Raw genomic sequence first — 288,358 nt, 5'->3', positions numbered from 1 at the left:
GGGACCTTATCAATGTCCATAAATCTCTGAAGGTGGCTCTCAGGAGGATGGAGCCCATCTCTTTTCAGTAGTGCCCAGTGACAGGACGAGGGGCAATGGGCACAAACTGCAGCACAGGAAGTTCCACCTCAACATGAGGAAAAAACTTCTTTACTGTGAGGGTGATGAAGCACTGCAACAGGCTGCCCAGAGAGGTTGTGGAGTCTCCTGATCTGGAGACTTTCAAAACCCAACTGGACGCATTCCTGTGCAACCTGCCCTGGGTGATCCTGCCTTGGCAGGGGGAGTTGGACCAGATCCAAGGTCCCTTCCAACCCCTACCTTCTGTGATTCTGTGAAATGACAAGTACACTCCAGGGTGAATTTTACTTTCTGGAGAATCCCTCTGAGTAAAGGTGATATAATTTTGGGGAAGGCAAGCCTCTTCACGTGTTCTTTAATACTTCTGGTTCTCTCCTGAACCCTCTTAATTTTGGATCCTACCAATTGTGAGCTTTTTGGACAGAAATTCTCTTTTACTATGAATGGTAAACTACACCTAATAATGAGTCCATTGTAGCATCCTAGTTTCCTGTGATGGCTGTATGGTATACAGTCTTGTTTCCAGATGGCTGCTGTCCTTTTTGGCCATACTGAACGATGTTTGATGTGCTTGCCCCCTTTTAGCCACTATTCTGAGCATTGCTTTAACAGCCTGGTCTCTTCAAGAGTTACCTCTTCCATAATCTATATATAGCTTATAAAATTTACCCCAAATTGCGTTTTAAAAGAGGTTATTAAGAGAGACAACAAAAACATGAGGGCTGAGAGCTTTTCCCTTTGTCAGCCCATGTGAAACAACAGCTTAATAACATGATGTTGCTGTTTGTTCCTTTGATAGCGACATAGCACAATAAATATACCAGTGAAGGACAGCAGAATACCAGAACAATTGTACCTCTCTGTAGTGGGCTTGATTTCACTACCTAAAGCATTTTTCACAGGAAATCAAAGTAAGGGAAAGGCCTTGAAAATTTGCACCCCAGCCAAAAGAGTTAAAGGAAAAAAAAAAAGGACTATGTGGAACTAACCAATAAAAAGCTATTTTATTCAGCAAAAATCAGGACCTGTAGCACAAGCTAGACTGACTTCACCGTTGAGACAATCATTATTAATAGGACCATACTTTCGTTGGTATGATAATTTAGCTCAACGTTTCTCAGCTCTTGGGCAAATCAATGGAGCTGCATGGCATGAAACTCCTATTGCGCTTTAAAGAAATGAGAATTTTTTTCCTCTGTTTGCCAGATATTTTGCAATTCAACAGTTGTGAATTAAAACTGGATCAAGTGCCGAGAAACAATTCTAGAATGAATAACAATCTATGTTACGAAAAGAGATTCAAGTTTAGTTTGTTCAGCCTAGAAATACCAGCTGAGAGGATGCATCGTACCTCTCAGTAAATAAAGCAGGTGGGAAAATATGAGCTAGGGAGAAAAACATTTAAAAGACAAAGAGAATAGTCAGGGAAAAAAATACCCCGGAAATTAGGAGTGGCTTCTGTTCTTCAGAGGATGGAGTCCACTGTGCAGCAGGAGCAGAGGAGCCAGTCTGGCCGAAAGGTGAATCGTTATAAATATCTTCAAGGGATTATGTGCCACGGCACTTTCAAGGGTATGTGTGACCCAGCAGACACCTTGGTTCCTGCTTGAAACTATCTGAATTTCATAAAATTAAGATTGAGAGCTGCAACAGGACAGTGAAACTTGTTGAATGCTTCCTCCTAGTGGTTTTACATCAAAATGACACATTCAAACTGCAAAAAAAGTTGGGGTCTCTATTCCAGCTACAGAGATTGAGCCTAAACAGATAACTAACTGTCTTTAAAAAAGAGTATGAGCAGCAAGGAGAGAACTTAGAGGGAGTGGGACAAAAGGTTGTGCTAAAAGAAAGCTACACTTGAAAGGTCAGAAAATGAAATGAGTGAGAATTTCCAGTGTAAAACAGAATTAGTCTATGAATAAGAAACTGAAACAGTAATAAATAACTCATTGTCTATACAAAAAAGAAGAAATAAAAATAAAGAAGATGTGAGATTGGCTTAAAATGGGTCAGGGATGAGGTTTTGGACAACTTCAGGGTTAAAGATGATCTATCTATATATATGACAAAGACCAGATAAATATTATCACTCAAGTTCAGTGAAGACGATATTCAATATGAGGTTATATTTTTCTTGGCTAACAAGAAATGTTTCAATGAAAATGTGAGTACATCCATGGATGAACACAGAAGGGAATTAAAGCAATCGAGTTGGGAGCCGGAATAACCCCTTTTCAAAAACACTATTGAGAACTGGCACATGAAACTGTAAGAATTTTGTGAGAATCTGTCAAATCAGGAAAGGTAGAAGGAGGGAAAAAACCCAAAAACTCAACCCAAACTTAATACTTGTATTTGAAAAGGACATAACAAACAATTCAAGCAATCAGAGACTTGTTAATCTGAACTGAGTGTGTTTCAGGGCTGTGGAACACATTTTGCAAGGAAATAATGAGAGAGTTGAAGGAAAGTGGAAAATTGAATAAAATAGGTTTGAAATCTATTGATTAAGAAAGAAAACATGGCAGATCTTACCCAGTGGTATTCTGACAAAGCCCTGTCAGACGGGGAGCTACAGCTGAATTGGAGACAACCACCACTTACACAAGAGCTGTGGTGGAGGGGAAACTGTTCTTGTTGTGAAAGACGTGCTGGTGAGAGAGCTCCTGCCGTGATCAGTTGGATTTAGAAATATTTTATCCATAAGCTGAGCGCAAAAACGGCAGCACCTTTAGCATTTCAGTCAGGAATTAAAGTCAGGAGAAGTCGGGAGCATGCGGGAGGAGCGGGAAATCCCGCTGAGTGACCTCAGACACTGGGGTGAGAACAAAATGCAATAGGGCAGAGCATAAAGTCCTCTACTGGGGGACAAACCAGGACATTTGCTACCAGGTGATGGAAACCGCAGTGCACTGCAGAGAGCTATTATATATTACTGAAACAGAATGGTTGTGATGCATAATGTGATGCAATTGTGAAATGGAGGAATGCGAGTGAAGGTCTATCGGCTGAGACGCAGTCCGCGGAGGATGCACTAACGCAATGGGAAGGCGTGGGGGAGGCCGCATCTGCACCCGTGCATGCGTCGGTAAATGATACTCAAGAAAGATTCACATGAATCAAACAAGAATTAAAGGGTTTCTACGATAGACAGGGGATTAGAAAGGCTTTAGATTAGAAAGAAGCCTGGAATTCTATCTTGCTTAATCCAGCGTAATGGAAGTTGAGAAGAGAGACATGACTTTTCCTGAGAGGGGAATAAATGTCAGTGAGGGTTAAACCAGATCATTGAGCAACGCTTATTTTGAATAGAGCCTGCCTCAACCACCCTTCCTCCCAAGTGTACAAGAGGGATGTGGTTTCCCTGTGGCGAGGTTTCCCTGTGGCAGCTTTCCATGTTCCCATGGTTATGGACCAGGCCTCTGGCACAGAGGAAAGCTGGAAAATGCACCTAGAAAATTTGCCATCCGTACCCTACCTGTCTCAGAGCACAAGTTGCTCCAGGACAGCAAGATCCAATCATCCAAAATGTGTTTACTTATCTCATCCAGTCGATTGAGACAGTCCCTAAGTGAGACCTCTGATGTGTTGGAACAGCAACACCAGAAGGTGGAAAGGGATTTTCCTGCAACAAGTGCAAAGTAATTTTTGCAGGAGGGTGTAGCAGAGCAGGCTCACAAGTCATGTGTGGGACACGTGTTAATATAATTGCAGGCAAACAGATGCAGAAGCTTGTTCAACAGGTACTGAACTAAGGTTTGTGCAAACTGATATGAAAAACGTATCCAGAGGGTCTGGTTTTGGATAGTACGAGCACAAACTGAGTGACCTTAGTGCTTATCACTATGTTATAGCTGTGTCATGTCACCACTGAAAGGAACAGGGAACCCAGGTTTAAAGGCTGTCAGATGTCTTGCAGGTGTGAGTGTTGGGCTGCATTTAACTAAAATAAGTTGTCCAGCTGGGGTTACAGCTCCTGATCTGAAGATATCATGGAGAATGTCTGCCCCTTGGTAATTTGTTTCACAGTTAATTAGCCTTACACTTAAAATCACAAGCCTACATTTTAATTTAAATTAGCTCGACTTCAGCTACCAGCGACTGGTTCTCAATATACCTTTAGTGCTACATTAAAAAAATCCTTAGTACCTGCTATTTTCATTCAATGAAGGCACTTACTCACTATCACCTCCCTATTTATTATTTTAATGTGAGTGCAATGACTCCTTAAAGACTCTCACACAGGCATTTTTCTCATCAATCAAATAATCTTTTGGCTCTTTTCAGTGTCTTCCTATACGTGACCCGCCAATGCCATAGCTGCTGCCTGTCATGATCATTATGGTGATGCAGCCAATTGATAGTATGCAGCCAATTTTCCCTCTCCTGGGAGCTGAAGAGCAGGAACCAACTATCAGGAGCTTTATTGGATGTGGCAGGGAAAGGGTTAACCCATTCAGCCATCAGGACCCAGATGCAAGGTATAAAAGATCAAGAGGAGGAAAAAAACAAAAAAAAAAGGGAGGAGATGATTGCTGAGGACAGAAGGGAGTAGCTGGGGGAAGGGTGTGTAAGCTCTGTCAAGATAAGGTAAAGGGAGAGCTGGGTGTTGTTTTGGGGGGAGAAGAAGTGGTTTTAAGACTTGACTGGATGATTTTGGTGTAAGGTGTGAACTTCTGTGGGTGGAAGGATCTCAAGGAGTGACCCATCTACCCGTGGTGAACCATGGAGTACCTTGATCTGGTATCTTGATTCTGGTGTCAAGCTCTCTGGTGGGAGGAGGTGACCCTGTGCCATGAGAAGGGCCAGACTGAGTCTGAGCCAGCCTGGACAATGGGTGTCCAGCAGCGTGTAGAAGGAGAAGCAGTTGGGATTGCTTACTACCCTGGTGGTGGCTTTAGCCTATGTTAACCTAACCTAAAGGGGGGAATCACAAATAATGCATGTTTCCACATATCTAAAAAGAGAAAATTCAACCAGGGGCAGCATAAGATTAGTAACCTGGAGATGTTTGGCTGACTTCATATTTTCTCACCTGACATCAACATTGAATTTTGAAAGAAAACCTCTTTCCTGACATAGAGAGCACTTGTTTAGTTAAGTTTATATCATTCTGCTGGTGATCTTCAAACACCTTCTCAACCAATTTCTACACCTCTCATCCCCCACAAAATGGGGAAGATCTCAAGTGGATCTGTTCCCTTGTTCTGGTTTGACACCTCTCAGTGATTAATCCCACTACTGGCTGTGAGAGCCCTTGGGGCGGTGGCATCCGTAGTTCATCCCAGTAACATGTGTGATGCAGTTCCCACCTCAGGCTCATGTTTTTGGCAGATCTTTTACCTCAGTGAGGTTCAAGTCATATTTTCAAGTTTCTCCTCAGTGTGAATTGCAGCTTTATTCTGAAATGGGAACTGGGAGTCTGGTGTAATACTGCATCGGGGGGCTCAACACAGGAGCAGTCCTCTGCCGTTGCTGAGGTACCTGTGGCAGAGGAGACAGTTGGATTCAGGAAATGGTGCTGAGATGTGTGTAATGCAATGACGGCATTTCCACTGATACCCAACTGTATGTAGGGCAACCTCATCAGCATGCGCTCTCCCTTTCACGCAACCGTGTTCGCCAATCGCAGGCAAGAGTGACCGCTATTGCGCCGCTGAAGAATGTGTGGCTCACTCCTGAGCTAAAGATGTTGACACGGGTAAAACCAAATCCCATGACAAAATCTTGTGCAGGACAGGACATGGCCATGCTACAAATTGGGAGGATGATCGAAACTTTAACAGCCACCAGAAAGAGCTATTTTGGGCCCGGCTGCAAAATGCATCCCCAAGCACTGCTGGCCCGCGATGGCGAGCAGCCAGGGCAGGCTGACAGGGGTGAGGATGTCCCTGTTTCTTTCACGCTGCTCTTCCCACCAGCTTTGACCATACTGTATCACACACTTGGGTTCAGATGCCGGCAAATCTGCAAGTGCATTTGTCAGATTCTCTGGGCGCAGAGCAGGATGCTTGATGTACACCATGCAGACCTCAACACGTAGGCTGCTCTGCTGGTGGGGTGGGAGGACACTGCAGATAGCCCCTCCTGGCTGCTCAGCATCCGTTCCCATCTACATTATGTGTAGCAGGTGCAAAATACAACTTTAATTTATTCTACCTCATTTATCTAAGGACAAAGATCTTACTCAATTTGAATACTTTCTTTCCGGAATTATTTCCCTCCCCACCTCGTTCTTTTCTGAAGTTTTTGGAGACTTATTTTTGAGTGAGTTTTTTCAGGGAAAAGGCAGCTGGTGAATGTTCAGGTTTATATGGCAATTAGTTCCCTCTTCCATTGAGGCTAAACCACAGCAGCAAGAAAAATTGTAGTGATATCCACCACCACCCAAAAGTAAGTTAACTTCAGCTGTTAATTCACTTTTAATTTGCCTGGGAAACTTTTACTCACTTTTCATTTCTTCAAGCAATTCCTGGTTTAGGCCCTCAGCCGATATAATTTGATTTATGGTGTTGAGTCCATTTATACCAGCTAAGGGCCTTGTCTGCTCAAACCATCATGTACTAAACCAAAATTATGGGGGTTTGGGATTTTGGGGTTTTGTTTTTGGTTGGGGTTTTTTTTTTTTTTGGTCAGTCATGAGACAAGCTAATATGAAATTTATACATTAAAAGCAATCCAAAATTTCTTTTTTCTGTTTTGATGAAACTGTATTCTGAGCCAGTCTTATGTGCATTACAAAGCCTTTTAACAAATACTGTTGTATCCTCTGTAACTTAAATGCTGCAAGCTTCCTTAAAAATCCATTTTTCACTTATTTGCACAAGCCTTGGCAGCCCATTAGCTGACATCAGTCCCAACATCTCCTCAAAACAACATTTCTTCAGACAAATAAACAGATTATGGAACATTTTACTGGGCACCATCCCTGCTCCTGTTGTCTTTTTCTAGAGTGCACCTTTGGGCACTGCTCTTTGCCCAGGAGGACACTGTCTCCAACTTTCTCTCAAGCTGAGAAAAATCTGAAGTGTGGTGGCTCTTACAGACAGCAAAATGACAGAAAAATCCTCAGGAAGTAGGAACTGTTCAGGCAGTGGTTATTTTATAAAGTGGGGTCTTCTGGTTATGCTTATGGCAAGAACTTACCAGTTCCAGGAGAACCGGTGTCCTTAGCAGCTCTGTTGAAGAACTTGGTGTTATAGGTTTGTTGAAGTGAAGGAAAAAAAAAAAAAATCACACACACATACCCCCTCCAAACCACCAAAAAACCCCTACGTGTGTGTGTATATATTTATCTAAAATAAAAATATTTTTCAATAAAAATAATGCTGAGATTTCTGGCTGACTTTCTTCAAGGTATAGAAGGCAAGTGGGTGCCTTTGCATCTTAGTGCTTACGAGCCAGTTCAGGCAGGAAGATCCCTGCAGAAGAGCTACACGTTTATGTATGGGTTTATGCGGCAAGGTAAATGCAATACAATTTATCAATAATGCAGTACAACCTCAGCTCGAGGCTCATGACACTGTCAATGCAGGGGAGAAAGACCTCTCCAGAGGCTGACTGATCTTATTCATCCATGGGTGATCACATATATCTCTCCACTGACCCTTTGGAGAAGAGACATGATATATGACTTATTCAGACTTGGACTTAGGTCTAACTTTTAGACACCTTAATGGGAGAACATGAATCCTACTATAACTCACACAAGATAGGAAAAAATGCACAAAACTCAGAGTTGTAAAGCACCGACTTCTGACTGCTTTACTGAACAGCCACAATTTTGAGAGAATGTTTTGGATCATACAGTGAGCTCAAGTCTGCTTAGTCTAGTGAGTGCCCTTCATTTCAGTCGCAGCGTTTCCTGTGCTATGTTACAGCCCTAAACCTCTGTACCTAATGAGATAATAGGGATGAGAGATGTATTTGTGCTGTATTTCTCAAAGAAGTCCTTGCTGCGGATATTGTTGAAGCCAGGTTTTCAAAGCATGTGGACTTGGAGAGTTCATCGTGTTTTTTGTTGTTTTTTTTTAAGAACTGACTGCTTTTGTTTGGGTATCCATTGTGTAGGCTGGATTTGATATTTGCATTTGTCTTTGTGTCGGATGCTGAACTTGGGATGTGAAGTGAGACTATAGGGTGCTTGGATGTTCTTAGGGAGGGACTGACATGAGTGAGCTACTGGTGTCATTGTCTTGTACAAAAATAGTACACTGTGACCCCATTTGTAAGACAAATGGGGTAAACTGTCACTCAAATCAGAAGCGGGTACTTGCCTTTTACACTTCAACTTTTCTTTTACTTCAAACCATCTATTTAAAACAGCTTTTGTGTTTTCCTCTTCTCTTTCAATATGAACATGAGTACAAAAAAAGCTAAGAAGTGAAAATCCATTAGAAAAAGCAAAATATGAAAAGTGGCAGGCAGTGGGAAGTGCTGCTCCAGCATCCATTCTTGTTGTTGGATTCCCAAATTCACACAGAGAGGAGACACTCTTGAACCCATCCAACTCTTCTGGGGACCAAAGGCAATTGTTAGGATTTTGTGTTATTGTCAGTGGGTGACTGTGTGTGTGTTGAGGAAAGAAATTCCCTTCAAAATACCTGGCAGAAGCCCAAGTCCTATCCCATTTAAAGTCATCCCCAAATCAATGCTTGAAAATGGGTGAAAGAATAAATAAATAAAAAAAAACAAATGTCTCTAAGAGAGCACTCCAACTCTGCAGAGGAAAAAAAAAAAAAGAAATTGGACTTTGCTTGATGCTGAGAGCATTCAATATCCAGCAAGGGTCTGACCCTGCACTCAGAGGGGGTCAGCTTGGAAAGCGAAATGCGGTTGTTCAGTGTGCGCATTGATGTGCTTTAATGCTAGATTTCCAGTCAAGGGCAGCGCGGTTCTTAAAGGCTCCATTTGTCAGAGGTAGGAGATTGCATTAACGATGAAGTATGAAAAGCTGAGAGCCTTGAGCAATTATAGCTTTGTTTAAAAAATCTTCTCCAAAGAGGTAAAGCAGAAGGATTTAAAGGATTCTTTGATTTTTAACAGGGAAAATGTTCAGATGCTTGGAGGACCCAGTGACTTCATTGTAGTTTATCCCAGCAGGTAACTGGGCCTGTTGCATTAGCAGGCAGATCCTGCTGAATGCTGTCCTCTTCTTCTTTCTTGCTATTGCAAGTGACAGGCTGGTTTGTTACGTTAGGGTTATCGGTGAGCTGGAAGGCCCTCTCGTAGAGGTTCTAGCTTTGTCTCAGATCTAATCTGGTCTAAAAACTGCTTGCTGAGGAAAGGAAGATGAGGGCAAAATCAGTGCTGGGACCTGATGGAAGTTTCAAGTTGGAGGTGGGAGTAAGCGGGAGAGGGGTGAGAAATTTGCAGACTGAGGTTTTAAACAGGCAGACAAAGGAAAAAGCCCAAAGAGATGTGTGAGGGCTAGTGCTTGACTCTTGGGCAAAAGAGGAAGCTGGTGGATCTATTTGGTAATCATTTGTGGTTGAGTAGCATTCACTCAAAGGTGGAGGGTGGAGATCTGCACAAGAAAATGTCTCCTGGTCTTTGGTTTTTTTGGTGCCTTTTGTATTCCCCAAGTAGGGAATGGATCAACCCAACACAACCACCAGGTTGTGAGTGCCTGTTTGTCATCAGATCCTTTTCTAATTATAACCTTTCAGCCAGGCTTTTGCTGACCACCCATCCTCTGTGTGCCTTCATCCCACCTGGAGGATGAGTACCAGCACTCTTGTGAGCAATCCCTGAAGGCAATGGCGCTCAGACAAGTTGTCCATGTACATGCAGCATTAGGATAAGAGTTTTAGATTGAAAGAACTTCATGGCAGGCCCCATGTCCACCTGGGGCTCCTTAAGCTGCTCAGCTTGAAGATGCTGAAAAAATACTGATGACAGTTCCTGAATTCAGTCAGGTCTTCCTCTTTTCAGAAGGAAAGACTCTATTGTCACGTCTCTGTGCTGTTCAGTAGACTTGGGTCAGGAATGGATGGAGAAGCAGGTATGCTGGAGAAAAGTGACCAGAAAGAAGCGATCTGGTGGAATGGAGAGTTTTGCAAGCAAAATAACGCGGGCAGTCAAAGCCCTGCAGCCTACAGCCCCTGGATTTGCAACTTAGTAAGTATGAGGATAAAAACATCAGCGACGAGCACGAGAGAAAGGGCACTGAAGGATACAGATGATGTAGAAACCTTACAGGAAACCCTACAAGAAAAGGAACGGGAGGATAGCTCAGTTTAATTTCCCTCAGATTTGTCAAGCTTTTATCAGAAATTCTGAGTGACGTAACCACAATTTGCCTAAGACCTGGCCTATGTAACCATCAATAGACCTAGAGCAGCCCTAAGGAAGTCCACAGGATTATTTACATGCTGAAAGGCATTGTAGTCTTTATTGCTGAGCTATGCTGGGTGTTTCTATCCTGAGCACTTCCCAGAAACTGAAATGGCAGTGTCTGAATGCAAACTAATAGGCATTACAATTAATTAGAAGATTAAAATTAAAAAGAAGGGAAATGGTTAATGATTCATGTAAAATACTAAGTAAATGTACTGGAAGGAAGCTTGACTTTAATAAGTGTTAAAATGAAGGAGGGAGGGCAGGCATGATGGACTGCAATGAAAGAAAGAAGAGGGATCGGGGTACTAAATCCAGAAAATAACTTTATCACTTTGAATTTCCCTCCAGTCCTTGTGGGGATCTTCTCATTAGCTGTGACTCCATAAGGTACCCGAAGGCACATTTCTAACTGCAAGTTGCAAGTAGTATTTGACCAAAAACCAACCAATCAACCAATTTTCTCTGACTCTGTCAGAGATTTTTTGTTGTTGTCTTTAACACAATGAAATGTAAAGGACAAACCAGTATTAGTTTCAGCCTGGAAACAGCAGTGAGATACCTTGGAGATCCTCTGTATAATGTGCAAGGGGTAGCTCTGGAAGCAAAGTAAAGCAAGAGTTTGCTCAAAGTCCCTATGCAAGGAAAGGAAAGCACAAAGCAAATGTGATTTTACATCAGGTTGATGCTTTAGAATGTATGTGGAAATTTTTTTCTAGAAATAGTTAAACTTTCTTTGGTCTGCTTTGAAGCCCTTCCCTATGGAATTCACAGCCAAAACTCCCATGGAGCTTGGAAAAGTTTAGATTTCACCCACCCTAAAACATCTCCTGCTTGACCAACCTGATCTCCATCTATGACCAGGTAACGCACCTAGTGTATGAGGGAAAGGCTGTGGATGTTGTCTACCTGGACTTTACTAAAGCCTTTGACATCATCTCCCACAACATTCTCCTGGAGAAACTGGCAGCTCATGGCTTAGACAGGTTTAGTCTTCGCTGGGTGAGGAACTGGCTGGATGGCCGAGCCCAGAGAGTTGTGGTGAATGGAGTTAAATCCAGTTGGTGGCCAGTTACAAAAGGTGATCCCCAGGTGGGTTTTGGGGCCAGTCTTGTGTAATACCTTTGTTGACGATCTGGATGAGGGGATCAAGTGCTCCCTCGGTAAGTTTGCAGACAACACCAAGCTGGGTGGGAGTGTTGATCTGCTGGAGGGTAGGAGGGCTCTGCAGAGGGATCTGGACAGGCTGGATCGATGGGCAGAGGTCAACTGTATGAGGTTTAATAAGGCCAAGTGCAGGGTCCTGCACTTCGGCCACAACAACCCCATGCAATGCTACAGGCTTGGGGAGGAGTGGCTGGAGAGCTGCCCGGCGGAAAAGGACCTGAGGGTGCTGGTTGACAGTCGGCTGAACATGAGCCAGCAGTGTGCCCAGGTGGCCAAGAAGGTCAACAGCGTCCTGGCCTGTATCAGCACTAGTGTGGCCAGCAGGAGTAGGGAAGTGATTGTGCCCCTGTACTCGGCACTGGTGAGGCCGCACCTTGAATACTGTGTTCAGTGTTGGGCCCCTCACTACAGGAAGGATGTTGAGGTGCTGGAGCGTGTCCAGAGAAGGACAACGGAGCTGGTGAGGGGTCTGGAGCACAAGTCTGACGAGGAGCAGCTGAGGGAATTGGTGTCATTTAGCCTGGAGAAGAGGAGGCTGAGGGGAGACCTTATCGCTCTCTACAACTACCTGAAAGGGTGTTGTGGTGAGGTGGGTGTTGGTCTCTTCTCCCAAGTAACTAGTGACAGGACAAGAGGAAATGTCCTAAAGTTGCACCTGGGGAGGTTTAGATTGGATATTAGGGAAAATTTCTTTACTGAGAGAGTGGTCAAGCATTGGAACAGGCTGCCCAGGCAGGTGGTGGAGTCACCATCACTGGAAATGTTCAAAAAATGTGTAGACATGGCACTTCAGCACATGGTTTAGTGGGCATGGTGGTGTTGGGTTGATGGTTGGGCTTGATGATCTTAAAGGTCTTTTCCAACCTTAATGATTCTGTGATCTCCCTGGGGCATCCAAAGTCCGTCTGTGCCTAGGAGCTCTCTTGGTTTCCTCCATGGGCTAAGCCTTGCTGTTCTTCAAAGCCACTGAAGAGATGATAGCATCCTCTGCTAGAGAGGTTGCAAGGGTAAAGGAACTTTGGTGTCATGAGTTGGTGCTTTTGACCCCAAAAGGTGGGGAATATATTTATATTTCTCAGACACTTTGCAAATGCTCAATATGTGACAGCTCCCTCACAGGAGGCTTTACCTAACCTGGGAAAGGAGGGGTTTTGATAACTTTTTGGTGGAAGTTATCAAAGGAAAATTCATGAGGTGAAGTTATTCTCAACCTCCTGGGTGTTAGAAATTCATCCAGCCTGCTATCTATTACGATGCGGGGGACATGGGAGGAACAGAAAGCTTTGCTGGAAGCCCAAGCTCTGCCTTTCTGGCACTGCTAATCACTAAACCCCATGTAAATGCTTTCCCCACTTAGCGAAGCAGTGTTTCTCTGCTCTCTGAACTGCCTAATCACCAAATATCTGTGCTGTCCACAGGCGGCAAGAGAGAGGTAATGGGACATAATTCAGCCCAGCACAGCATAACCTTCATCCCCTTCTGAATTAAAACGCAGCTGTAGTCTGGTGTGACACAAGTGGACTAATTTGAGGGGAGGGGGTGTGTGTGTGAGCCATTTCAGGGAAACAAAATAAATTTTACTTTAATGATGTGAGCTGTTATATGCCTATCAGGGCACTGAACGCTTTCTTCACACTTGGACACGTTCATTGACAGAGGTGCTGCCTGTCTGTATTTCCCCCCCCCCCCACCATTAAATTAGATTAGCTCACTTTAGGATTATATCTTTGAGTCTGATTGAACAAATGTAGCAATTTAGCCAGGCGTTACAGGATTTCCCCATGGATGCTTGATGAGAGATGCTCCATGAGTATGATACACTTAATTAAAAGACAGAAGTGATGACTGATACAGATGTATCCTGACACAGCAGCTGGGTTTATGCCAGAGCCTCTTTGCTTATTAAAACTGAAGTGGGAGAAGAGACGAAATCAGGGTTGTTCTTTCAGAAGAAGGAACAAGCCCAGATTCCAGGCAACGTTATACAGCGAAGCTTTAGCACCGTCCCTGATGCGACGCAGCGGTGGGTTCGTTCCTGGTGCAAATAGTGGCCTGACCTTATGCATTCCATAGCACAGAGGTGGGGATGTGGAGGGGACGCAGCCCGGTGGGTTTGCTCCGCTCACTCACAGCAGGGACGGGAGCTTGTGGGGGTTCCTCACTGAAGGGAGGTCAGTGTGGGATGGCCAGAACCCTATTGCCTGCTTAATAAATGAGCAACCCGTTGGTGGCATCCCGAATGTGATGGCCTTTTTTCATCCCAGGCACCCTGAATCCCCCATCACCTTTAGATAGGAAAACCCTTCTCGTCCTGCAATCGCCCTTTATTTCAAGCGGAGTCAATTATAACAAATTGCAGTATTTTGCTTTCCCGGTAGAGGGAAGTGTTGGCTAAACTGAGTTTTTGCGTGCGGCAACCTCACGCCACTTGGTGCTAAAGGAGTTTCTCACGCCACTTATCCCAGGTAGTAAACGGGCTTTATAAGAAAGCTGGGGTCTGTGGAAATCGAAAGTACTCCACTGAGCACCAGCAGTGTGGAAAGGTGCAGAAAATCCTTTCAAATTTTGAAGAAAAATACTTTTTTTCCCCCCCGTTTTGCCAAATGAAGTTTTGCAAGAAAAGTATTTCTGGAGAAGTTTTTTTTTTTAAAAGAAAAACAGAGAATGTGTTTTAAACTAAAACTGTTTTCCAAACGCTCACTGTTTCAAGAACTACACATTTTTCAATTTCTTTGTTTCCTTAAAAAAGACGGCAACAAATGTGTGAGGATATGGGAAGAAAGAAAGGCTTTACTTTATAAACATCTTGGAAGAATAAACGGCTCTTTGCAACCAGCACTGCTGTCTATAATCCCTTTAAGAAAGCAGTGATTGCTCTGTGGGGAAAAAGGTGTCTTTTTTTTTGAGAGAAGTGAATAGGAAGATGACATCAACTGATCTCCCGCATAGTATTTCTTTTGCTGCTGGTGCTTACTTCCACCTGACATGCACATTTATTGGGTTTCAGCTGACTCCTCTGAACTTTTTCAGACATTCAGTAAGCCAGCATTACCTGAATGTTTCTTGCAGAAAGGAAGACTTTGGCAAGGCAGCACATGTTTAATCAATTTTCCTCTCTGGTCAGTCTGTCTATAGAGTTCCAATTAATGTGGTTGCTTTTTGATTAGTATCTGCATTACGAGTTGATCCTGTGCCAAGGATGCTCCCCGCTTGCTGCGTGAGTTTGATGCTGCACAGACCCAGAACCCACCCCTGCAGCGCTGCCTCCAGCGTATGCTCCTGGGTTACATTTCTGTATCTTCTGTAGCGATGCTCAAAGGGAGGCAATACATGAACCTAAACAACGTGTACATATTTGAACTGAAATCTGGGTGAAAGGATGTTTTTTCTGGGCTGTGAGTTGAACTAAGGGGTAGGAAACAGGGGACCCTCTCAGTCCTGTTCCTGGCATGGAATAAATTTGACAGGTAGCTTCCCCCTCCTCTATTTCTTCCTATTTTTTTTTTTTTCTTGAAATATTGCTCTCTGTTTTCTATAAGCTGGGTTCAGACCAAGCTGATTTCATTATCATGGGGATGAGGATTTGCTAGTATTAGGAACAATTTCTCAATTTCTAAAGACAGATGAAACAGAGACAGGTCTTCCTGGTGCTTCATCAGGCTTTAACGATATTTCATCCCTCCATAAACAAAAGTGGTAGACTTGAATATTTAGGCTAGCATTACATATTACAGACTGCAGAAGAGAGACAAGAGACGGGACATGAAGTGAAAGCTCGTGGTTTTCCCCTCCTTGCCCTGGCTGTGACACTAAATCTGGGCCACCGAGACCCTGCTGGCTCCCCCGATCCGCTCCCACTTCATTTCTGTGATCAACCCTGAGGCAGTCACTGCTGAGGATACTAAGGAAGGAGTGAAAACAGAGAGGAGGACCTTCATTCATGGATTGTGAGTGGAGCAAGAACTGGATGGGAAAGACTAAAATATTTACTTTTAGCAGCCAAGGCCACCTTTCCACATGAAATTCCTGAATTTAAGTTAAAGCTCCAGCGATGTTTGTGTAACATCAATCTGCAGAGGCAAACTCTGGTCTGTGAAAGGACAGGCGAGGATATACCAACCCCAAAATTCCCTCAAATGCATACACATGTAAATCAGCCCTAGAACATATGTCTTCAGCACAGAGAGCATTATGGCCACAGCCAAAGCAGTGTATTATTTAACTCCTCCTCCATAAGAAGAAGCAAAAGGTTTACTGTCCTCTCTCTGCACAAGTTCAGCTGCCCCATGAAGGCCCTGATAGTGTTTTTTAGCTGTTTGGGTGATTTGGGGAAGGAAGCACCATTTTCAGAGGTGATGTAGGGCATGGCTCCATGGTAGCAGTCTGTGAGGTCTGAGCCCCTGCAAGGACGCAGGACCTGCTGCCCCAGAGCTGGGGGGTGTTTCTGGGTGCTGAGACCATCTGTGTGGTGGGACCACACAGTGGCCGTTCCAACGTGGAAGATTTCCACTGGGGCTGTGCTGCTGCCATGAGCGGCATGACCCCAGCCTGCGGGGCTCAGGCCAGCAGCAATCCCTGCACAGCATTTTTGCTCTGGTGTGAATTCCTTTTTCTGTCTGGACTTAAAATGGTGTTGGAAATCCACTAAACTCGGCTGGGGGGGGGGGGGAGGGGGAAGCTATTCCTCTTGTAGAGATGTCCTGCAGACATGTGGTGGCACAGCGGTAGGGGTTCAACAGCAGGGGTTATGCTGCCCAGCACTCGCAGTTTGCCTTTCTTGGTGTTGAAGACATGCTCATTCTCTGTCCACTTTGGGTCCTTGTGAGAACTTCCTTCCCTTTGCACAGCTACCATTCAGATTTGCGTTGAGTGATTAAATCCCTGAGGATTTGTCTTCCTTCATCTCCTAGCTCGCACTGCTCTGTTCACAGGCTGTTTTCCCACCAGGGAGCTCATGTCCATCCTCCTCCTCCCCTAGTCTTCATTCCCCTCCATCTCCCTTCATTTGTAGCCTGTGTTTTCCAGTCTCTGACTTAGAGGTCATCTTAGCTCCCTCCTCCTCTTCCTCACCCAGCTCTTTCCTGTCACACACTTCTTCATTCACTGCTTTTCCAGTTCTGAGTCTTCCTATATTTTGAATCGCTAATTTGATAATTTCCTTGAGCATGAACTTGTTCTTGAATGGATACCTGTTCTCCATCCACCTTCCTGAGGCCGCTGCTGCATTTTGGGGGCTGTTTTGTAGCCCCTTCAGTTTTTCCCTACATGATCCGCTCCTTTCCCAGCGCTTGCTTTCCTTGATCACTACCAAACCCTGAGCTGCTTTCACAGGAGTGTTGATTACAGCTCCAGACTCTCCTTCTGCGGTGGTGACAGGCGCTTCACAGCCCATCACTGAGCCAGCAAAGCAATGCCAGGCTCCCCTGTATGCCCTATTTCACCTTGCTCAGTATTTTGAGGTCTTTTTGCAGTTCTTAAGAAGCTTCATCCACCTCTACCACCCCGAATGCCGGCAAACTCTCTCCACCTGTGAGCATCCGTCTATCACCTTCCCAGTCGTTGCTGGGAGGCTTCTTTTTGGTAAGAGCCGCGGTCCTCGCTCGCTGGCGTTGCTGCCCTGTGAGCACGGCCCAGGCACCTCTTCCTTATGCCTGAGGCCCTTGGGGGGCGGCCGCAGGAGGCCGCGGGTTCGGCTGGCCGGGGGTGATCGGAGGGTCTGGCTTTGGCACTGCTCACACCTGCCCCTTCCCGCCCGCTGGGGACCCCTTGCTGTGTCCCGCTCCCCAGGGCCTCCCCTCGCCCCTGGCCGAACCCTCTCTCCAAGCCCCCGGTGGCAGCCCCCAGCTTCCACTGCAGCCCCATCCCCACTTCTTCGCCCTCCCATCTTTCTCCCCAGTCTTCATCCCACCTTGCTCCCTAGCCCTCCCTCACACCCCTCCTGACAGCCGCCTTTTCCCTCCTCCCCCCCCTTATCTATCCCTCCCTTCTTCCCATCCCTCGCCATCCTTCCTTCCTCCCTCCTCACCCCGCTCCCCTGCCCACCTTTTCTCCTTCCTCACTCCCGCCCATCCTTCTTCCCCAACCCGCCTTCCTGCCCCTCCCCATCCTTTCTCCCTCCCTCTTCCCCACCCCTGTTTCTCTCCCCCCACCCCTTCCCCTCCCCATTCTTCTCTGCCCATCCTTCATCCTTCCTCCTCCTCCTCCTCCTCCTCCCTTCCTACCCCCTCCCCAAAGACACCCTCTCCCTCCCCCCACAGGCGGCAGGGGGCGCTGCGGGCTCGGCCCGGCTCGGCCCGGTCCGGCTCGGCTCGGAGGGGCGGGGCGGGGCGGGAGGGCGGAGCCTCCCTCCTCCCGCCCCGCCCCGCCGCCCGGCCGGGGCTGCGCTCCCGCGGCAGCGGCAGAGTCGGCGCGGCGGCTGCGAGCCATGCGCCCTCCGCGCCCAGCAACCGGGCCCTGCCCGCGGGACGGGACCGCGCGGGGACTCAAACTCTGTGGATACAATGAAGTGGCTCTGGGACTCTGGGTTTAGCAGGAAAAAGTAAATAAACCAATGTAAGTTTCTCTTTTTTGTTTTGCTTGTTAATAAAATAATAATAATCAAAAAAGAAAAGAAATAAAAAAAAAAAGAAGCCAAAAAGACGTCCGGTTCCGAGCGTGTCGTGGAGGAGGAATTGGTAGTGCCGGGGTTTTCTCTTCCCCAAAACTTTCCCCACGAGGCGGGAGGAGCGGTGGCACCGGCACCGCCGCCGTCCCGTCCGGGAAGGGTGGCGGGGAGGCTACCGGGGCTGGAGGAGAGAGAAGTTGGATCAGCAAAGCTTGCGACGGGGTGTAAAAGCGGAGGCTGTAGTCAGGGGTGTATTTTGCTGCGGAAGGGTGACTCTGGCAGGATATTGGTCCTCATTTCCATCTGGCTTCTGCACGCAGAAGTGCCGGAAAGAAATAACAAGGCGGAAAATACTCTGCAAATTGTTTGGTTAATGTCAGGTGGTGTCAGATGTGTTGCAGTGAAAATTTAGTGGCACATTGTGAAGGGAAGAAATGAACTAGAATGGGTATTTCTGCGGTGGCAGGGAAAATGTATCACTCTTCTGTATCATGAGGGTATTACTTGTTGTAAGAACTGACATTTTAAGTATATATCTTAACAGCACCACTCACCTCAAAGCTTTTTGTAGAATACCCCTGCTTAAAATATTTGGAGTTTTTACCGGCACAAATGAAAAATTCGACTTGGCTTATGCAAATAAAAGAAAAACGGGGAGAGCTGTGCTGCGCTCTGGCAAGGTGATCGTGATTTTATTGAGGCATCCCCGAGGGGAACAGTGACATACTGGGAGCACTGTGAGAGAGAACGAAAGCTAAATTAAAGCAAAACTTATGCAACAAAAGTGTGGCTGCAATGGGAATAAATCAGACCTTTTAATTTTATTTTTCCTGGAGATTTGGGTGGGGAAGTGGAGATGAGCTTCTAGAAGCAGAGAAACACGAGCCACACACACCTACGGCAACAGGTCTCGTTTTGCCTGTCGAGGGTGAACTGAGCTTTGTGAGTGCTTGAGCCGAGCCTTTCCAGTTGCAACTGGGACAGCCGCTGATCCCGCAGACGAGTGTTGGATCCGGAGCTGGTGGCCCCGGTTTCTCTCACTGCCCGGTTGGCCAGCAGCTCTTCCTGAAATACAGGGCGGATGGTGGAATAAAAGCAGCGATTCAAAGAGGATTTGTCAATACTAAAAATAAACAGGCCCGCAGATGTGCCCTAGAGGGTCATGTCCAGGCGCAGCATTTTCAGGGCCAATTTCGCGATTTCGGCGATTCTCCGTGTGTGTGTCCTGTCCAAGGTGCTGAAGTTCATTTTGCTGCGATTTCCCCGGATTTCGGGACTTGGCAGAAGTGATCTTAGAGGCTTCTTCTGGTTTGAAACCGGTGTGTGTGGGGGGTCCTCCCCGGGTGGTATGAAGAGAAAGCAGGGATGTGTTTTCAGACACGTGTGTTTGATCCGTCCTTTTGGCGTGGGAAAGCAGGCCAGGTGGAGCCGCAGATGGATCCGGCAGATCCTATAAGCTTTTGGTGGCAGAGAGTTGGAAAGTGAAACCCGTTAACTCTAATAGACCAAGAAAGCAGTGGTTTTGAGAGTGTCGCTGCTGTTGGTTTGGCTGCATTGCTTCTGATGAGATAGCTGGTTCCAAAAAAGTTGAGGGGAGCCCAGAGTCAGGATGGGATGGGAACAATGCAGATGGGATCAGAGTGATGTTCGCTGATTTTGGTAATATATTTTTTTTTCTGGTGTAGCCTTTTTCAAATGATAAACACAGTTGATAGTGAGCTTCAGAAATAGCAGGCCTTTTGGGGGCAAGTGTCTCAACATTTAAGCAAAGGAAGCCTGTCCTGCAAGTTGTAATATTTTTAGATTAACATGCCAAAAGGTCTCAGCCTTCAGTACTGGAGTTTATGTAACCTTTGGTATGAAGCAGATCACAGTATTGCCGGAAATGATCATAGATGAATGTTACTTAACTTGTACGTGATTTGGAATTCAATGTTGTAACGTGGTTTTTCTCAGTTCTTGACACTCATTCGTAACCCGTTCACAGTACACTTTTATACTTCTGTCTGAGACTCTCAGAGGGTTTTACAAATGCAAAGGGTCAGATTCTAGTGCCCGTGTTTGCATGGAGAAGTAGTTTATGCTGTGAGGACTCCTGTAGATTTTAAACATGCAAAACCTCTGTACAGTATGGTAGAGAACTGATCTTGTTTCATACCCTCAATCATTCGTCAGAGATCACAAAGGTATTCAGTTGCATCATTGGGTATGTAGCCTAAATACCTTGACCATGAAGGGTGTATGTAGACCATGAGGCTTCCTGCCTCTGAATGACAGCTTATGGGTGCAGACTTTAAAACTGCAACAAGTTGAAAGCATTATACTCCTGGCTTGAATCAGAAACTGGCCTCGGTTTTCGCTATGATGGACTAACACCTGTGGCACCAGCTAACACCTCCCAGGACTTCTACAGGCTACAGAAAAACGTTGAGTAGTTGCTGTGTTCTTGATTTAAATATGTTGTCAAAATTATATTTAAAAATGTACTCATAAGAAATAACATCCTAAGGGGCATGGGAGATTTATGAAATACAGCTAGTTTTAATTTCTCTAAAAACACCTATTTATGATATTAGACAGGGATTGACTTTTTTCTATTTTTCCTTTTTTTCTATTTTTCCTTTTTTCCTTTTTTCCTTTTTTTCTTTTTTCCTTTTTTTCTATTTTTTCTTTTTTTCTATTTTTCCTTTTTTTCTATTTTTCCTTTTTTTCTATTTTTGTTTCCCATTACCATTTTCTGTTTACTATCTTGAAGGAATAGTATCTGTACATGTATATGAGGAGAGAACATTTCTGGGCTGTATATTAAAGCATGTTGGTGGTTGTTCAGAAATCCTGGTCATGCTTTTCAGAAGGAACAGGTTATTATCTGTTATCACCTCAGATGCCTTAGTTTTTGGAAGTCAGTTGGAAAAACGTAGAAGAGTCCTGTTGTTTTCAGAAGTTGGGTGCTCGGTTCTTCCTCAAAATAACTACCTTGTAAGTTGCCTCCAATCGTCCTCAAGAATTACTTTGGAAAATTATAGCTCTGATAGTTGAAAGGTGACAACAAGTAATTTCTCAATTCTGTTAAATAAAACTCAGGTATCGCAGAAGCAACATCACTCTTAAGTATATGCTTCACTTTTCTGCTTTGTGTTTACATGCTCTCTTGAGGTAGGACCTTAATCATAGTATGAAGCAATATATATTTGAGATTCTGTCATTGCTTCTCGCTTTTACCGTCAAACCTGGAGGAATATACATAAAGTCAGTCGGGTATATTCCTGTTTGCTTATAGTGAATATCTCTCCCACGGTGTCATGTATGACGGCAAACAGTTCAGACAGACCTGTGTTTGTTTATCTTTTAAATAGCACCGTCCTGATGAACATCTACCAAAAGAAAGCCTTGGTTATATTTCTATTGATCTTGGTTTATTATTTACTTTGCAAACCAAACGGATGGGCCCACTTTGACCTGGCTCTGTCTCTTTGGGTTTCTCTTGCAAAGTGACAGTTTCTAAATCAGGAAGGAAATCAGGTCACATTTCTGGCTCTGCAGGATTTATCTCATTGCTCTTCTTTCAAAGTAATTAGAGTTACTAATAATGAGGAAAAGAAAACTTTTCCAGAACTGGAATGTCCCTAACGCCTCTCTCCTCCTTGTGTTTTTTGTGTCACTGAAGAGACCCAGGTAGTTCAGAAAGTTTGCTGTGGAGGATCCTTTTGCTCCGTTATACAGACCGTGACTTCCTTTAAGCGTAACTGCAGGTGATGTGGTCACCCTTACAAAGATGCCTTTTTTTCTCTAGATTAATAACATTTCCTTATTTATTTCCCACTCATTCCAGGACGGTGTTACTGGGCCAGCTGTGGGCTGCCTGGTCGCCGTGGGTGAGATCCCAGATCTCAGCCTGGGAGCAGAACAAGGAAACATTTACTGAAGTTATCCCCCATCCCAGTCCCTACGTGGACAGAGTGGATGCACTGGTTTTGTTAAATGCATGTAGTACCAGCCGTCGTGAGCGCAGTTTGTACCCCTCTGGTTTTGGTTTCTTACCAGTCCCAGTTCACGGAGGTATATTCCCAGGGAAAATGGCAAATGAACCCCAAAACTTGCCTCTCTCCTAACACGCCCACCTTTGTGGCTTGGCATTCTGCGAGGAGGTCACCTTGTGAATCTTTTGTGTGCAAAATTGTCATTGATGTCAAAAGATCCCTTATCTTTCACAGCAAAAACATGCCTCCCTGGTCTTAGTAATAAACAAAGCCTTTTTTAATCACAATTCTGCATGACAAGAATGGCTTGGCTTTTATTTTTATCATAATATTGCAAGAGCTTTATAAATGTAGAGATATCAGACATCAAATAATAATGTCGTACCAGAACATGCAGAGAAATTAAAAATTCTGTTAAGGACTGAGTTTTCTCTTTGCCTTTTTTAATTTAATTTTAAAATGAGAAGATTTTCTTTTCTATCTTGGAAAAAATAAGTCCATTCTTTACCAGATTATTTATTTCATCTTTCAGCTTGAACTGAACTTTCTGGGTTCGCTCAACTTCTGCCAAAGCAGCTTTCCACTGCAATGCTAGAGTGCCCTACCGATACGTTACAGATTCTTTTTAAATCTTGATGAGTTCCTAAGGTACTAAAATTGCTCTGCATCCAAGTTATCACTTGAAAGATATCTGCAGGTTATGCTTTACTAATTTTAATCCAACTCCAGTATTAGTATGGGATATTTAAAAAGTCATACTGATGTCAGGTTCGTGTGTAAATGTATAAAAGTTAGGTAACTGAACGCAAACCGTGGGCATGAGTAAGGTGTCTGTGTTAGAAGCAAGGAGACTCTCTCAATATTCATGACATTTGCAGGCTGACTTTTGCCAATAAACCAGGTTTTGGGGTTTTGGAGGAGTCCTGAGAGGGGGGAGTTTGGTTGTTTTTTTTCTGCTGTTGTTAAAGGCTTTAGAGAAAATTGAAAAATCTGTATAATAAGTTATGGAAAAACTTGCCCCTGGACAAATTCTTTCAAGACTATTAGCTGGAGACAGATTAGATATTAACTTTTTAGGCCAAAATCCATTCTCAAAGACTGTATTATTTATAAAGTGATTTTTTCCAGATTCTTTTTCTTATAATGAAATGGTCACTTTATCTGAAGAAACGGGCAGTTTTGTTAGTGTCTCAGTGGCAGAATACACCACTGTTCTTGCCGGCTGGCTTACAGCATGCCGAGAAGAGTTCTACCAAGCTTTGCGTGCATCACAGCCCCAGGTTTACCGAACCTTGGTCCTGGGTAATCAAAACAGGACAGCACAGAGGGATCGTTTCTAGTGATTTTATGTGAGAAAAATTCACCGCTGTAGGAGCCAGCTCAGATTTTATGCCCCGCTGCCAGCTCATTTCAGTCCTCTGAGGAGCATCTCTGCTGCTGGGCTGTACAAGGGCAGACACCGCCCCTGGGAAATCCTGAAAAACACGAACTTTAAAAAAAAGTGATGATTAAATAAACCAAAAAAACCCCTCATCATCATGTAAACCTCGTAAAGAGGAGCAGCTCCGTGGCGAAGTTTTTCTTTTTCCCTGTGATGTAGCCACCAAAAGTGGGCACGGGGCCGTGGAGGGAAATGTTAGAGGGAGGCTTTGGGTGACGGGAGGAAGCTCTGCGAGCGGCCGCCCCGCTGGAGATGCAGCCGAAGCCCCCGGACGGGGACTGGGGTGCGAGGGGTGGGTGAAGTAACAACAGAGTTTCAGCCCAGACCGATCAGCTCCGAAACGTAGCGTTAAGGTATTAGAGCCTGGCCTGTGGACCGGCATTTAGTGTTGTCCGAGGCCTGACACGTTGGTCGCTCTTACATTAACGCACAAGTATAAAATCACACTAAAGCCTCTTTAAAATACCTGCCTGGGTACGACAGGGTAATTACACGGTGTTTAACGGAGCTGGGTGCTGCAGAGGAGGGACCCCCCTGCACCAAAGCCCGTTCCCCTCCCTGCCACGTCGGGTGCAGCTGGCGGTGCCATCCTCTTGGCCCAGGGAGGTCCTAATCCCTCCAAAGCCCCCCAAGGTTGTGCGTCTGCTCCCCGCCTCGCGCTCCCGCGCCGGCTCTCGTGTTACAGGCGTTGTCCTTCCCTTCCGGACGAGGATTTCTGGCCATCGCTGCTCCCCATATTAGTACAGCCGTCGCGACGGCGTGACGCAGCCGCGCTCTCTCCCTCCCCGGGGCCAAGCACATCATCTCCGCTGCCTCCCCAGCCCGATTTCCAGCCCCCCACAGCGAGCTGTGCGTGGCTCCCGTGCTCTGGAGGGGCCGGAGGCGTCGCCAGCGGTGTCTGCAGCAAGAGGGTCTGGAAAGCACTGCAAGTATCTTAAGAATTTTCCCCCCCCCCCTTTATCTCTTTTGAACAGTGTTTCACGTCGAGAGGTCTAATCTCCCTCCGTGCGTGCGTGTAATTCTCATTCACGTGAGCGCAGGGGCTGCTGCGGGCGTCTGCTGTGCGTCGCTCGGGAAATAACCCCTTCAGAGTCGCAGTGCATGGCAAACTTCCCCCGGTGTGCTGAAGTCCTTGTAGCTCTCTTCTTCCCTGCGTCCATCAGAGGGATGAATCCTGCTCTCGGCTCCACCGGCATAAATCCAGATTGATTGGTTTGACTTCGGCGGAGCTAATCCAGATTTGTTCAGCCCTTTCCCTGAGGACTTCCCTGTTTTTTTGCTGTAGGTGACAGTGGGCCAATGTCAAAATACATCCGATGTAGTCAGATTCCCTGTCTCCAACCATTAGTTATTCCCTGGCAAAAGTTTCTGAGGAAGAGCGGTTGTATTTGAAAACAACATACAAATTCTGTTGCTAATTTTAGAAAGTAAGGGGGATTTTTTTTCGCCTCCTGTTGAACCTAAATATAATTTGAAAGATAATGTACAAAGATTTAAATATAGCATGCAATTATAGATTGCATATGAATAGTTTATCTCGGTTTTAACATGTTTAGTTTATTTTTCCATCGTTCTCAGCAGACAGCTGTTAGATAAAGAAGGAAGAATAAATAGTTGTTATGAAACCATGTGTCATAACTAAAAGGAAAAAGAAAAAGGAATCGTCGTATTCATATGGGAAGAAAGCGGCAGAATAGATCTTCTCTCTGCTTTTCACCCGAGTCCCTTCCTTTCCTGATTCTTCTGTAGTAGTACTTTAGCTAAAGAAGTGCTTTAGTACTTTAGTCTAGAACAAACTTCCTGTAGGTCCATTGTGCTCCTGTTCCTGCTGGTCCAGGTGATGTTGAGTCAAGGCTCTGAATTCTTCACGGGAGGATGAAATCGAGATAGAAACTTCCTCGGAAAGTCTCCAAGTTCTTGGGTTGCTTTGCCCTTAGTGGAAGTTGTGCTTGAGTTAATGCTGGGTTTATTTTTCTATGAAGTTGCCTAAGCTTGACAAAAGTTTCGTCATGACCACATGGTGCCTGAACAAGCATCTGCAAGGTGTACAGATGTCCTTCTGGCTGCCCAGGATGGCTTGGAGAACTTGGTTTCTGCTGAAGCCATGAAATGCAGCACTGATCCCCATGTGCTGTTAGATCTGTGAAAAAAATATTCTTTTTGTTAAAAGATTCCTGGAGGTTTTCCCCATTTTGTGAAACTTGAGCACTGCTGGGCTGGCAGGTCTTGCTCTGTGTGTTGTGAGCTCAATAGTCAGGACCCAGTGAAGCTCTCTGCTTCTTAGCTGCTTCTCAGGGCAGGCCAGGAAGAACCGAGAAGCATCGCACTGAGTCACATGTTGACTTCTTTAAAGAAATCTGGAGGATGGGAAAGAAGACCCCCTAAACAGTAATAACAATAACAAAAATGGAAAAAAAAAAAAAAAAAAAGCCCTGGTGATTCAAGGCTCCTGGGAACAGAGCAAGTGGCTGAATATGAGGTTATGGTCTGAAAATATTGAAAGATTCTGGGCTGTGGTTTTCTTTTATTAATTAGCTAAAGTGATGTTCAGAACCTGAAACCAAAGCTTTTAGACACATCTCTGGTGCCTAATTCTGCTCGCTGTCTCACAACAGGGTGAATCAGGAGACTGTTTATTGAAGTCAGTGATGCAGCATCAATGTAAAAGCAGCGTAAGGGAGATGGAGGATTTGTTTACGAACATAAAAGTCCCCTGGACAGTTTAACACTAACAGTGAAAATTACTGAATAGCTGCAAAGCACAGAGCTTAAATGTAGCTGAAATAAGTTTTCTGGAACATTTCCATAACTATTTTAAGACCCTGATCCAGAGCCCGGGGAAGCCAAAGGTAAAGCTCCTTTTGACTTCTTTGGATCTGGCATTACACTTTGAAACATCATTCCCTCCCTGGAATTTTCTAAAGCTGTCTTTTAGGTGTTCTTTGATTAACTGTTATGCCAGATGTAATGTCTTTTGTATCCCTTTAGTGCTTGGACTGGTTAAATATAAGAAGGAAATAGCGTAATTAGTTGTTGCGCAGGAAATGATAATTTTCTATGTATGTAGTCTTTCATTGTGCAAGCCATAGAAAATACCTTTTGTTGCTCCGTTTCTCAGTTGGTTCACCATTGCTCTCATTATGCATCTGTCCTATCCTGTAGCTTTGAACCTACCGGACAATTTGAGTCAGAGGTTCAGGACTAAAAGATACTTGGGTTTTGCAAGTACTGTCAAAGGATATTCCTGGACAGACAGCAGAGAGACTCAAAGGAGTGTCGTACGTAAGAAGGTGCAGTAGGGTGACTCAGCCACACACTACACAGCAATGAATCCACCATAGGTCCATAGGGAAGCAGATTACTTAGGTAACGTGGGTTGTTCACAGAATTTTTATTGCGTTATACCATATTGTATTGTATTTTAGGTTCAGTGTCCCATTGCCAGGCCAGTGACTGCTTAGGCTGCGTTACCCAGGTTCACGAGATCAGGTAATGCCGGGTGTAGACTATAACTGTGTAGTTTCAAAAGGAACTGGGAAACAAAGCCCTGGGATTTCAGGCCCTTTTGCAATCACATCTGAAAAGGCTCCATCATGTGGATTTAGTGCCTGATCCAGACCCACTGAAGATGCCCGTTGGCTTCAGGACGCTGTGGATGGGTCTGCATGCGCTCTCCGCTGAGGAGCGGGTGTCAGGAGTCAGGGACCAAAGGTGTCCCCGGCCATGAGAGAGCCTGTGATCCTGTCGAAAGACTGGAGGAGATGAAGGAAGGACAAAGACGATGTCCCAGAGGACCATGGCTCTCCTGCCCTAATCCTGCCCCACACACTGTTATAGCTGAGTCTCCCTGTGCGCGTGGGGGATGTTTGACTGTATTGGCACCGCTGCCCACTTATGTGCACCAGTGTGGAATAATAAGCATATATATGCATATATAGAAAATAGATATTTTATTTATATATGCAAATACACACACACACACACATATATATATATAAACAAAACAGGACTGAAGGAGGGATATTGAAAATGCAGTTTGCAGCTCCACCAGTTGCATAATCCCCATTTGGCTGGGAAGTGGCCTGTCTGTGGTGTCAGACGGGACGTGTGCCCAGCCACGGCAAGAAGCTGGTGCGAGCGGGGGTGAGAGGCGGCAGGGGATACACTGAGGATACCCCCACGTGCGCGCACCCTCGCAGCCAGGCTGAGGCTATTCCCCCCCAGCCCTTGCCCTGACCATCGCTGCGAGTGGTACGAGGAAGGGAAAATGGAAGGTGTCCCTGACCCCGGTAATCCCCAGCTGCCACCCAGCCTCCCGGGAGGCACCAGTGGCCAGCGCAGATTAACACAGCCCACAGCAGGGACTGGCCTGCGGCCAGCATGGCCCCAGGATCAAAGGAGCATGGAGGTGGCTGAGAGCCACCTTCGGGCCCCTCCTCCTCGCCCCGCTCTGCAACAGCTTTTGCCTTCCCTGATAAATCAAACCCACCCTCTGCAGTCGGTTGAGCAAAATGTTTTTTTCCCCCTGTATATTGGTGTTTATGGCCAGGTGCACTTTCTGAAATAATAATTGGCATAGGCTCATCTTCCTTAAGCGTCTTGCTAGGGAGAGGCACGCGTGCATGCTGGCTGCCTTTTTTCTTGATGAACCGAAACAAGGTCTTCTAACCCCAAACGATAGATCAGGGCGGCACGAGGCTGGGAACCATCATGATGTTGTCCCAGGCAGATCCAGTGCAGAGGCATGTAATAAGCTGTGCCCCGTTCTCTGCAGCGTCCTTGCTGGCCAAGCCACCTCTAGGAGGAAAGGAGCAGGAAGGAACGGCATGCATTATTATTTTGGAGTTTAAAAGGTCACAAGGAGCCAGAAAACACAGGCATGTGCACACCCAGCGCTGAAAATATGCAAATATCTATATTAACGGCAAGCTAGTGCCCTTGATTTGGTTTGCAGTGGGTGGCCTAGCTAAGACGCTTTACCTCTGTTAGAGAGGTTATTTTGGAGGGCTGCTTGTCTGCCAGGACCAGGAGGACGGTGTTTTAAAACATACTTTGGAGGGACCATCAGCATTGTCCCCATCAGCTCACACCCCAAAATACAGAGAGTACTTCCCTGCGAGTGGGCAAACCCTTTCAGGGAGGTTCCTCACCTCATGCACCAACCTTGGGCACCTTCATTTTCAGCCTCTCATCCTTGGGCTCATGGCACCTCTGTAAAGCAGTGAGTGCCAGCCCCGTCAGCCCCGTGGTCGATTGATGGGTTGATTTCCAAGGCGGGGATTGTGCCGGCTGTACTGTTTTTATGGTGAGATGGTCCCTGGGCGTGGCCAGGGAGTAACACTGCCTTAACTTTGGGGAGTCTCTCGAGTTCTCCCCCCCAATGCGAGCCTGAAGCCTTGCTCAGGCAGGAAAGAAGCTGAGCAGCAACACGTGGCTCTCACGGAGTTTAGTGTCTCAGTTCATGCGCAGGTTGGAGACTTGGCTGCTCCTTTGACTTAGAAACCATGCTAGGAAGTGCAAGAGGTGTGTGCCGACATGTGATGTTCCTCATGCCAGGAATGTCAGGTTCTTCAGATCCTGAACTAAACCTGGAGGAATGCTCTTGCAAGGGCATTTTCTCCTCTGACTTCAGAAGACCAGGATCTCACCTTGAATGCAGAGCACCATCGCTTCATGACCATTTTAAATTGTGGCAGCTGAACACACGCAGTGATTTGTAGGACCGTGTGGCCCAAAGCAGGTCTCAAAAAGAAGTACCTTGCACATTTAGGTCTGTGGGATGTAAATCTCCTCATGTTGGATATTTTCTTCCCAATGCCAGTTTGTAAGCTAGCTTTATGGTCATAGCTATCTTTGTATACGTTTGAGTGGTTCCCTGGTACATGATTTCTTTCAGGAGGTTCCTTTAATGTTAATGAATGGGAAAGTTGTGATTAGCATGGGAGATTATTGCTTATAGCAACTACACGATGTATTAGGCTACCCATCAGTCTTGCTGTTAGAGTACTCCTCAGAATTCAGTAAGTCACATTATTTACACAGTTGCCTTTATGAGCTTGGGAAACTTCACAAAACGTCTTATAATCTAGGCAACAGCTTTGCTAAAAAGGAAGTTAGCTTCATCAACTGCAGTTCTTCACTTTGGTTGCTGAACTGCACGCTAAAAATAAATTAAAGAAAAGCATAATTGAGATCAATCTCTAATTGATTTTGGCTTGTTGTATCCAGTTAAAAGCAAAACCAATGCTTTCTGGAACGTTACTGATGTTCAGGAGCTTTGTAGAGCTGCATACAGGAGAAAGCATCAATAGCAGAGTCTGAGATCTCTTAATTTGGGCTTCATACAGAGTTTTAGGCATTTAAATGTCAGACTAAAGTTCAAGTGTTCATCAAAGCCCTACGAGAGTCTTCAATGTCAATGAAATTCCTATTAAAAACTGTCCTGTGAGGCTTTGCTGCCTGAAAATGCTTGAACCAGAAATTGCAGCGATCCACGGACTGTTGAAGCAAAGGCCTCCGCGGGATAACGGGATGGTTGGAGAGAGTTCCCAAGTAGGGAAAAACGGGGGAGCCAGCGCTGGAGCTGCCATGAGAACCGAGCTCAGCTGCCTTGCTTTGGCTGTGGGTCAGCTGGGGACAGCATCCTGGAGGGCAGGGACAGGCTGCGTGGCTCCGCTCTGTCCCTGCACCTCCAGCGAGGCCGGGGGGGGGTCTCGGGTTGCAGCTCCCATGCTAAAGGTGGTGGGAATCGCTCTTTCCCAGAAGCACCAGGTCAGGCAGAGACCTCCCGCGCGATGCTCGGCATCACCCCGATAGCACCCCACCCCGCTCCTCCATCTCCAAAAACACCGCCCGGCTCCCTCCAATGAAGCTGCTGCTTTTCTGGATGTTTTTCCCGGGACCGCCAGCCCTGTGCCTTTGCTGGGGGACGGAGGGAGGGGAGAGCCAAAACAGAGGACAGCCTATTTTTAGGCTGACTATCTCCCACTCCCGGGCAGGCTGGGTGCCAATGAGGTGGTGTCGCGGGCGACGCTCGCCTGTCTGTTAACGGCCCCGACGGCAGCCGGGCTGCGGCAGGCGCTGGAGCAGAGAAGGAGCCGAGATTTGAGCCATCTTTCTGCAGCGAGGGACCCTGAGCTGTCTAGATCTGCAGTAATGTGTATTTTTTGTGGTTGCATTTGTTTATTTTTAACTGGATAGCTTTCTCATCCCTCCCACCACATTTTATAACAGAGCTCCATACGCACGACGTTGTACGGTGTTTTGAAGCCCACGTACGGGATTTCGGCTTGTGCCTTTCTGTTCTTTCGGTAGTGCGATTAAAAAAAAAAAGACTGTAAAATTTAGGATCAACCCTGTAATTCAGAGGTTGTAAAACCCTAAAGTAAAACTGTGATCATCTGCTCTGTCTCCAATATAGCAGAGGTATGTAGCTCCTCATAATTAATATTGTTTGGGCTACAGCATGTATCGTCTAGAAAACAGGAATTGAGGGGGATGGATTTTCCATCCTTCAGTCTTTGGTAAACCATGGTAAAATTGTTTTCTTAAAAGCATGCACATTACACCTAATTTATATTCCATTTGTTCCCATTCCTGGCCTCTGTATTTCTTCTGTCTTAGTCTGGCAGACTGCAAAGTACTCTGTAATATGTGGAGTAGTAGTATTGTTGTAGCTGTGTTTGTCCAAGGGTGATGGTACAGTGATTAATTCATCCCTTTACTTTCTCTTTGGTATGATTGAGCTCTCCGCAGCATTTACTAAGAGCCTGTTTTCCATCCCATAATTGTCCTTAGTGACACTTCCCTAAACCTTTCTAATTTATCACCGTAACCCCTGCGTTTTGGACATCAGAACTGAAATGCTCTACAGGGGTAATGTTCCCATCTAATTATATTAGTGTCCTCTGAGCCCTGATTAACCAAGCCCTGCATCAGCTATTCTGCTCTTTTGCCCAGAAAGCAGAGAGGCCAACAGTCACTCAGTTTTTCCTATTTATCCGTATAAAATACTGCCACGACTGTGGTTTTCTTCTGGTGCTTTATAACAGTGTCCCAAAACTGAGGAAAGCAACATTGATATTCAGAGTACATCTTGGCCAAGTTTGTAATAACTCTGGGGTGCAATTATCCTGACTTGTTGATTTAAAAGGTCTAGCTAAAGAATCTGGTATATATTGTACTTCTTTATCGCTCTTAAATTGGAAAGAATGCAATTCTCAGCATATTATTGCTCTATTGCATGGATTTTTCCCAAGTACAGAACAGAAATATGCGTTGAACGTTTCTGCCCTTTCTGTGGTGTTGCGCCTGACAGTACTTATAGGATACATTTTGTTCCTTATGTATTTGAAAAGTTCCTTCCCGTCCTCAAAAAGGCCAGCAACGTCTCTAGCTACAGTGTTCTCACTGCGTCTTTCTACTTTATCACTGGCACCTGACTTACATGTTTCATTCTTGACTTCCTTTTATTCTTTTTCTTTTTTTTTTTAAAGCATTTTGCACTGTGGAGTGTGCGCAGCGTTTCTTTGCACCACGCAAGACATTTTGGTTGTTGCAGGACAGGAGGCAGAAACTTTTTTGAGCCCTGTGGTGCCCAGGGAGAGCGACTGCACAGTCTCTGCGCTACACGGCCAACGTGGGATTTGAAGGATGATACAGCGGGTGTTTGGAGAGAGCTGGGAAACTCATTAGGAGTGAAACCCTTTCTCTGCAGAAAGCCCCAGCAAAACAGATCCCCAAACCTTGATACATCCCTTTTAACTAAAGGACAGGCTAAGGGGGGCTTCCACCCCCCAGCCATTAACACAGAGCAGTCTAGTACATGTCCCATGTCCCGTCGCATGATGGCAACTGCAAATATGCTCTTTTTCCCCCATGAAATGTGGTTGCAATATCATGCCACCTTCTTCTGTGTTTCTGCTAACAGCCCACACATAACTGGGACTTAGGAAGATGATACCAGGGTCAAAGCCAGAGTCATCATCCTACAGCCACTGTCTGTGTGCAGCCAAGCAGTAAATCGCTCCTCTCTGACTTCCTCTTAAGCTGGAGACTGCAACAAAAGAGCATCCTTAGGATAGTCAGTGGCCTCAGCACGTTCTTGCTGGGCTGAGATAGCCAGGACGTCAGGAGAAGTCTTCTGCTCTGTAGGAAAGCCCAGGATGGAAGGTGAGCTACAAGCATTGGGTCAATGAGCTGAAAATACCAAGGGCTGTGAGGAGGAAGGATAACTTCCCAAATCATGGTTGAATCCCTATGAGCCACTGAGATTCTGTTCCATTTACTGAAAGTATCAGAATTCAGTCTTTCAAACCCACTGATCCTGGGGTCTTTTAGTGAGAGATACAAGGCCTCCTGGCTTTGACTGAATATGAACTCTGGGCTGATGCATATTTATTAATTTATTGTTATTTTCTATTTCATGCCGCTGATTGTCCTAGATTCAGGGGAGGAAAATGACTTTCAGATGAGAAGATTTGTTATAAGCCTACAGCATAACTGTACTTGGAATGCAAACTTTAATCAGCTATTTGCTGGAAAAATGTGTAACAAAAGTGCAATCTCTGCTGGGTTCTCTTTCATGCTAGTATCAGCTGTAGGATGGTGTCCCTTGGAAGAAACGTGTGTTCTGTGTAAAGAATTTAGGCTCTTTGTAAGCACCTAGTGGCAGGGACCATCTACCTTTCTTATGTGCCCTGAGAGTAATAATACATATTAATAATAATGATGAAGTAGGCTTTGTGGGGAAGCTGTGCTACACTGACTTCACAGGGCAAGTAGGGTATTTTTGGTTTTGAGAATTTCTAAATCTTACTCTTGGATTCAAGTGTCTCCTCCTTCAGTTCAGAAGCAGCCAGGTTCCTGTACTTTTGGTCAAAGGAGTGCCCTTAACCCTATGGGGGCATCTCTCCTTCCAGCGCCCCAAAGCCTCTTGCCCCAGGCACCTTGCAGGTAGTCACATGCCAAGTGCATGGCAGCTCTGCCGCGAGCGCAGCAGTATCTCGCTGTGGCTCACTGCATGAGCTGTCGAGGGTCCATATCATCCCTCACCATCCCCCTGTGCCCAAGGGGCAGTCCCTGCCCCAAGAGCTTTTGCTGTGCACCTAAAAATCGCAGGCGCTCATCTAAGTGGTTGCAGTAAAGAGCTACTGGAGGAGGCTGGGTTTTTGCAGGGCACAACCGGAGAGGCTGCTTAGCACAGTTTTACATGCTGCTAATGTGGTTTTATTGCTTCTAGGACCTGACCTACTATCATTGTGTGCTGCTGTGTTATGGGCTATGGACGCTTTTACTCATTTGGAGCTGGTCCAGGGATCTCTAACAGGGCTCTGCACTGCATGACCTAGGTGTACCCAGCGTGACACCGTCCCTGCGCTGGGAAAGCTGGTTTATCGCACTGCAGTGAACTGGGAGGGCTGGCGAATTAGGCCAGCAGCCCACGCTACCTTATGCTGTGGTCTGGATCCTGCAGAGTACTGGGGGATGCCAGGGAGGGGTGGAGAGAGGGACGCCTCAGTGGTCCCCATCACCACACGAGGCCACGGGTTCCTTTTTGCTCCATTGCGGACTCGGGGCGTGTGCGCAGAGCGCTTCAGTCCAAGCACTGGTGTGCAGGGGATTCAGTGAGCAGGGAGTGATGCCCTGCTGCTGCTAACGGGCAACCTGACGGCAACCAAATCAGAAATGGACAAAGGGTGATTCTCGGACTCCCCTTCCCTGGCACCGCTAAGCCTGGGAGTCTTGCAGCCGCAGCTTCTCCGCTCCATCCCATCTTCTCCCTCTGATGGGTTCAGCCTCCAGCGGGGAGAGGATGGATGAGGCAGAGGAAGGTGGAGGAAAATGCAGAGAGTGCTGGTGAGGGAAAGAGATCTCATTCATCCTGACCCATCACCAGGATGACCCCTGTCTTATAATTGTTCCCATGGTCAAAGTAACAGGTCTTAACATTATCTGTAGTCCTTTAAGCATTTACCACAGCAGTTTATTTAGTAATATAAATTATGTTTTGTGTGTTTTGGTGTTGCTAATTTCGACCTTCTTTCCCATTCTACAGCCTCAAATTGCTAAAGTGAACTTTTGCTGGTTATTGAGCTTTTCATGATTTCTTGACAGTTAACAGCATTTTACATTTGGTACAGTTTTCTACTTTTTTTTCCCCCCCATGTTTAAAATGGTGATGCAGGCAACAACATGTTGGTTGTGAGTCCAGCTTCTTTGAGATGCTTAAGTACAGATTGAGAAAGCATTCTTTTGGTTAATGGTGACTTTTATGCCTGAATAACCCATAGGGACCTTGTCTGTATTTTGAAAATCTAAAGATCTCTTCTTTTTTACCAAAGTAGCAATTTCACATTGGAAGTGGCAAAAATTTTGTATTGTGGAGGTAAAAGCTTTGAATGACAGTGAATTTTATTTTTGGGTACTGTGAGCACAAGCACGCATGTTTAGCTTCAAGTCAAAGGAGACACTCATATATTTAACTTGCCATTATTTTTAAATTTTATTTTTTAAGGGCAGGATTTGATTGTCCAAACACTGTTCCTGACTTTTACTGTCTGTGAAATTTGTGTCTCCGGCTGAGGGTGAAGTCACAGGACAATCTGAGCATGGGGCTGGAGTGAGGGTCAGAGAGAGCTTCTCAAAGACTGATCCAGTTGGGCTGGGAAGCTCTGCAGTTATTGTCAGTTCAACAGCCTCAGGGAAGCTTGGGCTGGGCTGAGTTATACTCCAAAGGAAAGGCTGAAGCAACTCAGGCAAAGGGAATCATAATTTTGGAGCAGAGGGCCATCTCTCCAGGGAGGAGAGCCTGTGTCTGCTTGAGAATGAGAGGTGGAGATCACTCTGACAGTGATGTTTGCCTTGGGTGCTTTTGCGCTGCCCGAATGAAGTACCTGGGCATGTGACAACACTGACAAACTGGGCTGGAAAATTAAGGGACTGGATCTCTCTCAATGAAGGGAAAATGAGATAGGTGCTACCTAAAATACTTACTTGAAGAAAAAAACCACAAACACAAAAAACCCAACGCAAATGCCAAAAAGTGACATGCCCTTTGTTTTAAACTAAAATGAGGTAGATTTAGACTAGAGAAAAGGAAGAAATTTTTCCCAGTGAGGGTGGTTAACCACTGGCCCAGGTTGCCCAGATAGGTGGTCAATGCCCCATCCCTGGAAACATCCCAGGTCAGGCTGGATGGGGCTCTGAGCAACCTGCTCTAGTTGAAGATGTCCCTGCTCATTGCAGGGGGGTTGGACTAGATGACCTTTAAAGGTCCAACCCTTCCAACCCTAACTATTCTATGATTCTCTGTTTCTATTTAAACAGCATCCTTCCACTGCAGGGAGCACTGTTTTTCTCATTTTACAGAGGTGGAGCTGAGGGCAAATTGCATGTCCAAAGTCCTGTAGAAACTACACAACAGAGTTGGCCCTGCACCCTACAGTAGCAAACAAATTGTTGGACTACCTCTTCAAACCTCCACAGATAGCCCCAGCATGCACATTCCTGTCCCAAGGGCTTGATGAAGGATCTTTCCACCCGTAGCTCCCCAGAGTTTCTTTCTTCACCACCATCATTTTTTTTTCTCCAAAACCTTCCCTCTCCTGCCTCAAATTCTGCTTAGATTCCCCATCACATTACTTTTGCTTCCTTCCAAGCAGGAGCACCTCCCACCCCAAAAGACAGCACTGGATTCGGGGTTTTCATGAACAGAAACTGCATGTGAGCATGCCTTACACGGTTCGTCAGGTGTAGAGAGAGAAAACAACTTGTGTGGCGATGCTCTTGTATGATCTCAGACATTGCCTGGAGGTGCCTCTGTCTCTGCACTGGTGCTGTCTGAACTAGAATATCTGTGCTCCCAATGTGTGCTTTGCTGAAGTAGGATGGCTAAAATGTGCTGCTTAGGTGACCAAACATAAAAAAACTCTTGTCTTCAGGGATGCTGAGTTTTTCAGCCAAGGTCTATCCTGCTCTCTAGTCCTTGAAATGGACCTCTGCTGGGGACCTGCCTAGCTTTTCCTCTGCATGAAATTTGCCATGCATGTCAAGATTGTGCTGTAGGAGTAACAGAGATATCAAAGTGTGTTGGCATGAGTACTTCTAACCCTGATCCTAGCCCCATATAAACTGCTGAAAATGGGTTGGAGAACTTAGCCATGAGCGTACATCATCTGTAAAATTTTTTAAAATTAGTCAAAAAAGGGAAAAAGTTAAGAGCGAAAGGAGAAGAAAGTGTGATGCTAGTTCAGCAGAAAAGACAATTGTACCTGCTAGTAGCAAGAACAACTTCATCATCTGACGCATGGACTTCTTCCAGCTTGTCATAACAAATACTGCACACCCAAGGCTATTTGTTGCGTTAGCAATAAACCAGCGAGCACAGGGAGCCGCAGCTCCTGTTGGCACATAAGCCGGGCCCCAGTTACCACCTGTACAGATATACTACTGTTTAGCAAGTAGGGGAAATGGTGAAGACGTGAATCAGGGTCACACTTTATTTCCCACCTCCTCTGTTGATCAAGTGCTAAGTCAAGCCTCAAGTGGTAGTAGTATCTACTATTTTGCTAGGAATACTTAAAAGACACCTATCACCCTACAGCTGAGGTTCATTTTGCTGCAGTTAAGATAGGACCAGTCTTTATCCTAGGACTGGGCAGGGCACAGCAGCAGCTGTCTTCAGATCCCAAATGACAACTCAGAGATGAATCTAAGGAGAAACCTGCCTTCAGCTGTAAATGAATAGAAGGACATTATTTATCTTACCCTGAACTCAACCGGGATGAAGGCGAGATGTTTTTACCAATATGGCTGAATTCCAGAGGTAGGATCTGTCCTACAGACACAGCTTAGCTCCGTCACAGAGAGTTGCTTTAGGGCAGCAGTACAGCTGGGGCTCAAATCTTTAGGTTTGTTGCTAAGGACTTGCACACTGAATAACACACGGGAGCGAATTAGCAGTCAGATGTGTGCATATCCCACGTGTAATATACTTGGGTGGTCTGGTTTGTTCAGAAGGCAGATAGCCTCACATTGCCATTTGCTAGATTCTTGACAAAACAGGCTTAAAAGGTAGCCCCGAATTGAGTGTGTTGCAATAGTGCAACCTTGAAATGGCAGAGACCTGACTGAACTTGGTGAGAACTCCATTTTATAAAGGAACATACAATCTTCTGGGTACCTGAAATGAAAGGTGCTCCTCTACAACGCAGCCAGAAATAATCCCGTGTTGCAAACGACCCAGAGGACACGTGCCAGAAAGGATAAGATGAGGAAGAAGAAAGCCCACATTACTCTTGTTAAAAGTACTTGAAGGTAGTTCTCTGCTGGACATCACTCTGATTTATCTTGAAGTAGAATCACCTGGCTTTCATCAAGGTTCCTGTCTGTTCCAGGAACTGAATGAACAGGGAGACAAGTGAGCTGTACCTTCTGGAAAAGGATTGCAAAACAGAGTGTCATTTGCTCTCATGGTAGAACTATGTAACCAAGGTGTATATAACTTTGCAACCCATTTTTTTCTCAGCATCTTGACCTCAACAAAGCTGTTCACAAGATGAAAGAATAGATGTGAGAGTAATGGTGAAAGAACAATTAGATGAACTATCCTGTGGGGAAAAGGTTCATACTACCATTCTGATGGCAGCCTTGAGGCTGCCTTCAAGACAAGACTTGCAGGACATGCAGACAGTAAATCCTGAATCCTAGAGATGGGTATAGCAGATGTAGCCTTGAAAATCACGGGCATGTTAATAATTGTGGGTTAATATATCAGAAGAGTGTCTACAGGCTGCCTGGGAAGTGCCTATGTGGGAAGGAGAGAGGGACAGAGGTACCTAGGGACCATGGAGACTGATCTTTTAGGCCTCCACTGACCAATCCACAAAAAGTAATTCTACCAAGTCCAGTTTGGCCTCCCAGGCACCTAAATTGTACCTCGTCCTTCCAATTTTCAAAGCCAACAGCTCTGTTTGCCTGTCAGGTGCTGATTTTGAGGTGAGCGCTGCCTCCAGAACTAGAGCTTGACCGATGGGAAGCAGCTTGGCTGTTGAGCAGGAAGATGACCTCCCATTGTGGGCATAATTGCTGCATTCCTTGACTGGGAGAGGAGCAGAGCAAGCCTGCCTGCATAGGACTTACATGGAAATGGCATTTTTATGGGAATGTCTGAAATGCCTCTTACAGGCACCCAGTTAAACACTCCTCTCAGTCTGGCCACAGGCCAGTCTGCAGTCCTTTGAACTTCTTGCCCTCCAGGCAGAATCCGGGGTTGAGTTTTCCTACTGACTTCCAGGATTCCAGGTCGTTGCTAGCCATAGTGAAGAGTGCTCAGATGCCTAAAATGTTGCCCACAGCGTTGTATGCGTCTCGTTGGCCACGGTAGCAGTTTTGCAAACACATCTGAAGTCAGGCATTGTCTTCTGAACTTTCTGTGGCACTGTGTCCACCGGCAGACCTCTGTTTTTAGCAGGGTTGGAAATCGGACCACAGCTGGTAGCCAGGCAGTCTGCCAGTGTGCTGGGCGCATCAGCCATTTCTCATGATATATAGCAGCTGAGCTAGATTTTTTTTTTGGTGGAAGCTTTGAAACACATTGAATTTACCACGTGGGAAAAAGTCCCGTTAGTCCTGTGCTTGTCTACATCCATTTGTAGCGAGGGCACATGAGTCTGGGAGCATATTTCTGCTCCTGGCTTAAAACTGGCTTTCGGCACATTGTGCGCGCATGCACGAGATCACTTGTTACGATACCAAGGTCCTGTTTCTAGGTGCGGATCTGCGATGTGGTGCATGTAGTCAGGGAAATAAAGCTAAAAGTGTGTGTAAATTCAGAGGCAGCTTTTACGGCTCTCGTGTACCATATGCTGTTCTCAGGAGAGTAGGATTTCAGCCCAACAATCAGGCTCCTGCGGGAGTCTTTCACTGCTGCTTTGGTGCCCTGGTCAGTGGCTTTACATGAAGTTACTACCCTTGAGCCAAACTGAGGACTGAACACAGTCAAGGAGGCTGAACAGCTTTCATGGTCTCATTATTCTGCGTGGTGCTGCTTTAAGGGATTGATTCGCATTATCAGCGTTGGTTTCCTCTTTCTTTGAGGGCTAGGTTTTAGACTTTACTGTTTCAAGGCAGAGGAGGATAAGAGGGGGTGCCACAATATTAATCCCTGCACAGCCACACTGATTCTGCTTTTCTAAGGTTATTATCCTTAACCAGGAAAAATAAAGCTCCTGTTGCATTGTGAGTAGCAGAACTAATTCAGAATTTTTTCCTATGGATCTAGCTCTTTTATCTTTCTCTTGCCCTTCCAAGCCCATAGTCTCTTCCTGACCACTTGTGGGGGTAAGTGGCAATGTGTGCAATGGGTTATTGAGGACTCGTTTGCATCCCTAAACTGATGGACAAGCTGAATGCCATCTCTCAGAACAGATAAGGGGTTGGAGCTACACTGTAGTGGGGGCACTAACTACCATTGATATATTTTATTTAGGTCTTCATTTCTACAGGATGAGTGGGCGTTTAGTGTATCTGAAATGTCAACTTCTGTCTCAAGTGTGGGTGAAATTGGCCAATGGATTCAAAAGTTATTAGAGGGGATTAAAAGACAGACAGCATGATCAGATAAGCCTGTTTCCTCAGAAAACTAGGCTAAAAAGGGAAAAAAAAATCTAGTGCAAGGACTCCTGTGATGTCCTCTGTACATCCTGTTTTTTTCAGCATCTGTGGTAGTTAATACTGGAAGCTCCGAGTATTTACAAGTGAATGATGCAGCACACACAGCAATGCCACTCTCCGTTGCTCTGACCGTTTATTTACATTACACCTGCAGTATTGAATGTGGTCAACCCGCTGACGCGGCGTAAGTCCTCTCTGTCTCAGCAACTGAAATTTGTCATGTGTGCATGAGAAGTTGCTCCAGGTTATCCACATCTGAACACCGCCTTGACCAAAACAGGATTTAGCTGCCAGGAGACAAGCCCCATAGACTAGTCACTGTTTGCTGAGGGTCTGTAAGATGAGCCAACAGGTTGGGCAACCTGTATCCTCGAGCAGCTGATGAGGACTTTGCTTCTTCTCAGTCTAGGTGTGAACGTGGAAATATTTTAGTTGAATAGGGGTATGAGGCTGTGCCCACCTCAGTCCTAAATATATATTTGACTGGCACCTTTCACAGTGGGCAACATTTTGCCATCTACAAGCTTCCAGTCCAGTTTATAAATCAATTTTACAGAATCTGGGAGGTGGGGAAGTCCTTGAGGTGCCGTGCTTGGTCTCTAGATAAGAGGTTGCCACTTTTCATGTGCAGCAAAGCCAGTGACCTCTTTGATCCTTGTGTACATCTCAGAGCAAACTCTGTTAATTGTGATCCCATGATCCAGGAGGTGTGCTGGAGAGGGGCTGGGTTTAATGCAGCCTTTCATCTGAGAGAAGGGTGCTGGGATGAAAGCCAGCTTCAGTTGCAAGAAGAAAAATAGTTAAAGCTTGTGAAGGTATTAAGTCTTGGAATTTAATTTCAGGCTAAATAAAGGAATGTTCTGGGAGATGGATTTTGAAATGTGAAGGAAACGTACAAGGCTAAGGTTCGGGGTTCTGGGTTATCTTGGCATTTCTAGCCCAATTTCCTGTGTTCCTGTTTATATAGCAGAGCTGGTACAAATTTTCAAGCAGACACACAAATTGAGAAATAAAAGGAATAGCTGGTTGTGAACCTGCCGCCCACGCACACAAATCCAGCGAGCCAGCTGGGCTACAGTGCTCCTCCCTCCCTTCCTGCTCCTCTAACATCCCCGTCATCTCAGCCATCACAACATGCCTTAGCTCTTATGAGTGTTGCCGAGGCCAACAGGACAGCTTTCTGGAGCAGGATGGGGAATGAGCTCCAGACGATGGCCTGGAGAGACGGCTTTGTCCCCCTGCTCCTGCAGAGCTGGGCACCTGTAGTTTTGAGCACCCTCAGGGAAAAGAGGTGTTATGGCTCAAAATCAGTTCTTTGAACTCTGTTTGGAGGAATTTGGATGAGCTGGTGGACAACATGTTTGTTCAAGGTGATGGACACCAGATGAAGTTCACACCTGCCAAGGAAAAGGTTTCATCTGGTGCTTGCTTGGTCTCTCAGACCTTCTGAGTGTGTCTCCCCACAGCTCAGGGTGCAGCTGCATTTCTTGCCTGGGGAGGCAGAGGATGTAAAGCTGGGGAGAGCTGGGATCCCTTCATCTCGCTGGTGGAAGATGCAAATGACTTCACACCTTCCTGCCCCTTATTCTGTCCACAGTGTGTTTGTCCAGTGCCTGGCAGCATTACTGTCAAAGAATGAAAAATAGAAACAGGAATTTCTGGGGCTGGGCTTCGGCTCAGAGGCTCCAAAAGTTTGTGCACACGAACCCTCCCAGCCCTTTCCCCTCAGCTGGGTTCCTTAATATCGTGAAGGAAAGCTTGGTACCATGCCTAGTCTTCAGGACTAGTAACTTGCTGTCTTGTCTGTGTTGATCTAGAGCCCTGACGATGCAGTAAAAATTCAGCCAGGTTCCTTCTTGGAGAAGTCTGGGAGGAGGGAATTAATCCGGTGTGTGTGATGAAGCACTACGCTCAGAGGGTCATTATCTGCAAGCCGGGAGGAACCAAGCTGCCTTTACCCTGACTACATCAGGTGTGCAGCGGGGGAAACCCCACCACCTCCCACCACAGCCAGAAGAAAGCTCTGAGGATGGCGCGGTGTCAGAAAGCAGTTTCCCAGCTGAAGTCTGACCTTTCCTCTCCTCCCGGGGACTGCAGAACTGCCGCCTTTCGGCAATTCGCTCTCCAGAGGCGGTTGAGGATAGATAGCTTCTGCCCCTGCTTTTGTTGGGTTGGTTTCTGGGAGACTTGGGTGTGCACTGTCCTGTCCAAGAGTGGGTCATTGCCCATGCTTAAGAGGTTGCAAGATGCCTTGCAAAGCACCTTGTGCCTCGACCCAGGCCTTGATCCCTTGGCAATGTATGTCCTGTCTATGTTTCTACCAAATGCTTTTCCCACCCAAGCCCCCACCAAAACCAGCTCAGACTCAGCATTTCCCTTTGTTGCTAATTTGTGGTGATGTTTTTTCTTCCTGTGCTGCAGGAGATACAGCCTCATGTAACCTAACTCTGAAAGGCTCCTGATACCCGCTCCCTCCCACCCTCCTTATTCCCGTTTGTCTTGTGTCTCATTTTGCAATTGCTATTATTTCATCCCTCTGGGGCACCTACTAAGGCTACCCCGATGATGGATGCTGCTGGACCAGATGCATAAATATTAAGAAAGGCGGAAAGAGCCAGACTTGCAATTTCTTTGTGCAGGACAGTGATGAAGATGCTGTTCTTACAGCTGACCAACACAACTGCAACCAGAGCTCCAGCTTTAAAAGCCTGTAGATGCAGGTTAAGCTAAATTTTTAGCTGGGACTGTAACTGGGTACCATCTTGTGGTCAGGCAAAGAAGCAAACATGCTAGTTATACTGGTGATTTTCACTAGATCACTAAAGGGCTTGTTCAGGAGACTGGGCTGGTCTCCAAATCTATACTGTACCTTGTCTAATTTCTGTTGCTGGTAGAGCGAGACGAATTTGTCACTAGATGATCCTATGTATTTGCAGAGTTTCCTGAATTTTGACATGCAAAATCTGTTGTGAACATTGAACCCTGTGCATGGGCCCTAGAAATGATTATGTTAACTGTCAATCTGGGACATTATCCTTGCAGTGCAGTATCACAAGTCACCTGTCAGTGTGTGACCACCTGGAATTGCCGGAGGTTTGGTATCATCAGAAAGCCTGATGACAATATTCAGATACTGGAAGAACAGAAAGTCTTGATTGACGCTGAGTTAGCTGTCTCTTCTCTAACGCTGTTTCCAGTTCAATGGTTGTCTTGATAATAGTGTTTGGTCTGAAGGCCATGGACTTATTGACAGTCACAGATCAAAATACCATCACTTCTAATAAATTATGCTGCCTTATTTCTGTTAAGAAGTGCACGAAAGAACAACATCCATAAAAGCAAGAGGAAAATCTGAGCAGTCTCAACAAAGTGCTGCTACTCAGAGTGAGAGCAAACGTGATGGAAGTATATTTCCAGAAGTGAAATTCGGGGAATGCAAATTTGACACTGGCAGTGCATCTTTGTTGTGGACCCTGCAGCACAGTAAGGATGGTGTTTTTTTTAGAGGATGCCAAATTCAAATTTTTCCTGCCTACAGCTCTTTCTGTATCCCTGTATCTATCCCACCTTGTATCAGGTGTAGTTTTGGAAATTTGTGGGTAGACAGGTCAGGACTATTAAAAAGGCACAGAATATTTTTCTTACAGCTCAGAGTTGCAGCTAATAGTGCCAAAAGTTTTTGATATACTAAAATCAGTTTAATGTTCAGAGTCTCCAAAACATCACCTCTCTGATATTAGGTATGAGTATTGAGGGCAAGTGCTACTGGTGTGAACATGCAAAGATCTCAATAACCCTACATCCAATACAAACTGAATAAACTGACACTTCGTAAAATCAGGAATTATGAATGTAAAACAATACTCATCTTGCTAGAGCTGATCTCTCCAGATTGGACTGGAGTATCTAGGCAGTTTTGCCACTCTTCCAAGGGTCTTACCTTGCCATATCTCATGCTCCGCAGGCAAAATGAAGCTTATCAGTTTAGCAATTTCCAAAAATATTAACTTTCACTTACAAAAAATGTGCAGATTACCTTCCTCTATTTAGAACTAGTGATCGGAGTCCATTATATTTTCTGTAGTAGGAAGCAGATTGGTAAACATCTCATTTCAGAGCATACAAAAACTGACCAAAAGTCCAGAATCACTCACTTCTGTCCATTTTCTTACACAGAACCTTAAAAGCAGCTGTTTCATTTCCTTAAGATGAAAACTTTTGCTTTGTGACAACCTATGAACATCCATTAAAACACATACTGTGGAGCAGAGCAGATTGTGTGGTACTGCCCATCTGCACCTTGGATACCCATGCTTACTTTTTAATAAGAGCAAGGAGCTGGATGGAATGTCATGCAGTCATAATTCTTGGCAGTTGCGATAGTTCATATGTTTATTGGAAGTTGAAGCTTTGCAGCATTTATCAGATCTCTTTACGCTTCCTGCATTAGTGCTTGGGGTTTTTTTCAGCTGAGCTATCAGGCTGCCCAAGTCCTGTTTGGTAAGGAAAGAGCAACGTGTCATGGGGAGAATGCCTACGCTGAAAAAAAGTGAATAAGTCCAGAAACACCTGCCTGGGCAATGCGTGTTGGTAAACTTAGAGGTTTTTTAGATGTTTTGAGAAGACAGGGAGATAACTCTCCTGCAAAAGAGTTGGGTGTGAGGTGGAAGTGCTAACCGGAGAGATGATGGACTCTCCCTTGGAGAGAAAGTGGGTTGTGGTAGACTGACCTGGGGGAGGCAGCACTGTCTGCCCTCTGAAAGTGGGCAGCAATGAACTCGTCCGTCAGCCTTGGGATGTCATTTAGGGGTTGGACTGGGGCTTGGAGCCAGGCTTTGCAAGAGAGGGGTTTATATGGCAGCTGGAGCCAGGGGAGAGTTTCTAGCTGGTTCCTCCAGAAAGCCTCCTCGTACCACATGCTGTCTCAGCCACATGGCCACCTTAGGAGAAGGCTCCAGGAGGGCTGAGAACATACACCCACCCTCAGTCTTGCCTATTCCCCGTGCCATGGCACTGCAGCACTGAGTGTTCAACACCCCTGTGCCCCCTAAGCCAGGCTGGTATGTGCTCCTGGCCACAAAATGAGGGTGATGCTCCGTGCTGTGCAGGCCCAAAGGGAATTGATGCTCCCAGGGCTTCACAGCTCTTGGTGTGGGCTGTGGGAGCTGCAGTGAGGATATTTCCTGGCTTTCCTTGGGACAGCTCTGAAATGCAAGGGAAAGGGTTCACAAGTCACCTCTTTTCTTCTTTTCCCATTGCTTCCATCTCGATTATAGGAGCTAGGAGGGCAATAACAGAGGATGCTCCGAGCTCTCCCACTCCTAAGACCCCAGCCTCCCAAATAAGCGAAGTAAAGCTGGAGTTTGCCCTTAGGAAGGTGTTATGGTATAAAATTTCTTCTAGGACAAGATTCCTTCTTTTAATAAAAGCCCCATTTATATAATCAAAGTCCCAGAGATGAGATACAACTGGCCCGTTCGCCCAAGAGAGCGTTTCAGAATACTTTTACCCAACAGTTGGTCTGAGATCAAACAGACTTGGCATTGCACTGTTTCCTGGATAACACACCATCATTATTTATTAATCTGAATCAAAGTGCTTGATGTTTTCATGCTATCAGTTAGACAGAGCCTTATCGTCTGCCTCCTTTTTTTTTTTTCAGTTTGTTGTGTTTCAAGAAAGATTTGAAGCTGTTGCAGTGGGAGATCCATAGCTTAAGTGGCAGCTTGCTCATCTTTTATTTATTTTGTAATAATCCTGTTACTCATTCGAAGCTCCAAAAGATCCCTCTTCTCAGTCTAAAGTTTTATGCTTTTGACTTTTAGAAGAAAAGAGCGTTTTCCTGGTTTTGAATAGGTGTTTTCACATTTATTGCTTTGTCATTTAAAGAGATGTCATTTGTCTTGTCAAAACTGAGTAATTTTAAAACACATTTTTATATTGGGATCAAAATGACGATGTAAAGTTCCCAATTTTTTCATATACTTTAAAAACACAAGCACAGGGATGTCAAGCCAGTGGGAGAAGCAGCAATGGGATCTGATTAGGGTAATTTCTGGCCTGTTTCCCATCATTCTTGGAGAGAAAGTATTTCGCCCCCCCTGAAAAATTCTGATCTTCTCTGAGAAATCTGTTCCCTTTTTCAGTTTGGAGGCTGCTTTGTTGTAAAAAGAAATTTGTATCTCAAAGTAGATACTCTTTACTAAAACGCTTCTCTTATTGGAAAAGCATTTTTCTATAGAAATAGAGTTTCAATAGGAAATTTGCAGTCAGCTGTTACATACAGCAGGCAACGCTGCTCCCCCTCCCTCTCAAAAGAGTGGTTTCATACAGAACCTGCACTTCTGCATATCCATGCCACTGTTGTGGTTTTATAAGCACATTTTCCTACTTTAAAATGTTTTCCTGTCTCCTGTTTTTGTGTAAAACATCCTCACAAAGAGGGAGGATGATTAATTGGAAGCTACAGAGGAAACTACAAAATCAATTGCACACAAAGAACTGTCTAATGTAGAAACTAAACTAATAAAAAACCCCAGAAAAATACATGTTTTTTCTCTCCTTATTCAGTCATAGGAGTCTTAGCTGTTATTTGGAAGATTTTTCTGAAACAGGATTGTAACCCTCATATTTTATCTTACTGGTTCTCAGCTACACATTATCTGTGAACATAGCAAACAATATTAATAAAAAAGACAAAAACAGTCTTGATGGACTGAAGACTTATTCTGACCATTTACACCGAAAGAAGATCTGATCCCCAAGCTGATTGTGCTTCTTTATAAAATTAATCCGTAAGATTTTCTGCTCATAAATAACTGTGAAATGATTGAAATCTAAAACATAAGACTTCTCATGTGCTAAACCTCACGGAAGAATAATCTCTTGATAAATTTACTTTTAAAGTAACGGAAGCATAGATGATTGCAATTCTATTTTTAGCCATGCATAATAAAACATTTCTATTTGGTTTGTAGTAATGTTAGTTTAAGTCAGAGCCTCCAAATGACAATAGAGATGTGAGAACGAGCAGGAACAGCGGGGTCAGCGTGGTGAACAGTCTTGGCCCTAGGCTTGGAGGCAGTTTTGGAAAGAAGATGGACCCAGATTGTGCTTGCCAGGACAGGGAGAAAGAGACAGTGAATGAGATATGAGATGGCCAGAGCTGATGGTGTCACTAGCCATGTGAGAAAGACTTGAAGACCAGGGCCTGCATGTCTGCTGCCTATCTGTACTAGCCAGCAGAAGATAAAGCACTCTTAAACCATCAGGTTTTGGGCTCATTACAGTGTCTACTGGGTAAAATGGAGGCAGTGATGTCTGTGCTATCAGGCCATCCCTAAATAATAGTTACAAGTAGACCAGGCATTGAGATGTGTTTCTGCTCCGGGTTTGTAAGAAGGGAGTTAAAATAAATCAGCAGAACTCTCTCCTGGACCATCTTATTCTTGTTAGCCGCTGTATGAGTAAATGTTAAGCATGTGAAGTGGGATTTCCCATTATATTCTTAATGTGAATCTTCAATTTAATTTAGATTCACCTGGGAATATTATGAAGTGTAAGAATTGAGAGTATCAGTAATGCTTTTAATAGTCTGATCTTTCAAGCTAGATGTTCTTCTTGCTTGGACCTAAGGGCTGGCTTACTGGCTCTCGTGTGTGTTTTGTGGCAGCGTTCTACATGACTCTCTTTGCCGACTCCATCCCTGCAGGCGGGTGGAAAGGGGAGGTAGGAGAAGTCATGCTGTAGCCCAAGGCCGCAGTGCGTAGCTGCAATCTGGTCTGCTGCGGCCATTTCTTCCAGGACATCGTTGTTAACTTCTCTGCAGCTCACTGACTCAGAGGTCATGTGAGAAGCTGCTTCCACAAAGGATGGTGTGGTGGGTTAACCTTGTCTGGCTGCCAGGCGCCCACCAAGCTGCTCTCTGACATAATTGGGTTAAGCTACCGCAGAGGGTTATTAGGTAAAAGGGACCTAATATACAACCATCCTGTATAAAGGATGGTTATTAGGGCCTTGGAGAGTGTGAAGTGTATCCTGGAGATGGGAACAAGGAGAATCTGTGAAAAGCTATCCAAATTTGCCTTTTTTCTTTCCCCCACTCTCTTCTCAGCCTGGCAGCAGAGGTGGGCAGGAGAGCTGGGATCCCAGACAGATTTTCTGGAATTAGAAGTTTTGGGAATGCTTTTGGAAGTGAAATAGAGTCGGGGAAGTATATTTTGGAGCCAGGCTAAACACTTGTGTGGGAAGAGAGGAACTGTGCCATCCTACTTGTTCTGCCTTTAAAATCTCTATGTGCTTTCACATAATCTGCAAGACAAGCCCGAGACTGGAGTAGGAAATTGGCTGTGAACTAGGAGGGATGTGCATTTTCAGCTCTTTTTTGGATTGTTTCATTGTGGTCCCGTAGAAGCCATGGATGCCACTAGCCCATATTTCACTAAACTTTTAAAAATAATAGCTCAAAACAACCTTTGCCCATGAAACTGCACAATCCAGATCTCAAACATCCCTTTAAATTTGTAGAAACAAAAGATAAGACAGCAAATATTTTCCAGATTTGTGAGTCCATGGAGACTCTGGGAGTCTCAGGATAACCTGGGTGATCCTGTTTCTAGGAACAATGTGGTTGACATTGACTAATTAAATGTATGCAGTTCTTGAGGCTGAAGATCTATACTTCATGTTGTAAAGTAATTGTGGGCACTGGAAAACTGCTGTAGCAGTGTTAGGGTTTGCCACTCCTTGGAGTGGAACAGCCCCATGCTCCGCTCGTTTACCACCATGCATTTAGAGGTAGGTGGTCCCTATTTTTCTGAGACAAGTCAAGCAGAAGAAAAGCTAACACACGTCACACACCTTCCATCATATTCCATAATGGTCTGAATTTGGCGGGGGACGAACTTCTGTCCAGATGCCCCTGCTCTGTGAAAAGCAGACATGCAAGTGTAGACACTCAGTTCACAGGTATCTACAAGTACATATCAGCACCTAAATTTATGTGTCCTAATAAACAAATTGAATCATCAGGACCTTCTCTAGGGTCTAAAGCATAGTTTATCTCACTGAAGGAGACATGCAAAACAGGAGGGATGATTCATGTCCTAACAGTGTCTACTTCTCCCTGAATGTCTAACATCCCGCGTTTCTTCGGTTTGGCTAATCTGTTCCAATGCATCAGAGAAGCCAGATTTTAGTTGATTCATTCTATCCTGTGTTTGAGGGTATTTCACCAGAATTGCATATCCAATGCATGTTCTTTGAGCCAAAAAATTTCTAGAATACATTATTTGTCCTGTCTAAGCTGAGGAACTATACTGCAGGATGGATAAAGATATAGGTGAATGTATAGAGGAGCAGGGAGTAGGTGAGTTACTAGTCTTTTACATGGCAGATTAAAAATTAAAAGATTTGACCAAAATCTTCCATTTTCTTGTAAATTTTTTGTTTTTAATTGAAATTGTCTTAAAACAGAAAAAAAAATCTGAATGTTCAATCAGTACAGTCATTTCTGTATCATTTTAGGACCCAATTAGAGTTCATGTTATTATTCCTCAGGGACATAATGTCCCTTGGGGGATCTTAGCTTGCACCCAATATTCATATATTATTGAAGGTCTCTAGCATAGAACCCTGACTACAGGAGGGGATTAGTGTCAAGATATTGGATGATTTCTTGGTGCAATTGCTGTTTATCACTGCTATTAGTAATAATAAAGCTATTTTTAGGCATAGTGTTTTTTCTTTCAGGAGGTGCAAACAAGTTCCCAAATTATGGAGTTAGTGCATTTTCCATTTGGAAAACGTCCTGCATTGATACCATCATCAGATGTTTCTCTTTCACAGGCCACTTGATGTATTATTTTCTGGTTTACTCATTGACTGTTTGGTCCCATAAGCTAAATTAAGCAAGAAGCCACAACAGGGTTTGCAATACTAGGCCACTATTGTAGGCTTACAGTGCATTGTGCCTCAGGCCCAACTGAGTATTACCAACCACTCAAGCATGCACCGTTGACACATAAATTCATCTTTGGATGTAGCTTGTTAGTAAATGTAATGTCCCCAGCAGTTTTATTTGGATGATTATGTTATTGTTAATTAACGGAAAATGTCATGACTTTTGGAATATAATTGTTTGTACAAAGTGTTATTTACTTACTCTGAAAAATTCTTCCATTTCAAAAGATGAGGAAATTATACAAGGTAGAAGGGGAGATGTATTCAGGAGAGCCACAGGGTTCTCAGAAGCTTGAGCCTCATTGACATGATTGGGACATAGCCAAAAACACTCCTGGTAATGTGACTCACTCATACACCTCTAAAATCATCCACATTCACCACTCTTTAGATGCTCTCCATCATTTGCTCAGATGCACTTTAGGTTTTAGTTAGTGTCAGGAGAAATAAAGTTTAATTCAGCTAACCTACCAGCAAAATGTAGTAGCTAGAAGGCAGCAATCTTGGTACTAACTTTAAAGGCTACTAGGTATTAAAAAAAGAACAATGAAAAACCCCTGGCTTCTCCGCCTCTGTGCTTCCATCCACATCATTTACATAATGGTTTAGAGCATTACGTAAGGCAAATCCAATTGCTGTCAGTCGACACCAGCATCCATTGCATCTTTTCCATGAAGCTACGCCGAGTTGCTGAAGTAAACATATTTGAAAGGAATGACAGAAATTAAATAATTCTGTCTCTCCGATGCCAGCGGTCTGACCCACTGCCTATTGCAGTCACATGAAATATTCCCCTTGACTGACATGAGCTGAGGATTGCACCCCCAGAGCCCAAGTAAGCTCTTAACTCTGATTCCTAAACTTGGCAACCAAACCCGGGCGGTTTTCAATCGCAAACGGGCAGAATATCCCTCCTCTTTGGACAGCAATAATCTCTCTCTGTCTCTCAGCAGGGAAAATCTCTTCCATCAGAGTGGAAGATCCACTAGCTTTATCCAAATAGTATTGTCAAATTTACAGTGCACTAAATAATGAATCACATCTTCAATACTTCCCAGCAAGCAGCAATCAGCTATTCCCTGATAGGGTCCCTGTTCAGTTTGTCCTTCATGAATCTCTGTTTCCATTACCAGGGAAGATAATTTTGCCAGTGGACTTCTAAATCTGTGCCTTTTCATTTTTCTCCTGTGTATTTTATTGCAAAAGCACTGAAAATGCTTTTGCAATAAAATAATGGGGCTCCATTAGCACTGAACAGCATCCAAAACCACCGACAAACAGGGACCCTGCATCCTTGTCCAGGGGAACCTACCATGATAGACAGACGCATTGCGTGGGACAAAGAGGAGAATAAAATAGCTGTGCCCAAATCACATGGGATTGGTGTGAATGTCACGTGAGGGTTATCGCTGTGGGCAGGGAGAGGTTTGTGGAAAGGTTATGTTGACTTGGCCTAAAGTAGGTGGGAGGATGAGATCATTTTCTTGGGTAAAGAATAGCAAAGGGAGAGAGGTGAAGGAGGATGGGAAGTTGGACATCCCGCAAGTGTGTGGATGGGATGGAGTTCAATGAAGGATGGCGGTCGTGGAGCAAAGTGCTCCTGATACTGCAGACTTGGCAGGACCTGCTGCCTCACCTCACACCTGTGGGATGCGGGAGAATTGTAGAATTGTAGAAGAGGCCCTGGCTTTGCTTATAGAGTTTCATCCATCTTTTTTAACGTAAACACGCCAGTTCTGGTGATGGCTTTTATAAGTCTGTTGGTTTTCCCTGCTGAGGAAATGTGTCTCCATAACTTAGATGGGGACGGGGATCGGTGATGCCTTACCTATAGCTTTGTGGTAATACATCAGACAGCTTTCCAGCCGTGGCTCCCTCTCCTCTAGAAGCATGCAGCCAAGCTTTTGGTGGCCAGCATAAAACCTGCCTTCTTTCAGCAGCATAACTATCTCATAATGGGTTCAGAATATATTTTAATAGCCGTTTTACAACTTCTTATATCCATTAGAATGTCTTTACAAAACACTCCGTGAATAAAATGGACCAGATTTGATATATTTTATTCATGTGAGCATTCAAAGCACCTAATGGTGTGAGCAGTGTATATTATATTTGGCACAACATGGGGTTCTCCTGCAGATTTCTTATTTCTTCTTCAAAAGCTAGTGACTGCATCCTGAGCTGAATACATTCCTCTTTCTTGGTAGCATTTTGCAAGCTCTGTTTGTTCAGAGTAGGGAAGCAGAAATCTTTCCTTGGATCTGAAGGCTGAGTAGTTGATAGTAAAATATCTCTGAGGCGAATCTCTAGTTAATTAAAATAGACATGAAAACCTGTGGAGTGCAGAGAATTGTAATTTTCAGCAAAATATAGAGATGTGCATTGGTAACTATAATGTGCTTCTTCCCTCCTGCTTATTTATGTCATTTGGTTGCGGCATAATTTGAAATAAAAACACCTGCAAGAAAGCAGAATATTTTTAGCTCACTAAAAATATATATTTTATCATAAGAGAAGACTTAGTGCCAGCATTTAATTCTTGGCATAATATTTGTCATCCCCAAATACTGTTTCAATATCAGTATGAAATCTTCTAAGTTCATTTCCTTTTAGCACGTTAGCTTTCTGAAGACTTTATCTTATCAATAAGTCATTGGTAATGTCAGGATGCTGCAATTCTGATGAGCGAGATGCCAGAAAAACTCATTAAACTGGATTTAAAGGAAGATACAGCGTAGGCAGAGCTGGTTGTGACCAAACTCATGGGTCGGGGACTCTTGAGATTTCAGTTTGGACTTTTTGTGTTGGTTTTTTTCCCCAACAATGTGAACGCAATGAGTTCTCTTATTTATTTCTGCCCCTGGTCAGCATGCACGGCGAATAAACGGGGCTCGTTTTAGGAAATCGGTGTTATGCAATGACGCATCGACCTGCAGGCTTGCCTTGTGATGCGGACAGCAAAGAGGAACTCTCTCACGGCTCCTTCCGTGTCAGTCTAGGGCTGATTTCAACGCTGTGCTTCTCCTAGGAGATCTCCTTCGAGAGCTAAACATTGCAGATTTTTGTGGAATAGAAAACCTTTCCCCTGCAGGCCAGCCCTGGGAGCCTGCCTGGTCCCCGGCAGGCAGTGATGTCTCCGGCACCCCTTTTTGCACCTTTGACTCTGAGCATACCCAACAAGATGTGTCTGGATGAAGAAGCATTTGCAGATTGCCTTCACACGTTGCAAAAACCCCCAGGGTTTTCCAGCTCCCTGGAAGCTTCGTTACCTTCTGGGCCATTACTTTAAAACCTCAGTGGCACGCTCGCTGGTGTTCATGCTCTGGTGTGAAGGTACTCTCTTTAAAGAAAGCATCTCTGAATACTCCTGCTCCCAACAGATCACTTCCCCAGCTGCTGTGACCTCCCTGGGATGGGTAGAGCTGTGCTGATTTACGCCCACTGGAGATGTGACTGATTATACGTGTTAGGAACAGGTACTACAAAAAAAATCATTGTTTATGGTCTTGACAAAATTAGGCCTGCTGGAAAAAAGAAACAAACCAGATACCGGTTTAAGCAGAAGTAATGAGTATGCTGAGTAAAATTTCAAGAACTGTATTATTCAGTTCCCCCTTGTTTTGATGTCAGCACACAGACCCTCAGAGTGTGTATGAACAGCAGCTGAAATTTTTCACTGAAAAGATAATTTCTCATGACACCTCCTAGCTGTGGAACGTGAAGTGTGGTATAAATATAAGTGAATTAAGTCTCAGAAGGTTGCCTGTTGATTGTCAGTAAAATTATGAAGAGTGTCTAAGTCACCTAGACTCCTTTAGCCTCTTGATCTATATGTATCTTTACGTAGAAGGTCTTTATTTGGTCTTAATTAAAAACAGAGTTCTCCATGAAGCCATTACTTCATGGCTGGAACAAAACTTCCATGTGTCCCATATCACCTTGTAGTCTTTTAAAATATGATAAAATGTTTGTGCGTACGTGTAAATTTATGCATGACAGTTTGTGAGTCTGGGCCAGTGACGTTAAATTAGGTGTGCCATTGTATTGTTCTTTATTTCCCTAGCCTACTAGTTTTATGTTTTGCAGTGCTCTGCAGGTCAAAGGAAAATGCGAAAGCGATAGTATGGAAAAGGGGGGGGGGAAAGACAACTGTGCTCCATGTAGTCTCAAATATTTAAAAGAAACCCATCCTCATGACTGTTTTTGTTACCAGAGCAGTTACGAATGTAAAGCCTATATTTAGTCACAAACATTTCTTAAACAAAAGGAGAATTTAGGACTCCTGATGGATTTTTTGTAAGATTTAGGCCTAGCAGAACTGCAGTGGAAACATACCTGCTGCCACAGGCTATCATTCATCTCCACAGCCCATGGTCAGTAGTAGCTTCTTGAGTGGTATCACAGAAATCAGCAGGGTTAAATGAATACAATCCTCCCTGCGACGAGCGTCTCTGATGGTATCTAACCTCTAGCCTGTGAGTGCCACTTCCACATTGTTGATCTTAAAGTTTGGCTCCTTTATTATCATTGCCAAGTGTCTGAAATACACACATGTATGTCCTTGATGCCTCAGCCGGGCAAGCAGGAGGTGGAGGTGCAAGAAGCCATGACTTCTCTGAAGTCAGTGTCCAAACACGTGTAGTGCACGGCAAGGACCTCAGCCTCTGTTTCCCTTGTTGCTTCTGTGGAATGGGACCTCCCTGCTGGCTCATGTCAGCATCTTGGGCCATGGTAAGGGGTTGGTAGGTGCTGGGGTGGTGGTCTGAGTCCATGCAAGAGCAGGAGGGCAGCTAGCTGGAGGTGAGCAGGACCCACTTTCCCCGTATTTACACCTCTGCAGACAACCTATTGCCCAAAGTGGCCAGATGGGTGATGGTCACCCACACACAGGGAGTCAGGGAAAGACTTGTAGGGCACACAGACCACGTTCTGAGAACCTGAAAGTTCTGAAAGGTCTTTTGAGCTGGGGTGGCTGAAGCCTGTGAGAGTAAGGCTAAAACTGTAATGGAAAATGGGATTTATCTTTCTGAATAATACAGGCACTAACAATATCTTATTTGTTTGTACTGTTCTCGCTTCTTGCCATGCCATAGAAACTATGCATCTTGGGGCTCTATTTCCATGTGCACATTTTGTTTACATAACCAGTACATTTTTATCAGCAAGAACCGATGTTAACTGAATTTAACAAAGACAAAGCAAGAGGGAAATGTTCATTCTGTGCACGGTGATATCACAGAAACAATATGTTTGGAGCCTTGTACTTCAAAAATATGCCTGAGAGGAATGGAAAAATCCAGCCTCATATTGTAAAAACGTGAGTCACAACAGCTATTATCTCTTAAGAAATGGCATTCCAGCTCTTTGATTCAGTCATTGATGATTTCCCTTTTTAAGTTATGGTGTTTTCTTACCCTTTTAAGAAACATCTGGGCTAACCTTGGATATTTGTAGAAATGTTTGCAATTCACAGATTAAAAGAAATTAGACATAGAAAGGACCCGCGAAATTATCTTGTCCATTTCCTGAAAGCATATGAAATTGAAAAAGAATTAGGCTAAATATACATATATTAAAATCTGGAAATTAAAATTATATACAATACGAAGACAAAACATGTCAATATTTTTCAGTTGCAAAGATGGTGGTAAATGTAATTTTTTAAAGGTAAAGTAAAAAGAAGAGTAGCAAAAGCTCTAATGAAATTTGTGTAGGATCTTCCAGTTGTTCCTAGGCAGCTATCTTTCTGGAATTTGCAGATAAAATTGAAAAGACCTGGATTTGACTAGCTTGAATTTGATTCAGGTGAGAGCTATAAGGAAAAAATAATTAACCTAAACAAAAATAATCAGAACTTCTCATTTTGATTGGGTTTTTCTGGCTATTTTATTTTCCTCACCATGCCCCATCCTTTTTTGTTTTTTTGCTCTTTAAAAAAATTTTGACCAGTTCTGTTGCCAGAATGACTTCTTTCAGAAGTCTTTAAGAAGGATGCTGAATATTCTAGTGAAGATTCAGTTTTTCTGTTCAGACAACATCCGTGAAAGCTGCAGCACTTAGTAGAGACATTCCACAAATTCTTTTACCATGTCAGTAAAGTACTCGGTGTCCCTCATGCTCCGTGGCCATGCCTCCGGTTCGGCTATAGAATCATAGAATAGGGAAGGGACATTTGGAAGGGATCTCTAAAGGCCATCTAGTCCAACCCCCCTGCAGTGACCAGGGACATCTGCAACTACAGCAGGTTGCTCAGAGCCCCGTCCAACCTGACCTGGGATGTTTCCAGGGATGGGGCATCGACCACCTCTCTGGGCAGCCTGGGCCAGGGTTTCATTCCCCTCACCATGAAAAACATCTTCCTTATCTCTAGTCTAAATCTAATCCTCTTTTCATTTAAAACTGTTACTCCTTGTCCTATTGCTACAGGGCCTGCTAAAAAGCCTGTCCCCATCCTTCTTCTAAGCCCCCTTTAAGTACTGGAAGGCTGCAATAAGGTCTCCCCTATGTGGAGAAGGTGGTGCAGGGGTGGTTACCACCAGTTTTCCAGCAAAGGCAATGTCTGCATAGGTTGGAGGTACCCAGCCCATGCTCCAAAGCACTGGAAGCAGGTAACTGGTGCGATGCACACCTTGAGCACCTGCAGATGTATGGGGGTATTAACTTGGGTCCTCTGCGTGCTTCCACGTTCACACAAGCTCAGGCCAGCCACAGAGTCAGCAGGCAGACTGCGCCCTTGCCCAAAGAGATGTAGGCTGGCTTGCGTTGGCACTAGTGCTACGTAAAAACACATAAGGTCAGATGACGGGTTTCTCCAGACCGGTAGCCTAGGAAGAGCGTAAAAATAGGACAAATATAAGTAGTCTTTCCTGCATGCACCCAGGTTCTGCAGCTAGGGGCTTTTCTCAGTCAGAGACAGCATCTTTGTCTTTAAAACCATTAATGGATCTTTTGCCCTTGGATTTGTCTTGTGGCTTTGTGAATTTTTGCCATTTGCAGCCAGCAAGCTTCGCAGGATAACTCTGCACCGTGTGGAAAGTGGCTCTGGTGGTTGTTTCAAACCTGCTGCTCTGTGATTTCATTTGAAATTTCTCCATTCTTGTATTATGAGAAAAAGCGAACAATCATTCCCCATTTTCCGTCGTCACAGCGCTCATGATTATCTAGACCTCAGGTAACAGCCTGCAATGATCTCCTTTCCGCTTTAGAGGCTTAGTCTGTGCCCTTCCAGAAGTACTGATCAGCCACTGATTTTTGTTGTCTCCTTCAGCACTGAGACAAGTTTCACTGTGAAGAAACAACAATTGAAATGACAAAAAACTCTGAGAATTCTCTGGCCACCTGTACTGATGTAATTTTTAGAAAGTGAAATTCTATTTGCTTGCACTGGTGCTGAGTCACAAAGCCTTGAGCATAATAAAACTCCATTTGTGGGAAAGCTTCTAATTCCCTGTTTTTCAGGAGGAGGGGGATAAAACAAATGATGTGGGGGGTGAGGGGAAAGGAATAGAGAAAAAATCTAAATAAAGAAGAATGTCAGAATACCCAAACTCTAGGAAGGCTAGTTCATTTTAGCCTTGTTCAAACAAGCAGTAATGCAGAGTTTAATGTACAAGCTCCAGTAAATCACTCCTGTATGATAGGCTGTGATCAATGACAATTTAATGAATTCATTTTAAAACGAAGTCAGAATAGGAAAAACAGTAGTTATTTGAAAGAGTAGTTTACTTAAATAAATTGAGTCAATAAATATGCTATTTGTCAGGCAGAGTCCAGTTAAAGTCGTGTTTGCTAGCAAAAATGCTGTCATCACAGAGCCTAATAGAAGCAAGCTATCTGGAACTATCCCCCGTAAATAGACAGATACCATCTGAAAAGCAGAAAACAACAGTCGTGGGTGAACGAAGAATTGTATCCTGCACACGTCGATGAACGCTATAGGGTAGCCCACCTCGAAATCTGCTGTTTTGTTAGTCACCAGCTTATATTCTGATTTAGTATGAATGGTCCTGTGGTAGTAAAAAAAACAAGGGCTGCGTTTCTTCTGTGAAATTAGTTTTAGTTGTTGCATAGTGAGGTGTTCTCTTGCTGGAAAAACATGCCACTAAAGTCACTATTAAATTGCAAAATACAGTTTTGGTGAACTTGGATGGATTTGTGCAGGCTACTAGAACAGGGATAAGCTTCATCCCTTTTCACACAGTGGCTTTACATTAATTTTCACAGCTATCCATGTTGTTTAGTGCAGAAACAAGACAGCTTTTTGTTCTGCTGTGTTTTTCACACTGGGCTTTATTAACGTAAGTTGAAGAGATGTTTTGTTAATTTAAGTTGAAGAGATGTGGCAATTCTCACTCATTTTTGTTCAGGCGGGGTTTGGAAGTGTTATCAGTGAAGCACCATCAACCCAAGATGGTCAAACCTCACAGGTTTGGGATAGATGATCAAACTGGTATTGGATAGAAGGAGCCTGGTTTTTGGATGTGACGAACTGGCAGCAGTGGCTATTCAAGCATCTCAGAAGCTTGGAGTGCTGTCATGAAGGTCCCAGGGCTTTGCCAGGCACATTTGGGCTTCCAACATCCTTCAGATTGTAGGGTGTGGAGGAGAAGAAAATGCTCAAAAGTCTTGACAGATATCTTGAAGATGATATTTCCTACCCCAAAGGAGAATAAAATTTATGCTGCAGAAGCCTAAGACAGAGTTTATGAAGAATTTCTATGTGATTTAAGAATCTGAACTTGACCCTTCACTCTTTAAATTTGGAATAGAACAGCTGGGGCATTTTTAGAGTTTGCATCATGTGGCCAGAGATTGGCCGATTTAAATCTGCCTTTCAGTCATCTTAGGCACATTGTTCATCCACTCCCAGAGCTGCATTTTCAAAAATGAGTTAGGAATCCAAATCCCTGTGGCTTTCAATGAAACTTAAGCTTGTATGAATATAAGTTACTCCCTAGTTTGGATTTAGGATCCCATCTGACTGAAAAACTTAAGAATACTCCACAGTCTATCTACAAAGTCTTTGTAGCTCTGATCAGGAGTGATTCCTAATTGAAATTACAGTTTCAGTCATTTCTGTTTTCCTTGATGTTCAACTAACTGCATAAAAATAGATGAAGGGTTTCCTGATAATAGGTGGTCTACAAATTATCTGGTTTTTTTTTTTCATTCTGATGGCTATGTTCTTCTTGCTTTGCTCCTGTTGCTGACCTTTGGTACTTTTTGTTTCAGCTGTTTCCACTACTAGGAGTAAAGACCAGTAAAGACAAAGCAGGATGAAAAGATGGCTGACTTCTTGTTACCACCGGGTACTAACAGCTTCCACCGGTTCACGCCTGAATCCTTGGCTGCTATTGAGAAACGAATTGCGGAGAAGCTTGCAAGGAATGCAAAGCAGGAATACAGAGAGCAGCTGGGTGAAGAAGAGAAGCCTCAGCCTCAGTTTGATTTGCAAGCTTGCAAGAAGCTGCCCGATATCTATGGGACTGTTCCTCCAGAGCTCATTGGGGAGCCATTGGAGGACCTCGACCCTTTCTACAACGATCGTAAGGTGAGCACCCGCCAGCCATCCTGCTGCTTTGCTTTTGCGAAAGCATAAACACTGTCTCTGTTTTGAGGGCTCTGGTTTTTATATTTCTACAGACAGTAAAAATATTTTTTTCCAGATTCAGGATCAGAGTTTCAGCCTGAGCAGGGCTCCCAGAAAACATCTAAGCAGGAGGGCAAAGGGGAATAAAAAGCATCATTAAAACTTGGGTATTTTCAGATAACTCTGAGTATGAATATACAGTGTCTGAAAAGAGCAGAGCAGTAGCTGAGTTAAATTAAGCCAGAGGTTTTTATCTACCCTATCTTGCCCCTGCGTGAGGCTTGACTCTTCACAGGTCTGTTTATCACTTAAGCCCCTTAATGTTAAGGGCTTCTGGGTGACTTGAGTCTTGTGCTAGCACTCTGCACAAGAGCAGAAGGCACCTCCAAAATCATTCCTGGAGGAGCAGCGGTTCTTTTCCTGCTGAGGGATAGTTCAATTCCATTTAAGATGGCCAAAATAGAGCTGAGGGGAGAGGTAAGTAGCATGTGCAATGCTGGCACTTTGCAGAAGGGTAAGCTTCGTCCCAAAGCAAGTATCACCTGATGAGGAATCACGTGTAGGCTGGACCAAAGCCACAGCAGTGCAAACAGCTTCTGTCAAAAGGCTGTTGACAGCAGAGCTGGGCTGGTTGCTTACCACAGTTCATTCCCTTTTCCAAACATTTTGCAAAACAGGGGACAAAACAAGGCTTGGAAGCACAGCGTATTTTTAGGCAGCTTCCAGTTCTTTCAGGTACTGATGTTCCTGATTTTGGGCTATACTCTTTCCTCTAAACAATGAATTAATATGACCACACTGCTACTTCCATTAAAACGGTGTAGAAACAGGTGCAAGAACTACAGAATGACAGTTAAATAGTTAAAGACAGATAGATTACTTACCTGGAAGGGCCAGAATTAATCTACCTTTTAATTTGCCCGATATCCCTGGGCACAAGCAGCAGGATATAGATTTGCAATTTTAGTGTCATGAAGGTCTTAGACTCAAGGTGGGTGAGTTGCTTAGAGTTTATCTATTGGGTGTCCTGATCCTGCCTTTGGGTGAATATTAGTTCCTCTGTGCATGGTGGGGCATCTTCAGAGCTCTGTAAATTGGGCCGGCATCGAATTCATTTTTGCTTTGGATTTAAGATAACTCACTGTATCGGTTTCCTCTGCCCATATTAACCTGAGTACAATGACAGTGCCTCAGTGCCAGGGTCAGATCCTGCTGTGGAGCTGTGCTTCATGCAGCTTCTTACTTGGTGAGACAAAAAGCATTGACTGAGAGCAACAAAGTGCTCAAGGTAGAAAAGTTGGAGTAACAACGTAGTAAGGTTCCAGGCACCTGGGGAGAAGAGCATCATAAAAGTTCCTCCACCACATTTTAGACTCCAGGTCATTTTTTATTTTTAAGGGTGATTCTGCTCTCCTCCCAGCCCCGTGATGGAGGTCATGGCACAGGACCCTGTAAGGAGTGAAGGAAGAAAATATAGTTGGGATATTGCAATAGCACAGGCAACAGCTCTGCTGGGAGGATCTTGGGACAAAACTGTTCACCGAGTGACAAGGAATTTGGGGGTCTCGGGAGGGAGTGGGGAAGAAGTATGGGATACTGGCAGGAATTTCCCAATGGGACACGGGCTGGGAAAAGCTGAATATAGATGCAAATACTGAATGTTCTCATTTTCTATTTTGTTTTGCAGACATTTATAGTACTGAACAAAGGGAAGACAATCTTTCGATTTAGTGCCACTCCTGCCTTGTATATACTTAGTCCTTTCCATCCAATCAGAAGAGCAGCAATTAAAATTTTGGTACATTCATATCCTTTCTGTTGATTTCCCTCTTCATGTATTTTATGCAGTTTTTAAGCACAGATGGATGGAAGTCAGAAACCATTTTATTTCATTAAACTGTTTTAAATCTTTTGGCAGAATTTGCTTGCAGAAGAAGAAATGCACTTGGATTTTTGGTTTGTTTCATTTTATATAGTTGCGGGAGCTATGAAAATGACTATATTGTACTGCTGGCATCAGATAATGTGATCTGCACTGGAGAGTCTGCTGAGTTTACTCAGGATTAAAAGGTGTGAAGGGCCTGATCATGTTTAGTAATGAGTCAGTGGAAGAAACTGGGTGTAGTACCTTAGAAAGGAAGGGAACCAGGAGGCTGGAGCACACCTGGGGAAATCTACACTGATGGAGAGCTTTGCTGCTGAGCACTTAAGCAACCGCTCCCGTGAGACTCTGTGACACCGTATGCAGACACAATTTAATTTTGAGCTGCCTCAGAACTGAATTTTTCTGCTCTGCTGAAACAGAACATTTAAAAATTGGTTTGTTACTTTTTTAGTTTGTTTATTGCAATGTGTTATCCAGCTAGGAATGAAAGCACAGGCTGGCCTGCTGGACCTTTCGATGGAAGGGTGATGCCTGATTTCCCCTAACTCTAGTTCTGAAGTGATGAAAAATAACACTGCAGTGGCTGGTTTTGGCTTGTTTTTTTAACACGGCCACAGAAACATTATATTCTGTCATAGTCACATCTCTCTGGGAGACCAGACTGACCCAAATGTTCATCTTTGTGTAAACATTACTGTAACATTACCCTTTTTCATGAGTTGTCTGCTTTTTCTACGGTGTGCATGGGAGACCTGGCAGTGATATTTCAAAGACTCCGCATGCTGCTGTGGTGATCATGTGATGTTTTAGTGATGGAAATCCCTCATCTGCAATGCTCATGTCCACCACAGAGAGCTAAGAAATACTAAGCAGGTAGCATCTTAGAATCATTGGTTTATAATCAAATTTCAGGGAAAAAAATAGGGAAAGGAACCAGATTCCCGGTGGCTGTCCATGCAGTGGGGGAAAAAAGTGAGACTATAGAAAGTGAGATTATAGATATTCTAACATGTGGAAAAGTAGGTGAAGCTTCTAGTAACAATAATTCTATGCAAAAATGAATATGTGGTATCAGCCAAAACTTTCGTATGGTTACTAAGAATACACCATAGAATTTTGCAGAGAGATTTGCTTGTGGATCAGGTTATATGTGCAAGCACTACAGCAAATGCTGCTGCATACCCAGAGCCCAACAGTGTTTATTAGGTACAGTGACATCAGCACAGCCTTGCTGAAGTTAATTGAAGTCAATGCGTTTGCACGGGTATGGCTGAGAGAAGAATTTGAAAATTGAGCTTCTCAGAAAAAAGCAGGTATGTGTCAATGTTGGCTCCAGCTTTGGAGGCCTGTTCTGTCTTCTGCTCACTTTCTTCTACACTGGCTGGTGAAGTCAAGAGGTCACAAGTATGTGCAATACACAGGAACTACATGCCCTTAGTAGTAGTCATCCAAAAGATAAGTATGCAAGAAATCCTTATCACATTACTTCCAAGGATAAAGTCAACAGAGGAGTGAATTTGAAAGATATATCTGGAACAGAAATATGGTCAGAGAAGGAGTGCAACATTTCAGGAGTGGAACATCACAGTGCAAATAAAATTCTAGTTCCAGAAAAACCCAACTTATCACCTTGTGTTGATAATGTCAGGAAATCCAACAGCTCAATCTTCAGCAAGCACGGACGGGAGGCAACAGCTCCAGTCCCAACAAACCTGTGGTGAAGTTCCTGAATCAGGCACTGATTTGTTTTCTGTCTATAAAGACCTTTCACATCAACCTGAAACGCAAAGGCCAACTGGCTGAGCAGGCAGTTGATATCCCAGGCAGAACAGAGCCTGAATCGGCAAGTACTCAAGCAGATAATGTCACAGACATAAATCTGGGAACCAGATCTGTTGTCCTGCATGAGTGTAATCAAGCAATCTTTATTTTGCCCAGGGCAAAAGCCAAAAAAGTGCATTAACAAATGGTGCCCTGTCACGTAAGTGTCGGAAGAAACTTCTTTAGTAAATGCCATATTCCTGTTTCCAGTCATTGAATGTACCTTGAAGGCCAACAGTCGAACAGAATGGAGAGGACAGAGTGAAATCATCCTATACAGAAGCTGTGACGGTCACATTTCTTGGTTAATTAGCTGTGTATGGAGTTCTTGCTCTGAGACTTGAGGTAGGATAGGTCCTGTTATGATCGGTGCTCATCCAGCCAAGCCTGATTAGTCTAGTCTTTCAGAAATGCACCCTTCCACGGGAAAGAACAGCCACAGCCTACTAGTAACGTGAATTACTTTGGTTAACAACGTACCCCTAAACCTTTTCTAGGCATCTCTCCTTCAGAGTCTAGGAGGCCTTGTGAAAGGACCATAGTCCAGACAGCTACCAGAACAAGGCCCTGGTCCATTTCTGTCACAGAGGACATGAGAAGTGTAGGTCTGCATCCCATCGATATGAAATTCAGAACATAAGTATTGGATGAACACTTTTTGCCTTCTGCATCATTGTTAGCTATTATTAGGATCTTTATTTACTGTCTGCACATATTAGTAAGATTAAACCAATGTTAACATTCATGGATGTCTTATGCTTAAAAGACTCCTCTTAGTTCTTCTTGCCTGCAAGCCAAGGACCATTCTGTGGTGTCCCTAGTTTCTCCAAGCAGTTTGCTGCCCAGTATAAAATCCACAGCAATTGCTAGTTCCTAGTTTTTCTGGGTGTTATAGACTGTTGCTCTCTATTTGCCACTGATCCAGAATGAAGTTTTGGCCAAAATTGCCTTCCTTGATACTAGAATTATGGATTCTGGCCCACTAAAAAAACATCTTCTTAAAGAATTTCCAATCTTTGTTCATATTTTCTGCTTGCAACTTTTCTCCCATCTGATTTTACACACTTGCCTCTGTAAGGGAAAATGAGACCTTGTGAAGCACCAATTATATGTAGTATTGAGTTGGACTAACCTTTGCTTGCACATATTCTATGTAATTTGGCAGTGATCACTCAAAGAGCCTCTAGTATTCAGTCTGCTAAGTAATAATTAGCCATCATAATGAAGTGTAGAATAGAACTATGCCATGTTTGATTCAATATCTTTGTGCTAGATGATAAAAATTGTAACTTATGGAATCAGTTTGCTCAAAGCTTATTCTTTAACTTCAAATTGGGAACAATAGGTTTAATTTATTCAGAAAGGATCCTGATGAGTAGCTTAGTATATTTGGTTTGTGGTCCATAACACAGTCCAACCCATTCTTCTGGATGCGTTAACCATGTCAACTCATGGATTAGTAGGCTTTCAAAAACTGGAATTAATAACAGTCCTAAGATAGGTAACAGACCACGGTGCTAATATAGATTATCTCAATTTCATCTCCTTTACTTCATCCTTTCTGAGTAGATCATAATCACTGACTTTTTCTAATGCAAACAATTGCATTGGATTTCAGGAATGCGAATTTTCATTCTGCAGGAATGTCTGTTTTCTCTTTCTTTTAACACAGATCTCTGAATTCGGTGCATAACCAGCTGAAATATTTCTTTCTTTTATGTTCTTTGTAGTTTTCAGATTGGTCATGAAACTCAGTTTGAATACATAGTGCATTTCATGTCCCAAAGCTGACCCCTTACATTTTCAACCTGGGTCCTCTTATATATTCTCTCTGGTGTTTCAATAAGGTGATGACACCTGCCTGTAAGTGAGCATCTGGGAAAGCTTGTAGGTTCAGCTTATTCCAGAAGGAAACAGGGACGTATAAAATGGGGAGCTGTCGAGGAATTTCCTTGCTTGGAATTGAATTGAAATATAGTATTTGTTTGGCATGGCCTGAAGATAGCACTCTGTTTTCCTATTGTTTTCATAGCATTTTGCTGTGTTTGAAAAATTAATCTGGTGTTTCCTAGGCTAGCTGCAGCTTGTAACCTAACTGTGTTAACCAGATAGACACAACTTATAGAAACGTATCTCAAAGCTGACGTGAGAAAACGTGACTGGATATCACATATCCTTCACAGCCCGTCAGCAGGAGGTGTTGGCCTCAGAAGTGGAAAATGTTTGTGAGATGAGCAGTTCCTTTGAGTTCAATTACCATGTTCTGTGATGACGCTGGGGAATACGCAGGTTGGTTACCACCAATTTATCCCTGAAGTTGCTTATGTTGCCCATTAGAAAACATTCCACGCTGTATTCAGCAGAGGTTTTAGCTCTGCGAAAGGACAATTTTCATGCAAACTTATCAGGACATACCTTTGAAATTATATTCTTTGATTGATATTCTTAAACAAAAAATACCACCAGCAGGATCAGAAAAGGGGCGAAACAAAAAAAAAACTTTTTTTTTTCCTAAAAAAAGCAAAAGAAATTTGCATTAGGATGCTACTGCTCTTCCTTGAGAAGGGTCCCAATGTATTGACTGAGTTGTAGGCTGTTTTCCCTTGCTTTATCTTCTCTCCACTTAAACTCATTAGTTAAATGTTCTCCAGTAGCATGCGACCTATTATTTATGCAGGAGAATCCCATCATGTTTTGTTATTTTTTCACAGACAGTAGCATGTGCTTTTAGGAGAGCAAACTATGTTTTCAATTTCAGGAATTTGATTTAGGGTGTTCCTTTTTGTATTTATGGCCCCAGCTTAGCAGCTAAGTGCATGGACTATACACTTGGGAGGTTCATTTTGGCCTCCAGTTAGGGAAACTGGTGCCTCAGCTGGGGCAGTCAGCTTTGCAGACCAAGACCGTGTATTTGCCAACCGGGTTTTGCAGACCAAGCCTTAAAATTAGTGCTGTGAAACTCATATTAGCTTTTGGTGTAACTTTATACTGAAAGCAAGACCTCAAGCCCATTAAAGAGATTAAAAGACCAGATTTATAACTTACCTTACTGCCTGAGAAATGGTTCAGGACACAAAATAAAATGGGAATTTGCAGACACAGGTTTTTCTGTAGATACTTAAATGAGACTAATCCCTCTTTTCATACAAAGTTGTGCACCTATGCACATTGTCATCTGACCGACACAGCTGTAAATTTAGGGTATTGTATTTTCAGAAGACTGCAGCGTCAGTACATTTGTTTACTGTATAAAGTACGTATAAAAGATGTAGACAAAGAAAAAAACAGCAGGGAAGATTCCCTCATTTTTTCTACATCTATATAGTTGTTTCCTTACGCACTTGCAAACAAATGTCTGTGGTGCTTTTTAAGCATCTTGCAAATTATGAGCGAGCTGTCACATCTTGTGTGAAATGACAAAAATTTTTGAGTTGTTTTCCTTAATTCACTTATTTACATTGTTCAGTATGTTTATTATGTGCACTATTTTAACTAATTGTGTGTTCATGGCACAATCAGAGCCTCCGCCGTGGAATAAGTATGTTGAGTAAGTATCCTTGCTGGTTTTTATGGCTGCCCTGTCCTTATCTTGTCCTTCGAAATGATGTCATCATTTGTTACATTCTTCTTGTCATCTTCTTTGTTGTTGTCTAATTTCCTTCCAGTAATACTGACCATAGTATCTGTCCTGACAAAATATTTCACCAGGTGTTTGTTGCCTGTGAAAACTTCCTCAGTAAGTCAACTGACAATTTCCAGTCTACCAAGCTCATACTTATTGCTAAATGCACCTGCTATGCATATGAATAAAAACACGTATGAGAAGAACTCCATTTGAACCTGGCCAACCTTCCACAGTTCCCACGCAAGAGATTCGCTGGTTGGACACATGAGAATAGGTTGATGGCATTTAAGTTGAATTATTTCAGGAAATACTTCCTGGACATAGTTCTGTGCTTAAAGTGAAACTTATTGGAAGCAGAAGTTTCTTTTGGACTGAGTACATCATGAGAAATGTTCCCCTCTCTTATCATTAGTAGGCATACTTTATGAGCAAGCATAGAATTGTCTGTAAACATTTTCATGAGGATTTCTGTCTTTTTAGCTTGTCAAACCATCAGGAAAATATAGCAAAGATATCACTTGAAGGTTATGTTTGTTTGTTTGTTTTTTCTTTAAATTAATTTTAAAAGAGACTAACGGGCTTCAGGAAGCCCATTTCATTTCTTTAAGTTCCTTTAAAATATTCCTGTTAGAAACAGATACCAGATGCACAAGCTAATCAACCTACAGTGCATTAAACAATTATTTTGGCTCATTGAACCAATCAGAACACACTTTTTATTTTTGACTGACATATGATAAACACAGCCATCTGCTGCTCTGTAGCCTGGTGGTTGGTCTACTCAGGGCTGTAAGGAAAGACAGTAAAATGCCCTTATTTTAGGTTTCATAAAATCGTGCAGGGCACATCTTCTAGGCCATAAATTGCTAATTATAGATAGCACTGAACCAAATATTTCATCCGATCACAATAACATCCTAATCCCAGGATGTTTCATGTATTTCTGTATAGTGTACTACCCTCAGGTATGTCTGTAACTTTGCTTTTCGCCTGACGTTGTCCTTTTCTTGTTGAAAACTGTCACACTGTACCATAGCCATGATGTATTCAGCCGAAACGTGGACTTCTCATCCATGTGGGTAAAAATTTGGTCAGTGGATCTACAGCTGGGAATTCAAACATTCTGGAGTAAAATATCGAAGTGCTTGTCGTGTCTTCCGTAGGCAGGAAAATGTGGATGATGTTATCAGTGCACAAGCAGGGCATGCAAGAAACGTAGAGCAGACAGGCAAATGGACCTGTGATGTCAGCTGGACTAAATCCTTTCCCTTCCATGTTTCCTGTTCTCCCGCGTCCCCTCATACCTCTCAGCTTTTCCTCCTGAAATGCATACAATGAAACCAAAAACAAGTACTTCTAAGGAGCAAACTAACCTAATGAACTGTAATTCAGATTGATTAATGTTGGGTTTGGAAAAGATGCATTTAATCCATTTTGTTCTGCTGTTCCAGAGACTCACAGGGGATACGAGAGTAACCTTGTGCAAATATTTGCCCTAGATCTTCCTTTAAAAAATTTTCTGCACCATTTTGAAAAAAAGAAATCAATTCAACTTACCCCCACTAAAAATTTTTCTAAAATCCTGACTTCCATTGTTAAAGAAGCTATTCAATTGCTAGAGGACCTGCCTGATCCATTTAGAATTAGATGATGATTATACAATCAATTAAACCATCTGACATGCTGAATAAATACAAGTGCTTTATCATTTTAATGAGCTTATGTACTGTTAAGTATTTTTTTTAGTTCTTTGCATGTGTTTTCTGCATGTATTACTGAATACACATGCTTAAAGAGACTGTCACGTGGGTGACCTATATTCAAAATACCAGAGCAAAACTAAATAGAAGCCATGAAAAGTCAGATACAAGATAATGCTTAGGTGTATGGTCAAAGACGAGATGTGCGAAACATTTTACACCCACTGCTGCACAAAACCAGTCCTGCTAGTCTCCATTTCAAGATGAAGCATACCAAGGTTTTATAACATGTGCAACTAGCTCTACTGTGTGACATGATGGCAGGAAGACATGCAATTTGCCACCACCACCATGTGTGCCCAGTTACAGCTCGGCAGAATACAGCTAACAGAAAACATTTCCTTTTTATGCATAATTAAGTGCTTCCTTATATTACCACCTTTAATTGCTTATACCTTGTTTTTTACCAAACAGGATCCCCAGCTGTTACAATTTTTCGTGTGTGATGGCACCATTATAGCTATTGATGTTAAAGGGACTGAACAGAAAACTCAATCAGCATTTCCAGTGAAAGCCCCTAATATCAGACTTCTGAGATTTGTGGTTTGTGGAATTTTAGGTGTTTGTTTGTTGGGTTTTTTTAATAGGCTTTGGTATCATCTGCATCTTCATTTGGAGAAAAGGGGTAGGTAATGCCAGTGGTGGATACTAAGCATTTATTATTTTTATTAAGATATGGCCTAGAATACCTAGTCCCATTGGGCTCGGTGTCTCAGGTAGAAACTTTAAAAAAGAAGTGAGTATGGCTCTGATAGTAGGTAGAGCCCTGGGTGAATACAGATCTGAATGTTATAAGTCAGCTAGATACATTACTGTCCTCCACAGAGAATATGCTAAATTTTATTACAAGTATCGTCTTTATTACAAAAGGTAAGACGTATGTTCTATCCAAGATCATCACAGTCAAGAGGCTGTTGGTAATAACCAATTTATCTTACTACGGGAAAAAACCACCCTCGTGTCTCTTTTACTGTCAAACAGGTCAAAATTACTACATAGAGTATTCAGGTGGGAGTTGTTTTCCTTTTTTTCAGCGAGGGCATTCTGTTGTTTCATTCTGAGGGCTGATGTGATTTACCATGGATAGTGAAGCACAAGGGAAGTCGCAGGAAGAAGACCCTTTTTAGCTAATAAAACCAAGTGGTGACATTTTTTAACCTGCTGTCCTTCAAAATGTCCTGGGCAGGAAGAGATGAGAGGTATGAGTTGAACAACCAACCTCCTTCAAATCAGAGAAACAACGAGGAATGTGGCATAATCCATTCTTCTTCAATTGTGGATTGCAGGCAGAGCTTCAAAAGTCCCATAGCACAGCTTAACAGCGTAGTATTCATGTTTGACTTAATGAGTGAGGATTCATCAAGGTACACCCTGCGGTGAAAATTATCTTCATCCTGTGGCTGTCATGAGCGCTTTCCCATTTCTTACATGTTCCTTGGTCCACGCATGAAGCTGCTCATACACAGCCCAGTGTCGCAGCCATGACTTACATGAGCAACCCCAGCGAGATGGGCAGGAGTGTCTCATGCGTGTGGGCTTGGGTTGAGTGTGCCTCTGCCATTCCTGCCATCTATTGCTTGCTAATGCTCTTGCTTATCTTGCCACTTTATTCCCCAGGTACACTTTCACTGGCATTTACACTTTTGAGTCATTGATAAAAATATTGGCGAGAGGATTTTGCATGACAGAATTCACCTTCCTTCGAGATCCATGGAACTGGCTGGATTTCAGTGTTATTGTTATGGCGTAAGTAACAGTCCTTTATATTTTTCAAGGCAGCGATATGCAATAGAACTTTTAAAAAAATTGTCTGGCTGTTCTCTTTTTTCACTCAAATTGTACTGAAAATGAGAAAATGCTGAAGTGTAGTAGGATGGAGTTTGTTTTCCTGAGTGGTTTCAGAGGAAGAAGTCAGAGGAATTCTTGGTTCTGTTCTCTCAATTCACTAGACAATTTTGGAGAAATTATTTACTCTGTGCTCCATAGGGAGAGCTGTTTGTAAAATATCTATAATAATACTTGCCTATCTAATGTGGTTGCGGGAAGCTTCAGACTCCTGAATAGAAAGTGTTATAAGTGTGACTGAATACCCGTGTATTTAAATCCCTATTTATACTCTATCCATAACACCACCAAAGCTGTTTTCGCGTTCTTCACTTCACAAAGCCTCTTCACACTGAAAGTAATTACTATTTTACTACAAAAGGGAATTAATTTAAAGGCCTCTGAAACTTGTTATATATGTTGGGAATAGAAATTTGGCCCCCAACAAGATATTCCCCTTCAGCTGTATACTTCTACCTAGATTGTTAGAGTTCACTCAGGACATGTGGGGTTCTGGTGCTTTGAAGGAGCTGATGGATTTGTGGCATCTAGACAGCTAAAAATACATGGGGCTAGGGGAGCAGTCAGCCAACGCTCACAGCGGACACAGGGTCAGCCCAAGCTCTGGCCAAAGGCAGATGTCTGACACTGTCGGTATCTCCAGCTGAACTAGAAATCCAGATTTTCTTCATAGTCAAAGATGAGAGAAAAACACGCAATGAGTACATGTCATCTTGAAGTGGAAGCTGGTAGAGATGCCCTGAAAGGCCCAGCTTCCTAATTGTAGAAGGATTTCATCTGATCTCCCTGTATTTTCTGCTTAATGATACATGTATTATGTTCTGGATTTAGTTTAGTTCTCGCTGCCCTCTTTAAACCTCATAATTCACATCTTTAGGTGAGATGCAAGCCTGCTAGCACTGACATTTGAGATAAACTCCTGGGCCTGTGACATTTGAATGGCACCAAAACTGGTAAAAAATGTTCAACCAAACTTAGTTCAAACACTAGCGAGGGCCTGGAGTTGGTAGCAATACTCTGGTAGGGTGCAGGGATCAGGACCAATACTCAAGGAGCATCTGAATGATGCTTTCAGGCATATGATTTAGTTTTAGGTAGTCCTGCGAGGAGAAGGGAGTTGGACTCAATGATCTTCATGGGTCCCTTCCAACTTGGGGTATTCTATGATTCTTAGCAGCATTTAGGAGAAGAACAGCAGGGAGATGTGTGAGACTTGTGTGGACTTCATTGGGAAGACTGCCATTTATTTTAGTAGGCTTTGGATCAAAGCCAGCCCTAGGCCAGATCCTGGTATCTGTTACTGCATTCCTATGGACTTGGCTGAACTGACATCTGGCCATCGTGATAAGCTTTTGGAAAAAAAAAAGCAAAACAGACGAGGAGGAACTTTTGGAGGTCAGTACACATTAGGTATTTTTCTCAGCTGAACTTTTCCTCAAGCAGTGCTAAGTGCAATTCTCCTGAACATTTAGAGGCAGGACAGAACAACACAAAGCCTCACCAGCCTGCTCTCCTGTCCATCAGACAGGTGGTAAAAGCTCTGCTCGTGAGACAGGACGTGAGTTTATTTGCAGATCTCTGAATTCAGCACAACATGGAGAGCTTCTGTGCATGGGTTCCCTCTGTTCCACAAGAAAGGAGGCTTTTGAGAGTGTGGCAGAAAGGAGCCGAGAAAAGGACATGAGTGGCAGCTTGCAGCCTTGGCAATGCATCTGCTCCACTTCATCTTCTCTCCTCGGGCAGAGGTTGGGGCATCACCCCCAGCTCTGCAGAACTCCTCTGGGAGCATCTCCTTTACTGTCACTGAAATTCAAGCCTGAACCGTCAGTGCAGGACAAAGTCTGGATACCCCTTAAATTCTATCCACTTTATGTCTGAGTGTTTGGGGCTTAGGGAGCTGGAAGGACGTGAAGGTTTGCACAGAGCTTGAGGTGGACAGTTGCCCAGAGGTGAATTCACTCCCTGCAGGTGTGAACCAGGGGTTAGTGCCCAGAGCTTGTGGGCTTATACCTCTTTTTGCTTTTCTAATTCTTCTAGACTTGAATGGCCACTCAGGGCTCCAGCCCAAGGGTTCATGAAAACTTCCTTGAGGCTTGTTTAATGAGAGACTTGGGTGTCTATGCTTTCTTTCCTAGCCATATTTCCATTTTCTTCCCAAATGGTATTTCATCTCTTAGTTAGATAATCCCTAAAACTGGGTGGCCTGCAAATACAGAAAATCAAACTTCTCAATAGCAAATTATAGCAATGGTTGCGCTCTTCAGAACCGGCATCCATTCCTATTTTTCTTACTTTAAGGCATATTATACTAACATTTTTAGAATAGAAAAAAAAAATTGGAATACTGGAATAGAAAAGAAATAGAGAAGTGTTTTCTTGAGCCCATAGGCAGCAGTGAGAGAGTTAAAAGTGACTGCAATATGATCTGCATATGTACAATGAAACCTCCTTCCCAAGTATGCAAGCAGCGGATAGTACGGAGCGTTGGTTGATGGACTCTATTCTGATATGATTTATCCTTCATATAAATCCAATTTGCAAATAACTTAGAGTAAGACTGATTATACAGGTAACTCTGTCTTTGGTTGTAGCTAGTGTGATGCTAGAGGTATTTCTGTATCTGGAAACAAAGATGGCATGAGGGCTCAAAATGGGAAAGCCTGATGAGGGGCCATGAGATCTAGATGGACCGAGGGTGTTGAGAGAACAGAAAATCCGGCTGTTATAGTGGAACGACCATCACTTGCTTTACAGTTCTTGCAGCATAACTTCTCACCTCCTCTTTTGGGCAGAAACGGCACAGACTGGGTCACAGAGAGTAGTTTTAAACAGCACACTAGAGAATAAGAGGTGCCACAGGTGCCCAGGGTTTTTCTCCCACTCTGTGCTAACAGACACAGCCACGACTTGTGACCCCCTGTGGGGCCATGGGTGGCTTCAGGGGAGATTATGACCCTGTTTAGGTCACTCTTTCCCAGACAAGCAAGTACTTTCCGGAACAGGTGAGGGAGAGGCAGCTGTAACTCTGGGTTGGAAAATGCCCTGCCAAAAGCTTAAAGACAACGGGAAAATTCAGGATGGGAGTTCCAGTTGCTTCTTGCTCCCTAATATGTATGAACCGGTCTGCTGCAATTTCAGCCAAGAAATGTCCAAAATAAACCTTAATCAACTATTGTGAACAAGCAGTAGTAGTATTTGCTTCATGTGCTTGTTCACATATCAAGAATGTGTTTTTACACATCTCTGGTGAGCAAAACCATATTCCCATGCTATTGCTTCTCCCCAAATTATTTTTTTACACCCTTGCATGCTGCAGAAGAGTTTGGGAGAGAAGCACTGGGTAAACCTGGGAAGGAATTACCGAAAAGGTAAACCTTTGCCCAGACTGCCCTATGAGATTATGAAGAGGAGCAGCAATATCGCTCTTCCAGGCAATAATCTGGATTAGCAGGTATGGAGAGGATGCTTTGTCCTCCCCAGAGGCCTTTGCACAAAACCCACTTAAGCAGGCTTTGTAAAATAGCCAGGAGAGTTTTTTCCTTAACATGTAAAAACAAATGCCTCAAGTAGAATATGTAAATTAAATTTAATAGAAGTTTAATTGTGAAATTAAAGGGTCCAAGGGCTGTTTTGCCCAGAAGATACAGTGGTGACTATGCTTTTACTGTTTACTGACTTGTAGGAAATAATTTTCTACGACACTGATAAAACCAAACTCATTCCGCAACCGAGTCTCCTGGGAGCATTGTGCTCAGATGTGGCATGGGTATCCGTGATGACCAAAATAGGCACAGCAGCGAAGAGCTGGGATTGGTATTTTAATCGTAAAGAGTTTTTAGTAGGATTGCAATTACATTCATTCAAAACCCATCTTCCTGCAGCCATGGGGCATGGATTTGATGTACAAAAAATAAAATTTTAAGAATCTCTTAAAAGAGAAACCAACATCTGCTTTACCGCGGAGCACAGCATTTTGGAATAAATAACCCAATAGAAACATTTGCACTGATATTTTCCCATGTTGTCCTATATGTAGTTTGCAGAGGCTATTATGTGAAAATTACTTGGGTATTTGAAGCTTTTATTTTTTTAAGAGCAGCAAAATAACTCTTAATGTTTCCTATAATGTAAGGAATTTTTTGTTAAACTACGTGATGGTAATATCTTTAAAGTATTTATCGGTGAACAGCACAATAACAAAGTTCACCCAGTAGTTTTAAAGAATTGATGCCTCTTAGATAAGTTTAATAGTTCAAGAAACATTTGAAATAATGTGTACTATGAAAAACCCAGACAAATGGCATCAAAGAACAGGCTGAAAAGTGGGTGCACCCCTCATTCGGCTGCATTCACTCCCACTATGTATGCATTCTTCATTCAGACAAGTCTCATACTCTATTGTATAATTCCAAATAACTGTGACTTAATTCTACAGGTATGTAGGAGAATTTGTGAATGTAGGCAGTGTTTCACCTCTTCGGACTTTCAGGGTATTGAGAGCTTTAAAAACTATTTCAGTAATCCCAGGTAAGAAGCCCTGATCCTTACGTTTTGGCTCTCAGCTACAAGTGATTCTCTCTCTGTCTCTCTTTGTCCCTTTGACTGTTGTTTTTTTGCTGGTGTTTTGTCATTGTCTGTGTGTGACTTTCCCTTGTTACAGATACATAACTGAATTTGTGGACCTGGGCAATGTCTCAGCCTTGCGAACGTTCAGAGTACTGCGGGCGCTGAAAACAATCTCAGTCATTTCAGGTGAAAATCAGGTTAAACACTCCGGCTGCCGTTAAAGCCTACATGCCATTTCCAGCAAGCACAGTAATTACAAATGACTTAACCATAGACACTGATCAGGAAATGGAGGAATGTAGGGAATGTGACCTGTCAATAGAATACATTTTTCATATGTTTTCCAATATTGTTTTTGTGGGTAGAAGGAATTAGAGTGCTTTCAAAATTCCAGACCTCACTCAAACGCGTGCTGCTGTAAGAACGGCAGTATGCAGTGGCTCATGAATCACGTACATAAAGTACTCATTCATGAGCCATATGAAAATGGCAATGAAACTCTTTTGAAGTCTTCAGATATTGATTTTTAAAAATGGAAGGTTAATGACCTCAAAATGCATATTTGTGTTTAAGAGCACATCGATAGAGGAATCTAAATCTGTGCTGTGAGCTGAGGTTTCAAGACTGCAGGAACAGATAGCCTAATGTGTCATGGTGTTTATTTGCATGTGATAGAAACGCTGTTTAAATTTCGGATCCTGAAGAGATCACAAAACGTTTTATCATTGATTTCGGTAGATTCGACATTTCACCAACTCATATTTTCTCACATTTTAAAAGATATGATTCCACCCCCCCAAAAAAAAAAAAAATCAGTGTTTTACTACAGATCTGGTAGTGAAAGAAGCTCTTTTTTTCATAGCTTTTTATCTAATCTATTACTATTTCTTAAAATAACACATCATATTTGCTATTAAGTAATTTATGCAGCGATGAGTCCACTGAGGACTGTACTTTCTTGCCAAGCATTATCTATGGACAGGTCTCATTCAGCCTCAGTGTTTAACATCTCCAACCTGCATGACAAGGTAGAGAAGATAGCAAAAACCATGCATGGTAGATTCTATTGGTGATAATCCTGAACAGATGTTGGCAATTACATGTCAAAAATACTCAAAACTTCGAGAGAACTGGTCAGATTCTCACGCACAGCTCTTTAAGGTTAGAAAGGCTTTTCCATCCATCATATTATGCACATCCACACTGTAATACCAATCTAAACAAATTCTGTGGTGGAAACTTTTAAGGACAGCACTCACACAGAAGATAAACTAGAAATGGGAATTCTGGAATCGAGGTGTTAAGAAAACACGTATGAGGGCCTAGGGCTAACTCCCTCATTCCAACATCAAAGTCATGAAAATCAGTGAAATTATTGAAAGAGCAAAGTAATTTTCATCGAAAGTGTACATCAAAATATAGTTTTTAAAGAATACTTTAAGAGGATTAGGTCTGGTATTCCTTGAAATCAGTTCCTGTCTTTAAGTTTAAAAAGAATAGTCGATCAGCAGAGAGGTTTTATTACATTTTCTCTAATTGGATTTACACTGAGAAAGGATTATTTTTTCTTGGGAAACAGAAAGTTCAGCACAGTTTTACAGATCGTGTGGGATGGTAGTGGCTGATCAGAAACCAAATTAGAGTTTCCTAGTTACCTTTGGTAGCGATTTGAAGACTAACTTGGAGGGACAGCGATCTCAGGAAGACACCTTTTGCTTTCCATCTTGTCTCAAGCCTCAGCCTCTTCAGAGCAGAGCCTGTCAATTTTGCTGGGTTATACATATCACAGTTTTCTGCTGTTCTTTATGAGAATTGGAACAGAAGCTTGTTTTACATAAAATGACAAATTTTGGTTGTTTTTTTAGTGGGGAAAAAAAGAGTATTGAGATTCAGAAAAAATTTATTTAAAAGTACATCGAAGCCCTTCAATGATATTAAAACCAGAATTGTTCCTTTTGTTGGTTAATAGAAAAAAAAAAAAAGGCAGTAAAAGGCAGTATTATTTATTAGAGTTATACATAATAACTCACAATCTCTTTTTTTTTTCCTGTTTGATTAGTTTTTTGATAACTGCATTTTTAGGTACAAGTAACTAAATCATTTGCTGACATAACTGCATGAAGATATGCTAATAGAATACCTGGCCTTAGATTTTATTGTCAAGATTACCTGTGCCCTGGGTATGTTTAAATTACAGATGTGGAGAGCTACAAATCACCAAGGAACACCTAGCTGCCTGTAAAACATAGCTAAGTTGGGGTTTTTTAATGTTAGCAGGCAATTTGAGAGGATTCGGTTCATTTTTCAGTTAGACATATATATTTTAAAAGAAATATTGGGCACGATGCTGGGTTTATTTGGAGATCAGAGTTTTTAATGATAACATAGGCTTATGCTGAGATGAAATATTTTTCCAATATAGGCTTAAAAATGAAAAGATGATGAACGCTAATATCTTCCATGAGATTTTTGGGTTCAACTGCTAGAAAGAGGAGGAGGAGGTGGTTATTTTTGCTTCCTCTTTTACATCTTAGGTGAAGAACGCTGAGATGTATTCTCCTTTGCAAATATCTAAGCTTTTCCTCAATAAAATTGATCACACTTTTCCATCAGGTAGTTATGTTTGCACAAACATACTTGGACTCAGCATGCACAGTGAAATTGCTTACCGAAAGTAACGGGCCAAGTCCTTCGTGGTGTAAGGCTTCTGTCCAGCAAAGCACTTAGAGGCTGGTTTTCAAAGGCATTCTGCTTCACTTGAAATCAATGAGCTTCACTATTGACTCCAGAGGGAGTCAGTAAAGCTAACAATTAGTGCTTTTAAAAATCTCACCTACCTTTAATGCCTCACTCTAAGTGCGCAAGCAGGCACAGGGACATTTAGGGGACAAGACTCACAGGTCTCAAAAAGATCTCCCAAAGTCTCAGAGTCCATTCCCCTGGCCTAAGGCTGTGTTCAGGACAGCTCAGACTTGGCCTGATCTTTATTGCCTGACTTCTTCTAACAATCATTCAAGGGTGGAGGTCTCATGGTCCTCCTGAGAAGTCTGTTCCGGCACCTCATTACTTTTGCCATTGGAAGATTTGCACTGGGAGGACATGTTCAGATCCAGATGAGCACCCCAAATACGAGCATCTACCAGCTTGAGCACCCCAAATACGAGCATCTGCCAGCAAGCTGTGTGCTTCCCGCTCACTGGAGATCTGGGGCTCAGTTTGGTTGCCATCATGCCAGGATCTCCTGCTCCCCAGGGCCATGGATCACCTGCAGGTTCTGTCTCTGAATCCAGCCCCCATCCAGCCTCACTCTCTTTGGTGCATTATCAGCTCATTGTTTTTTACCCTACAGCCACTGTGCAGGACGTCTTACCCTCTGTGGCAGCACTTAACATGCTGGAGAACCTTCATGGATCCCCTTAATTCTGCCTTTTCTACACTAAACCCACCCATTTCTTTCTGTTTTCCAGTTGCCCATGATATCGAGAGAAAACAAGCTTTGTACAGTAGCTGGGTACCTGTTTATCCAGACTTATTAAAAGAAAAAAGTTTTTAATTTCTTCCTATATCCCTTATGTTCCGGTGCTTAGAAGTAGGTAACATTTTCTCTATGGGAGCATAAAAACCTTTACCTCTCAGTGATTTTATTTATTAATTAGCAGCTTGCACATTGCCATAGCAACTGGATTCGTTCGTCTTCGATCTAGATAGGAGCCATGGTCAGCAGCAGCACAACCCACTGAAGTCACTCATTTGCCTGCCACTACCAGCGTGTCCAAGTCTCGGTGTGCTCGATAGGAATCCTTCCCATGACAATCAAGGGTCTCGAATCATGGTTTATCTGCATGGAAACCACCAATGTTTTTTAATAACTCCTAACTGAGGCAATGTAAAGCCCTGAGGTACACCCTTCCATGTTTCCTCATAAAAAACTTGCAAAATGCAAGCCATCGTTATCATTACCAGGATTTTGTAAAGTGCCTGTATCCAGAGAAGTTTCACTGCTCTTTCTGGAACAGGCATGTACATCACCGATCTCTCACATAAAATGACAGAATACCGGCGAAAGGTGACCTCATAGAAAATTGGGCCAAGGCACTTTGGGGCCTGATCCAGCTCCCGTTTAAGTTAGTGTGAGTCTAAAGGCTATAAATAGTGCTGCGAATGTTATCCAGTACTTTACTGATAGCCAGAACAGAGCTCAGAGCACAAGAATTAAGGCTGTGTGGAGGAGACTGACCCCCGTTCGCTGCTTCAGTCTCACTGAAGTCCTCCTGCAGAGATAGATGTCATCCTTGTGGTGGGTACATCACTTAGCTCAAGAAGTAACTATCCCAGAGGTGAGAAATCCATGACATATTTACATTTTCCTTGGGGTCTGGCCTGATGGTCACATTTCCGTGCAAAGATGGTCCACATAAATGTTGACAACCATTCAAGTTTGCCAACATGCTGTTAAACTGGCCCACGTGTCAGTGGCTAATGGCAAAATACATTCATCAAGAGTGGACTCCTCTCTCCCTGCATGCACATGACTCATGCAGACATTTCCAAGACACATGCGTATCCTCAGGAGGAGTAGACTAGGTGAAGGCAATCATGGTGCAAGTTGCACTCTCTTTATTTTCGCTTTTTCTTCCCACTCATTTCCAGACTGTGCATGAAAGCGTCTGATGTTCTGGAGGTGATTGCCAACATCTGGTATGGATGTCATACTGAACGATGCTAACACTTTCTCACATCTCGTAGGAGGAATGGATGGTGTTGTGGGATCTTGCCATTTCTCATCGTTTGGTGTTGCTTGCATTTTCTATGGTTTCTGATTTGCATTTGATAACTGATTATTTGATTAACCTCTGATTGTGTTAATTTCTACCTGCATTAACAGGAATGTTTGGGCCAAATCCTTCTTGCTTTCTGTAGACGTCAGGCTGCCTGTACAGCCCTCATTCCACTGATTTTGGATCTCGTGGTGGTGTGCGTGTCATGCAAGCAGGATTTGGCCCGGAAGTGTGGAAAGAATTCAGTGATTCAGGAAAAGCCTGTATCGATTACTCCATAGGGAGTAATCTATAGACCCATTGTCACTAACAAGTGTAGCTGTTACTCAGCCTTGGATCAGACCCTCAGTTTTTGATGCATGCTGCCTGGTTTGATGTTTGACTTGCAAGAATTAAGTAAATACCTTTAATGCCCCATAAATAGTATCTTCTATTAAGCTATATTGCAGTGCTTTCATTGGCACTATTTCAAAGGAGGATTATTTATCTAGAAGATTTAACAGTGCTCTAAATTTGAATACATCTAGCATTGCTTTTGCAAAACATGGGATTGATTCAGAGAAATGCAGAGCACCTGCAAGAGGTTCTGGGTGCCCTTAATTCCCCTCAGCCCTTCCATTTGTGAGACACAGAAAGTTTAAATGAATGGTGATTTAAACACTTTGCTTAGCAGTCTGTTGTGCCAAGAAACTTGATGGATGTTACTTAATTTTCTGGGCAAATTTTGTTTTTAAAGGGTGAGGAAAAAAAACAGTTAGATTGTAAGTATACCAATTCCCAAATGGTTTCCCTGGAAAGTTTTAACAAAGATCCAGGAGGCAGAGTACGAATTATTTTTAAATGGTCTTTAATTACAACAATTGTATTACTAAAGCATTCTCTTCTTAAACTATTTAGGAGCCTCTGTGCTATCAAGAAAAAAAAAAAAAGGAAAGTAAAGCAGAAAGCTTTCTCATAAAGAAATTATTTGATACCTGCAAGGAATGAACTTGTAAAACTAGTAGTATAGGATTACTATTCTATTTAAAACCCCAGTAAGTAAACTGAGAAAAACATGTTTCATGAAATGACCTTGAAATTAAGAATACTGGGGCCTGATTTTGCATACCGATTGTCTTCATCGGTGATTAGGATTTTGTAGGTTTTGTTTCCTAATATTATCCCTACTCACATTAGGACTCCCGTTGTCCTTGCCCATGTAAGATTAATTAGTGCGCTTTCTTAGATGATACTAATGCAGCCTCCAAGCTTGCATTTGTATTACAGACAAATAAATGTGCTGCAGGGGTTCCACAGAAAGTACTGAATTAAAAGAATTTATGGTTTGGGGTTTTTCCCTTTTTTAAGACTCGGTTTATATTTGGACTTCCCAAGTTTCACCAGCTTCAGTGAAGAAACATCTGGGCATCCAAAGGACAGCCAATGATGAGAATCATCAAAAACATTTCAGAATATTAGATAAAATAAAGAATATTCTAGTGACACTGGATAAGGGTGAGACCCCGGGAAGTCCTTCAGAATTGGTCTACAACTAAAAGTAGTTTCACTTCAGGTATAAAGTTCACCCAAGACTAGATAATCAGAAGAGCTATGCTTTTTATTTAAGCATCAAAAAAATAGGTGGCTAAATCTACAGATGGACTCAAAGTTCAAACATGGCCTTTTTCTAGGTACCCGAATAGAACTGACCTCATTTGTAAAATCTCTCTCTGGTGAGGAGTATGAAAATCCAGCTTTTGCCTAATGTTTGTACTACAATATTTTTTGCTTTATTTTTGATTAAAGCATGGAGTTCTCTAACCTCTCCATCTTTACCATGTCACACACTAGCTTTAAAGAGGCAAAAAAATAATTTAGTGGAGAAAGAGAGCTACCCACACCTGATAGGTCAGTCCCTTTTGGTTAAATGGCCATTTTATAGACTTTAACATCATTCCCAGGTTAACCTAATGGCAATACCCTATGCAGGAGTGGAATATTTCACGCTGCTGGTTACAGGGACCGCTGGACCTGTTAGCCATTCCAGCAGCTCATCCTCCTTTGAGAAACTATGATTTCCCCATACTTGAACTGCAGAATTTTAAGCAAGACCAAAAACCCATTGTGCCTTCCTGTGAGTCCTCAAGTACATTTTCATATTATTTTAAATTATACAGCACTAGCTCAACCTTTGTGGCTGCCAAACTCTTGGGGTGGAATTCCAGGGAACTGAGATTTAATGTGTATGATCATATTCAGTGAGCAAATCAATGTGCTACTGAGTATTGCCCAGGAGAATTCCTCCTGTTTCCTCTTTGCATTTTCTTTTTTCCATTTAACTCGATTTCTCTTACTGGTGCCATACTGGTGACACTGATTATCAGAAGCACTGATTACTACTTATTGGATATTAACTAAATATAAATAGGAAAGAAACAACAAGATTGCTACCATTGTGCAACTGCTATTAACGTCCGCAAGTTTAGAAGGGTCTTTTTTTGAAAAGAGTGTTTTTTGTTGTATTCGTGTAATATTCAATCACCTCAAATAGTGCTGATCTCCAGGAACACTTCAAAAGCAAGCAATATCTTTTGAGAAAACAGTATAATTATTTATATCTGTATATTTATAGAATAATAAACTGAAGATAGTGTTACAGGTTGAAATAACACAGGAGAAGCTAATTTGTGTGACCCAAGCCTTTGGTGTTTGTAATAAGATGATTTATCTACATTGTCAGCATATTATAAAACGATTAACTTCTCACAGGTATTGTTGGAGCCTCAGGTTGTTTTACTCAAACAGTTTCCACTGGGTTATTTGATTGCCCATATTATTTGGCTTACCTCTAATCCCAAATTCTTGTTGTCTTAAGCAAATGAATTGAAGGCAGAGGAATTATTCATTTGAGGACAGAGAGCTGGATTTGGGACTGAAATATGTAAAATAATCAGGGAATAAATAACATTTCCGTACCTCTTCATTTGTTTACGTGAGGGATAAAGTTATCAGAATCAACTGAGTGATTTAAAACTAATTCATATTCTCAAAATTTGATGGGATTTAGGCTTTATAGCCTTCACTGCAGCTCCATGTAAATATAAAGACATTCCGTATTTTCTTTATCCATTAATATTTTTGTGTCTCACTACTCCTCCATCTAGTTCTTTCCCTCCATTTTTAAATCAGTGTTTGTGTAAGAGTAATACCAAGACTTCTGTCCAGACAAAAGGCCAAACTAAACGTTCATAGTGATCACTTGTCTCTCGTTTCTGCCGTCAAGTTACAAACACGTAGTAGAAGCCCTTCCGATTTTCTGTTCCATGGAGATTTTCATCGTGAAAAGTAGCTATCTGCAGACATGTTTCAGCCTCTCAGTCTATAAACCTTTGGCTTTTATCTCCCTAGGACTGAAGACCATTGTAGGGGCTCTTATCCAGTCTGTTAAGAAACTTGCTGATGTGATGATCCTGACCGTTTTCTGCTTGAGTGTCTTTGCCCTCATAGGCCTCCAGCTCTTCATGGGCAACTTGCGACACAAGTGTGTCAGGGACTACACCAAGTTTAACTCCACCAATGGCACTTTGTACTTGGATGGTAGGACGTGGAACACCTCAGAGGAATTTATTAGTGATCCAGGTAAGCTTTTCTTTACCCTGTTGTCTGAGGGGGTTTTTTTTGTTTTTTTCTTTTATTTTTATATAGACCAAAATCTATACGTGACTCAGCAAATGAAGCATTATGTGACTACTGGCTCTTCACGATGTTGGTGTGGTTTCAAAAGATCTAGGTAGCATTTTCTGATCTCTGTGGTGCCTTCACAGTTCATATTGAAAGTATTTTTAGCGCTTTACTGTGATACAGACTAAGGTGCTTGTCGCACCATTGATGATTTTCACAGTTTTACGGTGTCTCATGATATTTTTCTTAAAGCTCCCTTTCCTGGAATAAGATGATCACATGAAAATTTCAACTCTGTGTGTCTGCTTTGCATGTTGTTTCTTTAAGACAATTTGTAGCTCTTGCATTTCCTAGCAAAACTTCAAAATTTGAATAAAGAATCTTAAAAAATCAAAAAGCAAAACAGAGCAATTCAGTATTTATTAATCTGAAAAACCCCAAGAGCATTTTTTTTAAGGAAATCTTATGCTATTAGGGCCCTAACTCATTATCTGGGCTGGGCCATCCTGCAGTGTATGGTGTTCTGATGTTTATTATCAAAAGGATTTTTTTCTAGGCCTAAGAAATTTTTAATACTCCACAGTCTACTGTACTTTAAATTACAATTAAATGGGTTCACTGAACTAAATTATTAACATTTTTTTAAAAAAAGGAAGCATTTCATGTAAATAAACTTCAGAATGCCAACAAGTGGCCCAGCTGTTGCTGCACCAAACCCCTCTGAGTCACTGGAGGACCCACACCAATTGCAATGGACATGGACTCACGTCTAAAATATTCAGTGATGCTCTTGAGGGAAGGAAGCAGCCACACTGGTGTGCGTTGGTAGGAATTTATGACCAGTGACCTTTAGTATTTTATTTACTGGAAATTTGGTTGGGAGGAAGTGACGTAGTGTCATGGGGTACCTCTGCTCTGATTGTGTGGACCCCACAGTCCTCATTCCCATATCCCCAACCACCTGCACTATAAAACCCCTGAGCCTGACTCCTGGAAGTTGCCTGGCTGGACCCAGGTTTCTGTTGAATGCCTGGCACCAGGTTGCCTCCAGCCCCTGCTGGCTTCTCAGCATTCTACACCTCTTCAGCCAGGTTGCGTGGTGCAGGGATTGCTCCAAGGGCAGTCCCACCGTTCCCCACTGGTGACTTCTGGCCATTCTGCTCGGTTCCTCTCCGTACAGCCAAGCAGCCCTGGAAGGAGTGACGTTAGAAGAGTTTCATTCAAGGAATAAAAAACCCCAGCATTGGTGTCTTTAATGCATGATGTGGTTGATAAAGCATTAAGGAAGCAGCTCACAAAGCTCTGGCTGAACGAGGGCCATCTTTGGGACTAACCCCGACCATCGGGTTATGTGTCCCTTCAACGTTACCCTTTTGTCAGCTGAAAGGAGAAAGAGCTCTGTGCCAGAGCTAAAAAACCACACTGGACCTATGCTGGCCAGTGATGAGCCTGCTGACATGTTTTCCCACCCATGATCTTTGTGCGTCCAGCTTGGAGATGAGTGCTTGTAGAGCTAGTAAAGATATCTCTGCACCTGTGGTGGATTAAGGCACTTCAAGGCTCCTCCACCCACAGATAACTGACAGCTGCCTGAGGTGCTGCTTTCCTGCTCTCACAGAGGCATTGAGAGACAAAATAGTGATGGCTGGAAGTATAAAGCCCTGCAGCAAAGGTGAAGAGATGAAATGGATCTGTGAAGATAGTCTAGCTCTCTGGAAATGGAAGTAGGGTAAATGTACCACTGGATAGTCTCTATAAAAAAAAACATAGTTAGTCAGGGCCAGTTGCAACCATTCTTGCTTTAAATGGGAGGAATTGTGCCGCTGCTCCAGCATGCCACGAGCAAGTTTATTTGTGTGGCCCTGATATGGGAAGGAGGGGAGATGCTCCCTTAAATCCATTTAGTGAATCCAGCAATGGCTAATATGGTCATGAAAAGATACTTGTTATCACTAAAGGAGATTTACCTATTACAAAGATAATCAACTTGGTGAGATAATAGATTAAAGTGAATTAAAATTTACCATGCAATATTAATAGTAAGTAATAATAATATCAATGAATGCTTTTATGTTTTCATAATATCTGAAAATAAAGACGTGGTGCTTTATGGCAAACAGCAATCAGTTATGGAGGATGGACAAAAGTGATTTAAATAGCTGAAGTGTTGAGTCAGTGCAGCAGGCTACTGAAGAAGTAGAAGAAAAGTAGATTTACAGGAAAAATGTACTGACCTCTGAATAAGAATAATGAAGTGTTCCTCGAAATGCTGGGGAAGGTGGCTTAGCCATTAGGCTAGGGAGAACAATATTAAGTAGGATTTTCATTTAATGTTGACCATTGCACTAAAGCAATTCAGAAATGGAAGGACTGGCTCATTTTGTAACTAGATGGGATAGTGCTTTATATTTCATTTTGCATAAGTATTATGGTGAAATGAAGTGACTGTTTAACAGAGTAGTACTGACCACAATTTAATAACAGTCCGAATTTCAAGTACTGCAGGGAATTAAGCAATACATACAGTTAGATTAAAGTGTAGGCAGACCAAATTAGATAAAAAGAGGAATATATTAAGAAACAGAGTAGCGTCAGTGTTTATTTTGAAGAACTGGGGAAGAAAATTGGCCAATATGTTAAGATAGTAGAGTTCACTCAAAGGGAGCACATACAATTGCAAAAGCTCTTTGGAGTCTCCAAATCCAATGTGGCTGAGACATTTATTTTGGAGCAGGGATACTAATCTAGAAAACAGAAACCTGAAGTACTGTCAGAGATTCATAAGGATACTTACCAAAAAAAAAGGATGTAAAGAAATAAAGGATTGAGAAACACTCAAAAGCAAAATTGGAAAAATGAGTTATTAATTCTGATCATCAGGACACCAAAATGGAGAATCAAAACGGGGTGATATGCCAGTTCTGCTCTGCTTGGAGAGCAGAAGTTTGCTTTGGATTCTTTGGGAGTGTTTTTAATGTTTTAAAGGACAGCAGGGAGCCTCTGAAATGGCATCAGCCTCCTTTTGTGCCTTTGAACCTTTTTTGCATGAATGGAAAAACAAAAATGAGTGGAAGCCCTTAAAAGGGTAATACACTGAAGAATTGCCTGGTGCTGCAGAGGAAATAGCTAAGAGACTTAGTCATGATGTGTAAGGAAATATAAGAACTGGGTTTTTAGTCTTTCCGAGCCCTTTTTAGCTTGAGACAGCTGTGTGCCACAGGCACTTGGTACAGGAGACATTTTGGTTTTGTAGAAGGCCTGGGATAGCTTCACCTCTGCTTTTTTATTCAAGCCTGACTTGGTATCTGGACTAAACTGCATCCTCTTTCCTTAGCTCCTTTCAGCCCCCAGGGAGGGAATCTTTACTCATCTGTCTTCACAACCCTCTTGTTTTCATTTTGTAGATGGGGCAAATAGGCAATTTCTAAACTTTGTTTGGATCATCATTGGCTTAACCACAATTACATGGTTACACTTGATTTTTGATTGATCCTTGAAGAAACACTGTCTGTGCCCCCAGAGTTCAGGAACTCCTGCCCTTAGCTACACACTCAAGACCCACATGTGCTTTCCTGCTCTATCTCTGTGGTCACCACGACTATCTTGCTGCCCAGCACCTCTGCTACCCCTATTCCTGCCTCCACCACCGGTAAAGGCAGTGTATCAGCACCAGTAGTGGCGGTGGCAGGAACTGTGATGGCAGAAGAAACAACATTTTTCCTAAATCTGAAAAAAAAAAAAAAAAAAAAAAATTGTGCATAATAGATCCATAGGCAGTCAGCCCCCATCATCTCCCCTTTCAGGCCTTTGGCTGTTACTTAATATTTCTTGCATTAATTTGTCAATCCTACGTAGCAAGGTTGCTAGCATTGTTGAGAATTGTCAGGTTCTCTCCTCTTCTTACGCATCTGCCACGAGATGATCATATAAACTAAATCCCGTAAGGATCCTATGTATCCACCCAACACTTTGTTCTTTCCATCATTTTGATGGCTTCTGCAGCTTGAGGAAATGCCAGGTAACTCGGGAAGCAAGGGACAGAGCCCTTAAGCATGGGGATTCAGTGGGAAAATTAGCACTGAGATCTCTTCCATTTAGCTTCACTAATCACTGAGTCCCAGTATCCAAAAGTGGCATTCAATATTCCTGATCAGACACTCAAGAAGGGTCTTGGCATTGTCATTAAAAGCTTAATTCTGTGAGAGAAACTTCATCTAAGCTACTGTAGGTGCCTCTGGTTTCTCAGCTTAGCTACTGGTCCCAGCGGTCCTGGTAAGGCGAGATACCTAATTAGTCTCTCCTCAACTCACAGTGGAGATGCAAGTGTAAAACCTGCCTTTTGGTGGGCACATCTATCTCATGATGAACAGGAGGATTTTTCTATTCTTTCCACCAATTTAAATAACTCTAGGTCTTCACAGTTGACACCTCTAGGAAGAGGCTTATCAGAATTATTATTCCAGTCTGGTTTTGCCTCCAATGAGTAATGCTTATCACTGCAAACCTAGGAAGGGGAAAAAGGAAGATTAAGGCAGAAGCAGCTCATCAGGCCTCCCAGCCTCCTCCGTAGGACTGCTCTTTGCCTCTACAAATGGAGTGAGGGGAGGGGGACAGCTGAGCATTAGATAGAATCAAGCTAAAAAATTCCAATGGTAAAGTTAAAATGGAGGCACAGCTCATTCATCTAGGAAAAGACTGACTACTGGCAAGTAATTATTCTTCTACCTGCAATTCTAGATTTGGTAAGGAATTGCAATAAATAAGCCCAAGGAGAGTTATTTTTAGATATTAATAATAACAAACTTGTGAATGTGAAGTTGCAGATGCAGCAGTGCTCAAATATAAAAATAAAGAAAAAAAAGGTAGAAAATAGTGATAGTTTACACCCACAGCATTATGAAAAATATGTGATCAATATATCAATATCAAAGTTGTGAGCTGTCACTTATCTTTAGCAGAGCTAGTAGTTTAGAAATAGCAGCTGATTGAAAAATTGCAAACTTAATTCCAATACTTGTAAAGATTTCTAGGAAAGCAGCTGCAAATAGCATACTTGAAAGCCTGTCTTAGGTTGTGGTGTTTAAATTAAAGATGTATTTGATGAAGTGAAGCTTTATGAATGTGTGAGAGTTGATTGAAAAGTATATGATGCCAGATATGTCACTGGCTTAGAGAGAGAAAAGATGTATCAATGGACTAAGTGTAGTTGACTCACATGGCTGGTGATTGTAGAATCTTTACTGTCATGTTGGTATTCCACTACCAAAATGGATTATTGACTAGTCAGTAAGTAGTAAGTAGAAATCTGAGTTTAAATAGTGTATTCTTTTGTAGAGCAGGGCTCAATGTAAGTGCTGAACGCATAAGAAAAACTTAAAAAACCACCAACTTAAAAATATAGTAAAATTAACATAAAATCACTTTTGAAATTATAGTCTCAAATCCCAGCATTTTCTTTTTCTTTAAACTAAATACCCTACCTAAGACACTCTGAAAGGGTCTTGTTTTCTAAGTATGTTATATGTGTTTTCTCTCAAAATCGGTATCTTGTAAAGTAAAATAAAACCCTGTAACTTCCTTTTGATAATCCTGTCTAAGCTAAGCTAAGCAATAAAAAAATAAAATAATGTTTAAGCTTTATTCACCTTTTACTGGGATTGATAGCTTAAAAGAAGACTTTTCAGGGTTGTTATTTTTTTTTCTTCCAGACTAGTTTCTGGCATTCATTTCATGGTAGTGGTTTTTCTCTTCTTCTGAAGTCAAACTGTGTAGTTACAAAAGCTCTGGAAGAAAAAAGCTTTAATTAAAAAAAAAATCCAGATGAAGATAAAAGTTATATATGTTTTGTCATCTCCAGTTAGACTTGGAAGACTTATGATTGCTTCAAGTTCTATATTTAGAAAGATGTATAAATACATTGAGTTTAGTTCCTTATTTTAGTTACCTAGTCTTTGCAGCTCCCAATTACATCCAACAAAGGGATAGGAGTGATTTGGAGAAGGAACTTTCTGAGGTGGCCTCTGGAGGAGCCCGCTTCATTTTCTATCCCTTAATCATGCTAGGCAGCCTAGGGAGGTGGTCCAGCTAAACCGGACACGTTAGCTGCCTAAGGTTGAGAACTGTGAGCACTCCTCACAGATGACCTTCGGTTGCAGAGCAACTTCCCGAACATTGGTGTGATACCCATCTGAATGATGGTCTTCTTGGTCCTTGAGAAGGGATCACAGGCTTATGGGAAGGAGCTGGTCTTGCGCATGGTGTGAAGGCAATCAGAGCCAGTCTGACTGCTCGGTGCTGATAAATCGGGAGCGGTTCCAGACCAATGTGAAATAATTCCAGAGTCTCTTCACATCCTCCTCTTTGTCCTAGGTGTAACGCACTGTTGAAATAAATGGGCATGGATGTTGAGGCGTGTATCTCTGAATAAATAAAAATACGTATGTGTGTGCATATAGAGGCATGTATATCTTTTCTAAGCTCTGTGCCTGATTATTAGCTCTGCCTGCCGAATTGCTTCATTTTTGCTTTCAGAACCACTGAAATGGAACTGTATGAACAGATATTCTGAAACTGTATGAGAAGTGCATAGAAAATAATGATGTCCAAGTCAGATAATGAATGTAGCCAGTCTGGGGAGAGCTGAAGTGTTTGAGGTGTTGTCTGAGGTGGTAATAGAAGACAGTGAGTGTTTGATGACTAATTATGGAGGTGGAAGGAACGAGGGAAACAATAAATCAGGTTGAGACTGGAATAGGTGTTTTATTATGTATGATTGTGTGTGAACCAATGATTAAGACAAAGAAACTCTCTTCGCTTTCAGAGCGTGCTTGTCAGCGTGGAAACTATTCACATTACTGCACCGTTAGCTGTAAATATTGTGGCTTTGTTCGGGTGCTGTGGATCTTTTGATAAATATCTTCATAAATGCTCAAGCACTAATGCTCTGATGTGTTATTAACATGGTATTGTACCTGTGCACCTTAATGTTTTAAGTTAACTAGAAAAAGAAAGGCCCAGCAGAAGTGCAAGGATCAGAAAAACATAGGAACTGGTACTGTTGTATCCAACACAGTCTCTTCCCGACCTTTCAGTCGTAATTTTTTTGGCCTTGTGGTGAAAGAGTAAGTTCTTATCTTGGAACAGTTTGTAAAAAGGGAGAATTTGTCCCCCAGGTACATTTTTTTTCTCTCATCACTGCATTACTGCTCACAGAATGGAGAGATCTACTAGAGGAAAGATCTGCCACAAAGATTCAGACTGAACATATTCAGAGTTTTCCTGCACCTTCGAATTGTTCATAAACTACTAAATTAATATACCACTTGACTTGCACAGTGATGTGCATCTGAAAGGACCTTGTCTGTGCCTTTTGGAGCCTGTCCATGGGCTTCTGCTTGCTCTGGGTTCAGCAATAATGTGCCTTGCAAAAGCAAGAGGTAGCTTTCACTTTTAGCTCTCAACGGAGCTAAAAAAAAATTTTCTCCTAATACTTTTCGTCAATGCTGAATTCACCAAGTGAGATGGAGATGAAATATGGGAATTGTCAGGCTCAATCTGGCCTTGGTATTCCTACAGCAGCATCTGTCTGCAGCACAGAGCAGCCCCACGTGTTCCAGAAGAAATAAATACAGCCTGAAGTATAGATATTTTTCTCAATTTTTCTTAACATTAACTATTATAACTCTGGATATCCTTATCTATGTAAGCAACAAATCTCTCTGAATGTTTTGGCCACAGGGGCAGCTTGCAGCAGTAACTTCAGCGGTTGAAATGGCAAGCATAGTGAAAAATACTTCTGTTATCTTTAGTTATGAAATTTTTCCTTTTTTTTTTTTTCTTTTTTTACCCCTCCATTTTCTTAGGGCAAAAAACATTATTATCATGTTCTGTGACCGGGAGCACACAAATCTCCCTGTTCTCATTTTCCAGAATGCATGCTATTTCTGACTCAGTTAGTCACCTATTTTCTAAGATACAAGATCTCAATTTTTTCAATTGCTCTTCTTATTAAACTTTTCACAGTCATTTTCATTACCCACTTCTCAATACCCTCCAGTCCAGCAGTCACCCTATTGAAAGCAATGCTGTGGTCTGTTTTCTGGGTCATAGAATCATTTAGGTTGGAAAAGACTTTCAGATCATCGAGTAAACCTAGCACTGCCAAGCCCACCACTAAACCACATCCCTAAGCACCACATCTACACGTCTTTTAAATACCTCCAGGGATGGTGATTCAACCACTTCCATGGGCAGCTTGTTCCAATGCTTGACAACCCTTTCAGTGAAGAATTTTTTCCTAATATCCAATCTAAACCTCCCCTGGAGCAATTTGAGGCCATTTCCTCTTGTCCTATTGATTGTTACTTGGGAGAAGAGACCAACACCCACCTCACCACAACACCCTTTCAGGTAGTTGTAGAGAGCGATAAGGTCTCCCCTCAGCCTCCTCTTCTCCAGACTGAACAACCCCAGTTCCCTCAGCCGCTCCTCATATGACTTGTGCTCCAGACCCCTCACCAGCTTCGTTGCCCTTCTCTGGACATGCTCCAGCACCTCAACGTCCTTCTTGTAGTGAGGGGCCCAAAACTGAACACAGGATTCAAGCTGCGGCCTCACCAGTGCCGAGTACAGGGGCACGATCACTTCCCTACTCCTGCTGGCCACACTATTCCTGATACAGGCCAGGACGCTGTTGGCCTTCTTGGCCACCTGGGCACACTGCCGGCTCATATTCAGCCGGCTGTCAACCAGCACCCCCAGGTCCCTTTCCGCCGGGCTGCTCTCCAGCCACTCCTCCCCAAGCCTGTAGCGTTGCATGGGGTTGTTGTGACCCAAGTGCAGGACCCGGCACTTGGCCTTATTAAACCTCATACAGTTGGCCTCTGCCCATCGATCCAGCGTGTCCAGATCCCTCTGCAGAGCCCTCCTACCCTCCAGCAGATCAACACTCCCGTCCAACTTGGTGTCGTCTGAAACTTTCTGAGGGAGCACTCGATTCCCTCATCCAGGTCATCTATAAAGATATTAAACAAAACTAGATAAAGATATTGAATGGAACTGGATGAGACAAGCCACTGGTTTATAGGTTGTTTCCATCCCGTTCCTCCTGCATCTCAATATTACTCTTTTCTTTGATCACAGTTTCACATTACATGAAAGTGTTGGCTAAGGATCCCTAAAAAAATCCATATCTCTTACCTGAACTGATACAGGGAATTTAAAACTTGACAAGGTTCTGGGTGGGTAAGGTTTTTTCCTTCTCTGCTTTACTTCACATTCTGACAACATAATTTCTCACTTTGTATTTCTCCAGTAATTTTTTTTTTAGTGGGGTAGGGCTCTCTATTGTTCCTTATTCAGTCCTGACCTTAGGCTTGATTTACCTTTAAAATACTGTGTATGGTAGATTTTTTTCACCTATCTTTTCACCCTCTCATTCCCTTGTACTTATAAATGTAGTAAGTGGTGCAGACACAGCCCTCCCTTAGCCTTCAGAGATACTACACACTGATTTTTCATCTTAATCTTTGTCTTCTGTCTCTTAGTCAGTTTTTGATCCAGTTCATTTGTTTTCTTTATCACAGTACGAGCTGGAATATTTTCTTTTTTTTTTTTCTGGCATCTGTGTGTAATCACAAATGCATTTGACCCTTGTAGCAGCTTTTGATTTTAATTCCTTTGTGTGAAACATAAAAAACCCCAAACACCGAAACAAAAACCTCTACAAAACTTCCAGAGAGCACACTTCAGCATTTTGCTGCCTATTCATGTGAAGCGTACATCTAAACAAGCGGTACTAAATATGCTTTTAGTTACATGCCACGCAGCCTACAGCTCTCAGAGCGTGGGTCTGCGTGACTGGTCAGACACAGAGACATGGTAGGAGGTTATCTGAAGATGTTTAAAAGCCAGAATGTGCATTTATTGCTAGTCATTGCCTCCTGTCTCATCTTCCTCAGGATGCTCATGGACCTGGCATGGTCTCCAAGCCAATTTGACAGCATCTAAATTCTCTGCTCCCCTCTGGTTTGCGGACACATCTCCTGATGTGCTTTTGTTCCCTCCTGATGTGCTTTTCCTTCCCTCAGACCATACAGGCAGCACAAACCAGGTGCTGTGGATCTTTGAGGCTTTCAGAGCTTCTTCCCAGTGCACGGGAGCCATCTAGCAGAGGGCTTGATTGATATTTTTAGTGGCTTTTTCTCAAAAAGGGAAAAAGCTGGTACTGTGAAAATTGGAAACGTTCTTTTCTGTGCTTGGTGACTCCTGAGCCCTGGCTGGGAAACCGCTTCTCTGGCTTGCCTCGAGCATGGGGAGAGGCACTGATAGGAACCCAGCAGAGACACTCCAGCTTAAGGAGAACACTTTCCTGCCAGCACCTTGTTGTACAGTTTTCTATGACCTCTTCCCAGCCTCTCCATATCTCCTGCAGGATAGCTCACGCCAGGAATTCAGGGCTGTAGTTACCCTGAAGTCACATATTAGCCAATGCAGTATATAAGACCCTCAAACAAAAGTTGGCTGCTTGGACTCTGCCCCTTTACCCACCCTGCCATCCTCACAATTAGCTCCTCCTGTTCCTTTTTCAGGTGAAATTTTGAAAATGCCCTTGCGGATGGTTCCGGGGTAGGGTGGCAGGAGAGGGGTAGGGCAGAAGCAAGTGCCCGGGGAAGAGCGGGGAAGGATGGGAAGCGCGGGGGGAGAGGAGAAGACCCGAGAGCCTGCGAAACCCAGCAGAAGGGCCCCAGCAGGAGATGCCAGGGGACAGCAGAGGACACCCAGGTCCCCTGTCATGGGGTGAGCAACAGGAGAGCAACTGATTATTATAATTATTTGCAACCCCTTTTAGCAAGGAAGAACTAACTGGCGGTGCCATGTATTCCCAAGCATTCTTCCCTAATAATACCCTTAACACAGCCTGTTCCATCGCTTTTGTGAGGCATGTTTTTCATCTTCAAACTCAATTTCATTTATTAGAGTCTTCACCGTATGTGACACAGCGTGCACACAACAAGTGCAGCACGGATTCATTTTAATTATCGTGTATTACCAGGAGGTACAGTGTGTTTGTGCCGGTGGGCGAAAGGGTGAGGAGGGGGTGTTATCTATTTTGTTGCTGTGTCACGTATCACAACTGTAAGGTGATGGGGCTTTCTGAATTGTGTTTTAAATTTGGAATCGAGACATTTGGTGGCTGTTAGTGCTCTATGCCAGCCGTAGCGCAGGGAGAAAGCCTCCAACCAGCAAGCACCCATGTGGCTGCAATAAATAGTCTGAGATAACAGACACCTCTCTGAAGTTTTTGTTAGAAAGTCAGCCAGAGGACTCCACTCCGGGCAGTGGCTAATGATATCTGAATGCTGCTCTTTATGCGAGTCTGATAGTATATAGGGTTTTTTTCAAACTGGAATGAATTTGTTGTAAGATGAGTCAAAATATCATTTCAGTTGGGTCTTCGAAGGAGGATTAGAAGCTGGACTCAGAAACCATGTTTTCTAGGCTGACTCTAACATTTTTTATTTTTCTGAACTGGAAAATTTTCCTTTCCTTTGCACAGAAATGAGGAGGACTTCTATCCTGCAGCTCGACATACCCCACTGGCTTTCTGCTCAGTGGTATGATGTAGATGTGGAAAGCATAAACTGGAGCATAATTTTAATTCAAATAAATTATTTTTTTGAGGAAGTTTGCCTTTTTTTTTTTTAACTGACATAACAGGTGGAGCCATTGTGAATGTTTGCTCTGTTAGAATTGCCTGTTGTAGAAGGGACCAATGCAGAAACCGGAGAGATACTGATAAACTGGAAAAAGTGTAGAATAAAACAGCGGAAATTATGAGAAGCTTAAGGAATTGACTTTGGAAGGAAGAGGTTGCAAGTATAATCTAGAGGAATTTGTGTATTTTCTCACTACTTGCATGCAGCTATAACTTTAAAAGTAGGGTCAACACTGTGTGCTTTGAGCAGTGTAGGAGGCAAAGCATAAACTTGCGGGAGACACAGGAACTCATGCAGGAGGGAAAATGGGGTGATACATTTTTCATCTTCCTAATGCTGTTGCAAACTTAAACTTTAAGGGACTACTGACGGTTGTGGTTAGGGCTGCTACTTGGTGTCCCTGGAAAGCCAGGAACCCTGTGGCTGTTGAAGAGATTTAATTACTCTGGGTTGATGTAGATGTAACTGAGAGCTGGATTAGTGAATGCTATTTCCTGGGCTGTGTTTAGTGAAAGGTCCCTTGACTGGTGGTGGGGAAGAGTAGACATTAACCCAACTCCACACTTACGGTGTTTTGCTGTCTGGGCCCTCTGTCACATCTAAAGACAACCACCAGTAGTCCCTACCAAATAATAAGGTAATGTATAACAACTGTGCTGAGTATTATTTGTTATTAACCCTTTCCTCAAAACAGTTAAGGGAATTCATTAAAGGAGCGTTTACTCTTTGATGCTACAAGTATGTTAATGTCAATGCCAGGGAAGTTGTGATTCATAGTAGACGGAAGCAAACCTCTATTATTTTCCATCCAACTGGCACAAGTACTAGCTGCAGTGAGGTTATGTAGCGTGAGCTTTGTCATACCCTGTACACAGCAAGGGGTGTGAGTTTGGGCCAAATCTTTACTGTTACTGGTGCTTGAGCCACTCTGGCTGAAGCAGTTGCCATCATCTCGCTATCCTTTGCAGGTAGACAAAACTCTGTTAAGCAGCAGCTTGCTGTTAATCTTTGCAGGATTATTTTACTGAACTCAGCATCTCTAAGACACAAGCCCTGGGGAGACAACACCAACATATGGATTCATTGTACACCTATTTAATGGCAACAGAATCAACCTAACACAAGGAATACTGAGTCAGGAGCACTGGAGATAGAGGGTCTTAGTATGTATTTGTAAGGTTCAAGCACAAATGTGAATCTGTTTTGGAGAAGATAGCATCTGCTTATTAGAAAACATATTTCTGTTGAATTTTTGACTGCTGAGTACTAGCAAGAAATGTTTCGTATTATTGAAAAATAGATGGGTTAGTTTGGCAATAAGGGAGTAAATAATGTGTGACTGACCAGAAACTGATATGAAGCCACTGTTATTCTCATAATTTTTTTTTAAAGTTCTTTTAATATGATCAATTAATTCTCTTACTCTGGAAATTCCTATAGAAAACTTCCTAAAAGACATTGTATACACCGTAACTGTGACACCAACATTTTAGTGAAGGTGGTAGGAAAAAAAAAGATCATTTCCTTTGGAAAGAATGGCATGTTGCCTAAGGATTATCTACACACGCACATACACACACACATACAAATGTCATTGTTTTGGCTTGATCTTACTTTAAACATTGAAAAAAAATTCTACTATACAACCATAGAATAGTTTGGTTTGGAAGGGACCTTTAAAGGTCATCTAGTCCAAACTGTGCTAGACCCTCTCCAACAGGTCCATGTCTCTCCTGCACCGAGGGCTCCAGAGCTGGACACAGCACTGCAGGGGGGTCTCACCAGAGCAGAGCAGAGGGGCAGAATCCCCTCCCTCGCCCTGCTGGCCACGCGGCTTTGGGGGCAGCCCAGGACACGGCTGGTGTTCTGGGCTGTGAGCGCACATTGCCGGCTCATGTCCAGCTTTTCATCCACCAGGACCCCCAAGTCCTTCTCGTCAGGGCTGCTCTCAGTACCTTCATCCCCCAGCCTGTATTGACACAGGGGGTTGCCCTGACCCAGTTTCACCTGGCCTTTTTCAATGTCATGAAGTTCACATGGGCCCACTTCTTGAGCTTGTCTAGGACCATCTGGATGGCATCCCCTACTATGGAAGTTTTCAGGTTTGTTCTCTACTTTTGTTTTGTTATTTTGTTTCCCACTGACATGCAGAAATTTTTCAGTGAAAAAGTTGACAAAACAAACCAAATCCTAACTGGAATCTTCCAAGACAACAAAAAAGTCGTTGTGTTTTCAGGTGGAGTTGATCAGTTTGAGCAGTCTGTGTTTCAGAGAGAAAATCTTACTGTAAATTAAAAAGGAGTTTTATGTTCTTTATCCATCTTATATTTAACTGATGGAAAGCTGAGGCCATAGGTTAATATGATACCAAGGTGGTTTGTTCTTAAAAGCAAGAGTTATGGCTGCTTGCTTCTTAAAGACCTCTGATTGCCTGGCATGATTGATTGAAATCCAAACCACTTGCTTTGAATAACAAATTGATTGTTGTGTGCATTTTTGATAATACAGCAATTTGTTCTCTTGGGTATAATATTCTAATCCCCGCTTCATTTATCAACAATGAATCAACAATTCAGCTCTTCCTCAGGCTGAGGTTTGGCATGGTAGCTGTGACACTCTTGCACAGTTCCGGACTCCGTGGTGAAGATACCCCCTCCCTGCAACATCTATGCACTCGTCTCAGTATGCATTTCATAGCACTCTTTGGCACCTACCATATTGCTTGTTTTAGACATGTAAATGTTTAAGTCAACAGCAGACATCAGAATTTGTCTGTTCTTGAGATTTTAAATTTCTTGTTTGTGCACAGAGTCTCTCTTTCCTCCCTACTTCTGTGCTCTGACTCTGTTCTCATCTTCTGATTTGGTTGACAAGGTGTTGGTTCAGTCTTTCGACCAGCACTGTGCTCCAGAGCTTCAGTCATCCCTCAAAGAAAATGGTCAACGCACAGTGACAGATCTATGGTCCTCCTGGTCTTAGCATTTGCAGCATGAAAAGCTGCAGTTCCCAGGGAGTAGTGCATGTTAGTCAAACTCAGGGTACCCCATGTGGTGACCATTTCATAACAAGTTGCAGAACCTCTGCAGTTGTTGGTCTCTCTCTTTTTCTCATGGTTGTGCCGTGTTCCCTCCACACCCCCGAGTCTGATGGGTTTGTGTTACTATGTATCCCAAATGAGATACCATCCGTCCTGAGGAAAGCAGAGGTCCTTCACCAGGAGAAGTGGAGGGTGAAAGGAGATGGAAGACACAGCATCCTTCCCCCATTTGTGGTGATTGATCACAGATCTTTAACCATATTGAATACCTGGGTATTGCTGTCAGTCAAGATGTTTCCATAGAAAGCCCACATGTAGGACCAAGTGGAAAAGCATACAGTCTGAAAGGATATATGCTCTGATAACTTCTCAACACCATCATGTGCCCTTGTAGCCACAAGCTCGTGGACAGTAATTCCCTCTTGGCATGCAACAGGGCAGGGCTTTTCCACTGCTCGCAGCTTACTGAGAAAGCCGCAGCACATCTGTTCGGTAGCTTGAGCCATTGAGCATTCTTTGCATAGCCTGCCTAGATAAGCTGTCACTCTTGATTTTTAAAACATTTCACAAGAGAGAGTTAGCCTAGAATGGAGAACCTCTTCTGAGCACCATCTTGCAGAGGCCCTTCTGCTTACAAACACATGCTGTGCGAGGCTACCACCATCATGTCTTATGTCAACAGGGGATCGTGTCCTCTCTGCTGCAGCAAAGCACACGGGTGTATCTACCCTCCGTCAGTCACCTGCTGTCCTCTGTTTTGCATTTATTATATTTCTAGATCAATGTTTTTATCCACTCTCCCATGTTGCCATTCAGATTTTAGAGATGCTCCTTAGAACGTCTCTTTTCTTCAGACTCTCTCTGGAAAACAGATTTTGCTTATCCTTTTGAGAAGTTGGTCTCCTGTTCTTTCTCTGGATGTTAGACTATGTTGACTGGGGACAGAAGAGGGACTGTGTACGCAAAGGCTCTCATTAGCCTGGGGATGCTAATTTCCTTAAGCCTTAGTGATAGTCAACCAGGGAATGATCCAGAGCACTTAAATTCAGCTTGCTCCTCTGAGTGTCCCTAGAGAATTGTCTGTCTCTCTCCATTGCCATTACGGATGACTATGTTGGTAAATATTTGTCTTTATGAATATTTCCTTGTTTGTTTAACACCTTTAACAGGGTGATTTTTTTCTCTTTCTTTTGCTTTATACTGTATTTTTTCCACGCTGAGCAGAATCCACCACACTGGGGGAGTGGGCTGCTTTGTTAGTATTACTACATTTTGACTTATAGTTGGTTGCGTTTTTAACCTATGGAGTCAGGAATTTCTATCACAAACTTCAATTAATATGTATCTCACCAGTGTAGAGTCTAAGAGTTGTGGACAAGCTTATGGTTTGGTTTCACTACGTAGTGCTATACTGAATTCAGTTACAATGTTCTTGGTTAGAACAGCCAGGGACACGGCTAGATGACGTTTCCTACAAACGTTGCCCACATCCCTGCTGCTACATTATTAAATGGGTCAGATTTGGAGTACAGAGAGTGCTTAAAGACCTTTGAAAAAAATATATTTGTTTTTACAATTTGTAAAAGTTAAAATTAGCAAAACAAAGCAAAAGCATGCCATTCGTCTCTCAATTACTGTCCCAATTGTATATGCTGGTTGCTGGATGATATTTGTGAATGTTATCATTCCCAGAATGTACTTGTTAAAAAGCCATTTCTCTATTTCTGTTGCAGTGAACTATTTTGTAAAAAATGGTACAGAAGATGTGTTAATGTGCGGCAATAGCACTGATGCTGGGTAAGTGCTTTAAAAAGATCTTTACTTCTGATTTCTTTTTTTGACTTTTTTTTTTTTAACTATGTTTTCCTTCAGTTCTGTCCACTTCTTACCAGCATGAAGTGTATATTTCAACTTCCTTGTGTCAGTCATAATAGGAGGTAGGATAATGACAATATTGTGCATAGTAATACAATTTTCTGGACTGCAGGGAAGGGAAATTTGTGTGTGTCACTTATTCAGGTCTAAAATCTTTAGGGGCCTTATTACAGTTCTTTTTCAATACATTTGAATTTCTCAGTAAAAAAACGGTGAAAACTAAGTAACACTTTGGTGAGTGGAGGGTATTTTAGGGGAAATGAAAGATGAATGGAAAGAGAAAAGTTGGAGGGATTTAGACTGATGATGAATTCTTGGCTTTTGGCAAAGGAAGATAAATAAATCAACAAATGCCAGTCCCAAAAATAACATGCTTTGGAGGTGGGAAGGTACTCAGTTGAGACTTCTGATCTACATTTGTACATGATATGTTTATAGACTACATGTATTTAATTTTCTTATAATTTAGACGAAGAAGAGATCCAGAATAATTCCTGTGGTATACTAACTTACTCTGCATAAAGGACTTTATTCATATCCCTACCATCTGTAGATGCTAATGGTTCCTCCTGCATCCAGTCCTCAGGGTCTAAGTGCGTTGTCTGAGTGTGTGGTTTTATTTGACGGATTCTCATGATCTTGATGGAAATGGAAGAGTTCGGGTGGGACGGAGAGCGATAGGATCTTATGTGGGCAGAGGAGATTATAAACTGTGCAAATATTGTAGGCTGTCAGGAGTTGTAGGAAAAGGAAGAAAAGACCTTAGACTGGTGGGATGGATGAGATTTTGATTTAAATACGTGAGAGTATTTGAATCAGGGAGGTGGATGACCTCGGTCAAGTGAGGGGAGAAGTTGAGATGATCTACTTTTGGAGGGAGATGTTTTGAGTTGGTAGAAATAAATATGCAAGACTGAAAAAAATAAGTGTGAAAAGAAGCACGCGTGCACAAGGAGACAGCAGGAAGATGAAGGGAAGATAAAATCTAAACTTGCTTATGGACAGGATGGCGAAAAAAGCCATGGGGTCCTGGAGAGAGACATTTTACTTTCTGCTGCTACTGTCTACACCCATATTTACATAAAACAACGGGAAAGCTGTAGTGTCAGCATTCCCTCTGCATGTCTTGTGTGTCTGATCTGTATTGCCAGTCTCATTTAGACTGTAAGCTCTGTGGGCAGAGGGCCATGCTTTCCTCTTCGTTCCAAGGAAGGTACACTGTCAGCATTCATTAATTAAGTGCTTTATTGATTATAATACATTGCACTTATCCAGGCTCAGGCTGGACTCTATAACTACTGGGATGTTTCCTGGGCATCCCAGGATTTGGCAATCTATCTATGCTGGTGGACCTCAGCCTTTGCTAGCCAATAGGCAATAATATGGAGGAAGAAATGTTCTGCACAGCAAGAAGATTTTGCACATCATGAAATATTACACATTGTTCTCCCTGATGACCTGAATTGTGATGGTGGCCAGCGGCTAAGGTCATGTACAATGTCAAAAGGGTTGATTAGATTATAGAGAGTTTGTGAGGCATAGTTTAGGAACTGCTGCTTTGGAACTGCCCAAATGGTGGAAAGTTAAATACCGATCCAAAATCCATGGAGTATCTACCTATTAGTAGCCTGTATGGATTTAAGGGTTGGGTTCTAGCAAGGCATATTAGCAAAACCACTTTTATCTCCTTCCCTAGAAAGTCAATAAATTGCAATGTCAGCAAAAAGCCATGACTGGAGAAAGCCTCTAGTGGAGGCACTATACTATGTGAGAAAGTCACAGCCTGAAACAGCTAAGGGAGAACTTCCAGCTCTCGTGTATAACAGGAGTAAAATGCCACCCCCATGTTTAGAGTCCTAGTGCTTTTGATAAATACATAAAAACTATCGGTGTTTGTGCCATTAAGGGAAATCCCCTTTCCCTTTGTGCATAAGTTCTTTCTTCTTCAGCATCTTGTTGTTTTAGTTAAGTATTTGATACAACTGGGTAAAGTTTGGTTTTAAATGCCTAAAAATGAGGAATAAATATGCCTGCTTACACTGTTTTTTAGCTCAGGACTAGCAAGTATTGTCTCACCTGCTATACTTTGCACAGAGTTCCTGCCAGTCATCCTGTTGTTTAAAGACATGGAGATATTAGGAAGATGATCCTAAGGCCTCAGAGGACTTGCAAAGTTGTGTATGCCCACCTGTTTAGGACAGAGAGACCATCATTTACAGGCTGACATATCTAACAGAGTGGGATTTGTTTTTTCTTATCCGTCAATGGTCAAAGCCAAGAGCAAACGCTTCAATAGTAAAACACAAAATCTGAATGTGTAGGACCTTTTGGGACAGGTTGCACCACAGGATCGGGGAGGTGAGTTAAGAGTGAGTGGATGCATCGGACTGTTGTTCCCCCATCTGTTAGTAATGCAATTAATGGCAAGTGAAGATGCTTAAGTTGGGAACACATCAAGGCATCGGGAAGGGGGATCAGGAAGGACAGTTGGTGAGGTCACGTCTAAGTGTTCGCAGCATTTTTGGAGTGTGCTTCTGCACCCAATTTGGAGCTTGAATTTGTCAACCCCTGGGGTACCCTGAGGACCCAAAGGAGACGTGAGGAAAGGTGGTGTCATGTATGCACCCCCGGAGGGGTTTGCTGTTAGAGTGAGGCATATCTGTGTTGTGGCTGGGATATTAAATCTCGAGGTAATTGACAAAGCCATTTTAGTGCATTTTTAAAAGCATGTTAATGACTCTGAGGTTTGGCTGGTTGTTGTTATTATAGAAGAGTGAAAAAAAAATTCTAAATAAACCTACTATGGCAACTATTAGGTGATGAGACTCAGATGGTCTGATGTAAAAGTGTGTAGTGATGGAGACTGCAACCTGAGCTGGAGCAGCAGGCTGAAATCAGCAGGGAAATGATCATCACTAGATGCTCTATCACAGACAACCTAATTATCTCCAAGGTGGGGCCTTTATTACATTACTAGAAGGGACTGTTTTCTGAACAAGCACCCAAGCTGCCAATAAAGCAGGAGGTAATGGATCTAGCTAATATTGATTCTAGTTCAGAAGGGATTTGAATAGATGTATGTCACTCAGCAGTAGCAAACAAGTCTCTAGTACTTTAATTGGCAGCTGGAAGAAAAAAAAATTTATGTTTTTAGGTATGCTCAAGCAACCTCAAGAAGCTACATTAAAAATCACATTGCAGAGACGTGGTAGGAATACTGTGGAGATGGCATATTTCTTGTTTGCACAAGGACTAACCTGTCTGTGGGTTTTCCCACATGATGCCTCAGAAACTTCCTTCACGATGCCTGAAATTTGATTTTGTTTCATTTAATCAAATAAAACTTCTGTGTTGTTTTTAATTTTGTTTATCCATCTGCATTTTTCCCCTTGATGTACTGCAAGAATTTGTTTTGTATTTACAAGGAACAGATAGTCCAATGGAAACAAGAGGTAATGTTTAGAGTAGAAGGAAAATCAAATAATTGTGATCAAAGATGCTCTTTTGCTCAAAGTGAACACTAGTGACGCGTGCTCGCTGTTTCACATCAAGCACAGTCAGAACACTACATTAATGGAAAAATCCTCTGCTCTCAGATGTGTGTCACAGATTGGTCAGACACTGGAAGCAGTTCTAGCAGCAAGGCTCTTTTATTAAAAAAAAATGTAGTGTATTTACAGAATTATTCATGTTTCTAGATGTGTTTCAGGGTTAGATTTGGTTGTTCTTTTGGATGTGGCTGCACTGGAATTAGTCCAAGTTGATTCTCTTTGCACTTTCAGCTTCCTGTATTTGATTTTGTTAAAATAAATGGAGAAAGCTCAGATAGATTGTCTGATTTTCAAAGAGATTACAAATTCTATAAATTTGCATTTCAACTTCATTCCCAGCATAGTGGCTTATCCAATTTGAACACCTTGTTTTAGCCCTGAGGAAGGTCCAGTAAGTATCCGGTACTATGATCAAACTGTACCAGATATTAGCTAGGAGTAGAAGCTGAAACCTGCTCTAGCCTTTATGAGATCCTACCTTAGCATCAAGTGGACTGTGCATTGCAAGGGTTGTAGAAGAGCAGGTTATAGCAAGTAGCATCATACACTGCCTATAATCCGGCATCACCGGCCTTTTGAAGGCATCTACCCTACTGTACGAAAGTTTGCTCTTGAGGGCAAAATTACCAGGTATCCACAGATGAATATTTATGGAGATAGTGCCAAAGGGAAGGCCTGTAGTCAGACACAGTGCTTTAGGATGTGCTCAGGGACCTACAGCCAGGACAAACCCCGGCACTCTGTGCCTGGCCCCAGGCAATGGGACATGACCAACAGCAGGCGAGAAGTGAGGGAGCCTCCAAGGGCACTGCTGTCCTGGTCCCATGTTCAGATCCAATAAGGCATCCTGCTAAAGCACATCAGCAGTGCCTCTACCAGGTATCACCCTGCTGTGATCATCAGACCAAATCTCCCAATGAGTGGGCTGTGGGAACCGTTGCATGTCAAGCTGTGCCAACCTGCTTCACGTCGCTCATGCAGTTATGGCTCGCTCCTTCTCCGTGACTATTAATCATTCATTTCGACGAAATGACCAGTACTGCAGATTCCCATGCTTCCCCACAGAGTAAAGGCTTACAGGGGCTACAGCAGCGTGGAATTATCTGTCCATGAAAAAGAAAAATACATTTAAGCTCCAAAACATTTCCACTTTTATCCTGTTGTAATTCACAGGGACATTTTTCTGCTGTGCTTTGACTGCTGGTTTTTCTTCCCCTTCTGCTTGAAGGTTTGGAAGAGCAATAGAAACAGCAAGAAAATTTGTCCATCAAGAGAAAGAGGAACAGACAAGATGCTATCAACGTACAAAGTAAACAAGCAGGAAAAAAGAGAAACTTATTTCTGTTCTTTTTACTTTTTCACTTGCAACTACAACAGGGAGCTGGCTTTTCACAAAAGTGTGCATGTTTTAAGTCAGTTGTGTCCCTTTTGGATCTCAAGGTCAGGCTGCTTAATTTTTTGACAGGATATGTCCTGTATATTCAGCTCATGGGCAGGAATAGTCTACAAGCTCATACTGACGATGAAAGCATTATTTGCATCGTGTCTGTACTTGATATTGCTAAATTGTATGTACTTGGTATTACCAAAAGACTAGTGAATAGGAAGGAAAAGCAGCCAGTAAAGCTACTTCAGGATGCAACAGGAAAGCACCTTTGGCAACAGCATCCTAGTAACTGTTGCTATAGAAACTTTAGCTACCTTTATCCTCACTATGACCTTGATTTTTCTTAACAGGGTACATTAAAATAATGTACAGCATGGGGCAAGGTTCTAGATGGTTTGGGAAATTCTGCTGTCACTGAGCTTATTGCATATAAGGGATGAAGGAAGGATCATGTGGTATAATGCTCCTCAATGTTTTTGAGTGAGTCCTAACTCTTTCTGAAGTATCATCAGAAAAAAACTTTGTTTCCTTCTGTGTTGTGGCATTTTACTAAGGTAATTAATACCAACACATACAATTGCATCAGATGCCTGTTTTCATAGTCACCGTGAGTACCGAAAGCAACATTTTTATGGCAGGTTCTCCACGCCACCATACTGGGAGCAGATTCATCACTTTGATCTCTCTGAGCTACAGCAACATTCCTTTGCCTTTATGCATCCTGTGCACGGTGATTTAAAGCCTCTTGCACAGGCTTATCACACTCCTCAAGGGTAGAGAAGAAACATGCACCGCGCAGCGGAGCAGCGCTGCTATCAGATGCTTCCACCAATGCTGCTTTGCACAGCCCAGCGCTGCAGAGCCTGGAACGATGTGTATGTCTGCCAGAAGAACACGTCAAGCAGCATGCTCTCCCACAGCTCTTAGTCCCCCGACTACGAGCAAACCACCCAGTAACACAACCCCAACCGCGCTGGAAATTGGGGAACTGCAGCAGACAATAATGCACCCAGTCAGCTCTTTTATTCTGCTGCTGGCAATTGGGACCGCTGCAGTTTGGAGTCGCCTGAACTTAAATCTGTATTATTATTTTTATTATTATTATTACTTGTCTTAATATAAGAAGGCCCCAGATTCAGGCTCTGTTGTGTTGGATGCTGGACGAGTACGGTGAGGAGAGGCCCCTTGGCTTGAAGAGTTTGCGTTTCAGAGGTAAAAGTCCGTGGATGGGTTGGGGCGAAGATGGTGCTCAGATGTCTTAGTTGCATATATGTACTCCTGAGGAGTGACAGGAATGGCCAAGGTCAGGAGAAACAACCAGTCGCAGGTGATCTCTGGACTAGCCAACTTTGTCAGACAGGTCTATGGTCTGGCAGCGTATGTTTAACTTGCTGCGTGAATGGGTCCATCACAGGGAGCGGGCTCCCAGGGAGCTCCGGCATGCGCCTAGTGGGACTGGTGCCTTCATAACACTCGCCAGACGCAGTTCAATGGGATACAGCTGGCCGACGAGTGGGAAAGGCTGGAAGAGCTGGTGCAGTGAGGAAGGGGATATGGTTCCCAAATGTGGCTCTTCAAACATCACCAAAGTGAGTATATTTTGGAAAGAATGAAACGTGTTGTTTAAACTCCCAGAGCTAATAGCCTAATTACACCCCAGATTAGTAAGCAATATTAACAAACTTACTATCAATCTTCAGACTGTACAGCATACCTTAAATTAATTTAACTTGATTCTGATGTAAATCGCATAAACATTTCCACCCACGCTGTGTTGGTTACAGTGACACAAGAATGAGGATGGTTTGCTCGTGGTGAGAAAGCCTCTCACTTGAGTATGAGAATAACCACAAAGCAAGTGTATCACCTGAAAGGTGCTGCAGGGGCCATGGGCATAACTTTATGTATTATACAGGCTTAGGGGCAACAATACCAGTCCCCACTCCTAGGGATCAGTGGTGTATTTGGAAGATCATGTCTCTGGTTAAACAGCAGAAGGGGTTAAATCCAAATCCACTCAATTCTTAAGGATGGGTAATTATTACCTCTTTATCAAAGCTGTAACAAGCTCATCAGCCACATGAGAAAAGCAGACTGACTATGGGCTACAGTCTTCATTAAGCAGGAACCTGTCATTATGTTTATGATGATAAATTGTTGCCCTACGTTTTGTTTGATGGGTTAGACAGAAGATCCGGTGTCTGACCACTGGACTGAGTGAGAAGAAATGAGAGTTTGCTTACCTTGCTGCAGCATGAAGTCTAAAAAAAACACCTTGCAGCAGAGGGAGTTCCTCCTCTCGCTGTTTGCATGTGTGCATGGGGAGATCTGACGTCTCAGGCTGAAACCGGTGGTTTTCCATCTGCCTGAACAAGTAGCCAGTGGGGGAGTCTGAAACATGTTTGTGGGTACAAGTCTGTGGCATGCGCAGTCTGTGGGTGCTCTGAGCCTGTGACCAAGCCTGCTCGTAGGCATCTCCTTCCCTTTGCTCCTCCAGTTTCAGCTCCTGGTCAATGTTGCTCTAAGCTCTTCTTATTTTTGTTTCTTGGTTTGCTTTTTATTTTTTCCTGTGGCGTTTGCTTGGATTTGCTTGTACTTCCTTCCTTTCAGACCATTGGCACCCCTTGCTTTAAAAAATGCCCTTCAAAGTCTCTCTGACCCCCTAGATGCCTGGAGTGAGAGCTGCTGGGGGCTCCTAGTCAGACCTACCCAACGCGGAGCGTGCCCCTGCGAGTCAGGTGGCAATTAATGGGGAATTGTAAGTCAGACCCTCCAACCATGATTAGTCCTTAATATAACAAAAGGAGAAAGCAGGGGAAGGAGAGCGACCGGTGGCTTTCAGGCAGACCGAGCACCTGCTGACAGCAGCTCCTGGCTTTGGCTGGGGTGCTGCTGCCTTTCGGCCCCTTTCTCCCAGTCGCCCTTACAACATCCGTCTTTAAAAGTATTGCCCTGTTTCAGGATGGGTGGTTTTATCTTGTCAGGTAGGAGAAACTCTTAGTCTAAGGATATTTATCTGTTCCCTCCCCAACCTCTGCACGGTATGCACTCCTCGTTTGGCTGCTGTTCTTCTCCCTCAAAGACAAGAAAGTGAGAAAACATGGAAAGTGCAGAGAAAAGCACTCAGGCCTGTGACCAAAAGGAGATCTAAGCCTCTTGTTTGTGGCCTGAGGACTTTAGCACAAGGAGGCAGATTGAGGAACACTCTACCATGCTCATCAACAAGCCTTGGAGGCTGTGGGCACCATCTCGCAGGGTGTTTCCATTCCTCTGGAACTGGCCATGTGTCAAAGACACCCGCTATAAATGTTTCAGCTTGGTTTCTGTATTCTTGGGCTTAAGCTGTGACCTAAGCAGGAACACTAAAGGGGCCTTACCACAATATGTTTTTCTTTTTTTAATTTTTGGTGTGTCTGTGGTATGCACTTTATCTCCCATTATCTCTTCTTTTATAAACAATTTGGTGCAGCAAGCCATAGCGTGCTTCTGCAACCCGCACCAAATGAAAGCGCAGACTTTGCCTTACGGACGTCGTAGCTGACATCAGCAGCTCTTTGATGCTAACTCCTGGTAACACACAGACAACCCTCCCTGTATTTTCAGGGATGAATGTTACGATCTAGCACACGGTTGTTTTACAAATCTTCTTTTATTGCACAACCCTATTGGCCACTACAGTCTGGATCAGCAGGTTACTTGGCTTGCCTAGATTAAACTCTTGAGCCAGAGCATTTTGTAATTATGCCCCTCAGCTACGACTCTGGCATTCCCAATCTGTGTTATTTAAAAGAAAGCTGTTTCTTATGTTCTTTAATTTCCTGTACCAATGCCAGCTTGCAATGGTGATTACAGCTTGATGGATAGGTAGATAGACTGATGCTTTTAACTTTTCTGAATCAATGACACTAATTTTATTGTGATCAATTGAACAGCATCCTGTGAGGCTCCTGTGGAGGATGTTATATTTATGTAGCTTGTTGTTGTTGCCCATCTCTGTGCATCAGAGGAGAGTGCAATCCTGTGAAATGCTTCCCCGAGGTAAAAGAAGCTGAAGAGTTTGCTGAAAAATCCAAAGGGGAAGGCTTAATATTATACATCGAAGGCGCTTCAGAAAATCTTGAGACTCCTTAAAAAAATCCACAGAAAATATAGTGTGAGTTGCAGAATAATATTCTCACATGAGGGTCTTACACCTAAATGTAGAGTGTTTTTTCGGGGAATCATCACTTTGTTTTCCTCTCAGTGTTTTTAAGGCGTTCCCACACCCCATGGGTTATCGCTTCTGCCGGCTACAAAAGAGGGTGAGTAAGAATAAGGAGATGAAAAGTAAGGTATTTTGTCTCAAGTGCCTAGTCTGCATAAGAAGGATGTGAGCTGGCATTAATAGCATTTTTGAGATGGAGTTGATGCTTTTTGTGCTGAAGACACCTTGTTTGAATGCTCTTACACCTGAACATAATATTAGAGAACCCTGTACGCTCACTGCGGAGTCATACAGATCTTTTCACACCAGCAATCTATCGCTGAGTGGAAAAGCTTTTAGAGACATGTAAAGACAGAGTGAAACGTGACAAAATGCTAACTGTATTATAAACAGAAAATATTAGTCTGAGGTACCATTGATCAGTTCCACAGCTAGAGGAGTTGCATCTCCGTGTCCTAGGACTTTCCAAGCAGTTGTGGTAAAGTCCTTTGAGCAGTTGCTGTAATGTTCTGCATCAAAACAATTTCCCCAAGAAGCAACATTGGCAGATTGGCAGTGAACCTAAGAGTGACTTCGTAGCCTCTAATCTCATGGTGCTGAGAGATTCCTGTGAAAATACATCTAAGTGCAATGCTCCTAATATCACCTTTCTTTCAGACTCTCTTGTTCAAAGTGGTGAAGAGATTAAGAGGAAAGTTTCTGTCATACTGAAATTAAAGGCAAAATCTCCATTTTGTCTAAGATTTTAGGCAGTTTAGTCTAGAGGAAACCTAACTTCCAATCAACTGCCCTGCCTAGGATTAAGTTCACCATTAAAGTAATTGCCATCCATTTTCTCACAGCTGCATTAGCCGTTAGCAATGACGCTAAAATATGAGCGATGAGACTGGCTCCATGGAGCTACCTGGGACTGGTCTTTTGCGGAAGACTAAGGAACGTCTGTCCACCTCTGGACACGATCACTTCGCTTCCAGCCAAGACCAGTGTGTGAGTGCAGTCATCTTCCCATGGCAAGAGGAATGAGCCCTACAAAAATTTTCATGTCCTGTCTCGACATGATGTCTTACTGCAAGCGAGCGGAAAGGGGTTCCTTCTCAGGAACCCAGAGGATCCATTTCTCAGAGCTCTTGAACAGTGTCAGCACCACGTCACTGGCACTGTATGCCGTCTGCAGCAGCAGATCAGGGGCAGAAATCTCATGTCTCTGTGGCAGAGAGTGACAGCAGATGCTGCCTTTGGGAGAGAGGAGATTTAGTGAAAAGGCTGCCTCAAAAAGGACATGGATATACAAGAGAGATTCAGTGTGCGTCTGCATATTTTAGGGGAAAAAAGCTGAGATTTCTGCATTTTATTCTCTGTTAACTCAGTAATGTTACTGTAATTTTTATTCAAATGTGGCTCTTACCAGGCAACAATAGATAGTCAAATTAGGAAAATCTAGAAGGAGGCATTTCTAGACTGGCAGGGAAAAAAAATTAGAAGTGTCTCTCTTTCTCTTCCTTTGAGATACAGTTGCTATTATCTAAATTCTCCACTGATATAAACTAACTTGTCTCTAAGGTGTCAAAATCACTTATTTTATTCTCGCTTGTGTGTTACATTTAATTCATTAAACATCAACTGTTCTTTTTCACGTCTTATTGCTTTTTCTGAAGACTAGTGCAAACAAGGATATGCACATATTTTGCAGTGCTCCAGCACTCCTTTTTTCAGCATTCAAAGCAGACTTACTTAAAAAATTGTGCTTGACTAATGACATTAAATTAAGCTTCTTAAAGTGTTGTTAAATGTCTAATGTTGGTGACTGACACCATAGATTTGTATAACTTCAAAACCTATAGCAATGTATTCTCATCTCGACATGCAATACAGAGCTGCTGTCCTGTGCTGTAGGGATTTGATACAGTATAAAATTGATATTTTTAAAAAAACAACAAACATCCTTGATTTTCATACTGAGACATACTCTGCTTTCTCAGGAGTCAATTTCTTTTTTGAGTGGCATTTTAAATATTATTTTTATTTCTATTACTGCTTTACATTTCAATTTGTGGCAGTATTCTGCTTTGGTAAAAAATAGCAGTGATTGAAACACTCTATGGGTTTTTTCTCAGAGAAAAAAGAGTCAAGAGCTGTACACATTGGATACACTCTACATGACTGGTGACGTGTCTAAAATGGCTGAATATTACAATAATCATCCTACCTGATGATTTATATTGGCACAGAATTATACTGGCTTCATCTCTATCTGAAGCATAAGGACAGAGGGAGCTGGTATTACTGCAAATTCTGCTGACATCTTCTTCTCCAGATAGTTAGATGGTTCCCACCTAACAAATTCCCAAATACTGTAGGGCTCCAGGACACTGTCAATGTCCTTGATCTCGTATTATCTTCCTGTGCTTCACACAGCAGTAAGCCTTTGCATATTGCTCTATGCCTTCAGTTTCTGATGGGGACATACCTTATGTTTGGAAAGTGGCTTGTGATATGCAAGAGGTGTGGGGTCTTCTTCTGACTAATCGTATTGCACCGTTCTGTGAGAGAGGGTGGCTCCTTGACCCGCGATCTCTTCTACCTTGTGTCTCTCTTGATGACGCAATTCAGTACCTACATAGTACCGCTGCTGGCTGTAGAGCAGAGAGCATCCCTTTCCTCCTCTGGCATATGAGGAGAGAAAATTACTTGTAAAGAATCTCAAAGTTTAATGAGAGCCAGTGAAATTCATGCTATCTGCATGTCATTTAATACGTGAATGTGCAAGGCACACAAGGAAAATATTTTCCTGGCAGAAAGAGAAAAAATGTCATGACCCCAGACTACAGCTGTGAGTGGAACAAAGGGCTGGGTTTCTTAGATTAAAGTTTTAGTCCTTGCAGGGGGTGAGTGCAAGGTCAGGCATAATAAGCAGTCCAGAAGGTGCTCAGGTGGCACACACTGATGTCATCCCACCAGTGTCAGACTATGTAACCGGAAAAGCAGGTTCACCATCACAGTATTACCCACAACTGTAACAGGAGACACCAAGTTTATGACTCTTATTTAGGAATAAGTGCCAACAGAAATCGTATTTAAGCGCTAAAGACCTGCTTAGGCACCTAATTCCTGTCTGTTCCAAACATCTGAAATGCTAGGCGCTCATTTGCTGTTGCAGCTTGAGCTATGGTTACCATTTTCCAGTTCATCCTTTCAAAGGAAAAATAAGATTGCAAAGATCTTTGGTACTGTGAAGTTAACATCCACCAGTTTCCTGTGTTTTCACCCAGTGAAGGAATTTATCGCTGAGGATCTATGCTCTTAACCAAGACTGTTCAATTTGTTCCCTTGGAAATCAGTTTCTCCATGATGAGGCCGTCTATGATGCATTTCATGTATTGTCTCTCATGTTTTGCAGCACGTGCCCTGAGGGGTATATATGTCTGAAGGCTGGGGAAAATCCTGACCACGGTTACACAAGCTTTGATACTTTTGGCTGGGCCTTTCTCTCTTTGTTCCGTCTTATGACTCAAGATTATTGGGAACGTCTTTATCAACAGGTATGAGATTGTTTTATTACTATTAAAAATATAAAATAAACACATCATCTCATTACAGTTAAATATCCAATAATTACAGACAGGAAAGAATTGCTGGTTATTAGGTAAACTGTGCTGCGTGTGTTCTGGGGAAGGACTGTCAATTGTTATAATTAATTTATTTTCTTAGGAGTGATGATACCAGAAGACATTAGGCTGGGTGTTTGGGTAAAGGGGAGAAAAATGGTACTGAGAGAAAGGCACTTTGAATGGGTAATTTACCTGAATCTAAATGAAATTCACCACTTAATGAAGTTCACCGTGTCACTGCTTAATAATTTTTTTGTTGGCTGGTGTAACATAAACTAATTTTTTGAGTCCAACTCAAAAAAAGGACTAGAGAAGCACCTCTGTATTTGGCATATCTGCGTTTGCAAGGCATGATAATGAACACAAATTCAGCAGATGGCAAGACTACCTGGCACCTTTTGGTTATCCCCGTTGCAAACTTTTCATCATGGACAACCTACAGGCAACTTAGAGTCATGTGTGCAAGGTGGTCTGCTAGTAAATGCTCATTTTAGCATGGATCTCCTGAAATGTATGTGAACTCCAAAGAACCGCATGTGATAGTTTGGTACTGAATTACATACTCTGTCCATGAAGCCACTGAGGATTTACTTCTGCATCTCAAAATTGCCAAAACCAAAGCCTACTCATAAAGGAAAAGGGAGTTAGTGGTGACAGATACTACTCTGAAGGTACTGAGGTAGACATCTTTAAAGGAACTGGGGATTTCAGCTTCACATGCAGCCAGTTATGCAATTTAATTTCATGTACATTTTCATTTACATTTGCCAACAATTTACATCTCAGGAAAACGTAAAACAATGAAATGGAAGATTCTTTAAACAACTGTATTTGCTTACTTGGCACAGAGCTGTATGTATGTACAAGTCTAGAAGGCTGAAACTGTCATGGCAAATAAGGCTGAACATCAGTCCCTTTTATTATTTGACATTATAATATCACATAGTGGTTTCTGTCACTGTCCTGGTTTCAGCCAGGATAGAGCTGGTTTTCCTCACAGAAGCTAGTGTGAGACTGTGTTTTGGATTTGGGATGAGGAACTGTTGATAATGTGCTGATGTTTTGGGTTGTTGCTGAGCCGTCAAGGACAGTCCAGCTTCTTGTGCTGGCCTGCCAGCGAGCAGGCTGGGGGTGCACGGGGAGCTGGGAGGGGACACAGCCGGGACAGCTGACCCAGACTGGCCAAAGAGATATTCCCTACCATCCGACGTCATGCCCAGTACATAAACTGGAGTTGGCCGGGGGGGCGGAAATCGCTGCTCGGGGACGGGCTGTCGATCACGGGGTGGTGAGCAATTTCTGTATTGGGCATCACTTGTTCTTATACATTCCTTTGTTGGTATTATCATTATTGTTCCCTTCTTTCTTTCTGTCCTATTAAACCGTGTTTATCTCAACCCACGAGGTTTTTCCTAATTCTCTCCCCCGTCCCGCTGTGGGAGGGAGAGTGAGCGAGCGGCTGCGTGGTGCTTAGCTGCCGGCTGGGGCTAAACCACGACAGTCCTTTTTGGCGCCCAACGTGGGGCTCGAGGCTTGAGATAATAACGGTTGCAGGTCACAATATCAGTTTGATTTGCATCATGCTCTCGTCTTTGCTGTACATGTTAAGGATCGGTGTTGGTTTCTGTGGGCTGCTGTACTCTGCAATGATTAGTAATGTCTCGCCTGTGAATTTTGTTTTTAGAGCACTGACCTTGAGCTTAATGTGGTATCATCTGAGCTCTGTACTAAAGCCGTTACTGTATTTTGGCTACAGTCTTGTGGAGACGATTAGCAATTATACTTCTGCCTCTGAAAGGTTTTTTATGGAGGAAATGCAGAATGGTACCTTTGATACCCTCTATCATAACATTTCCTCCTTCATCACAATAATTTTTCAGTATTTTGAACACCCTTGGCTGGTTAAAATACCTCTATTGCTACTTCTGGGGAACATGGTTTCAGTTTTGTCTAAGGTTGGCAAGCAATTTAAGAATATCACCCGGAGATCTGCCCCAAGGCTGGATAGTTATGAATGGCAGGGTGTGTGGAACAGCATGGGCAAATGCCTGGGGCGGTGGGCACCTCCGGTGTTTTGGAGCTTCACTCCCGAACAAGTGCAGAATCCTGATAAACTAGCAGAATATCTGGAAGAAGTATGCTGTCAGCCTGGCAGCTCCAAGGAGACACAAATCATTGCCATGTGCTGGGGCCTGGCCCATGCCTACCGAACCCTATTTAACACTATGCAAAGGGGAGAGGGGCTCTCTGGGTCTGATGGCAATGTGGCAGGCACTGTGACTACTCCAACCCCTGTGGCAGGCACTGTCACTACTCCAACCCCCACGGCGGGCACTGTAGCTACTCAGACTGTTGCAGCTGAACCAGAGGACCAGCCCATCCCGGTATCAGTTGCCCCTGTACAAAAGAAGAAATCTTGGAAGCGGAAGTCAGCTCGTTTAGTAAGGGAGGAGGAAGATCCTGCTAAGAAGGAGGCAGAGGAAGAGAGTGAGGAGGCAGAGTGCTCTGAAGCAGGGCCATCACAAGCACGGAAGAGGGAAGAGAGCGAGTCATCACTTGAAGAGGAGGAAGAGGAAGAACTTATAAAAGAGACGGTAACTACCCGATCTCTATCCCTGAGTGAATTGCGAGATATGCGAAAGGATTTCAGCCGTCGTCCAGGTGAGCACATTGTCACCTGGCTGCTCCGATGCTGGGATAATGGGGCCAGTAGCCTGGAATTAGAGGGTAGGGAAGCCAAGCAGCTGGGATCCCTTTCTAGGGAAGGGGGCATTGACAAAGCAATTGGAAAAGGTGCACAAGTCCTCAGCCTCTGGAGACGACTCCTGTCGGGTGTGAAGGAAAGGTATCCCTTCAAGGAAGATGTTCTATGTCACCCAGGCAAGTGGACCACCATGGAGAAAGGTATCCAGTACCTGAGGGAGCTAGCGGTGCTGGAAGTGATTTATGGTGACTTGGACAATGGACAATCATCCAAAGATCCAGATGAAGTCAATTGCACGCAACCTATGTGGCGGAAGTTTGTACGGAGTGCACCATCATCATATGCCAACTCATTAGCAGTAATGGCCTGGAAGGACGGAGAGAGACCAACGGTGGATGAATTGGCTGGCCAACTCCGGCAATACGAAGAAAGTCTCTCTTCCTCCCTACGGGCCTGCGTCTCTGCTATAGAGAAACTGTCCCGAGAGTTCCGGCAATTCAAAGAGGATATGCCCTACCCTCCACCCATACGGACCAGTGTCTCAGCCATTAGGAGTAAGCGCTCTTCTGTTCAAGAGAGAAGATATAGAGGATACACACCCCGAGCCACCCTGTGGTTTCAATTGCGTGACTACGGAGAGGACATGAGGAGGTGGGATGGAAAACCTACCTCGACCCTAGAGGCACGAGTACGCGAGCTGCAAGGAAAAACAATTACAAAAGGGGGTTCAGGTTCCTCGAGGAAAATCGTCGCTCCACTTTCCAGTGGGCAGCTTCCCAGAAAGAATAGAAGAGCTGATCTCACCTCTGATCCTCTTGAAGGGACTTCTGATTCCTATTTACAAGAAGTGGGTAACGAGTACTATGAGCAGGATTAGAGGGGCCCTGCCTCCAGCCAGGCGGAGGAGAGGGACAACCGAGTTTATTGGACTGTGTGGATTAGATGGCCTGGCACGTCAGACCCACAGGAATATAAGGCTTTAGTGGACACCGGTGCACAATGTACCCTGATGCCATCAAGCCATATAGGGGCAGAACCCATCTGTATTTCTGGAGTGACAGGGGGATCCCAACAGCTGACTGTACTGGAGGCTGAAGTGAGCCTAACTGGGAATGAGTGGCAGAAGCACCCCATTGTGACTGGCCCGGAGGCTCCGTGCATCCTGGGCATAGACTACCTCAGCAGAGGGTATTTCAAGGACCCAAAAGGGTACCGGTGGGCTTTTGGTATAGCTGCCTTGAAGACGGAAGAAATTAAACAGCTGTCCACCTTGCCTGGTCTCTCAGAGGACCCTTCTGTGGTGGGGTTGCTCAGGGTCAAAGAACAACAGGTGCCGATCGCTACCACAACAGTGCACCGGCGGCAATATCGCACCAACAGAGACTCCCTGATCCCCATCCATGAGCTGATTCGTCGGCTGGAGAGCCAAGGAGTGATCAGCAAGACTCACTCACCCTTCAACAGCCCCATATGGCCAGTGCGAAAGTCTAATGGAGAGTGGAGACTGACAGTAGACTATCGTGGCCTGAATGAAGTCACGCCACCACTGAGCGCTGCTGTGCCGGACATGCTAGAACTTCAATATGAACTGGAGTCAAAGGCAGCCAAGTGGTACGCCACCATTGATATTGCTAACGCGTTTTTCTCGATCCCTTTGGCAGCAGAGTGCAGGCCACAGTTTGCTTTCACTTGGAGAGGTGTCCAATACACCTGGAATCGACTTCCCCAGGGGTGGAAACACAGCCCTACCATTTGCCATGGGCTGATACAAACTGCACTGGAACAGGGTGAAGCTCCAGAGCATCTGCAATACATTGATGACATCATCGTATGGGGCAACACAGCAGAAGAAGTTTTCGAGAAAGGGAAGAAAATAATTCAAGTCCTTCTGAAAGCTGGTTTTGCTATAAAGCAAAGTAAAGTCAAGGGACCTGCACAAGAGATCCAGTTTTTAGGAATAAAATGGCAAGATGGACGTCGACAGATCCCAACGGATGTGATCAACAAAATAACAGCTATGTCTCCACCAACTAGCAAAAAAGAAACACAAGCATTTCTGGGTGTTGTGGGTTTCTGGAGAATGCATATTCCAAATTACAGTCTGATTGTAAGCCCTCTTTATCAAGTGACCCGGAAGAAGAACGATTTTAAATGGGGCCCTGAGCAACGACAAGCCTTCGAACAAATCAAACAGGAGATAGTTCATGCCGTAGCCCTCGGGCCAGTACGGGCAGGACAAGATGTTAAAAATGTGCTCTACACGGCAGCCGGGGAGAATGGCCCTACCTGGAGTCTCTGGCAGAAGGCACCAGGAGAGACTCGAGGTCGACCTCTAGGGTTTTGGAGTCGAGGATATAGGGGATCTGAGTCCCGCTATACTCCAACTGAAAAGGAGATATTGGCGGCATATGAAGGAGTTCGAGCTGCCTCAGAAGTGGTTGGTACTGAAGCACAGCTCCTCCTGGCACCCCGACTGCCGGTGCTGGGCTGGATGTTCAAAGGGAGGGTCCCCTCTACGCATCATGCGACTGATGCTACGTGGAGTAAGTGGGTCGCACTTATTACACAGCGGGCTCGAATAGGAAATCTTAATCGCCCGGGAATCTTGGAAGTGATCATGGACTGGCCAGAAGGCAAAGATTTTGGAATATCACCGGAAGAGGAGGTGGCGCGTGCTGAAGAGGCTCCACCATATAATGAACTGCCAGAGAATGAAAGGCAATATGCCCTGTTTACTGATGGGTCCTGTCGTATTGTAGGCAAACATCGAAGGTGGAAAGCTGCTGTATGGAGCCCTATACGACGAGTTGCAGAAGTGGCCGAAGGACAAGGTGAATCAAGTCAGTTTGCAGAGGTGAAAGCCATCCAGCTGGCTTTAGATATTGCTGAACGAGAAAAATGGCCAGTACTCTATCTTTATACTGACTCATGGATGGTAGCAAATGCTCTATGGGGGTGGCTGCAGCAATGGAAGCAGAGCAACTGGCAACGCAGAGGCAAGCCCATCTGGGCTGCTGAATTGTGGCAAGATATTGCTGCCCGACTAGAGAATCTCGTCATAAAAGTACGTCACGTAGATGCTCACGTACCCAAGAGTCGGGCCACCGAAGAACATCAAAACAACCATCAGGTGGATCAGGCTGCTAAGATTGAAGTGGCTCAGGTGGATCTGGACTGGCAACATAAGGGTGAATTATTTATAGCTCGGTGGGCCCATGACACCTCAGGCCATCAGGGAAGAGATGCAACATATAGATGGGCTCGGGATCGAGGGGTGGACCTGACCATGGATGCTATTGCACAGGTTATCCATGAATGTGAAACGTGTGCTGCGATCAAACAAGCCAAGCGGTTAAAGCCTCTCTGGTATGAAGGACGATGGTTGAAATATAAATATGGGGAGGCCTGGCAGATTGACTATATCACACTTCCACAAACTCGCCAAGGCAAGCGCTATGTGCTTACCATGGTGGAAGCAACCACCGGATGGCTGGAAACATACCCTGTGCCCCATGCCACCGCCCGGAACACTATCCTGGGCCTTGAAAAGCAAGTCTTATGGCGACATGGCACCCCCGAAAGAATTGAGTCAGACAATGGGACTCATTTCCGAAACAACCTCATAGACACCTGGGCCAAAGAGCACGGCATTGAGTGGGTGTATCATATCCCCTATCATGCACCAGCTTCCGGAAAAATTGAACGATACAACGGACTGTTAAAGACTACACTGAGAGCAATGGGTGATGGGACATTCAAAAATTGGGATAAACATTTAGCCAAAGCCACCTGGTTAGTCAACACTAGGGGATCTACTAATAGAGCCGGCCCTGCCCAATCAAAACTTCTACGTACTGTAGAAGGGGATAAAGTCCCTGTGGTGCATGTGAGAAACATGCTGGGGAAGACAGTCTGGGTTACTCCTGCATTAGGAAAAGGCAAACCCATTCGTGGGATTGCCTTTGCCCAGGGACCTGGGTGCACTTGGTGGGTAATGCGGAAGGATGGGGAAGTCCGATGTGTACCTCAAGGAGACTTGATTTTGGGTGAAAACAGTCAATGATTTGAATTGTATTATGTTAATTGTTCAGAATGACATTACTACTATGGCTGCTATCTACCATATCAATGGTATTATAGTAAGAATCACCCAGACTGATGAAGAATGAGCTTCACTGAAACCAAGCAACGTGCAGCAGTGATGAAACCAGAACTGGCTTCAGCAGCTTGCGCCCAACAAATCCCTCGAGATCGACATCTTCGACCTGCAGATCATGGACATGGACCGTGCCAGATGACAATCCAACACCACATACCATCTCCCCTGCCCTGAGAGACTGCTATGATGGATGAAGCCCAGAGTCATGGACTGACTGAACTCCATAGACATTTTAAGTGATGGCCCATGGACTAAGAGAGTGATATCTGTGTGTATATATTAAAGGACAGGAAGAGTAATAATGAATAATTGGAATGTATTGAAAAGTATAGGACCTGAGCATGACGTAAATGGTATGGAATAAGGGGTGGATACTGTCCTGGTTTCAGCCAGGATAGAGCTGGTTTTCCTCACAGAAGCTAGTGTGAGACTGTGTTTTGGATTTGGGATGAGGAACTGTTGATAATGTGCTGATGTTTTGGGTTGTTGCTGAGCCGTCAAGGACAGTCCAGCTTCTTGTGCTGGCCTGCCAGCGAGCAGGCTGGGGGTGCACGGGGAGCTGGGAGGGGACACAGCCGGGACAGCTGACCCAGACTGGCCAAAGAGATATTCCCTACCATCCGACGTCATGCCCAGTACATAAACTGGAGTTGGCCGGGGGGGCGGAAATCGCTGCTCGGGGACGGGCTGTCGATCACGGGGTGGTGAGCAATTTCTGTATTGGGCATCACTTGTTCTTATACATTCCTTTGTTGGTATTATCATTATTGTTCCCTTCTTTCTTTCTGTCCTATTAAACCGTGTTTATCTCAACCCACGAGGTTTTTCCTAATTCTCTCCCCCGTCCCGCTGTGGGAGGGAGAGTGAGCGAGCGGCTGCGTGGTGCTTAGTTGCCGGCTGGGGCTAAACCACGACAGTCACTAGCACCAAGTCATTGACCACGGGACATATCTGTAATATAAGCTCAGCCTGTTTCCCTAAACTCCAGTTATGCCTATAAATCTGGTGGAGAATGAGGCCATAGAGTCAACGGCACCCAAGATTTGGTTCTTCTTATCCTGAGGCAGATGTCTAAATAGCGTTCAGATGAGTTGCACCCTATAAAAGTATCTTTTTCTCCCCACTGACTGTAAAGGACTAGACTGAAGCCATCTGAAGGGATACAACGTGAATCCTGCTTGGAAGGTTTCTATGCACTGGACAAAAATAGATTGAGCTATGTGGGGAAAGCTTTCACTGCAGCTGATTATAAGATTATCTATTCTCACAGAAAACCAGCAGAGATATTTGGTAAAGGAGGAAAGCATTCTTCTTTTAAAAATGAATTCTACTAAGGCACATAATTTTTGAATAAGGCATAAAGATTTATTGGTGAGAAGGTTATTTCCTTGCATGTGGTTGTCATCATTGTCATCAGAAGGATTCTGTTTGGGCTAGTAACAGAAACTGAATTCAATTATATTGTAAATCTAAGTTTAAAAAAAGAATTAATTTCTTTCTTTTAAAAAAATTGTAAATAAGTGTTAGTGATTTTATTTTTGTGCTTACAGACTCTCAGATCTGCTGGGAAGATCTACATGCTTTTTTTTATGCTAGTCATCTTTCTGGGCTCATTTTATCTGGTCAACCTGATTCTGGCTGTTGTGGCCATGGCATATGAAGAGCAGAACCAAGCCACTATTGCTGAAACAGAGGAGAAGGAAAGAAAGTTTCGGGAAGCCATGGAGATGTTAAAGAAAGAGCAGGAGGTCAGTAAACTATGTGACGTGATTAGCCTTGGGTGACTTGAATGGATCGTACCTTGAGATTCACATTCTTTTTATTTTATATTTATGTGATAACTGAAGTAAGAGTTTGCTTGAAAGCAAATTAATGTTTATTGTCCTGGACAGAGCTATTACAATCCTTTCTAAAAGAAAAAGGATGGCTCATCCTGCTAGGATTGGGACCATTTAGGGTTTACATATCCAGAGTTGTACTGGTTTAACTGTACCACACATGTCAGAGAGAAATTTATATTGGTTCTCATATAAGACATTTTAATGATGGTATCACTGCATCTACATTTGAGCACAGAATTGCTCTTTTGGCAGTTCAGCCATAGCCCAATCTGAACCTTCTTCTTCCACCATCACTTTAATTCATGATCATTTCCTCACTGTCTCATTCAAACTGACATGTATATCCAACTATCCGATAATGAAGATAAAGATGTAGGATAACCTGTTTGAAGCACATACGATTTAATTCCTGAAAAAGTCAACAGGCAGATCTTGAGGTTAAGCTCTGAAAATTATGTGAAGGATATGGATTTAATGTTATGTCATAAACTTAAACAAAACAGGGAGGCCAAATCGTGGATGTAACCATATAGCCTTAATAGCACTGGTTAATTTGCCTGTGGTTTGTGTGGGGTAGAAAGCTTTTATTAAACAGCTGAAGAGAACATTTTTAGGTGTTGTGAACAAGAAGACAATAAGAAATTTAGTCTGAAATAACACGTAGCACTGTAGTTCAGAGAAATAAGTCCTTGATACACAATATAAACTAATATACATAATTTTCTTTTGGGTACATATAACCTTGGGGCCTAATCCAAAACCCATTTAAATCCTTGGAAAGAAAATAGAAAATGCAGTTGGCCCTTGACAAAGTGCTAGTAGAAGCTTATACATCATTTAAGTCCTTTTAAAGATCTTCTTTGATGGTTTAAGTAATAGGTAAATGAAATTTAGTCCATATGCAGGCACTTTGAACAGAGTAACTTTCTGCCATAACCTAAGGGAGCAAACTGAGCTCCAACATGTACCTATTTTACACAAATTTTCATGTGTTTTGACTCCAGCTGAGCTCTTCCTAATAACAGCCAACTCTGGCAGCCTCAGCTATAATTAAAGATATTTAAGAATTTCCTTTTGAAGGCTTTGATTTCTGTTAAGCCTGTACACAAAAAAGGAACATTAAGTCATGAAAGTCAGAATGTGTCAAAATGAAGGTTGCTCGTGAAAACATAAATTGTTCCCATTTATCTATAAGCTTTATGACATAGTCTTTTCTTCAGCCAGCCATATCTCAATTTTCCTGTGTCCTTCTCACTACAAAGGGTAGACAGTGCATGACTCAAGAGCAGCTCTTCGCTTTCTCATCATTTGTTCTGTAGCCTTAGGCCAGCTCAAGCAGACTTCCCGACTCAGGCATTCAAAGCCTGCTTCAAAGACAAAATGACTAACATCCTCAGAGGTTTTCCAGTGCCTTTTGTCACTGCTCAGACTCTGTGTGCTTCAAAAATACTCATTTGTATATGCAATACTCCTGGAGAATTATCCCAATTTTATGGAAAGGAAGCTTAGGAGTAGAACTATTGGGGTCTATCGTGTTCATTAGTGTAGCTCAGTAATTCTGCAAATCAGCCCCCAACACCTCAAATTAGACATCTGGAAGAAGATGCTCAGGGAAGTGAATTGAGTGGTCTGCTACAACACGTAGCTTTCAGGTGTCCTTCTCAGGTGTCTCACCCCAATCAGAGCTACTCGGTTTTAATCTTGCTCTCCAAGCCTTTATCAAGTTCTTGGTTTTGACTTTCTCACCATACCACTAAGTCCTTGCCTTGAGACAAGAGTCCTAGAGATAGGACTTGAGATAGGACAATCTAGAGATAACTCTTGTGTAATCCCCATGTCAGGGCTTGTGTGAGCTAAGATTTTCTTCCATCCTTCTCCACCACCCATCCTTGGCAGGCATGCCCAGTCCCAAACTCTTTCCCTGCCCTGGGAGTTATCACAGTGGGTTTGGTTTGCAATGCCTGGAGGGCAGGACACAGTCCAGCCACAGGAACCCAACCAGAAAGGGTAGATAGACAGGACATAGGACACCATCCATGCCCTGAGAAACAATTTGGTCCAAATCCTTTTCCAACAACTGGAAAAAGTATGTAGGGCAGAAACATTTCAACCCAAAAAATAGCTAAGAAAATGCTAAGAAACTGAAAATTAGCTTATTTTGCAGTAATAGTACAGCACGCTTAGTAGCACAACCTACAATATTTTCTAGACCGATAAAATATGTGATGGCAATCAGAAAGGAAAACCAAAAGTCTTTAGACCAGCTTTTACACTGTGCACGATAAAGAGAGCACAAATATAATTGATAGGCCTGCTTGGGGACTATCAGTCAATTTACACAATTGGTCTAACACATTCCTAAACCTGAACTTAACACCAGAAGACTTGCTGAATCCTTATGAAGAGAAAGCACTTCAGCATAGCAATTAAATCAATTGACTCAAAAAAAAAAAAAAAAAGAAAAAAAAAAAGAACAGCCTAGACCGGTGTCTGAGCCCTCTTCCTCTCTGCTCTAAGCAGCTCGCTCATGAAAGATATTTCCCACAGGAATTAAGTTTTGTTGTGCTCTCAGCTTGATAGAGCTACCGCTACTCCTTGAAATACATGATTGATTCTTTACACGACTGTTAAGTGCCTTCACTTTCCTTGGACTGATGCCTGTGGGAGGAAGGGAGTATTTTGCTGCAGAGAGCTGATTGCCTGTTTGATTCTAGTGGCTTACAGACAATAGCACTGAGGATTCATCCTTTTCTCCTGTTCTTGGGAACCTGGAGAGCCTTTTTTTTTTTTTTTTTGGTAATTCACTCGCTTTATGTATTTCGTCTGGAGGGTCTGCAAATGGGCTTGTCTCCGGGCCACTGTTGTGGCTTCCCCTGAGATGCCGGCACCTGACCTCCTGTTTGTGCTCAGAGCCCACGCACTCCTCCCACCCGCGCCAAGGACGGGCACCCAGCGCGCTGGCGTGGGCTGCGGCTTCCTCCCCGCACGTATGGATTCTTCCTCCTGGCTGCTCATTTGCTTCCACGGCTGCGGCTTTGTGCGCTCAGGCTTTGGCGTTCCGCTCCTGCTGGGTCTCTAGCAGCTGCTCCGTTATCAGCCAGCTCCTGCAGCGATCCCTCCAGACAGCCAGCGCGGCACGGAAGCGTGCGGCGAAGCAAAGTCCACCTTATCTCCTGTGAAGCCCACGGTTTTCTCTTTGCACCTCTCGCCACAGCTGCCGGCGCTGCTGCCTGGGATGGGTGTTGACAGGAACGGGCCGGCTGATGCTGCCTGCTCTTCCGAGCATCCCTCCGTGACCGGGGCGAAAAGCCCCGGCTGCCCGCCGGCGCAGCCCTCCGGGCTCAAGGGGCTGAAGTCCGGGGGGGCTTAATCTGAGGTTCCCCAGCTTGAGATCTTTTTCTTTGGCTGGCACCAGAAGCGTTACTCCAGAGATGTGTGCGCAGCGTACCCCGCTGGTGTGTGCGCACAGGCTGCTCCTCCCAGGAAATCCCAAGGGATCTCGAGTGCGAGCAATAGCACAAATCACATTATTTTGTGCAGCCGTTCCTAATGCTCCGTCGTAGGATCTGGGTGGCAGACCTGCACGTGTGCATTTGTACTAGGAACCTGTCTTGCATGTTGTGTATTTTCCTACGGCTAAATGTAGAGGTTAGACCAGTTCCAACCATGTGAGAGAGTTTTATGATTAACGACCACCTGAAATTTTTAATTTATCTCCTATACAACCTTAAAACTTAAGATGGAAAATAATTGCTGAGCAGAGTAATTATTGGTTCTCACTGAGATCCTTAACTCAAATAATAAATTTTACACCTTCTACCATCTTCTGTTTTAGGCACTAGCTGCTAAAGGGATTGACTCAATGTCACTTAGTTCATTGGAAATGTCACCTTTAGCATCCAAAAATGCCAAGGAAAGAAGAAATAGGCGAAAGAAAAAGAAATCTTTGGGGGCAGAAGAGTATGGAGAGGACCAAAGGAATCCCAAGTGTGACCACGATGATGGTCAGAGGAGAATGGTAAGCCATGGTCTGAAACATCACTTATTTCACGCTGCACTTTGCTGGATAGGCCAGGCTCTGAATAGGCAATTAAAGCTGAAACTTTCAGCTATAAAGAAGAATCAGATATTTAATAGCATAACTGACCTGCAGACAGCCTGTGTTAGAACAGCGGGAGGAAACGTATTACCACTTTATTTTCAAAATTAATTAAACATTCTTGCAAACCTATTTTGTTTCAATTTTTTTTACCTTCTTTTTTTTGCTTCAAGATTACCCACAGTCTGGTTTATTTTCTGACTTTAATTTCATTCATCTGATTATATCTATCCTATCTCTACTAGAGATAAAAAATTCTTAGAAGAAACCTGCAAAGCTTAAAAAGAAAAGAGAGGAGGAGAAAAGAAGGAAACTTGCCTCCGAGGGCTTTTTAAATGCTATACAAAGACGTTATTAACATTTTTATATTCCTTTCCTAGTTGCCTTCAAGTCAAAACTTTGTGGCACTTGTTTCTACTTTCTATTGCGGGGAAAAAAAATAGAGTGAGACTGTTGTTAAATAGGTTTTTATATAAATGTTACTGACATGCATGAATATGAATCTGCACATGCTGTATGTGTCAAGTGATCATAAATAGCTTCAGATAATTTGTCTTTGCTCAACTGAGGACAAAGTTTAAATCAGTTTATTTTGGATTTTTGAATAGCCATGTAATGGGCTGTCTTTTTGTATTTTGTTGTCAGTGAGTTTAGGGATATTTGGCAGCCATAAAAAGCTCATAGAAAATATGTAAGTGATATAAGTAAATGTGACCAATTAATAACTCCCCAGCTCACAAAATTTACACAGAGCTGGATTTCTGTAAATGACATGCATTTTCTAATCTAATAGCTTTTTGTGGTTGTCTCATTGGTTGAGTGGGCCGCGTTACAAATCACACCTTTGTTAAAGCTAGAATTCCTTTTTAGCTTCATTCTGGATGGGTTTCCAGACGCCACGTACCAGAATGACTGTGGATTGGAGCTGTGCGTTGCCAGTTTGTTTCTTAGATTAATTTTTCTTGTTTTCACTGTTCACCCCTGGATGTCACATGCATGAGAAACATGGGAGACACATTTCAAAGCTTATAGTGAATCTTCTCTGCAAGGCTGTGTCTGGCATGGTTGGAGAGAGTAAGGCTGAGCCATCATTCAGATGCGATCTGAGCAGCTGGAAGTGTGTTGCCACCAGAAATCAGTCTCAATGACTGTGCCATGGAAACCCAGGCGTGGATTTTTGACCAGTTAGAATTTGGTAGCAATCCAAAGGGGTTGTCTGTCGTTATGAGGGGCCTGGGTTTTGTACTCTTCCTTGTACAGTGTCACAAAATAGCGTCATTAAGTAACTCAGTGGTGTGAGCTACAGTCCGAAATGAAATCAGGCTTCACCTGGTTTGTCTGGTTTGTGAATGCTGTGGAGATCTGACCTCTCTTCATACGTACTTGGCTCATGAGAAAGTTCTGAAGAAGCTGAAAATTCTGTACAGACCATAAAATCAAAAGTATGTTCTGCCTAAATGCTCTTGTTCCAATAATTTCCTCTTCAGACACAAGGGAAGGGGATAGACTTGAATTCCTTATGCATTTTCTGAACATCCTTTTTACTCTGCCAGGGTTTAGGTGTGTTTAGTGCTTGGCTACGTCTTGCTGATGCTCTGTCACAGTTGCACTCTCACTAGCTGGTATCAGAGTGGATCACCAAGGCTGACATTTGGGTGTGAGGGAGACTGCTGTGTACTGGGGTTACCTACCCCTTAAAGCAGCTATGTGCATTGGGATAATCATTCTACAAACTAATAAACCATATCCTTCTTCTTGCTCTTGTTTTTTTTTTTTTCTTTACCACCTTCTTCCGTCGTATTCTGCTGCTTCTTCTTCCCTCTTCTTCTCATTTTCCCTGCAGTTCATTTCCCGCCCTATTTCTTTATCTCTTCTTCTCCCACTGCAACGTTCCTTCCCTAGCTGTTACGAAGATATGTGATAATGCGGTAAATTGGAGCTGGATCCCCTTCCCTGCTCCTGTCTTCCACTCCTTGTGCTGCCTTCCCAGGTCCCTTGGCACTTACCGGATGGGGAGGGAGTAGAAGCCAAGGGAGTATCATGCTGCAGGGCGAATGCCACCTTGACCCTTCCTATTTCAGTACATCTTTAACTGTCAAGTATTAGACACATACCTAATGGCTAGGAAAGACTATTCAACCTCTTAACTTTGCGAAGGTTGAATACATGTAATTAAGTTTTTCTCTGAAACACTTGATTTAAAATGGAACTTACTGCTCTCCCCAGAACTTCCTCGCTCCTGAAAACGTGTTGCAAAATGTTGTTTCTCTTTCCCCTTTTTCCTTTCTGGGGGTTTCTAGACTCTCCTTGGCATTAGTTATGGTCCCAGTGCAAACTTGGTGAAGCGCAGAACCAGCCACGGAAGCGTATTCAGTTTCCGACTCCGTGGCAGAGACACTGGCTCCGAAACAGATTTTGCCGATGATGAGATCAGCACTGCTGGGGAAAATGAAAGCCACCGGGGCTCTCTCTTAATTCCAAGATCTGGGAGGCGTCCAAGCGTGCAAAGTCAAGTGAGCCATAGTTCTCACCCTACTACTCCCAACTACACCCAGACGGGCAAAAGGAACAGCTCAGTGGATTGCAATGGTGTGGTTTCCCTGATAGGAGGAGGCACCGGGGCACTCAACCCAGACCCTACTTCTCCTGCAGGGTTACTGCTCCCCCCAGTTATTATGGAAAAACCTGGGACAGGCGACCTGGTGAGTACTTTATAACTTTTGTATGTGATTCACTCTCTTGTTTCCTTCTAAATGTTGTTGGAGTTTGCTATAATTGGTTTACACGATATGGAATCTGCAGTGAGAAACCCAGACCCAACATCTCAGGCAGGGTGGGAAGACAACAGGCTGACTCCCACAGCAACGTGTGTCTAGTGCTGCATAAGAGAGGTTCATGACTTCTGCTGAGACTTGCTCTTCACCGCCGGCTGGAGGCAAATACCTAAATCTTGGGTTTGACATTAATTTTCTTTTCTTGTAGGGACTTTTTTTAAGTTGGTTTCTTTTGGCATTTGAGTATCTGACATTATCCGGTGTCCAGAAAAAGATGCTTTTAAAATGATTCGGTGTGAGTCTTACCATCTTGAGACAGTGTTTTCTTCCACTGGTTGCTATCTGTTTGCATCTAACCTCTGGTCTTCCGTATAGCTACTTGTGGAGGGCTGTTCTTACAGTCCAAAGCTAGTTCCCAGAAGGGTTTAGCATCCGGTTCAAATAACACCCAGGAAAGATGAGCAGATGATCAACAGACTTCAAGCCTTTTGCAGATTGCTGGGATCTTTGTTGCAAAGCACCACTGCTGCAAAATATTTAATAAGGCTGCAAATAAAACTACTAAGACTGATACCAAGCACCAATTCACTTGGAAAACCATGAGATGGTGTTTTGGAAATAGCTGCTAAACAGGCAGGGCAATTTGGACAGATTGCCAGTTTGATATAGTGGGAATTTATCTCTTTTAACGTAGATAATCTGCATCGGAGCTCATTACTGTCAACAGTCTTTAAAGCAACAGAGGTCTATTCACTATGGTCAATGTGGGCAGGATTTGTTTCTTCTTAGAGATCTACAATGGGTCAAAATAATCTCTCTCCCTCAAAGTGCCTCTTTCTGTTCACTTTAACTACAAGGGGAGCCCAAGGTGAATAACTCTGTATTGTGCATGTCTTAAGTCAGGTGAGATGAAACGCACTCAGAGTAACAAGGTGCCAAAACCAGGTTACGTTGGTGGGGAAATAAGCAAATGTGATTCTAACATGTATTAGGCAAGGTATTTCCTGAAGAGAAAGGTGAGCGAGATGGATCCCAGCCGTGGTGTCAGATTATCAGTAAATTGAGAAGTACCTTTTTTTTCCTCTAGAGCCAGGCAGCTTCTTCCCTTTCAAGCCTTGGACTGAATTTTTTTCCTCACCTATCTGGGCATTCTCTGTAGTCCTGCAAATAGACTCTCACACCATACATGAGAGGAGGGGCCGTGCTGTGCGTGGGAAGATGGGTGGTGTGAGAATTATCTCTTTTGTTGACAGTTTTGAGGCTGCTGCTGCTTTTTCAGATGTTCACACCTTTGCTCATTTAGAACTTTGCTACTCCCATTTTTACTCTCTGCAGGCAAGGAAGACCAGTCCAGAGAGGAGTTTCTAGACAGCTTAGCAACAGAAACGCTCTTTGTAGATGGTGGAGTTTTATTTGACTTAGCTTGGTGCAAAAAAAGCTGCACTTTAAAGGAACTGTGGAAGAAAGAGTTTGTGCATCTGTTTAAAAAAAAAAATACTTGACAAAGTGGTAAGGCTTCAGCAGATGAGCAGTGGACATCCCCCTTTCTTCTGTAAGGAAAGCAGCTCTGCGGGCTGCTGAGGCTCTCCCAGCTGTCAGAAAAAGCTTAACAAAGCATGAGAGCACTCAGCCTTTCACAGGAGATACTGGTATTTTACAGGATTGGGCCCTGAGGTGATAGGGAGGCTTTGAGCTCTGCTGGCATTCCTTTTCGTTTGCCAGCCTCCTGCCTTTTAAAAAAATGGATGTTTAAAATTAAATGGCCTGGGTGGGTGAGCTCACTTGGCAGTTCCCTGGTCATCTAGGAAATAACACCCAGGCACTATAGTAACAGATGGTCATTCAGTGATGCAATGTGAAGGATGTTGTGTCTTTTGCAAAACAGGTTTGGTATCTAATCTCTCCAGAAAATGTAAGCTGGAGTTAAAAGCTAATTGGCAAGAATCCCATTGCTGTACAGATGTACTCGCTACAGGAACCGTAAGCGCTGCGCACAAACGCGCAGCCTCAACTGTGGAGCGCAGGCAAAAGCAAATAGCAAATCCAACACCTCCGTGTGCTTGAAGATAAATCAACATGCTTCTGGGCTTTGTGCTTGATTATTTTCACCTTTTTCTTGTTAAAATTTGAAGCTGAGGTTTTTTTTGTTAGCAGCTCTGGCTTCTTTTTATAGTCTCTTGATATGTTTGGGGAGGGCAAAAGAAAGATGTTGCAGGGTGAAGTTGAAGTTACCTCACTAACCCCACCGATCCTGCTGTTGTTATTTATGTTATACAAGTGTAAGCCCATGTGAAAAACGACCCACTTGTGCTCTCTGTTGTATCTTCCCTGAACAAGAAACTAAGGACCAGCCCATGAAAAGGCATCGCTGTAGTATGCGTTAAGCCCTGACTTGCAGCTTCCTGAGGTGTAACTGTGGCTTCACTGATGTAAATGCAATGTCTGAGGTGATGGAGCTGGCAAAACACATTTTACAGCATTAGGTTTTGAAGATGCATTTATTTAGGTCCCTCTGTGATGCTCAGTAGTATCAGGTGAGCGTAACACAGACCTGTCTCATTGCTACCGCGGGGGAGACCGCTGAATTCTGGTTTGGGGAAAGCTTGGAAAAGCACTTCTCATTTAAAAGGCAGAATAAACATCAAACAAGATCTGACACTCTCTGGTTTTGAGTTTCCAACCTGCAGCCCTTAAGCAGACCATGGTTTCAGCACACAATGTCAGACCAGGCCCTCTCAAGGTTCGTCGGGGAAAGCACAAAAAGTCACTAGCCACTGTTGGGAATTTTAGCCTGATCGGTTTTAGCCACATTGAGCCTGGAGGTTTCACTCCAGGCAAAGTGGTCGGGACCACGATGAACAACTTTCCTGCCTTTGCGTTACTGCAACCGCTACCCCCGTCCCAGCCAAGGGCCATTTGCCCACGGGAATGGCTGCAGGTGGCGGCTGAGCTGACGTGAGGGCATCTGTGCAACTTGTGCCCTCCCCCATGAGAGGGGTGGCTGCAGCAGATTATCCCCCTCAGATGACTGGTCTCCCGACATTTGGCTGCAGAAGAGCATGTAAGCTAAAAAAACTAGTTTCAAATACTCTTCAGATGGCCCTGGCTGCTTGGCACCGATGGATGCGTGTTTCCACGAGAAACCAGGTGTGCTTGCACTTTCCATCTCCTCCCCCTAATCCCTAAATACTGCTAGTGAAACAGGAGAGATTTCAGATAATCTCAGTGGATGGTGCTTAGGCCCATCAGTCTTCTCAGATGGGGTAGTCTGACTGGTCAGCAGGCTTGTTGGCCATGGATGAACCCACGCAGGGAACCCCTGCGTCCCTGCACGCTTTGCTACACCCGTTGATATTCCCACGCCACGTAAGAACACCCGCAAGGAGAGGTGGCAGCCTTGGTGTGGAGCTGCCCTTGGCAGCACAGGCGGTTGCAGTGTTCAAGCTAGAAAGCCCACTGAGGTCATACGAAGAGCCAAGTAGTGCAATATGAAAGTACGATCTGCAAACCCCCTCCACAAAGGCGGCTGAGTCAGGCAGTCTTCGCCTGGATGTGGAGAGCAACAGGCGTTCAAGTCTGAGGGATGCAGGGAGCTTGTGCCAAGGAACCCCTGGTAAGTCCTAGTCAGGCTCATGGAAATCTCAGATGTGTCCTGCAGAGGACTGAATCAGGGCCGGTCCTGTTCTCCGTCTAGATTTCTTCAAGTGGTGCAGCTGCTGGTTTGATGAAACCTACCCCAGTGTAAATAAGATGCAAGCAGGACCTGGTTGACTATGCTTAAAGTCCTGATTTTTTTTTTTGCTTGACCTGAGACTGAGAAGTTTGAAAATGATTCATTTTTATGCTCCTGCTGATTGCTGGGCTGGGAGTTGGCCTTTTGCCTTTTTTAGAGAAAGTCTACACATTATGTAAGTAACTTCAGGGCACACTACAAACTAAAGTTGCTGTGCATTCTTCTAGTATTTCTTTGTAGCTATGTATTGCCCTGTTGTGTCTTGTCGTTTCTTAGTTATTTGAGAGGTTAGAATAACATCTCCCTTCACAAGGTATTGATCTGTTTGAGCAGAATTGGATTAAATTAACGGGCTGTTATCTGGAGCTCAATTTATCCATGGGATCTGATGAGGATGAGTAAGATGTCGCCCGTGGTTGTCAAGAATTTCTTGAGGGTTAAAAAATACACATAGCAGCATCTTCTCCCTCTTGCCTCCAAAAGCCAACCAGTGCCCTTTCTGTAACTCTGCAGGGATATCACAGGGTTTTTTTTAGTTTAGTCTGACTTTCCAATTATTTTGGAGATTGGAAGCGGCAGAGAAATGGGCATGGGACTGAGGAGGTGGTTGTTTGCAAGCGGGCAGCTGGCTTTTAGCTGGTGATCCCTGCTGTTTTGTTCTCACCCACTCACCAGAGCTTCCCATCAGCCCATCAGTGGAGCAGGGCCACCCATGACATGACTTTGGGATGGGCAGCAAGGCGGAGGTTGGAGCTGCCTGGGGTCTCCCTCTTGCACATACAACCTTTCCTGAATTTCCCCTTGGTCATAACTTTTTTTTTTCTTTTAGGAAACTAGAAATGCCAAGTATTGCTAGCTTGACAGGAGTGAAAACTACTGGGGTCTGAGCCCTTAAGAAAGGCTGGGCTGTTTATCGAGGTGCCAGACTAAGGATTTAGATGCTTATCTTTAGATAAAATTTTTTTGGTCTTTTTCTATACAAAAAAAAAAAAAAGACCTTGGCTTTTGTTGTTGCTAGGCATAAAACTGTTTTGCTGACCGCATTGGTTTGTGGTTTTCTTGTTGACCCTAAAACCACCCTGAGGTAAAATTTTTTTTTTCCCCTTCTTGCTTTGCCATGGGACTGGTGAAAAGGCAGAGTGTTAGCAGTTTCTGTGTTCAGAAAAAGGTCAACAAAATAAGTCATCCAAAAATCGCCACCAGTAAGTCATCCGGACAAAAGCTAGCTAGCCCTCTGCCACTGGCACACGGAGCGTTGCCACTACGGCTCTGGTTTCTGCTCACTTCAAACTTTGCTTTAGCACATCCTAAGCATAAACCATTCAGATTTGACATAAATATTGCAAGCTGCTCCAGTTTACAGTGCATCTCTCTAAATAATCAATTATTCACAAAATTCAATGGCTTCTTTTTAATGCTGTGCGCTATCATGGTCACCTTCAATCCCATTAAATATTTGTGCTACTGCCTTACTGGGTCCATTGTTCATGCTGTGGCCTGTCCACCTCTTTTTATGCTTGAAAAAATTTTTACTGTACAAGGAAAATTAAACCTGTCCCTGTTCCCAAATGTGGTCCTTAAAATGCTGCCATGTATAAGCCAATCTTCACATAAGAGTTTTGAGACAGCTCAGAACTATAGGCACTCAGAAGAAAATGATTCTGCAGTGTTGTGCAGCCTTGTTTACAGGTAAATTACTGAATAGTATATTTTTCCCTATAGAATTTAGCTAATCCAAAGGAGAAACATTTCCAGTCGATCAGGGAGCAACAGAAATAGTCTTGTCCTGCTGGAGGTGCCTGTGTCTAACTCCGTTGTGATTTCTCATCTGGATCCTAAAGAGACTCTTCGCATAACTGCAGAGTTATTTTTGCTGAATTTCTATAGAAATATAAGTACAGTGAACGGTTGTGACTGTGTATATTGTCTCTGTAATGACAACAGCCTTTATGCTGCCTTGTTTGTCCAGTTCCTGGAACTGCTCTCTGTCTCAGAGTGCAAAAACTGCCAGCTCCTTGCGTACTGTTAGCTCTCTCTGTTCTAAAGTAAATAATAAAAACCCCTCTCCCATTTCTATTCTTTACAAAGAGCAAAAGCTCATAAACTTCGCTAAGTATCTTCAATAATTTAAGCGATTCACCTGGATGGAAACCTTCCTGGAAGAACACTTCACGGCAAATTGCGAGCTAAGCGATGGATTTACTGCTCTATTGCTGAAGAGTCCACGTCCTCCTGCAAGAGCGCAGGATTGTTCCCAACACCCCGACGCTGCCTGCTGGACAGCGTGTCCCGGCTCTGGGGACGGACCCCGCCGCCGGGCGGGGGTATTCCGCGTGGTGGCTTTTGCTCTGAAGGTGGGCCAGCAGCGAGCTGCACCAGCTCACCCCTCCAGCGCAGGAAGGAGCCCTGCACGTCTCCTCCGGAGACGGCCCGCTGCATGCGGCCGATGGCTCCCTGCAAGCGGTCCCTTTGACTCCGGCGGGTCTCCTCAAGTCTTGGGGACCGCTTCTCACGAAACAGGCGGCAGGATTGAGGATGCTGGGCTGGAAAGAAAAATAGAGTGACTTAAAAAACTTGTTGGGTTGGGAATATCGCATCAAACCTCGGGAAAAAGTCAGTTCCCTGCTATTTTTTTTTTCTGAAGGAAAGCCAAGCCTCTGGTTTAACTTGGACTTGTCATTTACCCTGGTTTAGTTGAATGAAAAATAGGAAGAATGAATCTCTGAATGTTTTTCCTTCAACTTTTTACCTCTGCAGTGAATGCTCTTTGCACCTGTGAATAAAAGGTGGCTTTCAGAGAAAGGCCACAACTTCTGCAAAAGCACTTCTGCGTGCATGAGTAGGAATATAATATTCTTCACAGTCAGAACACTGGGACTTCTGGGAGTGGGGCTGTATAAAGACATGTTACTGGTATGTCCTAAGCTTTGGGTCGACTGGGATGGGAAGATGGTACAGTTTTAAAAGAGGTAGATGATCCAGAGGAATTTGAAATTTGAGGTTTTATTATGGTTCATTCTACAGACAGAATGGAAGAGTTGGGTTTTTATTTGGCTTTTTTTTTTCCTTTTTCTTTGCTTTTACATTTTTAGTTTACTCTGCTGAGAAGTTTGTCTCCCTCATGGTTTCTTTCTCTTTTTCTAATTATTTCTTTTCAGTTCCATGTATTTGTTATGTGCTCCAAACTGGTGTGAATGATTATGCATTTGTTGTTTCTTTGGTTTTTTTGTTGGATGATTTTGAGGTGAAGGGAATCAAGCGAAGTAATGCATCTGAAATACCATTCCCTGTTTCCCGAGCTCCTAAGCCAAGGAGAGAGTGATTTCTTGTTATGTTGTGCACAAGTGGGAGTCTCTTTGAATAGGTTGTGACTTCACGTCTCCTTTTGAGATGACTGGTCAGTAACTCAATGGACGAGTCGATTGTTTTAACAAAAGAGAACATCTAAGCAAAAAGAAAAAAAGCCATTTTGAAGCATTACTGCTTTCCTGGATTAGCTAATGTTTTAAGTCCTTGCTTTAAAAATCCTTATTCTTCTCCGGTCCTGGGGTGACTGATTGGTATTTTTATCTGCAGTACTTTGAAGTGACCTGAGACCACTACACTGGCTGTTATTTTCAGTGTCAACCAGTGGCCAAGTGTCTTTGTCCTTTGCAACCACCTGACAAGGGGATGTCCCCTGCCCTGACGAGGTCAGAAAGGCGGAAAGGCAGCTCACAGAGCTTCAGTGCTTTTCTCCTGCTGTTTTCATGGAATTGCCTTTCTTGCAGAGCAGTTTTGGTAGAGAAATGGTGAAGACGAGGGATCCCGAGTCCCTCTGGGTGCATGTCGCAGGCACAGAGAGCAGAGCTGTGGAGCTGCTGCCCACGGCTCATCTTGGTTGGCATCTCGGGCACTGCTTGGGGTAGTTAGGGCCATTTCAGACCCAAGTGATGAGAGAAGATCCAGAAGACTCAATCTGATTCCTGTAGCTCATTTGACTATGGAGAAGCAAAAGCAGCTCCTCTGAAGTCTGTATAACAGGGGTTATCACCTTCATAGCGATTTCTTCTCCTTTCACGTTTCCTTGACCTTTATTGCAAGAGCCATCAGGACCCATCTATCCACAGTGCATCTCTCTCGCTTACATAGTGCCTCGGACCTCGCAGCCTATATGCTTGGAGGAGCAGGATGGGGGCTGTTAAAACACTTATTTTGTGAGACTGAATGTCTTGACCAGGAGGTCTGTGACAGAGAATGGTGTTGAACCTGGCTTTCCCAGATCCTTACATCTCCACCACCACCTTTCCTTCTACCTGTGGGAGAGCTGGAGGAGTAAAGCAAGCGGGATTTTCTCTGTATGAAGTGGGAGCTTGTAATAATAAAAGTCTTAACATCGTGCTCCTGGAGCTGACAATATAAAGTATTTAATACAGCGTGTGTCTGCAGCTATACTGTGTTTCCAGCTGACTTCAGAAACCCAAGCCTTTGAAAAGCATAAAACTAATTTACAATGAAACATTAAATAAAGGCAGTTTGTGAGTTCTGTTTTTCTGGTATTTGATTTCTTTGTGTTGTTTGTTTGGGTTTTTTTAAGCTTTTGCTTAAGAAATATGAGAACTAGATAGATTGAGTTATTTTTTATTTTTCCTGAGAAAAAAAGAAGCTGAGATTCTCCCCTAATTATGGAGCTTCAGAATCCATGACACCAAAGATCACCAGAATGACAGTATGTTCCTGAGATCTGGCAGTGTTTCAGAACAAGAAAAAACATGTATTGAGGAGTCAGTTTGCTTCGTATGATATCAGAGGCCTGTAATGGAGCTGTTGCTCATGCCCCTTTTCCTCTTCTAGCAGTATAATTAAGCAGTTAATACATTTCAGTAATAATGGAATAATTAATGTAATTAAGCAGGGCTTTTTTCACAAGCAAAGAGCATGATAAAGCAGCACTGCTGTTTCTTCAGCATCAGAAGCATCCCTTCATTTTCACCTGCATCTTTCACCTGTTTACAGGAAGGTAAAGGGCAGGGCAAAGTTTCCAAAATAGCTCAAAGTGCCATTTTCAAAAGCAGTGCCCCATCAGCATGTGTCTGATTGGGAAATCAGTAAGCTTTGGACTTCTCAGATAGGAAAAACAGTGCTTAGGCCATTTTGAAAATGCTACCCCGTATCTGCCTAGTTTTTATTCTGCTAATCCTATGTGTTCATTTAAACAGACCTCTCCCTCGGAGGAGGCAAGCAAGAAGCAGCTCCTAATGCCCCACCGCCCGTCGGTGGACCACTCGGATGAACCCTTTCAGAGGCAGAGAGCAGTGAGCGCCGTCAGCATCATCACCAGTGCCCTGGAAGGTAGGACCCATCTTTGGCTCCTCAACTCCAAGCCATATGCATGTTGACTGGCAGGAACAAGTGATGCAAAATATCTCAATATTGAACTCCTGTTGTTTTTCAAGAAGGCATTATAGATGGTTACTGCAACCCCTATAATATAGGTGAAGCTGTAACACAAGGCAGTATAAGCACTGTCTTACCCATGCACTTGTAAAAATTCTGACGAAATGCTGGCCATGTAATCAAAAAGTCAGATCTGGAAACATTTCATGCCTCTGTGGCATTTAATTTACACAGGGCTAACCAAGATGCAGGGCAGTGGAGCACCAGACTGTTTGGGTGACGGTGCCTACATTTATCTCTCATCTCTCTGGAGCCGATGCAAAGCCCGGCATGTGCAGTCACCAGCTACCTGCAGAACTTCCAAGCTGTGGGGAGGAAAGTCTCCTCCTTGCAGAGCAGCTAGTGGGACACAGCAGTTTGCCGGGTGTTTGAATCCGACCGTGAAATTTAAGGATGCTCAAAGGACCCATTTGTCCATACAAATATTTCTCATTGCTCATTAGGCTTCTCGTTAGATGCAGGAAGATTTCCCTTCCCTGTCGTTCCATACACAGGAACTTTGCGTTTCCCTTTCACAAATTTGTGCAATGTCAAGCGAGGCAACAACTCATAGCAAGACATGGCATTTCTATGCTCTTTCCACGCAGCATGAAAGGGCTTGTTACAGTTCTGCATTGTAAATTGAGACAAGACAGGAGGTAGCAACTAAGAATATTGAAAAATATCTGTCAAGAACGCAGTGTGGAGCAAGGGAAATTTTGGATTCTCCTTGCAGCCTTATTCTTTGTGTTACTGATGAAGAGGAAGGCAAGGCAAGGTGGAGGGACTTATCTGGGAGATGCCGTACAGAAAGGGACTAGACCTAGCTCTCTGGAGACAGGCCAGTGTGTAACCACAAAGCCTGTCTTCTTCCTCAGCTTTTTACCATCGCCTGTGGTTATATTCAACAGTATCGTGGCCAGAACAAATATATATATTTAGATAAATAAAAAATTGTAATCTTAATATGTAAGTAATCACTTCAATGTATTCTAGTGTTCAGCGTAGTCTGCGAAGGTTCTACTTGTTTTCTAAGGGGTTTTTAGCAATTAGCTTTGTGATTGATTTGCTTCTTTATAATGTGTTAAGAATGCCTAAAAGGCCTGAGCTGGACTTCTGCTTATTTATTTAATGGTGCTTTCTATTACTTTTTACTACAGAAATAGACACCATGAAGTCTAGGGTAACTCAGAGGATGTATTTTTAGCCTTATACAGAAGAAAACTGTCTCAATTGTTATCAAAAGTTTTCTAACTCCCAGACTTTGATTAGTCATTGAAATGGAATCCTTGTTAACAACAAGAGCAATATCAAATCAGAATAAAATGTGTCACAGGCTTTAACTATAATAATAGCTGTATGATTTGTGGCAAACTGTGTGAAACAGCCAAATCGGAAAACCCTTCCCCTTTAGTTACCTGGTTGCTGCTCTCGGCTAGTCATCACCTGCCTGTTTTCCCCAGACGTTGCAAAGCCTTGCAGGCAAGGAAGGACCTAGGGTTTTTTCATTTAAAAATAAGAGGAAAAGTACTTCCAACATAAACTGTGACTCTGTTTTTCTGACATGATTTTTCAAACCAATATAAAGTCCTGAAAAAACCAGTTGAGTCTAATTTTACTTTTCCTTTTGCAGATGTCTATTAACAACTATCAAATCTGTTGTGATTTCCAAAGGTCACCCATGGTGGGGAGAGGATGTGCGTTCTTGGTTGATTTAAAGCATTTTAATGCCATATCACTACCAAAAGAGGACAGTCACACCTTCCTCCCCGCCGTGCTGTGTTCCTGCAGTTTGATTAGACTGTACAAGCAATTGGTTTTCAGCTGGATCCGCGAGCAGAACCAGCTCACCCAGAAGGTCCAGGGGCACAAAAGCTGTCAAAAGAGCAGAGAAATAACGTGTGGCTTAAAGGGATGAAACTACCCCTTTTTGCAGCAACCTGGACTTAAAGGGGCTTGTGTCAAGTGTGGAGCCTCAGGAAAAGAGTCACACATCTGATGTGTGTCCGTCATGAAAGTCCCAAAATTAACAGCAGCGGAACAAGCAGGGTTGGTTAGATGTGATTATGAGGAGTATGGGTATAGACAGATGTGTTCTTCTGGATTTACCTCAAAAAATAGGTCCTTCAAGAAGTGACTGTCCCAAAGTCTTTATTACTTTGAGGTGGGTTTCCAAAAAAAATGCCAAATTAGGGTTTTGCATTGAAATTGTTTGGGGTATGTCTGGTTGTCACATCATTTTAGGCACTTACCTGTAAGCCCTTTATTTGGAGGCTGGAAAGACATCGTTATTTCTTGGGAGCAATTTGGTTTCCCAGAGATCTCGGAACAGTGTAGATGTTTGTGCAAAACCCGTGCATGGAGGACATCATCCGATATTTTGAAAGCTTGCTAGAAGACACCTAATACTGCACTTCTGTTGTCCAATGAAGGAAAATGCACAGAGAATGCATCCTGGCTTGAGAGAGGAAGCTGTTTATAAACTGATTGAAATAATAACCTTGGCTGAAGTTTCCCTGTTATCAGTGCAGGTTCTAATTATATAGACCAAAACCGTTATGCAGCATTCCATGCCCATAAAGGAATCAGAAAAGAAAAGCATTAAGCAATTCTGCTAATCACTATCAGCCATTAACTGCCTTTTTTGGCTTTTCTTTTTCACTGTTTAACACAAATTATACTTATGAAGCTTCTCATTTCACTTCTTTTGTGCTCCTATAAAATGAACATATAAAAGTTGTATTTTAGGGAATATTTTAAAAGCACCTTTAAAAAGCAAACTGGAGTTTTAGCAGCATTTTCAAACTGAATTATGCACTCCCCTGATTTTGTATGTGGGCCTTTCAGAAGAAAACATGCTTAACACCTTTTTGGATTGCACATCAAGAACAGAAACCCTATTGATAAGGGCTACTCTGGCTCTCAAGCGCTTAAATCAGCTCTGAATATTGGATTTAAGCTCTATCATCTCTTAACCACTTTAAAAGGTTTTACTTAAGACATTTCTAAAATGGGACCTGGGAATGAAAGAAATATATTCAAATCTAAGTTAAATGAAGATAGCGTATTCTTATCCCTTTGAGTTTTCCAAAATGGAAAACAGTAAAAATCTGAGCCTATATATAATACTTTGCATATTTAGTGTGATTGTCCCTTTTTTCCTGTGACACTTTTGAAAGGTTATTACTTTCAGAATAGGTTGCTTCTGCTAAGTGCAGGTCAACTGGCAAAAACCCGAAAGTGCGTAATTTGCCAGCCTGTTTGGACAGAAATATTTTTATCCTAAAAAAAAGTTTGGGGTAATTCAGGGGCCTTCCTCCATGTTATGAGTCATTTTAAGTGTTCTCTTGTCATATAACTCAGTGTGAATTGACTGTTACTTTACTGCTTGTGACTTAGAGCTTGAGGAATCACACCAGAAATGTCCTCCCTGCTGGAACCACTTTGCTGTTAAATTTCTCATTTGGGATTGCTGCCCGCTTTGGCTTTTAATCAAGAAATTTGTCAAGTTTGTGGTAATGGACCCATTTACTGACCTCACCATCACCCTTTGCATTGTGCTGAACACGCTCTTCATGGCCTTGGAGCATTATAAGATGACGAAGGAGTTTGAGCACATGCTTTACATAGGCAATCTGGTAAGTGAACGTGAACTTGAAGTGCTACCTGAGGAGTGTATTTCCTGCTTTTTAAAAGTTTTGGCTGCAGCTTGGGGAGATCCCATTTCAATATGCTGTCAGCATCACTTTACCTATGACATATCAAGCAAGTCCACATAATCGCTTCTTTCTGGGGATGAAGAGAAATGAATGAAGGACAAGGGTCTATTTTTATTAAACTAACGTATTCTAATGTTATTAGTAACCATTAAAGTCATGGTTTTGGGCTGTTCCTGGTTTGGTTTCTAGTTTGTATCAGTTTAAGAAAATGAGATAAGATAAAAGTTAATGAGGTTTATTTGGGATTTCTTTTAAAGCAATGATAAGGCATCAGTTATTGGTGACTAATAGTGACTTCTAAGTTTAAAAAAAAAGCCTACAGAAAACAACAAGGAGAGATCTTGGAGGGAAATAGAGTGGTGTTTGAGCATATCTAGGCATGTATGCGGGAAGGTGCCCGTGCTACACTGGCTGTGTGTCCCTCTGCGTCCTGCCGTGCCTCCCTGCCTTGCCCAGCTGTGTGTGCCGAGTTCCGTGCAAACCCAGGGCAGAGGGACATGGAGCAAAGCAGGGCTGATATTTCCAGGGGAAACTCTTAAGATGCAAGCTGAAGCAGCCAGAGAGAGAGCTGCAACGTAAGCAGAGACTGCATTTCTCCAAGGAAAAGGCAACGGATTACAGCCAAGCTGCAGGGACAGCAGGCAAGCCTTTCCAGTTTGTTAACCCAGGGAGCCACTAAAATTCTGCAGTTACTACAAAACAGAAGCTTTTTCTTTAATCGTCTTTCTCTGTGTTTATGTTTAAAAGTTACTGTGTTTTACTGGTTTAAAACATAATGTTTAAAACTCCCTTCATTTTAGAACAGTCTGTATTGGAAAAGGCACATGCCATCTAGTTACGGCATGGTGGAATTGCTCACAAAATCTAGTGGTAGAAGCAGAGATATCCTATATAAGTAAGTATGGAGTACCCTGGGTGGTGGATGCTGCTAAGTTTGAATTTCAGAAGCTCATAACAGAAATGAGAAAAGTTCTTTATTTCTATAAAACCAACGGCTGCAGTATCTCAAAGTGGGATTCACCTTCCCTAACTTAAGTTTATTTACAGCATAGGAGTCTCTGTCAGAGCTGGTTGCCTTTGTCTCCCTCTAAAGTCAATGGAGAGTAATGAGCAATTTTAAGGCACAATTAATGTAATGTTTTGAAGACATTTACTTTTGGATAAGGCAAAATATGTCCTGGCGGCCAGTGACTGTAGTGACCATCGACTGTAAGGGGAGTATGCAGAGACTACAGATGTGATGTCTGCCTTTAGTGAGAAGCATCCTATGTTGGCAGGTTTAGGTGAGTAGTAGCAATAATCAGACTTTTTGTGTCAGTCCTAGAATATGTGGTACATCACGTATCGATTTTTTTCTTTACCCTGGTTATTCTCAGCTCTCGGCTTCCTTGAGCGGGTTGGAGTTCTTATCCTAGGCTGTAGGATCAGTCTCCGGTTTTTCAGCTGCTGTGTCGTGGCAAATCTCCCTCTGTTGCTCTGCTAAGCAAAAATCTGTTTGGGTCTCTCTTGCTTCAAACCCATGCTCTTGCCCTCTGCAGAAAGCAGTAGATAAGGGTAACTTGGAAAGTCATCTCACAGGACTGCATCCAGCTTCACTTTGCGGCCAGCCTTCCTTGTTGTTGCTCAACAGTTTATGGCCTTCTGAGATGACTTAAAAAAACCTCCTTTGGATCCAATATCCACCAGAGCAGGTGGCAATGCTGCCGTTTCCTCCTCTGGCACTTGGGATAGTAAATGTGTCTGCTCCTTGCTCTGCTTTTAGCAGATCAGCTTCTCCCCTTGCAGACCACAGGCAGTGAAACTTTAGCCCCTGGCATCCCTCCTGCCAACACAGAATCACAGAATCACTAGGTTGGAAAGGACCTTCAAGATCATCAAATCCAACCATTAATCCAGCGCCACCATGTCCCCTAAACCATGTCCTGAAGTGCTACATCCACACATTTTTTGAACACTTCCAGAGATGGCGACTCCACCACCTCCCTGGGCAGCCTGTTCCAATGCCTGACCACCCTCTCGGTGAAGAAATTTTTCCTAATATCCAATCTAAACCTCCCCTGGCGCAAATTGAGGCCATTTCCTCTTGTCCTATCGCTGGTTACTTGGGAGAAGAGACCAACACTCTCATCGCCACAACCCCCTTTCAGGTAGTTGTAGAGAGCGATAAGGTCTCCCCTCAGCCTCCTCTTCTCCTGACTAAACAACCCCAGTTCCCTCAGCCGTTCCTCATAAGACTTGTGCTCCAGACCCCTCACCAGCTTCGCTGCCCTTCTCTGGACACGCTCCAGCACCTCAACGTCCTTCTTGTAGTGAGGGGCCCAAAACTGAACACAGGATTCAAAGTGCGGCCTCACCAGTGCCGAGTACAGGGGCACGATCACTTCCCTACTCCTGCTGGCCACGCTATTGCTGATACAGGCCAGGACGTTTGGCCACCTGGGCACACTGCCGGCTCATGTTCAGCCAGCTGTCAACCAGCACGGCTCCTGCAGACCTGCTGGGGCCGAGCGGGGCTCTGCCGGGTGCCAACAAGGAAATAGGGACAACGAGCAGGGGCAGGAATTGCATAGCAAATGTTGCAAAACTTCGCAAAAAAACCCCGAACAGCACTGCCTAGAGCTATTTCTCCTCTTCGTGCTAAAGTGTGAAATAAGCAAAACAGCCTGTTAATATTTTTTGTAGCAGGCTGATGGCATGGGGCTCCCCTTGCCCTGGACCATCCTGGCTCCCCCTCACCAGCTTTCCTAAACCCCTGCATAACTGGATTGATCGCGAGTAGAGCAGGTCAGAAGAAGGTAATTCCATTTTATGGAGGATTTTGCAAAGTCATTTGTAACGAAAATTGACATTTTTTGCAATCCCCTGTGAGAGGGAAGGGAGTCCCAGCTCCGCGGCAGGCTGCCAGGTGACTGCATCCCCTAAGCCGCAGACTGCCAGACCCCTCCGCCCCCACACTGGCTGGCTGTCGTTTTCCCATTGCGTCTAACCCTCTTTGAGTGATTATACTAGCATTAAACGGGAGGAAATAGTAAAAAGGGCAGATCTTTGGCATTTTTTCCTCAAATCAAATCTTTCTAAAAGTAATGAAAGAAGGAAAGTGGAATATGGATTCGCTTTTTCCGAGAGTGATTCTTCATCTGCTGCCAGTCATTGGAGATATCCTGCTCTGATTGTCCGTCTACTTCATGCAGCAGTTGCTACCTTCAGGCTCCTTTAGTTCATTACTTACAAGAATCAACATTTTCAAACGGGATCAGAAGGCCTGACAAGCACGTGTACATCTTTACACGGTTCATCTGCCTATGCAGTGCCACCACTTAAAAAACAGGTAGATAGAGCAAGAATCTCCCAAATGTGGTTTTCCTTCAGAAACGGTGGCACCATTACGCAATATTACAGCTTAAATAGCTGAAATGGTAGATAAAAAATTGTTCTTAAAACAAAGTCCTCCAAATCAGCAGTGGCATATTTAGCACCAGTGTGACATTAAGTTACTTGTTTTCTTTCCAGCCTTTATCGTGTTGAGTATCCAGCCTCTGGTACAAGCGCAGTCGCCACGTACCAGGTGCCGGCGATTTGACAAATGCCGTTTGAAATTCATAGCTGGTACACGTACGCGGTTCCTGATGCCTTTAGGAAGGCTCAGACATCTTGCTATCTTACTGTGACATTTCCTTCTCAGAAGGCTATTGATTAAAATGATTCAGGCAAAGAAAGTGATCCTCCTGAGTCATTTCTCAGCAAGATGGTTGCATAATGTACGCAGCACGGTATCGTGGTTTTTAAGGCAGTCCCCCGGATACAATTTCACAGAAATCCAGTTTTGTCTTGTTCTCTGTCCTAAGGGAAATCGGAGCATTCTGATGGGAATCTTTGGTATCTCTGACCGCTGTGACTCAGAAATTGTTGGCTAGTTAGAAATATGAGACAGGTCTTGGGTTCTTGGTATGCGACAGTGATGGGATGACAGTCCAAATGTTTCAGCCCAAGGTATCATTTTCCTGATGAGAAAGAGAAGGTACTTTACATAAGGAATTACATAAAATGGCTGCTTGGAAGAATTCATTCCTGAAGCATTACAGAGTAAAGCCAAGCCTTCCTCAAATGCAGACTATCATAATTTATTTTTATTCCTTAACGTCATAATTATACAATATTAACCTTTCCCTTCCACATCTTAATGGTGTTCTCATCTCTGTTGCTCAGATTTGATCCCTTTTGCTGGGATAATGCTGCAAATATACAGAGTATTGGAAGGAATACATTTCTTCTTGACTGTATGTTATGGATATATGAGCTCTGGATTCTCCCCTCTTTTTTAACCAACACAGTACATTAATAAAAGTAATTAATAAATCAAATAATGTTGATTATTTAATGGAAAAAAATGTGGTTTGATATGTATGTACAATAGAGAGACTTAAAGCTCTGTGCAGGTTGTACTGGGACTTGGAACAAAACCAAAACAATTTATGAAGAACTTGATGCTCACATTTTATCATTTTAAGTTGACTGTAGCCTTGTGTTGTGCATTTGAACTGTTACTTAAGGAGGGCATACGAAAGGACAAGATCTGATTCTGTGAGATACTTTGCAGGAATGTGTTAAAACTGAATTTGCTGTCAGCAGCCTTCCCTTCCCCTCTCCCTCTGTCTCAGAGGTAATATTTATATGTTGTTTTAAAGAAAAATGTTCCAATTAGAAGCTCCAGCATATGACATTTGAACCGGGTCATAAATAAACAATGTGTTCCCAAGATGCTGCAAAAAAAAATAATTGTCGTGACTATTTGTAAAAAAAGACTAAGACTCAAATTAGAGTTTCTAATTGCCTTCACTGCCAGCAATAACCTCAGAATGACTGGAGGCTTGCATTGCCCTGGTATTGATGATAATAACAAAATAAATAGGGATAATACAAAGGCACACTAGAACCCAAATACCCATTTAACACTCCCACTCCATTCATTTGGGTTTCTCCACTGAAATGAATAGATTCACCTTTATAAGAGGCACCTCTGCACTTTCCTTTTTACCACTGAGATTATTCAGATGATGGAAGGAGATGGAAGTGTATGTTCCAATCCAGAGCTTGGACTCAGATGTCATTGTAAGTTTGCAGCAGTATCAAATACTATTGTGAACAGACTAGACAAAGTTGTAATAGTGATAAAGAATCAGCCATGAAAAATAAATTACTGTAAAATGGTTTTGGCTTTCTGTTGTGTTCCCTTGTATCAGTGGAAAGTCTGCAAGCAAGGACACGTGCTTGAAAAGTTCCTTTGACTTCATGTTTTCTTTCTGCAGGTCTTCACTGGGATTTTCACAGCAGAAATGATCTTCAAAGTAATTGCCCTTGACCCCTACTACTATTTTCAGCAGGGCTGGAATATTTTTGACAGCATAATTGTTATTCTAAGCCTGATGGAACTGGGTTTGTCCAGCATGGGAAACCTGTCTGTCTTACGCTCCTTTCGACTGGTAAGTCTTATTCTGTTCTTACTCCTTCCTTTATTACGTATAAACTCTGACATGAATGCAAGATATTTTCTTAAAAATGCATCTGCTGATAAAGACTTCAATTGCTGCAAACTGGTGAACAGTACATGACACTAATTATGGGCTGTGCGATAAATGGAATTGTTTCAGATTTACATCGGGGTAAATGAGAACATAATTCGAGTCCTCCTAGGCGTGCCAGGTACTTGTAGCAGACTTAAAATGTTTGCGTTCCAATTTGTAACAAAAATCTGCCATTTCTTACCTGTACACCTGCTAGCATAGTCGGCAGATATATCATAGCCCAAGAAATGCAAGAGCCAGTAGCTTCTTGTTTTAGAAGCTGTTTTTCCTAAATTATGTTATAAACATGCCACCGTTCTTTTAAATGTTGTCAAAAGAAAATGTCTTTGAATTATTCACAGAGTGAGTTTTTCTCCTAGAACTGATCAGCATAACATAGCATCTGTCTTTCACGGGAACTCCTTAGCTGTCAGCTCCTTTGCAATGCACGGGATAGCGGTATTCTATTAATGAGACTGTCGACATACTGGAACAGAAAAGCAGTTTCCTTGCCAGCCTGACATTTGTGTTGCACTTCATGTACCAGGATGTCCATGCTAATCGTTCTGGCCATGATATGACTTCACAACTTGGAAAGACCAGGAAAATAAGCCCTTATGGTTTCATTTAGTGGAAGACTTTTTTTTTTTTTACTTTTTTTTTTATTATTTTTCCCCCTAGAATTCTCTGTGCTGCTCAAAAATGCAAATTTTTCACCACTGTTGTTAGGTCCTGAGAGTCTCCTGTCAGTTTTTGAGCAATCCTTCTTCAGCAGGGCTGAAATTAAACCTTCAGTTGAAAACACTGCACAAGGGCTAGGAACCATTTACATCCTTAAAATAGGTCTTAAGTGGAACGTGGGTTGTGGATCGACTGCGTGATCCTCAGCATAGAGGTGATTTTCACCCTGGGAGCTAACAGCTAATAGCATCTGGCTGAGGCTTGCTCTGAAACACAGAGGAATTGCTTCTCTCTTTGTGGGATCAAATCCTGAACCCCTTCCCCTAGATGCCTGCCAGGCAGTTTAATTTGAGGAGGAAAAGCAACGTAAAAGAAAATGTTAAGACCTGAGATTTCTTCCTTCCATCCACGATACCAGGGGAATAAGCCTCTAAAAGCACATCTGTCTAACAAGGTAGAGCATAGCTCTGGAAAACTTAATTCTCACCCAAGAAGCCCAATTGATATTTTATTAATAGATGTAGTGAGGTTAACGGGAAGTACAGCTAAAATCACCTTGTACCGCACACACTGTGGCATTTAACGTCTTTCATGTTTTACCCACTTTAATAATTCATCGGCTGAAATGTCTGTTGCTTCTGTGAACTGACACTGTTGTTTATGTTTTGTTCGCAGCTGCGAGTCTTCAAGCTGGCAAAGTCCTGGCCGACCTTAAATACGCTCATTAAAATCATTGGTAATTCAGTGGGTGCCCTCGGTAACCTCACTCTTGTGCTGGCAATCATCGTCTTTATTTTTGCCGTGGTAGGAATGCAGCTTTTTGGGAAAAGCTACTTGGACAATGTGAAGAAGATAAGCACGACCGGCAATTTGCCACGGTGGCACATGAACGATTTTTTCCACTCGTTCCTCATCATCTTCCGAATTTTGTGCGGGGAGTGGATTGAGACCATGTGGGACTGCATGGAAGTAGCTGGGCAGCCGCTGTGCCTTCTTGTCTTCTTGTTGGTCATGGTGATAGGAAACCTGGTGGTGAGTCCTCAAGTTGTTTTTTTCTCCCTTTCCTGGAGGGTGTGTGCAAATGTACCTTTTTTTTTTTAATCCAGAAATGGCAAATCTCACATTGCTCCATGGCTTTAATTCAATGATGTTGTGACCCAGAGAAACTTGTTCATATCCCAAATACAAAGTTGTTAGCATTGCATTGCTAATTAGGAAAGAAGGCTTACTGGTTTTTTGCAGAAGAACAGATAATATTTTGCTAGAAGAAAGGCACATGGTCTAGTTATAATTATTTTCTTTCTTAAGCCATTCATGGGACTGAAGGGATTCCAGATCTCTTTTCTATACAAGAGTGAATATCATTTCAGCTGTCACTGTATCAGAAGATATTTTTATTTCCCTTTGCTTTTGGTCATTTGAACCTTCCTGCTAGCACAGTGACTTTGAGTGGAGTTTCCAATGTCTTTAGCCTGCATGTTCTAGGAAGCTGCAGGTTGTGTTTACAGTAATGTCACTTGCTTGCTTGCTTTTTTAATAGACTACCCCATAAGCACGGCTTACATAAGCTCCGAACCTATTAAGACTGAATTGTATTTCCCTGTTGACATCTTACGGAGCGCTTTGCTGGCTTGCAGTCATTGTGGAAATGTTTCGCCTGTTCAGCTTACAGAGCATCTTTGACATTGTGGCTCTAATGGGTTTACTGTTTATGTAGTGGTTGTTTAATAGTAGACGCTGCTATAAAAAATGTTGGGTTTTGCTACCGATTGCTTTTAGTGGTTGTTTTGCTTTTAAGTACACAGTATTTTGGTTCTGAGTGCTGGGGCAGAAAACTTCTTGAAAGAGCTCGTAGAAAAAACAGCGTTTTTTTGTTTACATTAATTTAGATTTTAACAGTTTTGCACTGAAAATGTTGATTACAAGTGCAAATTATATTTTGTAGGGTTTTTTAATAAAAAATCAAAAGATTCAACTATGATTACTCAGAAAGCGACAGATTACTTACATTTTTTTCCCTAACTTCCCTTTTCTATAGATTTTTCTTGGAACTAAATGTGATTAGAGGAGTTGGGGCAAATCATTACTTTCTGCATATCTTGTTGAGGAGCTTAGGATGAGATCCAGAAAGTTAATCTCCCCTTGCAATTAAGCAATGGATTCTGTGTATGATAATTAAACCTGAAAATAATATGTGGTAAATTCTGGGGAAAATGTTACCATTTGATATATTCATGGATTATTGAAAGATGGGAATTTGTGACATCTGATACCCTTAAATATTAACACTCATCAGTGTGCATAAGTTCTGTTAAATATAAAATCTGATTCAGCACAGATTGTACTAACATTATCTACGTATATTTAACCTTCACTGATCAAAAAAGTCTGTCCCAGATGTAAAACCAGATACTGAAAACCTCTGTCAGCCTGGATAAGCTGAAGTTACTGGTCAGCTGAAAGCAAAAATGCTAGCTTTATCCTTTTCAGCCAACAGTTCTATAAGCATCCAGCAAAGACTGATGAACAAGAATTATTATTGTCTGCAGATCACAAAAAAAAAAATTCATAGGTGTGAAAAGAACAACAGATTCTGAATCATGAGAGTCATCCAATGTCAACTGCGTTACACAGAGATTTCATTATGTTGATTAGCAGGTAGAGAGAAGGTTATCTTATTCCTCTGGTATCAGCAGAACTCTTGCTTTCTTCAGTGAGAGTGGATTGAATTCACAAACTCACTTATTTGCTGAACATCATCAGACCCAAAAATTCTGGTAGCCAAAAAGCACCATAAGCCCTTTAAAGTAAGAGGACTCAAGTGCTAAATGTTTTACCTGTAACTCCGTTGCAATCTGTGCCAGCAAAGATTCTCTTTCAACTTGCTGAGATCCTTGTTCATGCTCTGAGTTTCAAGAGTCAGTTCTGATAATAGAAATATTATCCTGAGGTGGTGTCCCGTTTGGACTCCGAATGCCGCCTTAGTCTCTGAAGGCATGGAGAAATCCTGTATTGTTTTTCCCTGTGCAGCAGATCTACACACTCATCTGGATTAAATACTTTTATCTGGCACATCTGTCAATACTTGGGAAATGGTTTAGTGGGCATGGTGGTGTTGGGTTGATGGTTGGACTTGATGATCTTAGAGGTCCTTTCCATGATTCTATGATTCTATGATCCTACTTATGGTAGTGTCTGTGGTCACTTGCCCAACTGCAAGGCTAAGCATTACAGAGCAGACCTGCTCTGTAACTACTGTAAAGGCTGCAAACTGGAGTTGGAAGGGTTACAACTGCTGCCATTCTGTGGTACGTTCAGTGATTCGGTTTGCAGGTCTTACCAAGTTTCAGTAACTTAAATTCAAAGGAATGGTGGAAGAAAAGCAAAGGAAGTTCGTAGGTGCCCTGGGCAACTTCACGTTATAGAGCAGTCCAGCTACTGAAAGGAATTTTAGTAAATCTTAAATCGTTAGTTTGTATTCATGTATTCTGAAAATGTCTTGGATTAGTGCAGTGCCACGTGAAACTATGTTTACTGCTGGTCAACTGATATTTGCGTCATCTTCAAAGAACTAAACTTTACGGCATAGTTGGAAAACTATGTGCTGTGTAACTGCCTTTTGCACAATGGTCAGATGGCATTTTTAGAGTCGTTGAAGCCACTCTGGAAGGTGACAAATAATACACAAATAAAACAATAAAAATAGTTTCTCCTGCATATGTGAGAAAGAACATCTGAAACTGCTAACTGAATGATTATGCTTACTGTTAAGCTTTATGAAGGGCTTAACATATTTCCTACGCACATTTATGAGGTTAATAAGGAAAATCACCGAGACGGGAGTTATTAAGAAGATGCAGGGGAATTCGGGCAGCGAGGCAGTCCCCGATGCCCCGCACTCTGCCGGCTCAGCCAATGCGGGAGTCGAGCGTGACACCAGCCACTTCTCAGGGGAAAATTGCGTGTAATGAGCACTAACAGCGTGCATGAATAAAACTGACACTTCAATCACAGAAAGAACAACCTTCCAACCTCGTTGTGTGCACGTGATGTACACCGGCCATGCCACCCTTTTATTCTTCTCACGGTCATCACCAGATGAAGCCAGTTTTCTACCAGCTTTTCCTGGAATGCCACCAAGAGAAGGGCAGAAACGCACTTGCCGTCTCTGCTCGTGCTCTGTTTCGGCTGCGTATGACGCAGACAGCACCCAAAAAGCACCGGTTAGTGTTAACCCAAGCTAACAGCCGCAGTGCGATAACTCGGCCTCAGGCCTGCGTTTCTGGGCTGCCGTTGTCTCACCTCTGCCTGGTTTACACACATAGCCTAGCACTGCCGGGGGACATCCGCCACTGCTCCCCGGTCCATCACAAGCTGGTAATTCACTGCGGCATTTCCATGGTGGATTCTCTCTTCCTGGAGTCGCAAGCAAGCGAAGATGTAGAGTCTGTAAACAGGGAAGTGACATCTTCAGAATTTTCCTGAAAAGTGAAATATAAGGCTGGAAGTGCTCTTTTGGGATCAGTCCTAGGCCTACTTTCGTCTACTGTCCATGGAAATGCAATTCACTTACTTGGAAAAATATTAAGGACATTTTCTGAGAACAGAAAGGTAGAAAGCATTACCAACTTCTAGGGTATCAGGCTATCCTGTAGGAAGAATTGCATAACTGTTATCACTGAATTAAAGTGTGATGCATGGAATTAGGAAATACAAAGTGTAAGGCCATGCGCTTAGCCCTATTTAAGAATTTATGTTATGGTCAAGTAGCTTACCAACAGAAAATGGTTGAGAGGATAATGAGAGTATACATATCAGTCACTGTGCACATCTACATCTGAGATAATTGCATGGAGATGTCTTTGCAGTCAGATGTGGTTAATGGAGTCTGTGAAGACATAAAACATCATACCCAAAAAGACATCTAAAGTACATCAGACTAAATAGACCCTAAAAGTACTTATTTCGGTCTCTGAAGTCTTGGGAGGCAAACTCAGCTGCAGATACCCACATGGACATATCGCTCTGGCTTACAGAACCAGTACAATGTACCAATACGCTGCACCCATTAAAAAGCTAAATGTGATTCTAATACATATCAGGAAAGGAAATTACAGAGGAGAAAGGAGACTATCAATGCTGTTGCACAGTAATCTGCAATACTGGATATGGAATAGAAGTATTCTTGGGAAAAGCACAGTATGGGAATATGAGGTTGATGAGGGGAATGCAGAGCTACGCCTGAGAGGAGAACAATTTAAGTGACAGGATACTGCTTATCCCAAAACAAAGGAGTATAAATCACTGTAGGTACTTTTAGGCTGGGATTGGAAAGGAGGCTTCTGACTGCCAGCACGGTGAGGTTGTTTAGGAGGCCTTTCCATCAACACTGACTAGCCTCAAACCAGCAGTGTCTGAGACGGAACTCAATTAGTTTGTGAAGGAAACGACCCATGTTAGCAGGGGGCTTGGTTAAACTCAGTGGAAACTGTTCTCTGAAAAAGTCAGGTACACCTGAGACCCAACCTTTTATTCTGCTTCCATGTCTCAGGAAGCCTTAATGGGTGTTTTTTCTGTTTTAACATGGTCCATGACAGTGACACACAGAAATCTGGAAATGTCACATTCTTGGAAAAAAGAGGTTTGTCCCTCTCTATATGCTTTTCCTACAAGTCAGTGCAGGACAGTTCCTTGAAGAGATGTTCTGGGCAAGTGCTGCTAAACCTCCATCAGGTTAAAATCTGTGGATTCTCAAACTGGTCAGATGCCAAGAAAAGCTCATTAGGCCTCATTCACCACCGTTTCAATCTTTAACAACCAAAGTCTGTTGGTAAAATGGCATATTACCAGAGCTGTCCTGGCAGAAACATGCCTCTGCAGCAGGGCAAGAAAGAAAGAAATCGAGTTATGGGGAAGGTGAGCAACACATAACTTCTTAGTATTTTGCCTTCAACATGTTCTTCCACAAGAGTCTTCATCCCTACCACTAGAAGGTTATCCTGAGCACCACCAATGCAGCCTGGGCGGGAATAAATGTCCTAGAAGGAGGAGAAGAGTGAGAGGGATGAAGGACCATTTAGAACAGATCCTGGCCTGATGGACGTGCAAGAGAGAGATTTGGGGTGGGGAGGATTGTTTGGGTGGGGAAGAGAAGTGACTACAGGTATATGTGAAGTTTAATCTATGAGAAGAAATTCACAGCAATTTCCTGTCCTGAATCACTTTCCTAAGTCACAGACCCTAAGTAACATAAGGAGTCATGGGGTCCCATGTAGCTACATAATACTTACTAGCTATGGCTGTAATCCTACAGTTAGGTAAAATGACTTTCTATGTGGGCCTGCAAATTTGTGTCTAGCCAGGTGAATTGTTTTCCTTCCTGCCTATTTTTTTAGCATTAAGAACAAAGTAAAGGCATGTGATAAATGTTTAATTCTGATTAGCTTTGTTTGCCTTTCTTTTTTTCACTTTGCTAATGTAGCCTTCAGTTTAGTGTTTCCAGTCAAGAAAACAGAATAAAAAACTCACAAAAGAGGTAGCTGTGATGTATAGTGTATAAACATGTAAGACAGAGCTGCTCTTTGGATTGTATGGTCTTCAACATGGGGGCCGTGTTTCTATATAAAACCATTTCCTAGAGTTAATTACTGAGTGTTGCTACATGAGTACCACGATCTCTAATCAAGGAACATAAGAGGGGGTGTCTGTGGCCACCTGTGTAGGAGAACTGGTAGCCCACTCTGTGGCAATCTATCAGCTGGCTGACTGTACAGGAGTTTCACAGGCAAGGGACCATCCCAGCTGGAAGTTTGTGGTCAGTGCAGGGTATGAAGAAGTTTAATAATATGGAGCTAGATGATCTTTTGCATTTGTCCTCAGTGTCAGACAATGTTCCTGGGCACATTTAATTTATTAGAGTAGAACTAGTCACAAAGTCCTGTCTCACCCAATACTGATACATCTCCATCATTGCAAAATTCTCAGCAGATCACAGCCGGGCTTGAAAGAGGTTTATGGTAATGTGTCAGATTTTCTCTTTGTTTAAATTAAATGGAGATAGAGAACTATCACTGTCCCTTGTGGTAGAATCACAAGTAATAGCAAAACAGCTAGGCCTAGGTAAAAGTGGATTACAATTTTACATTTCAAGAGCTCAGACAGCCAAAGCATATTATGATGGTCAAAGAAGGTCTTCAGATGAGACTTGTATTTCTGCCTGACATAATGGGACTGTCATTGAGGGAAGCTACATCAAGACTCTGACACTTTTAAAAGACATGAAGTGTTACACCAGGGGGTTTCAAGACCATGAAACTTTTTACAGGGTGGTTAAGGGTTGCTTCACCCCCCAAAAACAAGGCCTCATTCATTAAGATTTCTTGTGCCAATAAACAAATGAAAATGGAACATTGATGACATATGATAGCACTCTTCCAGCTACCTCCTTATTTTGTTTTCAAATTATGTAAAAATTGAGAACTACTGAAGCCCCATTTTCATGGTTTTTACTATCTATCTCTGGAGAAATGTGTAACTGAAGAGTTGCAGCGAGACTTGCTGCCCTGAATCAAGTAATTATTTTTGCATTTAATGACAAACATGCTCTTATTCATGGGGGTAATACTGAAGACATCTACTCTCTGAATAAAGGTTAATCCCCTTGGAGGGAAATGTAGTATTTGTATTGCATGTGATGTTTAATACAAATGAACTGGAATTTTAAAATATTGTGTGCCTTCTAATTGCAAATACTAGGTTAGGTCCGCTTGCTGGAAATTTAAGCAAATTTGGGGAGAAGGTATTACAAGCCCAAGTTACAACATTTTGGGTTTTTTTTTAAATTTTCAAACAATAGTAGAGGTCTATGTCCTCAAGCTTTGTATATTGTACTTCCACCACCAAGCAAGTACTCTCCTTGGGGTCCACCGGTTTCACTTGCAAAATGGAAGGAAGAGGGGATAAGCTGCAACTATATAAAGCTGGGGAAGAACAGTGTTTTGCAACAAAATGGGCATCCACAAGCCATTCAAAGAGAAGTTCAGGTTGTCCCAAGTCTTCAAGTCTTACATGAACACTGCCTTCCCTCTGCTTTCTCTGCACTCCCATGTTCGTGTCCTGGATGCCGTTGTTCACCTTATCTGCTCTTTCAGCAGCTCCCAACATTCTGGAAATGTGCGTTTGTGTTTTGGTGACATCAGCTGAGAAGGCCACTAGGCAAACAGGCAAGAATAGGCATGTCAGTAGCAGTCATCGTCAGGACACGCAAAATCTGCAAAGCGGCGAGCGGCGCGCGTGTGGGATGCCACGGAGGAGGAGGACTCGTCAGAAAGCTGCAGGAGCCGTAATGAGAGCTGGGGGAATACTGGAGACGGGGGATGAAGAGTCAGAGGGTCCAGAAGAATCCAGGGAGCCCAAGGGATCATTAGTTAGAAGTGGAAGTGTCATTTGAGTCTGTCTCATCAACTTGGACACTTATATAATGGAGGCGAATTTTCTTTCTCAAGTCACGCGCAGCTTTACAGAAGAGCAGCCCAGAATACATGAATAAACACATTTGGGAACACAAGCAAAATAGGGTGAAAACAACTGTCAGCAGGTTACCATCCTTTTTGCTTCCACAGATGTATGCTTACGGCAGGCGGCAGGTACATTTAGTGTGATGCTGGAGAATTCAAGACTCAGAGGAAAATAGCTACACCCCAGTACATTTCCCAGCTTCTCCCTTGATATTTTTCATGCCAGCCTCTGCGTAGTCCATGTGTCTCAAAGCAATTTTTGCTATTTATATTCCCGATTATCCACCCTTGCTTGAGCAGTGCCTGGGAAGCAGAGCACTCAAATAGCTGATGCTTTTGAGCAAACATCTGGCTATATCTACTTAAGTATTAAACATCCTCAAGAGTAATGAAAGGTCCACCAGAAACAGATACCATCATGTGATGAATCAAAAAGATAAATCCTGACACCAACCATCAATCAGTTCAGTTGCCTCTGATGACTCCTAGCAGGGATGGAAAGCTTGCATCCTCGTATGGGTTACTTTAAAGACAAACATAAAGCCCACATAAATAACTATAGTGTCTTTTATTGAGTAGGTATATCCCACCCTCATGTGTAACACCAGATGCTGGTGCTAAAAAGTCTGTGGCAATTAACCTCAAGATATTTATGACGGACCACCGAAGACTGCTGTGTTTAAAAAATGCCATTGTATGGTAGATTAAGTAGAGTCCATTCAAAGCGGGGAGGTATAGGGCTGCTTTGTGCAAGAGATGTGAGGGAAATGCACCTGAAAACAGATGGGAGGAGAAACTACTTTCAAAAAGTACTCCTGAGAAGTAATCTGCTTCCTTCTGTCACTCCAGATTTGAGTTTCTGTATCCTGCCACAGGCTCAGTTGTTTCTTCTGAAGTCTTGGGCTTAGCGACCATGACATGATAGAATTCTCGGTTGTGAGGGAAGTAAGGAGAGGGGTCAGCAAAACTGCTATCATGGACTTCCGGAGGGCAGACTTCGGCCTGTTCAGGTCACTGGTTGAGAGAGTCCCTTGGGAGACAGTCCTGAAGGACAAAGGGGTCCAGCAAGGCTGGACAGTCTTCAAGAAGGAAATCTTAAAGGCGCAGGAGCAGGCGGTCCCCATGTGCCGTAAGAAGAGCTGGCGGGGAAGGCGACCGGCCTGGCTGAACAGGGAGATTTTGCTGGGACTCAGGGAAAAGAGGAGAGTTTATCACCTCTGGAAGAAGGGGCAGGCAACTCACGAAGAGTACAAGGATCTCGTTAGGTCAAACAGGGACAAAATTAGAAAGGCAAAAGCCCAGCTAGAGCTCAGTCTGGCCACAGTCGTAAAGGATAATAAAAAATGTTTTTACAAATATATTAACAACAAGAAGAGAGGCAAGGAGAATCTCCATCCCCTACTGGATATGGCGGGGAACATTGTCTCCAAGGACGAGGACAAGGCTGAGGTACTTAATGCCTTCTTCGCCTCAGTCTTTAATAGCCAGTCCAGGTATCCACAGGATATTCAGCCCCCTGAGCTGGAAGACGGGGATGGAGAGCACAATGTACTCCTCATAATCCAGGAGGAAGCAGTCAAGGACATGCTAAGCCACCTGGACACCCACAAGTCTATGGGGCCTGATGGGATCCACCCGAGAGTACTGAGAGAGCTGGCGGAGGAGCTTGCCAAGCCACTCTCCATCATCTATCAGCAGTCCTGGTTAACAGGAGAGGTCCCAGAAGACTGGAGGCTTGCCAATGTGACGCCCGTCTACAAGAAAGGCTGGAAGGAGGATCCTGGGAACTACAGGCCTGTCAGCCTGACCTCTGTACCAGGGAAGATTATGGAGCGGTTGGTCTTGAGAGTGCTCACAGGGCATCTGCAGGACAACCAAAGGATCAGGCCCAGCCAGCATGGGTTCATGAAAGGCAGGTCCTGCTTGACAAACCTGATCTCCTTCTATGACCAGGTGACCCGCCTAGTGGATGAGGGAAAGGCTGTGGACGTTGTCTACCTGGACTTTAGTAAAGCCTTTGACAGTGTCTCCCACAGCATTCTCCTGGAGAAACTGGCGGCTCGTGGCTTAGACGGGTTTACTCTTCGCTGGGTGAGGAACTGGCTGGATGGCCAAGCCCAGAGAGTTGTGGTGAACAGCGTTAAATCCGGCTGGTGGCCGGTCACAAGCGGTGTTCCCCAGGGCTCGGTTCTGGGGCCGGTCTTATTCAATATCTTTATTGATGATCTGGATGAGGGAATTGAGTGCTCCCTCAGTAAGTTTGCAGACAACACCAAGTTGGGTGGGAGTGTTGATCTGCGGGAGGGTAGGAGGGCTCTGCAGAGGGATCTGGACAGGCTGGATCGATGGGCTGAGGACAACTGTATGAGGTTTAATAAGGCCAAGTGCCGGGTCCTGCACTTTGGCCACAACAACCCCATGCAATGCTACAGGCTTGGGGAGGAGTGGTTAGAGAGCTGCCTGGCGGAAAGGGACCTGGGGCTGCTGGCTGACAGCCGGCTGAATACGAGCCGGCAGTGTGCCCAGGTGGCCAAGAAGGCCAAGAGCATCCTGGCCTGTATCAGGAATAGTGTGGCCAGCAGGAGTAGGGAAGTGATTGTGCCCCTGTACTCGGCACTGGTGAGGCCGCACCTTGAATCCTGTGTTCAGTTTTGGGCCCCTCACTACAAGAAGGATGTTGAGGTGCTGGAGCGTGTCCAGAGAAGGGCAACGAAGCTGGTGAGGGGTCTGGAGCACAAGTCATATGAGGAGCAGCTGAGGGAACTGGGGTTGTTTAGTCTGAAGAAGAGGAGGCTGAGGGGAGACCTTATCGCTCTCTACAACTACCTGAAAGGGGGTTGTGGCGACGAGGGTGTTGGTCTCTTCTCCCAAGTAACTAGTGATAGGATGAGAGGAAATGGCCTCAAGTTGCGCCAGGGGAGGTTTAGATTGGATATTAGGAAAAATTTCTTCACTGAGAGGGTGGTCAGGCATTGGAACAGGCTGCCCAGGGAGGTGGTGGAGTCGCCATCTCTGGAAGTGTTCAAAAAACGTGTGGATGTGGCGCTTCAGGACATGGTTTAGGGGACATGGTGGTGCTGGATTAATGGTTGGACTTGATGATCTTAAAGGTCCTTTCCAACCTAGTGATTCTGTGATTCTGTGTGATTCTGTGACTTGAATCTTGGCACCTGGGAACTAAATGCGAGCATGCATCTCGTATTAGGGGACAAGTTCCTGTTTTCAAGGTACTATACGGTGTTCATGTTGAATATATACTAAAATCTCCCAATTTTTTTTCCTGCAATATCCATACAGAGGAAAGTAGATCTTTTTAAATACAGCCAAAATCCTAATAAAAGTTGGTGTACAGAAGAGGAGCGAGCTTTTGCTTCTGATGCAGCTCAAAGGAGGCTGAAAACAAAAACTGGACTACATCTCTTTTTTCATCTGTGAAATAAGGAATTCCCAAAAGCAATAATTCAAACCAGATTCATTGGTGGGCTGTGACAGATTTTGTCATTTGGTGCAGATTTTTATCCGTAGAATTATAAGTTTTGCTTCTTGATCTATAAATGAGTCACTGGGATGTATCAGAGAGGAATATAACCTGATAATAATGCTAGTGCTTTTCCATAAGTATGTATATAAGGGAATATGAAACTATCTCCCATTAACCTTCATGGATGTGGGACTTATTAGAAATCTGGAGGAAGAAGAATGCTAATACATTAGTTCAATCAACCTGCCCCTTGGAAACCATCCTTATGCCTTTAGTTCTAATTGTGTTTCCAAGTAATTTGCTCTGAAAATATTGCTTAAGCATTTGCTCCATTATATGAACTGTTGACAAAATGAAATATTTTTAATAGCATCCACCATATATATATGTACATAAGTATATAGATGTATTATTTGTGAAGATGATACTAGTGGATTGTTTGTTGAGATTTGGTTGTAGGCCAGGGATGGGAGGAGACATGAGTTTTCAAAATAAAAACTGTGACCCTATTAGTATAGTAGGCATCAGTAGGGTAAAATACTACCTGTTTTCTGTACTACATCTGCCCTTGGTTAATAGCGTAAGCAGGGTTTTGTCAGTAGTTAAATTCTTTTTAATAGCTGGGTAGTTATTAAAAATCTAGAAGATACTGAGTCAAATTTAATTGGACGAGAGTGTGCAAAGGTAGGTACAACTAAATGTGTCTCTTTTTATTAATGTCACTGTGAGTTGTCTGGATGTCATTGAAAGGGTAATGACAACAGAATTCTTCCTAGCATGTGTTGAGAGAAAGGCAAGGTTTTAATGTTAAAATAGACCAGATGGTACAAATTCAATACATTATTCATTACTCCTAAACATCTTATACTTTTATTTAAAAAAAAGCAGTTAAAAATATAATTTTTCCCCACCAAGACTAAGCAGTGAGCAGTTCATTCTAACAGTAACCTCTAGAAATAGCTTGTTAAAAGGGATATGTGAAACAATCAGCCAGTCATGAGAGCCTTAACCTTCTTAGGAGGTGTATGGTATTTAAAAGAGACTGGAATTTATCTTTTCCATGTACAGTGCATATTCATATCTGCATTTCTCCAACTAGCATGTATGTGGCAACATGGTCTGTGGCTTCCAAAGGAAATATGCTGAAGAATGTATTTGGAAACTAAAAGTGGTACACAGGATTACATGCCACATCTAACCCTGCTTTTTTGTGTCTTATTGAACAGTAAGAAGTTCCCGTGGTCAAAGAGGTCCTGCTTTTGGTCTCCTGCTACCATCCCAAATTTCTTTCTGTTCCCAAAAGTCAGCTTGCTGGCTCTTACTCTGTTAAACTTCTCTAAATCCAATAAAACCACTGGCCCACATTTGCCAAGGAGAATCTCCAACAGATACGAATCTACTCCATCGATTTTGTATTACTGCAAATGGTACAAAGGAAAGGAGAATCAGATCTGTTGTTTTTTCATCCCTCTTAACATTTTTATTTTTTTGCTGCTATTTAAGTCTCTTGTTCTATTTCTCTGTCTCCAGATTTCATGTGTTATCCTTTTTTCTTCCTGTTTTCTTTGGGTAATCCCTAGCCAAACTCCTGTTTAAATTAGTTCTTACTGAATATGACCCAAACCTGCCCTTCCTTTATTTTTCTTCTACCTAAAATGTATTTTCTTTATTTTTGGTCAACTCTGTCCTTGATTACATAATTCCCTCTTCGATATTGCCACATATCTCTGCTGTAATCTTCCTGGTCTCATGCTTTGAGCAAATCTCCTCCTCTTTCAACATTCTTTGGCTTTCTGCCTTTCATGACATCTTCTGCAAGCTCCATCTCATCGTGTATCTTGACTTCACCCTTCCCAATGCACAAGCAAATTCCCAGTCTCTGTCCTGAAGCCATTTGAAATTCTTGTGGTTATTTCAATGCAAAAGTGGGTTTATTTTTTGACCAAGCCAATTTTTGTGCAGAAGCTCTGCCTTCTCTGTGTGACTGTCATATTTTCTCGGGAAATGAGTACATGCTAACTGATAGCAGGGTTTGGACTGAAGTATATTGTTAAAAACATTGATATTTTCTGTGCTGAATTTTCATACAGATGAAAAGAGGCATTTACATTTGTCAATACAGGCTGGGGGATGAAGGGATGGAGAGCAGCCCTGCCGAGAAGGACTTGGGGGCACTGGTGGATGAAAAGCTGGACATGAGCCGGCAATGTGCGCTCACAGCCCAGAACACCAGCCGTGTCCTGGGCTGCCCCCAAAGCCACGTGGCCATCAGGGCGAGGGAGGGGATTCTGCCCCTCTGCCCTGCTCTGGGGAGACCCCCCTGCAGTGCTGCGTCCAGCTCTGGAGCCCTCGGCACAGGAGAGACATGGACCTGCTGGCGCGGGGCCAGAGGAGGCCCCAGCAACGCTCCAAGGGCTGGAACAGCTCTGCTGGGAGGACAGGCTGGGAGAGCTGGGGGGGCTCAGCCTGGAGCAGAGAAGGCTCCAGGGAGACCTTCCTGCAGCTGCCAGGGCTTAAAGGGGCTGATAAGAAAGATGGGGACAGACCTTTTAGCAGGGCCTGTTGCAATAGGACATGGGGGAATTGTTTTAACCTGAAAGAGGGCAGATTTAGACTAGAGATAAGCAAGAACTTTTCCACAATGAGGGTGGTAAAACCCTGGCCCAGGTTGCCCAGAGAGGTGGTAGATGCCCCATCCCTGGAAACATCCCGGGTCAGGTTGGACGGGGCTCTGAGCAACATGATCGAGTTGAAGATGTCCCTGCTCACTGCAGTGTGTTGGACTAGATGGCCTTTAAAAGTCCCTTCCATGCCCAACTATTCTATGATTCTATGATTTTTCTCTTTGCTGCCTCCTCCCCACCACTAGTTCCCTTCTCTTTCTGGCCCCTCACATATACTCATTTATTGCAGCTGCTCGACTAAGAGCACTCTTACACTTGTTGTGCTACAAACTCACTCATATGGGTGTTTCTTCCAGAAGGACTTCCATGTCCCTTCTCCTCGCCTGTCTCCCACATCTAGCTGTCATGCCACTCCATTTCTGGGGGGTTCAGCAAGTGCAAAATGCCTGCTGGTATCTCTCTGCTTAAAAACGCAGGCAAGTGGCTGCATCTATAAACTCGAGGGCATAAACTCGAATATTATGGGTGTCCCTCCTCTTTCTTGGTTAACACATTCCCTGGCCACCCTGTCCCAGCTGGTGCTCGAGCATTCAGGGGACAGCCCTGGCTGGGGACAGCAACCACAACGCAATCCTGCCTGGGGGAAAAGTGGGGAAGGGAAGTCAGCTGCTTACCCTCAGGGATGGAGAACAGGCCTTGGCTTGTCTTTGTTTACTACTGCAGATGCAATTTTTAGATCATAAAATGGACTAGCTGCCTAGCTCTCGGTTTCTTTCTTCTCTCTAGCAGACTGGCAGTGAGCATAAACTCATAAAAATGCTCTTATGGACAACTTACACCACTGACTTCCTCCTTTGCTTCCCCAAATTTATGTCCATCTTGCACTATTGAAGACTTTGAGTAACCCCAGTTGCTGGGATTTCAGCCAGGCACACAGAATACAATTAATAAATAAAATAATTTTCAAATTTCCACATCAGCAAAATACCTTTATATTTCCTGATATAAAGAAGATAACCAAAGATGAGGTCATCGTGCCTGGAAAGATGATGATGATGCGCTTTGATGATGCGCACAGACTTGACTTGAAGGATGCTGGTAGCCAGTCCTTCACGAAGTGCTTTTCTTATATTTTTAGTAATGTTTCTCTGCAAAACACAGCTCAGAGCCAGCTTTATCCTGCAGACATACACTGTGGGAAGAAAGGACATCCACCTCCTTCCCTTCTTTGCAGAAGCATAAGGGTATCTCTCCGTGGCTGTAGGAAGCACTAAGAACCTGCAGACGCAGCCACAGCTAAGCCAGAGACCAAAGGGGACGGGCTGCTGACTGGGGGCACATGGGAACCAGGAGCAGATGACAGCAAAGGAAATGGGTTGCTTTTCAGGACAGCAGTGAGGCGTGCGGGTCAGCACCCCTGCCTTGCAAATACAGGGTGCCTCTCATTTTGGCTGTGTAGCCAGTACCACCGCTGGTAACCCTCCTGCTCTGTTTCTCTAAAGAGAGAGAGGATTTTGTCCTGCTTTCGAGTCATCTGTCTTCTCCAGCAGATGTATGAGAAAGCTGCAAGCCCAGTCGTGCGCTGTGAAGGCTGGAGATTTTGTACTGTGCAAAATTACTAGTAGAATCTATTTTGTCGCTTTCCTGAAAGAGGCCCTCCCGCCTGGCAGACAGCCCTGGCACTCCGTTCTGCCCTCCCGGGAATCGGCACTTGCAAAATGCAAAAAATCAGAACCCCATTAAATCACCCAGATTCACTAAATAGGCATCCTTTTCACATTTCATTTAATGGGAAAGTGTGATTCTGTGATGGATGTCAAGTTATGATATCAAACCTGGGAAACGGCTTAGAAAGTACCATTTGAAAGGAACTAGTATTCCCCTCCTCCTTTAAAAAAAAAAAAAAAAAAAAAGGAAAGCTAATATTTGTTATTTCTTGAATCCCTTATTTAATTTCGTAGTCTCTGGGCCTACCCTTATATTGATTTTGCTTTGGTGTAATATATTCAATGCAGGGAAGTTGTTCCTTACTGTAGCCATTATCAGTGTTTTTCTTTTTCTGTTATTCTGTTTCCAGGGTTTTTTTAATCCTTTCATTTCTTTGTGGCTTACCTTTCCCCAGATGTTTTCTGCCATGTGTGAATGGGAATTATCTCCTTCTCTTGATCTCAAGTCCTGACTGTCCAAGGGACATGATGGCCAGTAGCTGATTGAGTGCAAAACTAAAGGCAGTCTTTGGTCATGGTTGGGTCTCCCCCTCTCGAGGGAGGTGTAGGATCTGCGTTTTAAAGAGATGACTTCAATTTTCTTATAATATCCTAGAGCTCTGATGGAGCTCTTGCTATGCTGGTGAATTAGTGTTGCTTTGATATCTGATGAAAAACCTGCAGGAACATGTTTGTTTCTATGCTGTGGCTTTAGTAGTGGGAAGAATTTATCTGCCTCCACTCACCATCCCATCCTACTCCCTCATCTAGGACTTGGAGACTAAGATTATAAATATCCTACTCTGCCTTGACCAGTTAGTGTCCTCCACATGAGCCCAGCTGTGGTGGGTTGACTTTGGCTAGGCACCAGGTGCCACCAAGCCACTCTATCACTCCCCTCCTCAACAGGACAGGCAGGGTGAAATTAGGATGGAAAAAAAATAACCAGACACGTGGGTCAGGATAAAGGCATTTCAATAGGCAAAAAGCAAAGGCCACACATGGAAGCAAAAGAAAATTAAAGACTTATTCTCTGCTTCCCATCAGCAGGCGATGTTCAGCCACTTCCCAGGAAGCAGGGCTTCAGTATGCATCGCGGTTGCTCCAGAAGACAAATGTCAAAAAAAAAAAATGAATGGCCCCACTCCTCCTCCTTTCTCTTAGCTTTTATTGCTGAGTTGAAATCATATGGTATGAAACATCCCTTGGGTCAGTTTGGGTCAGCTGTCTTTGTTATGTCCCCTCCCAAAATCTTGCCCACCCCCAGCCTACTGGTGAGGGAGGAGTGTTGGAGAGACAACCTTGATGCTGTGCGGGCACCGCTCAGCACTAGCCAAAACACAAAGGTGTGTCATCAACCCCTTTCTAGCTACCGATACAAAGCACAGCACTATGAGGGCTGCTATGGGGAAAATTAACTCCATCTCAGCCAGACCCAATATGCCAGCCATGCAGGTTTAGGATTCTGGGCAAAACCCACTGACCTTAAACTTCCAAAATTAGTTTTTTTCTCTTGTGCCTAGTCATTGTGTAGCAATTGGTAGAGAGGCCAATGAAGTGATGTTTGCATACAAGTAGTGAAAATATTCCAGGGATAACACAGGGTGTTTCTCACCTATCATCACATCTTGCTGGGAGCAGCAATAGCAAAAACCCCCAAGTGTGTATGGTCAGTCCAAGCCTGTGCAGTCTGTCCTGCTCTCAATTTGTCTTGACATCCTCACCACCATGACTGCTTAACACTTTTGTCAATTTATCACAAAAGTAATTGTCTCTTGGCTTGTAAGCAGGAGACTTTCTGTAGTTTCCCTAATGCTTTTGGGGTATGTTGAGCCTTTAATATTATGAACACAGCTGTCTTGCTTGGAGAGGTTTGCATCTGGACTTATCTGATAGCACTTTTTGTCTGTCTGAGAGTGGTTTCAGAAGTCCACAGCAGCTCTGATGGAGCTCTTGCTATGCTGGTGAATTAGTGTTGCTTTGATATCTGATGAAAAACCTGCAGGAACATGTTTGTTTCTATGCTGTGGCTTTAGTAGTGGGAAGAATTTATCTGCCTCCACTCACCATCCCATCCTACTCCCTCATCTAGGACTTGGAGACTAAGATTTTCAGATCAGGAAGTATGTGGTTTCCAGAGACTTATCTTCTGATACTTCTAAGGGACTTGCTTTCAAAAAACACTGAAAGTCATCAGCTAAAAAAAAATCTAAATTCAATTCAATAGTTCTTGACCAGCACATGCAGCAGTACGGCTTGTGTGCACGTTTATACCCACCTAGGTGGATAACACATGAAAAAGACTTGGCTCCATGAGGGATCCACCAGGTTGTGGTAAGAAGTGTCATAGTTTTTCTCAGGTCTGTATTGCAGAGTAACAAGGACATCGGTCCCCTCGCCCTGCCTGCTTTTGGGGTGCTGCAGGGGCTGGGGGTGAGGAGGGGCAGAGGCCAGTGGCTGCTCATTGTCAGACGGGAGGGGGGAAGATCCAGGCTCTCCTCCCAGTTCAGCCTCCCTCTCTGAAGAGCCGTTTTCGTCGTGTGGTCCAGCATGTCAGCCTGGCAGCAAGAGCAATGTAGACATGGTGCCCTTTACCTGCCTCCCCCTCTCAAAAGGCTGTACCCATGTCAGCTCTGACATATCCCGGTGCTTGTCCGGCTTGATGGCTCCGCTGAAAACAGGGAGGGGAGAATGGCAGCTTAAAATGACCTCAAAAAGCTTACATGTCACAAAGGTGCTGTGAAGTGTGCTTAATGGGCTTAATCTACCCTTCCACCACTCAAAGATTTACTCCCATGTAAAGTGGCAAGAACAGCACCAAGGAATCTGCCCCATTAATTATACATACCTCTTTAAACTCTGGAACGAGAAATAGGGTGGCCGTTCCCCCCACCCAGGCACACACCGTCAAACGTGGGCGAGCAGAGCTGCCGTCCGGCATCTCGTCTCTGCCGTGGACTGCTTAAAGTCAATCGGCTGCACAAGAGACCGCTGAAACTGCGGGGGAACATAATGCCAATACCCGAAGTGGAGAATGGTCAGCAAAACTCCTCGCCTTATGGTAAATAGCACAAAAACACTAGTGGGCTGGGGGGGCATTCATCTCAGCCAGTTTCTAGAGTCTGTTGTGCAGATAGCTACAGCTGCATCAGCCACCCTACCTCTTCTTCACAGTCAACGGAGAGAAAAGGCACTTCTACTCCTTCGTTTCACCTCACTTGGTGCAGCCATCAGTTGTAGGATGGCACACGTTGGGCTCACTCTCCTCTGACCACATGGATTGGACCTAGCCTGTCTGTAAAGGGAACCCCAGATGCCTTCGGCTCCCCTAAAGGGAGCGTGAGCGCCAGCCGTGCCCCAGGGCTGCGCTCTCCACGACGCTGTCTGCGAGCGCAGCTCTGCCCAGGCGGGGAAATGCACGTGGTAGCTGAGAGGCTGGGGGAAAAAATCAGGCCTTGTTCTCTTCTTTCTTAGGGAAAATGGAGGTCATTCACACGAAATCTCTGAAGTTATAACCACTTTTGTATTTGCACATGAGAGAAGTATTCCGACCATATTAATTCCACTTTTTCTTTCCTGTGGTGAACATGCACTCTCATTACAATCATAAAGTAGTTTAGGGATCTTACATGGGAAATAGGCTGAAGTTGGTGCTTTTTTTTAATTAAATTTCATTTACTTATATTTAAACAGACAAAGCAGTTACTTCGCTGAACAGATTAACATGGAGCTGATAAGAAAAAATTCCTGTTGCAACAAACACGTACTACGGTGCCCCACAAACTCTCGTCTACAACTGCTAGCCTGCCTTGGGAAGTCTTATGGCTGCAAGGCAGGAAATCTGTATTCCCATTTCCATGTGTTTTCCTAGCTGATCTTGGGCAAGAAACATGAAGGAGGTCAATCCTGCTCTAACCTGTGTTCTCGACCACAAGGACCTCATGCCATATTTGTGGTATCATTATCATTTCTACAGTGAGAAACTAAGATATCACGAGAATGGGATTACGAGATTGACTACAGGATAGAGAGAAACTGGGCTGGGAGGATATAAGCCTCTTATCCAAGCACATATAGCTAAAATAATAGAAAAGGGAATATAGAAAATAACTGATCATGTAAATTGCTTTTTGCAGGAGTACTCGCTCTTGGTAAACTTTGCCCTGGGATGAAAATGTACAAAGGATTGGAAAATACACTTCTAAGGAATGAAATAATCCCCCAGTAGCAGAGAGATGGACTAGATGACCTATTACTGAAGGTCCGTCTTAAACTTAGGTGTCACACTTCCTTGATGCAGTGAAAGCCCCTTTATGAGCAGTTTTTCTTTGCAGCTTCATGGATTTTGCTACAGTAAACAAAATAATTGGTACATATTGTATTAGGCTTCCTAGAAGTTATCAAGGTCTTCTCCAAAGAGAAAACTGCATCTTTCCCATCTGTGCTAGCCAAAGAAGAGTGCAGATGTCCACTGCCACCAGAAAACAAACAGGAAAGAAGAAAATCAGTTTCTTCCACTGGTCAGAGAGTGCCTGAAGAGCTTCTTGTTGGTCTGTGTCTAACAGGCACTGCCAGGGAAGTGGGTTTGAATAGGCTGAGGTGCTGTTTTAGCCACAAAAAATATTAGATGAGTAGCTAATGGTCCTGGCAGGTACCTCACCATGCTGCAGTGTCTGAGTTTTTCTATGCAGCTGAGTGACAGCAATGACAATGTGCTGCCACAGGGATACAACCTGTTTTAACTGCTTTCTTTTGTGTATGACAGGATTCACTGATGGGGCATGTTTTCTGCTTTGGACCCTGCTCTTGTAGAAAAACCTGCTTAGCTGGCTTCTAGGAGATTCCTCTTCTTCTTGTACCTGTGCTCAACTGTCCTTCCTGTCCTCCATCTCCTGCAGATGAGAGGACAGCACACATCTGCAGTTGTTTGAAGGGTCCTGTGGATTTACAAGCAAACAAGTGCTCATGAGAGCAGATCCTGAACTGCTCTGCTCTATGAACCCCTTGTAAGGGTGATCACATCTTTGATTCCAGCCTGCTAGGATTTGTCCTGTGTAGTCTGGGCAGATGAGAATGTCTGGCCTTAGGTATAGAATCACAGAATCACAGAATCTTTGGGCTGGAAGGGACCTTTAAAGGCCATCTAGTCCAACCCCCATGCAGTGAGCAGGCACATCATCAACCAGAGCAGGTTGCTCAGAGCCCCGTCCAACCTGACTTTGAATGTTTCCAGGGATGGGGCATCTGCCACCTCTCTGGGCAACCTGGGCCAGTGTTCCACCACCCTCATTGTAAAATAATTTCTTGCTTCTCTCTAGTCTAAATTTGCCCTCTTTTAGTTTAAAACAATTCCCCTGCATCCTATTGCAACAGGCCCTGCTAAAAAGTCTGTCCCCACCTTTCTTATACGCGCCCTTTAAGTACTGGAAGTTGCTACTCACTGTGAAAGTTCATTTAAACTTCATGCACAGGAAAGGATCAGGGATTCGAAAATCAAACTCACTTGTTTTGTTAGCAGTGTGTGGTCAAGACAGGTCCCACTACAGGAGAAGCTCGTATGAGATCCTCTGCAATCAAACAAGCCCAGCTGAGGACCTCACTTTGAAGATGGCTTAACCCTGCCATCGAACGTGTGCAGATGCAACATAATTTTTGCTTCTAGCTAAATGAAATACAGAATTATTTTCAATCATCTGCTAAGAAATGGCCTTAGACTTTGCAGTGGGTTTTCAGCCTATATTCAGCAGCAGTGCTGAGCAAGGTGCCAAATGCCCTGCGTCTGGGTGACGCCAGTGGGGGTGCAGGGCAGCCAATGCATTGCTGAATCAGTTCACAGGATCACAGGAGAATTGCAGGGCTGCGTACTGTTTGACTGAATGACAGGTGGGAGGTTAAATACATAAGTATTTATATCCCTTCATTTTTGCCAAATCAAGGTAAATACAAGAATGGAAGGGAAATGAGGGAGTAGTCTTTGTAGCTTTGTAGTCTGTAGTAGCTTTGGCTCCAAAAGTGTTTTAACTTCAGCACCAGAGTTTGCAGACGTATTTTCAAAGAGGGTTTGATGAGGAGGTGTCATCTGAAAGTAAACTGTCTGTTTTGTTCCTGTGCTGCCCAAAACAGAAGGAGGCGATGGAGCTGAGGTGTTCAGACTGCAGCCTACCATGGCAGCATATGTGGCTCCCAGCCTCCACCAGCAGCCCCTGCCTTGGGTTCCTTGGGGAGGAGGAGTCCTGCTTTCCAGCAGCCTGCTTTCTCCCTATGGCTGAGGAGCTAGGAATTAGCTTCATGGCTTCATGCCTCTGTGCTCTTCACCTGTGACAGCCACAGAATTGGTGCAGCTCTTTGCACAATGCCAGGCTCGCTACCTGCATGCTGCAGCTCTGCTCAGGATGGGGCTGAAGCATCCTGAGCTCTCTGCTCACCTGGTGAAGATCGCCTGGTTATAAAGGTTGGCCACCACTGGCCTGGAGCATGGAGTACCAGACTGACACCAAGAAGGACCTTCTGGACACCTGGCTGGATTTGACAAGTCATGGATGATGTTTTTTTAGTCATATGATTTAGTTTTAGGTAGTCCTGTGAGGAGCAGGGAGTTGGACTTGGCGATCCTTATGGGTCCCTTACAACTTGAGATAATCTATGATTCTATTAGTTATTTGGTCTGCATCGGTAAGTGCCCTAACTTCAATCTAGCAGTGAGATACTAAAGCAAAGCTAGCCTAGGCTTCCGTAGGCACCACCAGAGTTGGTTCAGCGCTTCAGCATCTCCTGGGATGCCAGACTGCGTCCATCATCTACAGACATCCTAGGAAAACTCCTTCAGCTTAAGCACCTCAGGGAGGCACCTGATATTAGGCTGGATGAATCTGATCATTTGTGCCTTATAACGGCATAACCAGAGCCACTAGCTTTGGAAAGGCATGAAGAGAAAACAAGCCTATGAAAGCGTGCTGTCTTGTCCTTAGGGCAAATGGTTAACATCATTATGCTAAAGGAGGTGGGGTTTCTTTTAGGGCATCTGTCATTTGATTCCTAACCTTAAAGACCAAAAAAGACCTGCTTTCACAGTCTGGCTGCTCGGTGTCACTGGAAAGCAGAATTCTTTCTGAGGGGACCCATACAAATCTGCCATTGTTTTTGAAAACTGAATTAGTCTTTAGTTTGCTTTTACTTAAACTGAAAGCATTGTGTGAGCAACCAGGAGGACTGGATATTATTAGTAACCTTTTACTGGAAATGTGGTGTGTTGAGCACATATTTTTCTGGAAAATGCAGTGTACAGTGAAATAGGGGGAATAAGTAAACATAAAGTGCTTATACAGCAGCTCACTCTATTTAACACCCAGCAATACAACTCTGAGGCTACCTGCTCATAAAGGAAGGAGGGAATGATATTTGAGATTTATTTTTGGCTAAAAGCTTGAAGAGCAAATAGCTCTTTGTGCAAAATGTCAGCCGTATTTCTGGGAAGCAAACAGCATTGCCTTAATAATCCATGGTAAATAATAACACTAAGAATGTTACCACCTATTATATACACCTGCAGGTGTATCTGGATAAACTTATGTAACTGCAGTTTGTCATCCAAAATAAATACAGAAAAGTAAAACAAGGCATTTCAAAAAAGTTATTCTGTGAACAGCAGAATTAACAAAGTATAGGATGAAATTCAGCCTCAGATAACAAAATTTGGTTGCCTACAGGGAGGTATTCATGTGTGGAGAAGACACCTGAGCTACCACTATGGTCTACAGAGATCTAAGGCTTGACTGAGTTTTTGTCTAAAGCCACTGGCGATACTGCAGGGTATCCATCCTGGCCTCCAACCAGACACGGATCTCCCATAATAGTGTGTTGCCTCAGCCAGTTGCCTCAGGACGACTTGGGCGTGCTAGGGTCAGCTGGCAATAGATGACTACATATTGGCAGCTGCATGCGGCTGTAACATCGTCACCTGTATTTTGTCAGGCTCTATTGTCTACTTGATGAACCTCTTTTGCCCCATTACACCCTCACGCTTTGGTGTCTGAGTCTGGTCACAGCTGCCATCCTTGAAGCGTGATTCAGTTCCCTAAACACCACTACTCTGGTTCCTGCTGCGACATCCCATCGTGTCCTGGTTAGATGAAAGCTGCAGCTTTAGGAGGACACAAATCTGTAAGTCAGGTGAAGATGTCTCAGATAACCTCAAAAAACTGTAGACACCTCTGTTAAGGTAACTGAATTGAACCTGTAAAGTCCAGAAGATTTTTATTCTGGCTTTCTTTATCCCTTCCCTTCCTCCAGCTCCTTCCCATGTCCCTAGGTTGCCACTGAGAAGGATACACATATGCTGTGGCTTGTTCCAAGCTTTATCTGCACTGGTGGCCTGGGCAGTGTCTCTTCTTTACCCACATGCTCATTTTCAGGATGCTTGTAGAAAAGTGGTTATCTCTGAGATCTCACCCCTCTATCAAATTTGATTGAAAATGGCTAAAGTGATTCTGCCAGTGACGACTTCGCTGATGGGCTCCCACCTGCCTGGCAGTATGTCCACTACTCTGGTTTTCAGCTACCTATCAGACAACATCACTTGTGCTACCTCTGAGTGGGATATGTAATGAAAGACTGGTTCATACCAGACCCACACAAGCTGTCAGGGACACTCCAGTATGATGGACCAGCTAAGAAACAATTAGCTTTAATCCCACTTGACTTTAGAGCAGGGTAGTGCTCAGCGCAGCAATAGTTTATTCAGCAATACATAGGACACGGGCATCTGCTGTGCTACCAACTGCTTTCATTTATAATCACAGTGATTGCAAAGAGTGCTTTACAAAACCGTATTGACAGGACACTTCAAATGCAATGTCACTAGAGTGATTAAGACCAGGCTAGTTTTCAAAATTCCAACTCATATATTCTGAATATTTGAAATAAGGGGGAACAGGGTGGGAGTGTGATAGCAAAAGCTTGTGGCTCTTTGGTAAGGCCCAGTACCCTTTATATTGTTTATTTTGGTCTAGTAGTCTTTATCGACTTAAAATATTTTAAGAGGTCACAGAGGAAATATCTTCACAAAGTCCATTTTACTGCTAAAACAGCAGAAGTTCTGCAGCAGTGATCTCCCTTGCAGTGCCACAGAGCTGGCACCCACCACCTTGTACAGGCAGCAGTTGAGTTGATATCAGGCAATTTGGTCCTAGCTTATTTTGGGTAAATATATTTTAGCTGATATTGGTTTCAGTCACCTTTTCCCCATTACCACCATCCCAGGCACCTACCTGCGGTGTGAGCTTCCTGCCCTTGTCAATCTGGCACAAAAGCTGTAATTCATTCCTTCTCAGACCACAGGCAGGTGTAACATCCCATACACAGCAGCTGGTGATCAGCCTGCAAGATGTATTACTGGGAAAACCCTTCTAGAAAAAATTGGTTTTATTTATTTGATATAATTTTATATATTGGAGAAGAAAAAAAAAAAAACCTAGAAGGTAAAAAGAGGTTTAAGTCATTAAATATGTCACGTGGATGTGTAGTTGCGTCTCATCTTGCAGCGAACTACCAGCAAAGATAGACAGTTCTGAAGTTGCAGGAACAAGAAGGAGCCAACTTAGGGTCTCCAGTTCAGTTTGGATCTTCCCATACATCTGTGAAAATCTTCAAATATTTTTTTCCTGATGAGTAGCAGCAGCATGTCCAGGCCCAAACCTGCTTTGGGGGTGAGCCCTGCTCAGATTTAGCCACATTAATCCTGAGTGTGATGGCTTGTTTGTGCCTGGAGGGCAAAGGTTTTGAAACTATATGACCTATTAGGCGTTTATTCACAGTCACGGTAGATTTTCTTCATGGCCCAGAGGATATTTACATCAAGAATATCTGTGAAAATACATACAAATGTTCAGAGATGTTTCCAAATATACTATTTGTAATTAAGTGCCATGCATATGAATATCATTATATGCTATGAAATATAAACAACAAGATTCACACTAAGCAAAAAACAAAAAGGTCCTGAAAATGTTCTTCCTATAGTCTTTTTCTACATGTAAGCAGTACCTTCCTGGATGCCAATAAGTGTTGCAGTTAGTGATTTTCTCCAAGATGGAATACTGGCAATTATAGGAAATTCATTGTACCACCACTTATGGGAATATTTACACTATGTACCTTCCAATGACAATTTTATCCCATATTCTGCTTCTGAGCTTTGCCTTTTCTTTTTTGTGTTTTGGGGTGCTGGAGGGGAAAAGGGAAAGTCGGAGTGCGTTATAGTCCATGCTGAACTTCTGCACCTGATATGAAAGTGTTTGGAAATGTCTGCACTCCTCCTTTTCCCACTGAAATCACCTGTAATTAGAGGCAGTTCCATGAACACTGGTGGTGTTACAGTGGCACAGATTAGATGAGACTCAGACCCTTCTCCTTCCAAGACCAGACATTTGTCCTCCACAATTAATCATTGATTTCCTTTTAACTTCATTGGTTTCAGGTGCTCAACCTGTTCCTTGCCTTGCTACTAAGCTCTTTCAGTGCTGACAACCTCTCAGCCCCGGATGAGGATGGAGAGATGAACAACCTGCAGCTTGCTTTTGCTCGGATCAACAGGGGTCTTCAGTACGTGAAACACGCGACGTGGGATTTCTGCTGCAACGTCCTCCGGCACCCCAAGACCACGGCTGAAAAGAAGGCAATGATGAAGCTTGCTGCTCAGAATACAGGTGCCCTTAACAACTGTGTGAACAGTCATACAACCGCTGAGCTTGGCAAAGACATGGAAAATTACAAAGAGAACCGTGCTGAGGATGGGATGAGTAAAAATGCGGAGAAACACCTAGGAATTACAGACAACGATGATTTTATGACCAACCCTGACCTGTCCATTTGTGTTCCTATTGCTGTGGGAGAGTCAGATATCGAGGAGGAAGATGAGGAGCAGAGCACCTTTACGGAAATGGAGCAGGTAAGCAACTAAAATGTTTGCTAGCTGCAGCTTATCAAGATGGCCGTTGTCCCCACCCTTGCTCTGGATCACGACTCGTGATGCAAACGTACTATGGCCTAATCCTGCCTTTGATATGCTGTTAACTTCAGAAGAAGTTACTCCCACATATCCAAGAGCAAAATTCAGTCTCCAACAAGGGGCATTCCCTTTCTTTGTATCCTTTGTGCTTGTCTAGATTAAGTCTTCTAACCAGAGCAATTAAATCCTTTCTCACACAGGAGCCTGTTTTTTTTTCTTTCAGCTGAATCATGGGAATGTTACAGAACAAACCTCAGGTCCTCTGACTATGGCAGGGATTTTCTCAGTGTGTAAAAATGGGCAATGGCTTGTTTTGATTTGTGCAGCAAGAGTCAAGGGCCAGGTAGCTCCCTTAAAACTAGGAGGCAGAGGCTGATATGACAAGGCACCAGAGAAGTGAGAAGATATGTAACTGTATACATTCAGACAGTTATTTGTCTGTTCTTTGGTGTGACATTGCTGATTTTCGTATTCCCCAGGGTACTTGGTAGTAAAGGCTGAAAAATTCTCTGTGGTTCAAAGTGTTGGTGTAAAACGCAGAAGAAAAATCTTCATCGGAACACTTTTCCCTCTTTCCTTCTCCCCCTTTCTACCACCTTTATCTCTTGGCTCCACGCACCTTATCGAGTTAATGTTTTCCAGATCCTCCAGCCTTGATCCAGCGTCTTCTGAGAGCCGCAGAGTTCAGCAGGCACTGGATCAAAGCTCCTGTTTCAGGTCCAGCTGTCAGGAGGGATCCCCGATCTCTCGGTTAAGGGGAAGAAAGTTTTGAAGCAAAACTGTCCTTAGAGAAGGGCTGTCCTAAAACAGCCCCGCGGAAGGACTCTGTGTCAGGAGGTGGGCACTATCGGCTGCTAAACGTTAATTTTGGCTGCTTCATTGCAGAAGCCTTTTCAGTGTTAGTGCATCCTCTCACCAGCAAGTCTTACACATTGACCATCCTCTTGGAGAGCTGAAGGGCAAGAGGTCAGAACATTCTATCATCAGACCCCACTGTCAGATAGACACCTAGGTGACAAAAAAAGAAGTCTGAAGTTGTTGGTAAACACTTTTAGGGGCTTTTTTGTATCTGTTTTAAGGAATATTTTTATTGACATGTCCTGTGGATCAGTGTGGGGAGCATGGATAATATGTATTTTTTTCTTTGAAGTGCTTTCTATTCCCAGCATTGTATTAGTTAAACCTACAAGCAGAGTACGCTCAAAGTGAAATATGAATATAGTAGGTGGGTTTCACAGTATTAGCCGATTTGCAAATACTGACTCGTATAAATGTGTTTAATAATGTATGAATGTGTTTAATTCTGGAGTTTTGGTTCGGTTGTGTTTTTTTTTCTTTTTGGCCTTTAAAGATATCCACACCTTTCTGCTACATTAGACAGAAGGTCACAATTTTAAGAATTCTCAGATTTTTCCTTCACAGTGCAAAGCAAAAGTTTGTTGAAATTTTGCACGCGATCTGGAAGCCTGTGTTTGTGTGTGTGTGTGTATGCACAGGTGTGTATGTGGCATCACTGTATTCCACCTTCCTCAAGATAAATATCCACGTTCACAATTGCAAGATAAACTGCAGCATAGAGCATTGAGGGTTGAGAATTTTTACATCTTACTGTACCTTTAAATTACAGAAATGTGGATTTCTATTTAGCTGCACAATGTGTCCACGTAGGTGCTGGTGTGTATATCAGTAGACGGGTCAGGTAGCCACCCATTTTATGCTGTACAGCAAGTAAATGTGGAATTAGACCTTTAGTGAGACCTATTAGAATCACAAGGGAGAGAATTGATGCAGAAAACCAGGCATTTTCATGAAATGGAACATTACGAATAAAACTTGATCTGAAAATACTAAGAAAATTTCTTCAAATTTTTTTCTATAATATTGAAACAGTGTCATATGTAATATAAACACCGAGGATTCAGAGTGAAACAAAATAGGAAGAAAGAAAACCCAGTAGGAGAAGCAAACCAAAATACTGTTTACACACTCTATCTTTTAATGAAATTTTCAATAAACATTAGAGTAACATTGTCACATTACCACCAGCTATTTGGATTGCAGTGGAATAATGTAGTTCACTGCTAGCATGTGCATTAAATAGAAGGCTTGGAGTAGAGAAATGTATTAATTAGCTTCATCACTAGTGTTTTCCAGGCTTTGACAAAGAGCTGCTGCAGGTCACTGCTGTTCCCCTGTGCACAGCCCTGATCAATGGTTTTCAACATTTGTCTGCAGGCCTGAGGGGTCTACTGCTGAAAAGGTCCAAACAAGAATGAGTTCATATAGCCAGCAAATAATTTTATCAAACTTCTAGAGAGGAAAACGTGTGCATGCAAGGGGGTTCCAACTCAAAGACTCAAAATACATCGGCATGATAAATAAACAAAAATAGGAAAAAGCTCAACAGCAAAAAAAAAAGGATAATTACGTGATGAGCTTTGCATTTGCCTTCCTGCTAAACCCTACTAAATTTGCACAGCTGTAAATGTCTCCATAAGGAGCACAGCCATGAGAAAGCAGATCCCAAACAATCCAAAGACGTCTCCTTTTTAATGGCGCCCATTCCAAAGATGTATGGTCTCTGGACCCTCAAAAACCTCTCCTGATCACCACATAGGTTACTGCAGAAGCAATTATTGCACCTGGAGGTTGGTATGAAAGCCCTGGGTATACGGTTGTGGGCATTACAGCATGCTAACCTTTGTACCCAGGGCAGCCCTGTGGGACTCCGGGGAATAAACTTTCCCACTCACTCCCAGATGTTTTAATTCTTTGAGCCCCAGCTCTGTGGGGGTCCTTACCTCCTTCCCTCTGGGATAGCCATGATTACCGCGGCAGAGCTCGCGAAGGAAGAACAACGTGAACAAGAGCAAAATTTACATGATTGCACTGAAAGGGCACAATTACGGTGAAATATCTTTTTGTGTGGAGGGCAGCATACAGAAACGAAACAAGAACTACCAAGGGTACGCTAAACATTCAAATCTATTCTAACTTTCCCGTAATTATAATCCATATTTTTACATATTTAAATATTTTAGCAAGTACAAAGAGAATGTGTATGTATATTTACTTCTCAGGAGAAGACAATGTGCCCTGCTTCACTTTAAAGCTGCTGGCTGACCTGGAATTTAGCAGCCCTTTGGCAATATTGCCAGATGCTGCCTTCCTCCTTGTGCCTGTGGATTTTGGTGCAATAACAGGGGAGAGGAGGTGAAAGGAGTTGCATAAGCAGGGAGTATATGTATGCATGCCTCTCAAGTGCATGGTAAAGTAAACCTACAGAATCCTTACATGTCCTCTACACTTTCTCTGTCAGTTGAAGATCCTGGGCCGTATTCTGTTCATCCTGTGCTCACATCAGTCTGGGCTCATCTGTCAGGACCGAGAGGCTAAAGGGAGGCTGGTCTCAAGCAGAACCGCAAAGCTGTTGGTCCCGATGGGGTATTTTAGGGTGATGATCAGCTCAGCTTACAGCTCCTGTACCAATGCCGGGCTCTTCCCGGAAAGTCACAAAACTACGCTGAAGTAAGCCGTCATGGCTATGAGAAATGAGGCCCACAGTGTTACACTGCAGCAGTTTGAATTTCAGATGATGAGAAACCCTTCTGTGACTGCACATTTTCCTCCGAGTAATAGAAATGCCTAAGTTTAAATTTCAGCTGCCATTTCTATTATCAAAGCTTACACCGGCAGCAGATGGCTTCTTGAAGGCTACCAATTTGTGGCACTGTCACTGAGAGGGCTTCGAAGGAGTGAGCCCACCCGATAGCTTCTAAATCTCCTTCGATTACTGAGATACAAGTGAGATGCTCTGCTGGCTTGGAGAGCCAGGAGCCCACACATGTGGTGAAAGGACCAGGAAGAAAAGCTGAACAATAAAAGTCAGCACAGGTGCAAGAAGCTGGCCAAAGAGGAGTGAGGCTGAGGAAGGTTCGCCTTGAACTTAATTAATTTCTCTTTATTGTGTGATATGTGTATTGATGCCAGTCACTGCAACATTTTCAGAGGGGTTTACCTAACCCCCTTCCTTGTTCTGTTCATGGTGCTGGGGAAGTCGCTCCTAGTCTGCCCACAAGATTTTTTCAGGATTTGTTGAAAAGTTTAACCTTATAATGAGAACAAGAATAATAACCACAAAAAATACCATCCACCCAGTCATACTTCAGACACGGTGTCCAAAGAACCTTCTATTACATGAAAATTGTCTTCCATTTTTCTTCTGTCTTTGAGATGTATAATTCTAATTGTCCTAGCAGGAAAACAGCTCCCAAAAGCTCAACAGCAACCACAGCAAGACGTTGGCTGCATATTCTCAAGGTTCTTTGGGGTTCTCATTTTGGTTTCCTAGATGATTGAGATGTGGAAATTATTTTCTTGAACCTCTGTAGGGTGTCTTGTAATTCCTTATAAAGACCATCTTCTCATATGTGACGTCACCTTTCAGTCTCCTGAAGGAGGGAGAGTTATGGACAGTAAGGCGATGGGACAGTTCAGTGTGCAGAGTCCAGCTCACCTGACCCAGTGGAACCTACCAGAACTTGCCTGCAATTTAACTACATTGAAAGTTTCATACGTCAGAGGTATTCGTACTAATTACATTAGACATGTGTCCAAAGTTGAAATCTTCCTAATTCCTACTTTAGGAATCTTAATCTTCAAGGTCCTCACAGCTGTAGTGCAGAACGGTGTGTGCCTTTTTCACAGTGACACCATTTTATGGTTCCGAGAAATCCCGTGACTGATAGACTTAGAGGAGGTTCCAGATGAGTAACACTGGGCTGACATCCTGAGCCAGTGCCCAAAGCACAGCGTCCTGCGCTTCTACCGCTGAACTCCGTCTTGTTTCTGTTACCCCAGGCCTCAGTGATGTCCAGGTCTTTCCGCACACTGTCTGGATCCTTTTCTGGATTGATGAGTTCTGACAGTCAGCAAATTTTACTAGTGCAACCTAAGAAAATGGCTCTACCCTTTCCTTGTCGTTTGAGTCAGCCCAACGGGGTTGTTATTGCTTTCTCCCCTTTCTTAAACCTAGTTGCTACATATCCCGCCTTACTCAAACTACTGCCCTCGACTCTGTCTATAGCATGCCACTGAGAAGCCAGTGCACGCTGGTGGCCAGCGGCTCCTGGCCACACCTCACGCTCGCCCCTCTGCCGTGCAGAGCCAGGCGCGGGTGCTGCCCTCCGCAGAGATGACGCGTTTGTGTCCTGGCAGGCAGCGCGGTGCCGAGCCGGCAGCGCTGGCCTGCGCGTCTGCAGAAAACGCCGCTATCGATTCGTTCCGGCGGAGCGGTAACGGGGTCACACGGCAAGCGCTGGCCGCGCGCTGCCCGGGCCGAGCGCTCCGCCGCTTCCTACGCCCGCCCGCGCCCGGCGGCCCCGTCCCCGTGACCTGGCGGGGCATGCTGCCTGTGGGACCCGGGCCGTGCCTTTCGTTGCCTCCCAGGGCTTCCCAGGCTCCCACCTAGACCCCTCCAAGGCAGAGCGCACCTCTGCTGCCATGGCCCGGCGGGCTGAGCCCGGGTCTCCGCAGAGGACGCGAGGGGTGTACGTTGCCTGGATTTTGCATGCCAAATGAGTGTTCGTTGCTCCAGGGCACACCTTGCTTTCTCAGGCGTATTCACTTTTTTGGGGTTTTTTTTTTTTTTTTTTGCAATTGGCAGTTCTCCCCTCGTGTATACCCTTGTCTGGGCTCCACCAAACACATCTCCCAGGTAAACCGGTCTTCCAGAATTTATATGAATAACCTCTTCCATACACCTCGACGACAGAGCCACAATCTCCCGTCAATGGTACAGTTTCTGTATTGCCCTGAACTGGATCAAAACCCCAAGCTTTTATTCTCTTTATCCTCATATGTAGTTCAGGATTATTGTCTCATTTTATTTCACTTGACAAGGTGAAACTGTTTCTGATGGCTTTTTTTTCATGTTTCTACCACTAAGAGATTCATAGTTTTGAGATCAGAGAGGACCATTGGGATCATCAGGATTTAGATTTCTCTTAACACTGAGTCAAAGACTTCAACCACTAATTTCTGCACAGAGCCTGTAAGTTTATTTTAGCTATGATACATCATTTGTAAGACAGAGAAAAGAACAAAATGTCTCACCACCAGCATCTGGATCCACATCTGTTCCCTTTGTATACAGTAGAAATTTTACTGTACAATTTCTGTGCATTACGGACCTGCTCCTAGACCCAAAGTGATTCTGGACAGTCAATAGAATTATTCCAGGCTGACGTAAGTGTAGCTGAAATTATTGAAAATTGCTATAAAAGTGCCAGTGCATAAAGATTTTGATATAAAATTGTTTGTGACAATGTCTTATGTTTCTAATAATTCTAACATCTATAAATCAGAGATTACCATGAAGTCATGTGTTTATTTGACAGGGTACATTAATTTCAGCCTTTTACTGCAGGAAATATACTTTATTGTCAGGAACCGTAATGCCCTTTCAAACAGTATTTACATTCCATCTGTTTTCAGTTCCAGTCTGTGGGACACATTCCATTTTAGTGCAACTGGATAAAATACCTTTGAATTCTGTTGATGACTCCCCAGTTCATACTGGCAGGAGAGTGAGCCCACGTGTATACATGCATGCAGCATGCGATAGCTCTTACAGCGTTCTTCTTGTCAGCTTTATTTTGGCAAATATTTTTATGATCGTTAAGGAAGACAGCAGGGCTTTTTCATTATTAGTATTATTATGTACATAGTTTGCCTGGATTTCTCCCTTTTGTATGTTTTGCTTTGCATTTCTTGAAAACCGCATAGATTTGCTAATTATTTTTAGCAATAAAATAGAATATATATGTATTTATTGTCTTCAGAAGGATAGCAGCAAGGCCATTAGAAAGACACAAAGGACTATAAATCACAGCAGCAAATTTAAAGTCTTCATCTTTGCTTCTACACATAGAAAGGCATCTGTCTTTATGTTTTTTCAGTAGTATGGGGCAACAGGAGAAGGTTCCATGTCAGATCTCTGCTGACGTGATTAGAGTAGTCACACTGCAAACAAAGGTTTTCGGGTGCTTATTCAGTGCGTGGGGGCAAGGAAATATATTTCGCCACGGCATAATGCCTAAGGTGCAGGAAACACAGGGAGCTGGTGGAGGGAGAGAAAGAGAGGGGAGGAAAAAAAAAAACCTGGCATTGAAAGAGCCGATATCAGGCGTAGCGGACCTGACAACATGCATTTGGACAAGTGCCCAGATCGTGGACTACGCGTCAGTCACAGCCTACCGGCTGCCATTTCCCAGTATCCATATCCGTCCCTGGAGCAAAATGCTGCCCAGAAATGAGCATTTCTCAGTGTTTCTCCCTTTGGTAAAGAAAATGCCGACATTTAACATTCTGGACAAAATGAAGAGCAGCCAGTTCCGCAACAGCTCCTGTGCCAAGTGCGACAGGGCATGCGTGTGTCGGGGGGTTGAAATTACTCCCATTAATTATGGTCCAAAGTAACAAAATTTGAAATAATGGTTATTTTGTTGCTATTGCCTGCAATAATATGAGACTTCCTTAATGATAAAAATATTAACGCTTTATTTGGGTGAAAGGTTCTGGGTTATTTCAGGCACTCTCACTCACAGCACTTTGAGGCAAACTTCCAAAATTCAAACTTCCACCAGAGGAGCCCATTAGTTTGAGTTCTTCATATTATACTGTGGAGAGACCCCAATTACCAAAAGAAACATAAAGCAGATTGTGATTAAACTTCAAAATGCAATTTAGCAGAAGGTATTAGCTTGAACTCTGAACAATGAACACTTGCGAAACACTTTCACTGCCTATTTAAGCTTATTGAATTGATAACAGGCTAAATTAACTTTGGCAGTCCATCTTTTTGCCAAGTTCTCCCACTTAGACTAATTTTAAGCGTCAACCCTTGGAATAACGAATCTATGTTTTATTATGGGCAGTGTGTTGCCTGGTGTGGGAAAAGATCTTAGGCCAGCAAGGCAGAAGCCATGAGAAATAACGTGCCTTGCTCCTCCATGGCCAGAGTTCAAATGCTTACCATGTTCTGCGTTACTCCAAGGAGGGGTACTGCTGAACTGATGATTCCCTCCTTGAGGGACAAAGCTCGGCGAAGCATCCAGCGCTTCTGCAGAGACCAGCAGTTCGTGGCTGTGAAGATCTTTGGCGAAGTTTTAGTTCACCTTTATTCAAAATGATAGAAAATACCAGGGCAGGCTGGTTCCAGGGGAGGTTTTACTGTTAACAGCCTTAGCTGAGCAGCTGTGGTTTCTGGCCAGCCTTATCCTTCACCATTCTGAATTTTAAGGGCCAGATTCTGGTAATTTTCTCCAGCTGAGTACTCGCAGGTGCATTATTTTTTAGAACAAGTACTGCACTTTGCTTCCAAATACCCTACAACTTTCAGGGGAAAAAAATGTGTTTCCGAGGTCCACCAGGAGGAGATGTTGAGTGTTTAGCTACATAGGTTCAAACTACATATGGCATTAACTCTGACAGATGACAGCTCAGTTGGAAACTCCCCTGGGACCTGTGGACACCCAAGTAGAGGGGCATAATTTCATCTACTGGTACATTCACTGGGAGCTGGGCAACAGGCCTGTGCTGTTTCTGAACTTGGAGACTATTGTGTTTAATCTCTTTTGCCCACATTGCTCTTCTGCATGCATATGTTAGGGGTTTGGGTTTTAATAAACAGGGTCCCTATAAAGGCTGAGTCATCAAGAAAAAGAAAAAAAATCCAGGTGTAGTCATGTGGCAAATACGAGCAGCACCTTCTACTTCTGATGTTTTGCTACTCGCTTGGCACCAGATTGTTTCCGTCTTCTGCACAGATGCATGGCAAGAGAAAAGACTGGGTGGGGTAGATAAGGGCTGAAAAACTGAACAAAAATCAGTCTGCTAAGGTAGCCCTAGCGTCTGGTTGTTTCTGCTGAAGTGGAATGATGGACCAGGTGGCAAAGGATGGAGAGTGGGGATGACCGGTCTCAAATAATCAGTTTAGACTTTCCCTTTGCAGTTTTCACACTCTCTCTGAGGAATTTGCAGGTCTTAAATTGTGTACGTGTGTTGCAACCTTAAGGAAGGACTTCACACAGTTTACATCAGTATTGCAAACGCTGTAGTCTGCTAATAAAATGCACTTGTAGAGGAACGTGGTATAACAAGGGTCCCTTCTGCGTCTTAGCTACAGTCCTAGCACTGTGGTGTGGTATCGCTCCAGGTTTTCCTCTGATTTCTCATTAAACCAACAAGCAGCAACTCTGCTTTACAGAAGCAATTTTTCAAAATGGGTTAGAGAGATTCTCAAATGTGCACACTTAAAATTGACAGCTGCACACCAGCCCTCTTTTATTCCATCAGGATAAATGATATTAATCTTCCCCTTCTCATACTGAGGAAGCAAGGGGATTTTCTTGATGTGTTTGATGATTTTTCTTCTCCTGCTAAACGTGCAGGAAGATAAATCCACTGATTTTATTGGTGCTACAAGGATTAACATTTACTTGTGAAAGAGGAGAACCAAGATCATAAATGGTCTGTTCTGGTAGTAAGAACCCACGACTCATTTCCCCGGTTCGTGGTTATTTATTTCTGTCCCGTTTTAGCTCAGATTTTTCAAGGCTTTTCAGAAAGACTGAATTCAGCATAGCTGGGAGTTGTCAGCCCGACAGCTCTGCAGACTGTAGCCTCCAGTTCCCTTCACACACGAAAGAGGTGCCGCCCAGGCAGTAACGCAAGCTCGCCGCGTTTCAGCAGCGCTGCGACCTGCTTGCTTCCCCACTTGTGCAGAGGTAGGAGAGAAACGGTTCAGTTTTCACGATCATTTACTTCTTGGCTTCTTTGCAGAGGAAGGCTGCCAGTTACTAGACGCACACTAGAAAGGATGCCAGTTGCTACCAGGCACGGTGATTTTATGAAATCCATAGCTGTCTGCAAGGAGGAACGCAAACATCAACAATTATTTTACAGAGTAAACAGTCCTCTCGTAACTACGCGTGTCACACTGCTGAACTGGGTTTGCTACGCATGAAAAGCTCCTCAGACTCCTCTTATGGTTTTCATATCCAAAAACTGGCTATAGGAAGCTTTGCAGGTTAAAATATGTTATCTATTAAAGGACCAATTGCTGCTTTCTTGAGCTGCGTTTCTCGAGGAGGCTCAACTTCATAGTGTCCATCATCTATGAACGGCTAAAGCGGAGGTATTTCTGTTGCCAGCACCCTTTGGTGATGGTGCCTCCTCTGACGGGCAGTGCCTGGTGGTAAAGCAAGGTCCCCCCGTATGGCCGAGTGTGTGCAGACTGCTATGTGGGGGACCAGGACAAGCCTCCGCTGCTCTGAGTCTGCACCTGGAAATGTCCTGACCAGCTCGGTCCTGGAAAGTGACCACAGAACCTGGACATCCCTCAAATCCCATTAGTGCCTCAAAATTGGTCTTCAAAGAGACAGAGGGACGCATGAGTCCGGTGGGGATCAGAGAGGATACATAGGGTTGAAGCTTCCCATTGCACGGTGGACTGAGTAAAGGGCAGTTTGCATTTGCATTGTCTCACCAGAGACAGGGGATACCATGTTCTTCTCATAAAATAACTTAAATCAACTTTATCCTGCCACATCCTTCATCCTTGCTCACTGGCTCTTCAGCGACAGTTGCAACAGGGGAGGGCTCCAGATCCAGCTCCCATTTTTTGCCTCCCCACCTGCTTGGGAGAGGAAGCTTCCTGCTATCAAAGGCTTTGCACATCTTCTTTCCCACAACAGCCATGGCAAGAGAATCAGGGAACAAATGTTGAAATCCAGGGTCATGATCTAGGGAGTGAGTGAAGCATCAGGAGAACCCATTTGAGCTGATCACCATCCGAAAAGACGGGCCCTGGGATCCTCTTTCTAAATTTGTTTGCACAGGACGGAAAAAATGATATTTCCATGGGGAAGGAATAAAGTGAATCCATGCTGATGACAGGTATTTGTCTTGTTTTGCCAACAGCAAGTCCTCTTTCCAAAGGAGCGGCATTTGCACTAATCCCCATTTGAGCCTGAAACAATTAGCCGATCTGTGCTTTTCAGAGGCAGAACGCAGTGTGGAGCCTTTGTATTTATTTGTGTCAGCAAACAAGTATGTGGGTCTGTGCACAAACACACTTGAGATGTCACCCAGATTATGCTCTATTTTCAATCTGGTTGCTGTTTTTCTGGTGCTACAACTGACCTGCAGCATGCAAGGGGACAACCCTGGGTCCGTCCTCCTCCATGTGCTAATTACAGGCACAGGGTTGGCAGGTCACCTCTTTTTAGGGCCCAGAGCAGAGCAGAGGTGAGCAAAACTTTGGTTTATGCTGTAAAGGAGCTGAGGTCTATCCTGGGCTCCCGACCCTTTGTTCGCATGCACAAAGTTTTTATATTACTGAAAGATTTTACTTTATAAATTATGACAACAGCTGAATCAATAAATATTAACATAGTGTGTATTGCCTTGGCAACACGGCACTTGATACGAAAATTAAAAACAAATTATATAAACCACCCACGGTGGGGAGCTTTACGGGAGATAAACCTGCTGCTGTTGCTGCCAGAAGAACAAATCATCTGGAATGAGAACAAAAGCAAACAGTCCAAAGTTAAACAACATAAACCAAGGGCACCTTTCCCCAGACAGGTCTGTGCGGATCTTCAGGGGCTGTGTGCTGGAAATGAGATTGTTGCATCCCATGAGAGCGGCTTCCTGGGGACTTACAGCAATTGCTTGCAAAACCTCGGTTGATTCCCTAACGCTCCTTTTGGGATCAGTCTACACAACCAGATTCTTTTGAAGAGTCTGTTTCTCTTAGCGATTTTCTCACACCTTATAAATTTGCAGGACAAGTCTGAAAACACACGGTGATGAACCAAAACATAGTCCAAGCACATGCGCATGTTGTCCCTATTGGATAATTTGCCAGGATATAATTAATCAGTTTTAATTAACATTAATTCATCAGATACTCGATACAAGTGTGACTTCTGGGAAGTAGCCGGGTCCATGTTTCCTGGGGTTTAGTCTCTATGGAAGCGTTGCTAAGTCTTGGTACCACACAGAGGGTGGTATAAATAAATACAGAATTGGTGTAAGTTTGGCATTTCACTGTAGTTTAGTGCAATAATTTGCTTAACAACTGGAATGTTCGTCAGACCAACCGAGTTACACAGTCTGTTCTCATACACTGCATAGTTTCCAATGACTGACTGCACAACCTTTTTGCATAAATGGACTTGAGACGTCACCTCAGATTGTGTTGCACTTTTAACGTGAAACAATCGTTTCTCTTGTTTCGGTGCTATAACCGATATCATGCCCTTAAGATTACTTGATACTAAGTTGTATGCACGTTGCATTAAAAAAAAAGACTTCTTATGGCTGAGCGCCTCGTGCATACTGTGCCTTGCACGTCAGCTTTTCCGCTGAACACTGTTTCCAAAGGTGTGCCTTAAGGAGCGTTACTTTTCGACAGGGACAGAACTGTAACTCGATGATGATGGAGCAATCTATGGCTTGTGAAGATCAGTGCTAAACTGTGCCTAGAAATTGTATGCAAAACATTCTTATGCAGAGGGTACAAGCTTGGACATGCATCATTTCATTTATTAAAGTTAGAATATATTTTAGACCACATGCCCTCTGAAGCAGGAAACAAGTAATTTGATTTTAAATTAATTTGCTAGAAACACAGAACGACGTTTGAAAGGACTGGTACAAACCTGACAGTCCAAAAGTATTTATACGGAGAGCAATTTGCTTAACCAACTGCTTCCTTTGTGTCATCTGTTCTTTCGGGTAGTTATATTTGGAATAAAGTGTTTTTCTGCTCCTGGTACCTCTTGAGGGACTTCCTGTGGTGATATGGCTTTAGAACTGAGGCAGGTAGGCTGCGGCTCCCTGGGGAAGGGAAACTTGCTTAATACATGAATAACATCGAATGTCAGTCAAGCCAAGGGAAAAAAAAGGTGGACAAGTGAAAGATAAATAGGTTTAAATAATTACTGTTGAAATCCTGTTATGCCGGTAATTTTTTTCTCAGCATGGAAGTCCTTCTGTAAGCAATTCAGCACAACTCTTTGAAACAGGGTAGAGTTTTATTAATATTTTAGTAGCAGTGTTAGTAATGGCATGAACGATGGTAGTGCTGTGATGAGCTATGGAGTTTTCAATGTCTGCCTTAGGTGAATCAATAAAGCCACACTGTTTTACACCAGCAGAGAACCTGGGCTTCCAGAGGTAGGGACCAAGCCTGCAAACATAGTCTCCTCTGCCATTACTCCTGGGAGTACTTTCAGAGAGCTGAGCAGCAACAGCCATCACCCCAGGAAGAAGTGGCTGGATTTAGTGGCACCGCTTGTACTGGCAAGCACTGGGTCTCGGCAGACGTGTTTGCGGAAAAAAATTGTTGTTCTGATTCCAGAGTCCACCCCTTTTCAGCGAAGTACTTAAGGCTGTGCTCTCCTTCCACCCTGCGGTTAGGTCCCGCTGCCATCAGCGAGTGCAAAGTAGTCTTAAGTGTTTTGCTGAACAGGAGCTGCATACGTTTACGTGTTTACCTGTAGTTTTTCCGCAGCTACTTTTGGACACCTTTTATCTCTTCCTGTGAACTTTGCGTTTTCCTGCCCTTCAGTGTGTATCTTGTCTCCCCCGGGCGTGTTTCTCTACGCGCCGTTTCAAGCAGGTCCGTAGCGCAGCGCTGGGTATTGCTCTCGTGCCTTTCCCCAGCTGTAACGCCGAGCATCGTGCGGCTTCAGAGTACACCCCTCGGTTGTTCAGCTGAACTGCAAGCACCTTTCTGTGTGCCTTGGGTCACTGGGCGAAACCTGTGCCTCAAAACCAGATTAAAAATGGAGATTACAAGGCTATTTCCTCCTGCCCCAGCAACAAAATATTCAAAAAAAGTTGGCCTATTTGTATTTCCGTTTTCTACAGCTGGATATCTTGACATATCCAGTTGCTGAAGTTCAAAAGTTACAGCATAAGCTTGTGTTATCTTGGTTCTTGCCATTTTCCTTAAGAAGTCATCCCCTGACAAGTATAGTCCAGGCTATTTTCTCTTCTAGCTGGGGAGCTCTCCTTAAAAAATAAGCATGCTATCAAAGAAAAAGAAAATAAACCCATCTAGGATTATTTCCAGCAGGAAAAACAGCTGCAACTGAGGGGGCAGCGATGCCAAAGCCCAGGCGTCCGGAGTCAGAACTCTGAGATTTGTGAAGAGTTAAGTGAGTTGCACGTGGATAAGCAGTTGAAGGCTGAGCCACCACCTCCAGTAGGGCAAAAAGAGGTAACAGAACCAACTTTCCTACCTGATACTGCATGCAATTCATTGCACCGGCTCTGTAGTGCATGTCACTGATTTATGTGGGGTTTATGGCTTGTAAAAATACATGTTTGTCAAGTGGTAGGAAAGCTATAGTAAGTATTACAGTCTTAGTAAAGAAGAGAGAGGATTTTGTTGTTATGAAAATAATCGGAAAGCTTGGAAAATGTGCATTATAAATTAAGATGGGATTCCAAAAGGCTTTGAAAAAACACAAAATCATCTCTAATGGTACTGTCTTATATTAGGAGCAACTATGTGTGTGTTTTCCCTCTGAAAAGTAGCTCTAAGAACGGCATCTGCTGACTTGGCAGATCTGTACCTTGAGTTCACTGGAGGGCATCTGCTATCTGTCACAGATTACCATTTCTTTTCCTGTTAGCACATAGACCCAAGAAAGGTGCAACACTTTAAGTAGCTGACATGGAGATACTAACTACATAGTAAGCCTTGGTATCATTCAGCTAATGTCGGCCAAAGTGCAGCTCACTCATTGTTTCTCAATGTGTGCACATTGACATTTATTTTCAATTTGTAGGATTATGTTGTCCTTATAAATATGAATACCAAAATACATATCTTTGTACTGTACACTGAATGACTCCAGGCTTTGAATTCCCTGTATCCTTCTTGCTGACTTTTTGGGGTTTTCCCATGCAGATTTAGCATTTTATTGACATAACATTGGCTTTATTATTAAAGAGTGATGGATTCCTGTCTTTGAAATCAGGAGCTGGACGTTTTGGGTGATGTTCTGGCAGTTTGGAGAACTCCATAGCTCCTTGAGATTGGAACCAGTGGTGGATTTGGGGGACTGAACTAGTGAAAGGGAAAGGATGACATAGTATCAACAAGCATCACAGCTTTCCCAATTCTGCTATAAAACTGCTGGCAAATTTATGCCCAGAAGGAGCAATCCCATGGAGAAATCTTGACAGGACAACAGGAAACAGACCGTCACAGAGCCAGAGCTCACCTTCTCCAGACCTGCTGATTCATGTTGTCATTTGGGGTGGAATTTACTACACTAAATGTAGACATCTGCATCTGAACGTGTCACCTGAGGCCCCTTTATAGTCAGTGAGGATCTGGAGCCGATGTAGTTAGGTAAATGTGTCTCATCTCCGACTGAAACCAGCATTTAAATTAGGTCAGATGAATCATCTTCTAAAAGTCCCTGTTTCTCTCCACAGACTATAAAGGGAGCCCAGGGTAACTAGATGAGTTGTACGTTTAGGTGAGCTAAATTCCACTCACAGTAGCCAGGAATCCTCTAGCTATGAAGCATTTCTTCAAGGAGCAATCCTCCTCCCCAGAATACTTCTTGGCATATTGAACTCATCTTCAGAAAGAAAAGGTCCTGAATTTTAGAGGAAGGAGACTCAAATATTTGATAACCCAGTCTCAGGAAAAAGATGTACATATATATTTACCAAAGCAACCCAAAACTTTAAAGTGATCAGATGTAGCATTACAGCTAGGAGGAATTAGAAGGTGGTTTCAGGATTTTTTCTGTCAGGGGATTAGGTATCCTTCATGTTTAAATGTAGTTTTGAGATAAATAAACCCTGTGATCCTAACATGGAGGCTGGAAAACGATGTCCTTTCTTAGTGCTATAATGAAATGTCATGATAAAACAGGAACATTCTAGCCCTGATATATTCAGCAACATCGTGATAAAGAAATAATCCCCATTTCCTCCCTCGACTTTCAAAGGGTCCTGGGACACAAATGTCACCTTTCTATAGCAGAGCATGATTGATTCTATTTGCAGCTGCTTAGAAAGAGGTGGAGGAATATGGCAATAATCCAGGGATGACTTGAAATCAAACGGAAGTTCACATGAGGCTATGAATGCCAACATGAAAGAGCAAAGCCTAAAGGATGCTATTTTTGAAGGCCAGATCTTGCATGGACATTACATACTTACAGTCCTCCTATTCAGAAGTAATCTTTGTGCCGGCTCATAAGGACATGCTAATCATCTTTTTGATGAATGTCCCAAGAACTTGCGACTAGCCAAATAAAGCCAGCGACTGCGAGGAAGTAACTTAACAGATTTGCTATGCTCAAGAGGCAGGGCTTTGAGTGATTCAGTCGATAACAGGAAGCACTGAATGTGTTCCGAATGCGCTCTGTCAGTAAAGGATACATTACATGATTAAAAATTCATCCTATATAAATCATCCGAAAGACACCATAGAAATAAAATGATTGAAGTCACAGGTGGATAAGACCTCAGAGAATGAACTGGTTGATTTCTCTGCCAAAGGAGTGCCCCGTACAATAATTTGTACAGCTTTGTGGAATCTACCTTTAAATGTATCAGGCAGCTTAGATTTCTTCATTTACCAAAGTGAACCATTCACTTAGAAAAAAATTTCATGGCTGGGTAGCCTTAATAACCAGCCCTGCCCCCCTTTTTTTCCTTTCAAAGTACCATTTCACTACTGTCTTTTACCAATTTTATATGTCATTCTTTTTTTATGAATTATTATAACTTAATTTAATAGGCTGTTGTTAGTTTCCTTTTGTCTTTGGCCTACCCCCTAAAGTCACACACAGTTCTTTCATTTCATTATTTCTTGTAAATTAGTATCTCTGTGTCCTTTAACTGACTTTTTTAACCTCTTTCTCTGCAACTCCCTCAGTTGTTCCTTTTTGGAGTTGTTTTCCCAAGAAGTAAGCACAATATTCCGAATACAACTTCCACAGAACAATAAAGAGAGGAAAAGTAATTCATTATCTAGACATGATGCTTTCGTATAGGTTTTCTGCATTGTTATACCCCACTGCAAAATCACGTCTAATTTTTTATTACTACTCCAGGTGACTTGGGGTTACAGATTTCCAGAATTTCCATTGAAATTTTCCCCGAACTCTCGCTCCTTTGTACTGTTTTGAGTCAAGTCTCATTTTGCTATGTTCTGTCCACTTCACTTCTCTTTTCCTTTCTGCTTCCTCAGTTTCAATACTCTCTCCGATTTAATGTTATCAGCTAACATGAGGATTATATCAGGCAGTACCTCTCCTATATCTTCAGTGAAGATAATGCTGACTCTAATCCCTACAGATCTCCTCCTCTGAAGATGAAGTTTGTGTTATATTTGAGTCCTTAGGATGGCTTTTCTCCATGCAGCAATGGGTGAATCCAAGCCAATTACAATTTATTTTAAAAGTAGACTTTTCTATCATAGTCATCCAGATATTTTCTTAAGGTTTGTATATCATATGTCAGTTTGGTAGATTAAGGTTGTGATCTTCAGAGGTAAGGGAGAGAGGAAGGGAGATAAGAGAGTTAAGCTTTTAGCAAGCATCAACCTTCAATAAGATTCCAGCATCTCTCTGCTAAGGGCTTTTTGAAAAACCCGTTCAGATCAATTTGCCACTATTACAGACACAAGAGGTGGGTGTGGAAGCCCTGTCTGGGTGCTTAAAACAGCCACTCCACCCAGAAACACATTAAAAACTACCATCTGCAGCATGAATTTATGCACTAGTGGGAGGTCTCCCAAAAGGGTTTCTGGTGGATCCTGTTGTCTCTGCCTGGTACACCTCCTCCGCTCACTTATTCCAAGAAAGAGAGAGGACATTCTGTATTTTTCCTTTTTGCCTTCTTTTGGCCTCTTTGCACCCCGCTTGTGCACAGTACCCTCAGCATACTGGAGAACCACCTCACCGCCTTTAATCGCTATGACATTTCACTCTGAGAAAGCACTCTCCTTTTCTCCTCCGAGTCTTTATTTAATTTACTTTAATCACAGGCTACAGCAAGTGTTTAGTGATCTGTGATTCCCATGACTATTCGCTTTCCCTCTTCTCTAAGCTCAGTGTTGTGTTTACTGATTGCCGCTCTGCTGGGCTGTTTCCCGTTCTCCATGAGCATTCACCATTGATTGCTAACGGTGTGTTAACTTGGTGTATCGGATCCCTTTATGCCCTACAAGGTGCTTTGTCTGGGTCTGCTGGTTTGCACATGTTTCAGGCTTTCTAAATATTTCTCTACCTACATTACAGGCTCTCCCTCCTCTTCTATTGATCCCCTTGTTGAGCTCCTTCAAGAGTTTATTTTCTTAGGCAACTGAATTTTCATTAGTTACGTCTCCCTCATCAACTGTTACTATGTCTCTAGCTCTTTTCTTTCCATTACTGAGTTCATGAAAACCTTCTTAATCCCTTTAACCTTTCTGACAAAGAGTAAACTTTGCTGCTTTTCCTACAAGCTTTCCTAATCTTTCCCTCCTCTCTTCCTTCTTTTTCTTCTGGTTCCTTCTTTTTCTAGTCCCATTTTGGATCCTCAAACCTTTGCCTAGTGTTTTATGCCTCTTCTTCTTTGAAGGCTTTTCGGAAGAAATCCTGTCTGTTTTGTCTTGCATGTTACCCATCTCCCTTTGATGCTGATGGATTCTAATATTTTCTGAAAACTCCTGACAAACAACTCTCGAGAATTCTTGATTCTTTAAGATGTTTTCCTTGTAGTCTATTATAATTGCACCGTATTGTGTTTTGTGAATTTCCTGACCTGTCTCCGCTAAGTACAGTGCGCTCATTGACGATGCTATCGAGCTGACATTGTTCTCATAGTTTTCTTTGATTTTTGTCTATTGGTATGAATTACATCCAACAAGGCTTTTCTCATTGGAACTCCTATTCTCTGCATCCTACAGCTGTATATGATTTAGGACTATTTCAGTGATCTGTGTTTTGACATCTTCATAACAGAACAGATAATGATTAAATGCATTCCCTAATGAACAGTATCAGAAAGTTCTGACTGTGCTAAAACTTGGTATGACATTTTTTCCACCATCATATACCATTGGTAGTCTGTAGAAAATGGGCTCTGTACAACAGCTGCATTCTGAATATGGATTTTTTTAGAAGCTTTATTCACGTCTTTGACCTGTGCTTTCTGTTCTAACTCTCTTTAAAAGGTCTCTTCTCAATCGTTTGCAGTCCTTTTGAGTAGAGCATTAAAAACCCTAGTCAAGACTATGACCTTCTGGATGATGCAGCTAATTGCAAACAAGTAGCTTCCATCCCCGCTTGCAAGCATTGCTGGAATGTTCAATCTTGACCATTTTACCCCAGGTTCAGCATTTCTCTGAATTCAGCTATAAATTTTGCATTGACTGTGTATACTGGAAAACAGAGGGCCCATTTTCACATTAATAATAAATATATTAAAGATGTACCTATTCTCTAACTCCATCACTATCAACTTCATGAAAATAATATTGTATGTGTACATACCATCTCTCATATAACTATCTCACAGGTTGTTTAAAAGCATGGGTAAGTATTGTCCTTATTTTTTTAAGTAGAGACAAGAGAACTGCAAGATAAAGCACAGAAATACTTCAGTAGGTACTCAGAGAACATAATAGGACAGTTCACAAAAAACCCACCTGTCCCGACTCCTGCTTATAGCTTTTTTGCATTGCTATTACACACAGAAGATACCAGCTTTGATGTTGCCCATTTGTACAAGATAGTGCTCTGTGCCACTTGTACCAGACACAAACAGTGAGCAGGTCTGGGCAAATATTAGATCTTCCACTTTAGTGGCCAAGTTGAATAATTAAGAAAAATATAATTTTAGATTAACACAAGATGGAAATATTTTACTTTGACTGGTAAAATAAAATATGGGGGAAAAAATCCTGCTTTCTTCTAAAGAAAATGTTAAAAGAAAGTTTTGACCTGAAATGAAATTTCTATTTCATATTTGGGTGACTTATTTAATCACGTATCATATCTCTTTCAATAGCAACTTCAGCCAAAATTCCAGGTACAACTTAAGATTTTTATCAAGTTCTTTTGCTGTATTTAACCGAATTTCTTGCATAGCCCCTAAACCAATTTTTTAAAATAATATATTCCCCAGGAATTTTTACCCAGATCTACTTGAGAGTCCCTACTCTAAATAGGTAACACAACCAATGCTTCAGGGATCAGGAATATTCTTGTCCCCATTTGCAGTGGAGGATTTGAGAAACGCTGAATTTAAACAGTGCACCTAAGATGGTGGTGTCAAATATTTCAGGCAAGTGAGAGAGCCTCTGAAAGGCTTTCAAAAGCCATGTGTCCATCCTCCTACACCACCTTAAGCTCCGACGTGTGTGACCAAAGGCATGGGGCCACATCACGTGGTGGGAATAAGTTAGCCTTGGGATGAGGCGGGTGGAAGAGCCCTCTCACACATGTGTGCCTGGGGCTTCGCGTGACCGGACCCTGGTGTCAGAAGGACTTCTGCTCATCTGGGAAGAGAAGCTGTGGCAGCAGGGAGCAGAGCATGGTCCTGACTGAGAAGATGCAGATTTCACCCATCCGCTGTGGGTGAAGGCACCTCAGGAATGAGGCCCCAGAGACAGGCACCCAGCACAGGTTATCAAGTTCATCCTTCATCATTTCAGGAGCTAGGTCCCACTTCTTGTCCCCCCATTTGAAGGTATGAGCCTTTAGGACGTATAAGCCTTAAAATCATGAGCGGTTCTGTCATTCCATGCTCCCACCTACCATTAACGTTCAATGGACGTTTGCTCTTTCTACAGTTCGCTTCTCTTTTATTTTAAAAAGTTAAGTTTTACGTGTTAACTTTTTGTTGTTGTTCTGTTGACGGGTCAGCTGCTAGCTCACCGCAGCACAGGCAGAGCTGCCACGCGCAGAGTGGGCACCGCGTGACGCGCATGGTGACATCCCCGTCGCGGTCGCTCTGGGGTATCGGTTAGTGGAATAAAAGCTCAGCTACTTCCTCTGGGGCGATTGATCAATTTGTTTTCCTCATCTTTGCTCTTGTTGACAACAAGCTTGATGAAATCAGTCTTTCTGAAGGCAGCACAGTGGATTTGACAAATCCTGCAGAACTGCTGGAGCAGATCCCTGAGTTTGCTGAGGAGCTGATGGAGCCTGAAGATTGCTTCCCTGAAGGTAAGGGCCTGCATATTTCCCTGCAATGCTGAGGCAAGAAACCTCCTCTTCTCTTAGTGAACATCTCTCCACCTTCACACCACGTTGCTCTGGCTGCTTGCAATAGTATTTCACTGGATGCACTTCATTTCTTAGATACCGTAATGCTCCAAACATGCTCTCGGAATCACTTGTTAACATTAGTCTTTGGGTTTCCAAGGAGAGAGAAGCCAAAAGCATGCTCTAAATGGCTGTGCAATTTCTAGCTTGCTGGGCTTTTTCCATCATGGTTTGTGCCATAGAGGAGTGTTTTCATATGTTGATTTTTCTAACTTGGCTAATGAAGATTTTTTTGCCTCCCAACATGCGTGTATGATCAAATTTGGTAGCGAACTAACCAGATCAGGATGTTTCTGTTGGTAAAACATATATAGACGGTTAACAGAAATCGTCTGGGGAGTTCATGAGTCCCAGGGATTCTCTTCCATTTCTTTTAAAGGGTGTTAAGTTAAGCATGTCCAGTAACTTTCATCTGATCATGGATGTGCTATGTATAAGGTATTTTACTTAATTATATTAGACAACAATTCACATTTACATAACTGCTTTTAATACCTGAATAAGCCAGCATTTTATTAATTTTTTAAAACTGTCTGCTCCAAAACACAGGTTTAAAACCCAGATATATCAGAAGATCTACTTTAAATTTATAAGGCAAAAAAGGTCCTAAATGATTTCTTCTTAGAATAAGTTCTATTCCAAACATCATCTTTGTCAGATTCCTCATTTTTCTTTAAATCTGGGTTAGGAAAAATAGGTTTAACTGAATGTTAGTGTATTCCCTTGAAAATTCAAGGATTGTTATAAATAAAAACAGAGCTGCTGAGATGGGATCGGAGATGATTTGCTGGGTATATGAATGCCCCTGAAGTCAGCAAAAATGTGCATCTCTATATGTGTGAGAAAGATGATTGAATGAGGTAACGGAGCCCTGCAGGGCTTACAAATGTCCCTAGAATCTAAATATTTTTTTGGCAGCTCTGCTTAAAAGCAGTAGCCAAAAATTAATGCAGCTGATGGAAGAAAGCATGGTACTATGCTGTAACTAATCTGGCCCATACAATAACATTTAGAAATTAGATCTGGTGTTTTCATTCTTTCACAACATATTTCTTAATGAGGCTAGTGAGCAGCAATCTATGCTGTGCACTGCAAAGAGACAAATTATATTATAATTGCTTAAACGAGCCAGTGTCACAAGACCAGTGCTAGTCAGATGCCAGTTTACAAATTCTAAAACTGTGGTTGTCCATGATTGCCTTCCAGTTTTTAAAAGAAATAAGATGGACATCACACAACCCATCACTTCATTCAGTGCACAGCCCTGATTCATTCCCACAGCAGTAGCACTCTGTAATTCGCTCTGTCTTAAAATAACCAGAACTGCCCGAAACTCCAACGTTCAAGACCACATCAGTACCAACCCAGTTTGTCCGATCTTCTCCGTTGCTATCAATGGGGTGCGGTGTAGCAGTGGCAAGCGGTGCTCTTCTAGATGACTCACTGGAAGCATTAAGCCAGTTTTGAAGCCTGCTTGTCATCCTGACAGCAGAGAAATGTAGAAGTGAAGGCAATGTGGGCTGAACCCCAAGGTTACCCTGGGTTGCATCCACCCTGCTGGCTCCTTCTCCCTTCCTCCTCAGCATCCCTGCTCCTGCCTTTTTCTTTTTAGTCCTCAAGTCTCCTAGTTCCTCACCGGTCCCTGTTCAAGTCAGGGTGTTGTTCTCTTCTCCCAGCGTACTGCCAGCCGAGCCTCGAGCTCTGAACGGCAATTGAAGGAGAACCTGCTCCCAGCCCTTGGCCCAGCGCACGGCGGTCGGGGGCACTGGGGACACGGTTGCAGGCGATGTCCTCCCCAACACATCTGCTCTGCTTTCCTGTGCAGCACACACCCATGCAGATTTTGCAGAGGATACTGAGTAGGCTAAATGTGATCACGTTCCTCATGGATTTGGCGAAAATGCATAAACTTGATACGTGAATGTTCCCTCATCAAATTTCAAGTCCAAGTGCCATAAACTGAAAGTCCTAATGATTCTTACTGCAATGACATTAACATTTGTTTTTACTTACACGGGGAAAGAAAGTGTTTTCCTTTAATCTTCTTCTTCTAAATAACTTCCAATATTTTTACCCAAACTTCCCTTTGTGATTAAACCTCATGCAGTTATCATTTCAGTCAAGTTAAAAAATAAGCAAGCAAACAAACAACAGTCTAGTTAGCTGAGATATGGCAAGGTTATAAAGGACTAAAGTGAAATTACTGAAGGCCAAGCACTAGGCAAATTTATATAGTATTACCTTTACTGGCTTGTAATAGAGAGATACAACAATATTTGGTATATTTGGGAGAATGGCCAGCTAATACTTGTGAAAGAAAGAGATTAGATGAGATGAAGAGGAAGGGCAGAGGGAAGGGTTAAGTTCTTACCTTGTTAGCTCACCAGCTATCTAAATTCAAACTATGGCATTTCTAAATACATCCACCATAGGTTGTGTCCTGAACAAATATGTTCCAGATTCAACCCCCTTTTTCAGATAACAAAGGCAATGAAGATAATGCATGTTCTTGAAATAGTTGCTGAAAGTTTGCTGAGGTCACAGTTTTCCCGGAGTTAGGTGACCTAGATTAGCCATAGGTCGTTTTTATTGGGGGGCACTTGTTGATTCGTTATCATCTCAAAATAGCTTTGCTTAGGGTCAACGGGGAATATTCTTGGGTCAGGAAATGTGAAGCCAAGGTAGGGTCACAGCTCTGGCAGCTAGCAAGTTCTGCTGGGAAAAACCTGATAGAAATAGAGACATCATTCTTGTTGCCAGTTGATGGGAAAGCAACATCTAGGCAATGCCAGCTATTTGGGTATTTTTTCCTCCAGATGCCTTGCAACACTCCAATCCTGTTACCTCCATTGGTATGTGTTCGCATCAAAAATTGCTGTCTGTTTGGACATTCTCTTCTGTGTCTCATGGAAGGCCATCCAAAGAGAGCCCCCCGGCCCCAGCACACTCCTCTCTCCCAGACCCTAATAGGAGAAAGTTTTCACCAAGCCCTCAAGCGTAATTCCCCGGACACAGCCCGCTGGCAAAGGTTTCAAAGGAGTATCATCAGATGGTCGTGCGAGAATGAGCTACCTGGCTCAACACGCGGTTGATCGCAACTCGTGACAGCGAGAACGCCCACAAACAGTTTTTCATGTGACCATGTAGGAGCAATTATCGCGGCTGGAAAATGCCATGCACTAAAGTGAAGTTACTCTGATTAATGGTGGGATCTGCGTCATGCCCTCCCGAACCAGAGTTAGTGGCTGTTTAGAAATAAAAAAGTGGAGAGGAGAACAAACAGACCGTTAAACTGAACAAATCTAAGCTGAGCTATGGGGACTACCACCAGGTGATGTTTAAAAGCGGAGTAAAACCAAACCAAGTCCAACAAAACATGTTAACTTTCATTCTAGGGAAAAAAACACAGAACAAAATCAAGTTTTGAAGTATCTTTTTCCTCTAGCCATAGTATCTGAACAACAGCATTTTCTTCCATCAGGAAGGGCGTGCTAGTATTTTCTTGTATACAGTTTTCAGACATCATAAAACTCTTACAGCCCTATGGCAGCGACAGGACCTCTAGATTTCAGCTCGTCCACCCCCTCGCGCAAAGCAGGGCTGACATTGGTGGTGGAACAGGCTGCCCACTGCCTTTGCTTCAAGGTGTCACACCGTTATTTGTAGTGACCTCTGAGAGGATACGTTTTGAGGAGAGTAGCAGCAGATAAACAAGAAATGTACCCTTGTAAAGCCCTTGGAAGAGTGAAATCACCTGGCAGACTGCGGCTTTGTCAGATGCTCTCTTGGCAGCACCCAGCTGTACTACACAAGAAAAGACCCAAAGCTCCATATGTGTCTCAGGTACCGAAATGCTGGCGGCGGTGGTGGCAGTTCTCCTCTGTGTTAGCCCTAGAGCTGCACAGTGTAAAGCCCAGCCATGCACGCCAGTGGGTTGGTGGGGCCAGAAGATGAGAAAGGGGTTAAACAAGGAGGGTCTACAGAGATCATGTTCCCTCCACGCATGGGGAGACAGCTGGGGTCTACATCAAGGCTTGTTTTCTTGCTTGGACATACGCAGCTAGCCGGACTGGTCATTAGAAACCCAGCCTGGCAGATATACATATTAAAACCATGTTATGAATACCTGTCTGCTTGAGTTTATGCTGAGGAAGCTGTATTTTCTTTGTGTCAAACCAAGCAGCGCTGTAAGCAGCATTCAAAGCTAAGCAAAATATTGTTTTGTTCTAAAAATGAATGCCCCAATACTTGGGAACTCCTGTGTGAAAGCAGCTACAAAATTACTGCGGATTGAACACAAGGTACCAGACATACTGGACCACAGTATAGAAGAAATCAATTGGCCATCCTGGTTTACTGAAGAGAATCAGCAGGAAAATCCAGCCAAAACATATCTAATAATTTTATGTAAATTTAAATGTATTTGTTGGTGTGAACAAACAGTAGATTTGTGAAAGTTTTACTTGTAAGTCTGAAATCAATAGGCTTGGCTGTCATGCACGCAAGAGAAAGTTTTTGCAGTATAGTTCCCACACTTTACTTTTTTTTCCCTTTTTTTTCCTGGTAACTTGTTTATCATTGTGGCAGATGTTTAAATAAGAGCTTTCTCTGTCACACCTGCAGCGGTGACTGCAGTTTAGGACACGTTTTAATCTGCAGTTTGTGATTGTGTCATAAGACACCACAGTGACTGAAGGGAACAATTCCCTTGTCATGAAAAACAAACAAAAACTAAATACTATCATGGCATACCGATGCGTGTGGAAAGGTTTCTTGGTAAATAGGTCTCTGTTTCATGAGAAATTATTTATAATGTGAATTGAAAACAGATGTTGTTCTTGGACAAGTTGACCACTGATGCAGCTCAGTACAGCTTCACTGATTTACCAGCAACTAACTCGACCCTTTGGGGGGACGTTCCCTGCTATTCTGTGTTTCTGGTGAGAAGTAGCCTACTACCCAAAAGGCCATGGTGGAAATGAGTCCGTTTGCTCTCAAAAAAGTTGTAGCCCAACATGAATTAGGGTGACAAAACCAAATCCTGACTAAATCACAAGGTGATCAGCTGCTTCTGCACAACCCGTTCCCTACCAGCATTGATTTCAGGGGCATAGCACAAATGTGTTAGACAAGGCAGTATGAGTAATGCTGTTATAAGAAATGCCAAAGGGTTTATTCCTGCCTTGCTCCATTGCTGTGCTAAAAGGTGTTAATGAATACTTGTCTCTGTGTGGATAAAGTAAATAGCTTTCAAAACCTGAAGCTGGGCTCTGCTGACCACCTGTCTTCTTGTAGAACCCAGCTGGAGTTATGGTTGCTCAGACTCTCACCAGGTCATGCCTTAGACACACTGGAATGGTTTTGATGTTTTGATTTCATAGAAATGGGGAAAAAAACCCTGTTGGAATACTGACCAAGATCAGGTAAACTTTTTTGTTGGGTTATGTGAAGCTTCTAATTCAGCATTTAAGCTTGGGTCACGGTCACCAGAACAGTAGGCTACCAGCATTACGAGAGAGTCCAGAAAAGCAGAGACATGAAATAGCAGTCACTGAGGGAAATCAGGAAATTTGAGATGGAAATAGAATTTTACTAATTCACCAAAAGATCTGTTTGTGGTCAGTTTTCTTTTTTTATTTTGATTTTCTTTTTTTTCCCCTTTGATTTATGAATAGTTAAAAATAGCATTTCATCTGAAATACAGCCAGTATGATTATTCACGGAAGTGAATACTTGACATTAGTAATTGTATCAGAATCTGGTTTAAACATTTCTGAATTGAGCCCAATCAAACACATGGGATTTAATAGTGCTGTGATTTTGGGCTGACTCATCTGAGAAGCTATTTTGGATTTTTCAAGGTATTACTGTCAGTAACTAGGACTTTTTTTCAGATCAGAATTGCATGAAAGCCATCAAAGAGGATAAAAAAAAAAGATTAGTGGTCCTAGCTGGCTTTCTGTCTTTAAAAATATCTCTCTGTGCCTGTAGATTATCAGATGGAAGCTGACTGAATCAGCAATAGCCTGTTTTTACCATTTTGTAAGTATTTTCCATCACAAATGAGGCGATTTTAGATCTCACAGTGCCCTGCTCATTAGTATTTAATTTGAAGGTGATCCCCTAATTTTAGCCATGCCTGGGCTTAGGGAATCATGTAGGCTCCCTGTGTAGTGGAAGGACAGAGACAGACTCCTCCAGGGAATGATTCATCCAATTATCATATGGTGGGGAAAACCAACTCCTGGAAGATCCTAACCTTTCCCAGTGGTACTTACGGAGCATTTCTACTCTTTTAGAGCATGAGAACACATCATGCCTGTTACTAGCTAAGCTTAGGCATTCGTATAAGAGACTATAAAGCAAAGTATCCATCTAGGAAGTAACTTAGGAGAAAAGAGGAGTGGACAAATATTTCTGGACAAATGTTTTCAGTCTGAAAAATGCTGATTTTTTCCAGATTGAAACTGTTTATGGGAACAAGGTAGGCTCATGGAAAGTTTATTCTGCTGGAAGCAATGGGTACCTCCAGTAAAAAGTTTTTTTCTGCTTAACATAAGAAATCCCCACTTACATAGTGAAGAGTCTGCTCATTAGGCTGTTCACTTGAAGAATGGGGGATCTGAGCCCTGGTCCAAATCTGAGTTGACAATGAGGTGGACAGTAACATAACAGCACAGAATGTGGACCAGACACCTGAAACCTGGTAATGACCCACAGGTTGTGGGGTGAGAAGTAGTGTAAGAGCAGTTCTCTTAACAGTTCTGGCAGCGCTGTTGAGAGATGCCTCTAACAGACCCCTCCGTCATGTCATGTTGGTGGGACTCTACTGCATGGGCATCACTAAGTAGAGCTGCCGTACGAGTACGTTAGCTCAGGGATCCTGGTACCATGCACTATTGCATGTCTGAAATCTGTTCCATGTACCTACTTTCTAAAATATACCCAAATCACACACATTTCTGTCTCTGAGCAAAAATTATTTGCTACTCTTTAGCAAAAAATAGTGACTAACATGATATCCTTTTATCCCTTGACATGATTCTTTGGTGTTTAGGACTGAAGTACTTAGAGGGATAAAACTTTCCTTTGCTGGAGAGGTAGCTGACCTACAAAGAGGCAGAGAGCTGGTTCTTACACTTTTGTCTTCTCCTAATATTATGTTTTTCTCAAATAGTTTGAGTGTATTTTTCTGAGCCCAGAATTTCGATGAATTCCAGAGTACAGTGGTAAATTGGGAACTAGTGTGTGTCTGTGTGATGGAGGCATTTAGAGAGAGGTAGTTATTTGCATCGCTGCCCCATTAACTTTGTATAAATGGTTTACTACCCTGTTAGTCTCATATCAAAACTTCGTAGAGCCAAGAGCCTACACCTTCCGACCACCTCAAACATGTGAGGGAAAGGGGAGCTCTGGGAGTGGTTCGTGTGTGAAACGTGATAGTGACATCCTACAGTTCTGCTGCTCCACAGCAGAGATCTGCGCTAGTAAACACTTGCAGAAAATGCCAGGAGGACCACAGCAGACTTAGCAGCTCTGTTCCTCCTGGCAGAGCCTGCTGCCAGTGCAGCCCCACTTCCAGCTACTTGGGAATCCCGGCATCCCAGGAGTTGCACTTGATCTCCTCACGTATCACATGCAGCTCGGGCACCTCAGTTATGCCACCTTGAATTAGCAGCATTGCGTCTGTGTAACCTTGGCACTCACCCTCTTTCCTTCCCCAGTTTCCTTGCCTAAATATTATTTCTATGTGCAATAACGTTTCATTACATCGCCATAGTGAGATGTCCTCTCTTGTCACTTCTGAGCAGTTGTTACATGCTTCAAGACTTGTTAGCAACCTTGGCCACCTTTCAGCTAGCTATGGAAGCAGTTGGCCTGTGATTTTTTTCTCATGATGGGACTGATAAAGCTTCATAACCAAGTCTCTTTCTATACAACACATGGATTAAATGTAGGGAAAAAAGCTTGCTTTTTGGAAATACAGTGGTTTCCAAGGGTCATTCTATCAGCAAATGTGAAATTTGAGTCAAGTTATCCGACGTCAGGCTGAACGGCCAGCCTGGAGAGGGACAGGTCCTGGATACCAGGGTGTCCTCTCACACAATTTTACGTTCTTACCTAGCACAAAGCAATGCACATGGTGCTTTTTCAAATGGGAAAGATGGATCTGCCCATTACCAATGACAATATCCTTTTGCTATAACGAATTAATATTGCTAAGATGGCTAAAAATGGCCATGGTTTTGCCTATCAGAGATCCATGTGTGGTCCCCATTACCACCACAATGTTCAACTATCACACAGTATTTCTCTCTAAGGTCAGAAAGTTCTGTGAAGCACCAGTGGGTAACCCTCTGTGGACAGACACTGGATACTTAAATTTCTGCTGACATCAAAGGGGTTTTAACCACATAAACACCTTTCCAATGTTTGTCTAATGTCTTGCTTAAGCTCATGAGAGTACAGGAGATCAACATCTGCTCCTGCTTTTCCTGTCTGAGCCTCTTCAGCACATTGGGCCCATTTGCACTGCAGCACCTCCTCTCCTCATCTCCCTTCCATGCGATTGCCACTTTTAATCAGTAATTCCAGTGGTATCATAGTGCCAAGATAATATCCTCCCTCCATTCAAAAGGATGTGGAAACTATAGGTAATAACCTGCTAAAGTCATCAGTGGTGATGAGGGGCACTGCCTGAGCTCAGCTCACACAGTGTGATTAACCTAGGGCACTAGTGACTCATGGTCAATATATTCTGTATCGTAAAAATAATTGGGAGAAATCACTGGGGTATGCTTAAAATGATTTTGAATGTTTTTGAATAGAGGAGTGATAGGGGAAACAGAAGGCAGAGCAGAAGAGGTTGGTGAAAAAAACAAGGGAGGAAAAACTCCATGCAGCAGCTTATTGCTAGAAAAAATCTTGTTTAGCAGCTCCTTGTTGCAGCTTTAAGAAATAAATGGACTTTTTTAACAATTGCTTTGGTTTCGTTTTGCTCCTTTTCAGTTTGTGTGAGATTCTTCCCATGCTGTTCAGTGGACATCACAAAATTCCCCGGCAAAATTTGGTGGAGGCTGCGGAAAACCTGCTACAGAATCGTTGAACACAACTGGTTTGAAACCTTCATCATATTCATGATCCTGCTGAGCAGTGGAGCCCTGGTAAGTGTAACAGGATTTCCTAGCTGATGGAAAGTGGACATGGGTCTCAGAGAAGATGTTCTCCAGTTAGCTGTCGCTAAGATCTTAGGAGCCCTTACTGCTCATTTCTCAAAGCAAAGCATATTTCAGAGTAAAACGGTCTTCTGCTTTTCTGATTTCACCTCCCTTTACCATATGGTGGGGAACTTTCTTCTGTTATAATGTAAAATTATGACGAGGAGATGTTTTGAAAGGTAAATCCTTGACTAAGTCTTATGTGAGGAAGTAGCCCAAAATACTACTTAAGCATCCCCTAACTGCTCCATGGTAGTTACCATCTGGAGGCTTGTATTTTGCTCTGGGGATGGCTTTTTTTTCCCTTTTATTTAAACACATTTTGTAACCAGCAAAGCAAAATTATAAAATTGCAGGGGGCTTGAATCAGTGCTACCCACAGAGCCAGCGGGTGCCTATCGAGTTTTGAATACGCCTTGGCTTAAACCTGCACAGATAGCTGCTGCTTGCACCTGAATACATGGGTACGTATGGAGGCTGCTTGGTCATTGCCCAGGACTCTGGGATCTGGTAAGGGATCCTGTCCTCCTGAGATCCCACAGTGTACTGGGATTATCCTCTCTCTGTTATCAGCCTTGGGCTCCTCATAGCAATGGCAGCACATATTTATGTTGTTCATTTACATGTCAGGAATATCACTGAATTTGGTGGGACTTCTCCCAAGGTTTTATCCAGGTGTTAAGCAAAGGGGTATATCAAGACTTCTTCAGGCTTTGGTCTGGTGGTCGCTGATCTTCTTCTCCATGATGGAGTAAGAAATAAACCTACTAGGTTTGGAGGCAGTGCCATGTTTGGACAGGTTATCCATGTATTTCTGGAGGTCAGGATTAACTTCAGCCAGACGGATGAATCTGCCATAAATAGTAAGAGCATCATACTTAGAAAGATGGCTTCTTCACCTCTTCAGGAATAATCACGGGCAGAAAGGCATGATGCAGGATGACTGGTGAGGTAGCAGATTTACTAAAAAGGGCTGGAGAAAGAACCGGCGACAAACAGGATAGAGTAAACTACATCACAGCACCGCACAAAAAACGAACACCCCACTGGGCTGTATAAATAAGGATGTTCTTCCACTCCAGTTGGCATCAAGGAGGCCTCAGCTGGAGCACTGGCTTCAGCTCTGGGCAGTGCACTTTGGGAAAGACATGGGCTAATTGAAGAAACTCCAGAGGAGAGCAACACAAATTATCAGTGGCCTAAAAAAAGAGGAAAACACAGAAGTACTGGGTTTGTGTAGTTTAAAGAAGGTCTCTGCAGGGAGGCAAGAAGGTGGAAATGCATAAATGTTGATGCAAAAAGGAAAGGAATGGACTGTTCTCCAGGTCCACCAGGGATGGGCTGAAATTTCACCCAGGGGATTTTATTTTATTATGAAAAGTAAGAGGCTGAAAACCTTGGGTAAATAGTAGGCTGCTGAAAATCGTCATAGCTTTGCTGAAATCAATGGAGTCTGACAGTTTTTGCACCAGCTTGAGAATCAGCATGTTAATTTTTTAACACATTTTAAAGGGGGCATGTCGCTTGCTATAATACACTTTAGATGAATACACTTCCTTACATATGTAATTAAAAATGCCTTAGACACTGAACACTGCAATATAAATCTCATTTAATTTTCATTGCATGCATTCATTTACTTTTTGCGATTTTCAATTTAGCCAGTGCGATTCTGTATAAGAGAAAATTATGCTGCATTTTCTCACATATCAGCACTGTGCTTCAGTATTTGGACTGGAGATGTTGGAGGCAACACACAACTTTTTTCTTCTGTTATTCTGAGGTGAGCTCTTCCAAAGACTGAGCTCATCTGGCTACATCCCTGGGACATGCTAAGTTCTTAAGGGAGTTTAAAAGCCAGTATATATTTGTGTGTGGTAGTTAAACCATGAGAATATATCTACAGCTTGCTGCAAACCATGCAAAAACGCTTATTATACATTTAAGCTGTAAGCACCCAAACTGTGAGCCTGTGTTTTAATAGTAATTGTGGATAACACTGCAGGTATCCTGTTTAACTCTTTTTGTAACACACAAAGCAAAGCAGAAGAAATAACCCTTAATGACGTTTTATATTGCAAAGATTTCATCCGTTGTCACCGTGAAAAAAGGCAAAGCACCAGCGTTTTGTCATTTGTGTAATTTCCATAGCTCGTGCAGAAGTACCGTGCACCTGAGGCATTCAGGTAGCATATTTTTCATGCCTTATTAAGCTGCTTCCTGACTCACAGTGTGCTTTCAGTAGGCAAAACACAATGTACTTTTTGACAAGTTAGTAGAAAACAGGGAGAGCAAAAGAGGGAGAGGAGGAAATCGCTTTAAATAGTTTGTTGTTATTTTTGCCGTAATTGCAAAGTACAGCAAGTCATCTGACGAAGTGAGTGAGCCCCTACAAGAAGTGATAAACTCCAGTCTCTCTATACACTGTTTTCTGTGGCTTTCTCCAACAGCTCTTTCACGTCCTTGAAATATCATTTTTGAAGGCAAGATAGGAGACGGAGTTGCAGTGAAAACGTCACCCCAAAGCGTGGGGACAAATGGACAAGCTCTGGCACAGGCTGCCAAAGCTTTCTTGTCAGTTTAATTACTGTTCCCTGGCAGGCGAAAGAGCAGTGTGACCGCCTGAGTGACAGGGAACACACTTCTTGTATCTCCAGGCGCTGGCTGTTTGCTAACTTTTTGAAGCTCCTCAGAAAGTAGCTACAGATCTTGAAATATGTAAATGCAGATAATTAAGACGATTAGCACAGACCCTCTCAAATAATCTTTCTCGCCACCAAGTGCTCTGGGTCACACGATGGGATGAGAGTAGTATACCAAAACTTGGGTTATCCAGGTTACAGGGACACGGGAGCGCCTTGTGTGATGACAGTCTCTAGAGCAGCTGGGAAGCCGACCGTAACCGCTGCTCGACTCAGAAACCACAAAACGGGCTGTATATACGCAACCCTGACACTGGGATCCTGCACTTTATCTGACGTACATTGTAAAATGAAAGCTAAGTTATGAGAGCACTTTATTTGTTTTATTTTAGTAGGCATATTGTTTTATATCTTAAATATTTTAAAGGGGTTATTAAGTTGCTTGTATTTGATACAGATACTGAGAGTCCGTTGATGATGCTCTGCATAAGATTAGTGGAGAGACAGATGAGATGGGTAGATAGATACCTTGACCTTTAAAACATAATTGTTCTGTTAAGTGAATAATAATGAGCATTTCTTGAGGCAGAGAGCTGTAGCTACCAGAAATGTGATGTCTGAACAGAAGCCAGAGGACTCCGGTACTCTATAACACAGGCAGGTTAATAACCCGATTTGTCACCATTAGCAATAAGACGTATTTGACTAAATGTACGGGTCATATTCTGCCTCCTAAGGACGGGCGTCCGACGCCCCGGGACGCCTGAGGCACCCCGATAGCAGGGGCACAGCCGAGGGGAGCTGAGGCAGGGTGCCCTGGGGCGGCTTGGGGTGGCACCCTGCTTACAGACGCACGTTCCCAAATGTAGGGTGCTTAAGCTCTTTCTGACACCCAAAAGGTGTCTAGTCAGCACAGCCAGAAGAGGCTGGAGATAGACAGCTAAGCACGTGTCCATTATAAGGGAAAACTGAACGTACCTCTCTTAGGTTAGGTCAGTCCTATTAGTGCCCGTGCACCCCTGCTGACGGTAACATTAAAATATATCAGAAACCAGACAGTACATGATAGCCCATCAGATAATACTACAGACTTGCAGTGCAGCACCGGTGCTTTCCGACACAGCTTGGGAGAAGTTTTTAATCAATTTTTTGTACTTCCAGGCTTTTGAGGATATTTACCTTGAAGATCGAAAAAACATAAAAACCATGCTGGAATATGCTGACAAAATATTCACTTACATCTTCGTCTTGGAAATGCTCCTGAAATGGGTGGCTTATGGCTTCAAGAAGTATTTCACCAACGCCTGGTGCTGGCTTGACTTCCTAATTGTAGATGTAAGTATAATTTTGGAACTACGATGCTTCTTGTGTTGGATTTTGTAATGCATAAGACCGGGCTGTTAAGTCTGGCAGCTTTGCGTTTGCAAAATGACAGCTGTCGCTCTGATTCTGAGTAACAACTCTAGGCAAAGCTTGAAGGATGTCTTGATACGTAGCCGTGCATCCCCAGGAATCAGCGTGCCAGGGCGGAGAAGAGCGCTTTGTGTCGTTACGTAGAGCTGTCACCCTGCTAACCTGAGTCACGTTCCCTTCTCGTCCCTAGGAATTCTCTCTTTCTTTTAGCATGTCACATCTCGTCCCACGCCCCTGGCTAGCACAAGGTCCAGTTACCTCCAACCACTCTACACATGACCTCAACACACAAGTCTTTCAGCAGATTAGAGAAGCTGTCCTTGGCGTGGTTTCCCGGCAAGGCCGCCAGGAGTGCGTAACAGTATGTTCGGTCTCCCAGGTATTTACCACTGAAGGAGTCCAGAAGAAGGTGTGAATAGTCCTCTTTTTGAAGTGATTTCACTATTACAAAACCTCACAAAATACTCCAAATCCTTGAAATATCGCAATGCTTAGTTCTCCTACGGTGATAATCCTTAAAAGCGAGTAATAGTTGAACAAAAGGGAGCTCATGCCCCAGGAGCGTTGCTGGAACCAGGCACATCCCCTCCGAAGTTTCACGTTGCCTGGATGTGGGATCTGCCAAATTACGGAAAGGTCAGCAACACCGCATCCTCCAGATGAGGTTTAACATTTCATCACAGCGTATCAATAAGGAGGCAATTATCTTCCCAAGGCCATTTCTTATTAGCTTGAGATATTAATGTGCAAGGCTGGCAGAGCTCTGCCATGACTGTGTAACTTATTAAACTTCTGATAAATTATTTTTCCCCATTTTACATCTGAACCTTGACTTGGGGAGAACTGCACTTTCCTTGGCCCCGGTCCAGGAAAGCACTTCGATGGGACGATTTACTTGTTCGAAGTTACGGACATGTCTAAGTGCACTGCTGGATCAGAGCCTTTAGAAGCTTTTCCAGAACTTTAATAAATTGATTTATGAAAAGGAAGTTCTTTACATAAATTGTAGATCATAAATTCCTCTTTGCATACCTGCTTGGAAACCTCTTAAAGGGAAGGCACTCATTTTTCACATATTAGCTCCAATAGAAGAGGAAGGCCTGGTTTAATTATCTAACCACAAAACTGGAAACCACCAGTTCCTAAGTTATAGCCCATCCCTGAACACTACGCTCGCTGTGGTTAAGGTTGAGGGACATAGCTTTTCTTTCTTGGTTTCTCCAGTTGGGAGATGGGACTAACAGGACTCATCTTATATGGGCTTCGGGAATTTGTTATTGGAGTTATTGTTTTAATGAGCTTCTGAAGACTAGAAGGGCTGGATGAGGGCTAAATATCCTCACAGCTGTAAGTAGGGGTCTGTCTTCTTCTTCACGACGGGTCCACTGAAACAGTTTGGAGCTCTGCTGCATCATTAACAGTTTGAAATGAGTTCCACGCTTGTTAGAAATACATACTTCATATTGTGACACCTAATTAATACCAAAGACGGTAAAACAGAAGCTAAGCTAAATCCTGTCCTCCATGCAAAAAGCTCCCTTGGAAGAGGAGCTACAGGAGAATGCAAGGTCAGCATGTAACCCAAAAATTTAGGCACATGTTTGCTTTTTAAGTGTGGGGTTTGTGAGCACAACGATATATTGCAGAGGCAGCCCCAGTGAGCTGGGGAAAGGGGCTTCAGCTCCCCCGGACACATCCAGAGCACAAATGGCCTAAAACAGCCCTCTGGGGGAGAGGGGACCGCAGGCCCCCGAGACTGCTTCTCCCCAGCAGTTCCACCCCAGAGTCTTCTTACTGACCCAGAGGTTTTTATTTTCTTAACCCACATTTAAATGTTGGTTTTGCTGGCTCCTGATCTAGCCAAAAAGTTGCCCCCCCCCGGAGTTGTTTTCGTTATTAATTGACTCCAGGAAATCACTTGCCCTTTAGTGGTCTCAATGAATAAAGAACTTTTCCCCATGCTCCATTCTTTTCTTCAAAGTCATTTCCCAATGCGGATGATGAGAACCCGGTACTATATTTTTAGCGGGTTTAACAGATGCTCTTCTACCCTATCCCTCACATACCCTGTCACTCTGAATTGGCAGAGTAACATGCTATCATTTTTCCAGCACACTTTTTACTTCAATTTACATTTTCTTTTTGGTCCTTTGAGAACCAAATCACTGCAACTGAGCTGCCGAAAGCAGTGAATGGGGAAATTAGCTGCTCCGAAAGAAGCAGATGAACCACTTGTCTGATTTTCTCAAATTTATTTGTTTAAAATTATTCACTTAAAAATTCCTGATCTGCAAATTATTCATTACAGTTTGGTATCGGTATTCAAAATTCAAGCTGCGATGGTTGATTTTTCATTGGACATGTGAAACCATCTATCATCTGTGTTTTCTCATTGTACAAATGCAACTCAGAATCTTTTTTCTGTTGTGAATAATTCATAAAACCTGCTCAAAATTTGCAAGTATTCAGTATTTCTAAGTGGGAAGTGAGCCCAGAGGGGGTATAAGCATATTACTGCTGGGGTTTTTTTTGTTGGGTTTTTTTTTTGTACTTGCCCTGCCTCGTGAAAGACCTTTGACACTGATTTGGACCTGTGGAACAGCAAAGGCTCCATCTGACAATTGTGGATTACTAAAGAAAATTCTGTCTTGCAAAGCCTGAACATCAAAACACACAGTAATCCACAAACTGAGAGCTATTTTTGCTGGATGTAGAATCCCTAGAGGATGATCTCTGCATCTCCAAGAAGTGTGCTAGTGTAGCAAACCTGTAAAAGAGTGCTTTTAAATACATTGCAATAAAGTCTTATTAACAATGCTGCAACAGATTTCTTTAGGAGTAATCAAACCACAAAATACAGGCTCATTTCAACTTAGGGCACCTGGGAAAGAGGCCTTAAATGTCTGCTGAAATTTGGATATACTGCTCAAAAAGCATTAATGTACACCTATTGCCTCCCTACAAATAGCAGGTATGCTGCTAAAAGTAACCCCCTTTTACACTGCAAGGGTAGCTTCTCTATGCAGATGAATTGGGGTGGTGGGCACTCAGGCCACAGCTCTTTTCAGGTGAAGCAGAGACTGTGTGTACCTCTAGTGTAGACAGACATCAACAGCACCAGCAGGAATGGTGTTCACGCACAGTCCTCTTTGCTAGGATGCAGAGGCAAATATTTTCACAAAGAATAGATATTTTCCAAGCATTCATGCAATCAAAACCTCTTCAGACAAAGCAGATTAAACAAGGAGTCTGAACTTGGCCAGAGACGGAGACGCATCCAAAACGAATGTTTATGAAAACTGCTTTCAACCAGGCGTGTCCTGCGACAGGCAGAGAGAGTTGGGTTTTAAAACAAGGGGCAGATAAATGCCACCGGTTGTGCACGCTGCTGTCATGTTTGATGTTCCTTTCAATTGTTTCCTCTGACCTATAAATATTATCTTAAGCTTATCTAGTTCGAGCTTCAGCCAATTAATTCTGAGCCATGTCCCAGTCTCTGCTGACAGGGGATGGATTATTCCCTTGCAGTGGTCAGTTCAGGAAAGGCATCAATCCGGAGCTTAGCATCATTCAAAGACGGGAGGTGTTGCAGTCAACAGCTTCTTTGCTCATGGATCATGCTTTGAAGGCAGAGGGGAGTGGCTGGTAGCCTACAGAAGCTGTCACAAGAAAGCTCTCAGGAATGGGATGTAAAGTCCCCAACTCATTAGTAAGAATGCTCAGAAAAAAAGTCACAGCGAAGTTTCATTGCCTGTGGCATACACAGAAAAACCCTCTTAAATGGGCACTAACGTCATCTTTCTACAAAAGTCCATTAGCACAAATTCATGATCTCTATTGCGGCTCTTGGATTCAATTTAATGACCAAAAGTTAGTCCCAATCCAGGCTTAAAAAAATCTGATTGTCATTTACTGATTTCAGAGATGAAGGGAGGGGAGGGTTTCTCCACCAATTCTTTCTAAGATTGTCCTGTCTTTCAAGATTTGATACTTAGGAAAGTTATTTTTTTAAGCAATTGCTTTTTTAAAGCTGCTGGCAGCCTCCTTCCCCTTCAGCCATGACCAGCAATGGGTCCTGATGCTACATCCTGCAGCGAGGAGGGGAAGATCATCTCTAGTTCTCAATGTTTGCCCTGATGCCCCACCAGCTTCTCTCCAGCTGAGTCACCATGGAGAAAGATTGCTCCTTCCACCCCTTTTCCCAGGGAGCCTGCTCTGCCGCCGCGGAGGCAGGGGCCCGCAACAGCTTTAAGCAGTGTGTCTTGCTGAGGGAACTGGGCTTGTTCAGTCTGGAGAAGAGGAGGCTGAGGGGAGACCTTATCGCTCTCTACAACTACCTGAAAGGGGGTTGTGGCGACGAGGGTGTTGGTCTCTTCTCCCAAGTAACCAGTGATAGGACAAGAGGAAATGGCCTCAAGTTGCGCCAGGGGAGGTTTAGATTGGATATTAGGAAAAATTTCTTCACTGAGAGGGTGGTCAGGCATTGGAACAGGCTGCCCAGGGAGGTGATGGAGTCGCCATCTCTGGATGTATGCAAAAAACATGTGGATGTGGCACTTCAGGACATGGTTTAGGGGGCATGGTGGTGTTGGGTTGATGGTTGGTCCTTTCGAAACTTAGTGATTCTGTGATCTGTCTGCAAAATAGTTCAAGCAAGGCTCAGCAATGGATTTTGAGGCCAGACATCTCAAATGAGTTATTAAACAAGTCCACTAGGGAGGATTTTGCGGATGCTTTTACTAAAGTAAAATAATATGTAGGTTTCCCCCCTGCATATTGTGAATAGTTATAACAGAACATGTTCCTGGTGTTTGCCAGAGCTGCTGGGTTTGTACCTGGACATCTGTATTCCGCATTGAGCAGCTTTCCAAATTTCCTGTTTGCTGCCAAATTTCCTGTTTGTTTGAGAACTGATCACGGATGTTCATTCATTAAATGCACCACCATTTTCACTGAATGGTTAAAAAAATACAGATATTACATTTTCCAGGATAATTTCCTGGAAAGCTCTAACATTTCTGCTTTGGATACTTCACTGCCAGATGAGTTAAGAAGCAGCTAATGATCTTTGAGTTTGAGATGAACAATTTAAAACAGTCTTACTATCCCTAGTTAAAAATTGAATTGAATTAAATTATGCCCTTGTGTGGATTGTCTTTAAGTGACAATTAAAAACTTTCTGTGTGAAGTAAATATTGATGGCTTATGATTACTTTAATTGTTTTTTTCCATCTGTATCCCCTGTTGATTAGCAAGGTGATTTCTGTTTGCTTTACCAGTAATTACACAATCTGCTGTAATGAGTTGTTCTCAAACAGCACTGAAATCCAATTTGTATTCTTGGGAAGTTATCCTAAAAGCATGTGAATTTAATCTAGTTTCTGTTCAGAAAAGCACACAGGAAAAGAATGACAAAAATACAGCCGAGGCAAAATAAAAATAATCGAGCTTGTCACTTGGAGAAGCATCTTAAGAGTGAATTTATTAGTGCTCTCTGAAAGTTATCAAAAATCCATGGGTTACAACATGGTACTATTACTTCAGAGTTCGTTTTTTGACTAATTTTCTTCCAGTTCCTCAAAGCAAATGGTCTTGTAGGATTTTTGAAGATTTTCAGTGCACATTCTTTTGGGCCTCTGCTGATGGCATAAACCTCCCAGATGATTAACAGGAAAAAGGATACCTCTCCAGAAGCCAGAAAGCTGTGTTTGAAGAGGGAAAAAAAAAAAAAAGTCTGGTTTACTACATATTGTCTAATCCAGGATAAGTGAAAAAAAAATTCCACATGAAGATAAGTGGTTTTAATGTGTGTTAGCAGGTCAGTGGATGGTGTAAATCTCCCTTCTGCCTCTCCACGCTTTATCTCAGCATAACACATGCAAAAACATCCAAATGTCTTGTCTTATCTTGCTTTGCACCTCATGTTAGTTACCACATAGATGCTAAAAGGACAGCGACTGGGCTTTGCCAAGCGGCAGCACAAGCTCGGTTTCAGACAAGGCACAGCAGGACGAAGCGTGCTGCAGCTGGAGGAGAAGGGACAGTAAACGAAGGTGAGGGAAAAAGTCCAGCAGTAAATGTGGCTCACTGCCTGTCTACACCTTACGAAACGGTTGCAGTATGAAGAATTACTGCAATTACTGCAGAATTTCAATTACTGAGGGAGAATTTCAACTTTTGAAAGTGGTGTAAAAAACCCATCTCAACTCGAATTGTGCTGAACTAGGTTTACCAACCACTTTCATTTCTCGAAGTTATTTAAAGATGTAGCACATTTCAATGTCCTTTTTTTAAAAGAATATGCTTAAAAAGAAAATAATGAACAAACCCTTGAGCTCTTGCATGCAGCTTGCTTGGCCCTTTCCACTATTGTAAGAGCCAAATTCCTTATAAAGTGATGTTCTCCCTTGCACAGAAGATCAGAGCTGAGACAGAGATGTAGACTGTATTTCACACTCCGAACAGAGTCCCACAAGTTCTGCATGTGGGACAGAGGAGGATTGTCCTACAGTTCCTCTTGCTGATGACCAGCACCTTTGCCACCCCAACTGTTGCAGACCGCAAAATGTCTTCCAACCACTCTTGAGGCTCCATCCAGGATGGCCAGGGATGGAGGGGCTGCTCAGGAGAATGGTGACAGGAGGAGGGGGAAGAAAGAGGTTATAGCGTCAGTGAATTTCCATTTCTGCACTGGCTTTGCAGCATCACAGCCTCTCCCTCCCCTCCTTCATCACTACGTGTGGAGAAAGGAAGGAAGCTCCTGGATACGCAGCCTGCGGAAGGGTCGGGAATTGTTTATTGGGTGGGTAAGGGATCAAAGGAATTGCCATGAAACTTGAAAGCTGTGCCCAGTGATGAAGAGGCTTTGTGCTGGCCTCCTACCCTGGTATGGCTGGTGACTGGCTTTGGGGTGCTTTGTGCTAAGATGAGAACTCCTACTTGTAATATGTATTCCTACTTGTACCATTGACCTTTCTGACAGAAATTGGGGAACCTGTAATTCTTCAGAGTCCCTCTCCATCCTAGCATATTCAATACAATATCAGGATCAACTCAGGTTCAAGAATCCAACCAAACAGAGATGATTTTCAAGCTGACTGTCATATTTCCCACATCAACTTGAAATTTTTCATATTGATTTGGAACACCTGATTAAACAAATTCTTTAGGGAATGGAGAAAATCCAGAACAGCACCTTGTGGAAACGGCCCAAACAGCTTTTTCTGGCTTCTTTTTTTTTTTTTTTCTTCATGTCATATGTAAGTAAGGTTGATCTTAATCCTGCCCAGAAATAAGCATCCCTTCAGCTCAGCACCTCAACTCCCACCGGCTGCAATGGAAATGGAACAGCGTCGATGGGGCTGAGCCCCCAGGGAAATGTTCTCTCGGTAATCACTATGCGCACCCCTGGCATTATAACTCTATCTTCAAATAATAAATAATAATCAAGCATATTTCCATCTACTCCTGACAACAGCGTTCAGCATCAAGAAGGTACCCTGGGATGAATCGTGTGGAGGTTTTGGAGATCTTTATTAAGGGGAGAATGTCTTTCCTCTTCAGCTGCCCTAAATCAAGGCTGTTTCTGCACAGTGCCTGGATGAGCAGCAGTACGTAGTTGATGAGGAAGAAATGCTTCTGCTCTAAATCCCGGTAGAAATACCAGACTTTTCAAGGCAACTGCAGCCACGCAGCCACTGCTGCTGCAACAAGGAGAAAGACTTTGGGTCTTGGCCAAGGTTTGGCTGATCAAGGAGTGTCATGTGGTCCCCAAAAGTCACCATGATCCCTCTGCCATCCCTACCCAGTGCTGATAAAGGAGACCCAGCGGTCTGGCAAAGGTGTCTGTTTGAAGTGAAAAGGTGAACTGAGACAAGCTGAAAATCCATTTGGAAAGGGTGGGGTGGGGAAACTGGGAATCAGTAAGTCAGCTGAGCCCTTTGCCTCTCGCTGGATGAAGCTCACAGCAGCAGGTCGTTTGACTTGCCCTCAGAAATTAGCCGAGGTTTAATTCTTGATCCGCAGCCATCTGCCCTGGGAACTGGAGTTGTTAGAGAAGCCTGAGCAGGTGTAAAGGAGGTGACAGATTAAGAGAACAGCGAGACATGAAGAGGTTCTTCTGGAAACCGCCGGGAGGCAATTAGGATGCAGGTATGATTTATTTAAAAGCATTTAAGCCAAGAGGAGTGGCACATGCTGTTTGCAGCAAGGCTGCCCTCTGAAGAGGAAACATTGCCTTTAAAAGCATGGATGGCCAGGAGGACCAGGAAACAAGCTGAGAAGATGGAATATTAATGGTGTTTCACAGCCTTAGTTTGAGTATTAGATGCGGAAACAAAAAAAATAAGAAGAGGAACTGTCCAGGAGAAAAAGCCATGCATGGATGATGTGAAAGCCTTTTTTACCTGAGTTACAAGAAGTAGCGCCAGGCTTTCCAGGAGATAATTTTTGTGTATAATTAATTTAGGCACTCGTGTAGCCCCTCGTATTATAATACAGGAGAGCACTCCACAAGCAGTAATGAACTCTGCTGCCGGTGAGGAGAGCTGTTCATTAACTCATTTGCAGATGCGCTTTCGTCTCCAGGCCATGGATTAACTCCAGAGCAGCCCGAAGGAGTGTGTGGCCTTTACCTGAATGCGAGGGTTGTGATTCAAGACAACAGGTAGCAGAGGTGGGATTTTGGGTTAGGTCACCTTAGTCTCTCTCTAGTGTCCTGATTTTAAGATTTTTCTTTACCTTTATGCCCTTTACTCATAACATGTAATTCTGGATTGGCGGGTGCAATCATGCAGTTAAGCACCTATATGGCAGAAAATGCAATGTCAGAGTGAACGGGTAAAGAGATATTTTTAAAAAATAAGGTGATAATACACGTCTGCTCAGAAATAGTAGGTGCCAAGGGAATACCAACCTCATTACAAGCCCTTTTCACCCAACAATATTTCAGAGTGACAACAAGAACGTCCATGTATTTCAATTATCGTTGCACATTCCCCTTTTCCTGTAGATTTCTCTGTTTGCATTTGGGTTACAGACCTAATTTTGTTCCTTTTCAAATCAAGGGGAGCAACTTGGGACCGCAGGCCTGGCTCTTAAAGACACCGGGCTGCTGCTTGGGCTGTGAATATCTGCTCTTTGGGAGATGTTATCCTTGGCAGCAATGGACAGGAGAAACCAGACTGGATTGAAAAGAGGCATCCAAAGTAATCCAAGCTCTCTTTTTTTTTTAAAGCACAATTAGGGGGAGAGCCAAACAGGTGTTCCTGGGGCATGTAAAAAGCTATTTGAAAGCACTGGGGGCCTGCATTAGCTGAAAATGCTTATTTAAATAAGTGGCCAGAGCTTTCAACTCAGCTGCTGTGTTGCCTTTTGGGTGTCCTTTTTTTCCCCACTCCCTCCCCTCTGATTTGAACAAGCAGGTTAATTTGATGAAATCCCTGGATGCTGTGGCCCAAACCGGGAAGGAGTTCTCCTCTTCTCCCCGAGACAGCAGCTTGCAGGGTATAGCTCACAGCTGTGTGCTGCAGCAGGCAGACATTTAGTACAGGTTCTTCTTGTTCTCATGGGTTTTAGGATTTATACGACCAGCCAAGGAGGATTTTTACTGTTGCCCAGGCAGAACACCTTGTTCCCCGGGCTCTGCTATTAATTCATCTCAGTAGTGATCTGGGGTTAATTAAAAAATGCAGTCTATGCCGAGTAGTATCTGCCTTTGAATGGTGTTGCGTAGATCTGCTTCCAGCTCAGTCCAGCGGATGCCCACTGGTCATCTGCAGCGATGTGCTATTAGGCTGGTGGGAAGGAACACGAAAAATGAAGGAGCAGCCCCTATTCCAGCTCCAACCCACCTCCTCGCTGTAGGAAATGCTGTCAGACTCACGTGAAACGCTGCTGCCAAAGGCTGCGCCCCGTGGATTGCTGCCGCCGGTTGCTAATGCGCTGTTAAAACCTATGCATATAGGAAGGAACCCCACTACTGCTATAAATGCAATAACTCCTTGGGAAAAAGAGTCTGTGATCTTTTGATTGAAGACCGTTTCCCCTGTGCGTGCTGAAAGGCAGCTGCGTTATTGCACCTCCCACTTTATAATTGTTTTTCTGCAGCCTTAAAATTCTCTTCTGACAGCTTTACTGGGGTTTACATTGGTTTACAACACTGATTTCTTAAGTCACTGTCAGGTAATGAAGACATACAAACTTACTGTATAACTTCATCTCTGTGTGTTCATAGTGAACAATTTTACTTGTCCAAAAAAAATGCTGCATATCTGTTAACTGATGAATGACTATGAGCACACTGGGAACCTGACACTAAATGGGTGCCAGCTGGGTACAAACAAATAAGTCTTACTTCTCATCTCAAGAACAACAATATTCCGCTATTAAAACAAAAAGTGGCAATTACTGAAAAAACATCTTGATTCCTGGGTAAGACTCTTTTTTCGGTCAAATATAATCTAGTAATGGGTTGTCAACATAATTAAGAAATTCAGACATTAATCTCATTAGAACATATTAACAATAACTTTCAACAGTTATCAGTGAGGCTAGCCTCTCTTCAGAGATCACTGCCTGTGTTCTAGCAGTCTAAATTCATCGATTCTTCTTGATTTTGCCCTGGAAACACGTATGAATGTCATACAATGGGACACTCTAGACCCGAGCTGCTAATGCCACTGAGCCACATAGATGACAGGAGGTTGGCTTTCAGAACACCAGCCACAGGCCTGGTAATCCCCATGGCTGGTATTTCTAGTGTTCAATGCAGTCACAAGATTTAAAAGCTTTCATTTTTTTTCTTGAGCATAACACTGAAAATGGTGAAAATGAAAGCTGTGGGGTTCACTTATCTCTCCCTTTACCCAGCTCTAGGAGGCTGCCATACAAACCGCTGTAAAATAAACATGCATGTTCGAATATGTAGGAATAAATACAGAAATAAAGGTATATAGGTATATAGATATAATATATTTATAGATATTATCTATATAGATATATGGGTAGCTAGCTAGCTGGATGGATAGATAGATAGAAAGATAGATAAATAAAACTACCTCTGGGCAAAGAAAGTAAGGAACAGGGGCAAGAAACTTCTCTAAATGCCATGGTCAGAAGAAAACTCAACACTGCTTGCCCATCTACAATGGCAAGAAGCAGCCAAGGTCTGTAGATAACATCAGTGTGGCTTTGCCTAGACCTGAGTTTTGCTGGGAAATTCTACCATTGAGCTGGGAGGTAAATGCTGTCTCTTTCAGGGTTTCCACTCTTTCAGGGTGGAATAAATTTTGGGAAGTTGCTGACAGTGCTACGGCTGAGCTCTTGTTGGGCCTTGCTGAGATGATCTAGGGAAAGCAAAAGGGAAGAGCCGCCATGTGAATGAAATCCTAGCCTGTGTGATTGGTGAGACTTTTGCCGTTAAGGTCCGTGGAGGCAGGATTGAATACACTGATTTATGAGGAACACTCCCTGCCTCAGGGACCCTCATTGCTGGTCAGATTGTATACTGAGTTCGCGCTAGATAGCCAAGCCCAGTGACGACATCGTCCTGGGGAACTCAGAGGCACCAAATAAACAGCAAGACAAGGGGATAAGGAACAGTCTAGAGCTAACATGGAGGATATTATTACTTGTTTAAGTTAAGGGTAAGGAAGGTTTATATGGAAAGCTGTGACAGCTTTCAGTAAGGTCTAGCAGGTTTTGGAAAGACCCTCAGGGGAGATGCTAGAAGCAGAGCATCTGCAAATAAGAACAATTATAAGGCTTCTTGGGTCAGAAGCAGTGCACAGAAGGATGAGAGACTCTAGCTTACCTGTTAGCTCATGTGCTATGCGAAAGGTGAAGGTGAGGTGAAAGCTCAAGCCCAACAGCAGGTTGCGCATTTTATGGGAAATGGTTCTAAGCAATAGTGACTCCTTAGGATTTGCCTGCTCTCCACAATGTTACAGTACTGCCTGCTCTTCAGAGGTATTTTCTTCCTGAAAAACCTACAGAACTATTTGCAAAGAGAAAAGATAAGAAATGTGTGCCATGTTGTGAATCTGGAGATTATGTTGACCCTGGAGGTGTTTTCTGGGTGCCAGCAAGTTTCTGATACCATGCAGTGCACAAAGCAGAACCTTAGAGCAGTTCTGGACTGTGCAGCCTTGTAACAAGAAAAAAAGCAACAGAAACAGCTGACTTCACCTTTTGGTGTGATTATGTGGGGCAGTCAGCACCAATTTTGAAAACTGCTTGATTTTTTTCCTAAAAATAGCCTTCCGGGTCACTTTTAATCAAGTCCAAATGGACAAGTCTCTGTGTTAGTAATCCTCCTATAAATAAAATTTGACGGGGATACCTTCAAACCCAACAGCCGAGCATTTAAACAAGTTGTCTCAAACGCAGTTCTGACTCCAGCCTTGTAAATCATTGCCAAATATCACACAGCTTCACGGCCTAATCCTCTGAAGAGATATCTAATGCTGTGTAAATCTGTGTTAGGAGGACAACAGCACCTGTGATGTGTTTCAGGGTGACATTTACGGCACGCTAAAGAAAATGGTAACCCACTCAGATCCAAAGTCTGGTCTTGCAGGATTTGAACTGAACACCTTCTGCCTTGAGAGAAAGGGGAGTTACAGCACATAAATCCAGGATGAGAGAGGAGGCATGCAGATGCATGAACCAAGGCAGTGTGAAGACCTTGAGAAGACCTGACACTCTGTCATTGTGGGTGAAGCTAGCAAAGAAGGGTGTTGGGTGCTCTGTATTTGAATAATTTTTTTAAAATCTCTACATTAATTTTACAGATGAATGAGCTTCCCTTGTGTACAGATCTTGGTTTCTATCATTGAGCATGCTATCACTGAGCTGTTTTCTTATACCTCCAGCCTTCCTGGATAGAGAGTTCCAAGGCTCTGTGGGGTTAAGACCGTCTTCTGCACTAAACTTTCCACCCAAGACAGAAATATGTGCCACAGTGTTACTCCTGTCCTGGTATCTGAACAATTCAAATTATATTACAGTTTTAAGATGACTTTGCTTACTGCTATTAGACAAATCCTTCAGCCTTTTCTCCTTATTTAGGCAACATTAAGTCAATGGGGAGAGTGAATGAAAGGAGAAGGCTTTGGACTGTATGTTAATGCAGCTTCAGAGTACAGGATGTAATCAAGGCTGGCAAGAAATAAGGAAGACAGAAAATGGGTGCTGCCTCAGTTTGAAAGCATATAAGATGAGTTTAAGATGGTTTGAAGTCAAACCCAGGTTTTCATCTTTAACTGTGAGCACTGACTGAGCAGGGCTTAAGTGAAAGAAGCGTTAGTAGTGAATATATGTCAAGCCTATACCATTACTTACTCTAAAATAGCTTCTTAGCATGACCATGTCACAGGTTCAGATCTGCTTTCTTAGAAGTGTTTACTAGGACCGTCCTTCTGCGTCAGCCGCTGGGTCTGTACACGGGAGGTGAGTTTGTGTCGCACCTTGTTAAAGAGTGACATGTTAAAGCACGACAGCCAGCCTCTGTGCCACTTCATCCTCTGCAAATCTGGGCAGTCTCGTCCAGCCCACTGCATCCAGCTCAGGCTTGGTGTCTTTGAGAGCTCCTGCCCTTAGGCTTGCTGTCACCCACATGCCACAATAAAGCCCATCAATAGGTAAATAATTTAACAAATTGAGCAAGTTTTACAAAGATGCTTAGCTGTGCAGACAGCACTGGTACACAGATGAATGCATATTCAGGAGAAAGGTTGCTCCATAGAGGACATCAGCTTGCGACTTAGCCGACCAGGCTCATCTTATCCTGCTTTATCTCAAACCTCATGGGTTTTGTTTTTTTTTTGCTGGTCAGCCAGCAGCGGGGTTCAGAGGAAAAATCATCCTACCCTAAAATGAACAGGAAGATTTCCCACCAGAGCTGCCTGTCTTCATGGGAGAACCTAGAATTTCCCTCTACATTAAGCACCTATTTTTTTATATAGTGTAGAAGAATCCCTGTTTTTAGACTTAGGTTCTATCTTTAAAATGGCAACAAAGCATACTCCTTCTAGCTAAGCTTTGCACAACTCACGTTGGTGAATGTGCGATAATCGGATACCACTACAACCGAGGCTGCAAAAACAGATAAAGATGGGAGTAAGGGAACTATGATAAGCAGTATGCACAGGTCTCTTCTTCTCTCTTCTAAGAAAAAAAAAAAAATTATGTGGCCATTAATTTTGGGGTTTTTTTTAATACCTGCAAATTGGCATGATACCTGGGGTGTTGGAGAGCTGTTTGCTTCTCACTCCCTGCTCAGTAAGAATTCAGTCGTCTGAGCATGCAAAATGCAATTGCTCCATGTGTTTATTAATCTGACCCGTAATCTCCCCTCCGTGCTTTCTCCAGATTTGGAGATAGACAGTTTATTTCAAAGAAATAGGCTTTGAGAGGTAGGGACCTCAGTGTTGAGCACCTGTCAAGTTCCTTTGTGCCTTAGAGTTAAAAAGTACAGATTCAGAGTCATGCTTTTAGAGTCATTGGTATCATTCTTCTAGAGTCTATGACAGAAAGTCATGTCTATCAGCAATCTAGAAGACTTGTTTCTAATCAGTTTAAGATGGGTAATTGAATGGTAATGCTAAAATCTTTTATCTCTGATGGAAATGGTTAGAACTTACAGGTGCTTTCCTCCAGAAAGCCCTAAATTATAACAGTTATGTGACTTATCATATTTTCAATAGTGGAAGATACACACACCTTGAGGAGTGTACAGGAAACCTACAGCACAGGCATCATGGAGTGGTCATTTTGTGACGGTGATCTCCTTTCTTATCCATTTTCTGCAAGCTGACATTAAGAGGATTCCTGTGTACTTAGTTAAGAGAAAAGGGACATCTTTGAAAGTCTGTATTTCTATAAATTTTGCATTAAAGTGGAAACAAAGGGTTTGGGAGTTGGTAGGAGTTCTGTATATATGTGGATGTAAAATCCTCCTTTTTTCTGTGTTGGTCTAATTTAATGGCTTCCATTTAAGGGTGGGGTTTTTTTCCCCCATTCTTCCAGCTGTTTCCAACTAACCAGCTATTTCTTTTCAGGAAGGAAAGTTAGAAGAGAAGGAACATGACAGGACTGTATTTACAGATTGGATTTTTGCTTTGTGTCTCCATTCAGGTCTCTCTAATAAGCCTCATAGCCAGTACACTTGGATACTCTGAGATGGGCCCCATTAAATCCCTCAGGACCCTCCGAGCCCTGCGACCATTAAGAGCATTGTCACGATTCGAAGGCATGAGGGTAAGAATAGATAAAGCATCGATCAAAGCCCAACTGTGTGCCATCAAGCATGTAACAGGGAACAGTTGCATGTGGTTTTGTCTTCATTTTGTCTGCCAAAGGAAATGAATGATAATGCTGTATCAAAACAAGAAAATCAGAAATCCCTCCTTTGTCTTGATTGCAATTGTATCATTACAGCTTTATCCTCTGGTGGATTTAATGATAAGCTAATCCCGCTGCCTCACTTGTCATATTGTGCTTTAAAAAACAGCTTTTTGGCCGAGGAAGCATCTGGCTAACAATTACCTCTCAATTATAAGGCATATCTGGGGAATAACTAAGCTACAAGTTTGCTCCCTGCTTTTGACATGTATTAAAATGAGACTGACTGAGAAAGTTCTTAAAGACTTTTTCACTAATAATTAAAACAAAAATTAGAAATGCTAAATATAGGGAAAGCAAATGAATGATTATATAAAATCCTTTCTTTGAACAGATTGCAGTTTTAATATGGAATGTCAGGATCAACATTAAAACCATGTACCTTGTGTTTTTTGCTCCATCTTGTGCATCCATCTCTTTTACTTCCGTATTCCTTTGCCGGCGTGGCTCTATCCACACAGCACACCCGTTTATTTGTTAAGCCTACCTGCTTCACTAATCAATTATTGTCTAGATAAGCACTTTATTTAACTCCTTGCACCGTGCATGACTTGCAAATGATGACGACCGTGTTCTGTATGAGCCAACGTTACTGCTAATCTTTCAGATTGCATAGCAAGAGAAAGCAAATCTGTGACAAAATTACACGTAAAACTACTTACATTGTCTGGCTAAACCACGACAATCCCAAGAAAAATGCTATAGCTTTCCTGCTGAGGTCTATTGAGGGTAAAGCTTTCCTGCAGACAAAATTTTAGTCTGAATCATCAGTGACTAAAATGTGTAGTTCATGCACTGAGCTGCTAGTAATTAACTGTTCTCATTGCAATATCTTTGCAGTAAGACAGACTGAAGGCTCGAGAGCCTAACCACCGAGATAACCCAGGAAATATGGTGACAGAGCAATTTATGAAAACCCTGTACCCATGCTTTGCCTGTTCTGTGGATGACCAGAACTGGGATCTATGGCTTTGTCCCACAGACCTTGTGATTATCTAAATCACATTATTTTTGTGGTTGAAGATCAGACAAACCTAGCTGCAGACCGCTCTCCTCTGCGTTAGTACTAAAACAAAAAGGTTCAAGAGGCTCTGTTCATCTGGCCGCCCAAACCTGAATTGTTTTGTTTACCACACTCTTTTCAGCAAACATGGGCAATATTTTAAAGGTTATTCACAAAATAAAACAAAAGCAAACTGCAGATCCTCAGCTGGCACAAAGTGATGTTGCACTACTGACATTAATTAAAGCTCTCACTCCTAAGTCATCTGATGACCTCACTCCAAGTCTTTATTAAACATATGTAAATTGAGCAAACGTTGATATCAGCAAAAGCTGCACTAGTTTAACTACCAAAGTGATTTGTGCTCGGACTCTCACAAATCAATTTATATCTGGCTTATGAAGGCTTAGCTTCTACTGGTGGAATTGCAAGTTCAAGCGAAACCTGTAACATATTCTAAGCTGACATAAGAATGTTCACTCATGACTTTGCATCAGTTTATCTAAATTGGATTCAAAACTGAAAAGAAGTGGGCAGGCTAATCCAAAGCATCAGAAAAGCGGGACTGAAATAGGAAAGGAATAGCATGAAAAGGTTTACATCTCTATCTGATAAGAGTCCGCCTTGGGGAAGCTCCTATGTGGCGTAGACATACACATCAGCCCAGCAAGTTCCTTCCTAACATGTTGATACTTGTAGGCCCCCCTGGTCCCTGACTCAACACCCCTTCTCTTCCCTGTACCATTGCTGCAGCTGAGTTATATTCTTTCTGAGCTATCAGAGGTAGTGAATTAGCTTGTAAACCATGATAAAGTGTAATTGAGAATACGTGCTATTGGAAAATCAAATCATTTTATTTTTAGTTTGTCTAACCACACTTAACACGACTAGGGACAGTTAGACCTTTTATTATTAGGAGTTTATATGCTTGAAAATGCACAGGAAAATTGCCAGCACAGAGGTGGATTAAATAATGATAATGTTGAGAACCAAACACTGACAGTAAGAAAATAATAATAGTTTGCTCTATTATAATGTCTTTTTCTTGAATAACTGTTCTGCGTGGCTAGAACAGGAGCAAAAAAGTTCTCATTTATACTGCAGTAAGAGACTTATTTCATTGACGACATACCTAAATTTTGGAAACTATTAGTCCTGAGGCAAAGGCACAGAGTAGAACTTGGATGGCCAAGAGGACCTGTTACCATCAGACTTCAGTCCTTGACACGTCTCAGCAGCTGCCATCCCATGAGAGGTCTGCAAAATAAGTCTAACCTGTTGCCATCCTGTCCCTCCATCCCCCAAAAAGACCCCCATAAGACCAGTATCCCACCTGACGGTTACTGGAGACCCTGGGGGTGCCATGTACATGCCGCAACCCTGCCTTACCCTCAGCTTTCCAGGCCATATCAGAGCCCACTGTAAGTGTACTTAGGTCTGCCTGTCCCAAATCATGAAGTCTTCCATGTCTCCTCATTTGGTGTCCATCAGGGAATTATTTGAGAGGTGCCAGTTCCCTGCAAGTTGCTTCCCAGCAAGAGAGGTTATTGGAGTACTTTAAAAGGATGAGTGGGATGATGATAGACCATTTAACGTGAAAATGATACTAGGCAAAGTCATGGTGAGGCTGCTACAAGATACATGCAGGAAAGAAATAGCATAATTAACGCTAGTTAGCATGATTTCATGGGAATAGTTCTTGTAAAACTGATATGGTCCTTTGATTTGATTACAAATTATGCTGATGACGGTAACTGTGCTGATATAATATCCTTAGATTTCAGAGAGGAATCTGATACCATGGGACATTGTGATGAAAACACGAGCTTTGCACCAAGCCGAGTAAACATATTTCAAATTCATTTTAAATGGGTGATGGATCTCGAAAACTAATTGTAAGCAGTGATGACACTGTAAATTCGGTGATGAGTGTCTCAGGGTGAGGGATCCTTCAGAATAAGAACTGTCCTTAATCTGGACTTTAACAGCATCTGGAAGAAAATATAAAATCTTTGCTGACAACAGACAAAGTGAGTGGAGTAGTAAGTGATATTACAGATAAGGGAATTATATACATATACTGACTGATCTGGATCACAGTGAAAAGCAGATAATGGTACAACATGCATTTTAATAAAACCACATACATCGTACACCTCAGGAAAGTAGGAGGAAAGTAGGTCACTCCGGGGGACGTTTCTTGGAAAACAGCAGCTAAGAAGGACTTAGGGATCCTAAGGACACGTTCTTTGGGGCAGGTCTGATAAATGAGGTGACTCTTGCACTCCCTCAATACGCAGCGAAATGACCCAGCAAGCAGAGGGAGAGGGCAGTGCTTCAATACGGGAATTCCAGCAAACTGGTGCGAATGGGGTGTTAAAAGCGAGAGTCTTCGCAGTGTGATTGGCAATCTGAAGCAACTACAACAGTTAGAAAGAAGTTCCGTTTTTTTAATTACCCAAAGCTCAGCGCTAAGTCGCCTGCAGTGCAGACAGGGATGATAGGAGAAGATGTTTAACAGCAGATGCCTCAAGTTCAGCAAATTCAACCTAAAAACACAGCACCTGTTTCTGACGGCAAGGGCAAAGGGCACCAGGAATAGATTACCTAAGAATAAAATTTTTGTCTGTTATTTGAAATCGTGACACCGTAAATTAGATGTCCTTGAAAAAGCTGTGCCCAGGCTTGGCTGGGAGTTATAGCCCGGGACTGAAATTGCTGCGGGAAGTCTGGTGGGCTCTGCTGTAGCAAAGGGAGAGGTAACGCGCTGTGCGAGCCTGCTCTGGATTTAAATTCTGAGTCAGCTTCAGCTGAGGAGGTGGCCCATGAGATGAGGAGAGCTGGGGGCCAGGCACGGGCTGTAGATTTGCACCACTGTGGGTTAGGGCAGAGGGAGGCTCGGTTTCCAGGCTGTCCCTAAAGAAGTGACCTGGAAGGTGGTTTCTCCTATAAAGGTATTGATGGAAATCAAGTGGTATGAAAGCTTTTCTTCTACACGGCTATAAATGTTGCTGTTCCTAGATGCAGCAGAAATTCATCCCTTTCCGTGGCAAGATTTGCAGCTGAACTTTTAACACGAATTTACGATAATAACCTGCCTTTATGTATTCAGGTCTTTAAGTCCTCTCACTCGCCTCAGTGTGAATCAGGAGTGCTTCCAGCAGACCAAACGGCGTCACGCTGGTGTAAGAGCAGAAGCAGTGAGAGAAGAATGAAACCCCCTGTTAATAATTCATTCCGAGAGGTGTTGCAGGATTTACTCCAGGCTCATGCCGCGCGTTGTTATCTACACGCCATCGAACATAATTCAGCAGAAGTAAAAAAGCAGGACGCGGGCACGGCCGTCGCTCGCACTGCTGAAACCGGGACCTCTGCGTCCTGTCACAGGGCTCGCGGGTGGGAGCTGGGCTCAGCAGCGTATGTGACATAAGTGCAGTGGCTTCGTGCTGCACGGATTAAAATTGAACGAAATTACTGTCCCACACAGCAGCAAACAAAAGCTACTTTGACAAGGGCTGAGGCTATAACCAAAGAAGCCCTCGATTTGGAAATTATTGGGCATTTTGGTTAACACAGTAAATTTGGTCTTAAAACAATGAAGTTAGAAATTGATTAACATCCAAAACGAAAAGATAAAATTAGCAAAAAAAAAAAAAAAAGGAAAGAAATTGAAAAGCCATCAGCAATAGTCCTATACAGAAGAAAAAAAAAAAATTGGTCAAGCAGCTTTTCCTGTGTGAAAATTAGCTTCATTCATAAATGCACAAAATATAAATCTGCGTTTTGAAAGATCTACATAATTTTGTATTGTATATTGTAGATTAAGCTGCTGCTATACATGCATGAAAACCGTTTCACTCTTCCGGGTATTTTTCTTCCTCAGAAATGCAAAAATGATGGGGAAACGAATGTTACATTATTAGCTTGTCAGAAAATTGGACACTAATATGAGAGAAAACAAGAGCTGACATTTTCCATAATCAGATTCACAATTGAATAAAATTTAATTTTTATGGATCAATATCACCTTGTCTCAGTTTCAGAAATGTAGCTGGAGAAGAGGAAGAGCTTAGCGTCTGCCTACCAGATTTTAATTTCCAAAGCATGAGGCAGAGATGGAGACAAATTCATACAGCGTGGCGATTTGCAGCGATGCTGTCAGCCTTGCCTGGGCTGCGCAATGGCAGCATCTCCAAAAGCTGTGAATATGGAGAAATCTGCTGACACAGGAAGGGGAAAACTACATTTTGGGATAACGTGCTTCCCTCAGAAAATGTATGGTTTTACAGGGTTTTACAGCCCTGCCAGGGTTGGTGTGTAGGAACGTTACAGCATGTCATAGAAAAAAATAATGCATTTTTTGTTAATTTAGAATGGTTTCACCATTGTAATCATGCATACTGAGCAGGCAGAGGAAGGTGGTTTAGTACAGTATGTCTCAGTTGTTATTTAAACAAGCAAAATTCGTAACAGCTAGGGTTCACATCCCAAGGACTATGGAGGCCTGAGTTCAGTAGAAGATTTCCGGAATCTTTTTTGGTCTATTTTGAGACGCTGTGATATACCCCAGGCATTTCCAATTAATGGTATGATTATTAGAGATGGTTTGACTGAAGTGTATTATCCAGTAGGATCTGAGAGGTCATGATGACTTTGCAGATTGCTCCTGAATTAAAAGATTCCTCTTGAAAAAACACCATCTCATGGGTGGGATGCCAACAGATTAGCTCTTCAACTACAAAAGGAAAAAAATAATCATGTGTGAAGTCTTTAATGGTTGTCTGGCTCCTTAGGTGGTGTTTGTAGTTATTCACCTGTCACCATGTGAAGGTTCAGCCTAGTTAATCAAGGGTGCACAACAGCTTGGTAGCAAAGTGTCTGTATAAGTGCTGACATTAATTCTGCTTTTTTCTCTCCCATTTCTCTGAAGGTGGTGGTCAATGCCCTCGTGGGAGCCATCCCTTCCATCATGAATGTTCTGCTCGTCTGCCTCATCTTCTGGCTTATCTTTAGTATCATGGGAGTGAACCTGTTTGCTGGGAAATTTGGGAAGTGCATTAATAAGACAGAAGGAGATATGCCTTTAGACTCTAAAATCATTAACAACATGAGTGACTGTATACTCTATAACGTGTCAGGCACGTTTTACTGGACGAAAGTTAAAGTTAACTTTGATAATGTTGGTGCTGGGTACCTGGCTCTGCTACAAGTGGTAAGTGTGACCACCAGAAACTAAGTTAATGGGCAAATGTTGCTTGTTCCCATTGAAATCATCAGCTTAAAGGCTCAGGTTAACCTCTATGATTTTCTGGGTTTTTCAGCCTTACCTATCAGAGGGATGCCTTTTCTCAAGGGTAATATGACATATTTGGTGTATTAATTTGGCCTAGAGATATTTATGGCAGCTTCTGGTTTTAATTTGAGTTTCTGGTGCATCGCTAATGTAGTCCTCTGGGAGGTGATTGCACTATTGAGGTGAATTAATGACCATTTTGTCATTGTAATCCAGAACAAAGTTCAGTTCCAGAAACAAAAAGTCATGGTCCAGGAAGTCATGTCCATGTTCATGCAGAGTGCACTGGTCTTCCTGAACTGCCTGGGACTTCACTATACCCTGCTGGGAAAAAATGAAGTTACAGTACCGTCAATTACTCAGCTGAAGTTATTGCATAAGACTGGAGTCACAGAAGAATCTTAATTTACAATCCTCTACTCACCTTCCATGGACATGTTCAGGAAGGACACTGGTGCCTCTCATTCTGGTTCCTCACCTCGTTTCCACCTGCTAAACGTAACGAGTCAGACTGAACCTAACTATGAAACCTGGTGGTGATCAGGTTGCTGTAACTCTATACAGCCTGGTCTCTCTGGAAAGGTGGCGAGACCATATCAGAGAAGAGGCTGTTGAGGTTCAAAGATGATGGCAATATTTGATCTATAAAGACAGAAGTAAACAAACCACTTTTACAACCTTTTTCAGCAGCAAATGTAAAACATGGATGAACAGGTTGCATGCACAGAGATTTACTGTGTTGTGACGCAGCACAACCTAATGGATAGAGCTACAGGAGACTCCATCTTCTTGTCCAGGCTCTGCCATTGGACCGCTGAGTGATTTTAGACAGATTGCATTGTGTTTCAATTCTATGATGCCCCCATGTGAAATAGTGGTAATGACACTTACTTCCATTGTTCCTAATTTGTTCTGAAGCCTGGAGATGACGAGGGCTGGATATGCACTAGGAGTGTTTATTGCGTTGCATTTTGTGTGTGCAGAGATGAAACTGGTTACATCCTTGGACAGTGAGGTTATAGTCTTGAAGCACTTGTAATGGCTTTCCCTGCTTCTGCGATAAAAACTTGCATGGTGGGACCTCAATTCAGTTGTCACATATAGACATCCACCCTTTGCAATGTGGTAGGGTACCCATCAATTCTGCCAGCCCTTCTCCTTCCCGTGATGCAAATATGCTTTCTCCCAGATCTTTTTTTCTCTGACACAGATGCATGAAATAGCTTCATGAAGTAGCTTTCCTTTATTGTAAAAATGCTTATCCTTATGTACCCTGTTCCTGGTACACGTACACTTGAGTGTGAGATCTTCTGACCACTGTCCATCGACTCTTTGCTGTCATACTCTCTGGAAAGCAGAAAGGTTAGAATGGGCACAACCACTTTTGGTTCTTTCCATGACATAAAGCTGAACTTGCTGACAGCAAGAGCTTTTATCTTTTGCATGTAATTATGATATTCAGCTCACTCATGCAGGGTAGATTAGATTAATTCACTTTGAAAGCCTTTCGTTAGATTTTCTGTTCTATATAGCGCTTTCTTTGTCTTTTATTTAAACATCCAACCTAGTTGAACAAAAATTTCAAATACCATTTGAACAAAAATACTGTGCCTTACCTGAAGCTTCTTACCTCCTCCATGACTTCATCACAGTTGCCTAGGTTACTTCGTGAAAAACTCCATCAGAATAGTAGTTATTCCTTCACCATTTCTTCTACAAGACTCAAGCTCCAACTTTCTAAAAATCTGCAACTTTTCATAAATTGGCATTGCCTAAGGCATATCCTGAAGCAGTCTCTTCTGTTCTGCAGTATCGGCTCCTGGGCACTTGGCCCTGGTGATACTGGTCGCATTCAGCAGGTGGGACTGCCTTCTCTTGGGAGCAGTGGTGGCAGCAAAAATATAACTGGTCGTAAGGTGGATCTCGGCACGTTTGCAAAGGGACGGTCTCGTACTGCTCTCTTCCAGCTGAAAATGGACTCAATGACCCTGCAGGTTTCTTTCAAAACTGTGATCCTGTGTTGGGTAGCAGAGAAGTAGGCTTCCAGCTGCAGAAGTACAAAAGAAGTGCTGTAAACGTACAGCCTGCGCGGGCTGGACAAACTGATTGTGGCAGGAAATGAGGGAGCCCTAAAACCTTGCTCCGCTTCCGTGGCAGCTGCTGGCTCCTGCTTCCAGGAGGAAGGGCAGGAGCCAGATGCCATTAGGGGACTGATTGTAGTTTTCATCCTGCACCTGGAGCACTTCTGTCCGCTGCTAACAACAGCCTTAGGCAATAAAGTGTAAAGATGACGCCCACAGAGAAGGGGCCCAAACATCTGGCTGTCCTGTGCCCGACTCCAGCTGAGGAGTGTTGGTTACAGGTGCTCCTGGCCAAATAACCCTCCATGTGGAGTCGCATTTCATGGGCAAACCACCGTCGGGACCGCAGGGGATCAGCTAACAGCTCAGCTCTCCTAAAGAGACAGACACACCAATCCATCTTTGTGCACGCTGCGACAGTGCGTAGCAATGATGAGGTAAGCATTTTGGTTAAAACCCTCCGGGATCAAAAATATGAGCTTTTAAGTGGGACTTGTCTTTTGACTGTTGTCATGTTCAGCTGCTGCAACACACTCTTTAAATGACTCTGAAGTTACCTTTGGATGCCTGAATGTGTCTGAAAATCCAAATGGAAATACGTAAAACAAATGTGTCTGCCTAATGTTCTGTCTTCACTTCTACAGCATCCTTGAAAGAAATGAAAAGTTGCTACCATGAAAACTTCAAGGCTTACTACTCTCCAGAGGCAAACTTTCTGACAGTGTAGTTGAGAACTGCGTGAAACTTTCCTCAAGCATCCTCTGCGCTTTTACTACCTCCTTTAGGATCCATCATGTTGTTCTGAAGATGCCATTTTGAATTAATGCGTCTGAGAAAACATCCATGTGAAGTGGTCAGCCAGGTTTCAAGCTTCTCCAACTCACAAATGTGCTGCCTCACAAGAGATTGCTAAAATAGAAGGTAGTCTCTGCTCACTCTGCAAGCAAGAGAAATGCCTCATTCATGGGGAGGAAAAGATCTTTCTTATCACAACTTTTTAATTTGCAAGAATGATGATTCACTCTTCTGGGGATTTAACACCTTTAACACCCTAATCTATTAGGAGAAAATTATTGCTACAACCCAGTGCTTCAGTAATGCTTTTTCTATATTCCCAGAATTGCTTTGCAGATCGTAGCACCTATGCTCTGTAAATCTGTATTTGAGCTGAACAAAGAAATATCTTAAATTTCCAGTAGGAGTTTTGCATTTCCCTTGCAGAATCCTTCCCTTCATGTTGTGATCGCCTCCACGTGTTTTTTTGCAATGGATCTTGAAATTTTAACAAGCTGTTGAAGAACACCAAGAAAACAAGTGATCTCTCATTGCAGCATCTGGATTGCCTGGAAATGTTCTCCTTAGACAGTAACAGACTTACATCTAATATGTCCTACAACTCTTTGTCACTCTGGGACTCCAGAGAAGGAATGGGAAGATAACAGAAGCGCTCCTAGACAGTACAGCAATCAGGAGCTATAGAGTTAAATCGACCCCTCATGCCAGGTTCAAAGTCATGACTGAGCTCATAAATCAGCTACAAAATGGTCATGAGACGGCGGCGTGTGTCTAAAGTTACTGAGCTACATGATCTCTTGCACTTCTGTAAACCGTAATGCTAGATTTTACTTTCACCGTGGAAGCAAAATGTGAAAAAAATCTGTGCTTCTGAACAAACCATAAATTGATGCAGCAGGGTAGATTTCTCCATGTGTCCAAAGATCAGGAGTAAGCAGTACTCTCATGAAGAACTACTGGTGGAAATCCAAGGAGAGCAGAGGCAGTGCCCTTGGAGCCCACGTAGCCCAGCGCAGTGCAGACCTCTGGGGAGCTCTGGTGGGTCCGATGCTCGGTAGTGCCCTCCCCAGCACAACGTCTTAATGCAAAACAAACGTTAAAAAAGTTCATTGTGCAATTGCTGCTATGATGGAATTGAACAAACTGAAAAATTCAACAGAAAAGCCAGCAGATAGTGGAGCTGGCATAGCCGCCTTAAAAAGGTGTAGTTTGGCTGTACTGTTGGTGGCTCCGTTTTAGCTTTAAGAAGTTCCCCTCACCAACAGTAATGCTTAAATAAACGTCTTAAAAATGTGAAGACCAGTATTTCTGCCATCAAAAGCAGCCATTTTTACTGCACTATTGAGTCTTTTTCTAGAAAAAAAAATCCCCCTCACAGATTTAAAGGCTCGTTTTATTTTAAGGCACCGTTCGGTTATACGATAAATGGTTTGAGGGCAGCTAGTGCCATCCCACCTATCCTCCTCCCCACCGATTTACTGCATTGCAGCTCTAACCACCAGTCAAATAACAAAATGTAATCCCATCCCAAGATGAGTTTATCAGTAGATAATCTCATCACATGACAGTTTCAGTAGAAAATGGTGTTTCTCTGGATAGCTTCCAGGCAGGATAATATCACAAACACTCCCATGAAGATTTTGTCACTTCCTTATCCAGAGTGTAAGTGGTTACTAATTCCAGATAAATAATTTCTTTCCCCAGCGTTATATTTCTTTCATTCTCAGTACCTTTTACCCTCTGCAGATGAAGTGTCTAGGGAAGCTTCCCAGAAGCCCTGTAGATTTTTAATTCTCTTACTTCTGGACAACTGGGAAACCCAGAAAATCGCAGTACTTCGTTCTCTTAATATTTATTTTTGTCAGATCGCTTCATCATCTGTCATCACTATAAACCACTGTGCCTCGCAGTAGTCTCTCATGTGTGTGGTACACGTTGAGGGGTAAAACAGCTACTCAAGAGAAAAGATTTCCTCCCAAGTAGGAGAGAAGTACAGGCTAAGGTCGTATCGTTTTGAGCCACGGGGAAAAGATTTCTTGTTTCATCCCGTCCACCCTTCCTGAATGGCACTTTGAGCGGGAAGCTGCAAGAGACTGTAATGACACCAGAAAATCTTTCATCAGATTAGGAAGAGAACAGCAAAAAAGGAACAAAATAGAACAGTTAAGGAGGATCAACATGACAGGTTCAAATAACTATTTGTTTCAATAAAACTGCTGTTCGTTCACGTAAACATTTTACAACCAAAGTGTTTTTTAATACACAGAACCATGAAATAGATTTTCCAAAGGGTTCTTATTTTGGGGGTTTAATCTCTTTCAACCAGTAGATAAAAATGAATGTAACCTTTCAAACATTATTTTATAAATACTTTCATGAGAAATATGGTTGACCCCTTGTACGACATTTTCCTTTGGCTCAGTAGCCTTCAGAGGGAAATGGGAAGGCAGAGTTACCTCCAGGATTTAATTTAATAATACAGGATGTATAATGGAGCATTTCTAAAACCGCTGGATGTACCTAGCTCAACACAAATGTCTGAGTTTCTCCTGGGAATGACTGGCCAAAATCCTATTAGTGTTATCTGGAATTGCATGCTTACAGACCAGGAGAAAATTCAACCTAAGTGTCAGCAGGATGCAAAAAATATTGAGTGTGGATCTTTTGTACATGCTACTGTAAATCTGATTAAATGAATAGACCTAAAAATGCCTCATTATCTGCTCACACTGATTTTAAATCCAGGGTAAGTCTAAATGGGTCAGAAGTCAAATGAGAAACAACCCCAGAGAACTAATATAAAGGCAATGTGACTTAAGCCAGAGTCAGACCTAATGCCAGGTATGTTTGGCATAAGGCTGCATCTAATGAGAGGCATATAGTGAGAGCAGAGAGTCGTGGTTTTGCTACAAAATAGTAAAAGTCACTTCTATGTGTTTCTCCTAGGAGTGTTGTCACTGCCCTTTCTCCATTGCAGGTTCCAGTAAGAGACACTGACGTCTGTAGAATCCCTCCTTGTTTAAATAATTTTAAAAAAGAATTTAAAACCCTGATTTGAAAAAAAAATAATATCCGAACAGTAAAGCAGATTGAGTTTCCAGGGCCAGGCTCACAGCAGATGCCAATTGCCTTTGCTCCTTTCAAGTCAGCTGTGATTTATGCAGCTCCCTGGGCTTTAACATTGCCTTGATTTACCCTCTTTTAAAAGAGGGCAGAATCCAAGCTTCAGCGGGATCCTACAGCGTAGTCGCTGCCTGTCAGTCTGAACAAGCGATGCGGACCGGATCCCTCTCACCTGGTCTGAGATGTGTGCAGGACAGCACTGAGTTGTCCTGTGTAGCTGTATCTCTTCATTACTTCAAATTCTTAAGGTCAAATCTTCCAAAGATTTAATTGCTGTGTTTTCTCCCCTTTTCAAAATCTCTTTTAAAAACCTCTGTTTTATCCCTACAAGTGCAGAAAATCAGAAAACGTGAATGAGAGAATCTGGGGGAAAACCGTTCTGGAATGATTTTAAGTATCTAAATGAACATAAACTCATGAATACATATTGCTTTAAAGGAGAGGCAATTCATTAACTGTGAAGAACATGCTCAACATTGCATTTTGAAAACTCATCACAGAGATGATATCATTTCAAGACATACTTACTTAATATGCTTAATTATGTATTTTGTGGGGTTTTTTTTCAGGCCACATTTAAAGGTTGGATGGATATTATGTACGCAGCAGTGGATTCACGAGAGGTAGGTCACTACAAGGAAACGAATCATTTCCTTTTGCATTGACTTTTCCAGCATTCATGGTGTTCGACAACAACAACACACACACACATGCAGGTTGCCAGTGCCTGTCTTACCCTGGTTGAGACTGTTGCAGACCTTCAATTTTTGCACCTGCTACTGAAGCATCACGACCCTGAGATTAAAACAAGTGTAGCCCTCAGTTCTACACAACGGATCTATCTATTCATAATGCAAAGTTCCCAGCACAGAGAGGCACCTCCAGGGTGGGGTTAAGTCTACCGAAAACCGAAATTGTCCTCTCTCTTTCTTCCACTCTCCCTGTTGACTGCCATATTTTCCAAGGATCTAACTTCTGATAATAGAACCTCTTAAAAAGCACTGCATTTAAATTACATTCCCCTGTAACGCACATACTCAACCCTTCCTCTATCTTCGTGTTGAGCAAGTTTCTTCTCTGCAACCAGCAGCTCCACTCAAGGAGGCTGGAGGAGCTCCTGGCAGGGAAGGAGCTCTGGGTGCTGGTGACTGCCCAGTTCTTACCTGCATCCTGTCAGCTTTCAGGTTTCCAGAAAAAAAAAAAAAAAAAGGCATTTCCCTTGCTGCATCACATGTGGTTTGTTTATTTTTTATTGAAGGACCTGTTGTCTCTTTTCCTTCTTTTAATAATATTAAAGGAACAAGATCACACTTACTTACTGGTAATTTTACTGTTAACTTACTGTTAATTTTTGAGGTAGCTATATGGCACTGGGGATTTGACAGGCTGAACTGAGTAATAGGGAGCTGAACCTTACATGGAGGAATAAGAGGTGGAAAAACCTCATGGCATCACAGGCACAAAGAATTACCTTTGCATAACGTAGCTTATGTTGTTTATTAATTCTTGTACTACGTGTACACGTGTGTGTATCCTCCTTGCCGCTGACTGAAATGCATGGGTTACACATGAGAAAAGACAGCATTTAGGGAAATGCGAGCTTCTGGCATCTTGGTTAGATACCTGGAGGTACTGGGGCAAAGCTGAGCATTTTTGCCAGATGTGGTATATGTGATTTGAGGCTATCGGACTGCATTGCTCAGTTCTTCAGCAAGAGATCGTATTCATTTCCACCCTTCATAAAAGAAAAATTGTACTTCTAAATACAGTGTTTTTCAGTAGCATTTAATTATACTGCGATCATACTTTTGCTTTTTATAACTATCATTAGTTCATATAAGATTAGGGTTTATCATAAAATGGATTCTTTTCCCCTTCTGGATTCAGACTGAGGATGTTTTATAGGATTTGTTCTGAAGTTGCACTTTCTGGAGCGGTGTGATCGCAATGACAGCACTGTGAAACGAAGCCAAAATGACCGTGGCATTGCAGCTGCCAGTAGTAAACTTCAAACAGAGACCAAGGAGCGTTGACTCTGCTAGTGGGAGTTACACTGTTTTTCCTGTTTCATAATCTTTATTGTCAATGGACAGTTTTCCTTTAACTGCATTAATATTTTGATATGTGCAGAGATGGTGGCATTTTCACATTTTCACTTTTTCCCTTTTCAGTGTGAGGAGCAGCCCGAATGGGAGTGTAATTTATACATGTACCTGTACTTTGTGATTTTCATCATCTTTGGGTCTTTCTTCACATTGAACCTCTTCATTGGTGTCATCATTGACAATTTTAACCAACAAAAGAAAAAGATAAGTAGTGCATATGCTACACATCGCCTTGTGATTGCTGCAGAGACCAGGGCAAGGGATAGATTTATGAGCTTTGCCACATTAGCCTCGAGATTAGCCTTGGCAGAACAGCCACAGAAGCCACCTTGCAGGACTTCTACAAAAGCACAGCTGTAGCAGCCCCTCATGCCCCTATAAGCTGAGCACCCTGAAAATACAGGCTGGGGGTTTATATTCCCCACAGAAAGCAGTGAAGCAGCTCCGTGCAGACGCGATCTCTGGCACAAACCCTCCCACAGAGGCGCAGACCACCCTGGTGTCCCCATGCACGAACACCACCGACCCTCACAGCCGTGCGACCCCTTCTCCTCAACCCATCGCCTCCCTGCCCCAGGGTGCAGGCAGGGTCAGGGGCGAGCAGCCTGGCCTGAGCGCTGTGTTTCTCGCTGCTTCGTAGGCTCTAAACAAAGGGCTGAAGTCCTTCTGCTTTCCCCTCTCACCCTGGATTCTGCAGGCAGAATCCAAGTCTTGCTCCTCCTTGGTTGCCTGCGCTGCTGTCTCCTGCCTTCGCCTCCAAGGGATAAGCAGCTCCCAGCACTGCATCCCATCAGGCCCTTCTTAGATATTTTGATGAAAGCTACATGAAGAGGGAAATAAGAAAATACAAGAGGATGCAGCCCTGAACGTGGGATGGGGGCAGTGGAGCTCTTTTCATCAAAAGTAATAGCTTTGTTCTTACCCTATACTTAGGTGGCCAGGACATCTTTATGACAGAAGAACAGAAAAAGTATTATAACGCAATGAAAAAGCTGGGATCTAAGAAACCTCAAAAGCCAATCCCAAGGCCACTGGTAAGAATGGCATAATTCAGTTGAACTTTATGTAACAGCTGAATATTTATTTATTTAATAGAATAAATGCAATTCAATTTCCCAGTGTAAGGAAGGGTGATCACACCCAGATGAAAGACACTTAGGATTTAATTTTTTTTATTTTGGACAATATTTGCAAGTCCAGTGACCTCTGGTACAAAATTGCCACTGTTCTGCAATATTGACTAAAAACCCAATTTACATATGCCAGTGGCCACATGCCTGCATTGAATGAATTCACGGCCCCAGGCCAGGGTCTTTTTTCAGTAGTTTCAAGAAGCATTAGGAGTAAATAAACTTGAAAACTCTATCATACAACCATTCATTGTCATTTTTAAGTTTATGAAGTTCCAGTCAGAAGCAGCATGTATATTGTCTATTTTCCTCTACTTTCTCATCAATCAGGACATGAGCATTTTGACATGGTTCAAAATTCCTAACTAAATCTTCTCCTTCCCTCTAGAACAAATACCAAGGTTTTATTTTTGATGTTGTCTCAAAACAAGCCTTTGATGTCTCCATTATGATTCTCATCTGCCTTAACATGGTTACCATGATGGTGGAAACAGATGACCAAAGTCAAGAAAAAGTGAACATTCTCCATAAAATCAACATGCTTTTTGTTGCCATCTTCACTGGGGAATGCATCTTCAAAATGCTGGCCCTGAGACACTACTACTTCACCAATGGCTGGAACATATTTGACTTTGTCGTCGTGATTCTGTCTATCGTAGGTAGGTGAACCTGGATTTTCACCCAAACTCCAAAGTTAAAAAGGCAGACATAAATTTAATTAGACAAAGTTGAAGGCTTCATGCTATAAAATACACCTTCAACTCAGGCAGTTGGATCCTAAGCATATTTTTTAATGTTTAAATGATACAACATAATAGTGCCTAACAATAACTTGTGTGATCAGCAAAATGATGAGATTTATCACACTACACTATTGATTTCAATGTACACTTAATGATTCATGGTAATAAAACGTGGTCCAGAACTCGAACCATACACTTAAGCCCAGTTCAGCACAATGGCCAAAGACAGAGAAGTAAAAAAGACATATGAAAAGGGCACATGCAGATTGCTATTGTTTTGCTATTTACTTTTTATTACATCAGTAATAAATAGCCTTTCAGGGCAGTTGCAGTGAGTTTGGCTGTTCTCAGCCCTGTTGTCACTGGAGCTCCACACCCTCATCTACCCAAGGGACAAAACAGAGAGATACGGTTTTATTGTTAATTTGCTGTCCTGCAGCCCCAACCAGAGATCGTATATTAGGTGCTACAGAAGTACAGGTCAAACATGGATCTGAAATCCTGACAAAAGAGTTTTCATTGAAGTTGAAAATAAAGTAACAACTGGAAGATGATCAACTGATCCAGTGAGCAGAAGGAAGTCAGAAATTCATCTCATCCAAAAAAGTTTACATTTTGAAGGCGGGAATAGGTGAATGAAAAAGTGTCATGTTAGGAAAACAGACCCATCTCCTCACTGACTGTTGCTCCTGTTGCTCTAAATTCTCTCTGGTGGACCAGGGAGCCTGCAATGTTCCAATGCAGGAGGTCACCAGGAACCAGAGAGCAGCCTGTGCTTTGGGGCCTTGGATCAGCCAAGACTACCTGGATTTCAGAGATTTGGGTCACCCAGGGAGCATGACTACCATGCAGCTGCCATCAGAACTTTGATGATGGATGCTCTGGATATGCCTGTAGCAGCCAGTTAACCAGAGCTCTCACGTTGGTCATAGTTCTGCCTCGTGATCAACCAGGTTGTTTCAGCGTCTAAGAGGACTTAGGCCATGCCAGTAAGCCCTCCCCTAGGCTGGGCTGGGAAACATGAGCTGGGCACGGCTCAGTGCAGCCAGGGACTGTTGGTATTAGACAATCTGAACCAAGCTGCTCTGTTTCTGCAGGAAGAGTTTAGCTACAGGGGTGTGAGCTCATTTGCTTGCTAGTACAATCTGAGCCCTTAGTTCCCTCCCAGCCCATCAGGGAAACTGGAAAAATTAATAAGCAACCAACCAACCAACCAAGTGGATTTCCAGTAGAAACCTGCACCATCCTGGTGGTGGCTCAGAAAAACAGGCCCAGCTCACCAGCGTCCAACATTTTACAGACAAAAATACTGTCATATCAGAAAAATTCTGACCAGCTGCACTGCAGATAAACTTCTCAGGTGGGTCATGACCAAAAGCTGCAGACATCTGGGTCCTGTCTGAGCTGATCCTGGTTTCTTATTCCCAATAGACAAGCTTTCCCTTAATAAAAATGCCACTACCATTGACAACTTTGCTCATAGTCTCAACAAAGTTTGCATGGATTAAATGGGCATGAAAACACTAACGTCAATGCCATTCCCCTAATCATGGGTTTTCCAATCTGGGGAACTTTTCATTAATTTTGTCCATAATCCTGATTGATAGCTTTAAAGGGAAGCCTGGGATTCTTTCCCATGTACTAACTTGCCATTTGTCTCTCTTCTTTTCAAGGCACCGTACTTTCTGATATCATTCAGAAATACTTCTTCTCTCCCACACTCTTCAGAGTCATTCGCTTGGCTCGTATTGGCCGGATCCTAAGACTCATCCGGGGAGCCAAAGGAATTCGAACTCTCCTGTTTGCCTTAATGATGTCCCTACCTGCTCTGTTCAACATTGGCCTCTTGCTTTTTCTGGTCATGTTCATTTATGCCATTTTTGGCATGGCTAACTTTGCCTACGTTAAGAAGGAGCATGGGATTGATGACATGTTCAACTTCCAAACCTTTGCTAACAGCATGCTCTGTCTCTTCCAAATCACAACGTCAGCTGGCTGGGATGGTCTTCTCAACCCTATTTTAAACACTGGACCACCGTATTGCGACCCAAACCTACCGAATGCGAATGGTTCGAAGGGAGACTGCGGGAGCCCTGCTGTAGGGATTTTATTCTTTGTTACTTATATCATTATATCATTTCTCATTGTTGTAAACATGTATATAGCCATTATTTTAGAGAACTTCAGTGTAGCCACTGAGGAAAGTACAGAGCCTCTAAGCGAGGATGATTTTGATATGTTCTATGAAATCTGGGAGAAGTTTGACCCTGAAGCCACTCAGTTTATTGAGTATTCTGCACTTTCAGACTTTGCAGATGCACTGTCAGAACCTTTGCGCATAGCAAAACCAAACAAAATCAAACTCATAGCAATGGACCTGCCCATGGTCAGTGGAGACAGGATCCATTGCTTGGATATTTTGTTTGCTTTTACAAAAAGGGTGCTAGGAGAATCCGGAGAGATGGATGCCCTTAAAATACAGATGGAAGAAAAGTTCATGGCAGCGAATCCATCTAAGATCTCTTATGAACCAATTACAACAACTCTCAGACGGAAGCAAGAAGAGGTCTCTGCCATCGTCATCCAGCGGGCCTACAGGAGACATTTGTTTCGGCGCTCCATGAAGCAGGCATCTTACTTGTACCGGCACAGAACTTTTGACAGCAGCATCCTCGAGGACGATGCACCCGAGAAGGAGGGTCTTATTGCGTTCATGATGAACGAAAACTACGGCAGGCCAATAGACAAATCAGAAACTCTGTCCTCCACGTCTTTCCCTCCATCCTACGACAGCGTCACCAGAGGTACGAGTGATAATCTCCAACTGAAGATGACGGACTCGAGCAAAAGCAATGAGGCTATAGATTGTCTGCTCTCGCCAGACAGGGATAAGGAATCAATCGTTTAAATGTTTGCTTAGAATGCTTTAAAATATTGTTTACAGAATGTAATGCTGTAACTACACAACGATTGAAGCAGCCTTCTTATTAAACCTTAGTTGCAAAAGAAACAATGGAGTTTTTACCCTTAACTTCAGGAGTCTAATAAATCATATAACCTTTGACCCTGCTCTTTTTGACTTGGCTCAATATTTATATTTATATATACACAGGAAGAATCTTTGCAGGGTCATAGCTGTTATATCAATGGTGTGAATATGAATATGCTAGACTGTAAAACAGTAAACACAGTGTATATCTAATCCACAGACAAAGCCTGGCTGTATACATTCATTTAAGGTCTTACTCATACTAGTGTGTTTACTTATGACGATGTATGACCTTGCATTCTAAAAAGAAAAAAAAAAAATCACAGCTGCTGTAGCAAAATGTAACACTTACTGTATATGTTGTGAATGGTCTTTCATAAATTTATTATATTTGATATTTTTTTACTTAAAAAAAAGTCTCTTTTTCCATGGAGATTAATGATCCTTACACTCTTCATGATGAACTCTGAGTCAAGGTAATAGGAACTTGTGGGATCCCCATCGTTTGAAGAGGAAAGTTTTTGCAAAGTAAACTATCAAATTAGCAACATTTTACCTGTTTATCACATTAAGCCCTCCCTCTGGGACTTGCAACTGCTTATCAGCAGAAATACAAAAAAACAGAGAAGGAAATGACGTCAAAATAATGAGAGAAATGGCTTGTTCTACCCTTCAGGAAACTAGAAAGTAATGGTTTCTGTTTGTAAACTGTTAATAAAAGGACTAATTTTTTAGTATGTTTCAAGAATCTGCTTTGAATATCGCAATCAAACTCGCCATAGAAGTAGTGCATCACGTTTGTGTGTAGTGCCCCCAAGCACCGTCTACGCTGGCAAAGTTTCTCTTAAGGTAGTGGGATAGGTTACCTTTTCCCCAGGAACACTGAGCTAAGCAGCCTTATTGGAAACTCTGTGCATCAATATTACTCCAAAAATACACTACTACTACTACTACTACTAAATACAATGCCAACTGGGCCATGCAGAATGGCTGTGACAGTGTCATTAAGAATGTGGGAAAGGAATTGCCTCTGGATCTATATATAAATTTTGAAGTTTTGAATCCTTTCTAGTCAGTGTCCATCTTTCATTTTCTCAGATGGAACAGCTGGATTACTGGGGAAGGACAAGAAGTACAGGAACCAATAAAAAGCATCTACTAGAAAATAGAAATATCCTCATTCCTGTGGGCAACGGAATATTTACAGCTGATGTATCCATCAGCTTCAGACCAAAGAAATGACAACGGGGTGAAAGGTGATGTGTGGCTGTAGAAAAGTATTAGAGGTTTTACACGCTAACATAGATTATTATTTATTACTAAACTTTCAGCCTCGATAGAATGTGAGAAGGTATTTATGGAATATAGAGACAAGTCCGTCATTACAGACAAGTTCTTTCTTTTTCACCTTCAGACTGTTTGTATTTGGGTTTGGTGGGACTTCATGGAAAATCCTGAGATTTCTGTAATGAGCCATTGCACTTTAAGGAAGAGTAATTGTGCTTTTCACCTTGGAGAAGCAAAGATATCAAGAATGTATTTAAGGTGTATTGTCATTGACATTGTTACATCCTAGGCTGTAAAGGAGTCAAAATCCACATGGGGTTGGCAACAAGAATTAAAGCAACATGTTACAGTGAAGTTTATCTATGGCCATTGTTATCTTTCCTCTAAATAAGTCAGAATATGTAAAGACAACATGTCAAAAGGATGACGATGTATCCATGTAAATATGGGCTAATATATTCTCTCCATTCATTGAGAGGTGTCTCAGGCATTCACTTGAGAGTGGTCTACCAGATAATTCAGAGGATTTGCCATCAGGACTCCTGGGGTCTATTCCTGATTCTTACTACATGATTTTTAGGCAAATAATTTAACCTATCTGTGCCTCAGTTTACCCATCTGTAAAATGGGGATAATAATACTTACCTACCTCACAGGGGTGTTGTAAGACTTTCTGGTTGCAAAGTGCTATAAGAGAATGAAACGTACTATATAAGTATTATTATAATCATGCTCTTTTGCCCTTTTAACCCCATGTCTATGGTGTATAACATAGGGCTGTTCCTCTGGGGAGTTTGTTGCCTTTAAATCTTGTATGTAATTAGATTCTAACTTCAGGGAACTACTCTGCGTTCCCTAAAGTGAAAATACTCTTTATTCTTTCCTCCCTCCCCACTCCAACCCCCCTCCAAAAAACAGAATTACTCAAAGCTTCTCAAATTAGAGAAACTTTAAACAGATTCCCTGTGTATTTATGCTGTAATGTTATTCTGACTGTACATATCACCCAGAAAGAGTATGCGATTTTTATATTTATATGCATATATATATACACACACACACATATACATATACCTATACATATATATGTATCTTGTGATTTTATAGAGTGGCTGACACTCAGAGGACACAACTTACTGATTAAAATGTTTTCTTCTCAATGGGATCTATTGATCATTAGCAACGAGCTGCTGCCTATAATGAAACTATTTAATTAGGAAATAGTGCATTCATTACTTGCTGAATAAGCATTTATTGGCTGACAACTGGTAAAATTATTTTCCTTTCAAAGCTTTAGAATAAAAAAAGAGGGAAAAATACTAAGAAAAAGGAGCATTTCTTATCTGATTTTTTCACGTTCAGTATAAACTGTTCAAAACCTCCTAAGGAAAAAGCCAGCCTGTGCTCAGCAGTGCGGTGTTGATCATACTCTTTTAAAAATATTTTAATTATTTTTAAGTTCTGTTAGAAAATATTCAACTTATTATTATTATTATTAAGAGTCAGACCCAGTAATGAACAGGATGTAATGGGACGATTAGCTGGTCACTGATTATATGAGAGAAGAGCTCTTCCTCTGATCATTTCACCCTTGCGTTGAACATTTTATTGTCATTGCTGTGAGACCCTACAGTACTGATGCAATTACAAATGGTTCTGTCTTCTACCCAAAAACCTGTAAAAAAAAAAAAACCACAATGCAAAAAAAATCTGAAAGAGGGTCTTAACTATAGATGTTTACAGTGCAACTTTCTAAAATGGAATTGTAAATTACTTTCAAAACCTTTGTAACTGGAAGGTTGGTTTTCTATTGGGTTTTCTATTGTTTTGGGGCACATTTCTTTAGAGCTGAGGAGGGAATGGTATCTTTGTGTGGTATGCAGAACTCCCCTCCAAAACTTCAAATAACCTCACTTGCAGATCTTTATTAATGGAGATGCTGATCCGAATCTAGCAATGACACAGCCTCCGGGTGCAGTGATTTAGTTAAAGACACTAGCTCCATAGTTGGCCCACACTGTCTATAAGCATGGTGAGTGCTGCCATTTTTTCGGTTGATTTGTTCAATAATGGCTACCACATGAATCACTTAAGCTACGAAAAGAGCAAGGAAAATATCAGCCAATATCATAGGACTTATTAAGCTGTTTGTACCTGGAAAAATTCAAATTTATTATGTTTCTTTATCAAATAAATAAGGATAACAAATATTTCCTGTGCCTTTTTTTGTTGTTGTTATTTTATCAACAATTATGTGACTATTTCTCTGACTCTTTTTCAGCACATTTGTTTGGGAAATGCATAGTGACTGTTGTTAGAAGGCTTATCAGTGAAAACCCTTCCAGTCCGTCTTGCATTGTAAAGCTAGCTACAGGGCATTAAAGGCTTGAGCCAAAGCTTGTTGAAATCGATGGAGAATTTCTGGGTCCTTCAGATGAATTTGAAGCATACCCGATAGCTTCTCTTCAATGAGAGGAATTTATAGGATGGGCCCAGCATTGATATTTCAACCCATCCTGCCAAGTAGAATTAGCTGGAGGAGGAAGAATTTTACTGGAAACATGGGATCCCACCTAGAGATTAAAAAAAAAAAGATATAAATGACTTTTTCTTAATGGTAATACGGATGTCTTTCCAGTTTAATTATATTTATTTGCATTTAGGTTATTATTATATTAGTTATATGTTAAAATTTGTACTAAATAAAGAGTAATATCCTTCCCAATGCATGCATGCCTTAATCCTGGAGGGACCTTCAGAAGGGACATGGATGACCCTTGGCTGTTATCAGCATTGATTGAATCAGCCTTATCATCACCCAGGCTGGCAGCAATTTGGCTACCCCGTTTCGGTGCTCTGATTTCTATTTGAACATGGCAGGTTCCTAATCATATTAAAACAGAACAAAATTGAGCTGGTTTAAACTGAAATGAAAAAGTCCACTCAGTCCTTTGAATTAGTTTAATAAAATCAGTTTATAATCATGTTTTGTATTAACCTGGGGCAGTCTGATTTGTGGAAAAGACCTTTTTTTTTTTTTAATAAGCATCTGCTAAAATGTCTCATATAATAATATGACTTCTGAGTAATCATGTGTATAGAATAAATTTGTCTGAAAAATTTTCAGCAAGATATTTTTGGTTGGAAGGAGCAGTTTGCTGAAATGACAGGTCTCTGTGGGGACATGTCAGGTTAGTTAAGGAAATTCCTGGTTGGAATTTGTGGTCAAAATTCCCATGGGGAGGAAATACAGGGTCATAATCCCCACTATGAAAATTTCCATGCCTGGATTTTTACCGGAATAACCTAAAACTCCTGTACACATGTTCCCAGCACTGCGCTAGGGGCTGCTTTGGGTTACAGGCTCTCCTTATTTTCATGCAGATCTCAGGGAAGTTTCTAAAGACTTTCAGATTTTGGTCAAAATATTGACCATTTTTGCCAAAGGGGTTTCTTATTTTCCAGCCCTTGGCAAGGAACCTGGAGGACTGGCTCCTCAGCTGACGTGAATTTTCATAGTTTTTTTTTAAATCAGTCAAATTACGTTGCTTTTACAAAGCCGCACATCTGTTAAATCAAACCTGTGGGAACTCCATGAGATCAGAGTCAGGGCCTGCAATTTGCAGGTTCATCTTGAGCTTTTTTAGTGGTTTCAGTCCCTTTTTACTTTTGATGCAAACTGTCTTACCAAATACCAGGATCATTTTGGAAATACGTCTGCGTTAAGACCACAGTTACAGCAGCGCAGGCGAACTCAGGCAGTTTTCTTAGAAAAAGCCACACATTAGAGCTTGCTTTAGATTTAGAAAGAATTGTTATAGCCATCAAAAGTTGCTGCAGGAGGAGGAGAAATAAAAAATAAATGCTTCGCGGTGTGAAGCCTCCGCTGGGCTCTAGTATTAAAGGACGCCCATGTAGGATGACAGCAAGCGTTGCGTTTCTGACAACAGCAATGCATTTTTCTGCTGTGTGCCAGGGTGCTGAGACAAGAGCAGAACTGGATTTAAGTCACGAGAAAACAGACAGGAGCTCAGCACACGAAAAAAAAAATACCAAATGCCTGCGAAACGGCTGCTTCTTCACGTCAATTCTCCCAGCGAGCTGTGAAAGACCGGCCGCGCCGGGTGAAGAACAAACATGGAAATCCTTCTGAGTGTTTACATATTGCAAAGAAATAGCACCCGTGTCAAAGGGAAAGCACGCGAAAGCAAATAGTCTCAGGGGAATAGCTATTGGCAGCGAGCAAAAAAATGCTTCGGAGTCAAACGTCAGCGATAACCCCGCGAGGGCCGGAGGTGTTGGGCTGCCGCGTGGGCATGGGTTTGTCAGCACCTCCGCGCGAGCTATTTTAGCCAGCTGACAAACAGGGCTCGCAGCAGCTCCTGGCCCTCGTGTTCTCGCCGCGGCAGCGTTTCTGAGACTGCCGCCGTGGTTCTTGCCCCTGGAGTCCCGTTGCTTCACGCTGGGTAGTGAGTCCCTGCCAATCCAAGGCATCAGGGGGTCTTTTTCGCCCAGAAAATAGCTATATCGAATACTCGCACAGTCCCAGAAACCACAATCCAGTGCTCAAACATCACCAGAGTGGCTTAAAAAGTGAGAATTTAGTTCAAAAAGAATGTATCTTGCTTTGGGGTTTTTTTTATTATTATTTTAGTTCTATTTCCCGGAAACTTCAAGAGTATGTCCTGGCCATATTTTCAAGCCTTCTGTTTTTCTAACAACTATGTTAGGCAAAAAACCCTAGGGCTTCAAGAGAAAAACATCAAAGACTCAGACAGTTACGAAAACGCCATGCAACGTGGTCCTAAAAGGAGTTAAAATGCTGCAAAGTGGTCCTAAAAAGTTCTCTGCTAAAAGGCGAGTTGAACTGTGTACCTGTACTTTAAACATCTGTGTTTTCTATGAAATTCCAGTTACTCTAAAGCCAAAGGGAATTTAGCCATTGCCCCCTTAGGGGCACCAGGTTTCCACACTTTTTTTTATACAGACTATCCCAGTTGCTCACATTTGTCTTACTTTTTAATTTCCCCAAACCTGCAGACCATGCACAAATAAGGTAATTTTCATTTTTAGCTCAGGGACAAGCAGTGCAGGTGATAAGGATTTATACAGAGGACACAAACCTGGAGTCATGGGGCCCAATGCAATATAGGACAATTCAACCCTTGGTGGCTTCAATCCATATCTTGGAGTGCAAAGGACATTTTGGGTGTTTTCAAGGACCAGCCGAATCCTCCTAGAAGGAAACCAGGAGCATGGCTTGTCTGGGCATGTCTGAGAAGGAGAAAAGCTCGCTGCATCACGCAAGGCTGGCTTTTTAGAAAATATTTGTGCAATTACAGCCCGGGCACAAGGAAAGGTTGACCCTAAACCCAAAGCTGTCTCCTTTATACAGGCCCTTTTCTAGACAGAACCACATGCCCACTGCAGACCTGTTCACACCTTGTCTTTGCAGGAGCTGCAGACCTACTCCGTGACTGCCCTGAACCCACTCCCAGCAAACACGGAGATGCTGCAGGCTGAGCTGAAGAGCTCCGGGTTAGGTAAAGCACAAGTTCGTGTCTTGGGCTCTACTCATGCTTCGGGCTCTAGAGCAGACACTCTCCCGAGAAGCCCTACACCCTCCTACACACCCCCCATGCTCATGTCATGAAGGAAGCTCTCCATCCATCCTGCAGCGGGTCCCCAGTTTGCACCTGAGGGGAGGGATAAATCCCCAGTGCACATCTGGGGCTGTTTTCCTTCACAGACTGGTGCAAAGAGCTGCACTTTCTCACAACAGAGCATGGCAGTGCTTAGCAGGCACACCCAGTATTTCTGAAATGTCTTTTGTTGATCTTGAAGGAATTTAGTATCGTTTTTTATTGACTTGAAGACTGCGGACCATGGCTTGCGGTCACGGCCACATTCAACTTTAAAGAGGAGTAGACATCACTTCCACCGGTGATTGCCTTCCTGCACGGGCCAAGCAAGGCAGAGAGCGAGCTGGGTGGCTTTAACCAAGCTCCTTTCTCTTATTATGGGAGTGGGAACTGAAGGGATGGGTTTGTTGTGGGTCTGGAGTTGGTGTGATGTTTGCTGGAAAGACTCTGAGGGAAACAGAAGCAAAGAAGGTCCTCCTGAGCCTGTGCCAAAGTGGGGGGCTGTGGTTTGAAGGTGGATTGTTCTGGATGTTGCGGGGGTGAGGTTCATAGCCGTGAGAAGTACTTCAGCAGTGCTTTGCTGAGGTGCTGCAGATGTGTAGGGTCTTCTCTGAAGGTTGTGGTTGAAACGGGCTCGAGATAGCTGTTTCCCCTGTGCTGTAGGAGAAGGGAAAGATTGACGGTGATAACAGCCCTTGAAGGAGGACAGGTGCCTTTGAAGGAGGACAGGTGCCTTTGAAGGAGGACAGGTGCCTTTGAAGGAGGACAGGTGCCTTTGAGGACCTGTCTGGCTTTTCATGGAGTCAAGCTATGTGCTCACAGGGTCCACGTGCATTACCCCGTGTCTCTCCCCCCGGCCTGTTTCAGTCTGGTTTGATGGAGGGGCAGGAGTCTCAAAGATAAGTGAATTCCTACGAGTTTTGTGAAAATAAGCCGCTGGGGAGATATCCACTGTGAGGCTTCGGCAGGCATGAACGATATATAAAGAGCTCAGGTCTTAAAGGAAGACAAAACTTTTTCACAGAGAGGGCAGATCTTATAAAAGCCTCAGCTTGAGGTGGAACAATTAATTTGCGCTTGTTAACCACCAGGAACCATCGATTCCATGGCATGAAACACAGGAAACCAGATTACGTTAGTTCCGGTACTTCGAGATTTGTTTGGATTTGTTTGGATTGCCTTCGCTATCGAATGGGAAGATGCTTGAGGCAGAACTATTGTACTTTTTCTTCCCAGGAGGAGCAGGGGGGATCGCTGTGCGCCTTAGGAGTGAGATCAGCCCGTGTACCTCTCTCCCTCGCCACGCTTCTGTGAGGTGCTTCTCATCAAAAGTTTGTGGAGTTGAGAAGATATGGGGAGAAGAAAGGTGGGGGTAGGAGTATACAAGTACCTTGATTTGCTTTGGTGCGAGCAGTTGTTAAATAGTGGGGTGGGTGGGTGTGGGGGTAGGCTAAGCAGTACCTCAGTGATGATGATGTTGGCATAAATCGCTTGCAATAGGTGATGTTCATCTTGACAGCATCAGCAGTCATGCAGACTTGTGAGGAGCTCAGGGTTGCGTGCGGGGCTGCGATGGATGCCGCGGTGTGTGCGCAGCGCAGATAACTGCTTATCTGCTTGGCTGGTGCTGCAGCATTCATTGATACCCATAGAAATGGCGCAGGGTTTAGCTGCAGCCTCAGGGTGTCACGGCACAAAAGGCTGCCCCGACCGTCCTCTCCCGGCAGCGGGGGGTGCAGAGGGCAGCAATCTGTGCGTGCTCCTGCACGTGGGGCTCCAGCGGCTGGATTCACCTCCCAGAAAGTGTGTCACAAAGTACTGCGGCACAGTAAGCCACAAGAGAAGACGCGGCGGGCTAGAAAATATGTCCAGTGGAAATAAGACCCTCTTTCATTATTCTGTTTTTAAAATTCAGGGCTGTGTTGGGTGAGGGGGCTTGGATTCAAGTCCTGTTTCTCCTCATTGTCAGAAGGTAGCCCCTCTGAAAACCCATAATATTTAACCCCGGTGCTGCTAATCCTGATAGCAGTTATAAGCCAACCTGTTTCTCTCCTCTCCATATAACAGGGCACACTGCGCAGCTGGATGTTGGTATAGGGTAAGAAAGAAAAACCACAATTAAAATGCTCTGTTTTAAGGCCTAAGTTTTTTTGCCGTGCAAACCATAGTGGAATTCCTTTTGGCAGGGGTGTGTGCCTGGCAAAAAAGCAGCTCCTGGCAAAAATATTTGCAATAGAGCAGGGCTAAATGAGTGATCCCACTTTCTCCACCGAGAAGGCAACAAAGGCCAGCAGAGAAACCATCTAACTTCTCTCACATGGAGGCTTGCCAGACTCCAGGGAGGTCATCTTCGTTTTGCTAGTGGTTAACCAGATAGAGAAATGTTCAGCTGGGTGAAGGGGGGTTTCTGATCCTATTCTGAGCCTGACATTAAGCTGCCTTAGTGTAGCTGAAAAGAAGATGTCCCTAGTGAAAATGGGAGTGCATGGTGCAAGGGGAAGCTGGTCAGGTGTCCACGAGTCAGGTGTGATCACCAAGGATAAAGCCCGATTTGTCACCCCCCTGTTGACCCATGCTTTTGCACCATGAGAAGGTCTTGAATTTCACATATGGTATGCGTACGCTGGGAACCATAATCCACAAAGGCTGCAGAGCTTATTTTTGGGTAGAGTCTCAAGGACTTAACAGCTTCGGGGGCCAGAGCATGAACCTGCTACCCAGCAGCTGTGATCTCCCCACACCTCAGCCTCCCTGGGAAGAGTGGGAAGATCAGCCTGAAGATTAGTCAGTCTTCACATTCTTGGAGCGTTTGGCATAGAAACACTCCTGGACACTGACAGGGGGAAGGTGAAGAGCTACCCAAGCTCCAGAAGGTGGTAAACGTGGCCCCTGTCCAAATCTAACAAGGGTAGTAGGGCTGTTGCTTTATAAGTTTGTACGTGACATGGGGAATGGGTGGTGACTTGCTGGCTTACACCTCTCAAGCCAGTTCAGTGGCGCAATGTGTGTTGGGAAGGGTGGACCGAGCACACCCCTTATGCTCGATGGGCCATACTCCTTAGTTTCCTCTGAAAGGAATTTAGTCCACATGCTCAGAACTGGTATGGGGCAAAACAGGGCATTTTCAGTAAAACCCTATTATCACCTCCATGAAGGCAACCAGGGTGTGTCTTCCTTAGCAATCTGTACTGGAGCAAACTCCAAATAAAGTTAAAGGGAGCTTCCCAGAGTAAAGAAATGAGATAAAACATGATCCTGTAAGAATCTTTTTATCTGATGATGTTTGCAATTAACAATCTGAGGTTTTGTAATCCTCTCTGTTCTTGGTGTAGGTAGTTGATGGTTGCAAGTATCATGGTTCTGGCCTCAGAGCTGTGTCCAAATCCCTGAAGCCTGAAGCTTAAGGTCCTTACCCAGCTCTAATTTGAGAGCTTTGACTCTCACACCAGCTGACTACATGGATTAAATGCATGTAAATACCTTCATAGCGACTGGCAAAACATACTCATGACGCTATCCTAAATTGGGATGCTCTCTCTCCAGGGGTGTCACTTTGATGTTATCACCTACTCAGCAGATAAATCCCTTTATTGAAGGAGGAAGACTTCATGCTATCCGGTCAGGCCTACAGGCAACTTCTTTACCCCCTAAGTCTGCTTTCTGCTCTGCTCTGCCATCACTAAGGATGGTTTTCTAAATGCTACAGTGCAAAGATGCTGTTATTAATGCTTTGGTATCATCTCTATTTCAGCTCAGCTTGCTATGAGTCACTCTGATGTTTGCACCTTGGTGCTCTGTCTTACTGGTCTATGAAAGAGTCAGGATGAGCGTTTCCATTCCAAACACTCATCTCCTTGACAAGCTAATGGGGTCAGACAGGTCTGTTTGCAAGACACAGATTTTCTTAAGGGCGTCATGTCACTGACAGAAGCTATGAGAAAGTGGCCTCTTCAATATGAATCAGGCGTTCTTTGGCTCACAGCACTTGCTGTACAACTGCGCACAAGGCAATGCCTCACATCCAGCATGAGACATGTTTCATTCTCCCACCCCTCCAAAATGGTTGAGATCCCCTATACTTGTTCCAAGTGCTAGTCTTCTGCTGATTTCCCTGTTTGTAAGGATATACAGTAACTTCTGACTATTTTTTTTTTTTACATTGGCTGTAGGATTTAAGTGAGCACAATGACAACATGCTCCCTGTTAACCTCAGCCATCAGTAGTTTTGGAGCGGTGGGCCAGGCAGGTCTGTTGCCGACTCACAGAGGTTACAACCATACTGGTAACCAAAATGAGTCACAGGTGGTTCTTCTTGCCTAGAGGCTAAATAGAATGGCAGGACTAAACTCTGATCTCCTCAAGCAGGGTCTCACCTTCCAACCTGGTTAGCTGGAACAGTCCTTAGCCAGTCTAAGCCTTCAAAAACTTGTTTGGGAGATGCAGATTGACCTAGATCAGAACAGTCACAGGGATATTTCACTGTTCACCCATCAGGGCTTGCTGCTAGACAAGCTTCCACCAAAGCTTCAAGACCTTCAGAGAGGGCAAAGGCTGCTGGGAAAAGAAATTTAGGTAGAACAAGTAGCTGATGATGGGAGACAGTCAATAAGAAATGGGAAGTGGTGTGAGGGTACAGGGGAGATAAATATGGGTGGCAAGGGATAACCTGGAGATACCACCGAGCTGCTTACCACTACTAGAAATTCCCCAGGGAGCAAGGGTGCAGTGCGCAGAGCAACTTTGTGGTCCTGATGGTAGTGTGCCAGCACTGAGGTCTGCATCTGGCTGCGTCTTGTTTAGTGGTATGGGAATAATCACTTTGACAAAGGGCTCACACACCTGGGGAGCAACCCGGGAAGTTCCCCAGACGGGCTGCTTCTCCATCTGTTCAGTCCCGATGAGAAACCTGGCTGATCTGTCAAGTCACCAAAAAGTGTGGTATGTTCTGCTTTGAGAGTTCAAAGAGAGTTTTTAGGAATTGAGGACTGTGGGGAAAGGATGACTGATGATTTTTTTTTCCACAAGTCTAACCAATCTCATTATATTGTAAGAAATAAAACCAGAAAAGCAAAGTTCTACATGCATGCATGTGTATACATGGAAATACAGGGCTGCAGGAAGAATTTCTGAGAACGATTTGCCTGGAGAGGACTCCATGTCTCCATCCTGGGCTTCTGAGGATATTTGTCTAAGCCAAAACATGCTCTTCATTTTTAAAGGATGGAGAAGGTAGGCTATTTTATACTCTAAAAACAAGTGCAACGTTAATGAAGCCAAACCACAAAAGGGCTCAATTATGCTTACATTACAAAGTGACCACAAAATCTAATACTGGTGGAGCTCAAATGTCTGCTGGCTTGCAAGAAGATGACCACAAGGAATGCAAAGCACAATCTGGCTACTACTGTCACCACTCCTGGGGAGAAAACCTGTCAGGCTAGAAACCTGCCCCAAGCAGCTGGCAACCTAAGATATAAGTGTAGTTTGCTGTTACCGTTGCTTCCTGCTAGCTAAATCTCTTTCCTTTTTGTTTATAGGGGATCAGGGAGGGAGGCAGGAGGCTCATCGTGCTAGGGACAACTCATCTCACTAGTGACAACTCATCTCACTAGTGACAGCAACATCATCACAGGACCCAAGGCCAGAGTGAGACAAATGCATCTGACTCAGCAGTAAATCAGCTTTCCTCCTCTCCCCGTGTGCAGCGTGACTACTGCTGATCCATAAAGGATGCTCTGGGCATCTCTCGTAACAGCAGCTGTCCCTCTGTTCAGAGCAAAGAGGCATCTAAGAAATCTTGGTATGTCTCCTGCCACACTCAGCGGGAAAGCTCAAACAGCACTGCAGGCTAAAAGTGATCTTGCGGCAGGGCCAAAAGGTTTAAGACCCAGTCGTCCTTGTCATAGTACATTAAAAATGGGTAATCATTCAGCTGTGCACAAGCAAAGGCTTTTATGTAGAGTAAACGTCATCATCTGCCACAAATCAGCATGAGAATCAGTGGGCAAGCTCCAGGAGTTAGCTTTCTGCTGATGCTTGGAGTCTATAAAGATTGCATGTTTGGCAAGACCCAGGTGTCCCAGAGGGGGAAATAAGTCAAGGATTCCCCTTTTCTTTGCAAGACGCCTTCCAAAGGGAACGATGTCCTCTAGCCAAGGGGCAGATGCAGTCTGTCCTGTGTTGCTCGTGGCTGGTGTCTGAGGCTCAGTGGGCCACAGGATGCTTCACAGGAGACCACATGGCAATCCAGGGACATCAGCCATGCTGATGTGCTCTCCAGAAATTCCATTGTTCCTCTTCTGTTTCCCTCCCCCAGGCTCTCAGCACGGAGGTCTCCAGCTCATTGCTGCTTAATAGTGATTCTCTGCCAGGACTTTCTCTTTCAGTAAGAGAAGTGCAGCCAGCAGGTGTTTTGCTTTTAATAGTTGAACAAAGTCCCAAATTCAAATGTTTTAGTCAACTTTATATTAAACATTTTGACTGAACAAAAACTAGGTGGTTCTTTGTGGAGGGCAGCTTTGGCTGAAGACATCATGTTGAAATATCATCCTCAAATATTTGGACTCTGCAGTTTTCTCTCTGAATATGCTGTTTCCTTATCTGCATTTTGTTTCATTAAGATTCAGGCTAAAAGAATTTCAAGCCTTGGTCAAGCTTGGGCATCCAGTTCATGTCAGATGTCCCTGGCACTACTTGCAGTGCTACAGACCAAAGAATTTAATTCCTCTATAGCAGCACTCCAGCCTGAAACCATACCATGTCCTGGAAGTGAAGCTCTCCATTGCCCATTGGGGTTTTTGAAGCACCTGAGAGCATCCCTACATTGCTTAACGCCGCAGTGAGCAGAGATCTGTGAGCTGCTGCAGCACAGCACTGGGCAGACTTGGCTGCAGAGGCAGGCGAGCTGCCCCAGCTCTGCCCAGACCCAGTCTGCTCCTCTGCAAATGCACTGCTGGGCTCCCTGTGTCAAGCCCAGCCCTGGTCGAGAATAAAGACAGCCTTTGCCCTAGGTGGCTGATACTGTAAAGAACCAAGGTCATCTAGTATCTCTTCAAATGACTGGAGATACTCTTTATATGCCATTAACAACTGAACCACGTCCAACCTCATGCCAGTTTGAAAAAGAGGGTTAAGAGTTGCCCTGTTGAGAAGCAGCAACTGAAAGCTCTTACCTGAAGCCTGCTCGAGCTACCATAACATTTTTTGGCCCGTCTAGCATGTTTGCTTTCCTCAGAAGAGCCCAAGCAAGTGACCACAGCCCTGGAGGATTTTGGTGGTAGTGGTCATGTTAATAATCTCTTCCATAGCCTCCTACACAGTGAACTAGTGCCTCTCTGGCTGTTGCTGTGCCTGTGGGACTGTCGGAGCCTGTGCAATCACGATGACTTGCAATCCCATCCCTTGCTGCTTTCCAAATGAAGCACAGGGGCTGGGGTGCAGCCATGTGCCATGGGCTCCCCGGTGCCAGCGCTGCTGTGCGCACATGGCACTCTTCTGCCACAGATAGGTTCATGAAAGGATCACTGCTCTTCCTCCTGTGGTTCAGTGCTTCTAAGCGCTTTGTGTAAGTAACTGAACCATTTGTAGCCGGATTCAGCTGACAGCACTGCTCTTAAACAGCAAATACGTGATCGTTTGCTCTTGCACTCCCTATGAACAAATAAACCCAGTAAGACCATCCAGCTCCACACTTGCATCTCTCACTTTAAGAACACAAACACTGAAGTACAGTCTGCCCACGTGTTTCTGGTGGGTTAGAAACTATTTACATTGCGACAGCCATCACTGAAATGTGGTCACTTCTGGGAAGAGAAGCAGCTGCTGTTTACTGAGGGAAGGGAGGCTTTGTGGTTTGGACGGTGGCTGGAGCCCAAGATTTTATTCTGGTAACACCACTGCTGGGAGCTGCAGCATCATGTAGACATGCCTTTGCAAGATGGGCATTACATAGCTCAGGTGCTGGTGGAAATGTAACCACAGACGTGACCACAGAACCCTCTACAAACTGATTCATCTGCTTTCTTGGATAAATTATGCAGCCCATTCTGACCTCGGTGCTGTTTTAACCAGATTGCTGCAAGCCAGCAGGCTTAAAATTAGCCCAGGTACCACTTGTACCTAGCCCTAGAAGATCTTGAAGTGCAACCGAAGGGCTACGTTGCAGATGATAACCCCTTGAGGAATCTGTTTGCTTTCTCTGCCCTCTGTGAAATGGATGGATGGATGGAGTGTGTGTGCACAGACATGGTGGAAGGGCAAAAAAATGCATAATTAAAGTGTTAGTTAGAAGCTAACGCATGTGTCTGCAGCCCAAGGTCCAATCCTCCCTTGGTTGAGGCTCCAACACATCTTACTTGTCTCTGTTCAGGACTGTTAATGGAGAGGTGGCTACTCAGCTGAGATTGGAAGTTAGGAAGAACCTCCTGGGTAGACCTTTCCAAGGAACATTATTAGGCAAATATAAGACACCTGCATATCTTTCAGATTGCCTTTTTCTTTTCTTCTCAGGAATACCCCTCCTCAGTAGGGATTTAGGAAATGGCTGAGGTGAGTTGGGAGCTCTTCCACAGCTCCTTATGGACAGATGGTTGTCCCATGGTGTAAACTGTGGGAATCTACCACCCCCTCTCATCTCACTGCTTGACTGAGACGCAGGTAGCCATAGCAAATGGCCTGTTTTGCCAGACACCGGAAAACAACAGAAGAGGTGAAGCTGCAAATGGACAAATGGGGATAAGTAGGAGGTTGATTATTTTATTTTGGGAGGAAAAGGATCCAGTTGGATCCTATCCCTCGTATGGCTTAGCTTTTTCTGCAAAAGTAGCGTAAGGTCATTAGCGGTGACACATATCTCAAACCAGAAAATACCAGTCTTACTAGAAATGCTTGTTCATTTAGTCTTATGCCTGGATGAGTTTTATTTGGTAACCAAACTGGATGGGTGTTTTTAATGGGATCCAGATGCGAAGCAACCTTTAAACACTAACAAAGGGCGGTTTGAATCTGCTGGGTACGGCTCTTTCTTGTCCATCACTTTAACGCGATGTAGCAGCCCGGGGTTTTGGAGGGATGTGCTGGGAGTCAGCAGACTGCAACAGCCACCTCCGTCAAACTGCAGGACGCTTGGGAGGCTGTGTTCGCAGCCCCTCGGGGCTAGCAGGGATTGGCGTTGATCGGTCAGACACAGAAAGTCTCTCAAGGGTGGGGATAGGAGCGGTGCTGCTGTGAACAGCAGCTGGAGATTTTGCTTCTGCTTCCCTCCCGTCTCCTACCTGCCTGGAAAAAACCCGCGCCACCAAAAGATGACGCGTGAGATTTTCTGAAGCCGAGTCAGAGCAGATTTGGGATTGTTAAGATAGCCTTTCGATACCTAAGTGTTAAAGCCTATCTCGGCGCTGTACCCAGCACGCTGCGATAAGGGCCCGTTCCATTTTCGTGGTGGCATTACGCTGCACATGCCACAACGCCAAGTCACGGCGCTGAAAAAGGTAATGAGACACTCGATACACCAAACATGTGGCGAATCACAAAGGAACACGAAGAAATATTCAATCAGATACTCAACCACAGGAACAGACTAACCATCCTGGACGTGGTATATCATCTTCCTCCAAATGCGATGCCCGTGCCTGACAACTGTTACAGTCCATCAGCTACAGCTCGTGGTACACCTCCAGCCCTACGCGGGTCAGACAGGAGAGTAGTTGCTGAATTTAAGGGGTTTTTTGTCGTTGTTGCTTTGGAAGGCTGCCTGCTCCCAATGGAGCACCGTGTCCCATCGCAGCCCCCGCTCCCGACGCGCCAGCTCCGGTTCCCGTCTCCGGCCCAGCTGCACGGGGTTGCGGGGAAGAGCCGCCGAGCGAGAGGCTGGAGAGCGGCTGCCTCGCTGCGATCCCCCGCCTGGCAGCGACGGCTGCATTTGTCAGAAAGCTTCCATTAGTCGTGCGTGCCAGCTATAATCTCCCAGCCTGAACACGGCAGCATCTGCTCCAGAGCCAGTATTATATAACCACAATTGGCCTTAAAACCGTGGGCAGGAGAGAGCCATTGACTCCACCGCAGAGCCTGTCTTTAGTAAGAGCCTTTCTGCGACTCTACAAATCTATGTTCTTGGGGTTTTTTTCCCCCTGGTGCAATATGGGGGCTCTGTCTCCTGCAAGCGTTATAAATGTGCATGTACCCGTAGGCGCTAGTTGCTTGAACTACTGATCTTAAATTCCCAGTCCTGGACTACATGAAGTTAAGAAGAGTTTTTAAAAAAATACTTAGAAATGGTGACAGCGGGATTACACGCAAGGGAAACTCCAATGTGTCAGATCTGCTGAGAGGCTAAAAATATGTGCTTTTTTTAGCGGGGGGGGGAAGTGACTGGCAAATAGTATTAACTGATACAGCCTGAAGCAGATAGAAGGATTATAAAGCAGCTCATTTAGGACTGAAGAATTCATTTTCAGGCACTCCTTTGCAAAATGCTCGGTGACTCCTGAGTGCCCGACAGAAGCTCTCCGAAAACAGCACGAAGAACACAGGGAGGGACTTTAGCCCCGTTATGCACAATTGCAAATCTCTGAGTAGAACATCATTAACTGTTCTCAAGTGACAGCCAGGATTAACTTGGCTGAAACCAAACAGCATAAAAACATGTAAGACTAAATTCAAGGATGCCTCGGAAACTGCTAGGATAATCTGTCACAACAGCAGCTTTAGGCACGAGAAGCCAAAAGGTCCAGACGGACTTCGCCGCCGCTCCATGAAACTAATGTGTTGGCTTTTACTGGCTTTAAGCAATTCCGCGTGTGTTTGTGCGGAGCACACGTGCGCAGATACACACACATCCTCTCCTTTCCTCTCTGGAGCGGTGGAAGACCCTCTTAATGTGGTCAACCACTCAGCTTTACAGACCCTCCTGCTCCTCCCGCACCCAGGGGCTGCTGGATGACTTTTTGAACAAACATGAGCAAAACCTCAGGAGAGCACACACCGTGGATGCTGCAACCCGGAGACGGCAGAGAAAGGCAGTTTTACACAGCCCACCTTCACAGGAACGGGCAGTGCACAGGAGAAAAGGCCAACCTGCCTGAAAATACACGGGTCGCTGCACAGAAGAAAGAGCCGGGGCAGAAGAGCACCTTTGTTTTGCTTTCAATCTGCCAGGCTGGCTCGTGGACGGCCCCAGCAGCACCCTCTGGTGACCCGCGCTCTCCCAAACAGCCGGCAGTTGCCGAGAAGAAGGGGTTGGGCTCTGCAGGGCTTTTGCCATTACTGGAATAAATCCTTCAAAACTCTGACAGTCCCCAGCGGGAGTTTGAGGTCATGGAAAAGTGACGGGGGAGGAGAAGAAGAAGAAATGCGTTGCGAGGCTCCTAGGAGATGGGAGAAGGTTACCTCCTGTGCGCAGCCCGCCTGTACCGGAGCTGGCTCTGAGTGCAGAGGAGCTGCTTAGGCAGGTTAGGATGATGTGGGCAGGAGAGACGTCAGCAGCTCTGCCTGCCCCAGTTTTTGCCTGCGAGGAGGTGCTAAGGGGTTGTCGATGCTACAACCTCTTGCAGGGCCAGTTCTATTGCTGTCTCAAGACTCCTCAGACACGGTATCCTCCTACCATGAGCAACACCTGCTGAACCCACAACGAGCATCACCCAGAAAATTAGTCTTTCTGTTGTCTCCTGTCCAAATATCCTTTTCTACTGACCATGACCCAGCTTGTCTGCTGATGCTTCTTCTTTCCTGCCAGCTACCGCAGTGGAATACGCCTGGCACCCAGGCTTCAGCGTGGGGGAAATCCCAGACCGCAGCGTGCTGCGTGTCTCCTTGGTGATACCGGCTCCTGCACGCACATCAGGTCTCCTCTACTTCCCACGCTATCCAGGGAGTGCCAGATCAGATTCACGGTCTCTAGTCCCTACCTCACAAGGATTTAAAAGCATGGGCTGAAGGGATCTGAAAGATTGCCTGGAGCCCTTAGATTAAAATCCATGGTTTATAACTTTGATTTCTGCAGTGGAAGTCAGTAATATGCTATAAAATCATAGGATAATTTAGGCTGCAAAGGACCTCTGGAGGTCCAATGCCCTGCTCAAAGCAGGGTCCACTTCAAGTGTTTGATGTTAAATCAGGTTGTCCAGAGCCCCACCTACTCAGGTCTTGAATATCTGTAAGGACAGAGATGGCACACCCTCCCTGGGTCCCTGTTCCATGTTGCATCACTATTTTGGGGACTTTTGCCCCCTTACATATAATTGAAATTCCTGTTGCTGCAAATTGTGCTGTTGCCTCTTATTGTGTTGCTGTGCTCCTTAGAAAAAAAATGGCTCTATTTTCTCATTGATCCTACATCAGGCAGATAGATAAAAACGGCAATGTGGTTTTCTCTTAGGCTTTTCTTCCCTCCAGGCTAAGGAAAATCTGCTTTCTCCCCCTTTTCTCACACACTGTGCCCTCCAACACCCTAACCATCAAACTGGCCCTCCACTGGATGAGCTCCAGTTTTCATATCCCCCTTGAATTGGGAAGCCTGAGACTGGACACAGTAATCCAGTTAATCTTATGAGGCTCGAGAGAAGGAAACAATTACATCCCTGGGCATGCTGGCTCTACTCATGCTCATACAGCCCAATATGTGGTAGACCTTCACTGTTGTGAGGGACCCCTCTAGACTCCTGTTCAACTCATTACCCACCAGGACCCTTTCTCACAGCTGGTCCAATTGTGTGGAGTTATTCTGCCCCAGATGTAGGACTGGAGTATTTGCTCTTGCTGCAGTCTGTGAGGTTCCTGTCTGCCCGTTTCTCTGGCTGAATGGCAGCCTTGACCTCCTACATGTTGTCTGCTGCCCTTGGCTTCCAGGGAAAGCAATATCTGGCACATGGGCAGGCTTTTAAAAGGCAGTTGATGCCTGGAATGTATAGCTTCTGAGATTTGAAAACAGAAAATTCAAAAAGGTCATTGATTGACTGGTAGGATTGTACCACTTCTTTCTAAGGTGACAACACCAGGGTCCCAGTTAAGGACATTACCTAGGGGATGAGGACAAAATATGCCTTAAGACACTGTGAAGGAAAATACTCTGCTACACATTGTCCGGTAAAGTAAAATTCAGTCTCCATCTCCGATGTCTCAGGACAGGTCCAACCAAGATTTTAATGAGCACTTCAGCTTCTCCTTGCCATGTGTGGTCTGGGAGATGATAGAAAAGAGCTGCACTGGTGGCCTAGGTGACTTCAACCTCCCTTAAACAAGCAGGGGAGTTATTGTCAGGTGCAGGAGTTGATTTGGGACTGTTCTGTCTCCTCCTGGTCCACCCAGGAGGTTATTAGACAAGTGGTTATCAGGTGTTAAATGAGGACAGTTACTTTTGAGTGACAGATCTGAGAGTGGGTTTAAGTTTCACCGTGCGTAATGGCACAGTGAAGCAGTCTGAACAGATCCTGAGCAAGATCATTTCCCTCAAGCAGGTGGTCATGTTGGTTCCGCACTCTTCTGATGTTAAAATCCCTGTTCCTTAGTCTTGCTCCATTTGTTTACTTTGGGAAAAGGACAAGAAAAGGAGTCAATTTTACACTTTCATGCCTGCATTCAAAGTAGCATGCCTAGCCTTCAATTTTTTATGTCACTGGCTCATACATATTTTTAATGTATTGACTCCTGTGCAGAAAAGGGGGTTCAGTTATCTTCGCTAACTGTTTCATTTCATTGTCCCTCATTATTTTATTCAGTCTCTTCTTAAAAAGACAACCAAACTCCTTTTGTTTTCCACCATCATGTAAGCCTGGGATAAACAGAAACTAGTGAAAATACCTGAGCTGCTTTGCCCAGAAGGAGCTGGGGTATGACATGGCCCAACACATCCTCCTGGGTCTGGGGTGATTCCTACAGACCCCTTGCGTCTGTATCCCATGTCACACGCTCTGCAGCACCAGCCGAGGGGAGAACAGCACTTTGGGGACACAGAGGCATGTGTATCTTTGCATCTGAGCACTGCACCTGATCCAATCAGCTCTGGAAATAGCTACAGGGCATGGTGGAGAGACATGCTGACCATGCACAGGGATGCATGACCCACCTTTGCTCATGACATTCGTGCACTTGCATAGACTTGTGCACATAGACTTGTACATCTATGCCTGCATACACACGTAGACAAAACTGCTCTCCCTTGTGCTCATCTCCAAATGCAGACCAGTACATGCACCAGGAGTATGGTGCAGACAGGCTTGAATGGCTCTGCTGGAGCTGGTCAACATTTGGTGGAGCTCATTCATTTCTTGATGTCCATTAGAAGGCATCCTATGGGAGCCCGGTACCCGAGATATGTGAAGTCAGCCTGAGGATCAGGCCCCTTTAGAAAAGCACTAGCTGTTCCCTCTAACTGAGAGGAGACAAGTAACTTCAGAGTTCAAATAACAGTTCACCCATTTTTATATTGTCATTACCTAACCTCATCGGCAGTTCTGGACACGCTCGTGAGCTAGGGTGATCAGCTTTGGGTACGCTTTCCTGTGCAGAAAGGGTCATTCCGGGATTGTGACCAGGGTGGTGATAATTTCAGGGTGCTCAAGGAGTGGGACTGAAACAACATGGGTGGTTTGCTCTCTGAGTTTGGCTGTCTGTGGAGGAGAGGTTTCCACTGAGCTGAGGAAAAGTCTTTTGTTCCAATTTAATATAGAGCCGACTACCGTGTGAGGAACTCAAATCATCCTTTCAAGTATGAATTACCTTACATCTGCAGAGGGATGTAATCTGCCACCATGCTGCCAGGTCACCTACCTCTGGTAGATTAGCTGTGGGGGATGTTCGCGTGAGTCAACGCTGGATTGGCATCGCAGTGATTAGAGTACTTCAGCAGAAATGATTCCTAGAAAAATGTAGTCTCTCAGGATGACCTCCTTTCTTCTGATGGGGAATCTTAAAAAAAAAATGTTTTAAAAGGGGATTCTGTTTTTATAGGAAGGAGGAACTTTCTAAAATAAAATAGGAAAATTTCCCAACGCTAGATAATTTAGAGGACAAAGACTGTGATGTGGACATTACTCTCCTCATTCACAAAGTGTGAAGTTAAAACTTGTTTCTAAGTTCTAGCATTGGAAACATGACTCATTGGAGCTGGGAATTTTATTCAGAGGCTGAAAAATCCCATAGAAACTCCCTAGTTTTTTTAAATAATACTTCTCCTGAAATAGCAAATCTTCCAAATTTTCCATTTGACATTTCCTGGGAGTTAACAAGACTTTTGTTTTCATGCAGGTAGAATAATCCAAGCAGAGATGAGGGCCACACCAATACACTATTTCTGCTCCAGAATAAATGCAGAAACCCGAACACACAGTGTCAGCAGCCTACTTCTGCATCTGAGGATGGAGAATATTATTATTTTGAGTGTGCATCTTTAGTTCATACTGACCTACCACCTTCCTCACCTGCTTAACCTAATTTCCAACTGCTTGTATAGACGGAATGATACATACAGTCCCAGAACTAAACCAAGAGCAAGCTTTACACCATTTTATTTACAAGTCTCTTCTGATTGTTGAGCTGACTGTTCAGCCGTCTGTTTTGCTTGACCTACAAGACAGATTTACCAGCCTCGCTGTTGGTACAAACCTGCTCTTTGCATCCATGGAGTATTTCAGTGCTGACTTGACCTCCTTGGGAGGTGGGTTGCCCAGTTCCCAGCACAAGGGTTTCGGAGGATGGCAGACCTCCTGGCCAGATGCATCAGGATGCTACAGAGCCTGTCAGGTATTCTCTGCAGGTAGTGCAAGGTAACACACAAAAGTAGGGTGATCTTAAAACTTGTGACCTAGAGCCTGTCTCAATGAAAGCAATTTTATTCTGAGCTGTGATTATGAACAGGAAGAAGAGAAGAAAGGAAAATATTTCCCATTGGGTTTGCGGGAAGAGGACAAAATAAAGCCCTGCTAGAGGCAAAGTACAGGGCCTGAGGCTGGTTTCCTGTCCAGAGCCAAGCGATTTCCTACTTAAAAGCTGATTAATCCAAATGCTTTTCAATTTAGAAGGCAGAGATCAATCAATAATTATCCCACTTAATTCCAACATAAATCCTTTAATTTTTTTTTAATTAAAAGCAGCCAAGCACCAGCGGCTGGGATACACCAAATTGCATTAAACCCTGGAGTCCCAGGGGAGAAGCACAGGCAGCAAATCGTGCATGTGATTTTCTTCTTTCACTGCTGGGTTTAATGGCTGTTCTCGCTCCCTCCTGGTAGAAAATTATGATCTTGGGATGTGTCTGGCAATGAGCAGGCAAATTAGACATTTCTTCCAAGCGTGCAATGACTCACAAATCAGACAAGTGTCACCTTTCTGGAAGGAAAACCAGGAGGGGTGAACTTCACCAACTCCTCCTTTTGTGTAACAGGGCCCTCCAACAGAGATAATGGACTTTGGTCATGGTAGAATCCATGAGGTTCCAATTTCCCAGCTCCATTTGAGCAAGATTTGTGTAACTCCTAAATCTGGCTCTTGATTTGAGAATTTCAAGGGAACTTAATATTATGGTATGTCTTATTACCTGCCTGCATAGAGCAGAAGTCTCTTCCTAGCTAACAATTATCACAGTGTAATTGTAGGTCTAATTAATTGTTTAATGTAAACAGTAAAAATGTCCCAACAGCTGTATCTCACCTGTCATCAAATTGTATAACCACCATGCCAGTAAACACTGCAGGACAGCCACAGGGTGTACGGCAAACGTCTTTCTTTGCAGCCTTAATTTGGTGGTTGAAGTATGAGCACTGCTTGCAACCAATTCACAGGTACATCCAAGTTCTACCTCTGTTGGTCTAAGTAATTAAGATGAAGTCACACCTTTCTTCTTTGATGCCTATGAAATCTTCATTAAATGTTCTTTATATAAGTGTACTCCTGCTACAACTTTAATGGTTAAATTTAATTAAAAATGCCACTAATTAAATCAAGCTGGGCTGTGTGACTGAAGATCTGTTCTGTGCTCCTTACCCACAGTCATGAATCAGTTGTGGAACATAACTATGGAAAGGGTCAGACGCTGACGAGGTTGGAGGATCCTTTCTACAAACAAAAGCCTGCGTCTAATCCACCTCCTCTTCCTCCAGGTTGATGTGAACACCATCAGAGTTTAAAAAAAATGCAGGAATTAGCTGAAAATGGTGATGTTGCCTTTTACATAGCAAGATGGCAAGGTGTCCTTAGGGCACGGTGCTGGAAGGCAAGCCCTTCCCATTTGTTCCTTTTCAGCAGATGCATCTGGTAGGAACAGCATCCCAGCATGAGTAACTAAGCCAGAAACAAAGAGTAAGGATCGTAGAGGCAAATACAGACAGAAACATGAAGCACTCCCCTTGGCTTGTGGAGCAGCTTTCACTGTAATGTCGCTACAATATTTCTCTTGCTCTGATGACCTTTTAAAGACTTCCTTGGATTTTAAAAAGCTGTTTGTGCTAAGCTAAAAAAGAGCTTTGCAGCACTGTCCAGTAAGAGAAATGTTTTTGTTGGCAACCACAGAACAAGGGACCCTTATTTAAATGCTTCTTTTTTGCTGGCTCCAGTGCTCTGTTTTTGAAGTGTCTGTAATTTAGATGTCTCTGTAAAAGCAACCCTTCCTTCATTTCTTGGAGGGTGAGAGTTTATTTTCTGCCAGCTGTTCTTTGAAAGGCTTTGAATAAAGCGAAGTTTAATTATCCATAGAAAAGAAAAAAGAAAAAAAAACCACCCACCTAGTTATTTTCTGCAGCACACTAGGATTTGAAATTATTGAGGCTTTTCAGAAAATAAATTGTCAAATAGATGTCACACCTGGTGAAAGTGAAAGCTGTGGTAGAGCCACAGCATGCAGGCATCCTCTAAAGTGTTAAGCTTTACCTAAGAAGTACCTTGGGAATATTTTGGATTACAGCAGAGGCCACAGCATATTTGAAGCATGCATCACAGAGCATTGCTCCATGGGCTATTAGTGATGTCCTGAAGATCAGCTGAAGATCCATTAATGTGAATGTTATGTGCTGGCCTGGCCCTCATCTGTCTCTGCTGACGAAGACGATACCACTTAACATGGCAAGTCACCTTCTGGGGTGGCTCAGGGATGAGGATGTTTCAGCGATGCTCATGAGCATGACGCATGGGAAAAGAGTGCCTGTTCTGACACTTCCACATGTATCAGCTTCCTGAAAGGAAAATGTGTTTAAGAAGAATTCAAAACTTAGAAGAATTCAAAACAGTGGTGTCTAAGGCAATCATTGACATGCAAAAACAGAGCCTTATATGTTGGAAGAGAGTCTGGGAATTGCAGTGTTGGTATTTGTTGCTTTTGAAACTGCAGATGATGTCTGGGAACAGCAGAAGGTATCCCAAGACCTGTGGCCAAGACCCCAACCATGATCAACATCTGCATCCACCTTCCCTAGACTTTTGGTCTGGGTATTTCCTGGACAGCCCACCTCCCTTTGTCTCACAAAACACTGTCTTAAATCTGCCAGAAGCTTCAGAAACCAAGACAAAGCAGGAAGTGTAGTATTTGCAGTCACTCCTCCCAAGCTTGCCACACGCAGATCCTCTACGGCTCCTGTATGTGAGTTTTATGTTGAGGATGGGAACAGGAGACACCCCCCATAATTCTGACCAAGCAGCAGCCTGTGTCTCTTCCATCATTTCTTCCTAAGGTCACTGATGCATCAGGAGTAACAATTGTCCCGATTCACTGAGTGGCTGGGGAATGTCCCTGGAATCAGCTGCCACTGCTGGAGATACTCTGTAAACTCATTATCCGTTATCGGCATGGCAGCTCTCACCCACACAGAGCTACCCCAGCACCACCAGCATCGGGTTTTCTCAGGTGTGTTTTGATGACACCAAACATGGGGTACCTGTTGCTATGGAAAAGGCAAGGTGAAGGATGCATACACTGCTCTGAGCAGAAGGCATTGAGGTTTGAGGTGGACATCAGCTCCTGGGTTATACCCTTGCTGAACTTGGGCTTGACTTCCACTGTAGCTCTTCCTCATGTACATGTGAACATCACACTTATCACAGACAGTTCTGCAATCCCTTGAGAGCACAGCTGTTGACATCCAACCCTCGGACCTCTGAGAGGAGGAGGGACTGGCTGGCACCTTGGAGATAAGGTCTGAGGGCTTGGTGCAATTTGGTGCTCCCTGGGAATCCTGGGGAAGAGGGATTTTTCTCTGTGCAGGAGCAATCCTTGTAGAGAAGATGCTCCTACTACCTACTACCAGCTGAAGTTTCCTGTTGAAATTTATCAAAGAATGAGCAAGGCCAAATTTTACTCCTTTTATACCAACACCCATTAATTGCAGCAGGAAAAAGTTTTGGCATGCAACCAGTTCAAGCAATAAATCCGCAGTGCTAGGAAACTCATCCATGCTCTGGCTGGAGTCCACATCTTCCAGCAAGGGTCACTTGAGTAGATGCAGGAAGGACAGCCCTCAGAGGAGAAGAGTGACCAGTGAGAGCCTCACCGTGCCATGTGAGAGACCTGGAGGTTTGTCCTCCAAAGTGAGGTAGCAGCAGGGTGTCGCAAGAGGGGTTTGGCAATACCTGTAGACAGTGGTGGAAGTGGTGCAAACTGCTGTTCCAGTCCCACAAATGCTGTGGGAAGTTTCTCTGGGGTCTGTCAGAGGAACACCTACCAAACAAATGTCTATTACCCACGCCGGCTGGCAGCCAGGGAGCTGGGTTACGCTGCTGCACGCTGCCACCGACAGCCTCCCGCTGCCCCTCTGGCCCAGCAGATTAGGAATGACTGGGAAGAGCTCCCGCACGACACGTGCCACAACGACGACATCAGCCCTGCCTGAGAACCCGTTTAACAGGGTACACCCAAATGCAGACTAAGGTCTGCAATATGTGTTTTTCCTATTTGGAAAAACGTCCCTAACAATATTGGGAAAGGTGTTTCGGGGAAGGTGCTGTGTGAGGCTGATTTACACCCCGGCATAGACATGAACCACAGCTGGGGCACCTCACAGTGCATCTTTTTTACTTACACCCTAGTAAGAAGCCCATACCTATGGCTTCCAAGTGAGTCCCTTCTCCATACTTTTTATCCATAAACGCTTTTTCCTGCCATTTATCTGGTAAGATAGACACATGCTCTTACGAGGATAGAAACCAACCTGCCTGTTTCACAAACATGAGTTTCCCTAGGATGTATCACAACGTGAGGCAGCCTCAAGTTACCTTTGTCCTGACATTTCCAGCATCTTTTTATTTTTAGCATCTGTTTCATTAATTAAATAAACCTCTTCTGCTTTGTATGGACCTGCTCTGCAAGGACATCAGTGGGGTACACTGTTGGTGAATAATGATGTTAATGAGTTACAGTTTCACTGCTTCAGGCTTTGTACCTCTTTATTGCATCTCCTTCACATTTAACTTGTGTTTAGCTGAATGAACATCCCTGTTATCTGAATAGTATGTTCATATTTTAATTTTGTCTCTTGCCCCAGCATGGATTGTAAACTTCAGAAATGGACTTTAAAAGAAAATCATAATTTTTCTTGCTGTTAAGATCATACCTGCCTTCAGATGATGCTCAGTGACTGACACCATGACTGCATAGAGAATGAGAACAAGAGCTGATGTATTCTAGGAAACTGCCTTATTCCTTTGTAAACAACATATTTTTCTATTATTTGGGAAAAATGTGAGCAAGCAGAGTTCAGGGAAAAACAGTACTTCTAAATCTGCATTGAAGTGCAGGGATTATGTTCTTCTGGCAAATACTTAGTACCTAGGTAGTGAAATCCCTCTTGTTTCTCCTCCTTCAATAAAATTTGACAAAGTCCTTCAGGTTGCTTGTCCCAAGGCTCTGCCAGTTTTTTATGTAAAGGGCTCAAATTCATGGGTGGAAACTCAGGGAAACGTCCTGCATTTGGATTTCTACACATGGAACTGAGGGCAGAGCTTATTCTGCCTCTGGCTCCAGGGGTCATCTCCATTCCAGTCAAAAACTAGCTGCAGGAAAAGTGCTTCAGGGCACAGACTTGACCTCACATGCTCCACTAGCCTTGCTAAAGCAAATGCCTTCTGCAAGATCTGGATGTGGAGCTGGTCCTTGGAGTGATCTATCACCAGCCCTCCCAAGTATGGGCTCAGTCCAGAGAGGACTTTTTTTTTTTGTATGCTAATGCTGCATGCACCTAATTCAAGAGCCATTAGCAACAGGGTTGTAGAAAGGTCTCGACAGTGATATATTGCTCAGCTGACAGGACAAGTGGCTTCCAGACAGGGTTTTGGCTCTCCTAACCTTTCTTCGTACTTGTTCAGGACTTGCTTTCTGTAGCAGATTTGGTGGTGGGGAACAGACTTTCTTCTTTCTTTCCAGTCTTTTCCCTAGGACAGACAGGGCGTTGGAACCCTCAGTCTCCCTGTGGAAGACTCAACCTTGATACTGTGCTTCAGACTGACCCAACTACAAGTAAATAATGCAAATGTCTTTCCATGAGAAAGTTGACCAATGACCTTCCTTCTGCAGTCAAAGATGTAGACCACTGCAAGCAGGCTTGAAGGAAGACTCATGGAGACGTTGCCTGGCAAGGACTGTTTACGAGTCCTGGTGGACACCCTACAGCACAGCACCCCTAAAAGCACTGGCAGCCTAAAGCATGGGGATTAATTGTACCATATGTGCTTTCACTGGACTAAAATCGACTTGCACCCAAGGCTAGCATCCACTCCAAGGCGGGTTCGCCTTGGGATGCAGCTCACGGGGCTGCCACATTTCTGACCACGTAGCTCTAGTGCCAGTGCCCCTATGCAAAAGAGGGAGATTGGGGGAAAGGAGAGCTGAGCACTGTCTGTCAAAATCCCTTTTCACCAAGAAACTGACCGTGCGGTGAAGCCATCTGTTGTGAGAAGTGTTTGCTTGCGGTTAACACATTTCAATCTTGTCAGGAAACCAAATATTTTTATTTAAAAAAGAAACACAAAAAAAACCCCAAAAACCAAAGAAAAAATAACCAAACCAAATCAAAACAAACTTTTTGAAATGGAAAAAAATCAGTAAGTATCTTCTTGGAAAAAAAAAATTTCTTAAGTTCTGTGTAATATATACATGCAGGAATACCCTTCTGCACAGTAGTGAGTGATTCCAGTCTGAGGGAGCATCCACCTCCGTGGGAGCATGATCCCCTTGCTGCTGGGATCACTGACATAAATGCTCCCAAACTGTGACTGGTTACCCCTTTTTTCTCCCTTCCTGCCCCCAACAGCAGGGTGGCAGATGGAAACTATTTTTAAAAATTAAGAAAAACTTCATCCTCCCTCTTTTTTTCTTTTTGTTTCTGACTTTTCAGCATCTGCAGGTCATATTTTCAGGCTGCAACATGATGGGCATTTTCTCCACTCTGAGACAGAAAACCTGCTTTTTAAAAATCGTTCTTAAAAAAAATGTTTGAAACACCTAAAACTCCCAAAGCCAGTGCTGTAAGGAAAACACAGACTACTGCAAATTAGGTAATTTCAAGAGCAAGCACTAACAGAGCGTGCTCCTTCGTCCATGGCTCTCACACAGACCTAAAGGCTTCTGTTACTTCTCCCCAGATTAAGAGAGACTCCATTTTGCCCACTGAAATAGTTTTATCCCTTTATTTGGTGGTTGAAATGATTACTTCGTTTAGTAAGCAGTGCCCATACTGAATTACCACACCCGCGGGCACCCTCTGCCCTTGGGCTGCCAGCATTTTCACAGGATGCAGAGGGAATTTTTCCCATTTCAACACTTGAGACCCTCCTCCCAGTTTTACAAACACGTCAGATACGGGTGCCAACACAAAACGATTTGCATTCAGTAACCTTTGTGCCCGTGGCCCCTGAGAATACATTTCCCGACTTTGTATCACCTTGTAAAATACTTACAGTGAATGGGCTATAATACGCAGATATTACTCCACGGAGCAGCCATCCGATATGTAAAAAGTCAGGAGTTCAAAGAGGATTAAGGATCACTGGCAACGAGCAAGCCGCATTGCTTGTGGACGTGGAAGCTGCCACAGCTGCTCTCACTTTTCATGTACTAGAATTATTTCAGCATCAGTACAGGATTGCTCTGGAGTTTTATCTCTCCAAAAGCCATTGACCCATATTCGTTGTATTTAGCAGAATCAAAGGTCATGGGGTTAGGAAAGGTGTCCTGCCGAGCAGACATAAAGAAGTTGTTGGCTACTCAGTGTGAGAAAATTCACCGCATGCATGCAAGATGGAAGTCAGGCTCTCTTCACCTAGAAACTTACCATCTATCCCATATCAAACAGATGAAGGAATTCCCATCCCATTCCTGTCATTCCTCTCAGGGCCAGTGGCTGCTCATTCTAGCATTTGGGCTATCACTTCAGAGAGGGTGTTCTGGCTGGCTCATTTCGACTGTATGACTGTATTTTCCAGCTAAAAATAAAACAATTGTTAAGAGAACAAAGGTGACAGCACAGGAAAGAGGTATTATAGAATGATACTACTTGGACAGTAATGTGTACTTGAAGGAGCTGCTGTTTGGGAATATTATAACAGCCATTTTCATGTTGGTAATAGAAAAGTAAATACAGGCGCTAACCTCTTGGGTTCCTCTCTCCACATCCTGTCTTCAGAGCACCACTTAAATGCTTATATATAAGATAGGGTGTCCAGAATTTGTACAACCTCACAAGAGATGAGAATTGCCTCTTGCAGCATCCATAACTATGGGAACAGTGATTTAGGTGCTAATTAGTGTGAGCAAGTATTGTGAGCTCCCGCTGGCTACCAAAAGGGTGGGGACACGATGCCTCCTGGTGCCATTTTGTCTGATGGAGCCTTGCTGGATGACGGCTGCCAAGGGAGGGCTCTTTCCTGCGCGGGCTGGCAGCTCTTCCCACCCTCCCCACTCCAGCCTCAGGGATGTGTCCCCCGGCTCCCAGATGCACTGCTCAGCCCACCGGTGAGTGGGGGAAAATGAGCCCTTCCGACCCCCAAAATGCTCTTGTTGCCTGGACAATCTGCTCTCTGCAGGGTGTGGGTGCCGCAGACTGACCCGGCAGCTCTTCTTCAGTTGCCGCTGTGACATCTAACTCGCAGATGCAGCCAAGAGCTGGAGCTCCTCGCAGCAGCTGCCCACAGCTGTCCGCCCCAGCAACATCGCCGGGTGCTATTTATTGAGGGACGGGTCAACTATGCGCGTAAAGCCGTGCTGAGTGAGGCCATGGCTTGCTTTGTCTGTTTGTGATACACAGGACTACTAAATGGGGAGGGGAGCAAGCTAGGCGCTGGAAATGCAGCACGTAATGCTCGTTCTTGGATGCAGAAGAAGGAGTTGAACTGCGCTGATGAAGTCCGGGGCTTTTTTTTATGTAATCCTACAGTGAAAGTTTGCATCGGTGTTTGTAAGCTGGAAGTTTTGGCCTCCTTGTCATAATTCCTCCTGGAAAGTGCTTTACTGTCTTCATGAAATGAATTTAAGGAGAACCTAATCTTTAAGGTGATTAAAAAATTCAGACGTGGATCGCATTTCTCTCTCCTGTTGTTTTTAAAGCTGAGTAGCGAAGTGCTAGCCTTCAGGGATGCCCACTGTTATTCTGCCCACGGATTATGTCACTGCAATGTAGTCTGCTCTCCTTCTGTGGCTTATTCATGATTGAGATTCTTGTAAGTGTACATCCAGAATATTTTATACGGGGCTGTTTTCCCTCTAACTCTGTCAGCTTGCTTGGCAACAAGGTCTAATGGTTGGAGCAAACCCTCTGGAAGGCAGTAAACCCTCTGAGGACTTGCTTGGTGTGTCCCCTATGGAGTACATTTTTTTTAGCCATAGCGTTGGGGTTTAGAGAACTAAACCAGCTGCTTTGAGACAAGGGGGTAATGTGCCTTGGTTAATGCAAAGCTGAAGGAAAGGTTACTCCAGGGGTTAGGTGGCACTGGGCAGATCCGGTTCAGTTCCTTGCTCTGAGTTTCTCACCTAAAACTGGATGTCTCGGGCTGAGATAGAAACCCTCATCTCCAATGGGAGTCAATAGAAACAGGCAATTTCAGAGACCAATTCCCCATAGACAGCCATATTAGGGGAAGATGAATCACTCTGTAAAGGCACCTATTTCTCTCCATTAACTTAAAGACAGCCTGGAACAACAGTTCAGCTGAGGTCCCTTGGCTGAAGAATCTCATCCTGGCTCTGCCCACCCCATTGTGCTCTCAGAGCAGCCACAGATAGTCACAGCCTCGACGTCCGTGCTGTACCCTTGAGATGTGATAAATCACCCTGGCCACCCTGTGGTCAGCTTTTCCATACGTTCATGTCCAAAGACGTGATGGTCTGCACCTGTGTACTCCATGTCTAGATTCGTGCCCGCAGTTTGTAATCTGCCCAGCTAAACTGCTCCATAGCGGCTTCAAAACTCAAGATTCATTCTTCTAGGTCTTGGTTCACAACAGGTAACATAGGAATGATTGCATCTCTGCTGCCTTCAGCATTTTTGTAAGGATAAATACAGTCAGGCCTTTAGAAAACCAGCTCCGATAGGAGCTGTGGGGAGAGATGGCAGAAAAACACCTAACTGCCATTTTCAGGAGTGCCTCTGACAGAAGCCACTGGCATTTTGTTATTTGGGAAAAGGTCGGCTCATACCCTAGGACGAAATTTTTTAAACAACTTCACTGAATGTTGAATTAAATTTGTCATTCTGCTTTTCCAGATTATGTAAAGTTTAAACTAATTTTTAACAGAAGGAAAAGTTTTAAATCCCTGTATTCTTCACTTGCTCTCTGTGAACATAATCTGACCCCAGATAAGCCTCAGACAGAGGTTTATTTTAAGTGCATTCTCATACAAGGTAATACTGGAAACTTGGGATGAAGATGTCAAGTGATCTTATAAAAAAATCCTCAGTATGTGTTCTCATCTCTCTGCTCCTGATGCGAGGTCCGTGGTGTGATAAAGATCAAAAATAAGCAATAGAAATGCTGTGAAGGGTCTACTGCAAGAACATACCCGTCTCTCTAATGATGAAAGGAAACTGGGAACCCGTGACCCACCCAAGGACTGACAGCAACATCCCACAGCGCTTCCACCACCAGGCAGAGGAGGCTACGGACCATGAGACCCTCCGGAGGCAGCCTTGGCCGTAGCAAGAGGGAGTCCTTGTGACTTCGCAGATTTCCTGGCATGTGCTGATTTCTGCAAACAGTTAATAGGAAGGGAAGGAGAGAGGGTAGATGATGGAGAGACAAGTGTCAAAAAGTAGGAGACAGAAGGGTTGAAAAGAAATCAGGATTAGACTGCTTTATGTAAGAGGACAATATAGGCTTACAGGCTAGGCTTATACAGGTGTGTTGTGAAGAGAATAGGCAAGTGCACGAACAAGTGAGTTATGTTATATCCTTTTCGACCCATACCTGTCCTTATATTAGGTACTGAGAGGCAGGTTGGGCAGAATCTCGTTCTTAACTTGTAAAGGTTAGTAGGGAAGGGGATGGCTTCGGTTAGGATAAAAGGACCTGGAAATTTTAGAATGCCTTAATATAAGTAATAGAGGAAAAAATAAGAAAATCATGGCTAAATGAAGAGCTGCCAATAAAAATCAGTGGAGTTTTATGCTCGGTTTCCTGGTTACAAAGATGCATCCCCAGCAGCACCTTTAATACCAAGAAACAGTACAGCACTGCTGGAGGGACTGTGCTGGCATGCCTACGTCCAACTGAAAATAGAATAACACAAACATCACCTTAAAAATGCAACGTTTTAGCTCTGAGGACACTTTATTTGACTTTCAGCTTGCATTCAGCAGCTGGCCCATTCCCACATCACACAGATGCCCCAAGAAGAGCGTGACAAACACTGATTACCCACAGCAGCGAAGCAGGATCAGGGAAAGTGTTTGCAGCACCGAAGTAACAAACACGCACCAAAAACTGTATTTGCCTTTAGGGGGAAAAATGTAGGGAAGAAGCTGTGAGGGGCAATGGGAAGATGCAGCCTTTACCCTTGTGATCTTGTCCCTTCTTGCAAAACAAGTAGGCTTTGACCGTATTTTTGCCCCTTTGAATGTCTAAGGTTGGCCGCTGGCAATCACGTCATAAAGCCCATCGTGCTCTTTGCTCAACATGATCCTGGCCACAACTCCATCCCAAAGTGCAGGGAAGAGGAGGTGGGGGCAGAGTTAAACAGAGCTGGTTGTGGCAGCGCCCTGTCCAAACTGCAGAAGAGAGTGTAGGAAAGAGGAGTCTGGGATCAGGCATCGTCTCTCTCACCATATGTGGGAGTTCACCTGAAGTTCACATCTGATTTCAACGTGAAGCTCATATCCGTCACGTCCTTTGGCTGTAATGAATTTAGCGGGGGAGCTCGTTTTGATGGAGGAAGATCACAGAGATTCGCTAGCAGGAACTGAGCAGTTGGGAAGTCTCCAGGCAGAGAGAGGAAGGAGGAGGAGGTGTTTTAGCTAACACCATACACGTAGGTGTGAAACGCATTGATTTTCCCAACCCCAAATTGTAATGCACATATTTCAGTTATAACTAACTCCCTGACCCTACTCAAACAAAAGCCATGAAAAGAGATTTCTTCTTGTGGAGGTTTTTTTTTTTTTTAATTCAGAGCTTATTTCTTTTCCTTGTGTTTTTGATCTCCCAGAGTCACAGCAGTGGGATGAGTTTTTACAAACTGTACAACCAACCACTTGTGAATGCAAAGCAAGGGCTGAGGCTAAGTTTATAATATACATGGCGGGCAGATTTGAGCTTGCTTCGACAAAGCTGAGCCAAACCATAACAGAAGCCCCATGGCCGCACTTGCACCGCCAGCCTGGCTTGCCCTCGCCTGGGCAATGCAGGGTGAGCGGGGGCTGCACACCAGCAACGCAGCAAGCTTTTTCCCCAAATGCTGCGCAATGCTCTCTTTAAGCATGTGAAGGGAAGACAGGACTCAGATTGTCTCACATTCCCTCCTCACATCTGAATGGATGACCTGCGCTGCTTTTCTCTACCACCATCCCCACGAGACCACACGGTGAGGCTGGTAGCTGTAAAGGCACTCAGGGCTGTTAAGTCTTGCCTCAATCTCTGCAAAACTGGTTTTCATCGGCAGTGTCCTGCCAGCCCTGTGGACCGTTCCCTGTTATAACAGGATGGCAAAAGAAAGAAAGAAAGAAACAAGCAAAACCTGCAGCCATCAACATGGTCTTCAGAGCTGTTTGTGCACTCTGGCTGTCTGGCCTGAAACGTGTATACAGACTGCTTCCTAAGTGCCCTGATAAGATTGGGCCTCCAGAATGTGTTGTCCTGAGAACGCTTGCTGCTGTTTATCTGCGAGCTGAAAAACTTTCCGAAGTTCCCCGGCCATCAGCCCTGACACCCTGATTCAGACCAGATGACAGGCAGACGCGATACCGAACAGCTTTCGTGCCTCGGGGCGATACCGAAGTGGCTGAGAACCCAAAAGCTTCGAGCGACCTGTTGAGTTGGGTCTGGTGACATGGTGGTGGCTGTTGAAACCCGCCACCGCTGCTCTTGTGGCACCCTGTGAAAAGCGTGGGACGTGTCCCCTCCTGGGGCCGGCGGCGCTCCTTGTCCTGGTATTCGAGAGGTGACAGCCCCATCTTCCCTCCTCCTCTCTTCCAGGCTGTCGGATGCAACTTATGCGGGAATATATGCAGCATCAGCATATATATATATATATGTATGAATGTACGTATGTATATTGCTTCAGCACAGATATGTTTAATGTGGTGGATGTGGGAAAGGTACCAGAGGCCTCCGGTGTGGGCATCTATGTTCTTCAGAGCTTAGGCACTTTGAAGTGCCTGTAGGTAGGGACTATTTTAAAGCTGAGGGGATTGACATCGAGCTGTGCCTACTTCCCAGCAGTGTACAGGATGGGGGGAACACTGAGCAACCTCCTGGCAGGGTGCTTGCTGCTGTGCTCCCCAGACCACCCACCCGCAGCCTGCCCGTCCCTGATTTGCTGACATTATCCTGATTTATTAGGCGTTTAAGTCATTTATATAGAAAAATAATTTCTGGATTTATTTTTCCATTTTTCAACCAAAAAAATTTCTACTGAGAGTAAAACTTAATCTTCTTACTGTATACATCCCTATAAATCCTTACATACTCAGTGGGGTGTTGTATGGTTAATAGCTTAATTAGTTCATGTTTATAGAGCACTTCTTGTGTGAAAGATGCTGTAGAAGCACAAACTTAGAATATTTTCACCACCCAGTTAAGGTCAAACAACCCATAAGAAAGAGATTTATTTACATAGCTTAAGCATTTAATAACCCTTCCAGAGCTTGCAAAAACTCAGAGACAAGATCAGACTAGATGCTGCTCCAGCTACCAACTGCTGACAGTCCTGGAGGTTTCTGGTAACCCGTGTGCTACAGGAAGGGAAAGTATTTTCTACAAGAAGCCGGTGTTTTTCAATCCTGCGCAGTCTGCAGGGTGGTGAAACGTGCTTGGCACGGGGCTGCCCGCAGAGCCCCGCAGCATGAATTCCAGACACTAGTAGCACTAGAGAAACTGCATCGACACTGGAGTTAGGCAATATTTCTGGAAGTCCTCTTCATCAAACAAGCTAAAAATAGCGATAAACGCCCCAGGTCCTTTGCTAGATGTGTAGCAACCAGGGCCCACCAGATCTAGTTCCCACCCACGCAGATCCAACTCTGGAGTACAGGTCTAATTGAGTTATTTCCTTCCTTTTCATTCATGCCTCTGCTGTGCGTTAGTGGCAGCAGTTTTAATCAACGATTTATGTGCTTTTTGGATCCAGAGCAAACACGGAGACATCGATTTCCCCCATGCGTGTAGCTTTGTTCTTCTGTTTTGCAGTTTTGAAGACTCTAATCCTCTTCCCAGCTGAGCTGGGAATCTGGCTTGTGCCACCACCATACAGCCCATTTCAGGCAGAGGTGGGCAAAAAGCCTCTATTTTGGAGAAATAGCTGCCACTCAGGAAAGAAATCCTGGAGCTGAAATGGATATTCTAAGAAAATTTCAGCTCGAAGGGCAGTTGCGGGCAGAAAAACAAGCACTCGGGCATTACTGGGAGAGATCGCAACGTGCTGCTCTGTAGACGCGGGGTGAGTCTCCATCGTGCCTGGTTACTGGCTTCCCCCTTGCCCAAAAGATGCTGCCAAGTTGGTGCAGAGAAGGGCGACAGGCAGGATCAAAGGTATGAAACAGCTCCCGCGTGGGGAAGGATTTAATAGACTGGGACTCTTCTGCCTGCAGGGCAGATAAACTGAAGGAGGATGTGATAGAGAGGTATAAAATCCTGACTGGCCTGGAAAAAATGAATAGAGAAGGAGACTATGACTCCTCTGATCCAAGGACTAGGGAGGTGTCAAATCGACCAGCAAGCGGAGGGTGGGAAAGAAATAAAATGAGATATTCTGCACCTTCTGCGCACTGCAGCTCTGGAGCTCGGACCGCGGGATGCTGTAGACACCACGTTTTGTTATGTGGGATCAAAAAGCAGTAGTGCAAGCTGATGGATGAAAAGTCCCCCAGGGTTTGCTGAGCACAGAGAGTTTGCTGGGGTGCCACAGGGCTCCTATCTGCTCACCCTGCTCTTCCTCACGGGTGAAGGTGGGACGCTGGTTTGGCGCGGCATAGGTATTTCTACGTTTCTGTTACGCAACATTTATTTGCCAAAACCGAGCAGTTTGCTGTTAGTGTCTGAAGACGGCAGCTCTTTTTTTACACATCAGGAACGAACCCAAGACACAACATTGGGAGCGATCTCTGCCTGCTTGAGGCAAACCTCCCCTCTGATGGTGCTCACCCAGCTGTGTCATGGGCCTCCTTCACATGGGCAAGCCGCGTAACTCCAGCTACGCTTTTAGTGCTTCTTCCATATTTTCTCTGTGAGGCTTTCTGCAAAGGTGTTTAGCCACAAAATATTATTTAAGCATTTTTCAAACAGCATTGCTTTAGCTCTACAGACCTGGGAGATGCTGCTCCCTCCACGTTATGGGCATGGGTGCAGAAACAAGACCTCTTTCTGTTGCAGGGAGAGCCCCAAATCCAGAGCCAGCCCGTGTTCAGGTTTCTCCCATTCAAACTCTGTAGATGACTAGACGATTTAAGCAGAAGGCCAGTCTTAAAACATATATACAATACAAAATCTCAAGAGCACCCACTGAGACCTGGCCAAAGGCAGGAGCTGAACACTGATATTCTGCATCCTATTTCCTCACCTAAATACAAGACCATCTTCCTGCTTTTGATTTTATGATTAAGTCAAGGCTCATCCTTCACCTTTCATATGAGGACATTAAAAAATCCTTACTGATCTACTGCCTGACTCTATTCCTTCCAAAATCGCTTCCAAAACTTGGGGTTGCCATTCGTCTTCGTGGTGAGCAGCTACCGTTTCCTTCTCTCTTCCTGCAGCTACAGTTCTGTTTTGCTGGACTTCTAAAATGTAGTCACAAGATGACTGTGATCTTGCTCTCAGCTAAGTCTATATAAATGTGAAACATCACCTCTGCCTTTGATCCAGGTTGCCAGCGTGAAGAATCTGGCTCTGAGGTATGGACAGAGGATATAGCCAAAAAATGAAAAGCTGTTACAGTTCTAAATCCAAAGTTATCCACAGGACTTAGTCTTCTGGCTCACTTAAGACCTGACCATGTGCAGGTCCACATGTATCTTCAGCGTTATTGAAATTTGGAGGAATCTAATGATCTGCTTTTAGTGTGGGCAAAATGCAACAACAAAACAAATTCACTCAATCTCATATATATAGTTGTTGTTACTACATACGTCTGCTCGCTCTCCTTCACTGGCCGTATTATCTCTCTCTCATAGCATAGGCCTTTAAAACATTGCAGGGCCAGCATTGCTTCTAATCCGGTACTGTTTCAGCCCTATATATTCCCATATACACTGGGATAGCGCAGGGATTGGATAATAAAATAAATCCGTAGGTCCTGAAGCCACTTTTCCATTTTCCATTTTATTTGGAGATCGCTTAGGGTTCCCTCTCAACTTTGAAATTACAGCCTATATATTTGCAGCTATTTTGTCCCTCAAAACACCCTGTCACTGAATTATTTCATGCAGGAACTTTCTTATGACTTATCTCCTCCTCTGACTTGTTCACACTTAAAGGTCACAGTCCTCTGCCTCTGGTATCACCAGCTCTCCCTGCAGAAAGGGTGGGAGTCCCAAACTGCGGCAAGAATTTGAGGAGGAGGAGACAAAGGACGCAGGACAAAAGCATCTTTTTTTTTTTCTTCTTTCCAGATAAGTTACGGGCCGTTGGCGAGTGCAGAAGAGGGGGTAGGATGAAGGAGGTGGGGGAGGCGGGTTGCAGCTTCGAGTGGGCAGCGCGGCGGTTGCCAGCCAGAGCTCACGACTGCCCGCGGAGGCGTACCCCACCTCTCGCTTGCGCCCGCCGGGGTCTTTGCTGCCCATCTCCGCGTTTCTGAGCAACGTGTTACTCAGAAAAAGACGTCACCTGGCTGGCAGCCCCTTCCTCCCCCACCCGACAGCCTGCAAAATGTTGGGCTGAGTCTCCGTACTTGTGACGGGAGCCCAAGAGAGGGGTGAAGTCGAACTGCCGGCATCTTGTCATTAAACAGAATACACCCCAAAAAAACCTAAAAGGGTTTCAAATCTCTGAGGTGGATTTTATTAGGATACAAACTAGAACGGGAAGATCCCTTAGACAAAAGAAACGGGGACTTGCTAGGTGAGAAAAAGGTAATTGAAAGAGTTTGGGGGTGGACTTGGTTAACACTTTTGTCCTGAAGGACTTTCAGCTGCTCAGACCCTACAGCCAGGTGTGCTCAGCTACACCCACACGTCCTATTTCAAGGTCAAAATCAACAAGAAAAGCTCCCAGTGTCCAGATTTAGACTGGAATCCAAAACACATGAGGGACAAGTTAATTTTGCCTCTGATAAAAGGGGAGGTCTGGCCAGCAGATTTTGCTGTCTTTTCAGTAGCAAGCGGAAAGGCAAGGCAAGGACTATTCTCAGAGGAGACCTATACAGGTAACTCAGTCCAGGTTTCCGTTTGGTTGGAAATATGTTAAAGCTAACGGAATTTCCCTTGGATAAACAGAAGCTTAAGTGAGAAGACGATGCAGTGTTTTACCAGAATTTTATGGTAATAAAAACTGTTGTAGAGGCTCTGCAAAAAGCCAGAGCTGTAGGTTCTCCCAAACCAAATCATATTCCACCACGACATATTATGCAGGGAGCAGACAGGCAGGCCATGATAGACTGACGGAGAAGGAGGTGGGAGGGCATTTATAGATAAACAGGGTTTTGTAAATATTAAATGTGAGTCTTAATGGACTTGTATTCTCTGCCAATACATTTACAAGGGAAGCGGATTAGCGAGCAGTTTGGCACAAAGACTTCCATCTACAGAGCAGATATTCTGCCATTAGGACGACCTGTTCTTTGAGAAAAATATTTATGTGAGTGATCTAAAAACTATTGTTAAAAATCTGCATCTTACACACACATGCTGACTTGCAAAATATTTGCCCGTTTGCTTTCCATGATGAGAAGAGACTGAGATCTGCCCCGCTGCTCTGAAGTAGATTCTGCCTCTGTAAGGACTGTTTAAGTGCTGTTATGGTGAAATGATGCGGATGCGCTCGGCTTTACTGTAGATTTCTGATAGATCTATGTGAATAATTGATTTTGCTCTGTTATTGCCAAAGGAGAAAATGTAGAGGGGGAAGCAGAATAATAAATAAAAACTAATTTTCAGGGTTTTTCTAACTCAAAGCTGAGCTGTGCTTTGTTTTGTTTTTCCCACCAGTGTAAATTCACTGCAAATCCACTGGAAAAGTGAACATCTGTGTTAATAACCGTGCATCACTTTTGGGGGAGTCACTTTTATGCACTACGTCCAGTTCGCATCCAGTGTCACCAGCCTGGGTGTAGGTTTTGGCTGGGATAGAGTTAATTTTCTTCATAGTGGCTCGTGTGGTGCCATGCTTTGGATTTGTGACCAAAGCAGTGTTGGTAATAGAGGGATGTTTTAATTATTGCTGAGCAGCGCTGACACAGGGTCGAGGCCTTTTCTGTTTCTCACCCCACCCCACCAGTGAGGAGGCTGGGGGGGCACAAGAAGCTGGGACAGCTGACCCCAACTGACCAAAGGGACATTCCATACCATATGATGTCATGCTCAGCATATAGAGTTGGGGAAGAGGTAAGAAGGGGCGGGGAGACATTCAGGGTTATGGTGTGTGTCTTCCCAAGGCACCACTGCATGTGACAGAGCCCGGCTTCCCTGGAGATGGCTGCACACCTCTCTGCCAGTGGGCAGTAGTGAATGAATTCCTTATTTTGCTTTTGCTTTACCTACGAAACTATATTTCAACCCGTGAGCCCTCTCACTTTCACCTACCCTGGTCTCTCCCGCATCCCAGTGTGGGGAGTGAGCGCGCGGCTGCTGGGGTCAAACCACGGCGCGGGGAAATGGCAGTTCCCGGGCAGCACTGCTGGTTCTCCACACCTCTGAAAAAACTTGGCCGTTACAAGACCACGCAGTAACCATCTCAGGTTGCTGTAGCAACTTCATTAACTTCAAGCTGAATTGATTTGATCATATCCCAAGATAGCAGCCACCTAAGCTTGCATTCCCAATGCCTGGCACAACCCTGACCTCCAAGCAAATTATTGCTCTTCTCAGCGGGAGCAGAAGCAACCACCCACGAACCTCACAAGCTGAGAATTTGGTATCTTCATCCTATATATATTATAGAAAAGCTCAGTCTTGACTCCTTTCTTGTGCCATAGGAACTGCCATTTTAATCAGCGTTACTAAACATGGGCCACAGTGGGTTTAGTTTGTCTATAGCATTTTCATACATTCCTGTCCCTCATCTCTACCTGGCAGATTCCATCCATCCCAGGCAGGACTCTGCAACAAAAAACACCTCCTGTGCAGAAACAGTGTGGGGTTTTTTTATCTTTTTTTTTCCCCCTAGTCAATTTTTCTTCTGCTTACAAGGTAAAATTAACAATCTGAAATCAATTGTTGAACAAGTTGAGGCCAAATATTTTGCAGTAAGAATTGCTGTTTTGGTAAGCAATTTAAAAATTTGCAGATGTTTAGGTAGATCATGAGGCCCTAGATGAGCACACCTGGAGTCTGTGCAGTGATCACTACTTTATTTGTCCATCTTTACCAAGGCAAAACAATTCACTCATTTTAGTAGATAAGTGCTTTTAAGTAACCTCTCAAACTGCAGTTTCAAAAAAAGTAGTTTGTTCCTTTGTATTAGGATATCAGCACCGTTACATCAATGGTGTGTTTTGCTGCTGCTGTTATTAAGGTCTCCAATCTTTGCATAAGATAAATTCACTGCACTTCAGATTATTTAACACCTAAATGAAATTGAGTTCGTTCATCCCACTGAGTTGCTAGGCAGCCATTACAGAGCATCATGCATCTCTGATGTGCCTCTTAGCAGGTGAAATGTTTGAAGAAAGTGTAAATAAAAGGAGTAGATGATATATTTTTAAGCCAGGCAGCTGCTTCACACGCGTGCTTCTGTACCTGCGTAAATAGGCAACTACGTGCACTTCAAACACGTAATTGCTCACACGGGGTACGTAAGTGTCCGTTGCATGGACAAGCAAGTGTTGTCCATGTCTGCGATTTCCAGGCACGTTTATTCAGCTGCAAGCACATATAATCCTTTTTAAGAATTAATGCCAGGCAGTGCTTGGAGGAACGCAGTATGCTGTGGCTCAGTGGGTCTCATACCCTGGTGTGCAGGGCACCTCCTGGGACGCTCCCGAGGACCGGTCCCAGTCAAGGATTAAGCATCTAAATGTGATTTAGGCAGGTTTAGGCACTTAACCGTCCACCCCTTCTTTGCAAAATGGGCCACTGTGCTCTGCAGATTAATTCAGGTTTAATCTACTAGCTGCTTAGGCAATAACGAATAAACAACTTGAGGAACAGGAGCTGCAGCAGAGTAGACCCCAATCCCACAAGACTCTGCAAACCACACAGTTTCTGAGCAGTAAATTATGCAATTAGTGAGCAATAAGATACACCAGTTACGATGCTGTTCTGAAACTTTTCAGCATTTTTTTCCCTTTTGGAAATTTCAGATGGAAACAAGTTACTACCCAGCTCCCTCCCACTCTCCCCTATGGAGCAGAGCCACGAGAGATCAGCTCCTTTTCTATTACATGATGCTCTCCAGAAGAAAAATTTCAGTCTGGGAATTTTAGAAGCTTCAGAACAGCTTAGGTTTTTCATCTTACAAAGTGCACCATACTGGTAATTATCAATTAAATGGGAAAATATGTAAAATACTTAGTACTGGCCTAAGTTTTGCAAAGGCAAAAGGAGAAGACTGTCTCCACTGTCAGAGAAGACCTGAGCTTAACAATATGCCAGACTGATATCATTTCTGATACTTTTTTTGCAAACCATACAAGTCATGCCACCACACAAACATTAACAGTTGCTAAGATATCCCTCCATAGCATACTCTGGCATAATTTATGTCGATGCATGAGAAACAAGGTAGAGGTTATATTGATGAAGGAATGGGGATGGTGGAGAAAAGTGCGTTGCTCTCCTGGGATGAGGAGAATTTCCCTGCTGGGAGGTGACTTGGTGCTGGGCCCTGTGGGTCTGGCTCGTGAACAGCATCCTTTTCTCGAGCACCATGGGCTTTATGAAGTCACATATATTCAGAATTGGTCTTCAGCTGCACAGCGATTATAATAAAGTTCAAAAAGACATGTATGGCAGAAAATGTAGCAGTGAGTCGTTTCATATTTTTTTGTTTTGAAATGTAAAATAGCTGTGTTGAGCTGAGTCTGACAGGAATGGAGTTTTCTCATAAATTTACAGGTTCTGGACTTGGAAGGAATACTTTATATTTATTAAAAAAAAAAAAAAAAGGAAAAATTTTTTGGTTTTGTAGCTATAAAAACATTCTGGAAATGCCTTAACAACATGTCATTTTGTTCTGGTAGTACCTACACT

The 288,358-nt window shown here is 43.5% G+C and overlaps 1 protein-coding gene across 1 annotated transcript; it reads left to right on the top strand.

Moving 5' to 3' along the window:
- Window positions 1-59,528: 59,528 nt before the first annotated feature.
- Window positions 59,529-245,325, top strand: SCN5A (sodium voltage-gated channel alpha subunit 5; the record flags this gene model as incomplete). Its single annotated transcript, XM_082015636.1, has 27 exons — window positions 59,529-59,795; window positions 61,522-61,632; window positions 66,990-67,087; window positions 70,543-70,671; window positions 75,431-75,522; window positions 83,502-83,732; window positions 100,262-100,325; window positions 112,943-113,084; window positions 121,567-121,764; window positions 125,693-125,875; window positions 128,257-128,658; window positions 137,662-137,794; window positions 141,278-141,516; window positions 146,904-147,077; window positions 148,515-148,871; window positions 174,641-175,111; window positions 189,324-189,452; window positions 196,314-196,434; window positions 205,543-205,697; window positions 209,555-209,728; window positions 224,942-225,064; window positions 231,142-231,423; window positions 238,073-238,126; window positions 239,675-239,816; window positions 240,542-240,642; window positions 241,127-241,397; window positions 243,155-245,325. 27 exons carry the CDS (start codon window positions 59,529-59,531, stop codon window positions 244,387-244,389), a joined length of 6,078 nt encoding a protein of 2,025 aa, XP_081871762.1. The 3' UTR covers window positions 244,390-245,325.
- Between the last annotated feature and the right edge of the window lie 43,033 nt (window positions 245,326-288,358).

The sequence above is a fragment of the Phaethon aethereus genome (assembly GCF_964289735.1).
Source record: "Phaethon aethereus genome assembly, chromosome: 2".
NCBI lineage: Eukaryota > Metazoa > Chordata > Aves > Phaethontiformes > Phaethontidae > Phaethon > Phaethon aethereus.
The sequence above is the reverse complement of the archived record's forward strand: the minus strand, read 5'-3'. Positions and strand labels throughout refer to the sequence as shown.